Source organism: Empidonax traillii, unplaced genomic scaffold (genome assembly GCF_003031625.1).
Source record: "Empidonax traillii isolate 1590-97213 ecotype Southwest subspecies unplaced genomic scaffold, ASM303162v1 scaffold77:size1270838, whole genome shotgun sequence".
NCBI lineage: Eukaryota > Metazoa > Chordata > Aves > Passeriformes > Tyrannidae > Empidonax > Empidonax traillii.
Genome location: NW_020955270.1, coordinates 31,024 through 319,381, shown reverse-complemented (window position 1 = coordinate 319,381; position 288,358 = coordinate 31,024). Strand labels below are relative to the sequence as shown.

Genomic DNA, 288,358 nt, shown 5'->3' with positions numbered 1-288,358 from the left:
TAGCACTCAGAAAGGATTACAGGATTCCACCAGACTTGAATTTTAAGAACTGACCTGAATTAATGACAATGGCATAAATTTATCATCTTTCAGGATTTAACTGGAAAATAATAGAATGAAATACTTTCTTGTAACTATTCCACAGGATTTCACTTGGTGTTAGGTAGTATCTCTATTATTCCTCTTGGAATTAAAAGTTAAGGATGTGAAGGGTACTCCTCACATCATCAGGTCAAATCCTCTTTCAGAGTTATAATCCAAGAAAAACATTCTAGCTCAGGCATATGTTTCTGGTGTTTGCACTAAGTGGTTCCATTACCCTGATGGTTAAAAAAAACTGTTCTAATTCTCAGGCTAGAAATATTCAGCTCAAGTTTGTAACCATTTGCAATTGTGTCAGTGTTGCCTTTTAACTGTAATATCTTTATCCTCCCCAGCAATAACAGTGCTGATATATTTATAGATGCATCCCTTCTTAGGCTTTCATTTCCTGGTTTCAAAAACTGAAAATCACAGATTGGAGCAGAGAATCTTTTCTAAAATGTAGAATTGTATTACCCCTTAACTGCATCACCTTAGCATTTAACGGTTCCCTTAGTGTCTGTCACCACCTATACCACATTCGCTTACCTCACTCATTAAACATCTGACCTTACCCCATGTTCTTTTGGGAGACTGAGGGATTTGATTTTGTTTCGCATGTGTTCTGCAAGAGCTGTGACCATTGGGCCACTAACACATATTTCGACCTCCTTTTCTCTGTCACTTAGAAACTTCAAGTTACCCAAGTTTTGGGTGTTTTCCCTTTCTTCTCTTTTCTGTTTTCCGTTGTCAGCTGTAAATAAAATATATCCGTGTGATAGATGGGCAATATAAAAAAAGTGAGATGATCTATTTGAGTAAAATTCCCAGGTACACTTCTTGTATTGGAATTTATTGAGTCAGAGAAGCAATTTCTTTCCTATAAAGTTATTGGTCCAAATATAAAGAGTATTTTTTATAGTTTTAAACACTGTGAACCAACTCTCTTTTTTACAAAAATTAGAAGGGTGGATATGCAAGAGAAAGTCAGACTATCACTCATCATAAATTTCACACTATAATATACAATATATGGAAAGGTTGTCTGGAGATGTTAAACAGGGGTTAGAGAAAACTAATGCTGTCTCTACAGCATGAAGGGATGCAACCTTCAAAAGCCATGAAGATGAAGAGAATATCAGCAAAGGACTAAGTTAGATATTTCTTCTTATTGAATATTAATCAATTTATCAACAAGAAAAACTATGAAGAAAGGATTAATTTCTAGGAAAATAGAGCTTGTATTGATACAGAAAGTATAATTCTCATGTTATTTTCTGCCCCTTTTTTTTTCAATGTTGAAAGGCTGTGCACCTTTTCCATTCTGCATAACATTAAAGAAAAAGATACGTATGATCAGAGCAAAGACAGTAGCAAACTTAATGGATGAATACCATCAGTACCATATAATTGAACCTTATGAATACATTTCTAAGTGACTTATCTACTTCTTATTTTTAATATACAATCTATTTCTACTGGTATCAGTAATAGCCTTATGAAGCAGGTTTCACTTTAAATGGTAGCTAAGCTGTGTCAATATTCAGAGATATCTGATGAAGTACCAGAATTAATAGCAAAGGACTAGTTTTTTAAAATGTGGCTTGTAGTTTTTTAAAATTCATTTTGAAGGAGAGTTTTATGCATTTTTTGTGTATTTTTTAACGAAGTTTGGGTTTTCACAATTTTAAAAAGGATTTGATTTGTTTCTGCTAAGCATTGCCAGGTAATTCAAGGACACATGTTAATTAATTTCATTCTATAATGTCTAGTCATGCCTGTTAGCAAGAGAAAAAAGGGTTATAGGTAGTTTTTTGTATGCAAATCCCATGAGTCTTCTAAAATTCATTTGTAAATGAACATTTTTCATTCAGACAAAGTGCTTAAGGTTAAATTAAATAATATCAAGGATAATGGTATCCCTACCTGACAAAGTTGTGCACCCAATTAGAAATATAAATAGACCCAAACAGTGACCTATTGGATCTACTTAAATTTATATAATATTTTTCTACCTGGAGTTTTACTAAGAAACCTTCTTATTCTCCCATAAAAACAGCAATTAAACCTATATGCTGTTTAAAGATACTCATCACTTCTCTGCCTTTGTGTTCGTCTTGCATCTTCTGCACCAGACAAGTTGTGGCATGAACCTTAGTAGAGGTAGGACTAGGATTTTGCCTTTTCTACAAGATACAACAAAACACCACCCAAGCTCATTGTCTTTTACCACAAGCCAGCTTGCTGGTCCCCAAAGCAAGGTGCCAAAAATGAAAATAGGTTTTAGATTTCATAAATAACAGACATCTTTCCCCCACCCAATCATGATTTTACCTTAAATTCATTCCTGTTAGTGAATCACATCTGCTTGTAGGAAGAAAACAGACAGGCTGCTCAACAGCCTACTAATATAAAGCAACAGTGGATTTTAATGGTTCGTCTGATGCACAGAAAATGCAACCAGCTAAAACCACTGGAGTTAGAAGTAATGACTTGCAATTGAGCTTATAAGTTTCATAGCTTCCTTTCTCCACATACTTGATTTAATCTCCACTGATAGCTGATACATACAAATAATAGTTCAGCTGATACTGATTCTTGCCCTACAGTAGTGAAAGCGTAAGGTCTGAACCTAAACCCTTAACTGTTTTGGTTCTTTCCTTGCATTTACATTGTATCACCTCAACTATTACATCACAATGCTTTTCTTTCTGAATGTTAATGTAAACACACCCCTTCTGATCTCAAAATGCATGTTTTAAGACCAAAATTGATATGCAGAATAATAAGTCTTGTACACTGAAAACTTCTGCGTGATGAGCATAGTAGTGGAGCACTAAGGGTGATGGAGGTGAAAAATTTTTTGTGTTTATTATGGCGAGTACATTAGTTGAAAGTGTAATTAATACTGGATTAGTCAGCTCATATTCTACGACCAGTTTTGTGCTGCTTTACATTATGTTATCCATGAAATTTTCATAATTTGGAGTTGTAAGCAGTGTTTCTCTCCACTTCCAAGTTGAGGGCTGGCCCTGAAAAATGTAAATTCATTTAGATGTTAGCAGATGTTTATAATAAATTTCATTTTAATAACATTCTTTCATATTGTCCTAATTTTTCTTAGTACATAATTGTGGTTTCTTTCCAAAACTTCAGTCACAGACTTCACTCTTAAATTTCCCATACGATCAACCTTTTCCGTTCTTATACCCTTTACAAAATATGTACTAGAAGTCCTTGGGAGAAAATACCTAGAAACTAATTTATCAGATGCTTCAGGTGTAAATGGCAACTAATAAATACATTGATAGTTTAAGTAGTAATTTTTTTCAATACCTCTTTTATAAAGGAAGGACATCATTCACTGATCTTCAGTGTATGTCTGGAGAAAAGGACTTTGCAATTCATCACAGATTGCCAAGAACAGAAAGTATATTTCAGACAATAAAGCAGCTGCACCTCTTTCTAAAGAGGAACAGATAAGAAAGGCTCTTCACATAAGTGATTTATAGAGTTTATGTTAGCTAAATGTTCAGGTTTGAGCAAAATTAGTCCTGCATTTTCTTCTGGTTATAATATTTTAATCTGTCTACCATGATTTTTCCGTAAGTGCTCCATATCCTTCTGGTGGATGTTAGCCCATAAAATAAAACTGGTGAAAGGCAGTAAGAAAGACAGTCCCCTGGTCTCCTGCGTCAACAGTGGGAGACTGTGCCTCAGGCTAGCATGCTTTATTTTCTTCCTTAGGAGCATATAGTTCTTAATAGCTAAACCCAAGAAATTTCAGGGAAGATGTGTAGGTCACTAGGAATACAGCCTTACCACACTGAAACTGATAAAGCAGTGATAAACTGTTTTCTAGGTTGTTCACTACTTATTACTAAGTTGTTCCGGGCCAGTTAAAATACGCAGCTTTTGTGTGTGTGTGTGTGTGTGTGTGTGTGTGTTTGTGTGATCATAAACCAAAATATTTCGAATTTGTGGCTCACAGCAATCTAAGTGGGTTGCAACTCAAAGACATTATATTAATATTCTGTGTGCAGCCAACTGAAAAAATGATGCTCTGGAGCCCTTCAGTTCCCATCTAGTCTGAAAATACTACATAAAGGGAAGAAGAAATTAATTCAACTCCAAAGAATCTCTATTTCTACTTTCTATTTCCTGATACTAATATCTATATTTAAAGAAAAGTAAACAACATCCATAGTAAAAGAAGGGGCATGCATACAACAACAAAGGAAATGGAAATTCCTAAAATGTAAAAAAACCTGTCACAAAAATATCTTGCCTCATTATCCATGGACAAATAGCTGTGGACAAATGACAATAGGCTATCATAATTTCATTCCTTCAAAAAAGAAACAGTATTGATCTCTTAGTGAAGAGTTTGTTCGTGACTTATGGATATAGAAAGGAGATTACTATGCCAGTGGCTATGGCAAAAACTACACTACCTAAGACTAACTGTGAGGTTTTCACTTCCTCTGTCTGGGTTCAGGGAGCTGCAGAAGGACCAGTGCTGATCCTAGCAACATCTTTATTAAGTCTGTATTAAATGAGACTAGCATACTTCATGATGTTGGCTTCAAGACAATATTTCTTGATGACATTTTTTTCAGACTTACATGTTTATTTTCCAGTCTATGTATTATTCCTCCCATTGTTGTCAACTTTAATGTTGGGATATTTCCTAATGAAATATTCAGCAAAGAACACTGAATTAAAATATACTGAATGTGTGCATATAAATAATTCTCTTAATAGGAGACATAATACTGGTGTTGCATAATTTATGCATTAATAATGTTAGTGAAAAGATGGGAAAGAGTAAGGGAAAGAGTATTGGAAGATATTCTAACACATATATGTAACTTTTCTTAGCAGACTTAAAAAGAACTGTAGTGACTTTGCGATCACTGTACGCATAAGCTCTTCAGGAACTTTGATCGTGGATTGCTCCACACCAACATAAATATTATTACAGACGTGAACTGTTAGAATGAAGCTCTCTACAAGAAAATTCCAATAAGGATGTGCAAGTTTTTTAGGGATACATATTTTTTTTCATATTTCTCAAATTTCTTGATACTTACTTGCAAGCAGAAAAGGTGGAGTAAGTGTTAATCATCACAGGGGAGTATTGAGCAACTGATCATAAAAAATAAGATGATCTCAGAATAAAATATATATTCTAGTAGCTTTATTCATGTTTTCTTTTTCTAGAACTAAAGAGCAGCTGTTCCAATTAATGTGGGTTTTTTTTTCCTTTTTGTTGCTACAGCTTTTGAATTTTTCTGGAAACATAGAGATAGATATTACATGAACTGCAATCAAGGGCAAAGTTGAATTGAGGTTAGAAAACACTTAAAACAGTTCAGTTTTGTGATTAAAAGGATGGTCATTATGTGACCAGGAACACCATGTATTTCATTGCTACTGAAGGAAACCAATATTGTTATGTACTTTTTATGCACTGTGTCTGACCTTGAATCTGAAAAATGAGATGTCTCTCCTTCCCCATTTTTCAAATGATTAAAAACCAGTCTTCTGTGCCTCCCAGGAAGTCTTCCAAGAGATTAACTTCTAGACTGAAGGAAAAAAAAGTGTAAAGTAAAAAATATGGTCTACTTAAAAAAAAAAAAAGAAAGAAAAAAGAAAGAAAAAAAAAAAGCTACCCCTGTATATAGACAGAAAAAAAGTGACTAGAGTTATAGATTCTGAAGCCAACCATTAGAATCATTAGCCTGATTTTCTGTAAATCACAGGTAAACAACTTTTATTATTTATTATTTATTATTTCTTGAGTGTAAGATTTTTTTTTTAAATTGTCTTTTTTTCACTTGTTGCTTTAATATTTGTTCATTGACTCTCTTAAAATTGTCCTTGTTATTTTATCTTTGGATTTGCTTGAACCAGGTTTAGCTTACCTGAGACCTGCAGTTATGTGAGACTAAAAAAGGTTACTTTGTCCTCCTAAAGGTAATTGTATTTTGTAGTAGAATTTCCAAGGCAGAATTAAAACAATTTTTATTGCTAAGTTTTTCTCCTGAACTATGACAAAACTATAGACTTTGAATCTCTGACAAATTCTGTTAGAAATATTCCACTTCGTCACTTGTTTTTATTAACAATTCCTTTCTAAGGTCTGTAAGTTAACTGTTTTTTTTTCATTAAATGTACAGAATTTTTATTTGTGATTTTATCTTGTCAGATATGTATCTACATCTGCCTTTATTAACCTGATTTTCCATCTCTTTAGAGAATTAGGTGGAGTTTTTTAACAAATATAACAACATTAATCACATTCTTAACCTTAACCTTTAATTATTTATTAGATAAATCCTCTATCAGTTTTTCCGTGTATTTTGTCTATGTGAAATTTCACTTAAGTGGCTCTTGAGATCATTGTATTGCCTCATGTTAAACCAAGCATTTTTTCAATTTTCTGGCACTTCCACTACTAAAAGAAACAAACAAAATAAGGAAAGCAACTCAGCACTGTTCTCAATACTGTTAGAATGGCAAAAATTAAACTATCTGGACCTAGTAATTTTAAAAGCTTATTCCTATCAATGCAATTTAACATGCTCCCTAGTTGCTAAGGGCTGGAAGGTACATCTTCTGGGAACAGCTTAAATTTGATTAGTATTTTTAAGGAAAAGTATCTAGGCTTGTTTATTAATTTTTGAACCACCAAGCACAAATAGTGACTTGACAAATCAATGAAAATCACTTGCAACAAAACTGGAATTGTCTGTTTGTTTAATAGTCTTGGCAATACAGGCAGTATAATCCCAGTTGTTTAGAGCATGAAAAGGTTTGATCTTTGCAAGCTTTCCTGTTAGGATTCTGAAAGCTGCAAGACAGGAGTGGTGACATCTAAAACTTTGTGTACCTGGCTGTTGATTATTCTTGTATTTCTGACTTCATACAGGAACAGATGTTAGTTGACATGTTTTGTTTAATCTTACAGATGTGCTGAAATTGCCTTTGGAGACTTGTGTGAATATGGAGAGACATGTTATTATCAAAAACTGAAGCCGTGTGGAAACAAACAAAGAAGAAATATAGAATCTGGTGCAATATTCTGATCAATCTGGGCTCATCAGTACGAGAGTTTTTGGAATTTTTTTCTGTTGTGCAAAGCCAAGTTCTTACCTCATTTAGGATCTATTTGTTCATATCTGCTAGCCCAAGGAAAAAAATGGTAAAAAATATGTCTATTTTTCAAACACATCTATTGCAATTTCTATACATGCACACTGAAAAAGACAGTAAGTATTCTCCATCTAGAAAAAAATCATTATATCTAGAATGTGAGCTCTTATATGTTTCCCGTAGCCTCCCATCAGCATATAAACTCAAAACCCATATATGTTCAAACAGTATTTGAGGTTTATTAAAAATCATTATTCTAAATAGAGCATGTCTATATGCCACTGATTATACCTAGACTTTTGTAGTTACTGAATGACCCATAGGCTGTTGGAAGAACACACATATGCACGTGTGCACATGCACACAAACATATATCTCTACACCTCTTGCTAAGCAAGGTTGTTGGCATCCTTTAATCAAGAGATTTAAATGCTTTGTGCTAACTTTTGGGTTATACTGATTGTTTAAGGTATAATCAAGGCTTGAGTGAGGTTTTAGATGGGTGCTGTGATCACTCAGTTGCACAACTGGAGTCTATTGCCCTTTGGTGGTTGCCTGCTTGTGTGCATATTAGCTAATCGCAATGTCTAATCATCAAATTGCAGCAGTCTGTGATACTTAAGCTGTGTTTAAAGGAGGAAGAGGCATATATCTTCTGAGACCAGTATATAAAGAGTTAAGTTCTTTTCCTGAAGACCTTCTAAAACAGGGGAGAGTTTAGGCCTCAAACAGTGTCTTGTATTAAGTTTCTGGGTGGTCACTCATGCAAGTTTTGTCATTTAAAGTCTACAGCATCACTAGGCACCCTGGTGCTTCGTAGTCCTCCTTATTTACTACCTGATTGCATAACTTTGGGGCACCATGATCTACATGTCTGCTTGATGCTTGTATTGATTTTTTTGAAAATGCTTTCAATGTTGTACCACAACACAGGTAATAAACTTAGGTTTGTACTGTCAGTATCTTACGTTTCTTGATGTTTGTAGAGCCATTTATTCACACATGATTTGTAGCTGCATGAAGTTGTGGGACACTAAAAAACAAGACTGTGTAGAGAGAGAACAAAATTACAGGAAGCAGCACACACTTCACATATCCCACAATTTACTGATCAAGATTTAGATTCACTGGACTACCTGACAGACAAATTCCATCTTTACAGCAAGAAAATTCCCAGAGATGTCCAGCTAAATAGACATATATGAGAGTTGATGTTGCAAAGCAAATCCAGGGTTTCTGGATTTTTGAAGCAGTTGAGGGAGGAAAATAGTCCATCTTGCTACTTGTACATTTACCTGTGCTTCAGATGACTTCATATGCCTAGCTTTTGTTATCTTTTCAAAAATTTATTTTAAAAATATATTTACATGCTGCTCATAAGGTCTCTCGGCATGAATGTTCAGTCTGCTCTCTCATTTTTGGGACACAACATTGTGTAAACTCACATAAAAGCACTTTCTTCTGTCATGATGATACTGATGCATGTATGTATTACCTGCTAAAAAGTAAAAGCAGAAAAAAAGTATGAATACTGAATATCAGTTGCTAAACTCTTAAAGAGCTTTTGAGTAAAGCAAAAAAGCTGTTTACACCTCAGCATATCTCTGTTTCTTACAAAATAGAACTGATGGACTGAAAGACAATATTTTTGAAAAATTATTCCTCTACTCTGCTTGTAATGCTAAAGATTTCATTATGTATGACTCTGGATTTGGCCAAATCATAGTTGTATGGCTTAAAAGAAATGTACTTTTTCTCATTACATATTGTGAGGTTTATACATTGGTTAAGTTGGAAGGAAAGCTGTTCGAGATAAAACCCGTTTTTATTTGTGCCTTAAAAGAGAAGAGCAGGACATAGTCTCCAATTCTTCTCTATCTGGTTGCCTTACTCTGTTTTTCTTTGGTTAGCTGATGGGAAATTAATTCTCTAAGACCAAATATTTCTTATTAGCCAAACATTTTTTTTTAACAACTCCAAGCAGAAATTTTACTTCAGTATTTAAACTTTCATTAAACCTGACAAGTTTGCAAGATTAAGGCCACCACCAACAAGAGCAGATCTAGTAACAGTTAAAATTATTTATATCCATTATTTTTGAGTGAAAGGCAAACTTTGATTAATATGCAGTAATTAAAAATACAACCAACCTGCTAAGGGCACTTTTTCAGATCTGCTGCAACATAGCAAAAAGTTCTTGTTAATAGGAAAGCAAGATGCAAGAACCCATGTCTGTTTCGACCTGTGGAAGATTTCTAGGGCTCCTTCTTCCTCTGTGTTCTGCAGGAAGATAACTTGTTCATAATAGTAATAATCATTTATTGTGCCAGGTGTAAAGCTCATTTTCACTGCAGAAGTGGAGGTTCTTATGTTAAATACTGCCTATTCCTGGGCAAGGAATCTCAGTAACATAGGCATGCATTCAGCTTTCTGAAAATAATGTTTTGACTCCTGGCACTAGGCTGATGTTAAACTCAGATGGACAGACAGAGCTTCATCTCACCTAATGTCCTTGTCTTAAATATGTCTATGTTATCCAGAGGTTTAAATGATATGCAGTTTGGACTAGGAAAATGTCAACCCCATGTGACTAAACAGAAATGGGTTTATTTGAATTAGAAAAAGAGGAAAAAGAAAAGTGTGGACTAGCTGAGACTTTCACTTTAATTTGATGGAGAAAGCCCACCTGTATTTCAGGAAATACTCATGGACCACCTGAAAGGAGAAAGCAGACTATAAGAATCTTCCTGAAAGCCTGAAACAAAACTTTGAGAAATGTGAGCTAGGTTACAAGAATCATTTGTGAAGTGTGCAGTCTTCATCACTATCTTATGAAAGTATCCCTAGGAATAACAAGACAAATTCAGGTCTTCGTTGTGCTTCATAGAGTTTGATCACCTCCTATTTGAAACAAAGACTGAACTAGAAGAAGTGATGCGTGTGTGTTCCCTCACTGCCCAAAGATAAATATCTGATGTCCTTTGCTCTCAGACTTTATTCTCTCTTACCTGGACTCCTGGCTTTGAAGTGTTCCTTTCAATTCTGCATGATACCTCATATACCACTACAATAGACTGCTATATGTTTTCCCCTCATTTTCATTGCTCATATCGACAATGAAATTAATTTTCATCATTTTGCTGCAAAAAATTAAATTAAATTAAATTAAATTAAAAATTAATACTGATTAAATTAATTTCACTGAAAGTAACAAATACACCTCTCTACCAGTGGTTCCTTCAGTCCTGTGAAAGACAAAACTACTGCAGAAAAGAGTGCTGCCAGTGAAAAGTGGTCTGAGTCAGAGCTGTGCAGTTTTTAAAGGTAAAAAGTTATTGTTGGGCCATTGGAAAACTTGACCTTAAACCCCTATCAGAGTCTAAGGGAGGTGTGTGAGGGAGTGTTTTATATTGCTTTTTTAGTCTTTTTGTTTTGTATTTGTCAAACAACATCATAAATGATTTGGACGCAGGACTGGAAGGGACACTAAGCAAGTTTGCAGATGATACAAAACTGGCAGGAGCTGTTGACTCCCTCAAAGGCAGGGAAGACCTGCAGAGAGACCTTGACAAATTAGAGCAGTGGGCAATTACCAGCTATATGAAGTTTAACAAGGGCAAATGTTGGATTCTGCACCTGGGATGGCGCAAGCCTTGCTGTGTGTATAGACTGGGAATGAGACGATGGAGAGTAGCACTGTGGCAAGGAACCTAGGGATCATGGTTGAATATGAGTCAGCAGTGCCCTGGCAGCCAGGAGGCCCAACTGTGTCTGGGGGGGGCATCAGTCAAAGCATCGCCAGCTGGTTGAGGGAGGAGATTGTCCTGCTCTGCTCTGCACTGGGATGGCCTTCCCTTGAATATTATGTGCAGTTTTGGGCACCACAATATAAGAAAGATATTAAGCTATTTTGTGTCAGGGAGGTCCAGGTTGGGCATTTGGAAAAGTTTCATCCCCCAGAGGGTGACTGAGCACCGGAACATGCGCCCCCAGGAAGTGGTCACAGTACCAAGCCTGACAGAATTTAAGAAATGTTTGGAAAATGTAAGAAACATTTGGACAATACTCTCAGGCACTTGGTGTGGCTCTTGGGAATGGTCCAGTGCAGGGCTGAGAGTTGGACTTGATGGTCTTTGTGAGTGCCTTCCAACTCAGCACATTCTATGATTCTGTTATTCTGTGACTCTGTGACTCTACCACTGTTTCAACCACAGGTATTAGCCCTCACAGCATAACTTCAATATATCAGGATTTAATTTAAATATAAATAGTAAAATGAAAACTAACAATGAGGTGATGAACCAGAGGGATAAAAAAAAAATAATGAGAATCATCATTTTGCTGCTCTGAGAAGAACGATGCACTGACAAATATCAGATACTTAGGAATACGTCTAAGCATTTACATTAATTCTGCCTTAATCACCTGTTTGAATTCAGAGAAACTCAGCTATGAATATGACTTTGGAAATTAAATGCCTGTGCTACCCAACCTGCCATGTTGTATTCCTACAGAAAGTACAGTTATAATCTATATTTCTACCAATGAGCACTGAAAAAATAAGTGCAAGCACAGAACAGAAATGCCCCTAGTCGAAACTCTAAAGCTGGTGTCTTGAACAACTCCTTGGTAGCAGTACAGGTTTTAATTGGTGTGCTTTCCCTCTGTTTCTCTGACCTCTTTTCTGTCTCCGTCTGATGTTTGCATTAGCATTCTTGATGTTATGGCATGAACTGGACTGACAAGATGATACAGATCCAGATCACTTAGCTTGTACATTATTAAATGTTGAACCACACTCAAAATAGTTCTCTCACATAAGCCACAAACTAGGAGAATATCATCAAAACATGTTATGTTATAAATTCCAGCAAGAGACACATGCATATCCCTTGCCTTCCCGAATATCCACCACTTCATCCTGTTGATTGGGCCTGAAAGCCCTATGAAAGTTCACAATGACAAAGCTCATGCACTAAGTGTAGTGTCCTGGCTCAAATAGGTGGATAGTCCCTTTAATTTTCCCTCTGCATTTGATATTTGGTTACTTAAGCTTCTGAATGGATAGGTACTCCCAACGAGCACTTTCCAGGGCCTGGTTCATTTCCAGATGAGCATATTATGTGGGATTTTAATTTAAAGGCTAAGTCTTGGTAACAGCTCAGTGTTAACAGTTTGGATGTCAGTGCCTTAAGGAAAGGATGTGGCTTGAAAAATAGCTCTGGAAACAAGAATATTTTTCCTTCTGAGAATAGCTCACCACATTTACTAGGGCCCAGTGCTTAAATTCTTAAGCATTTGCATCATCTGTTTTTAATCAGCTGGTTGAAGACTTGATCCAAGGACATAAAGACTTGTGGTTCCAGAGACATAATGACTTAAATCCTTATTATGAACAAGACCACAATCTGTCATTCACTAAAGTCTTTGTAATGACGATAGGCAAGTTGGTGGACCTAAGCAGACAGTTTGTTTTTCACAAGTAAGTCTCACAGACTTACTTGTGCTGCCTTTGTTCGTGTTTCATAAATAGTAAAACACAAAAGTGGGTGTCGTCAACCGTCATGCAAACCTTTGTAGCAACAATCAGACACTATCCCATTGTCACAGGAACAACTGCCTTCCTGCAGCATATCTCCTATATCTAAATACGACACCTGGGAAGGTTCTGTCAGTATCATCCCAAGGCAGGGTTTCTTGGGGGTGGAAAACACTCATACTTCATTATACTTGCCTCATGTCATTATTTGGAGTGAAACTATAGACGTAGGAAAAACTACTAAAGATATATTGGGTAAGGTGCTGTACTCTCAGCACACTCATGTTGGTTGGAAGCTGGGAAGAGAAGGCTGCTCCTAGCCACATAAAACATCACCAATTTCTTTTCAGAAAGTTTTATTGGGATTTTTTCTGACATCAATGTCATTAAACCATCAAATATTATCACACATAATTTACAGCAAACCTAGATACTAAGATTACCATTCAGCTTCCTGGAATGCCATAAATTTTATCCAAGAGAATATTACCAACAGAAATGAGACAAAATGGTGAAACTCACCATCAAAAAGGATCACATCTTTTCAGGAAAACTCAGTTACCTTTTAGGATCAGGCTATGATGTATACCTAAAGCCCAAAGAATATTTTTTTCTCTTGAGCATGCATCTCTTCTTTTAATAATCTGCTGCTAGCACCTTACTGTGCATTTTTATTTAATTTATTAACTTATTTTAAATAAATTAATCAGCATAAAAATAATATGATCAAAAAATGGATAATAATAATTACACTTGGGGTTTCCTTGGGATTCATGTGGCTTCTGTATGGCTGAAACATTTACCACTGTGCATTTTCTTAGTTCCCATCCATTGGATGGTTGATTTAAGTGACTGCAGGCAAAAAGCATAGAAATGGATTCTCTCACCAGAGCAGCGCAGTGTGGAGATAAATGCTGAAAGCTTTCCCTTTTCAAGTATTTTTTTTTTAATTGACAATACACTTCTAATAAAGCTAAAAGGGAATCATAATTACTGGGAATACTAATTTGAATTAACTTTAGTTACAAATGAATGGAACAAAGAGTTTTTCTTTCCTTTTTTGTAGGTCATAAAATGAAGGGGAGACTATGGCATTTAAATCAAATTAAAATAGTGGTGCTAATTTTAACCTTGAGAGATGAAATAATGATCCCAGTATAAGAAACATATAGCATATAGGAATGTTTACCCATAGTCCCCAAAAACTGTATCATACTGAAGCCACATCATCTCCGTGCAATAAAGGCTAAATCCACTTCATTCTTGTTGCAACTGTACCTCTATCTTGAAGTGGACATACCCTTAATAAAGTCCAGTCCTCTGTGGGAAGGAGTGGAGAGTTTTGCTGTACTAGTTTCCCCATGGGCCTGGATATTTCCCCAGGCAGTTCAGTGAAAGAGTAACTGGAAGGAGTGTGTGATGTCAGGATCATGGGATTAAGCCCGAGAGCCTGAGCTGCCACCACCTATGGCAAGGCATGAGCTATAAAAGAGTGTAACAGAGCTGAGACCAGGCCATGCCAACAGGGCTACAAGTGAGACCCACACTGAAGGTCTCTTAGGTCACATAATGATGGAGTTGTGCTTGTTTTATTAGCAACTAAGAAAAAAAGTTATTTGTCTGGGTAAACATGTTTGTATAATGACCTATGTAACTTACATTTGCATAGTAAGTGTAAGGTAAGGCAAGGTAAAGTAAGGTAAAGTAAGGTAAGGTAGAAATAACCAAGTATCCTGAAGCTTCCCACAGGGTTTATGGTGTTCCTGTACGCATTAACAGTCATAGGAGGATGAAACAGTAAGCATATCAAGCATTTCAATTAAGATATCCTTGGCCCCGTATGAAAAAAAACATCCAAATTCATCTGGAGACTTCGCCATCTGAAAAAAGTCAGTGGATTGTCACGAGAGCAATGACTCAGATATCTCCCTAATATTGCTAGATGACCTGGCAAGGTTTACTGAAATTCCAATTATAAGAAGTCATTCAAGCACTCTCTAGTAATAATTATATCCTCTGGTACCTAGTAGATGGTACTGAACAGCAGGAAATTGGAGGGAAAATATAAATCTACATTACATTCTAATGACTTAAAATTTGGTAAACAATATAAGGAAAAAAATTAATATTTCCAGATGATTGCTGTTGAACTTCATGAATAAAGATAAATATTAAATACCTTCATTGATGCACAAGAAATGAGAGCACAGCTGAAAACCATTACCTTTTCTATGTCTTAATAGTAGTGAGGGTTCAGATATTTCTTGTTACCATAGTTTAAGAAGGTATGGGATTTTGCTTCCTCCTCAGTCATTATGGCCTCATTCCAACATTTTAATGTTTAAATGAATCTTTATCTTTCTGTCCAAGATATTCAGCTAGTTAATGGTTGAACAAGAATTCTAATAAATGTGTTGAACAAAGATCATCATCATCATCATAATTTAAAATAATTCCATAAATGCTTTATCACCATTGTATAATTCTGTAGCTTTAGAATGTGTTTTGGCAAAGCTTGCACTTCTGATCCATTGTTACCCTGGCCTCAAAACAAGAGGCTCATATTAAGAAAATTGCTTAAATGTGTTATCTGGCAGTTAACATAAGCAATCTGAGAGTGGTCATAATTGACTCATTACAGTAACAAATATGATAGCATAAATATTATCAAACAGTGAGATTTATGGGGTCAATATATGTGGATAAAAGAGCACAGGATCAGTGTAAATTCATTAGTTGCTGGGGGTCTGTGGGAAGAAGGAAGATCCTTGATGGTAAGTGTTGCAAACAGAAGGCAGCTTGCACCAGAACTAAAACAGAAATAGCGAAGTATAGAATTTAAAATTGGGTACCTATTGAAAATTTCTTGAGTACAAGAATTGGGAGTACATAGTAAGTGCCTGTGCTATCCCACAGTGAGGCATTGCAAGGCAGTCAGCACATTAGCACTTGGTCCACCAGCTCTGGCGATGGCATTCCCTGAGGCTCAAATACTTCAAGATGCTGGAGCTGCTTCTGGCTTCAACCTTGGCAGTAAAAACAGACAACTTAGGCCTCTCTCTGTTCTTCTGCTATTATTGCACTGAGCGTAGATGATGTCTTTTTTTCTATTTGTCTTTATATGGAAAGAAAGACTTCTGCTGTCATTATCACCAGAGCCTGTGACGTTCTCACCTATCACAATGTCTTTAGGAAGCTGCTCAGCTTCAGGTAATAAATGAGAAGATTTCTCAGTTTTCTCTTTTATCAACAAGCATTTCTCAGTTTTGTTTTATATCAGCAAGTACTCAGTGGAACTCCTATTAAGTAACAATGGTGCTGGCAAGTTGTCTTATTTTTTGACAGAAGAGAGAAGAAGGGGAAGTTGGGAGACAGGTCACATGCTGGAGCAGTAGCTTATCTTATTCTCGGTATCAGTTTGCGCAAACACAATCAGCTTTCTCCTTAGCACTGGAAAAGCAAGTTTGGAGTTTTTTTTTCTTTTTTAAATTGATTGTGATGCTGTGATGGGACTCGCTCTAGAGTAACTATGTCCTTAAACAGAAAAACAAAACAAAACAAAACAAAACAAAAAACCCACACAAAAACAAACAAACAAAACAGGCTTGAATAAAGGAAAATGGCAGGATTTGTTGCAGAGAACATTCCCCTCCTTCAGAGGAACTGTTAGTTTAGAAAAATCTGTGCAGCTCCCTATGGACCCCTTAAGATCTCTTCTTTCCATCTTGGCTAGCACTTGGAAATGCACCTGCCTTTATGGGAACTCTCCCAGCCTTTGACTGAATGTCTCAGCAGTGGCTCAGGGGATCTTTTGCTCTCTGCCTGCCCTACCTAGCAGCCAGAGAAAACACTGAGAGTAAACATGATCTTTTCCCCACTAAACATGCAATCCTTTGGCTTTGTGGTACTTTGTCTTTGTATCAAATGTATCATCAAATTTAAAATTCTTTTGGTACTCTCTCAATATCAATAGCATATATCTGAAATGTTTGTTTGTTTTTCTCCAAGTAAAAAGGAAAGGCAATACTTGACTCATACAGTTCTGTCAAAGTTCTGTATTCACATAATTGCTCAATGATCTATAAATTATGTCAGTTTATAAGAGGAATTTTAGACTTATGATGGAATCAAAGCTATTAAATTGCTAGACTATAGGAAAATTGGTTCACGAAAATTACGTTTTAACATCTTAGTCTGCTGTTAGGTAACAGCCCCTGTGTTCCCAAAAGATGAATCAAATTACAAAGAACCATTTTTTTTTTTTTTTTTTTTTTTGACAGAAGTTGTGGTCAGTTTTAACTCTCTTAATTTATGAATGCCCCTTGGTTAAAGATTTCTGGCTACAAGGTCCAGAATTCATTACAGAAGTTATAAACGCTGACCTTGATCTACCCTTGCCTCTGGTGGTTCTCATATCTGCCTTCCTTCCCCAGGGGCAAGGATACTAATGTTGAAAATGTATTAAAATATGCTTCCACAAAGATTCTGGCTAATTGGCCAGATTTTTCCAAGATCAATAGCAAGCACACTGGGTTGAACTCTAAGTACTCGACCTCTGAATGATAAAAAAATTCCAGCAACCAAAATTGACAGGTTATTAAGATGTGGTCCCAGGATCCCAAGATATTTTTAGCAATTGCTAATTTTTCCTGCCTAAAACTTGAAACCGTGAGCTTCATGTCTTCCTCTGCATATCCAGTGGCATTATATTATTAGCCATGGGATGTCTTATATTTTGTTCAAAGGTGGTTTTATTTGTTTGTTTGGTTTTTCTGATGTCTGCTTCAATTCATGGAATTGCTTCAATTCGTGAATCAAGGCAAGCGGGAGAGGAAATGCATGAATTTAGAATTTCTGGCTTTGCTTTCTCTCCTTTTGTTTCACACTGGAGACTTTCATACTGTTTTCTTCCTATCTGAAAAAGATGGTTCTGCCAACCAAAAAAAAAAAATAATAATTTTGCTTTATGCTTATTTTTTGCTTTGTGTTTACACTACAAATGTCAGCTCTGCTGTGGTCTTTTGTTCCACCTTTATGTGAAGAATAACAGTTACATTCTACCCATAAAAGTCAAACGTGAAATTGTAACTTTCTTTGGTGGGAACATCAGAATAGGATTGTTCTTAACTAACATAAGATGTTTAAATATGTCTAACTCTATGCAGTTGTTTTAAGCTTCTTCCCTCACTAACAGAGAAAAACACTCAAATCCAAGTAGTGAGTCATCCTCTCTATTTTAGATACCTTAATAAGACTTTGGTGTCTAGATTTTTCTTAGTTAAAAAGATTAATTCCGTTAGATATAAGTGCATCAAGGCCATCAGGAGTTACATTTTTAAGAGGCATGAAGTAGACTACATGAAGTAAGATAAAGTATGAAATTCTGTCAGATTATTAAAGGTATTTCTTTGAGTAATACTGGAATGAATGACTATTCAATCTGGTAAGGATAGGGCACACAAAAGCTTCTAGTGTCAAGATTTTCTTCTTGTTTGTAAATCCATACTTGGTACTTCATATACTCTTTAGTATGGAACCTGTAAAATTTCCTAATCATAATCATGTCATAGGAAAGGATAATTCCTATAACAAACAAAGGAACCTTTAAAAATACTTTGGTAAATTGAATTTATGTTTCTCTTTAAACTAGAAGTGTGTTGAATTGCAAAGCAGGCACTGCAAATGCCTACTGAGTCATCTTTAAGGAGAACCTGGATTGTCCTTTAAGGAGATGCATCTTTCTCATCACCTGTTCTGCAACATGAGAACATATATAAAAATGTAAATTTAAGTGAGAATTTTTGGGGAAAAAAAAAGACAAACCCACAAATCACAACCTAATGCATACACATTGGTTGAATTAAGGAACTACAAGGCTTCCTGTTCAGCTGCTCCCAAGGGCTGCATGCTAGACAGAAGTACAGAAGAGAGAGGGAAATGGTTTGGTGGTGGGAAGAGCTGAGCCCAGATGGAGATGCAGGAGATCATGAACCAGCAAGTTTATAAGAGGAGAAGGAAAAAAAAAAAAACAAAACAACAAAACAACAAAAAAAACCCCCGAAACAAAACCACAAAACAAAACAGAAGCACTCCATATCCCACCTTTCCCTAGTGACCCTGACAGAACTGTGCAGTTTCAGGCAATCAAAGCAGCCGTGGAAAGGCACTGGGCTAATATCAAGGGAAAAGGAACAGAGAGCAGGCAGAGATTTGCATTGAAGCTTTTCTTATAAATCTTCTCAGAAGGAAGACATAGCTTTCTCCATTTAAAAAGGGACATGTTTTTCTAATACAAATACATTAGGAAATTCTGACTTCAAGAGACTGTAAACAATGGCTGGTTTCAAAGTCTTCAGTTAAAGGGAAAATTGTAGTAAAATAAATTAGGAACTCATCAAAAAGAGAAAAACATTCTTTAAAATCCTCAGTATAGTCACATTAACTTATTTGTTTGTAGTAAAAAGATGCCTGGTCCTCATATAAAGAACTGCTTAATAAATTGTAGCTTAGTATATTTTCAAGATATCAGTTGGACTGACCAGAGCCTTTGTGTCTTATCTGGGAAGAAACTCACTGAATGTTCCTGAATATTGTCATGGTATGATTAAAACAAGTGATTGGCTTCTCCTAATTTAAAAGGTCCTTCAAAATATCCCAGTCAAATACTAAATGCACATTTTCCAGTCCCAAAACCCTTACAAAGTTACAGGCTTCCCCCTTGTTCTATGTTATTTTATAAAGACTTAAGTTTGAGGCAAAGACAGTAAAGTCTCCTTAAATTAAAAATTACTCTGATCTCAGATAACCCTAAAGCTGGTGGGCACACAGCAACTCAAGTTTGCATACTTAAAAATGAACTCTCTTTGGTGTATTGAAGGCAGCAGTAATTTTTACTTCAGGTTATTTGCTTTCTGCTTTGGTATTAATCCTGTTCTGAGATAGACTTAAGTTTGTTCTAATTGCTTTTTTTCAACTAATTTTATTTTCATTTTTAATGCAGAAGAGTTCCAGCAGGTTAAGGTAGAAGGAAAAGAAAGGAAATGTCTTCCTTTTTTTTCCAATATTTTGCAAAGAAATATTATACCCACATTATGTGAGCACTGGAAGACACCTCGGAAAAGGTTACCTGTGCCAAAAAAATCCCAGATAAAGTTTTCAGTTGAAAACTGCTGAAAAAATATCCTGACATTCCAAATTATGTATATAGAAAAACAAACAAATGAACAATGGCATTTTAGTTTAATTTAGGAAGAAAAATTCATACTGAAGGATAAAGTCACTGACTTTCCAACTCTATTTTCAGTGGCCAATTATAAAATAAAAGAAAAAATATGAAAAATGTACTAAGAAGGTCACCTATTTTACCTCTAGGTTACATCAGCTATACCTAACCAGTCCTGACAGATGTTTCTCTAACTTGTCCTCAAAATCCTTCAGAAAAGCTACAAGCTCCCAAAGCAGTCTCATACATACCAATTTATTATGATAAAAAACTAAATAGTTTAATCAGAGATTACATTTAATGCTCTAAAGAAAACATATATATAGTTTTGACACTGAGTGGATATTATCCAGGCTGGCTTGAGAGAACCACAAGAAGATGTACAACTGCAGTGCACTCAAGGTCAAGGCCAGGACCTGATGAAGTACATCCATTTGCTTGAAAGGATGATAAATCAATTGCTGGATGCAACTGCAATACAGAATTATAAATTACTGGCAAAGGCACAGCATTAAATCCACACAGCACCTGGTCAGTACACATGCACGTGTAGGCTCATAAAGTACGAGCTACCCTAGTTCTCATCTATTGAGTGGGGGAAGGCAATGCGAAGAGACTGAACGTAGCCCAGCAATGTGGAATTGCTGATTAAAAACTCTCACCACTGCTTACTTAGCAGTAATATTTTCATGCATCTATACATATAGAATAGAGAAGATAGTGCAACATACAGTCTTAATTTTGAGGATAATATAGAAGACCTAGTTTTTTGGTTTTGTTTTTACCTTTTTTTGTTCGAGTTTCCCTGGGGTCAGCTCACTGACAATCACAGGGGAGTCTTACTGATTGAGAGTCAGATGAAAAAAAGCAATGTTGAGCTTTTATAAATTTCAAAAAGCAGACAAAAGATTAGATGTATCCAAATTTCTCTTAATTAGGTCATGGGTTGGCTGTTGTATAATTGGACTGTAAAATCAATACATTATTGATATTTTTCAGTTCCTTCAGTTCTTCCTGTGTGAGAAGAAAACTGTCTAATCTGCACATTGCCTTGCATTGGAGAATAGAAGGTCTTTTGAGTTATATATCATATATTGCTGCATCTGTGTGAATGATATCAAATTCACCACAGATTACACCCTGTGTAAAAAACGTTGGCTAAGGAAAAATGTTGGCTCAAGGACAAACAGAATAGCAATAGTTGGTCCTTCAGATATATTAGGAGTAAATATTGATGTGAACATCAGATATTAACAGAGAATTGATTATTTACACTGACTATACATAACACCAGGGGCCATAATCTTACAAAAGAAAAGTGAAAAATTTTACACTACCTGTAAGACAAGACCTGTAAGACAAGATAGAAGATGCTGGAATAATCTGGGAGGAAAAGAGGTGATTAAACAAGGGCAAAAATGAAACTAAGGGACAGATGGGAATTTCCTGGGAATAGGACAATAAATTACACCAAGGAAGAATTAGGTTGGAAATTACAAAAGAGAAGGGAGATTTAGGTACTATGGTATTGGAAAATGACTTCTTGGCAGACACGGGCTGGGGAAACACTATCTCCAGACTTTTTTTTTAAAACCCTCTAAAAATAAATAAGTAAGGTTAAAATAAACCCCTTACTCCTTGCACTGTAATTGTACATTTTCTGTTTAATCAGAGCTCTTAGGCTTAGAAGACAGGCTGCCCATGTTTGCATAGTCTAGTTTTTGATGTCTGCATATTCATGGTTTCTTCAGTGGCTAGATAGAGGGCAATTTATTTCCTTATTTAGCGTGCACTAACTGTCACATCTTTCAAGAAAGTGTCAAGATTGCTGACCTAACTCATAACAACACTCACTTACACTTGGGGTTACTGCTCCAAAACATGAGATGATGGCAGCAGAGAAGAGAGAAAGGATGCTTAAGACTTATAGAGACTAACAAAAACATATGAGACCATAAATACAAAACCACATGATGGCAGCATTTTGTCCACAGTTTTCTGACTACTACTCACTAAAAAACGTGAGACAATGCTAGAAACTAGACAGGTGTGATATTTTTTTTTGAATTGATCCAATTAAAATGTTTCCCTCAAGTATTTGTCTTCTTGAGCTCCCCTGGAAGGAATTAGCACTTAGTAAAGATCAGAGACCACTTTTGCTCACACAGGTTTTGGAGATGTTAGCAGAAGGGACAATAACATAGTAAATTAATAAATTAATTATTAAGGTGTGGTGTAATAAGCCGCATTAGAATCTCAGCTTCTCAGTTCTGCTCAGAGACATGTTGTGGCTAATTATCTCCAAATGAATAAAATTCAGTCAATGAACTGACAAAACCAATGTTAAACACAGGTCTTGAAGCCCTAGCATTACAAAAACCAGTAGAATTGCTCAAAATAGATTATTTGCTATTCTCTCAAGAATTGAAATCAAAGAGACATTGTCCTACTGTAACTTCTTATGAAGATGTAAAAACACTAGAGTGGAGGTATGAGCAGATCTCTTCAGAAATAGGTAATACCACAACAGTCACGATTGTGAACATCATTATTCAATACACGAATGTTGGCTTGAAGGCTTACCAATTCTAGGGGAAGAAACAAGTTACTTCACATTCTCTTTGGCAACCAGACACCTTATTTGGCCAGTCAGAAAGCCGGAGTGTAGGATTTCTTGGGCTTGCAACTCACTCGCTAAATATAACTTTGAGCAGACTGCAGCATTCGTGCTACACTAAGTAAATCCATGCTCAGGACAAAAAGTATAGATGGCTTGCAAGAATATTTCTGCTTTGAGTATTAAAAATAGAAATGAAAATTTGACTTGGAAAATAATTTAAAGAAACAATTGTGTTCTCATTCAGCATGCACTTTATGATTCTCCTAGACGTATAAAAGCTAGGAGCAATACTGACTGAGTTCCAACTCACCGAAACTCCATTTAGTATACAAAGAACTCAAAAGACTTCCAGAATACATAACATCAATGTTGCAATGACCTCTGCTGAAACAAAATATAATAAACTTGGCCTTTCTGCCTACAAAAAGTACAAATGTATCTGTAAGGATGACAGTAGCAAAACCTTAAAGCAGATATTGCCACACAGAGTAGATTTTTAAAGGTCCAAAACATTTGGTTGCTTTGGTATAATTGACAAAATTTAGGATTTGTCAGTAAAGGCAAATGAAATGTAGGAAGAGAGTTTTTTACTGCTCTGTTACAGATCCATTTATCACTTTATAAATATGCTTGTAGTTTTGCCTCAATGCAGAACCACAGTGAAACTGTACCAATGAAGTCATAGCCAAGCAACAGAAAATTAAGTCAGGAACAAGGCTCTGCAGGCAAGGCAGAGACTTTTGAACAACTGAGAGAGGAACATCTCTGCATGTATCCTATTACAAAGGCTGCATAGTTGTGTAAAAGACTCAATATAAAATCCTTCTGAAAAATGTTATTTTGTGAAATGCAAGAGATAACACAGTCTAACGCATAATCTATTTCCTGGCCTAAACATAAACTGGGATGAGCTGCTATATGTCTTGTGATAGTCCAAGTCAGTGGGACTAACATAGTTCATTCAATTCGAACTGTCCACTTGAGTTCTTGTGCCTCTTCACAAGGACAAGGTATTAGCTGAACTCCACTGCAAGGGATTTCTTGTTTGTTTTTGTAAAATTTCCAGTGGGGAGGTTAACCAAGTGAATATATTAATCCATCTACAGCTCAAATATATTCCATAAACAGGTAGGCTAGTAAGTCTCAGACTAGGTGGAGCAGGCCAGTGTCAAAATACCAACCACACTCTGAATAATCTAAGCACATTGAAACACAACTAACTAATCTTCCATGAGAATTTCCAGAACTGATAATAGACTATGGATAGAGGAATTATTTACTTTTGTAAACCTCATAGTTATACTCTCCCTTATTTTAAACCAGGAATTTTTTATTTATAAAATTCAAGTGCTAGGTGACTTTGCTTATACATGATATGTTTTTAGTAGCTTACTGAAAATATTTCTGGTAATCAGGTGATTATCAGGCATGCAGATTCTCTACTTGGAGGCCAGAATAGTCCCACTGAAGCTACCAGAGAATAAGGGAGGCACAAATGGACAATTATTCTTATAGTCCCCTGAAATGACTGCAGGATCAACAAACTTACTGCTGTTACTGCTGCTACAAAGGCTACATTATGCACTCTCTAAGAAAAAAGGATTGTGCAGCTGGTCATCTCTTGTCTCTGGGTGGGATTTACTTCAAAGCAGAACGCTGAATCCACCAGGGGGCTGATATTCCCTGCATTGCACTGCAGGGAAGTTAAACCACACCCATTCTGCGCCCTGCTTGGTTTGGACAATCACAGAGCAGGAGGGCATGGTGTATCATGACCTTCTAAAATTGAAGGTAATCAGTAATCCGTATGCTTTTCTCAGTCTATGGACATATCTATGTTACCATGTGTTTAAGCAGCATGAATCTTTTCTTACATCTGTGCATTTAATTTCAATTAATTAGAAATAGTGCTAATGCTAGCTGGATTATGCATGGATTAAACACATAGTACAACCTCTAGTAAGAAGGCTGATGTTTTTCAATGCCATGTTTCACCATCTAATAATTGAGCACTCCCTCTGGATTGTGTGTGGGAACAGCACAGAGTCACACTTACAAGGTCAAAGTACACAGTAAGATTTATGAGGAGCGATTTAGTCTCAGATATTGGGGAAAAAAGCCCCACATATATTTTGACTTTTCTCCATTAATAGGAAAAAATATCAGTTCAGAGACAAAAAAACTAAACCATTCCCAGAAATGTTACTGAAAGCTTAATGAATGTACTTGAAAAAGTATAATAAACTAATGAATAAGTGCCCAGTGAGCAAAAAAGTAATGTTTCCCTACCTGTGTATCTATTTTAGGAGAATTTTGCTGTTTAATGATCTTAGCCTATTTCTATTTCTAGTTTTGCAAGTACTGCTTTTTGGGAGTCTCACAGCATTTGATATTTTACACTGGTGTGCACTGTCCCAGATGTGTCATTCTACATGCTAAAATATATTTGCAGTGTTGCAGGTTTTTCTGCTGACTCTTAGTACAACATCAAAGGCAGGTGCATGCAGAAGTCAGTTAAAAAATTATCTACCCTTCAGATTTCTTTAATTTTTTTTTGCTTTTAAAAATACTGACATTTTCAATGCTTCATAGGCTGCAGGGATGAAAAATGCAAAGGTTCAATATTGGAATTGTTTCAGTAAAATTCCAGGGAGTCACTTGTTCAAACACATTTTACTATTTCGTTAATCTTACGGATGAACCAGATGCTCAGGAAAAGACTATTTGGATAGCAGATTTAAAAGTTGGATTGTATTGTGAAAGCTGCCACATGCTCTCTGCAGCTTTTTTACTAATGCCCATCACTTTAGGGATGGAGAGGATACATGACTTGTAAATTCTTGTAGGAAGATAGAAGTAATTACCAAGCCAGACCCAGTCCTCAATACTGTTACTATTTTAGCTCATCTTTCCTGAGCCAGATCATCTGATATGTACAAAAATGTGGGTTTAGCCCGAATCTCTCTAAGCACTCACACTGAAATTGTTCCTGTTTCTGAGCACTTCCTGAATGAGAACATCTAGTTATTAAATTACTACTTTTGTGTTCTACTTTAAGCAGAAAAACCTAATTGTGGCTAAATCAAATGTTATAGGAACATCTTCAGAGAAGATGAAGATCAGCTCAGCAGTTCATGTCTTCACTATAGACAGTTTTCAAGAAAGTTTTAAAAACGTATTAGCAATACCAAACCATAAACAAAAAGAACTGAGTTTTTATATAGGTATTTAGACATATTTTGTTTAAAAACTCCTAGGTCATTAAAAAATATCATCAACATAATAATGAGAACAAATTGAAAAAATCTTTACTGGTTACATCAGCCGCTGTAGTAACTTCCCCTTCTCTCCTCTCCCCCTGACACATGCTTGGCTCGAGTTCATCCTAATTCTCTTATATGATAAATTCCTAAAGCTTCTCGAAGCTGTTGGCAGGGAGACATGTAATGAAAACAACAGAGGGGAGAGGTCATTAGTATTTATAATAATGCTGTCACCAAAAGACTTCCATCCCTGCCGAACAGTTGAAAACACATTCTTGAGGAGGGTTTTGTCAGGCTGCTTACCTATACCCATGGCATGTCTGGAGGTAAAGATTAGCTGCACAATAAGAGAAAAACTGATAGAGCAAACAGGTAGAAACAAACACAAATCTAGTAAACACAGTAGACAAACAAGGAAGAAATCACAATCCCATTAGCTTGCCTCTATGTTGATTTACCTAGCAAGCAAGGTTTGTGTGTGCACATTTGTCACAACTTCATGGAAAATCACTCCCATCCTGATGAGCCCAGCAGCTGCCACGTTCTGTTGAGTTTTCTTTGAGAACTGTGTGTGTCTGGGGACAGCAAGTCCTGGGCAGTAGCGCACAGCACCCACTTTGCAGTGCTGCAGACCCAGTTTCAGGCTGCCTTGCCCAGCACAACAGGGTGTCTGTGCTCTGAAGCAACAGCACGCTAGAAACAACATAAGAAACACAGATTCTACAGCAGTGAGCAGTTTACCCAGTTCTGTGCCATTCAGTGAAGGGACATGTGCAAATTCTAATACTTACCTTGACTGCATAGGTACAGAGGTAAAGAAGAGAAAAGAAGATGCAGCTGGATGAAAGAAAAATAGAAAACATCATGATCAACAGGTGGATCTTTGAAAATAGAGAACTTGGAAAGAATTAAAAATATGGAGACACATATGAAATAAAATAGAAATAAAATACTGTATAATTAAAAATATAAAATTCTATTTTTTTCAATGCTTATAAGTTTTGGAATCTTTTAACTGTATTCAATGCAAGGTAAACAGACATAGATAAAATATTATTTGTATCACTAAAACCATCAAATAATTAAAAACAAGTTATATTTTTAGATTGTACTAGGACAAGAGTTTTTGGTTTATTACATATATTTCTAAACAGGAGTAGACATTTCATTAGGCAAGACATTCCTGCAGAATAAATTCTTTTATTCTGTTGACTGCTTTGTACATGATTGTAATGTATTTTAGTTAACAGACAAGGACTTTGTTCATGAACAAAAGGAAAACTATTTTACACACTGAAGAAAATGTGGTGTCAGAGTGATAAATTGCACTGTCCTATATAAGTTGTATGTAAAAAATACACACACAAAAAAAATTCAGAGCCTGTGAAAGACATAATTCATGTTCAGTAAAGAACACTCCTGAGAAGAAAAACACAATTAATGGCAAAGACTCAAAAAAGCTTGAGTGGAAGCACAACTTCCTTATTTCCTTGTCTTTTCACATTTTTCACATTAGAAGAAGTTAACTATATGCAATACTGCACAATAACTTTACAATAATTCTTCATTAATTCAGGTAAGGAAAGAACTTATATGACCATTTTCAGGCATTTTACTTCTTATGCTACTATGTTTTAACTTCACTCAGACCCTGCTTAAGGTTCAGTTTTATCTTGAACCTCTTGCTGCCTAAGACAGAGGTGCAATTTTTACTCAGATAACATATTCACTTTGGAATTAAAATTCTGGAGAAATATTAGAAATAATATTAGAAATAAAGTTTTAAAAAGTGGTATTTTCTTGACTTGGAAAGTTACTGAAAACTACTAGTCCTTTGGGGTTTTTTAGGACTGTATATGAACCATCACATGTTCAGCAATGGAACTGAAAAGTTAGGTGTTTTACTTTTCATTCTTATTTTTCATTTGACTTTTTTTTTTTTTTTTAAGAGTTTGATCTTATAAACCACTACAAAAATTTACATGTTCACCCTGTTATGGGTGAGCTGTGACCTGGTGTTGTAAATGTAGTTGACGATACTTTTGAGAGTTTGCTGAGAAAATGTATGTGTTCAAAACAATTCCTAAGATGACATATGAGGAAAGGAAATACATAAGTATTTCACTTCTCACAAGATCATTACTTCCTCAGTCAACTTAAAAATGGTGTTAGGACCTACAGTGGTTCTTTTAACTTCATGTGGACTTAGAACAGACACCAACAGTCAGAAAATTAAAGCCTTGCTAGATAGCTTTGAACACATCAGTTTTACAAATAGTAAATCAGTAAACATTCTGGAAAGAGAAACTAGGAAGAATCAAGGAAATTCAAAATTCATCCTCAAAAAAAAAAAGGGGGGGGAAAAGGTTGCTTTGTCAGCTACTTTTGTTTGCTAGTAAATACTTGCCATCTAAATTTGTTACGCTTTTTTTTCCTTCTGATATAATGATGGAAGATTATATAAGTAAGATGAGGAAACAGACATTGCAAGAAAATCTTGCAAAGATTTATACATACACATTAAAAAGAATACATGCCAATTTTTTGTGAGCGTGTAATGAACAGAAATTTCTATAAAACTGAAATTTTTGTAGGATAGATGTTTTCATAAAACATCAAGAAGAACTGGATAAAATGAGTCATAAATACTATCAATAGGAACAGGAATTTTATCCAAATGACTTGTGTATATATATCACAACACACTCTTTCCCTTACTGACCAAATTTCTCTATCAGGATGGTGTAAAAAACCTGAAGAAAAATAGCTTCAGATATGTGAGAGTGGAAAGTTGATATATGTTTATGCAGGAAGGATAAGATAAAAATCAAGGCTGCAGAAAATAGATGGTAATTAGAACATGTTTTTAAGAATCTACACCGTAAAGCATTGTATAAGTGCAAAGATTTCCTCAAAACTTAAAAAACGCTCCTAAAAAGAGAAAGACTTACTGCTCAAACATGTAAGGGAGCAAGAAACTCAGAGCCTGTCAGGTTGCTATTTCATCTTGAATAGAACTTGTCCCTAAAGGAGGGGCTATCTTGTTTCTGACACACCACCCAGGGTTACAGTCCCCAGAAACCCTGGGAAGTGGATCACTGATGACCTGAGCACTGCAAACTCGTGAGATGGCCATACATTCGCTAGTCACACAGTGCAAATGACCACCACTGGCTAACACACGGGGTGTCCAGCCTGAGCCCATGCACATTGTCAGGACGGCTGACATTTGTCCACAGCACTCTGGGTCCCAGCCAGCCTGGGGTGCCAAGGCACTGTGCATGTTGCTGCCTCCGAGTACTGCTATGCCCATGTGAAGGTCATTCCTTCAGAAGTTGTGGGTGCTGAACTGTCTTATGGAGATTGCATTCATGCCCTCCCACCCCCAAAACTGCCTCAAGCAAGCAAGACCCAAGATAATAAGCCCAACTGAACTGTACTTTATGTTCAAACACATTGGCAATGAAGTGCATCTCACTGCTGGGAACTGGTACTTCAGACTGATGATGGCAGTGCACAGCACACTCCTTGAGGCTCACCTGAAGCAAGTCTTCAAATCTGATTCAGTAAGAGGCACTGCCTGCACTTCAGCAAGAAATATTGCTGCATGAAATGTCTCACAGGAAGCACTGTTCTATAGGCATGCTTTATTATAACAAAAACAACATTTCCTACTCTAAATAATCATTTCACCAGGACAGCTTATGACTTTCAGTGGCTTATTATCTGCCAGAAGACTAAAACACATGCTCTGAATAGATTATACTATGGTGAAAAGAAACCACCAAATCAGCCAAAGACAGAAATGAAAGGTATCCTCTTTCTTCTCCCCTGCAGTTTCCCTTATTTTGATGACTAGTTACATCAGGGCAATTAAAAGAAACACTTTCACCTCAGAAAAATAGCAACTAAAGAGAAACAAGATAATTTTTTGTATATGAATTTTAAATATATACATCTTAAAGAAGATGGGTTTTGTAGTTTCAAGGGTCTTAAATGCAAATAATGTGATAAGACACAGTGATCAAAGTTTAACACTGGATATCTCAAGATATTAAAACCTTCTGTGGAAAGTCTGTTCTTGCAGAACACACAAAACATGACCAAAAAAGTGAGATGTTATAAAAATTCAGCAAATCATAAATGATCAGGAAATTATCAAGGACTAGTAGTAAATACTACTAGTAAATAGTAGAAAAAATAAAACAAACAGTGAGGAGATAGCTTATTCATCCCTGAAGTCTTTAAATTCTCCTGAATAAAAAGTTACCAGCAATGGTTGGCTCAGCTATACGATAATAAAATAAAGAGTGCAGGTCTTGATAAAGCATATTACCTTACATAGCCAAGGAAGGTAACATCTTTGAATGCCTAATGAAGTAATAATCTATCATTAATGTGATTAATTGAAGCTCCTGAATCAGAAAAATATGTTTTTTCACAACTGTCATTTTGCATCTATTATTTCCAGCATCATTACACTAAAGTTCATTTTTGCCACAAAAATGGGACATGCAAAATGGAAAACAAAAAAAAAATACACCCAGTACTGAGGAGCTTGACATCCAGTAAGATACTGCAGCACACATAGAAGGCAATGGTTGATCAGAGATCATACCAAAAAAAAAAATACAGGGATAAAATATAATCAACTTGTAATGATTTACGCAGAAGAAAAAGAACGTGTTAAAATGAGCTGTGAGTGAAGAAGATTCAGTTCAGTCCCCCATGGGATTATTGGTGTGCAGGTCCTACGTACAGAATTTGATGATATTCTCAGCAGTCCTGCTATTAAACCCCATCAACTATTAAACAGGTGCCTACTATCTGTAAACTCTTCTCCTTCTGCTATATACTTGTTCCATGAAGGAATGAATTCCTGGTGGTGATAGACCCCATACCTAAGTGTGACCAAACAGCTAGTCTGTGTATCTAATTCACTCTAAAGTCCTGTTAGGTCTGCAATGTGATTGCACACCTGGGATGTGGGAAGGTGCTTGCTTTGTACTGAAATTTTAATCCATGCTATGCTTAATTCCATCTCCTTTGAAAATGTCTAGTCCGGTAGGCTGGAGAAAAAAACACTGGAGCTTTTTGCCTGGAAGCATTAAGAAAAGTCTCCTATGAAATACCCTGGTGACAGAGGAGCTCTGGACATCTCCGTCACATTGCTGACCAGTCAGAGTGGGAATCTGAGCTTCAGTCTTTTAAATCCCAAATGATTATTTATTCATTTATCTGGCAAAAAGACATAGTTCTCAGCCAGAATTGAAGGTTTGGCTTTGTTTATGCAGCAGATTAGGATTCTCAGCCCTGAATCCTGGATGGAGTAAAATGCTTCTCTTTGGCCTAGAAAGGACTATGTGGCTCAGCATCACTTCCTCCAAGGACAGCTTTGCCTCTCCTGTCTCTCTTTTCTCCTTGAAATTTCATTTCTGGGTCAGGCTTTCCCCTGTTTAGTCACAAGCCTTTTTGCTGTCACCTAACTCATCACGTGTTATACCAGGGAGCCTCATCAAGGTTAATACTGTGAAGGACAGCCTGGAAATCCGATAGTCTGCAGTATGCCTAGAGTGCTTGCTTCTTTCTCAGTTAATGAGCAGCATTTTTCAAGAGAGACTGCCAAAATATCTCATTTAAAGTGATTTACATTGCTAATGAAACAAATGCCAATGAATATCACAGTTTCTCAGCCTATGCAAGGCATGGTTTCCAAGTGTATAAAAGGATAACAAATATTTAATAAAAATGTGCATGAAATATTTCTTATTAGAACACAGAGTCTGAATTTGATTGCTTCATCTCCTGTAAACAACCCTGGATTACTTAGACATTTATTTTAGGTTTTAAATTTAAATTGTAGACTTCAGAGGGGAAGGTAATTCCAAACCAACCATAATCTCTTAAGTATGAAACTATTTGGAAATCAGAAAAGGCTACAAAGTTGTAGCTGTGTAAAAAACACGTGATAGAGACAGAACATTTGTGTCAAAACCTGTAATTCTAACTGACATACAGAATGTTAATGGCTGAGTAAGGAAGAAAGGCAGTGGAAGCTTCAATAATTCCTCACGCAAAATTAACAAGCAACTTTGAAGGAACATTTGAAATTAATACAGAAAATTTTTGCTTGTACCTATAGTTTCACATTTGTACATAACAAATCTGTTCAATCTGTCTTCCTTTTTCAAGTAAGTGGAAGTGAAAGGAGCAATCAAAAAGCCTTGATGCTGGGAATCAATTTTTTATTCTCACTCTGACACTCAAAACTTTAAGTGTTATTACTGTCCCAAAAAGAAACTCTGAAAAATAATTTCAGGTTTCTCAAAAGCTGTTTCTTTCCCCACACTCTTCCTTGTCTGGCTGAAACTATATTAGTTTCAATCTCACACAATCTGAATATGTGCCCACATAGAAATGACTATATATTACAACGCATGCACAAAGGCTTCACAATTTATTTACAGTTGGAGCGCACTGAAATTAGATGCCAGTTGCCCAAGCATTCTTGTCATCAGAACGAACAGCTAGAGTAAAGGAATTGCTGGTGCTGTTTAATTGTTTACAAGAGGCATTTAATAAAAAGAAATTAAGTGCCTGTGCTCTTGGCAGTATATAAAGGTATTACAAGATTCTCCGAGATTTACATTTACCAACATTTTGTTAATTGTTGTTCTACTTCTGACTTAGCTTGTTGCGTTTAATTTCACGGTTGAATTCCTCACATAATTTCTGAGCTTTATTAGTTGTGATCTTGTTATTAAGAGACATATGGTGAATTAAAAAACCCAATAGCTTGTTAAAAGGGGACTGGATGCACAGTCTATTGAAGTCAGTGGAAATTTCCTTTTACTATGGACCAAGCCCAAGGGAAGCAGCATTTGAGCCACCAGGATATCTCACTATGTTCCCACTGCCTCCCTCTGGCACTGTCCTGAAAGCAGTTCGCTGTCTGTTGCCCTGCAGTTTTGCAATCTCAGTGTTAAAGAAGGCCATTCTACTCTGTTGGTTTATTTATGATTTCACCAATTTTAAAGCTGCTCTTTTTTTTTTTTTTTTTAACAAAATTCATTAGCAATTAATTTTCACCCAGTAAACTTTTATGGTATCCCACAGGTCTACATACTGCCAATACTTTGAATAATTTCTTGACCTTCAATCAACTTTTCTCCACTAAATCAATACTTATATTTCCTTTCTCATAAAGCACATTGATGTCAAAAACCAGTGATATTAAGCACCTACTGTTACTGCAGTGAAAAATGAACCTCTATTGCAAAGAATAGACATGTGTAATATATTATAAAAATAGTACAGGTCAAAGTCACAGAAGTCTGGCTTAAGATCCCACTGTGGACATACATCCTTTATTGTTCTAACATAAATAGATAAAATCACATAGTAGAATCACTTTTTAAAAAATTTACTTCAGCACCCAAGAAAGACCTTTTTTTTTCCTTTTTTTTTTTTTTTTCTCCTTTTTTGACTACCTTATTTTTTGATAATTTAAAGTTCAACTTACTGAGCTTTTTGGAAAATGCTGCTACGTACACAGCAGGTTTACAGTTCCAATCTACTTATTTGTATGACAGTCGTAAGGAGTGGTTAAATTTGAATTATTATTAATTCCATTATAGCAATACTACATATGCATTTAGATATGAATTACAGAAACAGAGACACTGAAATGCCTGCCCCCCAATTCCTCTTTATATATTTTTCTGGGACTCTCTGAGTTACTGAGGCATGCTGATGGCAAAGACCTGGTTTAATGTAGCAGAGAGTATTTTCATGTGAATCTGTATGTAAATAAAATATTAGAAAGTGCTTCTTTTGTTAAACAAAGGTACAGTTTGCTCACATGAACACAGAGAAATGGACCAGATGATAGAAACAAGCAGGACACTCCAGGCTGTGTGCCTGTGGAGTGCCGGCAGTAAAATGGAAAACAAGCTTATGAATATGTTGTCATGAGTGGACACTAAATGTGAAATGGCACTGCCTCAGTGATGCCTTTTAGCATGCTCCTACTCAATGGTGAGACATAGTCTCCAATTTTTCACAGAGGACTCTCCTCTGACTTCACCAAAGGGTGAGATTAAATTAGCAGAAAGCTGCTGACACTGCAAATTTGGGACCTGACTCCATTGCAGTGACTTGTGGCTGTGGCCATGACTGTGTTGCAGCAGCCCTGCAGCACAGGCTTGCACTGCTGTGTGTATGACAGAGGACAAGTGCAAACTTTGCCCATAAGCAAACTACTTTGCGTTTATGAAGGCAAAACACAGCTTACTGATGCCTTTACTGCACATTTCCATCAGCTGCCCTTCTGGGAAAGGTGTTCTTCTTTTCAAACCTTGTCTCATGGACAGCTTCCACCTGAGAGCTTAATGTTGCTAACAAAATGCAGAGTACGGCATTGCCTAAAGCAAGGTACCAGACTTAACAGAAACAGTCTGGTCTCAAGACAGAGCATTTCCTAAAATGTAGGTATTTCTCAATTTAAAATAATGCATTGATCATTTTTAACCTAAAAATTTCTGTAAATTGATCTTTAATATAATTTGTAAAATTAATGTAAAATATAAACTAATTTTAGAAGCCCTCTGCCAAGCCATAGTCATTCTATGTCTGCAAATGTTAGCCAGGGAAGCATATAATGGCCTTTGAAAGCAACGCTAGTGTAACACCAGGGAGACTGAGAAGGAATTGGAGAGCTGGCTTCAAGTGCACTCTGCAGTGGGCTCACAGTCTACAGCCAAAATGCCCAGAACTCCCTCTCCAGCACACACAAAAGAGAAGGTGAGAGAAAATGTCTGGAGAAAGGAAGACTTTCCTTTCCCATGGCAGGATGGGTGGAACTAGATGATCTTAGGGACATAGAAAAAGCAGAGATGTTTGATGTTTTTCTTTGCCTCTGTCTTTAGCACTGATGATGGGATAAGGGACTCCAAATGCCCTGAGCTTGACAACCATGCCTGTAATGTAATAACTCCCAATCAAACCTGAACTTGTACAGGACCTTCTGCTCCAGCTAGATCCTGATAAATGTGTGGGGACTGAAGGGATTCATCTGGGAATACTCAAAGAGCTGGCTGATGTCATCATAAGGACTTTCAATGATTTTTGAGTGGACTTGGGAATCTGAAGAAGTCCCAGTTGCCTGGAAGCTGGCTACATGGCCTCAGTTTTCAAAAATAGCAAGAAGGATGACCCTGGAAAATACAAGCCTGTCAGTCTCACTTCACTGACTGGTAAAACTATGAATGAAATTACTCTGGGAATTGTTGAAAAACATCTGAAGGATGATGCAGTCATGGGTCACAGCCAGCACGTCTTCATGAGATGAGTGTCCTGCTTATCCAACCTGATTTCCTTTTACAACAAGGTAACCCACCTAGTTGATCAAGGGAAGCCAGCTGATGTAATCTTTTTGATTTCAGTAAAGCTTTCGATATTGTCTCTCCCAGGATCCTTCTGGACAAAATGTCCAGCACACAGCTGGATAAACACATCACGCAGTGGGTGGGCAACTGGCTCATGGATCAAGTACATAGTGAGTAGGGTAACATCAGACTGGTGACCTGTTACTAGAGGGGTTTCACAGGGCCTTAGGCCGTGTGTTCTTCAGCATCTTCATAAATGACTTGGATGCAGGACATGAAGATATATCAAGTAAGTTTGCCAATGATACTAAACTGGGAGGAGCTGTTCACACCCTCGAGGGCAGAGAGGCCCTGCAGAGAGACCTTGACAAATCAGAGAGCTGGGTAATTGCCAACCTTATGATGACTAATAATGATAAGTGCCAGATTCTGTACCTGATTTGGGGCAATCCTGGATGTTCGTACAGACAGGGAATGAGATGCTGGAAAGCAGTGTGGTGGAAAGGAAACTGGGGGTCCTGGCCGATGACAAGTTGAATATGAGTCAGCAGTGCCCTGGCAGCCAGGAGGGCCAACTGTGTCCTGGGGGGCATCAGGCACAGCATCACCAGCTGGTCAAGGGAGGGGATTGTCCTTCTCTGCTCTGCACTGAGGTGGTCTCACCTTGAATATTGTGTGCAGTTTGGGGCACCACATTATAAGAAGGATTTAAAGCTATTAGAGAGAATCCAAAGAAGGGCCATGAAGATGCTGAAGTGCCTAGAGAGAAAGCCATACAAAGAGCAGCTGAGGTCATTTGGCTTGTTCAGTTTCGAGAAAAGGAGACCAAGGGGAGACCTCATCACAGTCTAAAACTTCCTCATGAGGGAATATGAGTGGTAGGCACTAATCTCTGCTTTGTGGTGACCAGTAACAGGACCCAAAAGAATGGTGAAAAGCTGAGTCAGAGAGGATTTAGGTTAGGTACTATGAAAAGGTTCTTCACTCAGAGGGTGGTTGTGCACTACTACGGACTCCCCAGGGAAGAGTCACAGGGTCAAACTTGTCTGAGTTCAAGAAGTCTTTGGACAATACTCTCATGGTGTGATTCTTGGGGCTGTCCTGTGCAGGACTTCGATGATGCTTGTGTGTCCCTTCCAACTCAGCGGTTGAGGGTCCCTTCAAACCCAAACCATTCTATGATTCTGTAATTCTGTGATTTGGGTTTGGTTCCCTGAGGTGCTGGTCTGTCTTTCAAGAAACAGCGGGCATTCTGTAGGCTCTCAGCCTGTCATTATAGTCCTATAACTTATTTACTACATGATGCTTTTAAAATCCATCAAGAAAAATCTCTCACACTTTACAGAAAAGCCTCCTAAGGGTTTGAACACTGCAGCAGCCTGTTCAGCTCCAGTATTAAGGTAGTTATTCACAATGTGCCCAGCTGTTTTTCAAATGGCCACAGCCTACTCGGTCTCTGCAGGAACAGCATCTTTCAGGTCTGCCTCCACCTTGTCATCTGTTGAAATGGAAGGCGACTCTCACAGCACTCCCCTTCAGCTCCTCAGAAATGGATGAGCAGAAAAGCATTTTTAAGTCTCAAGAGATCACAGGCAGAATGTAAACACATAGAGATGTAATCCAGAGGCAAAAAAGGCTTCACAGCTTGTAACTAAAAAGTTATACTCTAAGTTAGAAAGTGGCTGCTACCTGGACATATTGAAATTAGAAGCTGATGAAAAATTTCAATTTATTGTAAGGTATGGGTACAAGTATATTTTCTTCCATGGTTGGCAGAGCAGTATCTGAAAGAAAGAAAGATTTAATATGTCTGCTTATGATGAAGTAGTCATTAACAGCTGCTGCTGAGGCCCAAAACCCAGTCTGCAAAGATTAGAAAGGCAATTGAGCCCTTCTGCAACAAAAAACAAGCTGGGAGACAATCAGGGAAATTGCTTGAAAACCACAACTGCTATGAATCAAAAAAATACTAATGTTGGGACAGCCTAAACCAAAAACAGCAGAGAGAGAATTTGTTGGATCCCCAAGAAGATGCAGTAACAAAATTAGTCTGAAAGACATGGGGGAATGAACCTTTTTGTCTTAACATCTTTACCTCATTTGTCTCTAGGAATAAAGCAGTATTTTCTGCAGGGAACCAGGAGGATAAGAGTCTAGAGAAATAGGTAAGTAATGGCTACATATACATATATATATATATATATGCACACATATGTGTGTATAAGTTCAAATGCATAATTTTGGTCTGTCCCAAAGCTCATAAAATGGAGGTCAAGTAAGTCCTTGTTATTTTCGTATTGTTAAGAAACACATCTCACTTATTTATAATCACTTTAGATTTCTACGAATTAGTGGGGAATTAGCCTTGTCATTCCAGTAAACACTTGATGAGACCTGTATATTTCAACAGAGCACAGCATTTGGAGGCCTAGACTACCTTGCATGAATAACTTAGAACAGAGCTATCAATAAGTACTTATTATTGCCTTGTAAGATATTGATTTTTTCTTTTAAAATTCATGGAAGGAATGTGAAAATAATAAGCAATGGTCTACAAACTTTAATTGTTTCATAATGTGTACAAATGTGTGTACAACTCTGAAAACCAGGTTCTATTAAATCCCCAGTGGTAATAAAGATCAAATTTACCTCATTGAAAAGTAAATATAAAGCAAATTAATGTATTGAGTATCTTTAAAAGCCATTTTTACTTTTCACAACTGTTTCTTCCTTAGATTGTTAAAGTGATTTCATTTTAAATGTGATATTTATATCCTTATCAGGTGCAAATTTGTTACAGTAAGCAATTAAGAACTTTGTATCATCCATCAGTAATGTTCAATTTTCTCTCACTGTAGCAATTCTCATTTAATTAAATTAGTGCAAAAGTAGCAATTTGTTGAATATTGAGGGCAAGACAGTATAAAAATATAATCAACCGTTTGAATCCCATGACCATTGTGTAATGAAACAAATAGTACTGGCACTCTTGAGCACTGCAAAACAGCAAATAATAGTACTGCAAACTAATACTGCAAACGGGCAATAATTCTCAGGATGCACCGTGTTGGGGACAGCTGCTGCCCCCAGTGAAGAAGTCAGGAAGCAAGGTGAAAGAAAAAATGTCGTTTGGCCTTCCACCCAAGTTTGCACGTCTCAGTTCCGCCAGGTAATGAGAGGGTGACAGTGCTAAACTCAGGCTTTTAAAAATCATGCATTAGAACTAACTAATAGTGAAACTCTGCTCTTTTTTTTTTGTTTACCTCACATCCTGATCATATTTTCGGCTTGGCTAGATTTAGTTTTTCTTTTAGTGAAGCTGACATAGGTGCATGTTCATTGTTCTACTTAGGGGGTTGTTATAAAAAGTATGAAACAGCAAAAGAGTCGCAGCAAACTAGTGTGGGCTGGTAACACTGTACCATAGTAAGACAACTATAACAAACACCATGGGGCATTGATGTTTGTATAAAACTTTTATACGAACTTCCATTAACTATGTGATTCACATTCTTTCAGATTGTTTGAATCAAAAAAGGATCCATTTAGATATAAAATCAAGGCATGTTCAGTTGGCACTAATTCTCTTGGAAGATTCAAGATAGGAAAAGGTTCTGACTGAGCATAAAAGTTTGTTGTTTATTGAAGGGGTTTTTTAAGTAATTACTTAACTATTTTCTGACAAATTGCTTACTCTCTTGTGTCGAGCTAACACTTTTTACCTTATTCTTTGCCAAACAGTCTTGCAGAGTGTGACCTAAAATGGGAACTCTAAAACCAAGACCTGGAAGTGAAGCAATATATGCTTGGATGCTGCTGATAGTTTTGACAGTCAGGTTTAACTCTTTGAAGGGTTTGTTTGTCTGCACATAGCCTAACACCATGGCAGAGGCACACAACCAGGAAGTGACACAGTAGAGCACTGGTGTGAAGTGACTCAAGCAGCTGAAAGGTAATGAGACTTTTCCCTATGCTTTGCTCATATGCTTTCCTTTTATCTAGCCAGATCTTAAATATGGTTGATGAATTCTTTAGTTGAAATATAAGGAAATTCTGAAATATAAGGAAACTCTGAAAAGGGATCTTGGTCTTCAAGCAGCCAAGTTAATGTCAAAGAGAAGAAAATACTATCTCTTAGCTCTCCTAAACTCCACATCTTTTGCTTTTTGAGCTGATTTTGACTGGAGTCCAGTATCTAAATTTTGCACGGAACATGTGCCTGAGGAGGTTTGTTTTACTGTTTTAAGCAGGTCCACGTATTCTGGGAAAACATTAAAAGGTAGTCCTTCCACTTAACATTACACCATGAAATACAGCTCATGAGCTGCACCCAGTTAACATCAGGCTCTGAATATTCTAATATAATCTGTCCAGTTACCTGAACCTCAGTTTGACTAGTTATATACAGCCACATCTGTGAAAACAATCCTGTCTGCACTTAAGCAGACATGTAATAGCAGGTACTGGAAATAATTTGCACATGCAGTGAGTTATTCTTCCTTATATTGTGTTATATTGCAGCCTGGAGACTTCAAATTCTAGTGGTTCGCAAAGCCATTACTTAGCTCCTCAAAGGAATTCATTCTTCGTAGAATACTCCAACTTTATTCTTACTTTGCATCTCTGGGGCTTCATACCTCACCACCACAACAGATAGAACAATATTCAGGACCTACATCACTTGAACTTACTGTGTTTTGAAAAACAGCCTGAGTTCAGAGAAGATGTGTGATACGGGTTAGGGAGACTGTCAGTACAAGCTGCATGCACTGTCTGAGGCAGAGTGAACTTGGGATTCTCCTAAAAGCAAAGATGGTTTGACTCCTGACTCTGGCAGGGATTTCTAGTCCTGTTACTCTGTTCTCCATTTGTAAACTGAGGTTAATGAAATTTCCTTGTCTCAAATTATTCTGAGAACTGGTCAGAAATTGTTAATATCTTTGTTATGTCAACTAATCAGGAAAATATTGTTACCTCTAAGACAAAGAGGACATTAGCAAAGTAAAAACTGTATAGAAAGAATGGAGGGATGAATATTGTACAGAGCATTTTTTTTTTAATCGTCAGATCTGTGATGCTGTACAATGTTCTTTCAGTAGGATGAGTTATGGATCAATTTCCCTAAGCAGTAAAGAGATCCAGGAGAAAAATAAATCTGATGGGTAAAAAGATCACTTTCAACTCCTTCTTAGTGTTTAAAAAAAATGCAAGTATCTTAGCAGCACTCTAATTTCTAGAGCTGTGTAATGCATAACCTATACTTTCCCACATTTTAAGAAAACTGTACTTCAAGACAGCTGATTCTATAGCCCTGAATTAATTTTAAGATAATTAACTAATAAAATATTTTCTCAACATAAAGGAATGTTTTACAGAAGTAATAGTGCACAGTGTATGCTTTTAGCACTGTTCTAAACTCCCTAAAGCAGCAGTTACATGGGTTGTGAAAACAGAGTGACTGATATGAATAAAAGAAAATTCATGCCACTTCCTGGAGTTTTCTTGAGTAAGGCAAACTGGAAATTATATCAGAAGATATGTGTTTATTCATACAGAGATCTTAACTTTATTCTTATGTTACTATTTGAAAGAGAAAAAAATTACTAAGAACTGAAAATAAATTTAAGTATCTTGTTTCAGCTCAGGTCTTCCCAGTTTTGGAAACCCCAAAGCTAAATTCTGTCTGTCATATCACTAAAGCCCATGCCCATACTTGCTTCTCCAACAAGACTTCAAGGATGCCACAAAAAACTTTGAAGATATAATCCATTTGTAATTCACAGAGAGGGCAATTAAGAGAAAGGATAGCAATCTTTTCTGAGCTAATCACACCCAACTTCTCAGTTTCCATTGCACTAACAGGTCTTCGCTGACGCTGCCTTTTCGACACTGAACTATTCTGTCACTGATATGAACTGTACCTGATATGTAATTAATTCATGGCTTGACTTCTATTTCACCTAGAATGAACACAGACACTGTCACAACACTGTAAGATGGGTTTATATAATTATTTCCCTTTACAAAGCCGTATAAAACTCTTTAAACAAAGATTTCCAGGCCAGAGAAAAATAAAGCTTGAATCTTTTTTGGAAACAGACTATGCCCAGATTAGCTCAGGAAATATTTTCTGCTGGAAAGTTTGCTCAAATGATTGACTCCGTGAATTCAAGTATAGTCAGTGAAGTTGTCTACAACACTTGTTTCTTGAGCTTGCAGTGTTCTGCTGACACAGCTGCAGCAAAGATACACGGAGTCCCTAAGCTGCAGGATCACTCCTGGACAAAAACATTGATCAGCAATACTCTACTGTAAGCAGAGTTCCTCATTTCACTTATAGCACGAGCATCTTGCAGACTGTATAGATTGAAACTACATCTTTCCCACTTAGAGCACTTATCTGGGAAACCACATTTACATCTAAGTCAATAGTCTCAGTCCCTACATCAGTATATTGCACAGGACTTTCTTTCATCCCATTGCACGTGATAGAAAATAGAGAAGCAAAAGTTGCAAGGCAGCTCTCATATCACAGGAAAAATTGTTTCCTGTACATCATCAATTAATGCAATTGTATTTTCTTCTTGAACTTGAGTATAGACACTGATCATCTGCACATGGGCCAGCAGAGCTGTTAAGATGTCTCTGCCAGAGGACTGATGCTGAAAAAATGTCTTTAAGGCTAAGTAGTATTAGTAAACCTGGTGGCAGTGAACAAAACTGTCATATTGACTTTACACTTTAATTAATTACAAGGGCTTGCAAATTATCTTTACAGATGTAAGGCTAGCCTTAAGTAATCAACATTAACTGTTAAGAAAAGAGAACTTAATAACCAAGACCACAGGTTTGCAAAAAAATAAAGTAATTAAAAGCAATAAAAGAGGACATTATTACAATGGAGACAGAAATGAATGTATAGATGGCAGGCCAGGGAAACATGGAAAAAGAAATCTTAAATAAGAGAGTGGCAGAGGCAGATGAATATGTCAGTATTTTAATTTTCAGACTTAGATTTTTCCTTGCAAAGTACAAAGGAAATGGACTACTGTGTATTCTATAAAATAATGAATTTTTACCTGGCACCACAGAGTGAAACAGAGCACTTTCCAATTTTTTATGTTCTACAATACATACAGATTCCATATAGTCCAACTAATTGGGAAAAAAACATCACTCTTGGAAAAGTAGTTTCACTCCAGAAATAGAGACTTTAAAACTCAGCTGTTTAAGATTCTGCATCTTATGTGTCTCAATGGCTATAAATCACATTTGTTCAAAGCACAAGGGGTTTTTTTCTCTTCCAAAAATATGGCCAGAAGGTTTCCCTTGGAATAAGAATATTCCACTGTGTTCTTTTTGGCTTATGCCTCATCCTCAGAAAGATGATTCACCTGAATCCATATTTCTGAGTATGGTATGGAAGCCAAAAGGAAATTAGAAGTTTCTTGTAGTACTGACTACTGGCAGAAGTCTTCACTTAGAGCATAATGATTCAGAAATGTCTCTGAATAGTAGAGGGCATCTCACCTGGGTACTTAGATTCATGACAAGAAGAGTTAAAACGGTCATATTGTTACCACGGTTATCTGCGCAGCAACTAATTGAGCAAAAAGGCCTGAATTTTTTGCAGCATGTACCTGAAAATTACTAAAACTTTATTTAACAGAGAGATTCTACAACCAAACTTGAGATAAATAATAATAATAATTAACTTGCAGCAGTATGAATTATACCACTGCTTTATGTTAATATTTAAAATCCAAATTAACTAAGATACTATTAAGAGCATTCTGCTACTGCATTGGGCATCAGCTTCTCTCTGGAACTCTTCTTAGCCAGCTCAAATGTTAACTATTATGTGCTTCTGATTGCACAGTTTGAGAACTGGAAGGAAAAATTTCAAAATGACTTGAGCCTGTCTTCTGAAATAATAAAACAATCTCAGTAACTTAAGGTGACTTTGGCTTGTAGAAACCTCTAACTTAAGGTGACTTTGGTTTGTAGAAACCTCACTCAGCCAACAGAGCCAGAGAGGCCTCTCTACTACTCAAATTTCAACTAGAAAGGAGGCTTTTATCCTCAAAAATGAAAAAAGTTTATAACTATTTTTTTGAAGCCTAGTTGAAACCACTTCCTGAATGAAGAGTAATTGCTGTCGCACAGTCCAGGCATGTGTGGAAGAAGCACACAACCAGCTGTCTCTCCTCACATAACAGCATTTACAGGTACTGGTTCTCCTTCCTACTTTCAATGTTTCATTATTATTGGTCCATAAAAGCCATTGCACACACATGAAATCAGTTCAATTTTGTGTATGTGCAATGAACAAAATTGATAACCGAACAAAATACTTTATTCTCTTCAATACAGATCAAACATATAGGACCATGCTCAGCTTGTGTGCAGTGACAGTGCATACAAAACAAATATATCTGGTTTACGTATTACAGATGAGGACGCTGCCCTATAATCCACACATGCATAAGAAAGATGCTTTTATCAGCTTTAATTTTGCCTTTGCACTACTGCCACAAACAAAGACTGAGTTTTGGCTGTATAACTACAAGTTTGCTGACAGTTTTTGTTCTGATTTATAGCAGGAGACAGCAGGGAATGCAGCCCAGCCTGCTGGCACCATAGTGTTAAGTGTGAGAGATAGTAAAGATACTTGTCAGTTGAGTGAACAGAAGAGGCTTGAGTGCATGCAGAAATAACACTGCCTGAGGAAAGAACTGGTAGTTTTACTTAACGATTTTCCAGCAAGGACACTTCTATTACCTGAGACATTTTATTGCCTTTCCCCCCTCTCCTCTGTGTCCTTCCCTTTATCCCTTTCTTTTAACTAGAGAACTGATTTCATGGAACTTCACTTCTCCTAAAGCTCCTTATACAAGGGGTTCTCTACAACTTCCATGACAGAAAAGGTCTCCAGATTAAAAAAAAGCAGCAGTGACTTTAACTTTTGACAAAGACCATTGGATACAAGCTTGTTTAGACAAAGTGATTGGTGCTGGGGAGCAGGAGTGGTAGGCACAGACGGTAACATTGCAATCATAAAATTAAAGAAAAATTTCGGTTGGAAGTGATCTCTGGGGTCTCTCCAGTATAACACCTTGTTCAAAACAGCTCTAATTGGATCAGGTTCCTCAGGGCAGTGTCCAGCTTAGTCTTGAAAATCTACAAGGAAAGAGATGCTGCAGCCTTCACTCAGTTCATGTTGCAGTGTTCATGTGCCCTATTAGTAAAAAAACACTTTTCCTTGATATCTATTTGGAAATTATTATATTCCAACTTATGTTCATCACCTCTCAGCCTATTGTTGTGCATCAACCTATTGCTGTGCACCAGCAAGAAGAGGCTGGCTCCACTCCATCTGTATCCTTGGATCAGGTACTAAGGCCTCCTCAAGACCTCCCACTTCATCTTTAGGCTACACAAGCACAGCTTGTTCAGCCTCTCCTTGTCCATATACCTGGATATCTTGCTTATCCTTTGCTTGTCTTGGTCCAGTTTTACAATGTTTTTTCTACAGTGGGGAGCCCAAAACTGGACACAATATTCCTGATTCAGTCTCACAAGTGCTGCATTGAGGGAAAAGAACACATCTCTCAGCCTGCAGGCTGCTGCCTTGCTAATACAACTCAGAATGCCAAGTGCTCCCTCTGCTGCTAGAGCACAACCTTGGCTCAAGCTCACCTTGTTGTCCACAGGACCCTCATGTCCCAACTTCTTGGGCAAAACTGTCTTCTACACAGCCATCCCTCAGACTGTAATGTTGAATAGAGCTCCATGCCAGTCGCCAAGACTTTGCACAGCTTTTGTTGACCTTCATGCGATCAATATCAGCCCATTTCTTCAGCGTGTTGAGGGCGCATTGCATACCACTGTCTTCCAGCACATTAAACGCTTCCTCACCCTGCCCACCCTCTGTCAATCGGGGGAGTTGGCAAACTTGCTGAAAGTGCACTTTGTCCCACCATCAGTGTTATAAAGACATTAAACCATACTGGCCTGGACAGCGAACCCAGAGGGATGCTGCTAGTTACTAACTGCCAACTGGAGAGTACACCAGTCCCAAAACCCATGCAAATGGTTTTACACATGATATAAACTACCTTAAAACGCAGGTAAGCATTGTAAAAATGGCTTATGTTTGCTCTGAAGAAAAAGAGTGAAAATTCAAGCTGGACTTGGGAAGACTAGATAAAAGGCTAGTGAATGAACTGTTAAATGAATAATTCCATATGCAACAGATGCACCAAAGCTGAAGGGCTGGTACTGCAGTGAAACTCAGGGAACAGAGCTGAAGAATTTTTGTTCATAGTGATTGGTAGAGTGTGAGATTTCTTTACTCCAGCCCTTAAAGAAATCTCTCTGTTCAGTTCTATTGGGTTAGGGTTGCTTTGTTGTACTCCTACACTGTTCTCTAGAGTCAACATGAAATATAAGAAATTATTTTGGAACCAAAACTTATACCTACTGATGGAACTTTAATCTTAGCATATGGTAAAATCTTAATAAATGATCTAAATTAGGGTTCTACTTGCTGAAAAAATCTAAAATAAAATGTCTAAAATATTATATTAATCATTATTTAACTGTTTAAGATTAGGAAATACTTCCAGTCTATAATTTCCCTGCATCTAAAGTTTAAAACCAATAGTTCTGATTTCCAGCATTCTTCTGCTGGCTGAAAAACTGTCCCATCAGTCACTGATGGTATTGCACATACTTAGCAATGGCTGCAGACTACAAATGGCTCTAAACAACTTAATATCCAATGTGTATTCAAGGTATAAAGGGCTGGATTTCACTGCTGTCTGCATAAAAGCCCCTGCACGATATTTAGACTTATGTACATAACAGTTTTGTTGCAACCTTTTTAATTTTATTTATTTATACATTACTGAAAAGCTTTTCACCATTTTGCTGTAAGGGCATTATCGTCAAGGTGCTAGTACCAATGCACAATCAACAAATTTATATGACTGTTTAGATAAGATGCTCCATCACAAAATGCAATTAGCATGATTGTTCTTAGATATTAATAGTTAAATGCATTACATCTCTTTTCCTCCCAAAACTCACTTGTTGTAGGGTAGAAAATGTAGCCACTTATTCTAGACTTACTGTTATTATCTATAATGAAATTGCTTGTCCCTGACCATAATGTTAAAACTTAATGTGTAAATATATATAATTCAATTATGTTCTGGATTTTCTTCTAGTTCAATTTCAGAGTAATGCATGTCTCTCTTTAACCCTAATATTTGCAGGACATACCATGAAGCAACCAAGTAACCTTCCCCGATTATAGTCTCTGGATGCCAAAGACAGATTTATCATAGTTTTGTGGGGTACTGTCATGATTTGTTGACTTTTACCACCACGACAGTGACATTCTGGCTTCACTCCTAGAAGCCAACAAATGACTTACAGGATATGCAAAAAATAAATGGGAGATAAGCCACAGCAAATAAGGAAGATAGGGGGATGTGCAGGATTTAAGTTAGAATAAATCTTTGTTAGAAAGATCAATGGAAATCTTATATGCTGGTTATACTCAGTCCCAGCCTCCACGAAGCCCTGTTCACTAACATTTTCTGTGGTTTCCGTCTAAGTTATTTGGACTGACTCACAGTAAAACTGTTTCAGCCTATTTTGAAGTTTAATTCGCAATGTTGACAAATCTTGTGCACATTTTCCAAGATTTATAAAAGTAATTGTTAGACACAGAGTGCAATGCTATTATAACACGAAAAAATAAATTACTACAGCATTTTTCAATACACAAAAGGGGCTACAAGCATGCATGGGATCAGTGGCATAAAGAATGCCCATAAGTGGCCCAGAATACCCATAAGTTTTGTGATTTTCCTCTTACATCTTCTTCTAAGAGGCCTATCTCTAGCTATCAAAAGGAGTATCTGGTAAAGTGGGTCTATCAACTCTCAGTTCCCAAAATAAACAAAATAAATTCCCTAAAAGAAGGCCTGTATTTGTGACAGAAACAAGAGAGATTGATTTCTCCAGCTCCTCCTGCTTTATCGCTACCCTCATGACAGAGCCTCTTGGCAGCCTTAAATAGAACATGACATGTTGTCATCTTTCCTCCCCTATCCCTTTCATGTCCTTCAGGGAATCTCCACACAAATGCCTTATTTCAAGGAAATAATTTTTTTCTGCCTCTGGCAATTCTCTTTGCCTTTCTTCTACTCATTGTTATTGTCACTTTTGCTCTTTTCACTCTGCTCAAGCAGTAATATCAGTATTTCCCATTCCTACTGAGAAGCTCCTCCAAACACATGAGAAAAAAAAACAAAAACAAAAAAACAAAAAACAAACCAGAGAACAATCATTCCACTTGATGCAATGAATTTTATCACCTATCACAGCTGATGAAAAAAACTGTTCTAGAAGACAGAACAATTTCTGTATGTTCCAGATAGTCGTATCTCTGTCTTGCACAGGAGTATTAGGGAGAGGATAAGAGAGCTAAAAGTGACCCAGAAGAGTGCAGCAATAAACAATACGTGACCTCTTTGACAATCACGGACTTGAGATAGTCAGTGTAACCAGGACAATGACATATGGTGCTCTGTGCTCAGTGCTGTCTGCTGTAATAACACTGCCTACACTATGGAAGTTTACCCCAGATATGTCAGTTTTTGCTAGTTATTAACAATGCAAATTCTTTTTTTCCTAACAAGCTGTAAAATCAACAACAAATGACCAGTTAAAAACATGACTTCACTTTCACAGAACACTTGACTGTCATAGACCTGAGCAAAAAAATAATGGCTATTAAGTATTCATCTTCTCAAACTCCAAATCTGAGAGACGTCATATGTAAAACATTTCCATTCTGATTAACTCAACTCTCATAAAAAACAGAAAGCCAGTTGGAATGCTTATTTATAGAGGATCAAAACCTTAAGGATTTGTAAAGTCCATTTATTTATTTATTTATTTATTTATATTTTTATATTGTTATTCTGGGACATTTAAACATGTGCAAACAAAAAAGAAGATTAAAAGCCCAAAGACGCAGTTTCTCACTTTCTGGCTCAGAGGTTATTTTTGATCTAACCCACAGAGTAGATTATAAAGTATTTAGGGACACATACCGCTTTAAGTCATGCATGCAGTGGTGAACAAATGAATTTTTTCCCATGGTCTAAAAGCTTGTTTTCCGATTTTATGTGCTAGTTGACCTAAGATTAGCATACGTTCTATAAAGAAATTTTACTTCTCTATGTGCATCAGTTCAATCAAGACTTTGACTAGGAGTTCTGATTTGTGTCCACATCTTTTTGTCTTGCAAAACAGACATGAACAGAAGCAAAAGCCTTGAGCTATTCCATCTGTAATCTGATTTGTCTGGTGGATCTGATGAACAACTTCTTGCTACTGGAGGAAAGAAAGGAGATGTCAAAACCATTCTATTACATGAGTCCTTCCTGGAGGTAGGCATTAGCATAATACCAGTTGGTAATATGCACACAGTCCACACTTCCTTTCTCGTTTGCCTGGCTGGGTTTTTTTTTTTAGTATTTCTTAATCTCTTTTGAATATCAGTGTAGGAACCAACAAAACTGAAATACAGCTGAGATATAGCACTGCCTCCAAATACTGGTACACATTTCTGTTGCCAAGATGACAGTACAGGATGAAGACAAATCACAGACAAAATGGTCTTGACTGGCAGATGTTAAAAAAAGCAAAGTTTGCAATTACAATATAGTCTACTTTATCATAAAAGGTTCAGATGTGAATTGATCAGTCTAGGTCATATTTAGGAATATTTCTGGTTCTTTGTAAGAAGACCTCTAATATTGCTCTTAGATTTCCTGCTGCAGTGGACAATGACCTGGCATCAGTTACTCCTCACACTGCCTCTTGGCTGGACTACAGGAACCAATACAATTGGATGTAAATCTCCCAGCACTTAGAAAAAACTAATTGCCATAAAACACTGCAGGCATCTCCTCAAAAATGCAGACTACACCTCTAGTGTAACAAGCACAGCAAACACGGTAATAATGTTGACTTCGCAGAGAAATAAAAAATCCAATTCAAGAAGAACCTGGCCTAGAAGATCTGAGATCTGCAGTTACTGTTCTCTGATACATAGGAACTTTTCTTACTTCAAAACCAGACCTTTTCATTTAAAACCTCTACACTGCAACAGCAAAACTGCATAGACTGCACACATTTTGCTTTCTGAAGGAAAGGTGTGTAAGTAGATTTATAAGTAGTGGCCATATTCAATGTAACCACCCACAGAACATCTCAGATTTTGTGATGTCAAGTGCAATATGGAACCTATAAAAAGTGGAGTAGACATTAAATAGAAGGCAGACAAGATGCTTCGCTAATGCTATAGGAACTATGGCCTGTGTCTATGCAAACTTTTTGGTAACTGTGGTGCCCAGAAGCAGATGACATTGGAGATGCATTTTCAGACTGAACCTCGGATTTGTTGAGACCCATGGTTCAGGATAAGAGTCCCTCCAGTAGCCTGCTGACTTTCCAGACAAATGGTTCAAGTTCCTGCTTCCCTTTAGTGCATAGGCTAGTTTGCACTGATTGAAGATACAGTATTTGACCTCCTCTCTTTTCTGCTGCAGTTCTACTTGATCCAAACTTGACAGTGACCTTTCAGTAAGAACTAACTCAGCACTGCACACTCTCTTCAAAGCAGAGCATAGCGGGAACCATACTCCAAATCTCATGTGTAAAACTGGAGAATGATAAAAATACAGTATCTTTTGCAAGCAGGTGAAATAACATCACACAACAGGAACAGTTTCAAGGATGAGAAGAAATTAAATTCAGTTCAAATATGTGCTTGAGTTCATCAGTCCATCAGGCCAAGGATCACCTGACCTGGAATACATCTTAAACCACCTAACAGTTTAAAAATTTAATTTATCAAATTGACAGAAGTAATTAAAAATGTGTATGGAAGATACACAGGTAGATTTAAAATCAATTTATTTAGTTTGATACTCTGCTTGTCTACTATCGCTGTTTTTCTCTTTCTAATGTTACTTTATTTTGACCTGAAAAATTCAGTGCTACCAAACTCTTGTTAAGATATTGCATGTTAAGGTACTACATGTCTTCACTGAGGTGAGAAAAAGGTAACCACAGACCAGAAATTATACCATCTGCATGCATCCACTGGGCCAGTCAAGGTGGTGATTCGCACTAGCATTCTAGTGCTAAGTATGCAAAGGAGTGCTGGGTACTCATTGTTCCTGAAAAATGTATCAATTCAAGACTCACAGCATGTATTTCTCATAGGACGTGCTCTAGGGCAATATTAATGCTCTTACTCTTCCCTGATTAAAAAGAAAAAGGAAGGAGAAGAAAGGCCAAATCCACTAAACAAATAAATTTGCACAGCCAATTTTTAGAGTGTTCAGATGGTGCTTGTGGCTCAGACCCATGTTTTGTAAACAAACACTTTCTGTTCCTACGTTGTAACAGTTTTTTGGTGTGAGCAGAGGACTTACAAACAGCAGAAATTACTAACATCACTATATTCTCAAAACAGTTGAACTGCAGGCTCATTTAAAAATTTAACATCTTATTTTCAAAATAAAATGTTTTTCTTCACTGGATAGCGTCACTTATAGAGTAGAAAACAATGTAAATGTATAGAAATACTGAAATTGGTTTGAGAACTCATGGATAAATTTTGATAATAGAAATATTAAGCTTAACTCTTAATGACATGGATTAAGACATGAAAGTTTGCTATTTAAAATAAAATTTACTTTGGTTCCAGTCCAAGGTAAGGTAGGAAGTAAGCAGAGGTAGATATAGACACTAGAAATTGAGAGATTTTAAAAACATTTAAATTGGTGTGTAGATACACATCAATACCATATACAGGGACATGAATTATCACTTCAAAACAATCCTTTGTTTTTTTGGTTCTGCATGCAAACATGTATGAAATAATGAGACTGGACCAAAGAGCAAAGCATCTTTTGTGCAGTGGTCAAATGTAGATAGGAGAATCAAACTCTTGCTGCTAAAAAAGTGCAATGCTGGTATTTTTGAAAATCATTTCATTGACTACTACTGGACTGAAGCAATATCTTAGTATTGCAAAGTAAAAGACCCAAACTTAAATACTAGTGAAACGAATTCACAATATATTCTAGAGTGTAAATTAAAAATACAACTACTCATGCTTGCTTAAATCAGTTTATCAGTCTAGGATGCTATTGATCCTGCTGAAGATAATGTAAAACACATAATGGGCTATTGCTTTGAACGCACTATGCTTTTTAATTTACAATGTCCTAAAATATAAATAACGAACATTACTTCCACATCAATGTTCCCCCAAAGTCTGAACTATTATGCACAAGTTCAGAGGTATATCATGTGGGATTGGCACATACAGTAAAACAAAGTGAAAATATGACAGAATACAGTTTCCTTAAGTGATACTAACAGCTATTTGGAATTTTCTACCAGGATATTTCATGTTTTATATAAAAACAAATGTAATTTTCAAATATTTGTATTTAGCAAATATTACAGATAAATATTAATGGCTCTAGTCTGCAGAGGAAATATAGCTTAGGAACTGGTTGAGTAAATAAGGTAGTATCCTTGAATTTTAAGCCCCCTTCTTTCAAGAGTGCACATAATTACTAACGCAGTTTTTTCTCCACCTCCCCATACTTAGTGCATACCATTCTGGGCTCAGAACAAAGAAAAGAGATAAGCAAACAATTCTTCTTTCATAGTAAAGCAAAACTTGCTCAGTTATAAAGATATTGGAACAAAAAATATTCATGGTTTTATTTTTTATATATTTTCTTCAATTTATTAATAATCTTTTATATTTATTTATGGCTTTGAGCAAAGACAAAAGAAAAAATCTAACTCATCCCTGATCATACAGTTATTGTAAGAACCAGATCTATAGTCTTCCCAGCAGCAGTAAGATCCAACCTTTTTTCATTAATACATTTCAACTTGTACAGATGTGAGATTTCATACTTACGGGCTTACTTATGTACAGAGAAAATAGGTCACTTCTGAAACTAGCAATGGACCTTTATATTACAGGAATGTGAGTCATTTGTTTCTTAATCTAAGTATATATACATTCATACATACATATATATATACGTATATAATTTTATACCCTGTACCATTTTTTTTAATTAACATACAAATCCTAGATATTGTCCACTCTATTACAAAGTCATTAAAAATTATTTATGGTTTCACTGAAAGACCATGTGAATTAATATTTCTTCATAGTGCTTAAAATAAAATAAAAATATATATAAAAATATTTTGCTACTAACCCCATTTCTCCTATTAAATGTAAACCTTAAACAGTTTTCAAGATCAGTACATGATCTTAGTTAACTGACAGAATTTGTTAGCATTAAAATAATATAAGGGGTATTGTACTGATAAATAAATGGTCTTGCAGCGTATCCATAATGTTTGAGACACTTTTTAAACAATCATTTCCCCATTTCCACTCCAGGTCACTTAAATTAATGGCAGCAGCATGTTAGTGAGTTAATTACATAGATTTTTACTGGTGAGTGTGAGTCAGCAAAGAAAAAAAAAGGAAGATTTTTTAAAAATTTTATTTGATGTACCACTTTAGTAAAAGGTATAACAGGCAGCATGGGCTCAAGCTCTGTTAGCTTTAGTATATTTACTTGGCTCTCAAGTACATCTGGATTCACTGCATTACGTAGTTTGTGATGTTATTTAATTTTTCCATGCATCGTTAAACTCAGCATTAATGGAAAGAGAACTCTTTGCATTCACTTCCGTAACATGAATCAGCCTGGTTTTAAGGAACAGAATACATGCTTATACCATATCCATAATGCTGATTTTTAATGAGTTAAATTATGACACATTTAGTTTCAATCTCTATTTAACGTGACAAATCAGGCACAAATGATTACGAATTTTTTTTTTTTTTCTGGATAAGATAATGTGAAGGTTTGAGCAACCAAAACAAAATGTTCACAAAACAGTATGCTTTAACCCTGCTTTCTGTCACCATTTCCTTTCTGTTTTGAAGACATAAAAAATAATAAATCTCATACCTATGGGCTATGTTTGACACTACATGCCTTAGGATATACTAACCATTTAATTACAATATACACAGAGCAAATCGTGCATTTCCAGACAGACTTGATGCTATATTATATTTATTTTTGTAAATTAACACCACAGTCAACTACAAAACTACAGTGAAGACACAGAAAGCATCTGAAAGTCTAAATCAAGCTGTGGTTTACAAATAATCCTTTAAATTAAAAACCTCACTTCTAGACTTAAACCAGAGATTCAAAGTCAGCATTATAGGAATTTTAAGGTAGACACAATTAATGAATGGTTATTATTTTCTAAGATACCATAAAGCCTTTTCCTACTGACCAAACCTATTTTTATCGTCTTTTTTTTTTTTTTTTTTTTTTTTTTTTTTTTTTTTTTTTTTTTTTTTTTTTTTTTTTTCCAAAGCATGCATGGAATATTCTCAGATGCTATTGAGGGCAAGAAGAAGAAAAGTGATGGTATTGGTGAAGTACAAGCGGTTTGCAGGATCAAGCGTACAATTTTGCATAAAACATTGCATGTAAAAGTAACACCGTAGGTTTTAAGCCATTGCATTACAATTTAACAGTTGTGTTGCACTTAGCTTTAACAAATTTTAAAACTGTAAATTTTGAAGTGAAAAGCGGAACCTAAATTCCTAAACAAAGACCTTGCAATGGTACACCACACAGCAGCTATTTTTCCTTGGGTCTAAAAAGTTATTTACAATGGCAATATTTAGTCTTTGTAAAAGTCTTTAGCAATGTGAAGATCAAAGTCCACCCAATTTTCTTAAACAACAGAAGGGCTGACATGTCATAAGGTTTCAACCTATCCAGAGGAGTGCTAATGCCACCCTTTAGACTGCAGGTGTTTGCAATATAATGCTTTTCCAATCTAAATCCCAATGGATGGTGCTAACATATGAAATGTAATGCAAAATAACAACTGAATTCTTCACAAGAAATTGACAACGTATATGCAATAAATGAAATAACAAAGGTTTCAGAATATCACTCAGTCAGTGCTATGTGTTACGTGTTAGTTAAATCGATTTTTTTTTTTTTTTAAATACTTGTTTGTTACTGTGTTGACAATTTTCCCGTGAAAATAGCAGATCCCCTAGGTAGAGAACAGCTCTTAGGCTGATTTTAAAGTCAACACATTAAAAATATTACAGCTTAATTTAATCTTCTTTAATGGTTGAGAGGAAGGAAGACATGAATTCAAACAAGTTTTTAAAATTCTTTTAATATATATATGTATACATATATATGTATATACATATACATATATAATTTTTACATTCGTTACATAGGGCAAAGCTGTCTAAAGTATTTTTTTCATAGTAGACTGCTGGGGAACATTAGGAAACAGGCTAAAACAGTTCGGGGGATGGTGCTCTGTTTGTTGCAAGTCTGTTGCTCACAGTCACCAGGGATCATAAGTTTGAGGCGAAACGCGGTTTGTCTCCCTCGGGCTCTGTGCTTAAGACTGTGGAAGAATCCCTTTGCAGGGGAGCAGCGGGCGGCGCGGCCCCCCTGTTCGGAGGGATGGCTCCCGATGACATCTGTCGGAAGAGCGAGACCCGCTGCGGGACGGAGGCGCGGCCGGCCGGGGGCACGCCGGGGCCGGGGGCGGGCTGCGGGAGAGAGGCGAGGGACTCGCCCACGGTGGGGTGAGGCCTGGCGATCAGCGTAGAGATCTCGTGTGGCAGCGAGGGCTGCGAGGCCGAGAGCGGCCGCACCTCCCGCGTCAGGTTGGTGTTGTGGAGGGCCTGGGTGCTCTTGTGCACCTCGTTCTTCTGCGCGGCGCCGGGGGGCTGCTGGGACGCTTGCGGCGCCTGCTGCTGCGGCTGCTGCTGCTGCTGCATCAGGGAGAGCTGCGAGGCGGTGGGCGAGGCGTACTGGAAAGTTCGGCCGGCCAGCGGGCTCTGTACTGGCGGGCTGCAGACGGCTGTGGTGTAGGAGCAGGGCGAGAGGATGACGGCAGCCTGCTGGGGCGTCTGCGTGCTGGGCGAGGGCGAGTGCAGGTTGCCGTGGGAGAGGCTGCTGGTGCTGTACACGGGCGGCGACTGCGTCCGGCCCCGCGACGACGAGGCCGAGGTGCTGGAGTTGAGGGCCGGCATCTGCTGCAGGCTCACCGGGGCGATGGTCTGCACCATCTCCCTGTCGTGCTTCACAATCTGCTTCAGGATCTCGTTCTCCTGGTTGTTGAAAACGCCGGTGTTGAGGTCCTTCTGGAATTTTTGCAGGAGGATGGAGTTCTTCTTCCCTTCACAAAGAGGCAGAAAAGTTAGTGATCCTGAGGCAGAGCCCCACCCTGGCTTTGTGTTTCAGCATCCAGCACTGGGTGCTTTGTATTGTAAAAGCGTCGGCAGGCACCGGATCGCTGAACTAGGGCCCCCGCTCTGCCCCAGGCCAGTGCAGAAGGGGGCTGTGCCACCCACCGCACTGCCACAGTGGCCCACGCTGGTCACAGCTCCCCGTGGCTGCCACCACCCCCTCCCCACACCAGCACAGCGGGCTTTTGTAACACCCCTGCACTCAGATGCAATTTACTGAACAATTGACGGGAAAAGTCACAGTACTCTGCATCTACATCGTCTTTCTCCCTTCATTGCAAAACCAAATTTTCATTGAGCTGTTACATAACCTATAAAGACACCTGCCATCTAGCACATTCCTGGGAAGTAATAACTAGACATTAGTAACCAGTGACCACCAGTTGACAAGAAATCATCCTTTTAAATGTGAACTCACATGAACTTATGGGTAATGTCACAACCTGCTTGCACAATAGACTGCTGTACACTGCGTCTTAATGTCTGCTTGATGGGTTCAAGTGTCTGCAAGATGTAGACGCTATTCTGTCTGAGTCATCAGATGCACAGGAACACAATGGCACTCAATTGCTCCTTTTTTTTTTTTTTTGATAAAACACTTCAGATGGGATTGCTACTCCCAAGAGTGGATTGGACTTTACTGCTAATATTATTCAAGCATATATTACTTAGAGTTGGACTACATTTACAGAGAGTCTTGAGAGACAAATTGTAAGAGTTTAATGCCTGGAGTGCTCACAATCTGCCGAATACTAAAATACCTCTATTAAAATTAGAACCCTGTATACCTGTATTTGAATTCTTTTTGGTATATTAAAGAAAAGATGATTTTTTCCAAATCACATCTTTAGTTTAGAACAGGCAGCACAAGACTTCCTTGCATTTTTTTCTGGTTTAATTTTGAAAAAAACTACAAGCATAACTGTATTGAAAAAGAGTGATGTGGATAAATCCTTCCACTGGAATTTTATTGTGAAGTTGTGAGTTTTTCTCCCAACTGCGTTTTAAAACCAGTGTCAATAATGATAATCAGAGTGCAATTCTCCTGACCATATATTTTGCCTACTCTGTCCTCTTAGATACAGAATCTTGGGATGCACAATGGCAACTTCACATCCCCGGTTTTGATAATCTGCCATACCTTTCTGCCTTTCACTTGGATGTTGTTGGCCTGCTTTTCTGATTGCAAGCATATCTGAGCAATGCCAGTGTGCAGCCATCAAGGCTAGCCGTGCCCATCTTGTGAGGAAAATGAGAGCCCTACTGCAAAGGATTAATTCACTTCAACAAACAAGGGGTTTGTGAGTGCTGAGAGGCTTTAGCTCTTCCCAGCATTACAGATGTCACCTCTAAGCAATTTATTTAGGAAAATGTCATCTGCAGCTCATGAAACAGCATAAATCCTATCAAGTGCTGAAGGCAGCAAAAGAAATCTATGGCACTAATAAATAATACTAATGATAATTAAAGTATGAAAAATAATCCTCAGAGGAGTATGAAAACTTTATGAAAGTTAGTGTTTTTTATTATTTAAAAGTGAGATTGCAAAATTTCATATTGGCACACATGTTATTTATAGATCAACAAAATATTTACTGCAGTAAAACAAAACATGAGAGGGGTTTTCATTTTTAAGAGAGGGATTTTATCATACAACTCAAGAAAATGCAGAATGGTTTTAAGTATTAAGCATGTGGAAAAAATAAATACCTATCCTGTCAAGTCTGTCAATTGCCACTGTTTCGAAGGCCCTTCTCATCATGGGGTACTCTTCCAGGACCTCGTTGAAGTTGTCCACTGAGAGGGAATACAGGCGACAGTATGTGTCTGCTCTTACACTGGCAGTTCGACGGCCTTTGGTCAAAAGGCAAATCTCTGTGGAGAGAAAAATTCAACACACACAGGAAAAAAAGAAGTTAGTGAACCATGTGAAACTCAAAAGCTAGACATTGACTCAGTGCTAACAAGTAATAATTCAGTACTCAGTGGTATTTTTTACTATTGCAGTTTACACAAGCTTGCAGGGGCAATTCTGAAGGTGTTTGATTCGATTTTTGGTATCTGAAAAAATAACTCATGTTAGTTAAGGGACCCACCTGTAGGTTTTCTTGGTCTGAACTCTGATTTTACCAAGCCTTTTTAAAACTGCTTCAAGTTATAAGAAATGATCCATCAGCTGTCAAACACAGCTTTCTGACTTTGATTAACCCAAGTGCTGAATTAACTGAAGAGATTATATTGATTTTCTTTTAAATATACAGCTGCCATAGAGGACCAATGCCTTTAATAATTCACTAGATTTACTAAACTAATGCAATACATGATGTAATGATATTTGAAGAAAAGAGCTGTTACAAGAAAAAGTACTTCAAGCATGAAAATGCCTTCTGCTTCCTTGGGGTTTATGTACTAGGTGTTTTGGGAGAGCAAACTTAGGACTTCAGATTTATTTTCTCATTAGGCTAAAAAATGGAATCCATTTGACTAGTCTAGTATCTTTTCTCTGCAAGTGCCTACAACAGAAATTTGTTATTCTGGAACAGAGGAAACCAAAGCTATATGCAGAGTCCCACGAAACAGCCCCAAACTTGTGATTGCTGATTCTAAAACCCACAGTAACACAGTTACTGCATAAACACCAAAGTCAGTGTCTGAGGCATGTAACAGCAAAGCATGGAGTAGAATATTTATGTATTTAGATTAATTTACATTAAGTACATTTTCAAGCTGGGGAATAAGAATGCACTTAGAAATATCAAGAATTCTTGAGCTCAGGCAGAATGAGAGATAGTTTCCCTAACCACTTCCAGCAGTCAAGAGCTATGAGTTCATACATGTTCATATTTAAATACAGAGTAGGAAATTGTCTTCTTCGTTGCTTTTGTGTCCATTACATGTTCAATCTCAATCAAACTACCTCAAGTGTGGAAACTATTCTCAATTGTGGAATATCAAATGTTCTTCCCTAACAAAAATAGGTAATTCCTCAGACTTCAGTTATATGGAGTGCCAACAAAGTTCTTTTTTGTTGTATATCTTTAAGAAATAAATTCTTTATTAATCTAGAATGTAAAGAACCTTGATTTTTTTTTTTTGTCTCATACTTCTTGAGGAATTTCCACATACTACCTAACCCTGAAGGCTTATGGGATAAAATACTTAAATTGCAGTGGATAAATCAAAGGAAATTAACATGGGACCAGTACTAGCACAGAATGTACTTAAACCCCAACAGCTCTGGGGAGAATATACAGAGACTACTGGGTATTGCAAGAGTTCTTGACCTAAAGTTCCTCACAAAACTGAATGCCCGTGCAATAATGACAACTTACTGTAAAGAGACAGCCAGGTATAACAAGAGGTCAGCCCTTTCCTTTTCTAACTCCTAGTTCATCCTGACCTGTTCTTCTTAGACGGAACCCGTTGCATTTTAGTTACAAGAGTGAGAAGGACATTTTGCCCAAAGGGAGCAGTTAAATGCAGTGAATGCCTGCTCCATTTCCTAAGATATTCTTCAGATCTACAAAGAATAAAGTTTTACAATACATGGTTGAATTTAGAGATAACTATCTGGAAAATCTGTGTGACTAATGATCACCTTTTGATTTTCAGCTTTCCTCAATTAAAATTACTGCAAACTGTACTAGAGACATAAGGAGGTATCTTCTGCTATTCTCAACAAATACAAATACTTAGGTTTAAAAAGCATCAAATGCCCCAACCAAAACAAATGTTGTCTATGGATCCAAATAATTCTGAAGAGCACAGGAAAAAATTCTGAAGAGCCCAGAAAAGTACAGTTTTCATCATTAATAATCTTGAGAACTGTATTTTAGATTATTTAAACAAAAAGGATGGGAAGAAGCCATAATAGACAATGTTAGATTTCATCACAGGACACTGGGGCCATGGAATGAATGAATATTGGTGCAACAAATACCATTGTTTTTTTCCCCTTCTTTCATCTTTTATTATTCTTGTCAAGTAAGGGAAATAGAAAAAGAAGTCAATGAAAACTATGATCTGCAGACTCTGTCAACTCACATCTGTTTGGAAGGCTCTTAATAACCATAATGGAGCCTACTAGATAGACAAGACAATAAAGAATGGGTGAGAAAAGTTATGACAAATGTCCCAAGTGCCTAGAAACTGATCAGTGACTGCTACTGTAGAGCCTGTCTGCTCAGGAAGCTAAGAAAACTCTGTGTTCTCAATCCAGTTGAATGGTGTCATTCAAAAGATGAACTACAGTTCTCACAGAAAAAATACCATGTGATGAATTCCCCTGTACTGCATTTCCAGCAATGTTTCTTGACTGATTAGAGTTGTATTTTAATCACTGATACATTCTCTATATTGCTTTGTAACACGCACCAATAGCATCATTTGTACTGTGACCACAAGACTAATGTGTTTGTTAATTGTATGTGTTCCTCTATTAGTTATTTGTTTGCAACAGATTCTCAAGCCTAATAAGACATAATATATGAAATCTCTTTTACCTGGATCAGAGACAAAGAACACAGAATATTGAAATGTGTTCCCATCAAACACTTGTGTTCATTTAAATAAATCAAACTATTTGTTTTTCATAAAAAGAATAAAGTAATAAAACTATCCATGATATATATAAAATTAAGTCTTAGTAGCATCAAGTGCACGTGGTGCCCTCAACAATTATGCTTTCACTGGCGTTCAGTTGATTTAAATAGACTAGGAAATGATAATGCAAGTGTGTGTAGTGAAATAAAAAGCTCACAGACTATTTTCAAACAGCTTGGACAAACAAGTTTCTCCATTAGAATAAAAATAAATGTCAGTAGCGTATTAATAATATTCCTGTCTGCATTTGGCATGGTGCCTTGCCTTCCTGCTGACACTTTCAGTGTGTCAAATACTTCTATCTTTCCAAACAAAAGAATGTCTTTAATTCCAATTAATAATTATGTATTAGGCTACAATGAACCTGTAATTCAATTCTTAATGCAAGTTTTACTTTAATTATTTAATCTCTTGGACAACTGTTCCCTAGAACATTCTGAAACAAATGTCAATCACTGCCCTAATGAAAAGTGACTATTTGAAAGCACTAAATGATGCTAGAAATATTAATTTGTTCTTACAGTCCATATTTAATACAAATTTAATTATTTCATCTGTGAAAATCATAATTTGTGTTCTGCTAGGGTCAGGTCTTTCCTGAGGAACAGTACAGATCTCAAAAGAATGTGGAAATGGCTCAAATACAATGTACTTTTTTGGTCCCAAGACATTGACTAAAAAGCCCAATGATAAAAGGTTAAAGCTAAGCTTGTTCTCAAGGTTATAATTAAAATAATCTGATCACCAGTATATCAGTTGCACACATACATGGGATGTGGTTTAGAAGTGGAATTGTTAGTGCTTGGGTTAATGGCTGGACTCAGTGACTTTAAATGTTGTTTCAGTCTAGAGTGATTCTACGATTCTATGGCAGTATTTCAGCATCAGGTTGATTTTTTGGAACACCATGAATTGCTGAAGAAGCTTGCCCATATACACATAAAACAGGAAATGCATAGGTTGTATTTTATTATTGCATTAATGTGACAGAACACTCTGGATAGGAAATTCTACTTACCTGAAAGACAGCAGTAAGGAATACTGACTTCAGGAACGTCTAATGAGTTAAGGTGAATGACACAACCCATAGGATGGATTTTAAAGAAATAGGCTTAATAAGGGCCACAGTTTTGGTTCCAACTGAGACCAGGTTCATCATTTTTGTGGACTGTAGGTGATATTTTTTTCCCTCCCCTGTTGCCATGTGATTCCTGAACACTTTTTTCTTCAAGAAAATAACTGCTGCGAATGTGGAAGAGGTTAATCACTAGCACCCTGTATGATGTTGATTTCTTCCTTAGCCTTTACTGATGGGAATATATTGACTGGCCACCCTAGCAATAATTTCCTGTGTCCATTTAACAGTGATGTAGGAAAAATCCTTTTTCACTCTCAGAGGCAGTGCAGTTTATCTGAAAGTGTACTGTTTTCCAGTCACCATCACTTCATTTTACATGTAAATTATACTCCAGATGTAATTGCTCAACTTCATATGCCACATTAAAACTTGACTAAAGATTAAAATCTTCAAAAATTCAAATATCAGTATAAAGTTGCCTTGCAGACAAAATGTGTCCATCAACAGATAAACTAGTTGATAAAGGAAAGAGTGCAGTAGTTAGTTAGCATGCTTATTGAAGGACACCAAACCAGTCCTGTCTCCATGGAACACATTTCTTAGCTTAGGATGGTAAATAGTTAATGAAGAAAATAATTACAATGAATTACTCTATGCATAGCTTTGTCTTGCAAGGACACAAACACCAAAACTGAAGCACAAGTTCACTTTACTAGGTGCAGAAAGAATTTTTTGTAGCAATGAATAAATTAATAGTATTTTAGCTATATAATGCTCTTCCTATTAAAAGCAAGTAAAAATAATTAGCAGTTTCTATGCATTTCTGTCCCCTTCCAAAGCCTTAACAGGTTTCCCATCATCTGTCAGATTTAACATTACAGGATATAATGAGGTGTCCTTCCAGCTGAGGACAGCTGACTGCTGCTTCAGTTCCTCAGCAGGAAACTTGTTTCATCTTGTAGTAGGCATATACGTTGCTTTGCAAACGGGCAAGAAGCTATTCAGACCATCTGGTTACTTTGAGCAGCAGAAGAAAGATGGAAAATTAAAGCAATTCAAAGGTTTGGGTCAGTCAGTCTAGCAGACTTTTGGAAATGTTTTCTGAGAACAGGACAGTGGGTTAGAGTATTTTTTTATTTTATAGAAAGCAACGAGTTACTGAACTATCATAGACAAACCTTAAATCTACAAATGTTCTTTCCATCCACCCATCTTGTAAGTCTTCAGAGTAGGCTTCCCAGAACCACCAGGTTTAGGCTATTCTTATTTTCTAACATAACTTGTCATAACAGCAACTACTTGGCATGTAACAAAGATTAATAGTTCTTTACTTCCTTCAAGCTATTGAAGTTGTCTACTGAGCAAAGATGAGTTAATGGGCACTTTCTCTGTGTGTCAGTCACAGGAAGGGACCATCAGCACAGGACACTGTTCTCTGCTTTACAACACATAATGTGAGTAATGCTTTTGTTTTGTTTAGGAAAGGACTATATAAAATTCAAGCCATTAAAAAAAAAATCAGTAAGCTTCTAGGTACTCCATTCTTTCAGAAACGGAGTGATTTCCCAGTTCTAGATGTTGACTTAAGCATCTCCAATACAGAAAATGGGGAGAAGCTGTTTCAAATGATAACATATTACTTTAACATACACTTCTGCATTTCTGTTTCCTTTTTCTTTATTAAACTCTGGAAAACATTAAATGCATTTGTCTATATTTTTTCCCCACTTTTTAATGCATTCTTTTAATCTTTCAATATATTATTACTAGTACCCAGAATAGTAAACTTGGTTTAGTAAACTTGCTGCTTTTTGTTATAGTTACTAAAACAACTACCACCAAGTCTTATGATTAGTCAGAATGTAGCTTATGCCAACTGAATGAGTTTCAGTAATCTGTGTTCTAAAAACTTCAGTTCTACATTTAAGGAACCCTACAATATACTCCCTGCTCAACAGGAACATTTCTGCAGCAAGGGAGAGATTTTAAGGAGGAAGGAAAATAGACATAATTCCTGCCTTTTACAGCCATATTTGTGATCTGGATTGTCCAAAAGAAAGCTGTGCAAAAATTGCACCTTTTGCCATGTTATTTACACTAAATACGAAACTGAGACAAGACAGTTTGAATTAGGAAATATTGACCTGCATAACCTTTTCACTTAAAAAGTGACAGCAGTAATTGTAAAGTTGCTTTCAGATATCTGGGTTCATCAGTTGGAGAGAATGTTCATATAGAAGGCCGGATACAAGATGGAGTGGTTACTATTTGAAGAGGGACTGAAAATGGCCAATTACAACTAAAACCAACTTCTGTAATATCTCAGTTTCAGTCTCCAGTTATTTTTTGAACTATTTACCTAAGCTTAATTTAAATATATCTATTTGTAATTTTTCATAGCTGTTGCCCTTATTAGTCATCCTATTAAAAAAAAACAAAACAACAAACAAACCAAAAAATCCAACCCCCCCCCCAAACAAACAAAACACCTCATGGTTAGTTGTTGGTAGTAATTTGAAATTTCTGTCTCTGAAGAGCCTGAGACATGAACTCTCAGTGTGTTCGTTGTTTAATTTATCGTATTTTATTCAATTTAATATTGACAAAGGAAATAGCAAAAATTCCCTTGAGGAAAAATAATTCATCTGAAAAGAACTTTCATCGACTCCAAATTTGATAGAATTTATATAGAAGTACTTATTTTAAAAAACACTTCATATTTATTTAGGGTTTGCCAACAAGGCTGAGAGTATGGTTTTTTCTTTGCCTAGCTCCTAGCTTTTATGGCACTTACCTAGGAGAAGCCTGTTTCTTGAAGTAACTCTTGCTTTTAGTCAGTTTGTTTCCTTGAATAAATCTTAATACATTATTTTATAGCAGTTCTGAAAAAAGCAGTGTGATAACTTGCAACTCATGGATGTTTTGAGACACTAGAGCAGGTCCCTTAATATTTTCATGTGAAGTTCATTAAAAAAAATTTGGCAGAGCCCTTAAAGTATTATCTATTGTGATATAAATAAATGCTGATGTGGAAGAAGACATTTTGAGCATATATTACATTTCAAGGCACATTTGGATGCAATAGGTCCTTGACTTTTCAGTAATTTTCTAATGGTTTTTGTATGTTTTGACAAGACATATGTAACTATGTTTTAAATCCTATTTCATGTAAATTTAATGCTGATACACTAATAAACATATTTCAATGTAATATACTTAATATATATTGACAGTATGGTTGAATTCTTTTCAGAATCAAGAAAGGTGGGCAAATATACATGGCCAGAATACAGCTGTCTTTATAAAATGTGGCAAGTTATCTCATGAGAGACATTTTATTTTCCAGTCTGATCTGTCTTTGCTTTTTGATTTGTGAAAGTACTGAAAATAGCTGTGGCCAAGTTTTCAATACTAGAGCAAACAAAACCAGTAACAGAATCACACAATCAATTATGATGGAAAAGACCTCTGGGATCATAGAGTCCAACCTTTGGTTGAACGCCACCGACCATGTCACTAAGTGTCAGGTATAGTCTTATTATCATTTCTTACATCCTTACTGTTTTCTAGTGGTAACTCAAATTCTGCTGCGGAATCTCTGTTTGATAGAACAGAAGCTTAGGATAGTTTTACAAAATAGCAGTGCAAATGCATATTTGAACTTCATTGCTATTGACAACATTGCATCCATATGTCTTTCTTCTACTTTAATGAAGTGTTCTTTCCACCAAGAGAGACTAAGATAGTCTATTTCTGATATTGTAAAATCTTATAATTTGACTAATATTAATTTTATTTTCTTTATAAATATAATAATTAAACATAGACAATGTGCCTATGTACAGATTTACTTTTCATAATGGCTGTGTGTAAGGCCAAAAATGATTTTTTGTAATTCATTTACTCCTAGTTTTGTTCAGATGGATGCTTATTCCCTACCCAAAAAATAGGCACTTAGTTTTTTAATTCTGTATTCTCTTGTCATCTGGAGTTTGGCACACAACAACAGTTACAAATTAAACTATTCAACATTAATTTAATTGGACTATAAAAATACTGCATTTCTTTTTCCTCCCATTAAATTATTTTAAAAAATGATCAGAGACTGTCAGTTCTGAATTAAATATTTAGATTAAATATTTAATCTAAACTCAAATATTTAGTTAAAATTCCACTTTGTGAAATTGAAAGTACTTGCCAAATCCTGTTCTGTTTTGTCCACCTCAGACTTTCAAGCTATACTATGAAGTGCTTTACTTGTGTCTAGTTATTTTATATATAAAGTCTAATCTAAAAATTTATGCTGTTCATGAATTTGCAGAATTAGAATTATAATTTAGTTATGTTTTTTAGATTGCAAGACTTATTACTTTTGTTATTATTTCGAATACTGTTAAATTTATATTTTCATTTGCTAACAAATAAAACTCCTAAACCCAAACCTACTTCTACCTTTTAGCACACCAGAGTAAGTTATTTTCATTCCATCTTATTAAAAAGTCTCTTGGAATTTTAAAAATAATTTTGTGTTTGAATAGCAAGAAGTCCTGCCGACTGAGTAATGTTTTCTGTATAAAACATGATGTCGAAAGAACGACACAATGGAAAACAAGAAATTAGGAAATATCATGAGGAACTGTATCCTCAAAATGGTAGACTAGTCTATGCCAAAAGACATTTAGTTTTTATGCTCTCTTGTAGATAATACTTTTAGAAAACTGTTCTATACTGTTCACCTGAACAGTGTTTTACCAATGAGTTGGTTGGAGATCTGGAGATCCTGCTCCCTTACAGGATTTAATTATGTCATTGCCATTAAGAATACGAATAATTACATCTCAGGGAGACTACTTATAATTAGTTATTTGGATTATAGCATGACTATTGAGAGAATTTATCCACTATTACCTTGAATAAGGAGTAGCCATATGCAGTATTTTTTCAAAATGTAACATTATATATCGAATCATATTATCCATATGTAGAGCACTTCAACAGAATTTTTCCCATTTATAATCAGTATTCTAATGCAAATCTCATAAAGTATTCTATCAAGAGGAAGCACTTAAAGTGTACCAAGAAAAAAATAAGTGGCAAAATATAATCTAAAGTGACTCAACATTTCCCATGGTATTATTTTCCACTGCACTGGTCTAAAATACACTGACAGTTACTGTTCCGAAAGGGGGAAAAGCTCCATAAATAATAGGTAGGTCAAAGAAGTTCTGTCTAATTGGCCTTGTACAAGCTGAAGCAAATGCAAGATACAGTTTATTAGAATTTCAAGTGCAGAAGGGTAAATGTTAAAACTGCATTAAATAATTTAAGCAAAATAAAACATTTAAAATTGAAAATATTCCATGAACTGCATGTTATAAAAAAAAACAAAGCAAAAAATGAAAGATGCTGTAATATGTCTCTGGGACACTGTCTGGGAAGATGGCAATGAGAATCTGGTTTCTATATAAATATGCTAGATGAATAATGACATGAAACACAGTGATATCTGCCTTTGAATAAGTAAAATAAAACATGTATTTGTGTCTTATTACAATGCAAGAGATAGGCCAATACATTTTCATTTTTACACACATTATCTCTCGTATATACATCATAAAAAGAGTTTTTTAAAAAATCATATGCATTTCTTCATGTTCAACAAACTTGGAAGTTGCTAGGAAACAAATGTTTTTAAGGAGTATGAGTTTTAATTAGTCTAAACCCTGATTTATCTACTGACTTCAAGTGGAATAATACCACTGGGATTTTTAATGGGGTAAAAAACAATGGATAGAGGGATCTGCAATGGATACATAACAAATTGGGCAGCATAAATTATTGCACACTTACCTATTGGAATTAGGAAACTCCCTCAACTGCTAGTACAATGAAACCTCCATGGGGACCCCAGACCTAATTAATAAAAATATATCTATACTTCCTACTCACTCAGTTTGGATTTCCCTAGCAATATCAGCATTCCTTGTATCTGTTATAAACAAGGAAAAAGGGTTAAATTTCCTAGAACATATGTCTGGGCTACTGAATGAAGGAAAGCCTATGTAAACACAGGTGTGAAAACAGATGGAGAACAGAAAAGATAGCAAGGAGACAAGTCTTGTGTTGTTGGTGGTTGAGAGAAATTGTGCCAGTGACTACAGCAAGTGCAGGATGAGACCACAGTGAACACTGAGTCCTCTGTCCACCAGCGAGAAAGCAAATGAAGTAACAGCAGAGTCCTGAATGTGTTTCCAGAAACCCTCCTTTGGGTAAGCTGTGCTGAGCCTTACTGGTTGAGTGCCGGATTTATTTCTCTCTTTTTGCCTTTGTAGGCATGTCAGGCCCACTCCATCACACCAGTTCATCATAAAGGCAGCTCAGCTGAATCAGGACTGCATGCCCGTAGTGTTTCCTCTGACTCTGCAGGGCTGGCAGCTGGAGACTTCTTGAAACCATGCCCACTCATCAAAGTACTCTGCATTAGCTTTGGGACAGCTATAACTGTTATGTTTGCAGGGGTAAACAATCTCAGAGGAGTCACCAAGTGGCAAAAGCTGCTTTTCTCCTTTGTTCCCCAAGGAGGAGACTGCCGTCTGTAGCAGAGTACTTGGGAACACCAGCAGACTAGGTCTGGGGTGAGGAGTATGCACAGAAGTGGAGGGTCACAAGGCATTGGGGAGTAAAAAGGAAGAAGAAATTGCAGGGCCTGATCTTACTGAGATAACTGAAGGAGCCCTAAGAGCCACACGCTTAGCCAACTGAGTAAGAGGAAGGAAATTGTTTGAAAGGATTTATTTTATTAAAGCAAACTTCTCTTTATTACACTCCTGCATGTTTGTTGTGATTAACTGAGAGACTTTGAATGGCCAACTTATACAATATTATTATGGATGGAGTCATTTTGAAATAATTTACCACAGCAAAAATCAGAATTGTCTCACATTACTGGTATTACGTAAGTTTCTATCAATATATATTTGTATAAATTATATAAATATATATAATTTTTAGAAATTAGATTAGTATTAGGCTTATTACATACATTAATAATTCTGCTCTGTAAAGTCCCAGTAAATGATGAACTAATCTCTATAAGCAAAAGACTCATATTCTTGTGCTTCATCTTGAAAGACATCAAAATCTTTGCATTTTACGAATTTTATATGCCTAGTGAAGAATTAATACACAATCTGTTCAGTAATTTCTTTTGTCACAAGAAGAGTAATTTTTAATACAATCATCTGGTTCTGAGAGGAGACAGTTCAGTTGGATTGAAACCTAGCAATTCCTCCCTTTCACTTACTACTTGGATTATACTGAGACTGAACTGTCAAGGTATTTAAAAGAAACACAAAATACACACTGAGACAGAGAACAAAAAAGGGGGAAGCTCTCATTATCTATTGTTGTGTACCTAATAAAGACTTTTGCACTTTCAGTATAGTAAACTGTAGATACTCAGGACCATGGACAAGATAACAAAAAAAACTGAACAACTTAGCCATCACAACATCCTCAAAATACATTTGCTTACATTTTTGACCTGCCTCCTGATTCTTATTCTCCATACCAGAAAGGCTGAATTGAAGTGTTGAATTTAAGTGTTCATCTTAAAATTGCAACTCAATTTAGCTGCAAACACATGTGCAGTCAAGTTGTCCTACTTGTTCAAAAGGGATAGGTGTATACAACTTCCCACTCTTTTCCAGCTTGTGAAAGTTGTTCAGACATGTGCTTGCCCCTTGCATTTTCTTCCTTTTTCCATCAATCTCATGCCCATGGTGTTTCCCCCTGCACTGTCAGCTCCTCCATCTCTTATTTCTTTGCACCACTTACAACCTAACTCCTACCCACAGAGTCCTCTCTCTGTTGACATCTATCTGGCTCCTCGCCCTCTTCTCTGTGGTTTTGGCCTATGTGTTAATATAGTCCAGACTATCCTTTCATTCTCTACTGACCTTCTTCATTCATGTTATTGCACATGCCTACAGAGGCAGCTAGAAGGAGAAGGTCATAATTGTCTTGGATAAGGAATTGGTTGGACAGTTGCATCCAGAAGGTAGTGGCCAGTGGCTCAGAGTCCAGATGGACATCAGTGACAAGTGGTGTCCTTCAGGGGTGTGTAGTAGGACTAGTGTTGTTTTGTATCTTCATTAATGACATAGATGAAGGGATCGAGTGTACCCTCCACAAATTTTCAGATGATACAACACTGAGTGGTGTTGTTGACACAACTGAATGACAGGATGCCATCCAGAGGGAGCTGAAATTTCATGAGGTTTAACAAGACCAAGTACAAGGTTCTGCACCTGGGTCATGGCAAACTCTGGTATTAACACAGGCTGCGGGATGAACAGATCAAGAGCAGCCCTGGAGAGAAGAACTTGGGGTTGCTGGTAGATGAGAGGCCAGACATGAACTGGCAATGTGTTCTCACAGCTCAGGAAGCCAATTGTTTATATTCTGGGCTGCATCCAAAGCAGTGTGGCCAGCAAGTCAAGGAGGTGATTCTGCCCCTCTGCTCTGCTCTGGTGATACTCCACCTGGAGCTCTGCATCCAGCTCTGGGGTCTCTGGCACATGAAGGACATTGACCTTTTGCAGCAAGTCTAAAGGAGGCCACCAAGATGATTAGAGGGCTGGAGAACCTCTCCTATGAGGAAAGGCTGAGAGAGTTTGTTCAGACTGGAAAAGGATTATGGGTGATGTAATTGAGGTATTCTAGTACCTGAAGGGAGCCTACAAGAAAGATTGATATGTACTTTTTACAGGAGCATGTAGTGACAGAACAAGGGGGAATGGCTTCAAACTGAAAGATAGTAGGTTTAGATCAGATATTAGGGAGAAATTCTTCACTATGAGAGTGGTGAGGCACTGGAACAGGTTTCCCAGAGAGGTTTTGGAAGTGTTTAAGGTCACGTTGGACAGGGCTCTGAGCAACCTGGTATAGTGAAAGGTGTCCCTGATCATGACAAGAGGAGTGGAACTAAATGATCTTAAAGGTCCCTTTCAACCCAAGCCATTCTCTGATTCTGTCATTCTATGATAATTTCCATTGAGAGTAATCTTGTTTACCTTAATATGAAAACTGTGTCAGTGGAAGAAGTTTCTGTTGTATTTTTAAAGAGAAAAGATGCATCTGTGCTATGCTGAAAGGGGAAGCAATCCCATTCCTAATAATGGGGAACTAGAAATCAGTTTACAAAACAGAGGGAAAAAATGAAGGAAGATATAAAAAAATCCATAGACATTTCCAAAAAATGAGAGATGCCCCAATTAAATATAAATCCAATAAAAGCTATAAAGTATTAAAATCCTGGAATTCTCCAGTGGTAACTGTGGCTTACATAATCTCACTGATGTAGACATGACTATATAACTGTGCAATATAGTGAAAATTAGTTTCATGTATTCTTCCTTATCTAATTCCTGTCCTTTTTATAAAAACTCATTTAAGCATACCATGGACAGGGATTCTAAGGTAAGTCAGTAAAAGTTTGCTGTTTTCTACAGCACAACGGGATTACAGCTGCCGGCCTGGTGAACAAATTCTCACCTGACTGGTATGATGTTGGGATAATGGGGCCAGAAGCCACTTGTTAGAGGGTCATGAAGCACAGCAACTAGGATCCCTCGCTCAGGACCGTGAAATAGAACAAGAAATCGCAAGAGAGACATACAATCTCAGTCTCTGGTTCCGAATCCTCCACGCTGTGAGGGAAAAATATCCATTTAAAGAATACTTAATGAGTTCTCCGAAAAAGTGGACGAGCGCAGAAGAAGGCGTCCAATACTTAAGAGAATTAGCTATGCTGGAACTCATTTACTGCAACTCAGATTACTATGACTGTTTAGAACCCGAGAAGATTTCATGTACAGAGCCAATGTGGAGGCAAGTGATTAGAGGTGCCCCTGCATCATACCTCAACTGCTTAATATCAATATACAACCCAAAAACGGATGAACCGACTGTGGACACCATGTGTTCATGGATACGGACCATAGCAGAAAATTTGGAAAGGTCCTCTGATGCCCGACACCGACCTACCCATCCTAAGGAAACAATGGAGAGGCCCTATGAATATTTCAGATATGAAGACGACTATAGGGATAGAGATGATAGAGTCTACATAGACTGTAGAGACTATAAAGGCAGACCAATAAAGTGGTTTCGACCACGATTTTGACCTCGATCTTGGTCCCGGCCTCGTTCACGGTCTCCTTTCCTAGCACGCAGAAGGAGAGGATACCCCAGACGGAGATCACGCAATCAACTGTGGTCCTATCTGCGTGGTAAGGGAGAAAACATGAAGAAGTGGGATGGTGTACCCACTTCCAAACTTGAGGCCAGAGTACGAGAATTACAACAAAAGGAAAACAACAAAAAAGTTGTCTATGTGGTTGATGCAGATACTCTGCAACCCCTGAAACACAAAAAGGTGGAGGTCCGCTTTGACAATAACAAGAAAGCTTCTAAGAAGGGAAAGTCAAAGTCGGACGATGAATACTCTGATCAAGACCAATAGAGGGGCCCTGCCTTCTGCCAGGAGAAGGATAGGGACCAGGAAGATAATAGGGTTTACTGGGCTGTGTGGGTTCGATGGCCTGGCACATTGGATCCTCAGAGATACCGGGCTTTGGTGGATACTGGTGCCCAGTGTACTTTAATGCCATCGGAGCATAAGAGTGTGGAGGCTGTTTCTATTTCTGGAGTGACCGGAGGGTCTCAAGAATTGTCAGTGGTAGAGGCTGATATGAGCTTGACAGGAGACCAGTGGCAAAAGCATTCCATTGTGACGGGGCCAGAAGCCCCTTGCATTCTTGGTATGGACTACCTAAAAAGAGAATACTTCAAAGACCCAAAGGGGTACCGATGGGCTTTCAGTGTAACCACGGTGACTGAAAAGAAGTCCAAGCAATTGTCTGCCCTATCTGGCCTCTCAGAAGACCCTTCTGTTGTGGGACTACTCCGAGTCAAAGATCAGCAAGTGCCTATAGCCACTGCAACTGTACACAGGCGACAGGACAAACCGAGATGCTGTGATCCCCATTCACAAAATGATCAAGAAGTTAGAAAGCCAAGGGATGGTCAGCAGAACACACTCACCCTTCAACAGCCCTATCTGGCCTGTACGTAAATCTGATGGAGAATGGAGACTGACAGTGGACTATCGTGGCTTGAATGAAGTCACACCACAATTGAGTGCTGCTGTACCAGACATGTTGGAGCTCCAGTACCAGCTGGAGTCCAAGACAGCAAAGTGGTATGCCACTATTGATATTGCTAATGCGTTTTTCTCCATTCCCTTGGCAGCAGAGTGCAGGCCACAGTTTGCTTTCACCTGGGAGCACAAATGTTGATATTTATTGTGTCAGACCTGGGAGCTATACAGATCGGTGGTTATAAGTTGTATCTTCTTCTTAAACAGCACCACAGCCTCAGATTTTTCATGTCTCCATTAGACAGAAAAGGGACTATTGATCTTAGGATTTTAATGCAGGCTTGCTCTTCCACTCTGCAGTGTTTCCTGTGTCTGCTTTGGTCAGGAAACTTTACTCAGATTCTGATACACATTTCAGGGAAAGAGCATGTTCTCCAGAGAGATGAGAATGTTAGAATTATTTTTTATTTTCTGCTTTTCACAATCCAAACCTTTTCAATTCACAGATACCTGATGAGCAGCTTGTGTCCTCTCTTTTCAGCTGTATCCATAGAATTATAGAATCATAGAATGGTTTGTGTTGGAAGTGACCTTAAAGATCCTCTCATTCCAACCCCCTGCCATGGGATGGGATGCTATTCACTAGATCAGATTGCTCAGTACCCAATCCAACCTGGCCTTGAACACTCCCAAAACTCCTCTGAGCCAAACAGGTCTTTTTTCTCCAGAGTCTGAAATACACTTCTGGAAATTAACAGCACTATATGGTGTTTTGTTACAAAAGATCTGAATCACACCACTTTGGATCTTAGGGTACTTCCTTTCTCAGGTCCTCTCTCCCTGTGCACTTGCCCTTTCTTTCCTTTCCTCACCTTGCCTTGCCTCTCCTCACCTCTCAAGGCTACAGCAGCAGCTATTACCTTCCATTTGCACCAGCAGCTTTCAGGCTTTGGATGCATTTGCACCCATTTTTACACCACCTGTCTCATCCCAGCTGCAATTTAGATGAGCAAAAGTGCTTTGGTATGCAGTGTAGTAAGTTCTTGTGGTGTCTGGATATTGCAAGGAGCTTATTTTTTTGCCTGCATTCCTGTTAAGAAGGGTAGTGGATGAACAGGATGAGCTAAATAGTTGTTTGCACTGCAACAACAGGCTGACAGTTATGTAAAATACTTTCATGTGCAATCTCCTCTGATCCTCTCTGGTTCAGAGGAGTATTATGGCCAAATTCAGCACGCAGGCTCTTGCAAACTCATTTTCATAAACTAGGGCACTGCTAAGCATAGAGGAGACCAACACCAAGGTTGCTCTGTTTCTTCATCCTCAGCATTTACCTTCTCTTTCTGCTTAATCGCCTGTCTTCACAATCTACACTTTAATCCTGTGGGATAAGCACAGGACCTCTTTTACAGAAGTGCTTCTACAAATACTGATGTGATACAAATCACCTTGCAGAGGCTACTGCAGAGTGACAAGGTCTGCTGGCCAGATCAGTAGGAGTTGCTTTGGGGTATTATTCTAAAATGGGATTAGTTAAATAACTATATAGCCCAATTCAAACACTGAGCCCAATTCACTTTCCTAAGCTTCCCCCCTCTGTATACCAGCTAAATGGCACTGATTAGGCTTTCAATTGAACATTTTCTGAAAGGGTTACGGCTCATTTCTGGGATGATTCGTGGAATTCAACAGAAAATTGATAAAATGACCAGCTTCATGGACAGCAGTGGTAACACAAATGTTCAATTAGCTTCTGAAAACCAGCCTTGCTGCTGCTTATGGAAGCAGATGCCTATAGTATTGCACAAAGACAATCTGCAGTCATAAGGAACAACTTTTTTTATATCTGTCTATTATTAGGTATAAAAAAAAAATTGCTTTCATCCAAATATAAATATTCAGATTTCTTCATCTAAAAAAAAAAGCTATTTTCATTAGGATTACCAGATTAATTTAATTAGGATTAAAATCCATGCCTTGTTTTTATTAATATACATCTGTTAGAGACCTACCTAGTCAGATGAGTCAAATTTCTTATAATATATACCAGAAGAATAAACGTTGCTGTGTGCTAAAATTCAGTGAAAAAGCACTAATAACAACTTGAAATATTTGTGAATTACAAAATATTCCATGTAAAATTGCTCTTTTATCAATTGACTAATTTTGCAAATGTTAATATGATTTTTACCTTTAAATTTATGATTTAAAAAAAGTTACCCTTTTTCAAAGATTAATCCTGCCAATTTTACCTTTAAAAAGCTATAAAATTACCATGTAAATGATTATATTTTTATTTAAATATTGTCTGTTAAATAACAGTGCTCTTAATTTAAAATAACTTCAAAATTCTGCATCTTTAATACTGTCCTCACAACAGTAAGCAGACTCTAAATGACTTATTCAGAAATATTTTGCATACCTTTTAATGCAGTCTGAATTGTCTAGGCAAGAGACACTTAGTAGACTTATTCTGAAGTCTCTTTTTGTCTGTTTTCTGCACATATTTTGTTCTAGTGCGTTCACTCCAGTGTTATCATTCATTTTTTTCTACTTACCTCCAAAGTAAGAGCCATCTGTCAGCTTCAGCTCCTTGTTGGATTTGGTGATGACACCAGCAACACCATGTTGAATGAAATACATCTTTTTACCCACAGCCCCTTCTCGGATAATATAGTCTCCAGGCTGGAACACCTCAAATCGCAGCTTGCTTAGCATGGCAGTCACAAAATTTGGGTCTGCATTAGCAAAAAGAGGCATTGTAGCAACCAGCTTCCGACAGTTGAAGTTGACAATCTCCTAAATAGGAAGGAAACATCATGATAATAATGGTCAGTAAATATGTAAAATACGATGGGCATTCAAAAAAAGACTTTCTGCTTTCTTCGCAAAGAATGTCTTTAAGCTCATACTGGATATTTCTGTGTCTCTTTCAGTGCCTATTTATAAAATATTTTCCTCTGTTTCTAGTGAAGTGATTAAAACATCAGTGCAGTCTGACTTGTATTTCTGAGGTTAAAGGCTGTCTTCTTCTGGTGAATTTTCACATGTTATTTATTATTCATATTGGAATTAAAGGGGAAAATATGACAGAAAGATAAAAATTAAATAGGTATTACTCTGCCTGACAACAAGATTAGGTGTTGCAATAACTATATTAAGTTATGAAGTTACGTAAGCCCTGTGTTTTCAGATTATACACCAGTAATATCTTTCTGTTCTGAACTTATCCAGTGGCAATATAAATGTGCATCACAGTTAGCTAGTTGAAATCACCAGAAAAATTTCCTTCCCAGTTTTTAATACATTTTATAAACACACAGGCATACATTTCTGTCCTTCAAAGAACTGGTTATATAGTAGACCCCTATGTGCAGAAAGCACTACTCTTTTCCTAAGGCCTTAAGGGTTTCTCCCACCAAGAGCGCTTATATTTACAGGGCCAACTATGAGCACATCTGCATGAAAATATTAGTACCAAAAGGCTATAAGTGTCCTTGCTTTAAAAAAAAAAAAGAAAAACAAAACACACCAAAAACCAAAACCAACAAAAAACCCCCCGCCAAAACCAACCAAAACAACCAACAAACACCCCAAAAACAATTTCTGAAATATTTTCAAGCTCATTCTTGCAAACCTTACATTTTGTTAAGAAATTACATAGTCAGTTGCCATTACAGATTTAACAGTGTATTGAAGAGTTGAGACTAACCGCTATTACACATAGAGAGGGGCTCAGGCAGACAACATCCGTGGAGATAACAAACCCAGCATGACAGGAAGAGCAAGTATAATCATCTGTATATAAATGCACACAAAGCAAATAAAAGAAAAATATAACCAGCAATTGCATAACTGCTTTTTAAAACTAAATATGATTTTATTGTCAGTGGAGTACCCCTAGGATTTCTTACACCAAACCAAGGCTCTGAGACTGATGTAGAGGAGACATCCCACCTACGAGTGCTCTCATTTCCTTGACTGAGACCCATTGCACTTCTGCTGGAAGTGGCTTTTTCAACCTTCAATGCATCTGCTGTCTCATATATCTCATATATCCCATGCAGACAGCTCTCTGAGCATGAAGCTTGGCTGTACTTATCCACAGATCTTCTCACAGCCCAACAATGTAATATCCTGCTTGCAAACATGGTGGAGAAGGTAATTCCACAGCATAAACAACAGAACCATAGTTGGTTCTTAAAATCAGTCCCCTTGCATCTGAGAAAAACTGGGAATCTCCCCTTTGAAGGGAAGCCGTTAGTTAATAAGGCATGAAGAGTGAAGAGAGTGAAGAAACAACCACCTTTCCCTGAGCTATCACATCCTTTACAAATAAATCCAGTGGAACTTCAAAAAATAACCAGGAAAAATGTATCACCAGACACCCCACAAACTAATCTTCCTTGTAAAAACACGTGGTAATTTTAATGCAAGATATTTGCTGTTTGCCTGAATCCAAGAATTACCTCAAGCAACAGCACTGCAAGGTGTGAACTACCAGATAGGTGGCATTCAAATCAGTGAATACTGCTGTGTCATTAAGTCAAGAGGGGTAATCCCAGGCTACCCCTCTAAGTATAAGTATGAGGGAATAAATATCATACTGAGATTCCAACTGGCTGTCTTTTCTAAAGGATGGGGAAAAGATTGTTTTCCTTCTTGTTTAAACACTAAATTTCTTAGTAAAGCTTCAGCCACCACCTCTTCCCCAAAGAAAAGTTATTCTCTTCTCCCATTGCTAGCAGCATGGTGGCATCACAGGAGGAGTCCCAGACTAAATCCTCAGCTCCTATGAGACAGCCTTACTGCAGTCTTGGCTGATGCTGGCAATAACTATTACTTGTCTTGCCTTGCTCAGGGACTTTTCAGCAGGCTTGCTGCTTGTTTTCTGTTTCTGAAAGTGAATAGCTTGTCTTGCATGCCCAGGAGGCAGAGAAAGGAAATTACTAAAGAAAGTAAAAATTGACTGGAAATTATATAGAAGCTGGTGGGGAAGCATGAAAAAAGCTGGGAGAGTAGGAAGTTCAACTCAAGTCAAATTAGAAAGAGAGTAAAATAGACCTAGGTGGAGTAGTACTGAGAAAGAGAGAAAGGGAAGAAAAGAAAAAGAAGGAACACAAAGACCTAGAAAAATTAAAAAATAAAAGAAGGCAGAAAGCTTGACTTTCAAAACAGATTGAGAAATGGAAATTGCTTGAGAAAGTGAGAGCATGGGAGAACAAAACCTGGAAAATAGATGTCTGAAGTGAAAGCTGGGAAGTAGGGCAGATGAAGTAAACGAGAGAAATTGGAAAAAAGAGAAGTTATCAGTAACATATATTTAACAGTACCATAAGACAGAGCGTGATATAGAGAGAGGGGAGAATTCAGATCTGCATGACTCCTCTGTGCAAAGCCAGTCCAGCCCAACCAGAGAGGAATGCATCTCATCTTGGGAATTCCAACAAAACGCATCCTGGAAATAGAATTTTCACTCTTGGAATCTCATGTCCTCTTATGGCTCAATCTTCTGCCCACCTTTCTCTTCATTATGAAATCTATATCTGGATGTGCTCACGTATACACACACATTATCCTGCTCAGCCAGTGTTGCCTAATGAAGGTACAAACATAGCTACAAAACCACCCTGCTGTGGTAATTTCAGCTGTTATATCCTAGTAATGCATTCATTTTGTTGATTAGTTTTCTGTGAAAGTTTGTGCTAAAGTGCAAACCTTCCTTCTTTAAGATGTTAGAAGGTGGAAAATTACTGAGGGAGAAAGAAATGTGTCATTTCTAAGTGCTTTGTTTTTCTTTAAAGTGTTCTTTTATTTAAATATGAGATCATTCAAAGCAACTAAAATACATTTCCCTGAGTCTTAATCACAGGCAGTGCTGCAATTTCAGATTCTTGTGTATTACTTTAAATGCCATCTTGGGAAGAAAGAAACAGTAAAGATTATGAAAGTGTTTTATGTAACTCAGAAAGTACTAGGAGAAAAAGTTTTAAAAGAGAGGTAACAAAAACAAACTGATAAATTAAGAGTTGACACTTTGTGCAGAGAAAAAATTTTCATTCATATATATATTTTTAATTCTTTGGAGCTAGATTGGAATCAGACTATGCTGCCCAATATATCTTAACTGAATTAAATAATAATGATTTTGTCTCACCTCTACTTGACAAAAATACCAAATGAAGCCTGAGGAAAGGATTAGGGAAGAAAATACCAAATGAAGCCCGATGAAAGGACTAAGAGTGCATTATATAGCTGAAGTGGTTAAAGGGCAAAAATGATTCAGACCTACATGGAGCAAGTGTTGAACTAGTCCAAGTATTGGTCTCCATTACACAAGTTGGGGATGCAGTGATCTGCTTTGTATAAGGGATTGGTAAGGTAATTACACTGACACCTGCTCCTTTGTAGTGTATTAGTTTTATTATTCATCTTGATCTTCCTGGAGATTTTTTTAAGCTGGTGTTAAAGCATCAGATATTATCACTTTGTTCAATATTTCTTGATGACTGCTCTGAAGCATCTCAAGATGTTACAGAAGTAGTCACAAGGCTGTCCTAACTGTGATTGGGGTTCTTTGATGGCATCTGTAGATTTTTTTAGGACTTTTTCTCCAGAAGATTTTTAGCTGGAAGTAATACTTTTAGTTAGACTAACTAGAAAATGCCTTTGCTATAAAAAAAGGCAAGAAAGATCTGTATGCCTGAAACATTCTTTACTTTTTCTCAATAATCCAACTGAGCTAGTAAAAGCTACTAACATCTACAAACTATGTCCTTATATGTAGGCCACCAAAGTCCATTTCTGACTATGTAGAAAAAATAACTTAGCTTTGTTAGGTCATTTCTATGTTCTATTGCAAAAATGTAGTGTATAACTGTAACAAGGAACATTTTTTTTCCTGAGTGTTTTTCTTCCTTTACACTGTGCTTTCGAGGGATGAGAAACTAAATCAGTCTCAATTTCCTGATGATTGAAAGGAAGAAATCACTTTACTGAGAAAGCTATTTTTTTCCTGTACGAAATAACTCACAGATAAAAGAAGCATCATTTAGAGAGACCTATAGGAAAAAGCATTACTTTTAGGGATTTGGGGCTGTGTGAACAGGCTAGATATATTTAAACCCAGTTTTGAGGAGTCATATTCTGTATGTGATTATGATTTCCTGTAATTTTTTAACCCATTGGTCAATTATAGTCAAGTTTGGCAGAAAGAAGGCATCTCACTGATACTAAGTTCTCACAGGTTTTATGACAGCAGGCAATCAGGAGGGCTAGGATTAGTACCCCACTGAGGGAATGACTACATCATTATCTAACAACTTGTTAAATGCCAAAAAATCTACATGTGGCAACGGGATGCAATATTCTTCATTTCTGGTGCATGTGAGATTGTTTAAATTGCTTGGACACATTCTGTTTAATCCTCCGTACAGAGTTTATTATTTTAAAATAAATTTTGCTCAGAGGCCTTTCATGTAAGTAATAATGACTATGTACATTTTTTCTCTTTGAGTGGGATTGACATGATTTTCCATTTTTCAATTACAGTGATCAATTTCAATATAGAGATTCTGCTTAAATTTTACTAACAAATATGGTAACTCTTAGACACTATTATTTAGTCCAGAGCTGTATCAGGAAACAGTATTCTTTTTTCTTCATTACTTGGTATTTTGTCATTCTGTTAGTGTTTCTGGATATTTTATGTGTACGTTTTAGCAAACCTCCCTGTTTAGCCCTTTTGGTTATAGATTTTAAAGCCCAAGAATGCTTTGCTCTGAGGTAGCCTACATATTTGACCTACAGACAAAGCACAAAACCTGAAAAAAACTCTGAGGCAAAGACAGTTCATGGGATCTCAATTGCCTTGAAATCCAGTGGTCAACCTGTCTATTTACATTTTCAAGACCCTCCAATACCCAAGACCTCCAGTCTTGGTTATCAAAATGCAGCAAATTTGTCAGCCAGTTGTGAGATAAGGCAGGCAAAATGAAGAATGAATAAATAGGCTTTCCAGCCAAATAACGAATGAGATTCCTTGCTTGGATTCTACCAGCACTGAGTCAAAGAAGGTTTTTTTTTTCCTTCTCTAGCTCAGGTTAAGACAAGTCAACCCTACAGAGAGCATATGGTAGCTAGTATTGTTGTCTCCTAAGAGAAAGCAATCTTTTTAATGCATTTGCAATCAGAAGAGATATAGATTTGAGCAATTATATTTTCTTGATTTTTGATTAAATATTGGCCTTCTGCATACTTTTCTGTCATTCCTTTCTTGATTAGAATTTTCAATTCAAGTCCTTATATGCATTTTTTTATGCTTCAGTATTATTATTGCATGAAATTCAAATGCAGACAGAATAATCCTTTTGAGACAGAATGGTTAAACCAAACCTCCAGTAATGTCAGTCTTATGAATGATATCCGTCTTTTCCCCAGGTTGTTAATAGATTTAATGGAGCTTAAGGAAAAGCAGTTCTATGCATCTCAAGCTTCTCTTTGGATTGTCCATTATATTTAGAAGATTAAAAAAGAGCAAAAGAATGAATAAAGACACTCTCTATGCATCCTTTCATTCACACAACTTTAACTACACAACATCCATTCTTTAACCATTTTAAAAAGGAATTTAGCTTTCATCTTATTCAAAGTTCTGAAATGTTCTATGCTATTTAAGTTTAGTTTCCAGCTGGGAAAAAAGATGAGAGGCTTTAAAATGGGAGCAGCAATGCAGGCCATGTTTCAAAGCAGTTTGTAACAGAGACATAGCTAGTCTAATTTCAAAATGTTGAGAAGTCCTGATAATTCAGATAAATACTTAAAGTTTGGGCCGACTGACCAATCTCTACTTCCTGAAGGTTTTAACTTATGAACTGTTCTGCTGAACAAATTTTGTGAATGCTCTTAGTAAAAAACACCCAAGTTCATTACAGAAGGTGGTATCGAGTTAGTGCTGTATCATAACAACAGTTGCTGTGGAAAATGTTCCCTTTTATTAATTGAATAAAGAAGCTGCAATTTGCAAAAGTATTTAACAATTACTGTTTCAGCTTTCTGCACCTGAGTAACCAAATAACTTCATTCTTATTTGTGTGTGTACACTGGAGTGTTATACTCGCTAATACCGTATAGTATTTAATAAAAAATATCTTGGGCAGGGGCAATTAAAACTGAAACCTTCATTTAGTAGGTATTTTAAATATTGAAGTTGCTCCATTATACCAGTGAGACTACAGATGTAAACATAAGTATTTTCATACTGTGGCAGAAAGTGAATCCTAAGAGACATGAAGTTGAAAAAATTCTATTGGTATCCATATTCTATTGGTATACATATCAGAATTTTTGTCAGTACATGGATAAGTGGAATGAGTTAGACATATTTGCTGTACAATTAACGAAGCACACTTCATGTTTTTCTAAAACAGCAATTAAGAAACAGGAGAAAGTTTTGTTAACAATCACAAAACTTTGTCTAGTCTGCTTGCTCACAGGTTTGTGTCTACTGTAGCAATGCTTTTCCACTGTCTTTCGAAGCTAGAAGTCACCACTTCTAGCTGTTTCTAGAAACCACTTTCATTATTGTGCATTCGTACTGAAACTCAAGTGGTGAAACTTGCCAACACCAATCAATCTGTGTTTGATCTTGTATGTAATCTGTGTAGCAGCTACTAGTTTTAAAATACTATATCCTCCCCCAAAAAAACAGCTCAATTGCTACTTAGAGGTTTGCTGAATGAAGAGTACCTCTTATATTTACCAAAGTGAGTGAGATTTCACCTGATTGCCACCAAAAAAGAGGTTTTTGTCTTATAATAGTGCTGGAAAGAGTGCTGCTGTTCTCAGGACAGTGCTTGATTCACCTGATACCAAGAAAGAGTAATTGTGCATGAGAGTAAGAAAAAGAGGAGGAAAAAGTGCAGTTTCACAAAGGCAGCCCAAGTTACATTTGTGTGAATTATTAGGTAAAATACATTCACTGGCATGCTTTGTTGTGTAAAATTTGTCTGTTAGAATTCAGAACAGCATGAAAAGTCTGAACAGTTTCCCTCGCTGAAGAAAGAGAAAGCCAAGAAGAGAGTAACTTGTGGGTGAAAGCAGGGAGGAAAAAAATCCCTATGTTTGAAACTATCATGGGGCTGACTGGGGCTAAAAAAAAGTACTGAAACAAAAAACTAGTTGGCAGGAAAATATAAATATACCTTGAAAGAAAATAAAAAATATGGCTTGGATCTAAATTTTTGCATTGACTTATTTCTGATTTGCGCTTTTTTGATCAAGATCAGAAGCTGAAGCTGGGAATTCTTCCATGGAGAGTTTATTGTGTGCTCTGCAATAGGCAAGGAATTCCTTCTGCCATTCCATCTCTCCCTCTTTGTCTCCTGCTCTCCTCTTTAGTCCCCTGTGTACTGCAGCCCAAATGGCCAAAATAACTGAGACAGCAAGAAGGAAATTCTCAAGAGAATGCGCTTTATCTACACACAATGTGTAAGGTTTAGCTGACACAATAGCAACAACAACCAGGAAAACAGTCATTGAAAAATTAGTGGTAATGTGTTCACTGACTTATTTTACAGCTCTCGAAGAGCTCTGGATGAGAAATGCTTGTTAATTGCTAGGTTAACACTTACTCTTCTTATTATGAATTAAAAGCCCATTGGTTCAAAGGCTCTCTCTATAAATTTATTAAGTGGCTTAAATTAAATCTTAGTGATTATACTGGATATATCTGGGATTTCCCAGTTGGCTGAGCTTGAAATATCCACATTGAAATTATATTTAGTGTTTTTAAGTGCATTTCAGTTTGCATCTAATTTGATTTATAACTATTCAGTGAAGGCCTACTCTGTGTTATATGGGAGAAACATCAAATTCCTAACTTTACCTAACAAAAAATTTAAAAATCCTTACACTATGTATATGCCACATCTTAAAGTGGTAAAAAAGAGCTTTTGTAAACAATGACATTTATTTAGATTTCTTAGACAAATGTGTGACAGGATCCTAAATGCCTGTGTGTACGTGCTAGAATATTTATAATGCCAGCTATAGATGAACTCATCTATATATAACAGAAGGCTATAAAAAGAAAGATAAGGAGGATGCAGAATCCCTTTCTAATTCTGAATCAGCCTTCATCACTGCTTTGCAATGTTAACTGGGACAAGTTAATTGTATGACCATTTCAATTTGCCTTCTAAAGGAAACTACTGACAAGGGTGCTGGAGCAGAATCAGGTGCAAGGGCTCAGTGATGTTATGTTGTGAGTAACAACTTGCATCACAGGTGTAAGGAGCTCATGACCCACATTCTGGCCGCTGCACCAGAGCCCAAGCACGCAGAAATATAAAAATACTGAAAGTGCTGATTTTAGAGCCCTGTTTTACAGTGAAACATGAGGAAGATGCTCAGTTGCAAGGGTGAGACTTGGAGAGCTAGCTCCAGAAAAGATATCATCAGTTCATAAAAATGGAGATGAAGTTTCTGGGAATAACTTAGCAGAGTGTCAGCCAGACAGCCCTCAAGACAGAATTTGCTTGAGAGTACCACTTTGTCTAATATTGGTAGCTGCAGGGGAAAGAAATGAATAAATCGCAAGAGAGGTTGTAAAGAGTGGAATAAATTCTGAGGAGTGCAAATGATGACAGCAAAAACAGCCTCGGTAGTAGATCATGTGGAGGAAAGAGAAGGCAAACTGGCAGGAGCAGACTAGTCAATGTGAATTAGTAGTAACAGATAGAATAAAAGTAATGCGTCAGACCTTAAAGTATTCAGTAGGCAGACACACTAAATAATGGCATGGTACCAGAGTAACAAAAAAAAGTCACACTACGACTAGAGGCCAAATCATGGTCAAGATTTGACAGATCAAGGATGCACAGGACATTCTCAGCATTTCTACATCCTGAAAAGCTTTGTTCTACAGAGCAGGGAGAGGAAGCAGCTATATAAATAATAAATGAGAAATCAAGGGGGATACCTATAGCCATCTACATTTACAGTTGCTCTGTTTGCTCTCTGAATGCAAACAATGAGGCCTTAAATAGCCGTGCTTATGCTTTCCCTACAGGAATAGACATGCACTAAAAGCAAGGGGGCCTAATGACAGCAGAGCATTCAGGAACTGCCATTAGCATCCATGGATGAGACAGGCAGCCACAGGATGCAGGTGCATTGGAAGTTCCAGATTCTTTACAACACTTAAATAATCTTTTTCATGTCAATTTCAGTTCATCCGCTTGCCCAGAGTTTTAAATTTATTTAACTGTTAATAGTGTTTAAGTATAATTACATTACTCACAGTGACTTAAACATAGGCTGAAGTTTATATCCATAAGAAATACATTCCTATAATTTATTCAGAAAGATTTCCAAATGATTTTAAGACTATGTCTTCATCTCTACCTTTATGAATAAATTTATCTTTTATATCGAATTTATATCATAGGAGAGCGCTTATACCCCTTGTAGCTACAGTTAATTTTAAGATAATATATTATAAATATAGACTGGGTGGCATAGGAAATATGTGTTAAGACATATGGCAACAGTAGCAACAGAAAGACCATAGTGAAGTACCTAATGCAATATATGTACTTACTGTGATGTGAAAATATCAACAAAGTATTATATAATATTCTTCTCAAATACTCATCTTGCACACGTGTTTGTGTGTATGTGCCAGCAAGTCAGGGGGTGTGTGTATGTATACATATGCATATACATATGCATATATATGCTCTCCCACATATGTCTTTATATGTGTACAAATGTACCTATTTGTACATTTAATGAAAAAATTAAAGTTTTACTAATTAATGAGTATTAGAGCTATATTCAAATTAGTTTTAGTTATATATTTAGAGGTTAATATAACTCATGTAAGAGTGTGTGCTTGTATAACTGAGGTTATAATCTATAAGCAAAGAGGTGAGGGGGAAAGAAGATTGTGCTCTGAGTACCAATTATGTTCTTTGGAAATGAAACGTCCTGATGTTCTATATTCTGCAAGGACACATGATCTGAATCTATTTTCAGTGAACATCTTCTCACATGGTGGCCTAAAAATAGGCCAGCCATGAACTTTAAATAATGGCTCAGGAAGGGTATTAACCTCTTTCTCACATTCTAAGTTTGTCGCTTTGCTGTAAGTATCAATATTATGAAGAATGTATCTGGTGTTAGAGAATGACGAAGCAAGCTACATACACCTCCATTTCTGCTTCTTTGCAGATGTCATGGCCTCTTAATTCCCTTCGAGGTCTGTTATATATATATATTAAGCTGTCCACATACAATGCTGACAGCATTTCTTTTCCTCTAAGTAGTGAATCTATCTTCTGCCAGATGTTAAAAAGAAAAAACTATTTAATTTCCAATGAAGCAGGGATGGGAGACTTTCTACTCTTAGTGAAATATAATGATTATGGAAATTTATTTTTCATAAATAAAGAAGTGTTTATACAATGTGTGGCAATGAGTGGTACTAGATTTTTGTTTCAGGGCCTGTGGATGTCTGTACTAGCCACTGTATTTCCCAAATAATTTATTACAACTCTCAGAGCATAATGCATAATTTTCAAGTGTTTCTCAGTAATTCCACTCTTTTCTTACCTTTTTATTAGACACAGATACATACTTGCTTCCTGATTTTCAATTTAGTACAAGCAAAATCCTCACTATGAAATAATTTTTAATACATGTAAGGGACGTTCATGAGATCACAGAAATAATAGTTTTCAGTTGCACAGTTAGCTAATGACTGCCGTATAGGCTAAAATGAAAGCTGTTAATTACAAAGACTGTGGGTTTTCTTTAAAATGATATGTGTACCACACAGGTATTTATTTGATCTAAAAAATATTTTAGTTTTCTAGCAAGGCATCATCCACTGCTTCCAATGTACTATAGTGAGTGCACGAACATGCAATGATCAGCTCACAAAACTTGCAGCTGTTTGTGTTTTAGGGCACCTTATTAGTATCCCTTAATCAACAACGGTTTTTTGCTTTTCACAAATGAGAAAGAAGAAAAATTTATTTATTGAGAAGAAAATTAAACATAATAAAACAAAAAAATAAACATAGACTCCACAGAAGAAGCTGGGGAATTAAAATTCTCTTCAGGGAACTCCTTTGTCAGTCATTGCTCTACTACTACCAAGGATGGCTTATCTTCCAGTGCTACCACTGACCCAGGAATGCGTGAAGGTATCAGGAAAGAGGCAGAGACAATAGATAAAAACATTGCCTTGAACTCAGTCCAGGAGTTACCAGGAAGTCTGTACCTGTAAACACAATGTCAGAATCCACATTTTGCACCAGCTTTTAACTTCACTGATCTCTGAGACTTTCATTAATCACTAAAAATATCAGATGATAAGTTCCTTCAGTGTTGGACATTTATCTTTAAATGCAACAAGTGTAATTCAACACCTTGTGCATCCATATCTCTGCTAAATTTATCTGTCCATTTATAAATAATTTCAAAAATTTTAATTCAATTCCTATTTCCATTTAATCTCTTATGTAAAAATTCTTCATCTCAAGAGATTACACTTACAAAAGATTATTTTGCACCTGTAGAAGAGACTCCTAATTTTTCAGGTACATAAAAAATTCAGTATTTCAACTTTGACTTATCTACAAGACCATTTATGGAGAAAAGATTTTAGGTATTTGCTTATTGCATTTTCTAGATAAGAGAATAGTACAAAACTACAGATTAGAGAGAATTTTGTGCAGTTTTCAAAATAATGTACAATTTTTTTTTTTTTCCAAGTAGCACTAGGATAAAAGAAAAACAATGACCTAGCATTGCCTTGAAGTGCATAATTTAATTTGGATATCTTTCACAGCTTTAACTAGATTTACCTTCTTTAATTATTAGTGTACCAACTGGAATTTAAGTTCTTAAGTGTGTACTCAGAACAGATTTTGTGCTTGGTTGTTTTTTGCATGCTCATGAAAGACAACACCAGATTTATTCATGGTAAGTGCTGTGTACCCTTCTGTACGCTGTTACTACCATATTCATAATGTGCAACTGAGTGTATAAAAATAGGCACATGCATTTGCTTCTGCATCAAACAGTTCATGGCATATTTATCTCCTCTGGCTGGTGGCAAATCACAATCTTTATTTGTGGTGACTTTCATGGACAGTGGCATCGTTGAAGGGTGCCCATTCAACACAGAAACTTTTGTATTACATGGCCCCCATAGCATTTTTACTGGTTCCAAATAAATATGCTTCAAAAGACTTTAGCCTGCTTCTGGATCTAAAATTTAAATTCTACAGTGAAAACTTATGGAAAAGATGTTCACTCTCATTACTTTCAAGGATGAGATTTACAGGAAAGGTATGTGGGCATGTCTACACTTTGCATCTCTGTTTTGTCTGAAGTATGCTTTCTACCAGAGTCAGTGCTGCATCCTGCCCTCTACTTTCCCCATTTTCCTTACCGTGCTTCCCTTGTGCAAGTGCCATGATTTTTTATTGCAGAAACACATGAGGAGAAAAGAGAACCCTGGTAGGTACCAGAGTGCCAAATCCCACATCTCCTAATCTCAAATTAAAGGAGACAATATAATTTCCAGCCCTGTACTAAGAATTTTAATTTACTTGTTTTTCATTTTTCTTCAGTTATTCTCTAATGAGTTCAAAGGAACATGTGTTAACTTCTGCTGTTTTAATGTAATGGATTTATAGTCCCAATTCAGGGCAAAATATCACTCATTTTTAGCGAAATAAATCAAAACTTTCCACATCTGACCATAAAGAACACTTGCCGAGCCAAACCAAGCACAGTAGTAAAAGAAGGTGTTTACATAAGTAGAACTAACTCAGAAGTTATTTGAAGTATAGGTTATTATTATTTTGAACTTCCTAAATGTCAGTAATGCTATCTATAATTGCAGTTGCATATTGAAACCTAATAGAAATGAGCATGCTGTACTCATACACAGTAACCTTTTCTGGCTTCCACCAGAAACCATACAGAGGATAAAAAAAAGTGCTTGCCTCTTTCCATCCACTGCCCTGAGCACTACCTGGGTATCAATTATCTGAACAATTCTTCAGTCCATTAAAAACTGGGATACAAAAGGTGCTTGGAATCTTTATCATTTCTTTATACAAAAGACAACTAGTGCACTAAGGATTTGGGCATTTGATTTGTTTCAGTATATTTGAAGTGCTCATGAAAGAACTGTCATGTCTGAAATATTTATTAAACAATTACAACAAAGGAATCTCGTAGGTGCAGTAACATGTCTGTTCAGAACTACTGAGCAGCACTGGTGTATTATTATCTGTATTATTGGAAGCACTTAGATGTGGGACTTGTCAAAGCATGTATCATCTCAGGATGGATTTGCTAATAAAGCACGTCAAACACAGAGGGGACTGTGATCAAAGTTTCTTGAATATGCACAACAGCAATGAAAGTAGATGACAATTCAACTGCAGCATATACACTGGTGTATGTGCATACATCAAGGAGCAAACACACTCCCCATAGCTCAGGAAATCAAACCACATTGTCTTAGGTCCCTGGGAAACAGGTTTGAGTGTGCACACTGTTTGTTAACACATCACGCCTGCTGGGGAAAATCATTTTAAAACACAATAATCCAATCCAGTGGTGATTGTCTGCCCATTTTCACATTAAAATGGCTTTTTGTTACTATTTTTGGTTTGAAAAAGTTTACTATAGTTCTTTGTAAGAGGTGGTCAGGGTTTTGCCTAAGCTTTGTATACTTGGACTACAGTTAAGGCATAATTCAAACAGATATTTGAAAAATACAGATTTTTTGTCTTAGCATTTGTCAAGTAAATAATGCTGTGGCGTATCAGCATTTATTCTGCAACGCTAACATACTGCATAATTCATTCGTGATTCAGTACTCCAGAGTATGAACAAAAGGTCTATTTTGTGTCTCTCTTAAAAAAAAAAAAACACCAAAAAATTTTAATCGACTGGATAAAGAGGTATTCATGCTCCATGTAGACATATAAGGAGATACTTAAATGAGTTCCAGTGTGAGTGCATCTGTAATTCTGATGCACTTTTCCTACTTTCCCTCTATAAGCTTCATACCAAGGATCACTGCATATTAAATGCAGAAAAGTGGATAGCAATTAAATAATTATCTTTCTGTCTTTTATGAGATAAATTTAGGGACATAAGTTGTTATGGAACCAAAATACTTGGAATCTCCAAATTTTAATATTGCTTCTGATCCTTCATTGTTTTTTAATAAAATAATTAGATTTTCTACCATTATTTTAATGTTTGAAAGCCTGTAGTCCAAAATCATCATGGCTATGCCATTAAATAGGATCAAACATTCCATAGTCTAATCACACCACATTTTGGCCTCATATTATTATTATGGAGGTGCTTCATCTTTTCTGCACAGGATCATAGTATAGTCAAAATGAGAGACTATATTGTTTCATGATCTCTGAAGATAAATACTAAATTAAAAGAATGATATTAAAAAAGGATGTAAATTTTAATGGCGGAAAGGAGGTCTAAACTAGGAAAAAATACTGAGGTTACCAAACTGATAATTTCAAAATTGATTTTGAAAAGACAAAATAATTTCTCTACAAAAATACTTGATTTGTCTACATGTACAAACTGATTTGGTTTGTGTCCCGTTTTCATTTAAATACAATATAAATGATAAATAACGGAAGCTTTCCATTATTTGGTTGAGGGGGTACTTCTCTTACAAGAACTGTCACAAAATGCCACTCCTGATGCAACGCTAGACACTGTGCAAAGTGTTTTTCAGAATCTCACACCTGGCTTGTTAGGCTGTAATAGGTACCACAATGTACCTGTATTCACTATCCCTATGGAAAAAACAAAGGGCAAGAACTTCACACAGTTCTGCTTAGTTCCAGAAACAGCACCACGCAAAAATGAAGAAGCTTGTTGAAAAGAAACTACAAGATGCTTCTTCTGGTCTTGTGTGGAGAAATATTAAGTGGCACATTTAAACACATAAAATAATGTATCCATTACCTCTTAGAGTTAGTTCTTACATTAAAATTAAAAAAAAACCAAACAAAAAACAACTTGATGTCTAGCAGTTATTAAAAAGCAAATTAACATTAGGAATTAGTAGGAAATGAATTATTTGTATTATTACAGCATCAGTATGCTAGACCTGATGCTCTCAGCTTTAAAAGGTTGTAGTGGAGCCAGGAAAAAAAATTGAGACTGGCAAGAAGGATGATCATAAGGGTGAGCTAGCTTCATGCACGAAAGAATTAAATAAAGTATATCTCTTAACCATCAAAAAAGTTTAAGGAAATGATCATGTAAGTTTGTAAGATCATAACTGTCATGCAAATAGTGGGTAGGAATGGACTGTACTATCACTTTTGCTACAAGAATAAATTGCCATCAGAACCATAAAACAGTCAGAGCCATGTTCAATCCCAAAAGAAAGAGGTGGTTTCTCATGCAGTAAGGTACAGGTCTGTGCTCCTTTACAAAAGTTGACATGGCTGCAGAGAATATGTGGATTCAAGAATGCAAATAAGTAACTGGAAGAGATGTGTATTAAGGATTACCCTGTAAACAAATCACATCAGTCTCAGAGTATCCTTTAACCTGAAAATACTGTGAGTCTAGGACAATCATTAATGGATACCCTGTTCTTCTGTGGGCATCCATTTACAGCCACTGCTAGCGAGGCTGGTGGCTTAGACAAATGCCAGAGCTGAGCCACTCTGAAATTTCTTACAAGATGAAACTGGTTATGCATATTATTTAAACTTTTATACTCCAGATGTCCTTTTCCTTTTGGAATATATTTCTCTTATCTATGTGGAGTTTTTGTTGAGTTTGGGTTTTTTTTTTCTTTCCCTGTTTTCAGTACCATCTCCATTTCATGTCATGACAATTACAAAGACCACTTTTAGGTCTAAGGCCTTCTGAGGCCAAATGATGTTCAAGCATGTAGGTGGTAAGAATTCAGAGTTAAAAAATATGAACTTTAGTACCTCTGTCTGCTGAAGAACCCAGAGATGGTATTTATATATGGGAAACATGCTAATTGTTACCAATTTCTAATCACTACATCAAGAAATGAGGGAGAGAGACAGTTAATTGCAAATGCTATAAAGGACAGAATTTATTGTAAATGCTATTAAAGACAATTTATTTCACATGTCAACAATTTATTTCATGATGTTTGAAGATGTAGCCTTTTTTTTCTAAGCTAGTCATCTAGGTTTTCTTTATGGTGATAGCATATGTGTGTGGGTGGTATGTGGAGAGAGATCTTGATGACTATCCTAGACTTGTTGCAGAACTTGCATGGAGCTACAGATAGGTTTGATGAACCCAACCCTGCATGGCCTGGAAGAAGCAATTTAAAATCTTTCATCTCTACCAAAATTGTAACTGCCAGGAGTCTCCTGGTTATTTTAATCTTGAGAAGACCGGACACTTATTTTGATAAGTTTAACTGTGGAAAAGGGGATATGCTTTTCAGTTAGAGTGAAATTTCTGGATTTAATGAAAATAAACCTTTATCCTCTACTTTTGCCAGAGAGCATGTGTCCATATGAGCAGGTAGTAGCATATCAAATTTTGCAGTGCATGGTTAATTCAGTTTGAGTGTGTAGAGCTGAGAATATCCAATTAACTACATTACCAATAGACTAATGTACCCAAATTATGCAATTAACTAAACTGGGGAGAATATAGAATTTTTCAGTCTCATAAATGTCTACCTTAGTTCCCAGTCATTGAACACAATCTGTTTGTTAATACAAGATTATGCTTAAATGATACAGGTCAGCCACTAGTTGCTATACTCAGCTTTGAAGCACTTAGACAGAGTACTGTAAAATGTAAAGATGTTCAGGATTCTTTTTTTCCTTCTTTTAGGAAGACATAGTTAGTTCCCAACAATAAACATGGCTCTGTTTTTATCATCCAACGATGTTAGGCACTCAAACTTTTGCATCAAATATGCATCAAATATTTTCTCAGATTTTCATTATTTTAATCTACTATGAATGTTCCATACAATTATCCATTCTCTTTTACCAAAAAAAGTCTTAACCTCTACTTTCAAAGGAGATGATTGTCCTGCTCTGCTCTGTGCTGGTGCGGCCTCACCTTCAATAATGTGTGCAGTTTGTGGTAGTGCAATATAAGAAAGACATTAAGCTATTAGAGAGTGTCCAGAGGAGGGCAATGAGAGTGGTGAAGGGCCTTGAGGGGAAGACCTATGAGGAGTGGCTGAGGGCACTTGGTGTGTTCAGGCTGGAGGAGACTGAGGGGAGACCTCATTGCAGTCACAACTTCCTCATGAGGGGAAGAGGAGGGGCAGGCACTGATCTCTTCTCTGTGGTGACCAGTGACAGGACCCAAGAGAAATTATGTCACTGGAGGTTTAGGTTGGACATTAGAAAAAGGTTCTTCAACCGGAGTGGCTGGGTGCTAGAACGGGCTCCCCAGGGAAGTGGGCACAACACCAAGCCTGCCAGAGTTCAAGAATCACTTGGACAGTGATCTCAGGCTCTCATGGTGTGTTTCTTGGGGATGGTCCTGTGTAGGGCTAGCAGTTGGACTTGATAATCCTGACGAGTCCCTTCCAACTCAACATCATCTATGATTCTATGATTTAATAAGCATATACAGCTTTATTAGTATATTAGTATTTATCATGTAAGAACTATTTTTACCCCAGATTTTTACTGCTAATTCTATGTACTTCAGCTATTTTTAATGCTTGAATGATCATATTTATATCATGCATAATTACTTTTCTGCTAAATTTTAAAACATGGACCAAAAAAAAAAGGTCATCACTCCTAAAGAGAGCCTAGCTGTGGAAAATGTCAGCCCATACAGTGAATTTGAATGAGTGAGAGCAAAGAGTAGTGAAAACACAGCAATTTTTTTAATAACATTTTGTGATGCTATAATTATACAGCAATTGTATTGTTTCTTTTGTTCTGCTTACTCTAAGTGAGAAAATAATGGTTTTAGATGAATGTCTTTGTCAGAAGATACTTTCATCAAGAAAAGTACGTCCTGTTGAGACTGAATTTTTACCCTATACTAAATTCCAAGCATAATCAAATGTAGGATTAATTACAAACTTAAGAAATGCAGTAAGCATTTATTCTTCAGTGATGCAGCTGGTTATCTGTGCTATCACCTATTATAGCCTTGCGCAGTTGTTGGCATGTAAGATAGTAACTCCCATCCAATATATGAACAACTTTTAAAGGCTCTAATTTATTATCCATTCGTAACATGAAAAAAGCCACTACCTGCACTACTGAACTGCACATGCTGAAGTGGTAGCTAAATTTGAAACTACTAACTAAGCAAACACTCAAGGGGTTTTTTCAGGGCACAGTGAATGAGCTGCCACCAAAATTTGGACAGATTAATTTAGAAACCTGTTCTGGCACTGCCAGTGTCCAGTTCTTCCTTTTCTCTTTCTTTTTTTGACCTTTCTCTGAAACACTACTATGCTGTTATCAGGGTAGTGTGCAACCTGATTGTAGCTGAGTAAAAAATTTTTTATCCTATAACACAGAGAACAAAGAAGACATGCTAAGTACAGCATGACCATAGCAAAATCAGAAGCCACTCCTTCCATGAAATCCGGTTCTTCCTCCATGTTTTTAGGGGCTCATTAATTTTTGAAATTTTCCATGCTTGATCTCTCTCCAGAAGTGGCTTTTGTTTTTTATGGTTGAACCAATTTGCCTTTCTGCTTTTAAGGTATAAGAAAAAAGGGTGGGAAGGTGACAAGGCTAGAGGAGGGAGTGAGGAAGAGAGGAAACAAAGAGGGAGACAGGAAAAGAGGAACACACAGGTAATTAGAGTGCAACAACTGCAAATTGCTGTTAGTAAAATAATATTTTGCAATGGAAGAGTACTAGACTTCACTTATAGAGAAATGCTTTCCTTAAAAGTAGAAACAGATGAAACTGTTTCTGATGTCAGTGACTGATATGTCTGTACATGCGTCTGTTCTCTTAACAAAACACAAGCTCCATACCGACCAAGATTCATGTTTCAACTGTTACTGTAGTCTAGGGATAATTCCCACACTTTTCCTATTTCCTTTCTTTTTTCCCTGTTGATGCTCTCTAGTCTCTCAGTTTTTCACCTTGCTTCTTCTCCTGTTTGTTTTTTTTTCCCCCTCCTTTCAATGGAAGATATCAGCCAACATCCTTGAGGAGATCAGACACGAGCAGCACCCAACAGAAAAGAGTCTGATTTATACTCCCGTGAAACAGCTGCTTCTGCTACAAGATGAACACTGCCTTTGTCCCACATAAGCAACTTGCAAAGAAAATTCCAACTGCTTCCACATCACATCACACCACTTAAGATAGCATAGCATAATCCCCAAAACTAGAATACAGACTACAAGTTTAACAAAAGGTATTTTTTAATGGCCTGTATATCATATTCCAGCTTCATCATCTCAAGTAAAGAATATCTTTACCAAGGAAGCTACTTCACAAAGAAGCTCTCTCTGTGGTGGCTTTCAGCAGTTTTATCTGTACAGATGCAAGTAGGAAAAGCAGAAAAAAGTTTTCACTCAGGACTATTCCAGTCCAGCCCCACTCTGTTTCAAAAAGTGCCAGAAAAACATGAGTTTCTGACAACACTTAAGGATGGGATTTTGCTCTTTGACATCCTTGTGTGGCAGTGACTATGACAGACTGGTTCAGAATAGAGTGTAAATCTGCTTATTTCTTTGTGCCAATCTAATATAAATTTAATTATCCTGGTCATTCATTGACCAGGTCAAATGATTTGAAATGCTACAGAATAGAACCAGAAAGAGCATTTCAACACAGAAATAGCAAAGATATGAAAGTTTTCCATACCATGAAGAGCTACTCCAGTACTTTATTCTTACCTCCCTAAGAGGATCATTGAGCTCATTCAAAATGTTTTCTTCATCAAAGATCTTGCCTTGGTAGCGATGCTCATAGTAATCATGGATCTTCTGGCGCATTTCAGCAGGTAACTTGTGGAATGACATGTACTGTTCCACTTGTTTGTACTGTCAAGATAAAAAAATATGGAAGAATCAGAAAAAAACCCTCCATATATTTTTTACTATCTAAAGGCACCTACAAAATCAAAATTCATTCATGTATCCACTTAAGCTTTACTTATTTTATAAAGATAACATTTTTTCATATGTCAGAGAACCCTTACACAAGTATTAGCTAATTTAATATTAGTCATGTTATAGCACATCTATAAATTATAGAAACTGCCTTTAGTAGCAATGCTAATATCCAGATCAATATGTAGGTGTCAGAAGTCCAACCCTCATACTTCTCATATGTTGCCTAAATTCCCAATTATACAGAAGCTGTGAAAATACACCAACACCATTTTTAGCTCATGCAGTGGACAGGAAAGCTGTACACAGTGTTTCTGTAGTGCTGCATTCAGACAGAGTTTAAGGTATGAAATTTCAGAAACTGGCTATGATGTATTACTATGCAACATATTAATGTTGTGTATGCTTTTAAGGTGACTGAAGAACAAAGATAAAATCTGAAATAGAAAACGTTCCTCAGGAATGACGGAGAGGGGGGAAACTAGAAAAATAGACATGGCATCAGGAAATAGAAACTGGGGGAAGAAAAAGATATCAGGACCCAGGAGACTCAGAGGACTTCATTTTACCTTGTGCATTTGGTTTCTTTGTTTCTACTAATCCTCTGCCCTATCTTCTGTTTTGTTTTGTTGTTTTTTTTCCCTTTTTTAGAAGCCTTTTTGAATAGCACAATTTTGAGACAATAATGTCCTGAATCAACACACTTAAGAGTTGTGTTGTACTAAACTACATGATAATCTGACACCCACAAAATGGAGTAGTTGTCTAAACTGCAAATGGACAAATACTGCCAGAACAAGATTTTTGCCCCTCAGCCCCCCATCCTCGTCTAAAGTTGAAAAGGATAAGACAGAGGAGGATAAACCCCATTCCAGGCTGAAAGGTAAGTTAAATTTGGCAGAAACTTGATTTACTTATGTAAATTTAATTTAATTTTTATTAATTTTTTCATGCTTAATTAGGGAATTTTAACTGTTTTCAATGGAAAAGCCAATGAAGTCCTAATTAGGATTGATATCTCTGTAGAGCAACTGGGCAAATTTAAAATGAACATGCACTCTTTATGAACTGCAGCACATATCTATTAGCTTGTGTAGCTGAAGATGGTTCTGACTTCTGGGATTGAAATTAGCTTTTGTTTTGCAAAGTGACAAAAGATTAGGTGAGGTCATGTGTACAACATGCATTCCAAAAATAAGACGAAAGTAATTTTGCATGGGAGTCTTTAACAATGTATGATGAATATGTAAGTCTGATTTAACCCCTGCCCAGCTATTTTGCACCTCTTAAGTAACAACTCTTCATCCCTATCCTTTAGATGTGTGATTTAAGTTTGCATGCTTGCCATTGTTTTCTGTTCTGATATGGAGAAATTTATCCCTACATTATGGGTTAGAATCAGAGTTCTGAGTAACCAGAACCAGACATGCCTTAGCATAAATGAAGTCCTGCTGTTAAAATTACCCTACTGATCAGGTAAAGCTACTCCAGCCATGGATTTACTTAGAGGGAAAGGTGAGATCACCAAGTGCTCCATCTATCCCACCAAGCTGTTCATAAAGTCCCAGCTGCTGGGCAGTGTTCCAGCTCCAGCAAAGAGGAGAAGATGCTTCACTGCACAACATCCCCTTCCTGTCTATGCCCAGACCTCTGTTGCTGTGGCCCCATGGAATATGTCATGGACAGGGAAAAGTCATCATTATGGTGCCTACCACAGGGGTTGCACCCTCTACATAATCTTATTCACACACAAATGTGCTTAAGTGACAATAAGGATAATCCTTGCTAATAAAAAACATGCATTCACTGAGATGTATACTGCAAGCAAGCTGCAAAGGACTTTTATACCAGAATGACCTTGAAATAGAGAAAATTCATGCTAGAAGAGAATTGCTTTGCCAGCAGTTTAGACTGCTGCCTTTCATTAGGGCTGTTGTTTGAATAGGGGCGTTCTCCCACACAAGCAAGTTCTCTTTTTTTTTACCAAGATTTATGCTTGCACATGAGAATTTTAGGGAAATAGAAAAAATAAAACTGGTTGGAATGTAGTGCTTATCACTGCTGTGTCTCAAAATGTCTGCAAATTACTAACATATAGAATAATAGGGACAGCTGAATATTAGCAATCTTTTCTTTGAAAAATCTACAAAGAACTTCAAGTCTTCCACAAAAGAATATAGGTATTTTTCATTTTTACATAATTATACTGATTTTTGTTCCTGGGGCTTTTTTACTCATCAAAAAACTCACCACCAAATCAAACAAAACAAAAACCACAAATAAACAAAAAAAACCTTACAGAGAACTGAAGTATTTTCTGGAAAATAAAAAAATATGTAGAAAAAGTTAAAAAATTCTCATTAGCATTATGAATCCCTTGAATAAATATAATTCAATAGCTTCTTTATTTTTCTAAGTGTAATTTTATATATGAAGTGAATAAAATGTTCAGCAAAGTTAAATTTTGTCAAAAGTTGTATTTTAATCATATTTAAAAGAGCTGTAACCAATCCTGATCCACCCATCAGATCTGACATTGGAACCTGCATTTTTAAATGTGAGTAAAATAATTTCTCCCTAATTACTCTTCCCATTACACTGTATCCTTTGTCTTTTCCCTTCTAGATTGAAAAGTTTGGCTTGTTTCGGGTTTTGTTTTGGTTTGGGGTGGGTTGTTTAAGTTTTTTTTTCTTGTTTGATTTGGTTTATCCAGAAAATAGATGTCTTAATTTCATGTTCATAAAAGCATCTCTGGTGTTTGTATTACATCTGTGTAAAATAACTTTTAGAGCCACAGCAAGTTCCCTCAAGATTGATTTTAATTTTTTTCTTCTATTTTTGGGGTTTTTTTGTATGTCATATGAGAAGCACCAGACTACATTCAAAAAGACTCTGCTAACCCCCTTTTTTTTTTAATTTCAAATTGCTTTCCATCTTTGCTCCTTCCTGACACCAAGTAGCACTTGATTTTCCAAGAAGGACTATGTAGTAAGGGACTCCATGTGTGTGCATCTAAAAGGTCTGTGAACACTCCAAAGGCAACAGCAAACTAATTCTGATTCCACTATTCTGAGCAGCAAAAGAATAAGCATCCAGAATCTTCAGTAGAGCCTGAGCTCCATGAAGACACATCAAGACAAAGGAAAGCTAAGACAAACTTTTTAAAATGAGAGCATGGTTGTTTTGTCTAATTGTACTAATCCCAAGTATGAGTTTATTTCCATAAAATGCTAAACATGGTCCAGTTAACTTCAGTGTGATTTATGATAATCAAATGCTTTCAGAATGCTTTAAAAAAACTTTTAATGCATAATGACGTAACCATCTGCAATTAAATAAAAGGTTGCCTTCTGATTCTACTTATGCAATTTTAAATTATTTTATTATCCCTACAAATACCTATTTTTGTATTCGTCTGTGCTTTTATACTATCTACACTGTTTTTGGTCGGTATGAAGAACATAGTCTTTTTTCACTTTAATTTTGCACTTAATTTCCCTCAAGTTCATAACATATTGGCTTACATTTCCTAAAAGTAAACAGTATTTTTGAATGCAGATGCTGTTTGTCTTAACTATTAAAAATATGTATCCCTAGACTTTTCAATATCTCACTGAATGAAATAAATAGTGTTGCTGACCACTTAACAAATACCTCTTTTTTAAGATGAATATTGAATTGTTTGTCCTAAAATGAGTGTGTATATTAATTAATGTGCCTTATATATATTGCACTGCCATAATTTCAGTAATTTCTGTTTTATATTCATCACTGAAATGAAAATGCCCATGAATGCTACTAAAATAAGCAAACACAATTGCTGAGATAGTCAAGAGCTAAGTGGATTTCAAAGTTTCAGAGTAGTATTCCACACATTTTAATGCAAAGCATCATCCAGTAATAATTGTATCTTGTTGTTTTAGACATAATCTTATTCATAGGCTCTTTGTCAATAGCAAAATTCTGCTAATGAGTTCCTTCAGCAAAAGGTCACTAGTATGACATCAATTGTATGGAGTCTTTAGTCGAGTTTGTTAGGAAACTACAGTTGTGCTGAAAAAAAAAGGTATGGAAAAAGGCAAAGAAGAGTGATACCTTTTTCATAAATATTTGCAAATAGGGATGGGAAAGTATTTTAAAATTAAGACAGTATCCCAATATAGACAATATCCCAATGAAACCAGTAAAACAGAAATGTGAATGTTAATCTCTCACAAGATATTTTACTACACATGTTGAGCCTACCACGTCCTTTTTTTCATAAGGCATCATAACTATCAAGTTGCCCATTTTAGCTGAAAAAATGGTGAGTCCTAATAATCTTTATAGCTCAACATTCTGTCTTTGATACAATAAATAATATAAACATTTGAAAGACATGAATAGTATCAGTTACAAAACATGAAACTGATTACATTCATGTACTGTACCGGGAACTGGTCCCACCAAAACTCTGGAATACCTTTCAGAAACAAGTGCCAAAGTCAGATTTTTCCAAAATATCAACACTGAACAACTTCCATAACTGGCTAGATTTTCAAAGAACCTAGGTCCCTGTACTATCACTTTAAAGTCCAGCTTGAACAATAGGCCTTTTGCACTTCATTCAATAATTTTGTCCTTGGCAATAGGGCCTCACTTGTGGGAAAGTTTTCCTCCAAAAAATATAAGCATCTGTAGAAGTGTTTATTTTTGAGCTGTCTTTTCTTTTACCACAACTATAAACCTGACTCTTACAGTAAATTAATATTGTAATTGTATTTTTAGCATACTCTATAAGACAATCTAAAATGAATACTTCCAGACAGGCTGGAGAAAAAAAAAAAACCACATCGAAATAGCACTTTTTCAGAGACTATAGCCAGTCAAAGCCATAGCCTTACAAATACAAACTTCAATGAGCTGTGTAAAAAAATATCCTATATAATGATTACAAATATAAAAAGAAAGCAGAGATCACTTTTAAAATCCTTCTGCTGAATCAAGCAATTTCTATCACATAGTTTAGATGCAACAAATTCATCAGTATTCTTAACATGGTTTGAAAATTCTTGCCTCCCATGTATAAAATAAGATTCTAAGCAGCATTATAATATGAAGGAGATTCAACTCGTTGAGAAGGAGTAGAAAGGTAAGAGGAGGCAATTTGATCAAGATGAAGCCTTTCTAAATACAAACATACAGTTCAAGAAGATCTCTGTTTTACAAGTAGTTCTGAACCTTATTTTAAATTTCAGTCTAATTGTATCCAGATGCACTTTAAATCAACTAATGTTAGTACAAAATTATCTAGCAGCTTAAGAGATCCTGTCCCTTGGTATTTCTCTCTGGAGTGTTTATAGATGGAACTGTGTCTCTTCCCAGACTAGTCCAAGAATTCTATTCATCTCCTTGTTCAGAAGACAGCATACTGGCCCTCTTCTCTTTGATGCATTCTAGCTCAAGTTCATTTTTCTCCAACTGCAATTACTAGAACCGTACATAATATTTTAGAGATAGTCTCATCAATTCATAGTTTATATTGATTTCTTTCCCATCTAGTGGAAAACCAAGATGCATTGAAATTGTTGTTTAGAGTCATTTTATGAGCAGCTTCATCTCTCAGATTCCTCATTTTCTCCTTGCCACTTAAAATTGCTGTGCTCTTCATTTCCCAGTTTATAATAGAAGATTGTACTAGTCCTTGAATTTTGGATTTCTGAATTTCATCATATTCTTATTACTTCATCTCTTAAAACTCAGTTCATGCTTTCTATAAAATATCTTGATCTTTGCATAATATTAACATCTGAAGTTTTATACCATCCTAAGCTTTATACCATCAGTTAGCACAAGCCTAATGTCAATATCATGTCATTAGGTATTTTTCTACTACATAATCACAGAATCAATTCAATTGGAAAAGATCTCTGAGGTCATTGAGACCAACCAATGACTGAACTTCACCATTTCAATGAGATCATGGCTCTGAGTGCCAGGTCCAGTCTCTTCTTACACACCTCCAAGATTGTGACTCCACCACCTGCCTGGACAGCCTATGTCAATGTCTAATCACCCTTCCTGTGAAGAATTCCTCCTAATATTCAGCTTAAACCTGGGACAGCTTGAGACTATGTTCTCTCACTCCAGCTTGGTATCTTGAAAACTTACAATGGGCCCACAACCAAACTGAGATGCAGAATGGCAGTAGTACCGGTGATAGCGAAGAAAATTGCTGTCTTTCACCAGCTTTGCTTGTGGGAGGAGAATGAGATCTATATAACCAAAAGCAAATCAGTTTTATGTAGATGATATTTTATGGTCTACATAGGAGGTATCACACAGAAGAGATTCCAGAAACTTCCTGTATATCCTAATACTTAAAACTATTTTAATATTTGTACATTTTCATCAACTACTACTTTCAATAAATCGGAAGGTAGCAAACTTGACTGTCACCAAAACTGGACTTTTAACAGAAACTTTTAGGATTACAAAATTAAGACTGTCTCTCTGCTAAAACAGTCTTGAAAACTGTGAACTGACAAAAAAGATTGAAAAGCTGTTATTGTGATACCTTAGTTCAGATTTCTGTAAGTCAAGTGTCTAATTTAAAGCAGTTATCCTGACTCTGTCTCTCATAAACAAAGAAAGATAACGAGTGGTAATTAACCTTATTCAAGAATTCATGTCTTGCACAGATGGAATATAGTCATCTTTGTCATCTTTAACTCTTTCTCTCCCTTGACCCTAAGGGAGTTCTCAATGACTAGCACTGACCACTTAGATAAACATCAACTGTAACCATGTATTTAAAATAATAACCTATTTAAATTAATCTTTCTACTGCGATATACACAGATTTGGCATCTGATCCAGTAGATCCAATTGAACTTTCAAGTTCCATCATTCACCCTTATAACTGTGCTTCTACAATTTTAGCCTTAAAGGAAGAAAATTAATTTGGTTATCAAAAGAATAAAGTGAAGGTTACAGGGAGGCACTGATGAATCTTTAGTTATCAAATGCCAGATGAAGATTTTTATAGAATCCTAGAATGGTTTGGGTTGGAGAGGAACTTAATGGCCATCTAGTTCCAACCTCCTGAAATGTGTTTCAGATTTGTAATGGAAAAAAAGCAGATGGATGCTCTGCATTGGAAGGTCAATAAATGAAGCTCTTTCTGAATCAAAGTAAGGGAAAGGTAGATAGTAAGCCAGCACATCACTGTGTACCCACTGAACTACAGAATGGTCTGATGTATAAAGGATTGAATTCTAATAAAACAGTGTAATTATAAAATTTCTCCCTGTATAAGCTTTTAGTACTGATTAGACCATGATTCAGGTGGCTGACAGTTATGTGGCAGTCAAAATCCAGTTTATTTCAACAGGTGTTCAAGTAAGATTTTAATAAAAATACACTGCCCAAATAGTATTCAAATAGCTTTTTATTGGTTGGGCATTTCTATAAAGATGGTTTACAACATTGCAAAACAATTTTCCAGTATATTTTAATCCCTGTGAAAGTTCACTGGCTTTAGAGGAATCATTGATGTCAAAATCCTTTTTCTCTGTGCTATTGTGCTGTAAGGCCTTGAAACTAACTCAAGGAACTGAGAAGCTTTGACTTTCCTCTTGTCCTTCACTTTGCTGGGCCCAAGATTTGATTTTCTACCTATAGACTTTTATTTACTTTCCAGTGAAGAAAAAAGAGAAAATCTTCCTAAAGTAGTTCAGGGTGGTTGAGGGGAAGGGCCCAGGGAATTGTTTCAAAGCATATAATCACATAATATTGCCTCAGTTTAACATTAATTTGTGTATTCATGGAGTTTTAAGCCCCCTCACTTCTCTGCAAGAGGTACCAGACAGATGAATTTTGAGAAAAGAGAGGAGGTTCAACAGGGATACTGAGATACAGCACAAAAGGGATTTGAAGCTATCCAAAACAAAATATAAAATCTTATGAGGTAAAACAACAATATGTTGTGGGGTTTTTTTGTGGTTTGGTGGGTTTGTGTTGTTGGGATAGGGGTTTAATGGAGAATAATATTCTTGGAGTGCATGAAAATTAATGGTTTTCGTGAAAAATTCTGCTTTGTGGAAAATGTGCTTGTTATTAAAAATATCTGCCTCCCTCTCAAGCATTGCTAAAACATAGCTCTGGAGATAGCACAAGCTGTATGGACACAGACAGAACCGAACCGTGATCACACAATTGCAAAGAACTGCAGATGGGGAGAGGCTTTGCCATATTAGCTGGATAAATACTTTTACTGCCTCTTTCTCAAAATTATTCAAATGCATAGTGGACTTGGGAAGCAAACAATCAGGGAATTAAACAAACTATTAAATATGCAGGAAACTTCAACTTCTAGTTAAAAACTAAAAATATAAAAATAACATTCTGGTTTACAATTCACAGAAACATTTCTAATGTCTACTGTGCTTACATGTGGTATTCAACTGAATGTTGATTTTTCATTCAAATTACACTGAAGAAGAAATTTTAAAAAAACAAACTGAAGTTTCATCTGACCAAGCAGGCAATTAATTTTTAAGCATCATATCTATATTTCATTTGTTAAAATTTCTTTCTGCACAGAAAGATAACTGCAAGTCTAATGAATGAATAATGAAAAAAAAATATAAAGAAGAATAGTTTTTCTCCATATGAAAAAGGAGTATTATTACTTTGATAAAACAATCCTTCAGCAAAATATAATTTTTAAGACCAAAGGAACAAGATTTGCAAAATTCTGTAAAAAGGTCACATAGTGAAAATAAATAATTTCTGGATACTTTTTTGAATTAAAGTATTATGCATTTTAAAGCAGACACTTTGCTAACACACTTTATAAACTGTTTCAAACAAATTCTAGTCTATGATGTAATGCTTTTAAAATAGTATGTACAAAATAAATTTTTCTCCCCCCAAAAAGAATGTGTAATTTCATATGGCACATAGCCTCCTTTGGATGATGTCTTTCTTTCATATGAAATAATAAATTAATTTGCTTTTTTCACTCAGTCGTTTGAGAAATAAGATAATAGGTTGTTTACAGGCTTTTAAAATTATCTCTTAACCCACTATTCAATAGTGCCACCTCAATAGCTGAGCTACGCAGTTGGATGTCTCAATATCACATGACATTGCTTCTGTTTGCTGAATGAATAATCTAATCTGTATAAGTAAAATAATGTCTGAAAAAATCTCTAAGGCTTGATTTTCCCAGGAAAAATTTGAATAACATGACACAATCATAGACAGCAGGCTACACTTTTTTATCCTTTTGCAAGAACTTCCAATCTAACTTAATAAGTGAATTCTACATTACAATAATAATAATAAGACATTAAGTTACAGATTAATGGGAAGGGAATGAGGATTGTATAGCTTATATTTATTAATGGTTATTTAACGGATTTTCGATTTTTCTTGTCACATTTATTCTGAGAACCTGGCATTTTTCTCTTCTTTAAGTCCTTAACATGTCACCAGCTAGAAGCATTACTCCTATCACACAGTGGTGCAAATGAGAGAAAACCAGTATTTCTGCTCAAAAAATGGCCAAGCAGAGTTTTCTGCCCTGGCATTGTTTGACTAGGGAGCCTGGGCAGGGCATGCAGATACTGCAGAATACTGCTACATGCTTCTTCTCTGTCTCATACTGCAAACAGTGCTATTTAATGAGCCTTCAGCTGGGTGATATGAGGTCTTCAAATTATTAATTGTTCTCTGCAGTCATTTCAGTCACACTATATAAACCAACTGTTAGTGTGCCTCGACTCACACTTAAGAAGCCAAACAATGACATGCTGAGTCTGCTGCTCTCTGTTAGCTGCGATGATGACTCCAGCCTGGAGCTTCAGCTATCGACAGCTAGAAAAGGGTGGATAATGTAATCACTGATCCTCTCTCTTCTACCACAAGGGAATCCTACCTAGCTAACAAGTATTCCTTATTACTGCAAGGACCCCACATTACGTAAACACCTATTGTCCTTGGTTTAGGATCTGAATGTTTCTTACGTTTCTGGGAGACAGAAAGAACTCCTTCCCAAGCTATAAAGAATTCTGGATAAATATTCCCAAAGCATATAAGCTCAATGTTTATTAAGTTTACCCACCATTTAAAAGCACTATCTTCAGTACTTGCAAATATGTATTTCCTATTTGTAATTCTCATTCTGTACCATGTAACAGTTTTGTCACCTGTATAGGAGTGGAGTCATTCATCTATTCTAATATTAAAAATATTCTCTTTAGACTACTGCTTCATACTCACTAGAAGGCTTCATCCACTTGGCCATGCACTTGGCCAAAGACTCTTGTTGTCCACTGGAAATTCAACCAGGAATCAAGTAACTTTGTTGTGCTCCTTGCAAGGTTATTCTAAGTCTGGTGCTTGTATGGTTAATCCTTTTAAAATTCTTTTCATCCTATCTTTGATTGGGTTTATTAGGAAAAGAAAGGAACGCTTGGCATGTTGAAATATGGGGACATGCTTCATATGGGTACAAGGCTCCAATCCCTCTCCCTCTTTTGCATGTGTTCCCTCAACCACATTAGAAAAATGCATTGTTCCCATTTCACAACCACTTCTTGTTTATGTGCAGTCCTCTGGCCTACAATGGCTACTTCATGAGCCAGCTGAACTTTCAACCTGACCACCAAGGCACCAAAGGACAACCTGTAACAGAATATTTGGTCAAACCTAAAGTTAGCACTAACCTTAACTCATAGGATGATTATCTGTGATGACATATATACCATATATACCAAAAATGAGAAATCACAGATGGTTCTTAAATGATCGGAGATCTGATGAGTTCAGAAAAGATACTAAACAGTAAAACTCCCAGTCAACCATTTCATTATCTTATTTCAGTAGTGGCAAAATAAGCTCACCTGTACATCCTACAGTCACTGAACAGCTGAATTTACTAGGGCTCTACAGATATTTCTACAATCTGCTTTCTTTACTGCTAGTTTACTTAACAGGCAGATTTTTTCACATAAAGAAAAAACCAGTTCATAATCAACCACAGATAAAAATAAGATGTAAGTACTCCTGCTGAATGGTATGGCAAGTTCATTTTTATAGTTCTTTATCATGAGATGGAACTGAAGTGATTTGTTTAGCCTAAAAGCTATCATCTGTTTACTATCTATTTTTCACTAATTACCCCCAAAAGAGTACTGTTGCTTGCAAGAATGCTTGAAGCTGTCATTTTACTTACATGCAGCAATTAAACATTTCCTTTGAATTGCCACAAAATACACAATCTCTTATTATTGTTCCTTTCAATTAGTGTAATTGAGAAATTAATTAAGTTGTAGGGAATTTTCTGAATAGGATTTGTTTTCTTAGTCTGTTCTTTCTCTTGCAAAATTTGCTTTTTACTGTTTTAAAAAGGGGAGGGAAGTAGCATGAAAACCAGGCTCCGTTTCTCTTTTCACAGAGGCGATGACAGGACTCTGATTTAATGAAACTGAGCTCCAAGGCATGAAAAGAAAAACATCTCTCCTCCATACAACTATAGATGAAACTGTATCAAGTCTAAGGTAAGATGATTTTCTTTCTTAATGAGAAAGATACTGTAAAAATGACATCTTATTTAAAAATATCAGATATGCTCTAACGGTCTCCTTAGAGTTGCCAGTTTTGATGTGAAATTTAATACCTGTCTTGTCATCTTGTACAATTTTTCTTATCTTTTGAAGAATTTTGACTTTTTCTTTTTTTTTTTTCTTTTTTTTTTTTTTTTTTTTTTTTTTTTTTTTTTTTTTTTTTTTTTTTTTTTTTTTTTTTTTTTTTTTTTTTTTTTTTTCAAATTTTTGTGCCAGTAAAAAAAGAATATACATTAAAACAAGTGCCTAGAGTGGAGGGACAGGAGGTAGAAGGAGTTATTCCCTACTAGCACTCTGGAGGAGTAAAGAGAATCAGCTCGTCTCTGCTTGGTCATTCCTTCAGTTCAGTCCTGCTTGTGCAGCTCCAGAATCCATGATGGGGACATCTGTACTTAGGCACTGAAAGCACACTGCAGGTATCTTTGATCCTGATTCTGAACACAAGGTGAGAACTGTCAACCACCTATTTTCATTTGACTGAAATTTTTCTGGAGGTGTCTATTAAGTCTGCCTTATCAGAAGCATTGTTTTCCTGTGGCATGGGCTTCACCTAAACCCATTGATCCTGTAATATAGAAAGACTGCATAATGCTAAATTCAGCATGTCCTATAAAGGCTTTAGCTGAATGGGCATGCTTAGTTGCAAGCATCTTGCTCACAGAAATGGAGTTATTTCAAGAAGCAATTTGAAGTGGTAATTTAGAAAAGTAATATAGAAAATGTATAATTAGGTAGAGATGTAACTTTGCAGCTATTGTTTAATAGTTACAAGAAAAAGAAGAAAAAGTTTTATTAGTGCTCTAACTGTTACATCTGCTTGGTGTTGTGCCAACAGCTATGCTACAAGCAGAACCAGCACACACAAGACAGAAATACTGGCACAACACAGCTGCTGATCCTGGTAATTCTGTGTCTGATAAAACCTAATTATGGCTTCCAATTCTTTTAATATTAATTAATGGAAAATGCCAATTCATCAAAAAGAACTTGCTTTTCTAATGAATCCATTTTCACATTTTTCACTTCCATGTCAAGATACTTGCATGGACGTAAGTTTATTATGCATGGGAAGGTCTGTCCAAAGCTAAAAGGAGAGACAAAGAGATTCTTCAGCACATACTGATGGTCAGGTTGCTCAGTTATAGAATGCTTTGCTTTTCTTGACCTTTTATCAGATCCCTGAAACTGGCCTTCTCTCATTTCACAGCAGTGTCTTAATGATGAGGAAATGGTTTGTCTAGGCTGAGCATCTCTCAGTGTCTTTTCGGCTTTGTCTACTAAGCATGTATCAAGGTAGGAAAGACAGAAAGTTCTCTTGTTCTTTATAGGGATAGAAATAGCAATGTAGATGATAACATTTCATCTCGCTTTTCCAGCAAAGTGTATCATTTATAAATATATACACAATATAAAGTATAATCACTCACATTAGAATTAAGGTAGTGGGAAACACAAAGATTCATCCCATGCAGATGCTACTTGTGGTAAAGAAGGGCCATTGGCTGCCATTGATCCACCTCCTTGTAGGCATTTCACTTGTAAACACCTGAGTCAATGTCAGACAGCTGCAGTACTAAGATTATTTATAAATCATAGGAGATTTAAGGCCATCAGACAACCTCTGTTCTGAGCAGGTTACCTCATTAATACTATTATTACTTTATGAGCTGTTGCCTAACATATGCAGTGTGAAACCTTCTTGCAATCTGCTGCAAGAGAGGAGGCCCGAAGAGGAGATACAAGGACTGCCTGAAACAATCCCTCAGCCTTGGCCATACTGATCACCACCATTGGTCTACCCTGGCCTCCAATCGGGAGGCCTGGAGACACACCATCTATAACGCTGCTGCTGCTTTTGAGAACACACACACAGGATCACTCTCGAGGAGAAACGACAACGCAGAAAGAATCGCATCTTGTCGATATCACCTGGGGAGTCTTTCTGCTGTACGTTCTGCAACCGGACTTGTCTATCTCGCATTGGCCTTTTTAGCCATCAGCACGCTTGTAGCAAGCGTGGGTAGAGCCCCTCTCAAATCTTCGTTCGCAAAGCCTAGCCATGATGATGATGATGAAACCTTCTTGCATATTTTATTTGACTATACAGCTAGATACTCATGATGCAAAGAGTCCTTTAACTTATAGAGGAGACTTTCAGTATATAATTTATTTTTTTAGTTAATCTAAAACTGTTTGTCAGACTGTTCAGGCTTCCAGCTTTACTTGAGTGTCTGAGGTTAACACACAGTATCACATAATATTCATGTTTCTGAGCTTTTTGCATCAGCAACTGCAACAGTCTGACAAACTGCTCTTCTTAATGTTCCCAGCTGTTGTGTTTCATTCATTCTTCCAAACTATCTGTACTTACTTACCTTCTTTTTCTGCTTACCTTGCCTTTACCTAATCTTGAAGTATACACACTTCAGAGACATCCTTAGAGAAATAAATTTATGGCATGTGAAGGCTTCTCTGATAAACAACAGTCATGGCAGGAATGCGATATATCAAGCAACCTTTTGTACTCCCTAACTATAGACCTGAAGGTTCTAGAGGAATGACTGTGGGCAACAGGATGTACTCTTTTATATTCCAGAATTATGGACCTTATTCACTAAGTATAGAAAAAAATACTTAAGATTAATCACTCAAAGATAATTGTTTAATTGGAATAAAAACGAGAAATAAGAGAGCTACAAGCTCTATCAGGAATGGAAAAGGCAATGGAACATTCTGCAAAAAGCAAGTTTTAAGGCAATTTATAGCTTTCTTCAAAAAAGTAGTCTAACAATCACTGTAATATTTCTGGTTATGAAGAAACAGGCATCAACCATTCAACCATCCAAAAGCATCAAATCTTACATAAAGAGTAAGTCTTATCTTTTATTCTCCAAAAAGACACAAAGAGTTGTTCGTAATCGTGGATTACTTCCCACATCTCTATAGAGATTTAACTCTCAAATAAATGATGATACTGCATTTCTGTGCTGATCATTTCTGCAGAAACACTCAGGGAAAGCGTTTTATTCGGCTGGGTTCATTCAAAAGTAAAGTCACAAAGCTGTAACTGTTAAAGAAAAATAACGGAAATTCTGACAAATAATGCCTTTTTTTTTTTTCCTTCTTCCATAGCAAGAAGGAGAAATAGAGAGACCATTGGAGAAGTATTCCCGGTGGGTAATGCAAAGTATTTGGTTTTGTTTAAAGAATTTTTGGGTTTGGAAGTGGTTTTTTAGCTCTTTGTCCTCCCCACCCTCACATCCCCCCCACTTTTTTAATTTTTTTTTTTTTAAGGTATGTATTAAGCATTAATAAAATATCACCAGGCCCCTTTTCAGTCTTTCAGAAACATTCGATTGAGACCACAAACTTTTGTGTGATGATCATGAAATTGTAAGGAAACCTTCCCAAGAGAATGGCAGTGTACGCCCCATAAAGAAAGCCACAGATGGGCTATGTGCAAAACACAGGTAAAGTGCTGAGGCAAGAAAAGGTATTTTTTACACTTTGTTTCTCAGCTGAACGTGAAAAAGACTTGAAAGAATTCATAAGGTCTTCACAACAAATCAATACATTTTAAAGCTACATAGACAGCGAAATTTTTAGTAGTCATAATCAAATATAGCACATGGGCTCTACAGTGCTAATTCCTGAGAACTACACAGCCAGAATATTGCTTCCACCAGAAGCTCAGTGTTATGTAAGAACCTCGCTATAAATAATAACTACCTGTGGCAACCTAACAATTTTAAGGGCTAAAGCAGCAACCACTTCAAGTATAAGCTGGTATTTGCTTCTGTTTTTCACAACATTTTCTCAAATTGATGGCCAAAACAGAAGCCCTCTGCCACCCAGGGAGAGTATGCTAGAAGTTGCATATAACATAAATTACAAAGGTAAACTTTTATTTGAGCAATTTTATGCATTTAGCCCCAGTGTGTCACAGAAATTCAGACTAACACACTAAGGAATTGTCTTCAGCCGCTCCTGACAGGGACGGCTCATTTTCTCAGCCTGCCTGATTGATCCCCCCTCTTCTCAGATCTGTGCTACAAACTTGAATGTCACATGCAATGCGGCATACACCTAATACTGATGAATATGCCACAGTACAATGCTTTCATTATTCACTTTTTTCTCCTTTTTCCAGCTTTTTGAAAGTGTTCTATGTAGTTACACCATTGCACCCCTCCTCCCCCCTTTTCCCTGGAAGCTCTCACTTTCTTGGTATCAAGTGATACAGAAACATTTAGAAAATTAAAGTGTTCTTTTTCTGCCATGCAAGGCTTAGCTGAGGGTCGTATCTTCTCTAAGTCCCACAAAACAGACTGTTTTTGTGGAGGGTTTTGAGGAATGAGCAGACAGATGTTCTCTGCCAAATGCAGAGACTGCCTTAAAAAGAGACACGGGGGTTGGGGGAAAGACTGGTAGACTGAGAAACTATGAGAGAAAATGAAGTTTAGTTAAAAAAAAAAAAGGAAGAGAGAAGGTTATGTCTGTCCCAAATAATTTCTGGGTTTGGCACTATTTTACAAGGTTATACTGTTCTTTACTATCTTCCACAAATCAGGAACTCTTACAGAGCAAGAGCCTGTTTCTTAAATATTTTGCAAACAGACATCTAAACCACAATCTTTCAGCAATAAAAAAAGTGTCTTTTCATTTACTGAGTTACATATACTAGTGGTTTTATTGTGCCATTGCTTTTCAGTCAGAGTTACTCTCTGATTTTTATAGCTTTGTTTTAAAATCAGTGGACCAATATGGTCTATTGCAGTATTTAATCTATTTTTCCCTTTTTATAGTAGCCCATTTACTTCCCTTTAGATTTTTTTTTTTTTTGTAGAAACACTGCTTGAAGAGTAAGTACTGTTGCATGCCCTGCAGGTGCACCTGATGGAGCAGGGATTATTAGCTGTTATCCTGTCTCTGCCTGTGCAACCCAAAATGAGATGGCTGGCTGACTGGGTGATGTGATATAGCGTCCAGGTAATCATTATCATTGATCATTTTCACTTTGGGTCTCTTCTCTTATTTTATTTCACATATCTGTTCACATATAGAAGCTGCTGATGTTCAAATTGGGGGGATATGCAGGCAGAAATAAAAGGCTCATTTCTATCTCTTTGCTTGAAAATCAGAGGGCATGCCAAATGATTCTCTAATTTCTTCCAAATGCTGTCAGGTAGCCCAATGAGAGGTTCTTCTCAGCCATCAACAAATCCCTCGTTGCAAGCTCTTACATCACAGTCCTTCTGTAAAAGAAGTCATCCTCTTTCCCCCCGATGCAGTCCCAGTTCCTTCCTCTCTTCATCTCTCCCCACCTCCCACTTCACATATCCCTTGACTCCTGCTACTTCCACTACCTCTGTTACACTGCCCAGTCACCTGTGGGGCTCTCTGCCTTGATTTTCCTTTAAATTAGCCTTTTGGGCTGCATCTGGTGTCAGTGGTACTCCTGGCTGAGGTGAGGCCATATCCACCTTCTGATGCCTGATGATGCCCAAACATGGGCTGAAAAACATCTGATGCTGTGCAAGAGTGAGAGAGTAACAATGAGAGCTGGAACTCTTCAGCCAGGTGATCATCCCATTCCTATCACTTATTTACATTCCCTACGAAGTCAGTGAAAACAAAGGCCTGTGCCTAAAAACATGTTGAGAAAGGAAAAAGGACAGGGAGGTATCTTATTGAGGGGAATTAAATTCCATTAAACTTGGTTACCAACTCCTATCACACATCTGATAAGAAGTAACCAAAGACTTCACTTTTCATTTAAAAGATGCTTAGTGTTTTCCTCAAAACTTTATGAAATTACTTTTACATTTACATTAAGTTCTGTGGTGAAGCTCTGCCTGAATATAAGCAGGCATCCAGCATTGCCCATAGTAAAAGGCATATGCTAACAAATATTTTGTCTAGAAGGAGATCATATAGGTGCTTATGTGAAAATGACATTTTCCTACCCACAAACTTTATTTTTTTATTATGCTGTAGCAAGCATGTAGTGTTTAGAAAACTTGTTCTAAGGGGGGTGGGTATTTGTTTGTTTATTTTTTGTTCTTGTTTGGTAGCAGAAAATTGCTGGAAAAGGTAGGTCTGGTGCATTTTATGAAAAGACATGAGGACTAAAACATACTATTTCTACATTCATTACTGAGTCTCTTTTCTAATGAAGGCTTCTTGAATTACTGTTACAATATTTTTTCAAGGTTAGTAACTACTTCCACTAAACTGTTAATTTAGTACACAAAATAATAAAAAGATCTTTTTATAACATTCATTTGCAGAGAGAAGGTTTTGGCCCTCCTGCTATCCTCTGCAGTCCATAGCATTTATAAATATTCCATGTTTTAGTTATATAAATTATAATGTTTTCAAGGTTGTCATGTTTTAATTACTTGAAGAGTAAGAAACACGGTGAGCTTAGGAGAGATTTACTACTTAAATGTCAATATAAAAATAATCAATCCTACTTTCTTCCCTTTTTCCTTAACAAGGTAAAGGAAAAAAGCCCAATCTTCACAGCAAGGATCATTTTCTCACTCCTAATACTGTATTAATAATATTGATTGCTATTTCCTTCTACCCATCAGCAGGACATAAACACAATAATTCTAGTGTAACTGGGATAATTTCTACCTGCTATATCTATCTGGTGTGAATCACAGAGTTTTCTCTTGCTAAAAGGTAATTTCTCCTGTATTTTAACAGAGTCTTTGAAAACCACAAGTTAGTTCCTTGGTACTTGTTTCCCTTTTTTTTTTTTTTTTTTTAATCTATTTAATGTATAAACCTATGGTAATCACTGTGAAAAGAAAGCAAATTGTGTGTAAAATCTGGCTCTGGTATACCTTCATGCTTTCACAACTAATTTTATATAGTCATCATGAACATGGCTGAAATTGTAATGAGCTTGCTCTGCAGTTTCATATGGAAAACTGTTAGAAACCTAATCCATAATGCAAGACAGCAGAATACTTTATAGGTAAATTACCCACAACACAGCAATAAATCAAAGAAAGTCCCATCTGTCATTTTAGAAGCAGTGGGAGTCTATTACAGTTTGGCATAGGTATGATGCAGCCGGGTGGAGAGCACTTGGCTTGCACAGTACCCGCTACTGGGAGGAACCAATCATCTTTTTAGAGATGCAAGGCAAAAATAACCAGCCCTATTACCCCAGCAAGATTGACCGTAATGAGAAGCTGAAACACAATAATGAAGCATCAGGACAAAAGAGGAGAGCAGTCTAGTGAGAATATTCTGACAGATCTATATTCCTGTCCAAAGCCTTCCCCTCAAACAAAACATACTATTCAGTTTCACTTGAAAAGAAACAAACATGTTTATTTAGTTATTGCTGCATCATTAAAGGTAACTTCTGATTTTTGATTAGGAGGGGGGAAGTAATTTTTGTCCTTACTTGTTGCAATACTATCTTTTGTTCTTTCTCATTTCAAAATTTGGGAAGATCAAGGTCAAATTAAATATCACAACCATGAGCAGCAAAAATTCAGGTAATTATTAGAAACAGAAATTGACAACACTGAGAAAGAGACAGCAAGCGATGGCAGCAAAGGCCCTATCCTGACATGACAAATATTTTCATGTTCAGTAAGTCTCTGTGCAGCCCACACTGGCTCTCATGGCTGTGTTTACATATTCATTTATATGTTGGTGGGCTGAGTTCACAATGGTCTTAACTATGCATCAAGTTATTTAGAAGAATGCACATAAATAAAAGAATTAATGTACCTACACATTCTATTATGTGCATGTTCTTTTAAATAACAGTATACATCCTGAGAAATTAGGCATCTCAAAAGTTTTTTCTGAAATGCAGACGTGCTTTTTCCCTTCAAGAGTGTTTTTGTTATTCAGTTATACCAAATATGTTTTAATAGCTTTATTCTAATAAATCTCAGTGTTTTCTACAAGAATAAGACTCACAGAAGTCACCATTTAGCAGCCTGTGACCTGATGGTTGCCAAAACTGCATAAAGTGATTCAGAAATAATCATAAAGTCAAGATTTACAGATGCTTTTCTAACTATAAGGCACCATAGACTTCCAAATAAATGCAAGAACCACCAGAGCTACCAGAAACAATCCACAAATACAGTGTCAGGCAATAACTCTCAGTAGTGCCTAAACATTAAGGGAATAATGAATTTTCTCCTTCCCAATTCTACGAGGACTATATTGTCAGTACTTATACAGTCAGTACTTAGTCCTGTTCTAACACTGTACAAGACTTAACAACACTTGTACTTGATTATTCATAAAATACTTCAAAAATTGTCTATTTAAAAACTGCACTATGGCAAAGCTAAATAGGATATACATCTGTGCAATTTGATGGGAATTTTCTAAAAACATGCAAAAACACAAGGTGATAGTTAGCAAAAAGCTTTTGCTTTATCTTCCTTTCCTTCCCCCTCACCCCCCTCCCCACAAGTAGGCATAACTCCAGGATAAGATAAACCATCCCTCATTTTCCAAAATAAATTATTCCTTTGGGGTGGCAAGTATACTGCAGCACTGCTGTATAGAAAATATAAGATTTATCTTCCAAGTAGCTCACCATCTCCAGCAGTATGAACATACATGTCCTATTGCTAAAATTATGCTTTATAACTGAAAACAGAGTATTCTTAAGTAAAGAGTCAAAGAACATTTTTGTGTTACACTATTGGCAGACTTTCTAAAACCTACTATTCAGCACTAGAAAAGCAAGACTTCCATTTTTAAAAACCATGTGAGAACCACAAAAAGCTACTGAACTTAGAAATCAGTACTTAATGAGAAACTTTGCTGCTCAAATCAGAACAGATCCAGGAATAACATTCTAAAACTCCAGTATTGCAAGTTCAGCTGTGTGTCTAAAATTCAAGTTCTTCAATTTCTATTTTGAACATCTGTCAATTTAAAGGGAAAAAAAAGTGCCAGAAAACTAAATTTTCAGAGAGTTTTATAAATGGTATGTAATATTTAGGGAATGGGAACTCTTCTTTATCTGTTTCAATATATTTCATCTGAATCTGGACTCCAGAAAGGCTCCAGCTGACAAAAAATATTTACATGTATATGAATATTTATACTTAGTTTTATAATATATATACCAAAAGCTGCTACAAGCCTAATTAAATACTAATATGGTCTTGGGGTTGCCCTAGCTCTTCCTTTCCTATGAATTCCCATCATGGCCAGAACTGCCATTTCCTAGACCCCTGTGGAAATCCACAAATCCATGATATTTACAGATGGGATAGTTACACATACCTAAAATTTTCCAGAAACATTTCCTAAGCACCAAGGAAGTACTAATGAACATGCCAAGACATTGGTATCTACCTTGTTCCACCTTCAGTTTAACCAAGTGCTTGAAGCTTAGGAAAACATGGATGTGCTGTCTTCCATTCCTCTCTGAGGAAATGCAGAGGCATCACTGGCTGAATGCCCAGCTGAGGTGCATGTACACCAATGCATGCAGTACGGGTAACAAACAAGAGAAGCTACAAGCCGTCACGCTGCAGGAAAGTTGTGCTGAAGTCGCCATCACAGAAACATCAAGGGATGACTCGCATGACTAGAGTGCTGCCATGGATAGCCATTCATAGCTACAAGCTCTTCAGAAGGGACAGGCAAGGTAGGAGAGGTGGAGGGGTGGCTCTATAGTCACTTTTTTTCTTCTTTTTTTTTTTTCCTTTTTTTTCCTTTTAGCTCGATTGGAAAGGACCTCTGAGGTGATCAAGTCTAACCCTTGACCCACTACCTCTGCAGTTAATAGAGTATGGCACTAAGTGCCACATCCAGTCTCATATTAAAAACCTCCAGGGAAAGTGAATACACCACTTCCCTAGGCAGCCCATTCCAATGCCTGATTACTCTCTCTGTAAAGAATTTCTTCCTAATATTCAACCTGAACCTCCTCTGGCAGAGCTTAAGACTGTGCCCTCTTGTCCTGTTGCTGGTTGCCTGGGAGAAGAGACCAACTCTCACCTGGCTACAACCTCCTCTCAGGGAGTTGGAGAGAGTGATGAGGTCACCCCTGAGCCTTCTGTTCTAAAGGCTAAACAACCCCAGCTCCCTTAGTCTCTCTTCATAGGACTTGTGTTCAAGTCCCTTCACCAGCCTCATTGCTCTTCTCTGGACCTGCTCCAGCACCTCAATATCCTTCCTGAACTGAGGGGCCCAGAGCTGGACACAGCACTCCAGGGGTGGCCTCACCAGTGCTGAGTGCAGGGGAAGAATCACTTCCCTGCTCCTGCTGGCCACACTGTTCCTGATCCAGGCCAGGATGCCATTGGCCTTCTTGGCCACCTGGGCACACTGCTGGCTCATGTTCAGCTTCCTGTCAATCCAAACTCCCAGGTCCCTTTCTGCCTGGTTGCTCTCCAGCCACTCTGTGCCCAGCCTGTAGCGCTGCAGGGGGTTGTTGTGGCCAAAGTGCAGGACCCGCCACTTGGCCTTGTTGAACCTCATCCTGTTGGAATCAGCCCAACTCTCCAGCCTATCCAGGTCCCTCTGCAGAGCCCTCCTATGTTAGAGTCTCTTGATTCTGTAGAACTCGAGGTCAGTAACAATAAAGTTGAGTGCCTGTGGACCAGAATCAGGGGGAAGACCAACAAGGCTGACATCATCATGGGTGTCTGTTACAGACCGCCCTACCAGGATGATGAAGGTGATGAATCATTCTACAAGCAGCTGGTGAATGTCTCAAAATCGCCAGCCCTTGTTCTTGTGGGTGACTTTAACCTGCCAGATGTCTGCTGAGAACTCCACACAGCAGAGAAGTGGCAGTCTAGGAGATTCTTAGAGTGTATAGAGGATATTTTCCTGCTCCAGCTCAAAAATAAGCCTACCGGGATGGGTCACTGCTAGACCTGTTCACAGAGAGGAGCTGGTGAGAGATGTGGTGGTTGGAGGCCGTCCAGGGCACAGTGACCATGAAATAATAGAGTTTTCAATACTCAGGGATGCAAAGAGGGCCATCAATAAAACTTCTACCTGGACTTCCAGAGGACAGATTTTGGCCCACTGTGAAAACTGGTTCAGAGCGTGCCCTGGGAAACAGCCCTTGAAAACAAAGGGCGCCAGGAGGGATGGACATGCTTCAAGGAGGAAGTCTTGAATGCACAGGAGCAGGCTGTCCCAGTGTGCTGAAAGGTGAGCTCGCAGGGAAGATGACTGGTCTGGCTGAACAGGGAGATTTTGAAGGAAATTAGGGGAAAAAAGAGAGCTTACTGATATGGAAAAAAGGGCTGGCTACTCATGAAGAGTTTAGGAATGTAATTAGGTCATGTAGAAAGAAAATTAGAGAGACAAAGGCACAGTTTGAACTCAATCTAGCCACTTCTGTTAGGGATAACAAGAAGTGCTTCTACAAATACATCAATAGCAAAAGGAGGCGTGAGGAAAACCTCCATTCTTTATGGAGACATAGTGGGGGAATATAGCTCCCAAAGATAAGGAAAAGGTTGAGGTATTTAACACCTTTGCCTCAATTTTCAACAGTAAGACAGGTTGTCCTCAGGATAACTGGCCTCTGGAGCTGGAACACAGAGATAAGAAGCTGAATAGACCCCCTGTAATCCAGGAGGGAATGGTTAGTGACCTGTTGGGCCACTTGGATCCTCACAGGTTGATGGGACCAGATTGGATCCACCCAAGGGTGATGAGGGAGCTGGCAGAAGAGCTCACCAAGCCACTCTGCATCATTTACCAACAGTCCTGGCTCACTGGGGAGGTCCCAGATGATTGGAAGTTGGGGAATGTCATGCAGATCCATAAAAAGGGCTGCAAGGAGGACCTGGGAAACTACAGGCCTGTCAGCCTGACCTCAGTGCCTGGCAAGGTTATGGAGCAGATCATCCTGAGTGCAATCACACAGCAGCTACAGGATGGATAAGGGATCAGACCCAGCCAGCACGGGTTTAGGAAGGGCAGGTCCTGTCTGACCAATCTGATCTCCTTTTGTGATCAGGTGACCCACCTGGTGGATGAGGGGAAGGCTGTGGATGTGTCTGTCTGGACTTCAGCAAAGCCTTTGACACCGTCTCCCAGAGAATTCTCCTGGAAAAGCTGGCAGCACACAGCTTGGACTGTGGCACAGAGGGGCACTCTGTGCTGGATTAAGAACTGGCTGGAGGGCCGGGCCCAGAGAGTGCTGGTGAACGGGGCTGCATCCAGTTGGTGGCCGGTCACCAGTGGTGTCCCCCAGGGATCAGTGCTGGGCCCAGTCCTGTTTAACATCTTTATCGATGATTTAGATGAGGGGATTGAGTCCATCATCAGCAAATTTGCAGATGACACCAAGTTGGGAGGGAGTGTCGACCTGCTGGAAGGCAGGAGGGCTCTGCAGGGGGACCTGGATAGACTGGAGAGTTGGGCTGATTCCAACAGGATGAGGTTCAACAAGGCCAAGTGGCGGGTCCTGCACTTTGGCCACAACAACCCCCTGCAGCGCTACAGGCTGGGCACAGAGTGGCTGGAGAGCAGCCAGGCAGAAAGGGACCTGGGAGTTTGGATTGACAGGAGGCTGAACATGAGCCAGCAGTGTGCCCAGGTGGCCAAGAAGGCCAATGGCATCCTGGCCTGTATCAGGAACAGTGTGGCCAGCAGGAGCAGGGAAGTGATTCTTCCCCTGTACTCAGCGCTGGTGAGGCCACCCCTGGAGTGCTGTGTCCAGTTCTGGGCCCCTCAGTTCAGGAAGGATATTGAGGTGCTGGAGCGGGTCCAGAGAAGAGCAATGAGGCTGGTGAAGGGACTTGAACACAAGTCCTATGAAGAGAGACTAAGGGAGCTGGGGTTGTTTAGCCTTTAGAACAGAAGGCTCAGGGGTGACCTCATCACTCTCTCCAACTCCCTGAGAGGAGGTTGTAGCCAGGTGAGAGTTGGTCTCTTCTCCCAGGCAACCAGCAACAGGACAAGAGGGCACAGTCTTAAGCTCTGCCAGAGGAGGTTCAGGTTGAATATTAGGAAGAAATTCTTTACAGAGAGAGTAATCAGGCATTGGAATGGGCTGCCTAGGGAAGTGGTGTATTCACTTTCCCTGGAGGTTTTTAATATGAGACTGGATGTGGCACTTAGTGCCATGGTCCAGTAACCACAATAGTACTGGATCAAGAGTTGGACTTGATGATCTCAGAGGTCTTTTCCAACCTGGCTGATGCTATGATTCTACAAATGAGTGGCTACCTAGTCTTGACTTATTCTATGGCACAGCCCCGCCACCATACCCTAGAATAACTGCTCTGAGAAAGAAGCTTCAAGACGTGGTTCCTCTTCCCAGTTTTTAAAGGGAGGACCTCAGATGTCTCACTGCGCAAAGTGATCAAGTACATACCACAGCCTCCTGGAGGCTGTCCAAAGCACCCCAAGATCTTCCCACATTTTGCCATGTATATCAAGTATGTCTTCATGGGCTGCATGAACAATTAACACTTCCAAACTGGAGCTGTGAGGGACAGATTGGAAAAGGTGGGGCAAGGCCTTGCACTGCAAAATGTGCTCCTGCCTTAACTCTGTTAGTAATTTTTTAAATGTTTCTTCAGATAATTATGAAATGAAAAATGATCAGTCTGAGCTTCAAATCCCAATGTTGTCTATGTAAAAATATACAACACCACACAATTGTGTAGTAGTTGCTTACTACTTACAACTTACTGGTTGCTTTTAAATTAACTTTATATGCAATTAATTGCTTTTTCTCTGTATAAAATATATTTAGGTCCTTTTCTCCTTTTGAACTAGACTTATTTAGCTGAAGGTCTGCTAAAAGATCCTAAATAAAATGGTAAAATAAAAGCAGATTACAGGGTTAGGAGGAGATGTCCTTTGGGATATTGAAAGTTGATCTCTAATCCAGAATTCTTTCACAGATTTAATAATGATTTAACATATCTTCCCATGACTATGATAGCATCCACTATACGGACGAAGAGATACAGAGCCAGCTGTATTTTTTTTTTAACATTTCCTTTCATATGTATATGGTTGAATTAACCATTTGTTATGCCTCTTATATTACTTGCAATTGCTAAAAGTGGTTTGATTCTTTTTTCTGTTTTTGAGACCTTGTCTGGCTGCTCAAGTACTATTAGAGAAAAAACAAAATATACATAATAAAAATGGATCACTAAAATAAATTTAAATAATAAAACACCCCTAGCTATACCTGATAGTTTTTAAAACCAGTTTTAAAATCTCGAGGCTTAGAGACAATTGCTATGCTACCACAAATCTTACCTCTCTTAGATTGTTGTCCCTGGATAATTTATGTCTATAACAGACTAGAACAGAGAAAATATTAACCTGTCTTCAATCATGATAATTCAATGACATTCACATTAGGAGAACATCTTCCTATTAAGAACTGCCAACATCTAAAGGAAGAAATATTTAACTAATGATCTTCACCTCCTTGTCAAGTTACTGTTCATTTTGTCTTGTTTGTTTCACACTAGACTGTTAACAAGTTCTGCATACACATTTCTGGTTCTCTCAAATAAATGTTGCCTTTGCAAAGGCAAATATCTTTGAGATGTGGTAACTCCTTAGACATTAAAAAAATGTCAGAGCTGTAGTTACTTAAAATATTAGTTCTAGTTCTACTGCATTCATCTTTGACCTACAACAAGGACAGGGAGGAGAATGCTAATATGTCGTTGATTTTTTGATTTATTCAATCCTTTCATAAGGTAGAATGGTCTGTCAGACCTTCTCACTGAAGAGAGAATATGGATTGAGTATACCAGGCTTGGACATCTTTCTCCTTTGTCAAGTATTAGGCCTTCACTAAATGATACCAAGATCTGAGGTATGCATTAAATCTAAGAGGTATTTTTTTTTCTGTGAGAACAGTACAGAGTGACCAGAATGTATCAATGCATTCTTTTTTGTACCACTTCAAGGTGTACAATTTTATTGCCCATCTTCTACATTTGATGGCTTGTAATTACTCTTATAAATTATGTCTTAGGCCTATAACAGTAAATATGTGGAACAATATTTGCTTCCTTACCATATTTTTATTTCTCTCTGCATGCAATCCTTGGCACAGGTCAAACTCTTAGATGGTGTTTGACATATTTGTCTTCATGAAAACTCTCTCGTATCTTCCTGTGCTTATTTCTTCCATTTTGAACTATGCCTGTTCTAGTTTTGCACACCCTGAGCTTTGGAAGGATCTGAATGAGGAAGATTTTGGCAAATTTCACTTCTAGCTGCTTTCAGTGTGAGAAGGACCATAATTTTCCTTTTCTTTCAGTTACATTTCACAGACACATTTATGATGTCATTCATTAAATAACAACCTCTTTCTTCACCCCCACTATCATCTATGTTGCCTAGCAATTCATATTAATTACACTGTTTTCTGTAATTCTTATAAGCAAAACAGTGGAGCCAAGAAATATATAACCGAAGGTATATCCAAGTCTAAAAAAAGAAGTTGATGCTAGCACTTAAGCCCAAAAAATCAAAACAAGTCTCACTGTCCTGATTTTTTAATTTCAGATTAAAAAAAAAGCAAATTATTAGGCAAAAATAGAAAATGCATTATATTTAAACTCTGAAATCAGTGGCTGGGGATTTGATTTACCTTTTTCTCAAATCTCAGGTAAGTGAAACACAATCAACTTTTATTTGCCAATATTTTAGAAAATATGCTGACAAAATGGGTAGCACAAACTGGTCTTTGAAATACCCATTTATCTCATTTGCAGAGTAAAGACAAATATAAAACAGTCATTAGCAACATACAGAAATAGCTTCAAAATCTTAGGCCATAATCAAAGATTTATTTCGAAATACGTTTTGACTCTGATAAAAAAATGGTTAAGAATATACAAACAAGACTGCATAGTTGTTGTAGTTGATAATATATATATAATTTCAGGGTCTCAGAAATCAATAGAAAAAAAGTTCTTTAATTAAGACATCCTTTAACTCTAGCCCATAATAACTGCTCTACAAACTGCTTCTAGCAAAGGAGAAATATTTCTCTAAAGTGTAGAAACATTCAATTTCTGGATTATTTCTTACATTTCTGATTGTCAATGCCATACAATTTTTTTGCCTCTGAAGTCAGGAAACAAGTAAGAAGTAAAACCAAAAAGAGGAATAAAAATGTTGAGAATTGCAGGAATTGAAAAATGCCAGATATTTCTATGCAAGTGTTTAATAAAATGTGTGTATAAAATCAGACGAGAAACAAAAGAACATTTTTGTTTGCTATTATGAGAAAATATAAGAAATGCAATACTGCTTGACTGCTACTGGCTTTTAATTTACACCAAACTGCAAATGAAACTGGCTATACTCTGCACAGTGTATAATGTATTGATATATTTACACATGTGCTATATTTCTGATGCTCAAAACATTGGGATACCATGCTGCGGCTAACAAGGCCTGAGGATAACGACTAAGATGAGTTTTTAGGTGGATAGTGACATTTCTTCTATTTCATACATCTGTGTATGGCATGTGTGTATGTTGACCCTAAACTCTAATGAAGCTGCAGTTATACTTCATGTCCCTTGTTATAATGTTTCTGTCCCACAGCTCCTTAGAAATGTCCCGTTTGGGTAAAATTACTTTCCTTTCAATTGGCAGAACAGACTCAACAAACCAGTTAGGTTGCATGGATTGGCCCTTGACATTATATGGAGATGAAATAAGGGGGTTTCACATGGTCACTGACAGCTCAGATTTTTGGAGATTTTAATGTTCACCTATCCTCTCTTTCTAAACCTCTCATTCTCACTTATGTTTCATGATACTACAGTGTGTAAAATTTCTTGCTTGCAAACTTCTCTTTTAAACAGCTGTTTTGTCAGTCACAAGCTAATTTTTCTGGCATTGAATCAGCTAATCCCTTACCTCTTCCTCTCTCTCATATCCTGAGCCTATGGTTGTGTTGCAATTTGAGCTTAACAAAACTGAATGTAAACCCTTTTTTCATCCACAAACTATCATTTCCTTCTTCTTTGCCTCTTTGTAAAGCAAATGCCCCAATCCATCCAACCCAAATATTTTTTTCAGTTTTCTCTCCTTCTTGCGCAGCAAATTCAGGTCATTTCTCTTCATTCTTGGCATGTGCTAGGGTGACCCTCTCCTCTACTCACTATCTGCCAGGTTTCTACCCCAGGTGTGTGTTACATCACAATGTGTTTTCTGCCCAGTTTGCCTTTCTGGACTTTGTTATGGACATATGCCAAATAGTATTGCTCAGGCTATGTTTCTCATTTGCTGATGTGAACTCTGATTTCACTACTTTATTCAGCTGACCTCTTCCCTGGCATGGCCTCTCCAGTTTCCCATTTACTATAATAACAAATTTTGTTATCTTTTAAACACCTCAGTAATTTTGCACATCCTTATTGTCTCTGGCTGAGGTTCATTCTGATCCTTTATTCCTTATGCCATCATTCCTAGCCTTAACTCCTAGTTTCATACCTTCATTCACACTTGTCTCTGCTTTTTATTATACTGACAGTTTTATTTAACTGGCAGTGTTAATTACTACTCATTACAGAAAGTTCCTACCCTGTAACCTGTAACTCTTAAATTCCCATCTTACTTACATGGACTCAAACAACTTTTTTCTTCCCGTTTCATAAAGAACTAGCTTCTACCAATCTCTTTCTACTTTTCTATCTTTTGACCAGTACTTTTTGACCTTGGAGAGGACCTTACATGTCAAGGATTTGCATGTAAACAATACTGTTACAAAGCACACGAAGGCCTCTTCTAAGCACTTCTCTGAGGAAGTCACAAACAAAACTAGTTGATTTGGTCTCACTGTCATTTAAAGGACATCCTTTTGACATGTTCAAGGTGATCCCTGAACTGCACTCCAAAGGAAGGACAGGAAATTGTACAGACTTGCCCATGCTACCAAGCTCAAGGCCTTTGCTCCAAGCTACCTAGATCAAGTAGCTATAGCGTGTAGCATGGGGGTACAAAGCAGTCTGAATGAGGGAAACTGAGTTTTCATGAAACAAAGTTGAATATCAAGAACTGTTTACTCTCTAAGGACAGTGGATTCATGCAGAAATATATTGACCTTATGGAGTCTTCTGAATTCCTTTGGGTTCAATGACATCTGCCACAGGATTCAGACACTACTAGATTATTTCATATAAACTCATACTGCCTTTTCCACAGTTAAAACATCCCATTAACCTGTAAACTTAAGGAGTTATGAGAAAATGGGTTACCTTTTCTTGATATTGTCGTCGTGAGGAATCCAGAGACTGAATGAGGGCAGTGGCATGACCAACAAACATGGCATAACAAGTAGCCCCCACAATCATGCTCAACATGGTTATCCACAGGTCGGACATGCTGACGGGGGCGCGGGCTCCATAACCAATGCAGAGCATATGGCTCATGGCTTTGAAGAGTGCATAGGAATACTGCTTTCCCCAGGAATCATTCTGCAAGAAAAGAGACAGGTGGCTGAGCCTGCAAGCAGCTGAAGGCAGAAATACATTTGTACCTGTATAGTGGGATCATAGATTGCTGGCTCTGAAAAAAGGGCCTGGTGATGTATCCTATATGCTTAAGAAGAGATATTCCTTCTAAATTAATCATTATATAAAGCATCAGGGATTCTGACAGATAGCACACTGAGATGAAATAAAATTGACTATTTTTAATACGTGATTGTATTCTTAAACATGGGTGTTAACCAAATTGCAAGGAGACTAAAGGTCAATTTTATTTTACAGTCCAGAAAAAGCTTAGCATGCAGACTTACCAAGCACAATAAGGCAGTATTTTGAACATATTCCAATGGCCTATGTTATTTCTTTCTTTTCAGAACTCTTAGTTTTAAAATGCAATCACATTCACCTTACTAGCTGTTTCACTTTTCAAGGACAGAAAAAAAACCGTATTATTTGTTGTGATGTCTGCTTATCCTGATTTTTTCTTGTAATATTGTGTTTATACCAGAATAATCTCAATTGAAAAGATATCTGCTTATTCTGCATCATCTGTATTCATAGACACATTCTGTGCAACTCAGTCCCCCCCCAAAAAAGGTGAATACCTAAGCCCTGTATTTCTAATGTGTAGCTACCCCTTTTCATTCTCTCTGTGAGATTAGAAGGAGACGACACTTCACTCACAAGCTTTTAAAACTGCAAAGGTGTTGGCAGAAAGTCAAAGAGGCTGTTCCCAGAGAAAAACAGACACCTTAACACATTCCAAAAAGCCATGGGACTCCTTGTCAGGTTTTTCTATTTTTCTTGCCAAAGGAATGAAAAAGAATAGGGAAACAAACTGTGCTTGCAGGCATGCAGCACACATGAGAAAACACTGAATTTATCACAAAAAGAACTGAGAACAATTTAAAAAATAACAAAGTGAAGAAGAAAGAACTGGGATGACATTTGAAATATTCGATAACTATACAATATAGTGTATAATATAAAAGACCAAAAATAATCCTACTAGCATGAAAGAGTCTCCAAATCACCAGTAACATTTATATATAAAATTTATATATGAAATACCAATATTTATGTCTCTCTTCCACTAATATAAGCTTTACTCAAATGCTTTTATTTCTAAAAGAGCTTCAGGCTTGCCCTCTTACCAAGGTTACTAACTACCTTTGTGCTTTACATTTATTAAAATGCTCTTTCTAGATCCCCAATTAGCCTAAATAACTGGTAACAGAAAATAAGCAGCCACTAGTTGTATTGAGGATGACATAGGAACTATTTATTCACTTAGGCAATAATTTACTAATTATTGGCTCCTCTGTACTTGTTTCACTTAGTAAGTTAAATCTTTTTGGATTTGTGAGCTGTTGCTATCTTCACAAGTCAAAATTTTGTGTCATAAATATATCTAAGGAATAGGTTTTGACCATCTATACTTAAACATTTTTTTAAAAGAAAATTATCTTAGATTGCTGGGAATCAGGTAGGTTTCAGCAAGTAATGAGGAAATAAATTTCCTATTGCTTAAGACCTTTAAAAATACTCAGCAAATGAAAGAGCCACAGAAAATTCCTGCCTTCTGGATCACTGCAGGTATTTTAATGCAAATTCCCCAAGACCTATATCAAATTCTCTAGCAGTTACATCTTTATATAGATTTTATTGGGAAAAACAACAAAATGAGTGTTAGAAGAAATATGTCTAGGTTTTTTAAAGGCTACAAAGTAGCATTATTAAAGTCATACTACTCACAAAGCTGTAAGATTAAACTGTCTCTTCTTGCAGAGCTCTTTACAGTGGATCTTGCTCCTTAACTGTATTTTTTAGCATAACTATTATAAATATTAACAAAAAAAAAAAGCCGATCTTGATCCTCTCTATGAATATTTTCTATCATTCCTTTGGTGTGATAAATCTCAATTATAATACTTCCTATAAAATTATATTTTTACATCAAAGTCTTAGAGTAATTCAAACACTGGTGGATTTTATTTCATGACTGAGGTACTTCCCAAGTCTGTCAATCACAGTTTTGAGTAAAATACCATCATCTCAAGAAAGAATAAGAAAATGGAAATGAAAAAGCAGGAAGAAACAAAATAGAAAGTGTTTCCTCCTAACAGAGTAACAAGACAAGTGGAAAATAAATTAAACACTACTTAAGAAGTAGTACCATGAGGGAATAAATGAGCTGTAATGACAGAAGAAAAAAATTGGAAATGTACAACAAAATAAACAAACGTTAACTACGTAGCTCCCTTTATATGTGTGTATGTATATCTAAGCCAAAGTGTGATTCAGCACCTCAGACAGTCATGACTGAATCTGAATCCAAAGTGGAGGTCAAAGCTATCTCGAATGGCCAGTTTGTTATACAAGCAGCATCAGCTGTTACTGTGTAGTTTGTTAGAGACTTTGTTATAGGCTAGGCACATTTCAGACATTTGTGAACATCCTGAACAGCTAGTTCTCAGATAGGTATAAAGGCTTTAGAAGAAGCAGAAAAAAAGCCTCAAAAACTAATAAAAAAGCATTTGAATTCAACTTTGATTTGTCTGAGGATCTTGATGCTGAAAATACTTGCCCATGCTTTTTTGTTTATTTTCCTTAATAATCGAAGGGTTCTTACACAACCAGTTGCAAACACTGGTCTATTTAGTTTGTAGGGGGATTTTTTTTTTAAATCATATTCAGCAAATACCATTGTGGAGGGTACAAATTTCAGTACAGTTACTTGTGTTGTTCAATGACTTATTCCATATACAAACCACTTAAAAACCCATTGATTCTAATGTCAAATCATCATGTATGTTACAACCAATGCTACTAAATGAAATAATAATTATTTAAATATTTTCCTATTTGTATTGTATAACCTAAGGGTTATACTCTAGAGTAACTCTAATTTTGTTGCATTGTGAGAGGTTGGAATTTTCCACAATCCTGTTCCAATATGCTGCTCTTTACTGTACAAAAGTGAGATGTGGCCATTCCTCTGCTACCAGCCTACAGTGATATTTTATTTTTTTAATAAGAAGCAGTTTTGCAACTGCATCATAAGGAGATTTTTACATAATACATTCACAGATAATATTCCTGAGTTAATAAAAGCCCACTCAATAAAATAAAATATCCTGTGTTTATACAGTCATCTTTTCTTTAATATAACCCTAAATAGTAATATTTATATAAATACACATTAAATGTTTCAGTCACTTTCTGGGTTTAATGTATAGGTTTTGTTTTGTTGTTGTTTGTTTGTTTGTTTTTTAAAGCAACCACAAACTTCTACAAGCTGAAAAAATCAACTACTAATTAATAAAAAAGGGTGTTTAATTTCTTAGTTGACAATGGGTTGATCACTGTTTCCAGATTAGCAGTAATCGGTTTAAAAAGTTTTAAATGTAATGACATTAATTTGAAAAAACTATTAAAGACTGTAATTGTGAGAAATACCAAAGGTATTTATCCAGGGTTTGATTACATAATCTAGCTTGATTACATTAGGAAATCCTCACATTTATGAAAGCAGTGGTCACTGATCATTTTCAGTTAGTTCTGTAAGTATCTATGTATGTCAACTTTGCAGTTATCCTGAAGAATATATTAATTATAAGGCACTTCTGATTCTTAAAAATCTGTTTCTCAGACTTTTCCTTCACCACAGAATGCTATGGTTTGTCCCATAATTTCATACAAGACATACAAATATCTGTTTGTAATATTAGCTTTTCAGATCAAAGGAAATAAATCACAGAAAGATCACATGGCACCTTCTAAGGGACAACAATAAAAGGCAAATTATTTTTCTCAGTGGATTAAGAAAGGGTTTGTATTTTACTGTAGTCAGTGGAGGTTTTCATCAGGAAATTTTTTCCACTCCCATATTATAGTCATTCCCTCAGGCACAGTTTATCTTCGCTCAGCCATATCCTTGCGCTGAGACGTAAATTGATTTAGAAATCTTGTACCAAGGAAACTATTGCAAACAGTAATGGTTTCCTCATTTTTGCTTCAGTTCCTTTTTTCTTTCACATCACAGTCACTGCAGGTGTCACAGAAATGGTCCTGTCAGTTTGCAAGGGCATGCTTTACAATCAGGCAGCAAAGACTGACTTAATAATTACGTGAAATGGTTTCTACAAGGATCTTGAAATCATTCTCACTCTATCTTTCAAAATTGTAGTAGAAATGCGGAAGTGAAGTAGCTTGTCCAAAAGAGCTTGCCTTGTTATCACTCAGACACATTCATTCAATGCCTACCATTGTCCTAGGGTTCTTCTGAAAGTAAGTGATATCTGAAGGAAGGAAGATCTTCATAGGATATAGGTAGTTATGGGCTATTCTAGTAAATTAAAACGTAGCAAAAAGCACTTCCAAGCTCTAGAACTCGTTTCACATGGCTTCGCTGTTAGAAATGCCCCTGGTGTGTGGGATGGTGGCCACATAACATTATCCCAAACAACAGCAGGTCTACTTTAGATCGGATGTAAGGTGAGGAACCATTCCTTGTAGGCAGCTGGCATGAGCTTGTCCTGTGCTGAAACCCAACCAAGATTAATACTATGGACAGAGTAGGTAGCTCCTAAACCACCCTGGTGTCCATCAAAAGTGGATATAATTTATCACTGTGGAGGCAGCTTGACATTCTGTAAGAAAGCCCTCTGGTTTAAGCATTGTCACAGGAAGTTACTGTACAAAATAAATGTAGAATTAGGAGTGGGACTTCAAAAGTTGAAGAAAGCTCAAAGCAGTAATCTAGATATATATTTTGATATAGATTTATAGTTTATATACTTTTCCATCAGTAGGCTGCATAATTTTCTGCCTCTGATATAATACATTACCTTAGAATTACACATTAATTAAAATCTCAGACAGGAAATGGCAGCAAAATTTCATCTCAGCATTTCATCTTTTAAAGAAGTGGTTTGAATTCCACAATGAATAGCCAAGTTGGCCAGTGGGAAAGTTGTGCAATATTTACTGTTTCAAAACTCATACCATGGTGCATTATCCTGTAAAACTTCTACTTCTTATCACAGGTATTCTTACTAAGTTTAACTTGTTTTCTAAAACTAGTAAACAAAGGCAAGGTGGGATCAGACTTGGAAGACTAAAAATTTTGCTGTTCTCAAATTCTTAAGAAGTGTGAGGAAGAAGAGTATATTTTAGGAAGTGTGTAAGTACATATGATTTAAGAAAAAAAAACCCTGAATTGGTAAGCTCAAGCAGATGTCTTCAGAAAATTCTCAACATTTTCTCTCTGCTGATATGTGCACAGATAACAGATGGTGCAAGTGACTCAGCATATAGTTTCAAAAGCAGTACTAGCAGAAAAAAATTAGAAAGTGTTTGGCATTGCATTCCACAGGAAAAGAAGTTTGACTGGAAAAGCAATGACTATTATGTATTTACTCTGTTCAGAGTTATGTGACTTGTCTGTCATTATAGCTTGTTCATTTTTGGTGCTATGACTTTGGTACTAGCCATCAAACAAAAACAATGTAGCATAACAGATCTTTTCTTTTATTTTGATTCTTTTCCTGATGTAAAAAACCCCAGATATGTACCTGCTAATATACTCCCCCATTAAAAGCAAGTAGCCAGAATATCTACTTGTGATCACCTTTTTGAGGTAAGGATAAATCCTATTCATTGCAGAATCAGCGTGACAATTCATAAACAGCAATAGAAGACCAGATATTTGGGTTATGTACACAGCCTGGTCTTTCACATATATTTGAGTTATTATATTTAAACTAATAGGCCCATTGCACTCAAAAGGATGGCTCACATAAGAAGATATGCTCAGAATCTCATAGGGGAGGCTTCTCTGTACACTTTTCAGTACTGTTCATTTTTATCTGTGGCTAGAAATACAATTGTGAGATTCCACAGCTGTATATTTACAAACTTACAAAATAATAATTAAATCTTATGTGAAAAATGCTTTCTCTATTCTTCTGCCTGTGAATCAGCTCACTCTGACTCATCTTTTTACCTGGTCACTGTGCTCCCTTAACTGAACCCAGATGACTGAAAAAAGTTTGTAATGCATGAATCTCAAGTAATATAACAGTCCATTACAAAGGTTTATTTTAATAAGAATTTTTATAGACATTTAAGCTTGCAAAGACATTAGAAAGCTTTAATAAAGTTTAAAGTCAAATATGATGAGTACAAACTTTGTCTGTTTTTCCCATGTGAAAATTTAACAATGCTAGGAAACTTTTGCCTTCAGGGAATTTGATTGCCTATACTCGTAATTTTTCAGAAAATTGTGGGTTTGTCTCAGGCCAATTAATACCTTCCAAAACAGCTCCTGAACCAATCTGAGAGTTAGCACAGGTTTACCTGAGGCCACCTTGCCTTGGTAAATAACTAGTCCAGTTTTATGGAATCAGGTTGTGGGAGCAACGGAATTCCGAAAGAAAAAACTTACCTGGGCATGCTTAATCTATCAGTATCAGTGCATACCCCATGTCAATTAGCCAGTGACAAACTAAGGGATGAATACTGGTTAAAGAATTCTTCTAGATTGTATCTGTTACTTCATCTCTTGCTCATCTTCTGGAAAAGTGAGATTAGAATGTAGGGAAGCAATCAGGCATTTTTAAAGGATTTGTGTTTCAATTCCTTTAAGAACTCTCATAGGATGTGAACTGCTTCTACAAGAGGGATATTAGGGGGCTCTAGGTTTTGGCTATATACATCTTTTTTTAAACTTATTAGGTGGCATCATCTTTAGCAAAAACTACTGCTTCTGTAGAGCATTCCTTTTCACTGCATTTGAAATCAGTGTCATTATTACAAAATATTAAAGAAAAAAGATTCTACAAATGTATTCTTTGAGATCTTTTTATTGAAATTTATGGAGTAATCAAAAAATTTGGTCAAGACACCTTTTGTTTCCCAATCTAATAACACACAAAGTTTGACTGACATTAAAATCATTCTGGTTTTTGACCCTGTAATAAACTTAAGTACCATTGTTTACAAGGAACTGACTGGAACAGATACACATTGTCTGCCAATGGGAAAATATGCTGTAATCACAGTAAGAACTGTGTGGTCACAATAAGTGATCAAAACAAGTACATCTACAGCTTTTTAGTAAACATAATTTCACTGGGCAAACAATGCATCCCGGAAAGAAACACTTTCTTACAAGTAAAGAAAAAACAACAACAGGAAACATTTTCAGTGAGAAACCTTTTTCATGAAATAGCACTGTTCAGGAGAGGTAAAAACTCACTGTGCAATTAAAGACTTCTATTCCTTTCATTTGGTGAAAGGAGCTGGATATGATGTAAAACAGTTTACTAAACAAGACTCAAGCATTGAATCAAACCATTTATGAAATGCTTTTATAATCCAATCACCGAGCAAAGCTTTGAATTTTCAACAGTGGCTATCTGATAGTCAAGAATAGGCAGATGATAATGTTGGCTTAATATAGAGCATTTCTGGGAAACAGCTGAAGGAGTGAAGTGACATAAACCTGACTCGTGACTCCACAGAGTACTGCTTTACTGAAAATTGTTAGGAAGAATCTCCACCACCACAGACAATATTTGCAACCAATTTAGGAAAGGGAACTTGACTGAAGGAACTGCATCTCTCTATTATGTGAACATCAGACTAGATAGCAAACTACGTGAAGCATCCAATATCAAATACAACGACAAATGAAAATTATATGGATTTGGGAGTGGACATTGAGCTTTTTGAATGCTATCACCATTCTCTTTGAATCAAAATGATTTTGAAGCTACATTGAAAAAGGAAGGAAACAACTAACTTCGCAAGTGGCAGAAAAGGCTATCACTAGGAAATGGCTTGGCAAACTTGATACATAACTTGAAAATTACACAGACAGATATGCACAAAATAATGGTAACCCAGTGCTTTCTCACTAAGAACATCTCAAAACATTTGAAGTCTGGTTTTGCAAGAAACACTTCCATCCTTCTTCTATACAGAAGCAAACTCCAGTTAAATAAATTTTCTTTGTAAATATTTGTAAGAACGTGTCCTTAGGGAAAAAAAGACAGAAGTAGTGGATTACAGTAGATTAAAATGGTCTAATATAATCCACTCATAAAGAGTCTGCATATGCTTTAATCTGCTTAAAAATGAATCAAGGTGAACCAATGCTACTTTGACAGAGAGAACCAGCATAAGCACTTGAACTGGGATTCGGGATTTCCTGATTCCAGTGTTTTAAAAAACATGATTTTTTTCCCCGGTAAAGTGATGCTTGGTACCACATAGGCTAATTCAAATATTTTTCTGCTTAGTCTAAGGATATAATTTTTACCATATTTTATTTCTCTTTAAGCAATGTATTTTTTAAGGCTGAGAACCAGTGCTAATGTTAAGCTGCTTTTTTTTCCCAATTAGCCAGTACTTTTCTCATCAGTTTTTCAATACATTTTCTAACCTGATGTCTTTGAGACTTTAGACTGCATCTAGTTAGTTTACAGTTCTTCAGGAAATTACCTTTCTAGATATCTGAACCCTCAAGAGGCGGGTCAGCTTTTTTTTTTGTAAATCACAATCCTTTATTAAATGGATGAAACTATGTCCTACAAAAAGCTGAGCATTATTTTATTAGGCAGTGACAGCAGGAAGCAAAGTAGTTCTGCAGAGAAAATCTATTTTGGCTCTATGAAAAGAACAAACCTCAGTGTCAAAGCAAGTAGGCTGGATCTAGGTCAGAGGCTTTTCTTTTTCTGAGAACTCATCTGAGTTTTACTAATGACCTTTTCTTAAACTCAGATGCCCTAAAGCTGCAGGTGCTTACCAGAGTCTGCAAGATATTCAAAGTAATAACATAATATAGGTAATAAAATTATACAAAGAAAAAATGATTTAGCAGCCTAAATACCACCCACAAAATGATGTCTAGGCATTAAAAAAAAAAAAAAAAAGACAGAGTGAGTCATAAAAAAACATTTCCCTTCTCTAGCAGAGGAAGGTTAGCCTGAATCATAGAAGAATGTCCTGATCTTTGGAGTATGAACTTCATACTCTGAGAGGAAGTAAGGGGAACATGCTCCTCTTTTAACATCCTTGAGGGAGTTAACAGAGCACCATATTGACCCTTTAGTATTCCTCACCTAAGAGGTGAGGAGCACCCAGGTCCCATTTCCAGGTCTTATAGATGGGGACATCCCTGTACAGCCATCAGCCCATGCTCACTCAATCACTCTGGGCTTTCTCAGGTAAAGTCCCTTCAGTGTGGGGTGAACCACCAAGGACAGCCATGCAGGTCAGCTCAAAGCCGTGACAGTATGTCAGAGTCATGATGCGGTGACGCCATGCCCATGCTTCTGGACAAATATGAACACTCTCATGCAGTCAAAAATGATTGGATGGACTAATGGAAGAAACACATAGCGATAGTTGTTAAACATCTGGACACCAGCTCTTTATCCAGAAGTCCCTCAGCTGCAAATGTCTGAAAACTGAAGGAAACGTTACTCTGTGCTTGCTGTGATTTGATCTTCCCTGGACATTTGCTCTTTTCCACTCTTGGAAAGGGGCCAGACTTTACATGGCCACTTTGTCAGTCCCACCTGAACAAACTCGCAACAGTTCAATCATTAACTTGGATGCAGCCACACATTCAGTTTATCTTTAGATTATTTTCCTCTTTTCTCCTTCTATTTTCCTATCTGTTGAAGCAAGCCCAGAGAAGGGTTACAAAGACGACCAAAGGGATGGAGCACCTCCCTTGTGAAGACAGGCTGGGATAGCTGGGATTGTTCAGCTTGGAGAAGCTCTGGGAAGACCTTATAGCAGCCTTCCAATACTTAGAGAGGGCTTATGAAAAAGAGGGAGAGCAACTTTTTAGGAAGGCATGTAGTGATAAGACAAGGGGAAAAGGGTTTAAACTGAGAGTGGATTTAGATTAGATATTATATAATGGCCAGTCTCTTCGCGAACAAAGAACCGGGGAAGGTCTTTCCACCTTCCAGCCTGCGCATTGGATTTTTTAGGTGAGACACAGTGTGCGCGGAACTGAGCCCACCCTTTAATCCTGAGGTTCATCTGCCGGGGCCAAGCACGCTTGGATGGTGGCAGCGAGGTCCTCAGGACGTAGATGGATTGCCTTACAGGGCTAGCGAGCTCCATCTGCTCGGGGAGTGTCCTAACCGGGAATCGAACCCAGATCTCAGCATTGACAACGCTGTGGTTTAGCCACTGCACCACCAGGGACACTCAGATATTAGAGATATAAAGACATTCTGTACTGTGAGGGTGGTGAGGCACTGAAACAGGCTGCGCAGAAAAGTGGTGGATGCCCCACACCTTGAGGTGCTCAAGGCCAGGCTGGACAGGGCCTTAAGAAATCTGTACTAGTGGAAAGTTCCCTGCCTATGGTAGGGGGGTTGGAAGTAGATGATCTTTACAGTTCCTACCAACCCAAACCGATTCTAAGATTCTTCATCCAAAAGTGAGGTGCACTAAAGCCACTGATGTATAATTCTAATTTCAATTTCAGTCTCTAAGACTGCTAAACTGCATTATTTTTACCTGATTAGTGACCATGTGGTATATAACCTCTCTTACTATCACATTTTCAAATGAATGCCTTATTTGTCGCTGATCAGAGAAATAGCAGTTCAAAGATATTCATACTTGTTCTAAACTATCCACCACCACTAAGATTTTTATTATCTAAAGAGAAGGGGAAAAATACTTTGAAGAATCAAATTCAGAAAGCACAATGGCCAAGTCATAAACAGGAACCAGTGTTCCACACCTTTTCTTCACAGATTAGGGAATACAAAAAAGGACAAAGTCATAAATTACTTAGTTTTCATGGGTCTAACTTTTCTTAGCCAACTTTTCTTCTCAAAGTTCCATAGTATGCATTTATGAAACAACTATTTCATCCATGGAGCAATGGTAATCCCGTTTAACTCTAAAGAAATGCTTGGAAAGCAAATGGGATACTTTCATAGCTGCAACATAAAAAGTAAGAAAGTCTCTTGCTGTGATTAAGAGGTAAACTGCATGCTTTGATTACAGGATGATCCACAAAATTATCCTGCAGAGCAATGAAAACATACACCTGGTGAGTAGTTCAAAGGAGTCTAGGTTCCTCAGCCTAGATGCTGAGGATAAAAATGCTCTATCTGAAATGGGTAAGGCTAAGGCAGACAGCCCAGCCTAGAGGACAAACCCTGGGGGGAGGCCAGTCATGGGATATCTAGCAGAGATGTTTGAGGGAGAGAGACACAGTAGGAACTCCACAGCCCTGAGCAACGGAAAATGAACAGGTGCATTGCATTTTTGCATTGTTTACACATGGATATCTGCAATGGCCAGTGGCCCAATTTGTCTTGGTTTTTTTTTGTGAGAACTGGCAATAAGAGAGGAAGGCAACCTAAAACTTCACATCAACTGACTTCAGGTGCTTCACTTTGATGGCTAAGTGAGTTGGCAGTCAGTAAAAATCAGACTCATGCAGATGGTGATTCAGAGTAGAATGTTAATGCAGGTGCTCTTTATCACCTCCAGGGGAGAGTTTCTCTCTCCATAACCTGCCCACGATCTTATTCAGCTAAAGCTGCATCCATTATCTTCCTGAGCTCCCCTACTGAGCATGCCTCTGTTTTATTGGATGCACTTGCCTCCCTGTTTCTTCCTTACTCCAATCCCGTGGAGAAAATAAAATTCTTAAGAACAGTATCTTCTCTCATGTTCTGCTTTGATTTTATGATCCATGGTTTTTCTCTTGCAATTGAACTTTACATTGAGATCAGGACATGAGTTTGCCCTTGCAAGTCTGAGAAAAGTCAGCGGGGCTCTGTCAGAGGTGTTGGAGATTTTACTAGGTGAATTCAGTTCCAGCACACTGGCTTTGATGTAAGCACACCACAGTGAGATGGTATCATAAACCACAGATAGGAGCAGGTGAGAGACAAAAAAAGATACTTAATGAGGACAGAGGAATGCTTAGAATGCAAACATCATAATTATTTACTTATACGGATAAAGTTATCCAGCAGAGAGCACACAGGGAGAGAAGGAGTTCTTTGATTCAGGGCACATATTCATATATCCATTCATTGAAAGCACGGCATTTACTTTGCTTGAAAAAGGTTGAAAAGGATGTTAAACTGGCAACATATTGAAGGACTCAGATTCTAAGGAAATGGCATATATTTACCCCAAAATTGTGTTATCTACCATGCAAATGCATCAAAACAACTTTCATTATTCAAAGCAGCAAAATGCCATGGCTTTTTCTACTATATTTTAAAATAAATTAAGAGTAATTACTGATTAGAAACACCCATTCTGTTGTGTGTGGATGAGGTTTTAATTGATACCATACATATTTAGTTTCTAATTCAGATTTTGTATTCAGTGTCACCACTGTAAGTGAATAATTTAAATGGTATTTTTCTGTCTTTAACATTATTACTCATTAAAAATTTTTAAGAATATTTTCTAGATAGTCTGTGTGCAGATGTCTGTTCGTTATCTATATAAGCCAGCACTTTCTTATACCGTCTGAAAGATTTTAAAAGCAAAAGAATAAAACCAACAAGCTTTGTTAAACCCCAGAAATCCTTCATCTTTTATTTATCTGTACATATGCCAACTTTATGTTTCCTCAAATCATGTGCACTGGCTCATGCCTAAAAAAAAAGCCCACTTCTGGTTCAGATGTTATATTTCTATTGAACTGTCTGATTCCCTCTATCTCCTCCCCGTATCCTCTGTGTGTGTGTGTGGTTTTCCTTCACAATTCAAATAAGATGGCTTGCTTAATATCTTTTATTGATCTACAATACACTTAGGAGCAGTGCACCACTACGACTGAGGGCATGTGACATTCTCCAGATGCACTTCCTGTCAGCATTTACATGTTATTCTTTGCATTAGCAGCTTCTTTGTCAAGATACAGACTGCAAAAACCTAAGGGAACCTCATTCCTGCTTATTCATACAACTCAGAAATTAACTAATTTCTTTAAAAGTTTTATATGCCCAAAAGTGCGTGTAACAACGGGATGGTCTTGATGCAAGAGTAAAGCTAAGACAATCAGTGTTAGACACTAAGAAGGCAAAGGTGTATTTAACTATTCTGTATTACATCTGTGTTTAATATATAGAGATGAAGGTACAGGACTGGCAGCATTTAGGTGAATGGTAAGGGTTATGAGAGCTCACATAGAGATAAATGCATAGGTCAAAAAAATTACAGAGCTAAATCTCTCCTTGTCTGCTGGAAACACAGCATGCCTGCTCATTGCTCTTGAGTGTACCTTTCCAGGGTGAGCTCTTGTATTTTCTTTTCAAACAAATCTGAGTTGTATTTATTTTTCTCCCACCAAAGTTTTTTATCATGTAATAACTTAATTGCTGAACACCAGAAAAACCTATTAAAATAAAGGGGAAACTCCCTCAAATATTTTGTCAACTATTTTAGCAAAATTTAATTGAGTTTAGATTTGCCATTCTAGTTGCACCAAGAGATAAATTTTAAGGTTTTTACTCTTCAAGATAAGCATAGGGATATTACATATTACTGTAAAGAGTGACAAATGAGTGGTGCACTGCCTTTATTCCTGATCAGTACTCAGTTACTCTTTGTAATACTGAACTATCAGTCTGAGTGGACTCCACTTGAAAATATCACTTCTAAGTAGAAAGGTGTTCAAAACCAGTCATGTCAAGTCCCTCCCTATCTATACCAATACAAATAATCCTTTTTTGATTATAATTACTACTGTCAAAATGCTAGGCTACCCTCAAATGCAAGCTAACGTCATCTCCTTCCAAACATACAAAACCAAATATAGTGACTAAAATGGTATGAGATGGACTGGAAAAGGAACATTAGTCATCAGTGAAGAATATGGGTATTATCTTCTTGTCTCATTCAAATGCCAGCTGCTGACTTTCAAAGAGAATGTTTCAAAGCACTTCTCTCATGTTAGCAATACCACAAAATGTATGTAATATTGTATTAACTACACCTTATAGTGCACATTATTCTCTGCTCCAATCCTCTTAAAGGGACATTGTCATGAACCTTTTGTAGTAAACCCCAGCCATTCAAAACAGAGAAAAAAACCCAGTAATTTTTTTTGAAACTTGGGGAAAACTGGTTTATTTTTACAGCTAAATTAAATAGATCAGTACATTATTTATAGCAGGTTATTTTGAATAGATGTTAATAATTTTGTTAATGGTAATATTGTTTATCCTCTCACATGAGGAAAAGTAACCCAACACAAATTATTAAAATTGGTACATGGACCAGAAAAAGTCTCACCACAGGGCTTTGTTCTTTTCCTTATGTTATCAGTAATACCTTCTAAAGAGTAAATGAAACAAACATAAAAATCCAGATAGCAGACAGAAAGCAAAATATATTTAGGGCATTTAATGATTAAAGTTATTGATACAAAAAGTATTCACTGTTTACTCTTACAAGTAATAGGTAAGCATCTGTACACACAATATCTAGAAGTATTCAAAATTTACTCACTAATAGTAACATTTATTAAGATGCTGCTTATTTCAGATAATATAAAAACTGTGGAATAATATTGTATTTCTCCTGTACAAAAATCCTTTCTATAATTTTTATTAAATTACATTTTCTGAAAGTTTTATAACTTTATTTGAATCAGTTCAGGTTGAGTCTGCTTAAATGAGTATATGTGCAGAAAGCAGGAAGAGCAGAAAGTGGATGGATGGTAGCAATCTTAAAGAAAATTATCCTATTTTTTTAAAACAGGGAAATACATGCAGCCTAAATCCCAATGAGTTGTGTACATCTCTGGCTTATAAGTATAAAAAGTATGGGCAAAACCATTTCAGACATGAAGGAAAATCAGTTGGTTAAAAAAAATGAAAGAAAACATTATGCCACGTATTTCCTGCTTTCCTCATGTTTTGGTAACCAGAAGTGGATGCAAGTGGAGACTTCCAGTTTTACAGGGAATTATGCTTGTTTAGTTCTTAGCTTCATTCAAATTCAAATTAAAGTGAAAGGATGAAATATTAAAATTTCCATGGAGGGACTTGTTATGATACCCTCTTTTCTCCTTCTGAGAGTTTGGGAATCCTGTTTACAGACCCTATGGACTACTGATATAGGCCTGGTGGACACAGGACTACATGTCAAGTTTCTGATATATCAAAGTGCCTTTGTACAGAATTATGTGAACCAGAACAAAGTATCTTGCTTTGATTTTTTTCTAATGTGAAATGTAGGCATTCTAAATGTGCAATTTCAGGTGGCCATTTTTTATGTCTAATTTCATCCCAATAGAGACTTCTCTCCAGATGTACTTTAAATATTAGAACAAGTCAGGTGCTGAATATCCATGTGTAGAAAGTTCAAATTTGATATGGAAAACCCCCTCAGTTAAAAGCAGCAAAATCAGGGCTCTTGAGAAAATGTGATTGTGATAATGACCCCTTAGCAAAAATATGCAGTTTGTGGAAAACAAGTTTTTATGCAGTCTTAAAGCATATGGATCAAGAATTAGACTGTACATATTAATATAGGTTAGTAGGGGAAACCAGTAAAATTTGCTGAAGAACAGCTGTATATGAGTGGTATTCATCTGGATACATCTACATCTGGATTTATTCTGGGAAATCTGGCATAAATTTTCCGAGAGTTCAGTTTTTGGATATTCCAATAGCAAGAGCAAAGGCCACCCATGGAGAGCTACTTCACAATAATTGTTTCACACTGATATCCCAGTTCAACCTGGAATACCACTACATGCAGATAAACACTTTTGAAAAGACAGAGCAAAATATACTGATTCAGCTTCCCCAGAACAAAGGGAACACTCTCTTCTACAACAGGGAATCTGCATTTTGCCATGAGGTGCTTATAACTCCTCCTGAATATTCATGGTTGGGCAAATGAGAGATACAAGGTTCTAAAACATGACAGGTACAATTCATGTTTTTACTTCAGTTTACATTTTTTTACTTGAGAAGCGGCTTAAGACATGCTTTATGAAGTCTGTTATTTTTCCCTAGAATTTCTATCAAACATAGCATTACACTTTACCACACAATGTGAAATTTCTTCTATTCTTTCAAGTGTAAATCTCACATAAAATATTTTGCAATTTACAGTTACCAGAAATCCTTTCAGAATATACTGCAGCATAAGCATTTATAAGTTGTGTTGATTCTTGAAGAACAAATATGAAACTAAATTCTGATGAAAAAAAAGCAAGTTGTTCCTAGCATCTGCTCCTTGATGTATTCCTAGAGGAGAATATTCCTAGCTCTTCTAAAAAATTCCTAGCTCTTCCAATAGCAAATTAAAAATATGGAAATAAATTAGTATCTATTAAGTGCATTAATTTGCTTCCTCTAAATAATTGTTTCATTATTCTCATCCCATTTAAGGAAGACCTCCTTTCTATCTGAAAGAAACAGAAGCATGCAAGGCAGTCGACTAATTCATTACAGAAGTCATCCTCTTTAGCACCTATTATCACATCAGTAACACAGTGCTACGATTAATACTTACAAACATGTCCTAATTTAGATCCTTCCTCTGTAGCATTGAGCACCAATACCTACTGAATTATCTATTACCTTCTACCACCATCAGCATTGAATAATTATATCAATACTATAACATTAAGATTTAAGTATTTTGGTAAGAATAAACTAAGGTAGCAGGGCTTATGACTATGGTTAAATTCACAATGCCAAACAGTTTTCAAAGGTGGTGGACTTGTGTGATTACAACTTGGGATACTTTCTTTGAAACACTATTTTCCCTTTTGACTCCATTGTAATCCAAACATTCATGTGTAACATGAATACCTTCTCTAATGTTACACTTTTAGGAACTTTTAAACCTCCCTAAAATTGATTTTCCACCTTTATTTTTCACTTTTTCACTTTTCAAGGTTCCACGTCTCAATTAGCTCATGGTAATAATACAATAAACTAAAAGCAGACATCAGTAGCAGAAATAAATACACAGAAAAAATTGAAATCTTTTCAAAAACTATGAGACACAAGAAATCTAATAACTGATTTTATCTAAGCACATCAGAAATCTACTGTCAAAAGTACACAAAGTACATTAGACATCAAAACATATAAAGAACATTACACCAAAAACAAGGATGTTGGAAGGAAAAGTTATTATTATTTGCTATTCTAGGCTTGCAAAAGCAGATGACCTGCTAACCTGTCAGAGAACAGAAAAAAAAACACAAGCCAAAATCTATGTGGGCTTTCTAACGCCTCAGCAATTGTTGTAAAAATGAGAACTTGATTTGTTTTCCTCTTCATTGATCGTGACACACTGAATTAAATCAACAGTGTCCTCAGATACCCTATTTCTCTAGTCCTTGCTAGCTTGGCATAAACTTTTGGTACTGCAGTTAACACATGTCCTCAGTCTGCATTAAACATACCTTGTCATTTAGCTTTGCACATCTACAAAATTTTCCTCTGCAGTTTCTTATACTGTCAAATCGCACAAACTAATAAATTTTCCTGATCTAATACAGTGCTAGGCCTATCACTTCATGGCAAACCAGTTAAATAGGTCATCACTTCAACATCTTGATGCAGGAGGAAACAGACTGACTTCAGTGACTAGGTCAGGGCTGTGTGGAAGAGGGAGAGCAGTAACTGAATTCTGAATTCTCCATGTACTAGAATGGATATAATTGTTTACTATAGATTTCAAAAATAAGAGTATTTAAGTCCTAAGAATTTTACATGTTGTTGTTATTGGTATTGCAATATTTCCAAATTGTGTTGTAAATAAAGCATCTGACTTGGGCAATTCCGCTAATTTGATCACAGTCCATCTCAGATTGGTAATTTCACTCTTTCATCTGTACCAAGAAGCATTGCTCTGACTGAATATGCATTCATAAATACAAATATATGACTATAAAATATATCAGAGTAGTAGTATACCTTACAAGATCCTTAGTGCCTCTAGTAATCAGATGATTTCCATATGTTCCACACTTTTTAAGCAACCAATTTAAGATTCTTGATTTGATTTACGTAAGTGTTTATTGCTCAGCATTGCAAAAGAAATCAGAAGAATCTAATGCTTTCAATGGGGATCTACAATATTTTGCCATATAATAAAAAGGTACTTTTGGAAGCTCCAAATGATGACTATCCCATAATGATCAAAGGAGGAAAAATCTCATGAGAAAATTAGCTGCCCTGATGGCCAGCTATAGGGAAGAATGTGCTACACCAGTACATTATCAAAAAGGAGAAAACCCAATGCAGAATAACACATCAAATGACTACAATGCATTCCTTGCACTCCATTAAGTGGAGATTTTACTGGAAAAAAAAAAGTGCTTGTGTAATTGAAAATGGTGTCCATTAGTAAGAAATGTTGCAAATTAAAATTCAAGTTTTGGGTGTTTTTACTAAATATCTTTTTTTTGCATATTACATATATATTAGCACAGGTCTTAGAGCATTATAAATCCTCACCATCTCCTGCATTTCTGAGTTTTCCTATCAAATATTCATTTAAGTAATTAATTTTATAATAGAGAGACTTTCAGATCCTACAGCAAAAATTTCCAAATTCTTTTTCTAGCAATGCTGATACCATCAGAGATGAAGATCTGAACTCTAACATTTGATTTCCTTTGCCCCTGAGGAAATTATGTGACACAAATGGGAGTTAATACAATGCAAAATCCCACTTCACCAAATCCAAACCTAAAACACCCTGAGAGGTGCAAACAGTCCAACTGCAAGGACAGAAAGGGAAAGACAAAACAAAAAAACCAGAGTACCTGAAGTGTTCTTGCTGAGCAAACACTGTCTGACTGCCAGGAGAAATGCCACCAAAACAAAGCCTTTCCAAAAGCTTTAAAATCCCTTTTGGCTTTAAAAAAGTCAGCATTCAAGTTAAATTCTATACGTCTTTGCTAGATTTGTATCTTATAAAGGGAGCATTATAAATTAAAAATCTGTAAAGGCCACGAAAATATCTGACTTAAAGGACTATACGTTTTCCTAACCATACAACCAATTATTGAAAATATAGACAGGAAAATACAGGTTGAGAATCTTCAGATACTGTTACTAATGATGTACTGCAAGGGATGCTTTGTTGCAGGCTGTCATGCTTAGATGGCCAGATGGCATCAATGGCAAAAATGTCATCTCTCATTTCTACTTGCCTAGAATCCCTGTCCCACATGAGACATGACTTTAACAATTCATCAGGTGGGACTCATGCACTTTTCTTTCAATTACTGCAGCTGAAAGTGATTGCAAAATGCCGAATCTTGGTTTGCACAGACTGATTATAGGAGAGGATCACTGTTTTGCTTTTCTGATTTTGTGCCTCCATGGTTTCAACAGCAAGTTCTACTCCTAATTTTCTAAGGAACTACTGGCTAAAACTCTGAGGCATGATAAAGATGTTTGGTCTATGAGTCATTATGGAAGTACACTAGTCTAAAGCAATGCAGATCAGAAAGCTGACGATAAATCACAAAAGGAGCAGCAGATAATAGTCTTTCTGAGCCAAGGAAAAACTAGGGAGCATCATTAGGAGACTCTGTGAAACTTCTTCAGAAAAGACCTTCTTTGGAACAAAATCCTAGTGTTAAAAAAGTAGGAGTGGCATCAAAGAGCCATATTCCCCCATAGAAGTAATTAACTGTTATTTTGTCTGTAGTGGATTGGCTCAAACATGGCTTAAAGTGAAGTGCAAAAACAGCTGCTACTTACTTTTACATTATTTTTACAAGTGTTCCTATTTTTGAAGACAAGTGCATTGATATTCTGAAAGAGTACAAGATCCTGCCTGTCCGCAGTACTGAGCACTAATAAAATCAGTGCAATCAAATGGCAGTAAAGATACAAAAGTGAGCAAGTGGGATCACATCAGTTAAAGAAAGATATCAGCTCTGGCAGTCATTTCACAGCAACAGGAAGGCCAATGCTAGGAACTGTCCAAGAAGGTTAAGCTGAGAGTACAGATACAATATGGGCTAATAATTATTATTACTGAATAGAGTATACCAATGGGATCTGAACATTTTTTGTTGAACTGCTTAGGCTGTAAGTTGGTACAGTATTAACCAGTGGTGATCCTATTTCCTTTTACAGACAGAGCTTTCCATTTTATAGTCTCTTTCATGTTGCACTGTGACATTCCTATTATCCTTTCAAAGATAAAAAGCCAATAAATTTGTTTCACTTAAATTGCATTCAGTGGCATTGTTCAGAGAGGAAGTAAGCAAACTGCAGCTTCAGTTCATTTTCCTACACCTTCATGACGTTAAATTTAATTTTTGTTATTTTTTTTACAAGTATTTATAAAGTAAATCCACGAACATACCTGTAGAATTTGAATACTTTCATGTATCAGTTCAAACAGAAGAAACAGCTTCAGGACAAGGCTTTTAGAATTTCTTGCACTCTGCAGCCTGAAGCAATTAATGTGCAAGACAGAAGGGAACTACGGACTGGAAGAGCAGGCTAGGCTATCTCAATTGAGGAAACAGCATGGCATCCTCATGGCATCCTCATTTCCTTTATCATCACATTATCTGCAAATGCTCTGGTTCACAGCTGGCTTATATTTTAGAAAAACTAACTTCTTTTGGCTGAGCACACATTGGCTTGAATAAGTCTTCAAGCCAGCAATCACAGTGAATAAGTTTAAAATTTTGCTTTGAGTCCAAACCCCAGTATCAGGTTCAGTCACTTCATTAATAAAAGTTTTAAAATTCAGACTAGATGAGGTTGTTACATGTTAAAGTATATGAGGGCAATAAGGTACTCCTCTTGCCTGAGCTCTAGCAGTACCAGGAACATGAAGACCTTCCAAACTCTAAAGTTAGCAGTCAGTTAGACTCGGAATACACTAGAAAAGCAGATAAGCATTATCATCATCGTTATCATAGTTCTATTTCCTCTATCATTTTAGAGGGCTGAGATACCATGACTGCTTCTCCATCTGTTTTCAGTGCTAAAGAATTATTCTTCAGAGAAAAATAATTTTTCAGAACTACTGTTCAGAAAGCAACCATGAAATGTTTCATAACCTCATGACATGGTCAGAGGAAGCATCTAGATGTTTTCCTCAAGAGTCGTCTTAAATATGCTCTTGATTCCAGACTGGCAGTCCACAACTCTTTTTCTTGCCAGTGGCCTAAAAGACTGCCTATGCTGTAAACATTACATCCAGATCTCTCCCCTATGTTCATTCAACAGAAAAAATTCAATTTTTAAAAGTGCAACTTTCCGAAAGGATCTTTCCAAGAGTATGTAGCCTGTAAGGAAAGAGTATTGTTTCCATAAAAAAAACCTAATGTGGGTAGGGTGAAAGAAAGGTCTGAGCACATACACAGAGTTTACAGCTCTTTTAAATGAATGTAGCTCTTAAGGAGCAAAGAGAATATAATAGTTCAGTGTTCTCTAAAAGTTAAATACTTCAATTCAGTGTAATCCAAGCCTTCCTTTCACTTGCTAGCATGATTTTCATCCAGATCTTTAAAGAGCTGGTAGAATATCTTCTCTTTGCAAATGTGAATGGAAGACGTTAGAAAGCAGAACCCAGAATACAGCAGAATGGAAAGATGTGCCAGTCAGCATCATGCTGACATACTTTTATTGCAGCAATCTCATTTCTGAAGATATGTTAGAATTTTATTTTTTTTTTTAGAAAAGTGGCACAATGAGGTGTCACCAAAAATGCTGCTTATTAAAAGATGTTGCTTTATGACTGCAAATACTTGTCTGTATGACTGACAATCTTAGTCAAGGAGCTCCCACATTAATGTGCAGCATCACATTCCTAAAGGAACAAATACTGTTATGGTTCTACAATAGAAATACGTTGGATTGAGCAAGATGCCTATCTACACTAAACAAGTAAAAAGTGCTGGTCTATGGATTCTAAGATTGTAAAAACTGGAGAGACCCATGTTTTCAGATGTCCAGTGAGAGAGTTGCTTTGGCTGCATCCTTTTACTATAAGCTCATTTTAACAACTTTTTCAGTGTAGTACCTATAAAAATGTTCTCTATATTGCTGTGTTATCTGACTTGATAAAAACCCATATTTTTCACAACTATTGTCCTTTAAGCATAACATCATTACTTTTTCTTATAAATAACACACAGTTACATTCTGTCCTTGAACATTCTGTTCCCACACAGAACAGTATCATGCAACTAAATCTATTTATCTTACTTTACTTAAAAATATTTCGTGTTGACCTTTAAGTTGGAAACAACGGATCATGAGATGACCCAGACATTATTTACAAAACAAACTGAGGATGACATTAGATAAAGCAAAGATAAATAATATACTTTCAGGAGGATTCTGAAACTACAGACTAAGTTGAATATTTCTTTTGTTGTGTTTTTTTTTAGGGAATGAGGGTTAACAAATTAAAATGACCTTAAAACTGAAAGTATTTTCTGGCTCATTTACTGACAGTGAGTCAATATCATTGTATTGATGATATAGACTGCAAACCAAATTTTAGTTCATTAGCAAGCGAGCAAAAAAAATATGAAAGTAACCTTGAATAAATTGCAGGACAGCACATTACTAAGCATGTATTTTTACACTAAACTGTGAAGCTAACTGTTTAGAATAGTAATGTTTAGAAAGCACAATGAAAAATGAACAATACTTACAACCATACCGTTTAGGGACACCCAGCAATCTGGTGGGAAATCCTGAAGTAATGGTACTAAAAACTGTAGACAACCATCCCAGTGGCACAGCAGGAGCATCATTCCAATGAGATTAAAGATTCTCACCACTGCACTGGCCAGATCATATGTCATGTGGAAAATCTGCAGACAAAAAATGCAGGTGATGTACATGTTGCAAATCAGAAATGAAAATAACTTTATTCTTATCAGGCAGGTTAAAGGAAAAGAAGTATCATTATGAACTTCTAAAAAAACTGAGGTTTCTCAGCAAGGACCATTAATTTGAGCATGGTAATTTCAGCAGAGAACTATGCTGACACACCTGACTCTTGGCTGCAAGCCAGCATTATGTAAGCTGCTGAAAAAGGTAGAAGATGACTTGGACAGAAGTCATCTGGTAAAGTGTTTTCTTAAAGCCTACAGTTCCTTTCAATTGAAGCAAGACTCAACTCACAAATCAAAAAAGCTTGGTAAAGCTAGTGAAGCCATGAACTTGTCTATGAACTTGGCATTTAAATATTCACAAAGTTGTGGGACATTCAATGACCCCTTCAGAAGATTCACTTTTACATTTATTACCTTCTTAGAAGCAAAAAAATCTGAGTGAAGAAACAATATGAGTAGCGTTACATTTTTGGACTTCCATTTCTATACTATTAATCCAATTTGCACATACCAGTTCACCAAGCAAGAATCACAAAAACATAGTTAATTGCTCCTAATCATTAGCTATTTTCCTAAGATAATTTTATGGCTACTACATATGTAGTAGCTAAGTTTATATTGAACTAATACAGTAATTTAGATTTCAATATATTCCTCCGTTCTTATGACAAAAAATATTTCCATGTGAAAAATGCCTTACAGCAAATCACACACATAATTCTCAAAAACAACACAGACATTTTCAATTTTGTCATGGGCAAGTTTGTTGGCCAGAATTTGCATGAACAGCAGCAGTCAGCTGCTAAGTAGTATGAAAAAATACATTTAGCACTTTTCTGCTACATTGGTTTCAATGTAGTTCCAAACTGTAAACACAGACATATTCTTTACTTATCACACAATTCAGATTACTCAGAATAAATATACAATATTTTTATATGCATAATTATCACTATATAGGTGTTACATTTAGAAGATGAAGAATGTCCAGTTGGTATTTCATGGAATTTTAAGTTGAAAATACTATTTAATTGTATGAATAGACATAGAAATCAGAGGCTTTAGGACTTTTTGCAAGAGGTATACAGGCATACTGGCATTTGTCATTTTGTATTTGTAAATAAAAGAATTCACACATGAAAGAGAGAATGTTTGTGTCCTAACTTTTACATACCTAAGCTAAAAGCTGAGATTAAGTAACCACATTGTAAATGAGTGCAAGTACAAATACAGAGAGCAAGAGCACATTGTGGTGTCTTTAATTTTCTGTTAGTGGGATTTGGTCCTTGTTTGAAAATGACAGTGCATGTTTTGAGTCCCAAAATGCAAAACTTGTATATTAGAAATATACCTCAGACACTAACCCTATGGACAAAACCTTTTTTCAGTCTAGGGGACTTTAGGAGAATATATTCCAAATTCCAGTTTGACAATCATTGGAAATAGATGCTTGTAACATAAGCCCTGTCCAAATATCATCTAACTGCTGTCAAAGTTGAGCAGATGACACTGATATTTAGGAGATACTGTAAAAGGAAAGAAACAGAAACTGTCACCATTATACATTTTTCTTATTGTGAAATGTATTTTTCTTACAGTTATTTCAATAGTTTCAGTTTCAGTAGCTGATATGAACCAAAATAGTGGTTGTGTGCACTGAATTTATTTTATTTTAAAGAGCTGGAAAAAATGCCAAGGATTACTACTGCTTTGGAACACCAGCACTCATTCAAGTTGTACTTTTTCTATATGCTTACCATACTACAAGTGCAAAGTGCAGATAATTCCTGATCACATGAAAATTTTCAGAAGTTTTCCCTCAAGCTTCCCATTAGGTTTTACTGTAAGAGACCCAGGGGAAGACCAGGTTTTCAGAACTCTTTGGAAACCAAAAGCCAGCACTCACATATACCCAGGGCTCCTTAATCCTTATCCTGCCTCTGCAACTATGGACTTAGGCACTATGCTGTTGGGTTTGGGCTCTGCAAGGACTATTCTATCATGTCAATGTTTTCTTCAAAGCTTTTTCAGTAGTATTATGGTTCCGCAGAAATGGTCACACAATGCAAGAATGTTGAAAATTTTATGTGAAATCAAATCCATCAAAGGAAATGACTGCAACAGTCTGTGTATAACACAGTAACCTTCCATCATTTCTGAAACTGCTGGCTCCAGAAATAGTTCATGTGGAGCTTAGTGTGCAGTGTTAAAAATGCATGAAAATATCTGGGATATTATCTAGATTGCATAACATAGTGATGTTTTATCAGCTTTTCAAACATACTATACTTTTATCACTACTCTTTTGCTTATATAGTTTAATATTTATGTACTCTATCCTGATACCTGTGATAACTCTGTATTAAAGAAAATAACTTCAAAAGAAAAATCTTAGGCAAACGTTGAAAAACCTTTTAAAAATCTCTGCCTGTTCTCCCACCAGTAAATAATAGTTGTTTTTTTTGTCATGAAAGGAACTTCTTATGGCAATATGTGTTTGGTTTGAAAAAAAATTTAAAGAAAAATCCCCCAAGAATACTTTGTACAATGTAAAGAGTAATATTTGTTCATAGTATTTCATTGACATATTTACATTTGGGGGGGAGGAGTGTTTACATTTGGGCCTGGGAGGAGTGTTTTGTTGTGTTTTTTTTTTTTTTAATATTAATAGCCAAAATGCTCTGTGGATTGAAGTCATATACTGCATGTTTAAAGTTCTCCCATTCAGGAATTGATTGTGATACATCAAAACAAGAATAGTAAGAGAAATCATCTTTTTATAGTATTTTTTTTGTAATCACAAATTACAATTCCCGTATTAATGAGCTAAGCCTCATATTAAAACTCATTAAAACTCCTAGGAGATGTGTGAAGTGCAGTTTGCTAGGAGAGAAACTGGAGGACAGGAAGCCAATGTTATTTGTTTGAGCAAACGGTGGCTTACCCATCAGCTGCTTCTCCAGTGGGACAGGAAGAAATATAAGACCACAAATCAGCTTAACCTGATTTTGTAGTACAGATGTGGTAAAATATCTCTGTTTCAACAGAATTCTTAATAAGATACTATTCATAACAGAAATAACTCAAACACTTGCACGTAACTCAAGCTAGGCCCCTAACCCCTTTACTTATGTAGTTAAATGTAAGTGCCTGGCCATCATTAAACAATTACCATCCAAAAAATGCTATGCAAATAATCAGGAATTACAGTTGTAAACACATTTGAATATTTGGCCATTTTATTTAGATTCCTAGTTTCATACCTAAATATTCAGCTTAAGCAGAAAGAGTTATAAATTTTAGACAACACATTTCCAAAAAATTACTGAAGTGAGATGAGATTACTGCAGCTAAGAAAAAAATAAAATTCTTTTGAGAACTAACTCCTCCCCTACTTTATTTTCACATAATAGGACAGAATTCAAGATATTTCTCCTTTTTTGTTACTACTCAGCTTCCTTTTAATTACACGTGACACTTTTTGTTATTATCATATTTATTTTGGGAGGTTTGGCTATAGTAATGTAATATTTCATAGTTTCCATGTATTTTAAAACCATGAACTTATAGTTTCTTCCTGTATTAATTTTCCAACCTTCTCTCAATAGCCTGGAAACTTTAAATTTTTTTCTGAAGAACTGATAATGCTTCTAATAATGGCTGAAATGAAACCACAGATTTAGTTTCTGATATTCTGGCAAAGTGTTACTCAAAGAGTATAAGAAACAGCTGAAAAAGTCAGAGTTCACATGTTTTATTTCAGCTTTCACTCACACTTATATTAATGACTCCTTTCATTCCCATGTGAGAAGCAAAAAGCAGACTATTCCTTCCTCACATTTATAATGGATCGTATGCCTCAAATCAGCCCTGCTAGATGACTTCTGAGCCTGAGACAGTAAAACTATTCCAGTCTTACCAGCCCATTTGCTGAAAGTATTTGGAGGCTGTCATATTAAATCAACGGTGCTCGTATCATTTAACTAAATGAACACAGGATCTGTTGAACTCCTGTTGTGGAATGCATAGGTTACCTCTTCTGCCTTCTGATAAGTGGCACATAATATTTGTTTAGTTGTGATTTTTAATTCTGTTTTTAATCACACAGTCATACAACTATTAAGGTTTTCAAGTCCAACCTTTGACCAAACACCACCTTGTCAACTAGACTATGGCACTAAAAGTGCCACATCTAGTCATTTCTTGAACACCTTCAGGGATGGTGATTCCACTGTCTTTGATTATTACATTCAGTTTATATAAAAATTGATTTATAAAAATTGTTAGACTTTATTTCTAATAAAATAAAAAAAAACTTACTTCGGACTTCTTGGAAAAATTCATTCAACTCTCACATCACTGAGTTCATGCAGGCACCTCTTTCACCCTCAGAAGTACTAAAGGTGCTCAGTATCACAAAAAGCTATCCTGGGTTTACTCTTCAGATTAAGATTTACATCATGCCTTGGGCAATATGAAATGGCATTGATACTAAGTGAGCTATGTGTGGAGTCTGGAATATTAAATAGCCACAGTGGGGAGACAGGAAGAGCTGCACATCTGCAGCTGTGGAAAGCATGCTGAAAGCTGTACCTAGAGCAGCACTGGAACTTCAAACTAGACAGCAGGGCAGAATAACAGTTATATAAAATAACCAGTTATAAAAAAACCCCAGTTATAAAATAATATATAAATGACAAGGGTTTTTTGGTTCAGTGTCTGGGTCAGACCAAAATTATTAGGTTTATCCCTTACAGCACCCACTAAACAGAGATTATAAACCATAGGATCTGAATTTTCCTGTGGGAGCTGAATGTTTACTTTGAACATAGTGGTTGTAACAAAGCTCATCGGGAAATAAAATAATATAAAAGGGAGAGCACAATGCCTCTTTTTGAGCATCCGTCTCTCAATCTTCTTTAAACAATGAAAGGCAATCATGGCTCTTTTTTTCATTCATTTCATATTCAACTAATAGACTTCAAAAATATTTTCCTAAATATCACTTCAGATACCATAGGTCTGATTCAACTCCTACCAAAGCCTATTTCTTTGAGAGTTGCAGATTATTACACTCTACACTGGAAATACATCTGGCACAAGGAGATGTAAACAAACACACATTGATTGAAATGCCTAGTTATGCCCTCAGGGTAACATTTTACACTCAACTGACTTCTGATATGTGTGCTTAATTTTATTATAAGTACTTCATCATTGATAATTCAGTAGAGGGGAAAGGTATATAGTATTATCTAATCCAATTGTATTTGTGACCTTAAGCTCATGACAAATGCAAAGATCTGCTTCTGATTTGGTTGGCCCTGAAGGGAAAACACCAGTGATTTAATAAACAGAGCAAACTATTTTTAACGAAACATATTTAGAAAAGAGAGCTGAGAATGGCCTATTTTATGCGACCTTTAAAATTTGTTACTTTCTAGGTGGAGTCAATCCAACATCAGATTTCATGATAGAGTTCCCATTTATTCCAATTCAAGGCTGGTACAAATAGAAAATAGCTTCTACATAACAAAAAGAACAGTACAAACAAAATACAAATGTGACAGGTCAAACCTGAAAGCATTAATAAAACTACTTTGCTGAAGAAAGACTTGGGCAAGACTTGAAAAGGTCACATATAACCAGGAAACAAAATTTACTTACTATACATCAATTCAGTGATAATTATTTTCTAAACTAGCCAGTGCCATACTAAATACTACCTCACACAGAGGGCATGACTTCACTGTCAAAATGTGTGATTTCGTTATCCTGTTGTGATAAATGTGTGTAACCTGTCTCGACATCTTAATAGAGAGGAGCATTCACTTTACTTATATGATGAAAAAAGCAAGCAAAGAATGATAAACCTCAGGATCCTGAAACAAATTATACAGTGCTAATATTCACTGTTTTTACAGAGGTGGAGGTCTCATTCGTCACTTACATTGATGACAGAAAGTACCTTATTAGACTAAGCTTTTATCTTAACTGAAACAAAGTAAAAACAAACAAAAAAGAGTTCACAGCTGTCAGAAAGACAAAAACATGCAATACTAACAGCCTGCCTCCACGACAGAATTTAGCTGAAACTCTTCTCCTGAAGTTATAGTAGCAAACTGAGAATGACCATATGGCAAAAAATACTGAAACTGTACATGAACACAGAGACTGATAGCTTTCTCAGCTTGAAGTATAGGTCCATTCCCATTTCCGCATTATTTTGAGCATCAGCATCACCTGAACTTCAGCTCAAGCTTCTTGATGGGCCGAGTATCTCCAGTGATAGCATCACTGGACTCAAGCTGGAGACCTCTGAGTGCAGTGCGGAGCTAGAAGGGACATTATTATCTTTTATAATTATTTATATCTTAAAAAGAAGGCAGATTGAAGATACAGAGAGTCTCTAAATGGCCCAAAATATTATTTATGATTTTTCTTACTAGCTGAGCGAGAGCAACTGTCTCTCACATTAACGCGTGAACAATCTCTGGCAGAAACAAGAGAAGAGAAATTCACCAACATTCATTTGATATTCATCAGAAATTCATCTCCTGACAGAAAGGCCAAGGCAGGGATTCCCACAATGCTGAAAAGGACAGTTGCAGATGCAATATGAGTCCTAACTAAAAATATCAGTGCCTATAACTTTTCAAACATAATGGCATAAAGTCAAGGACCTGACTGCATTTTTAGAAATTAATACCAGATTCTGAAGCCTGCGTTTCCCAGTTGTAACACACCTACACAAGCAGTTTTCATCCTTAATGAATTTGAAATAAACAATAATTGCCAGACATACACTTATAAAGAAATGTACCACAAAATGTGTCAAAAATGCTGTGACAATGCAGGGAGAACCTTAGAAAGTACCAAAGTCATAAAGAGTGCATGTCTGATAAAATTATTCTAGCCCACTTTTGATCATTCAAGTTTTTCAAACTCTGAACCAATTTTTTTCCCTTTTTAAAGCATGACTTTGGAGATGATCACACTTTACCCTCATCACATTAGGTCTTTTCCTCAGAGACAGGTATTTAAAGAGAGGAACAAGGCATTGCTCTGACTGTATCAGCCATCGAAATGAGTGGGACATGATCCGGCCTCCCAGACTCCTGGATCAAACAGTGTAATTCAATCAAACTGAATAAACACAAAGCAGCTACGATGATTTTTATGCATTTACAAATAGATGGAAAGTAATAGCATATCCAACATATATTTACAATCATCATTGTACAAACGGGACACATGTAACCAACTTCTTTCAATCTCAGTATTTTCCTAAACGTCTTTTTTAAAAATTTTTTTAAGGTACTAATCTTTTTTAACTTCCCAACTCTGTGAAAACAAAATGAAATCAGATACGTTCTGATAGTAGGTGAAGTACTAAAGATTGGATATACACAGAAACTTGAAAGCTTTCACATTTCCAAAAATTGTATCTGAAACTTATTGCTGTAAAACTATTTTTTGACTAGATCTGTATGTCATAACAAGCTGCAATTATTTCAAGTTGCTTCTCTTGTCTCAACCAGGACCAGGTTTGGGAAGCAAATGAAAGTGTGTGAAAAAAAGGAAAAGAAACTATTCTCTTACATCATCCTAACTCCCCCAAAAGTATCAGTTTGAGATTTAAGTGGATGGTTCATTAATATCATTAAATCACAGTTCTTTTTACTGATACCTACTCCCAAAGACACATTGCCACATATCTGAGCTTCAAACCAATTGTCCTAATTATAATACAGCAGTGTAATGATCTCATTGAAAACAACAGAAATAATGAAGAACATTTCTGCTGGGGAATTTAAGTTGGTGTCATACTAAAGCTATTCAAGATCTTCCAAACATGGAAATAATGGGCAAGGAATTGAAAATTAAAGTCATTATCTTAAATTTCCTGTGGAATAAAAGTTCTGATGCTTAACTGGTTCCAAACACTTTCTTCTAATAGCATCCCTTACCTTAATTTAAAAAGAAAAAAAAAAAGCTACTTTATGAGGCACAATTATTTTAATGTTTGTAGATTTGAGTTGTTAAGATTAAATATAAGCTATGAATAAGATATGTAAAAAAGTATACTGTATTAGAATCTAAATTTTGCTTTTTATAGTAATCTAATTGAAGAGTTCATAGGCCAATTATATAATACTTCTAAAAAAACCCCAAGCATTATCTGTACAAGCCAAGGGAGTTGATCTGTGTTAAAGTCAGAACTACTCATCACCTGAATGCTCAAAGTCCAAAATGCATAAAATCCTATAAAAATCTTGGTAATAGCAAATATGATTAAGTCACTCATATTTCATAATAACACATTAAAACACATAAACCGCATAAAAATACAAAAATAACATCTAAAAGTATATAAATTTAATAAATTACTCTTCCAGTTATAAATCAATGATTTGAGGTCTAAGTCAATGTATCACAATATTGAATTTTTTTTTTTAATTGTATGGCTAATTGAATGACATTATAGAAAACTTTTACCTGGGAAGTGCAAATGAAGTCTACAGATAAAATCTTACTGCCAGTCAAAATCACATAGAGGATGTCTTTTAGGACTTTAAAAGTTTAATGCTGATGCCTGGGCAGGTACATAGAATAATAATCTCAATAATTTGCCTGAAAAATTGCCAGTAGAAATGAAGAATTCAGTTACCTGATAAAAAGAAACATGTAGTCTAAAAAAATATTACCGTTTAAAAGAAATTACTTGAGAGATTTGCATACAATGGCCTCTCTTCAAAAATGTTATGTTTATTTGGCTTCGTACATGAAACTACCTTGAGAAGAAATTTCAAATGCTGAATTATTCTGGTTTCGAGTGTTCAACATTCGATAAAGATGTAGCTATTATTATTAGAAAAAGTGAGTGTATGCTAGTATACACACAAATATAATTTCTCCTAGTTCTGAATACTCAGAAGTTTTTACAGATCTCTAAGGATAGTCTGTGAGTTTATGAAAAAGTGAGATACTCAGACAAAAAAAAAAAAAAAAAAGAAAGTAATATCAGAAATGAGGAATTATAGTAAGAAGAAATGTGTTGTTTTATGGTTCTATTTGGGTTCTTTGATTTTGGTCTGTTTTCAAAATATTTAAATTAGCACTTGGGTCTTATGACTAAAACTTTTCAGAATTCAAGACCAAATCAACCCAGATTTCATGTTTTCATGCTGTCAGTCATGTCCAGTCATTTTGTCCAGACTGTTTTCCCATTGTTTTTTGAGAAAATGAATTAATATTAACTAATTGATAATATTTTGACATGCAGGCTTTTACTCTGACTCCCATCTACAGACCCAACCTGTTACAAGCATACCAGTAATTAAAGCACCCTCACTGACATCATGGTGGTCAGTGCAGATTGGTGCTTGTGTTACCTCTTCCTTGACATTACAGCCTGAAGTTCAATGCTGTGCCACAATACAGCAACATTGAGCACAGCACAAATATCTCTCATTTCACACTTTCTTATGACCTGACTGCATTCACTTGTTGGCTACTGAGTGGGTTTAGTATGCTACTCTCCCCCCCAGCAGCCTTTATTCAGTGTCCTGTTTCTCCTTTCCTTGCTGACACTGAAGTTGACAGTGCAGTCCAGCTGGAATCAAACCAGCTATTTAGAAACAACATAACTCATATATGACAGTCAAAAGATTGGCAGCCAATGAAGAGGACACGTGGTGAAGCAAAACTTGAGGCTAAGAATTTGAAAGAGACATGAACAGAAGGAAAACTTTGGGACATTTCCTTTGGGATATTTGATTGTTTAATTTGTCATTCCCTTTACATTGCTGGTAAGAGATCTTGTTGTTGTTTGAGTGCATTTCTCTCCAATACAGGCTTCAATCAACTGCTTTCTTTCTCCATCAGTCTGTTTCTGTCTATTCCTTATTTTTTACAGCTCTAACCTTCTGATTTTTCCTTTTCTGGTTTCTACATATTTCTCACATTTAAAAGAAAAGAAAGATTGCTAAAGAAGTATCACATTATTATTTTAAAGAAAATAGTATCCTTTCTCTTTCTCAATTATAAGCAATTCCAAATTAGTATTGCTATTTTGGCTCATTCTGTATTTTTAAAGGCAGACTCTTTTGTTACTAAGCATCTGTAGGAAAAGAATTTACTTTCAGTAAGTAGAGGAGAATTTTTCCCTGGTTTCTGTTCTTTTTCTTACTCTTGTTCCCCAGAGCATCCCTGCAGTACATTTTCAGTTCATCCATTCCACATGTTCTACATTTTTTATACCCTGTCCCTGTGCCATATCCCCTTCCTTTTTAATTTTTTTGTTTTCTTTCATACACTCCAATGGAGAACATTAATATCACATCAAAAAAAATGTCCAGAAAAGGTTCTCCAATTTAGAGCAAGTAATTCTGTCTATCCTTTTATAGAGTGACTGTACCCAATGGCTACAATAAAAAGGCTAGTATTTCAACTACAACATTATAACAATATTGCCAACATCAAGCCATTATAACTGTGATTTCAATAACCCCATAAAACCTGTGATTCATTCAAAAATATGCTTTGCGTTGTTCATATCTGCATGCCTCAAATTTCCCTGGAAGAAAACTGAAGGCTAAAAACAGCTATTAAAAAAAACCCCACCCAAAACCCAGTAATAAGTTTGTGATGTTTTCAATATCACACAACTTGAGGAACTGGAACACAGGAAGAAAAGCATTACTGTAAGGCCTACAATAAAAATTGAAGAGTTTGCAAGTTTTCAATCATATTTCAGTCATCTTACTTTTACCAATGTAATCCTAAATTACAGAAATCCTTTTTTTTGGGAGGCTAAATCCTGGAAACATTTATCCTGTGTACTTCCAGCACTGCACATTACATCTCTCTGACTGTCCTGTGACATAGACTGCGTACCAAGGACAGTATTACGCAATTGCAAAGTGACAGTGGGTGAAGAGGTATTTTTATCGTTGTGTTTGACAGCATCAGCTAAGCACTAGGTGCTTCAAATGTTTCCAAAGGCTTGGTTTGCACACGGTAGAGCTAATAGCCCTGGAAGAGGACACAAAACACAGATGTGGAAAAAGGGAGAAGAACAGTTGTAACCAATACATGCAAAAACCAACTCAGCATGTGTGGAAATGCACTAAGGCTGTGGACAGTTCAGGTAGTTCCTTCAGTAGCACCTCCCACATGGTTGACAGAGACGGAAAAACAAGCAGCACTGAAGCATGTCTCTGAGCCACAAAGCTGGTGAGTGCCATGGGGAGCACTGACCTGCTACCATCGGGGCTACAGGCTGCCTTTATCCCACTCACCTCTTCTGACATTGTCTATATTGTAATAGAGAGAGGACATTTGGGTTTTGTCCTTTTTTTCCAGTTGACTAGGTTTGCCCACTTGTCACGATCAAGCATGTAAGCTGAGCTCTTAATGCAGAGAGTCAGGGTGTCTTGAAGCATTTGCGGGGGGATAGTGGCAGACTCTTATTTATCAGCCCCTCTTATTTCAAATGAGGTGGTGAAAATGAAATATGAGCAGTTTCCAAGCAACCCCATATCACAAGCCAGATAATGTTTTATCTCCAAATACTTTTCCAGCTGCATAACTGTCATGTGCCTGTGCTGTATACATATGTGTAGCATCACTCAAGGAAGTGAAAAGAGCAGGAGAGAAGCATAGAGAAGTCATAGTTTTACAGAGCTGTAAAAACTATTTGTCCATCCAGTTCTTTACCTGTAGAGACACTCCATAAGCAATGAAAACATGCTGCAGGAGGTTTTCTGAAAGACCTCTGAATGTGGAGTTGCACTTACTCAATTCTCTACCAGCCAGTATTCCCTGAAGTACAATTTTGAAATTACTCTGGACAATTTATCACCTGCCCAAATCACCCTGTCATTTGGTTAATCTACCTGCATGGAACTTGCTCTAGTACTCCCAGTCCCACAACTAGCAATAAACAACTGCCATTTTTTTAACTCAACTTGCCAAATACAGGTTTTTTTCCTCTGTCTGGTGCCCAGAAAAAAAAGTGAGAATCACTCCTGGGTCATCCACATGTTTTCTAAACATTAAAATGTCATAATTCTCAGTGTTAAATAGAAAAATAAATAAAAAAATCCCAACCCACAGTCACGATCCTTCCGGGAAATCCTTTGTGGTTTGACTGGCTACCATCTGACTTCTATTTCTGGAATAAACACATTAAAAATAAATAAAGGTTGTCTTACTTTTTTAACATGCCTCATGTTAAACATTCAGACTGTGCTGTGTGCCAGACCTGCACTTATTCTGCTCACTTGTGGTTCTTTCCAATACTACCTTCAGAACAGCTCATTGTTGAGAATGAGAAGACATGGATGCCATGGCTCACCCCTGGCTTTCTACAGACCATATGGACAAAGAGTGACTGCTCAGCAGACAGAGGACTCTTCTGGGGTTGCTACATTCTTTCTTGTGCACCCAGCACAGGAAGTCATATATTTATCACATATAATTTCCAACAAATAGTACTCACTCTATTTACTCCCTTGAGATTATGGAGTGGGAGCAGTCAGTGTCTTTACATGAGGAGAAACAATGATAAATACTATTTAAATTAAAAAAGCCTAAACAATTAATTACAATCTTCTTTTTTTCTCCCCCCCCTTGAACAAAGGAGTTCACTCTGTCATAGTAACAATAAAGTAAATATTATCTCTGAAAGTCAAAGCAAAACAACTAATGAAGTACATCATTATGTACAAAACATGGAAGAGGTTATTATTAAATAACAGTCAGGTCTCTCCAACATATTCCTTTCAAACTTTTTATTTTTTCTTTCAACTGGTCTTCCCTTTCCACTTTAGTGATTATTGATTCTTCCCTTCTGAAAGAGCACAATTCTAAAACAATTACCTGCTCTCTCAGTATTTTACCCTCAGCTACAAGAGGAATGTTATTCCTTTAGTTTACTGGTAAATCTTTTCTCCTCATTGAAGTACAACTGTTGAAATAGGAAAAGAATGTACAGTTTGTTTTCTGTTGATGGATATAATGTACTAACATATATAGGATATCACCTACCTTAGCCACACTCCTCAACAGTGTTTCGCTACCAAATGCACCATTTCTATGTAAATGCAGCACAAACCAATGCCAAATTCAACACACAATTTCCCGCCCCTTTTCTTCTTTGCTTTTAAAAAGATCCTTTCTTAAGACTCTAACAGTGTTATTTTGGGGGTGTATATATACCTCCAGGTATCCTACGGAAATCTTTATTCTCACAAGTCTGTAGGAGTTTGGTATTGTCTTCAGTGGATTCAGCACTTCACTTGATTTTCCCTGTTCTCTTGTGGTTGAATTAAATTAAATGGCAGTTAGTATGTCCCAGCCATATGAGGAGAGGCTTCGGGAGGCATGTATCCAGGAGGGAGAGAAAACTGTTTGGCAAAGATAACCAAAAGAGAAAAGCTGTGGTTCACATGGCTCTTAGTTCATTTCAAATATTACTCCCTATTTTATCACATGTTGCATATTTTGATTTTATGCCTGAAATAGTAAAACGGTTCACTAGCATTTCGTTATATATGTATATGCATGTTCAAAATAAATATACATAAGTTCAAGTTTTATTTGTATGTCTGTACTCCTGGCACTGAGAATAGGCACACCTCTTTGTTATCAAGAAACAGCAACATTATACCAGCCTGTACTAAATGTTCTTGCATTTTTTTTCCATCTCTAGCAGTAAAATTTGCCATGCTGGTGAACATGCTCTTTTCTGAAATGCAAACTAGAGACAAATTTTTAGATTTCACATACTTTGAAGTTTACATAGGACTCACGGAGACTGGCCCTTACCTAACTGCAGAGTGTCATGTAGGCATTTATTACTCTTGTATCTTCCTCTGATGACCTATGAGACTGCTTTATATATGCGATGCCCAGAAAAAGGGGCAGGTGAATAAAACTGCTCAGAGACAGAATTTGAAGTCCATAAGCAGCAAGGTATTTATTGATTATCGACGATGCCAGGGAGATTTACCAGTTCAGGCCCGGTAAAAACTCCAAAGTGATTCAGTAAGAACAGGTAATTTATACAATGCCTTGATCATGATTACAACATAACTTTTACATATTCATATTATTGCATCATTTAATTACAATATTCATAACAGGTGGAGTTAGGGCGGAGATTGAGGCGTGGTCTCTATTTTGAGGAATATTTTAGTGGGAGTTCCTGTTTGCCTTCATCTTGAGGGCTGCTTTTCCAGTCCTCATCCTCACTTCACCTCGGGGACCTTTCGTACTTTCTTTTGTTCTTGTGTTCTGATCGCTCAGCCTTAAAGAAACCCTTGGCTTTAGGCCTACTCTACTCATTCAAATGTCACCTTGGCTCCTCTGGATGAGATTTATGGGCGTTGGGTTCTTTGTCCAGTGTTTGTTGTGGTTCCTTTAAGGTCTGATGCCCTCAGCACAGGACAGAGTCTTCCTGTACAAAATGTAGCTTACAGTTGACGAAATGTAGCTTACGGTACAACTATAAGTGTACAGGGGGGGTAGGGGGGCTCCTGTGGGGCTACAGTAAAAGTGTTTCGATTAACCCCTCCTGCTTCATATGTATTATGGACTTACGTACTATTTAGCAGGAAACTGACAGGCAAGAGACAACACTCTCTGTTAACGTTATATGCATAAATATAAACTCTAGCCCAAGTCACCAAGTGTGGAAAGCCAACATAGAAAACATGCACAACCCATTAAAAAATTTCCTTGCAATTTCTACTATTACTTATTTTACACCATCTTTAAAAAAGGTACAAAAAGTCTCCTGCTAAGCAACATCGCCTAAGCCTCACTAAGTAAGGATTTATTAAAAATACCATTCAGTTTAATGCATACAATGAAAACCCTGAACTTCTGAACATGGTCACTCTCTGCACTACACTAGTGTGGATCTCAAGTACTGTCTGCAATTTTCGGTGCCTCAACAGAAGAAGGACATCAGTTTACAAGAGTATGTTCAGAAGAGAGTGACTAAGATGATGAAAGGTCTCGAGGCCATGACTTGGGAGGAATGCCTGAGGTCACATGGCTTGTTCAGCTCTGAGAAGGCTGAGGGGGGACCTCAGAGCTTCCTCATAGAGTGGGAGGTGCTGATTACCTCTCTCTGATGACCAGCAGCAGGACACAAGGAAGTGGAATAAAGCTGCACAAGGGGGAAGTTCAGACTGGGCATTAGCAAAAGATTCTTCACTGAGAGGATGATTGGTCTCTGGAACAGCCTCCTCACAACATCAAGAAGACATCATCTCATCTAGAAGACACTCTTGATCATGTGGTTTAGTTTCAGGGAGTCATGTAATGCACAGAGTTCTTAGTGGTCCTTACAGGTTCTTTCCAACTTGAGATACTATGATCTCAAGTAACCAGCTTTGGTTACTTTAGTTCTTCCACACCAGATGCTCTTCTACACAGAAACAATTATCCCCAAGCCAATAGGACTGAAGTCATCATCCCCAGTGCTACTTCAGCAATGGCCCAGATGTGACCACAACCACCGATTGCTAAGAAATTCTATCAGACATTCCTCTTTGATATTAGCAGCAGCTCAGCTGTCATGCTTACCTTTTGAAGCCTATTATTACAGTTGATATTGGTGATCACAGTGAAAAGTCTACCCATAAATATACAGATACCTATACCTGTATGTACAATTTACCAGTTGGAGCCCGCCAATAATGATGATTCATATGGAGCATACTTCTGTATAAAAAGCCAAAAGAAAGAACCAGAGAAGATTCCTCTCATACTGCATACACAGACCAACCCCTAAGCCTCCTGCCTTTCTCAATAAACTAGCCAGTTGGGTACTGCCTATGGAAAAACCATCCACTGTTGCTTGAGTAGGAAACCCAGATGACAGAAAATGCCCTCTGGAAGGGCAGTTCCACTCAATTTAAAAAGCACCTGGGAAAACTCCCATTGTAGTCTTAGCACCTAAATATGCTCACAGAGGATTTTCTAGGTTTTTTTACTGCACTGCTGGGATCTATTGCTCTACATACTCCTAAGGGCCAGAGAGTTCTTTGTTCCCCATAGCAAGAAGTTTGAAAGAGGGCTGCCCCAACATGCCAGGCCATTTCTTCCTGATGATGGAAAGGGTAGGAAATAATATGTGTAGCTCCTTTGCTCCCTTGACAGACTCTTCTGACAAGTAAACCCTATGCAATGAAGATGAGATTGATGAGCCAGCCTGGTTACTCATGCAGTCACACCCCAGTGCATATTTGCACCACATGAAAAGCCGCTATAGTCTCATGGGTGATCTATCTTCACATAAACCCATGGGGCAGTCTTGCTAGATTTTGTATTTTAGGACAGCTCCTCACTAAAAGTAGTCAATAGATTTTAAAAAGAAGAACATAATTATTAACATACTGAAACACTTACTGGTCCCCAGAATGGATTAATCCACACAGAATGTGCTAGTTTCCATTAAAACACGGATGTAGACATGGATGCAAAGAAATAAAAAAGGGAACAAAAATATATATGGGATCACTTATTCCAGACTAACAGTTATTGATTTGCCAATTTCCTATTGATTTTAATATGGTAGGACTAGCCTTGTCTTATATAATTCTTCTTACCTACCTTTCAATAGTCTATATGTTTTCAAATCCTGCTGCATGTGTTAACTCATAGTATCTTAACACAAGAGGCTGTCACTTGATGTAGAAAAACCACTATTTCTTTATAACATTTTCAATTCATTGTATCTGAATTTTATTGTGACAGTCTTTATTCTTATGAAACACTTAGACCCAGTCCATTCCTGTTTGTCCATTCTCTCCCTGTTGGCATGGATTTTACCATTAAAACATGCTAAAATCTAAAGAAAAACACAAATATATTGGAGTGAAGTTTATACCTTTTTACAGAAAAATATTTTCCACAAAATCCTAAAAAAAATTTAGTACAACACTACACAATGCTCAGACAATAATAGTTTTATTCCATGAGTTATTGTACTAGTTTTATCTGGGGTAGAATTATTCTTTTTCTTAGTAGCTGGTACAGTGTTGTGGTTTGAATTTAGTATGTGAATAATATTGGTAACACACTGATGTTTTAGTTGTTGCTCAGTAGTGCTCACCCTAAATCAAGGACTTTTCAGTGTCCCATGCTCTACCAGCAAGCGGATGCACAAGAGGCTGGTGGTGGGGGAGGGAAGCATGGCATGTTGTTGTTGTTTTTGTTATCATCATCATCAATCATCATCATCATAATGATTATTATCTTTTACTTTATTTCAGTTATTAAAACGTTCGTTTCTCAACACATGAGCTCTATTTTCTTTTCTTTCCTTTATCCCCTCCTCATCCCACCCATGGGAGAAAGTGGAACAGAAGTGAGGGATTGGCTGTGTGATACTTAGTTGCTGTCTAGTGTTTAACCATACAAAAAATGCATTAGCCACTTTATTGGAGAAAATATGGAATTTATTTATCATGTGTATTAAGCTATTTTGCTTTTATTTATGTATAAAGTATTTGATTATTTTTGAACAAAAAAAGCATGTAGTGCCACCTAGGGACATTCATAAGCCTATGAATTTGAATTTTTGACAGCTCACATATTTTGAATTAGGTTTACTTTTCCTAACTGCATTCCTAGGAATAAGAATATGTAGTAAAGGGGTGTATGAAATTTTGGTTCGGCAGCCTGACAGTAGGGAATGTCCTAATTCCAGAAACATCAGGAAATTTATTTTTTTTCTCTGTTTCAGCTGGTAGCTACAAAGTAAATGACTCTCATAGAAAATGACAAATTAAATAATCCCTATACTAAAACCCATTCTTCGTCTGCCTCAAAACTTCCACCTTACCAAAACAGTGGAAAACTAAAAATCACATTAATTGGCTTTCTCAGACATGTGAAACTCCATTTTCCATGCTTGAGTTCACATCTAATTTCCTCCAGTTCAATAAAAGCTGGGCCAAGTGGGAGGATTCCTCAGCAGTGGCTGAAGGGCAAGTCAGCCACAGTATCTATTTACTCTCCTCAGTTTTTATTTCTTGGGTTTCTTCCATTTTGTGTTCCTCCTTGCCTGATAGTTTGTGTCTGTGAGGGATATATTGGCATTATTTTTGAAAGACTGTTGATAGAAACGTGGATTAATCGATCATTGATTACTTTCTGACACAGTTCATTGATAAAATGTGCACTGGTACCAAAATGCTGATATTTTGAATGTACATTACTGATTACAGATTGCTTAATTTGTCAGGCAGATTCAGTACGGAAATTACTACAGCAAATTTAATATATAGTGCCAGAGCACTAATCCTTCTATTGTTTTTCATACAATTGTTTGACAAACTCAGAATGACCAAACTGTTTATGCTCTTAACATTTTAATCAGGCTGCCTTAGCAATGGAAATGTCTCACCACCACCTGTCAACACAGTATGGACCCACCCCACCCAGCATCTGACCAAGCAAGAACTTCACACATTGATTTGTTCAATAACAAAATATGCATTTTCAGGTGATGCAGCATTAGCATCTCCTGCCTAACCCAGCAATGCACTTAGCCAGTACTTTATTTTAAGAGCATGAGCAAATGCCTTGATCCAGTGGGAAAAAAACCCAACTAACCAAGCAGGGCTCTGTCCTTTATTTCTACTTTGTATATGAAGGTCAATATCATCGCAAAGTGTGCAGTTATTTGTCTCTCCTGACCCTGACTCTGTTGTTGGACATCAAACAGGGTAACAGTGCTCACAATCCAACCTGCCTCTGCCCCTGTGAAATACCCTGATATTGCTTTCACAAATACCACAGCAGCAAAATGCACTGGTTTTATTATTCTGAATTAATTTATGACCAACTTGCAGTCTGATTTTTGAGTCATGTTGGATCATAGTGTCATAGTAATCATTCTATTTTACTGGATATAGCCTAAAAAACCCACATAACTGCAGAAGTGGTAGATCCGATTCAGTGCAAACTACAAGAAAGCCAGACAAGTCATTTCACAAACAATCTCTGTTCCACATAGCAGGTTTTTTTTCACAGCTTCCTCCTCTCTATCAAGCCCACCCACTCATCTCCACACTCAAGTAATTCAAAGATGTTACCAGAATGTCTGTGAGGTTTGAAGAATCTGTGAAATTGTATGGATTATTTATAAAGCACTGTTCAGAAACAGTGTATTATAATGGATTTTTCTGAAGAAGTTGTTCAGCATTTCCCTTAGAACTCTGCAGGAACTAGAAACAGTAACACAAGAGAATGGGTTTAAGTCTTACTTTAAAGCACTAATGTCAATGCAAATGTGGACTGTGGAATCTTCATATTCTATTCTTAGCATTTGGGTGATAGCTGATACAACAACATTAACACACCAAAATTCTATTAATCACAATAGTGCTAAAAAGAGAGAAATGAAAAAATAAAGAATAGTAAACTGACAGTCTCTAGAAATATGGTATTTTTCATAGATTATGCAGAAGATCAATTCTGCAAAATGCCGAGTGGGTTCCATGGTCCCAATACAGGAAAGCACTTATCAAGTACCTTATTTTATGCATATTAGCATTTGCCTTGACTCAATGGGAAAAAAAGCCAAAATCAACTAAACAGGAGTCTGGCCATCATTTTAACTTTGTATAAGTAGGTTGGCATCACTGGAAAGTTTAACCTGTCTAAATGTAGATTCATTCTGGTTTAAAATTATTTTAGTTGAAGAGTCTGCTTTACATCATCTTGCAGAGCAGAGAGATTCCTCAATTACATTATTTCTTTCCTCTGAAGTTAGCACTTATGCATGTAGATCCTGCAAATCCTATTTTATCACTGAATGAGGGTCCTTGCATAAAATTCACCAAACTAAAAGCATTTTATAGTTGCATTTCATTGCAAATTTTATTTGATTTTCTAGTGTGATGCTTTAATGATCTATTTGGAAATAATCCCTCCCTTCTGTGTTCTCTTAGGCTACTCTTCTGCTGCATGGAAAGAGAACAGTTATGGACAATTAAAATTACTCTAAGTGATAAAGGGAAATATGAAATATGAAATTAGGTTCAGTAAGTGAGAGTTTGTTGAGCTGACCTCTCTGAGTTACAGAAAAGCCTAAAAATACAAAAACCCAAGTCACTCTCCTTGATACACTGACTATTGACTTTCTTGTTCTTACATAAAAAAGTGGTTAGAGGTGGTTGGGTTTTTTCCCATATTAATTACTGCCTTTATTTACCCAAAGTGAAATTTCTAGAAGTCAGTGACAATTGAGGCTAGTTTATCTCCACCACATTCCCAACCTGTTATGTTTCTCATTCTTCCCAGAAATTTATACAATGGTCCCAGTTAAATCCCATGTTCTGTGACAGATCTGCTTAATACACTGTCTACCCCTTCTTCTGCTCTGTAAAGGTCCTCTTGTCAAGGAATGGTTTCTAAAGGGGTGCTTTGAGCCACCTCTCCTTCCTCTGTGACAATTATTTGAAACATCTTAGGTATTTATGTGTTTAGTTCTTCATCACTTGTAATCTGAGATCCCATGACACTAATCACAAAAGAAACTCAAACTAGAATTTATCTTTCTGCATAAAAACAGAAAAGACCCACCAAGCCTTTTTATAAGCTTTGTGGGCTCACTTATATATGAACTTTTATCTCTCTCAACAGCATCCACACTCCAACCAAACTGAAAATAAAAGACAGCAATGCAAAAGGGCCTAGTAAAACCAGTGCGGTAGGACAGAATGGGGCAATATATGTGACTCCGTCAAGATAATCCACTCAAATACGATTTTAAAGGACTGGTGATAGTAGGCAAAGGCATTTAGTAATATCAGTATACTTTCTGATTGGTAGAGGGAGTATCAAAGGACAGAAATAAACACAAGGTTTTTTTAATTCTTCCTGCAGAGCACATGAAGAGTTAATGAGCATGTTGTATCTCACCTGAGCACCACCCAACACCCCAGATCTAGACTGCTCTACATTTACATTCCTACAGAGGTACCTAGTAACCTTCTGAGACACAGTGGCAGAGCAAAGAAAGATACTTGATGTTTGATAGGTGGCTAAATGTCTATTTTGCTATTTTGCTGTTTATTTGCTATAACTGATTTAGTATTTTCTGTTCTAAATAACAGCTCTAGGTGTTTCAGCCAAATATTGTTTTTCTACACCTCACATATAGATTCAGGCTGTCCCTGGACAGTCACAACACAGAGTAAGTACCTTGTACACTCTTGGCAATTCACAAGGAGTCCTCTTTTTGCAATCCTAGGCACCAGAAGCCAGTTCCTCTCTTCTGCCACCAGTTGACCCAGTCCCAGATGGAGAGGAAAACACAATTAACACACCAGCACTTCACCTCCATGGGCCTGTGCAGAAGCCCCTGACACATCTGAAATACATGGTGAACTGCAGTTCTCAGTTTCATTTTCATAGCCTGGGCAAATGCTTTGGCATCAATTATACTCAAATTCATACTGCCTGTGTCCAAAAAATTATTCAGAAATCTAATCCATACATTTCTGTCTTGTGCCTCACATGGACAATTGCAATGCTTCCTTAGCAGGTCTACCAGTAAAGCTGATTAGTAGACTCCAAGCAATTCAAAATTCAGCTGCAAGATACATAGCTAAAAAGAAAAGGATATTTCCCAACTGTGACTCCAGCATAAATCTCTGAAGCAGGCTTAGTGTGCACTTGGAAACTTATTGTTTTGCACAGAACACAGTAAAATTCTAAATTACCTAACTAAGTTCTTCATCACGTACTTCATTCTCTCCTTGTTTTCCCTTTGGTAATATGGAAAACAAGATATCAACAGCCTGTTTCACTGAAACAGGATGCTATTATAACCTGAATTATCACAGAACTCTACTGCAATATACTACTCAGAATAAACTCCTGATCCAGAAGGTTTACCCTTTGACAGGACAAATAATATCTTTAGAGCAGAGAACAGAGACAAATATAGAACTTCTCTTATCATGCAAGGCAACAGCAAGAGAATTCCTCAAATGATCCCCATTCAAGTCACGCAAGCAGCAGGGCTGTTCACTGCTCTCTCAAGAGCAAACAAACCAAGAGAGGGAGAGAAGCAGAGGGATTTGGGGAGGCATCACAGAGACCTACATATAGATGTAGGTAACTTGTGCTCCAGCTATAGGGTGTCGCTATACCAACACACTCCCTGAAACACGGCAGAGCCTACAACAGAGGGTACATGTGCGTGCCTGTGTCTTCCCACACAATGTACTACAACTGCGAGACGACAGAAAATGCTTTTCAGGCAGGGACATGCACAGAATTACCTTTGGACCTATTCCTTACCTTTCATAACTGTGATGCTATAAAACAGACTAATGGCTGATGGCTTTTAAACAAATATATAGTCTTTGACAGCAGGGCAAACCAATTTGAGATGAGATTGCAAAAAGACAGTCCTACATATGGTATACTTTTTAGACTCATATTTTCTCCATCTGCAGTTGCAGTTGCAAGGTAAAGTTCATTTCCAAGATAGGAATTCCAATCTACAGAAATTAAGACTGTCAAGAAAATTACCATACTAAACACGCTAAATTTTGCAGTTGCTTATATGGCATTCAAAATTACAAACACCATTACTCTCACTTGAACAATTACTTCCTGATATTTTATGTTCTGCCTTCCTCTAAATCCCCTCCAAAAATTGAAAATAATAATTTTTATGTGTCTCATTATTCTGAACTTACAATCAGTTCATGTTAAGATATCAAAATGGTTATTCTATATCTCTGTAGAAGAGAGATAATTTTCACTAAAAATTTACTGTAACTTATTCATGCTTGACATGAAGGTATTAGCTAATGGAGTCCAATTTCTCAGGAACAACCATATGAATAATATTGCAATCATTCATTTAAATTATTATTTACCAAAATCTAGTTTTGAATATATTTATATTATTATTGAGTATTCCAAGGGTTTTTTTTTCCATGTGGCTATTTGACATTTTTCAGTTCAGTTACACAACCTCCTGCTTCCTCTTTTCAGTTATTAGAGTGGAGGACAAGAAGATTCCTCTTGACACCCCATTCATTACCATCCTTGGTAAGCTGCAGAGGACACCATGACAATGAGGACACATGAAGGCATATTTCATTCGTATTTTTGTATTTGTGGAAAACTTAACTGTAAGGGTAAAGTGAGAAAAAGGAAGCATCGTCCTCACATTTTAGTGATCACCAGGTCAAGTAAACAGGGTAGAGAAATCCTTTTCACTCTTGCAGATTTCCAGTGTTTTATCTTTCTAAGAGGTCAACCAAGAAAGCAGGTAAATACTCTCCCATTACAATAGGGAATTCCATATAATTTTTAGGAAGACAATGGCACTTTCAGTAAAGAATAAATCTTTCGCTACTGCTAACCAGCTACTCATTTCTTTATACTATATGTCTAATTTTTGTAAGTGGCCTCAGAGTCTGCAAGATCTGGTAAGCATAAGAGACTGAGGAGCAGAGAAACAATGAGGCTGCATAAGTCTGGGTTGGGTATTGGAGAGACCAGAGGGTCTGTGAATTGGCTCCTGGAGGTGCCAGGGATCCAAACAAACTACTGGGGAGACTATGAGTCTGGGTTTGGGCTAGTGTTAAAATGAACTACTTGTTGGGAAAGCACATGCCTAGATCTGTGTGTTTGTGCAAGGTAATCAGGACATGGAGATCCAGAGGCAGGTACCAGGCAGACGAATTTCTAAGTCTAGTTCTTTCAGGGAACCATTATGCATGAATGTATGTGTTCGTGCCTCTGTGTGTATGTGTGTATAGGGCTGTGGGCCTCAGGGTTTTTATATCCAACTACCAACAAGTGGGGAGATCAAGGACCCAGGAGCAAATGTTAGGCATACTGAGTGTCTGAGCCCAGCTCCTGGTGGGATCCATGCTGTATTTGTGTACATATATTTATATATGTGTATGTTCTGAAATAGATGGGAATGGACTGCTTGTGTTGGTGTAAACACTATGTCTTCTGCCTGGATTGATCTGTGGGGCTATGTATATTGCATATGTATATATATTGTATGCATGCATGTATAACCTACTGGTGGTACATGTTCAGTCTCACTACTGGCAGAACCTGGGTACATGGAGCTGCCACAGCCTTAACTTTTTTGGGCTATCAGATTTGGCAACTTCTAACATCACTGATATAAATGCAGATTCTCAAAATACTTTTTAGGTACTACTCAAATGGAATTAAAAGAATTTAATATGTCTGTGAGTGCAGCTGTACTACAATATATGATGATACACTAATTACAAGGCTTGAAGAATAACTGAAACAGCTAGAAACCTTTTGGGTTTGTGGTTCTGTTATTACATGTTTTTGTAATTCTTAATAAAACAATGCTATCTCTGCAGAAAACCCGTTTCTTCAGGCAATACATACCATAAACACATAAAGCTGTCAATGTTACACAGAAACTAATTGCATTCAGGGACCAGTATTACTTCTGATGACAACAGCAGCAACAGAGGCGCTTAGGAAGACTAAGCACAGCAAACAGATTTTCTGTGAGAAAACTGAAGGAACCAAGTGTCCGTGTAGCCTGGAAGTGTTTTATGGAATGGCAATAAATCTCCATTAACAATCTCTAAATCTAGAAATGGTTACACATCCTAAGATTAATCAACACTGCCAAGGTCTCTCAACTGTGCAGATACTTCCCTTTCTCTCAATTAACCCCACAAAAAAGTATTTGGGATGCCAATATTTTAACTTGCTTTTATACAACTAACATCCCAAGGTGTATTGCAGCAGATAAGTGAGATTACATGAAAAGTACAAAAGTGCCTATGTCTCTATTTCCATTCCACTTATTGTTATGTCAGTGGATCTCCTCCTGACCTTAGTGAATAAAAGATAATTCTGTACCGATAAGTAAAATGTCCAACTAAAGAATCTTATTATGGAAGCAGATGACAGTTCTTAAGCCAATTGCATTTCTAAGCTCCACCTGGCCTCCCCAAGGGCATTTGCTTCATTTCCCAGGCTGCCCACTGTCACCTTCCCAGAGGCAGCGTCCACCAGAATGCTCCTTCCATACTGGGGCTTAGGCAGCAGCATCCCACCACCTGATGAGATCCGCTTAGGAGGTCTGCCCTGAGATCAGCACCTCTTGTCACAGGCATGACAAGGTCAGTCACTCCTCTGGACAAGGAAAGGTGCATTTGCTCTGAACAAGGTTTGTGAAACAGGAAGGGGAACTGTATCTCAAATCAGAGTTTACACACCTATTCAGTTTATTGGGTAAAACCAATAATTTTCCATGGACAGCCCTCAGGTATTGGGAATATCAGAGTTTTCAGAGATGACAATGTCTTTAAATACAGTCCAGGTAGGTTATGTGAAATTTATCACCTAATTGTTTCATTACTCATAATTTATATTTATTATGCCACTTGGCTTCACTTTCCCCAAAAAGTATTCTGTATCCATTAAAACATCTAACCCATCAAAAACACTTAAAATAGTGCCTGAATACTTCTAGGGCCCAAAGTATATTGAAGTGCAACAAAATATATCTTCACTTCTTCTAAACTCTTCATCATCCAAGAACAAGGCCACAAATCAGCTCAAACTATATTAAATACTAGCAAATCCTCACTCCAGAAGAGGTTCAGAGATTACACCTTATTAAACGTAGGAGGATCCACAATGAACAAAGCCATGGGAAAACAGGTTACAAATACCACCTAATCTACAACCTGAAAAATACAAGTCACTCACTCTCATGATTGCCCTAAAAAGCTCAGAAATTAAGAACCTAGGGGCTCACAAACCTGATAGAGAACCCAAACATTTTCTTTTTGTAATCTTAGGTTCCCAACATAAAAATAACCATTTCTAATGCATCAGCTTGTATTCAGTTTCTTGAATCAGTTATACGAGTTTTCATACAGTTGTGGAACCCAAATAAAATCTGTCTGAAAGCTTTCCTTAGGAAGATGCTAATGGCATGGCTGAAATGAGTTCCTCAGAATGCTGTGAGCTTTGCAAAGCCTCTAACCATATTATCTGGCAGACCTCTTATTTTGGTAACAGATCATAATTCTTTTCTGTTTTGCAGCATATTGAGTGACAAAATGTAAAAGTCCTATATATTCTGTTAAAATTGGTGGAAAATGCAACTATTTTTTAGGGAAAGTTGCTTTCATGATATTGTGGAAAATAGGAGAGTCAGTGAGTGAATATTTGTATACCGCTGCATTTCAGCATGCATTTTTCTGTTGGAAATGAGAAAAAAAAATAAATCTGTACAGAGGGATTGTTTATGATATCATGGGTGGGATTTTCTTTGTGTCTGCATCTTCTATCTGAATTTTATTTTGTTACAAAAGTAATTACCAGACATGATGCACAGGAGTAGCCATTTGCTTTCCTTTATCCTCTCAATACAAAACAGAGGAAATACAGAAGAGAAAATTTTGCTCCAATGGAAACTTGCTTTAAATGATTAAAAAAAAATACATATTTTATAGCTACAGGGTACTAACTACACAGAAATATTCCTGTGTGCTTTAGTAAGTCTTCTTTTCATTACCAATAATTTCTTCATTACCCTTCTTACCCTTTCTTACAGCAGGAACACAGATATGAAAAGGAGAAAGATAGTATATGGTCTTAGAGCCAGGTTTTTCAAAATTGGGTGCCATATTTAGGCACCTATATATAAATGGCCTGGTTTTCAAAAGAACTGAGCACTCATCAGTTCCCATTGATTTCAATAGGACCTAGAATTGATCACACTTCTGCAAATCAGGCCATTTCTATTTAGGCATGGGCATGTGAATATACCAGAACCATTCTGAGATTCTGATTTAAAAGTAATAGCCAAAAGTTCTACCATATAGTTATTAGGTAAAGATTGTAATCTATAAATGAACTCACAGAAGGACAAGAGTTTAAACAGAGGTATCTGAGATGTTACATTTCTTATTGCCCAAATAGAGTTGGTGAGAATTTAGCTGGTGTATAACCTGTCTTCAGAGTTCTCCAAATACAGAACTTTTCTATTTGTAAATAAAGTGGATCTGAATAATCTCATATACTCATTTTCTTTCCTAACTAAAATAACCTAGTTCTCAGTTTCCATTTCACTAGCTGCCTGCTGTGACACTAAAAATTATGTTAGTTATGTAACAACATGCTCTTTGTAGCTGCAGAATAAGAGAATAGTGACAGGGACTGGGACAGCAAAGTCCCCATGATATTTCAGCTTTAGCTGCTTAATGACAGCAGGTTGCAAATGCACTTTGCTGAGCTGGAAGGCATTTTTTCCTTTATTTGACAGAACTAGACAGTTTCAAGGAAAAGGTTATAAATGGCACAAACAATAAGCATGAAATTAATTTTTAAACATCATATTTGTTGGGAATTAAGAGACCACACATAAATAAATTTTATGTGCAATTTCAGAAACACAAAAGTAATAAGAGTAACTATCATTTCACAGAAAATACCAGATTCTCCTTAAAAAACATAAAAAAGACACACAGTGATGCAAACTGCTCTTCTTTAAGTTTCTCTTTCTTTAAAGGTACTCTTTTACAGGCTTCAATAAATGCACAGCGACAAAGATCTCCACAGCAGGATTGATTCAGGCCCATTAATTCACACAACACTGAGCTGTGCTATGCAAATACAGAACCTCACATATGAAAGCAACACATGTTTTTGTGATGCTGCACCCAACTTCATACATCCCAATCAGGTTACATGATAAAAGCAGCACAGCCTCAAAGGAGCACAGAGAGACAAGGGCTGGAGGGGAAGGGGGTTAGAGAGGAGGGGTGGAAAACCCAAATAATCAAAATAATACCAGGCTGCCCTCAGGACTGCCTCAGCAGAGTCTCAGGCCCGATGTCCAGGCATGAGAACCATCAAGCTGAGTCAACACTACCACTAAGGGGGGTGATAACTGAGAAGACATGAATGGGATGCAGAGGAAAAGCCAGCTCAGACACCTCTGTTTCACTGTCCTCAACAAATCTAACCCCAATATGACTCTGTGAGATTTGACAGCCCTGCAATCAGGATAGGTGAGACGGGTATGAAAATATCTTCCAGTGATGAGCTCACAGCAACAACTTTCCTGTGCAAGTTTGTAAATACAAACTCTCTCAGCATAGAAATTACCAGATACTCCCTTTAGCTCCTAAGGGGTCACTCCTAAACTACAGCAACAGAGCATTCTGCGTACAACTTTGCTCTTCAGAGACTTTAATGGGTATCCTTCATCACTCCTCTCTCCACTTCAGAGACATGCTTGCACCAAATATGCTTCTTTCTCCTTGATTCTAAGACATGAATATTGGGGCACATTCTCTTTTTGATAGTTATATATTTATATGTTGAAGTAAGTTTTTTGTAACATGTTTTCCTTATCACAAGCTCACTGAACTTTAATGCCTTTGCAATAAGCACGTCTTGTAAACTGAGAGAAAAGATAGGGTTCAGAAGTGAGGCTGTTTTGTTTCAAGCTGGCAGCTAGCATGGACACTGCTGCTCTTTTATGGGAGTGTTTTGGGAAGCATGTCACTTAGGTGTCAGTGACAGAGAAGCAGCAGCAGGAAAAAGTTTTCTTCTGGCCCTGGAACTTTGATTTGGAAGTTTACATTAAAAATACAGAAAAGTATTATACCTCAAAGGCACATTAAAGGAGTGCCTAAAAGCTGGATGTATCTTCATTGTGAATGAATGGGAGAGAAAAATAGCCATCTGTGATGGTAAATTGATCTCCTCCTGTTCACTGAATTCATGCTGTAATGGGCAGTTCCATAAAGGGTAAGGGAGCTTCTGTAACCTGAGGCCCTACTGCTACTCATAACACTGCATTTCCTTATTCTAAGTTAAAGTGTGCCAGGGATACTTCTCTCTCTGTTATAGGGGAAGACATTTCACTGAGAGGCAGAACATGCTGTACACAAGCACAAAAAGCTGAAGTGTAAAAAATTTAAGCGGCAAGAGTGTTGGGGAAGCTGTAGCCTGGTTCCACTTTGAGGAGAGACTGAAATACAAACTGCTGAGACAGCTCATTGACTTTCACCAGAGCAGAACTAAATGTACATGAACATACAGAAACCTTTCCAGAAGAGTAAAAAACATATATAACCTTGCATTGTACCAGAAAAAAAAGTACATTTCAGTATCTCCAGACAAAACAATGAATCCGTTCAGCTTAACAGCTGTTGGGGGGTAGGGGGAGGTAGGATTTTCATTATTTTTCATGGACAATGTATAGCTCACGTAAATTGCATTCATCACTTCTACCAACTTTTAGTTACAAATATTCCCTTGTAAGACCTAATTGACAGCACTTTCACATACTCCTAGAAAAGAGCTGTGGCATCATGTTTCTATTCTGAGGTTCCCTTGCCCTTTCGACTCGCACAAATTTCTGCCTTTGTGATTGTTCTACTTATAAATAATTTCTGTGTTATTGTCTATATACACAAAAAAACCCCCTCTTGATCACATTATTCTAAACTTCCAAGTCTAAGGAGGTAAAAGATAATAAAACAAGATACTGATCCTGAAGTTCTGAAAGTGGTTCATAAATAATGGGATAAGAAAAATGAGCAACTCCTTACAAATGAGGCTGATACCAAGAAGATACCTATCTATCAAACCCTATTTCTTTAGACCTTTTTAACAGTTCCCAGCTATCTGACATTTTTATTCAATGCCTTCCCCCTTTTTTTTCTATCATGTACATACTTAAATTATTACACATATATCACTGATTTTGTACATTCTTTTGACTTCTAGGTTTTCTCACCAGGGCCAGGAAAAAAAATATGCCAGAAAGAGGTATTATAGATACATTTAACCCTTAACATAATTATTTCTATTTAAGTAAGAACTGGAGGAAAGAAATACATAACTGCAGAGGTAACCTAATAACCAAAGACTTCCCAATAGCCCAAGAAGTCTTCCCTTTCTTTTCTGTCTTGGGCTGTACACTGTAAGTAGAGGGCTTTTTAGAAAAGTTACACATTCCTGCTGGGTTTTTTTTTTTTCAAGACAACTGATAGGTACTGCCATAAAAAATGAAGTGGGGCAATGATTGGGCTATAAAAATAAAGATAAAAAGTCTATTTTGGTTTTGAGCTTAGATCTTCTCCCTGATCTGCTTTAGAGTAAACCTGACAAACACCCACACTGGTGCAACCAAAGGGGTGAACTCAGACAAAAGAGGTCAACACAGGCACTTCAAACCAGCTTTTTTAACAAAGCTATTTTATGAACTGATCTGACAGCTACAGCTTTTGAGAACAAGTCTTTCCAAAATGCAGAGGTATAGCCTGTGCTCTTTGTCTCCAAGCATGTTATATTCTGTACTGCCAGATTAAAATGACTGATCAGTTTTCTGTCACAATCAAGTTTTACAAGTGAAAACTTGAAAGAAATTGAAAATTTTCATTGAAGTTGCTGGTAAATATATGAAAGAGCATTGGATGATGAGCAGTTTCTTCTAATAAGTTGCTAATTTTCTGAGATATATTGGTTTTCTTTTTCTTAATTTTCAGTTTGTACTCAGCATTTTTAGCCCTATTAATCTTAGTCTCTTTAGCCCTTCTCATCAGTTCCTACCTACCTGACTTTTTCATTCAATCCTTCCTTTTTTTTTTTTCCCTTTGTATCCATATGTATTAGAAACAAGTATGTACCACTGATTTCATATCTCCTTTTGACCTGAGTGGTGTCTGACCAATTCAGGTCTGAATGAATATGGATCCATAGATTTCTAGGCAATCAGGTGAATATCCCTGAACAGTTGTTTTTATTTTTTAGGACAATGTAACTTAAATGCATAAGTCCTGCTCAATATAGTTACAGTATTTTGGAAGGCTAGTCTCATACAGGTCTAAATTCTGAACATCTCATTTGCATACAGAAAACATAGCTAAATGATAATCACTGGAATCTGCATAGTGACTGACTAGTTTTCAACTTCCATAATTCACTGCTCAGAACAGCATCCAACACTGGATTTGACCTTTTTTCTCACACAAGACTTTCTGATCTGAAACAGATATTCTGACTTCCGAGAAACTCTGAGAAGATTTTCTTGGGTTTTGTATTAACCAGAGAATTGCTGATGTGGGATGGCACCTCTGGAGATCATCTAGTTCAACCCCTCACTCAAAGCTGGGTCACCTACACAAAGTTGCTCAGGGTTGTTTTTCAGTCAGGTTTTTAGTATCGTCAAGGATCAAAATGCCACTGCTTTTCTGGGAAATATGATCTATTGCTTATAGATTAACATCACTAACTAACTACAGAACTTGGGATTACTAACTGACTGAATTATGAACTCTGCAGCACCCACCACATGGAGCTCTTCATTTTTATTGCTAAAGCTGACAGAGAATTTTTTTTTTCTTGTAGGTTTTAATTTGGTATTTTAATTACAGTAGTATAAAGCAGTTCTTCAGGAAAAAAAATCCAATTAAAATTTTAGTGATTTGGACCCTTCATTCTTTAGGTGTGGAATTTCAGTCCAGCCAACATTAACCTGTGTGAGGTGGATCAGACTAATCCAAGTAAAAACTAGACTGAGAACACAAAGGCAAGGTGCCACTCATCTGAGTTTATAAACTGCCATGTCAACCACTGTTTTGAAAAATAACTGAAAGCTACCTACTCAGTTCAACAGGTCATAATCCTTGGTACATAAAGTAATTGCAACTGATATTGTAAGACTAAAGATCTAGATTTTGGTATAGAACTTGTTTAGTCAGGGTGTTTGAGTGTAGTGCTTTGTACCTTCAATCGCCCATAACAGGTAGTAATGAAATATGTTTTTCCTACAAGGCTTCAAAATTCACTGTTTAATTTCCATTAGAATAAGAACTGAAAACTCCTTCCTTTAAAGTGTAACTGGGCCTTCTAACTCTTCTTTGTTAAAAGAGCACTAATATTTAATTGCACTTGCAAAGTGAGGAAAAATTAAGTCGCATTGCTAAAGGACACTCTTTTTGCTCTGATGGCATAATTCTCTGCCATAATGTACTTCATTGACAATTATTTTTTCTTTTGGTAGCATTCAGTAACTCAAAGATGATTGAGCAAGCCAGCCTATACGGATTTAAGCTGCAACAAAAGTCTCTTCAGGTTTACTCTAAAAAACTTGGTAACAGCCGTTTGTCTTTTAGATTTCGAATGGAAAAGTCAATATTTAATGTGGAGAGTTGCTAATTTGTCTTTTCCCCATACTTTTTCCTAAATCTGATAGTATTCCAGGAACGGTACAAAAAACACTAAAGCAGATGATGTTGCTAGAAAGGAGTCCACAAGGAAAAAAACCGATTACCAAATCAAATAAGAAGACATTCATTATGATTTTAATTCCCCTTTCTTTGACATTTCCTCCTCAATTTAATTAGTCTCTCCTGAGGCTCACAGTCTTAGCGGTCTTCCTATGCAAAAGAAAACTTGCTTGCCAAGGAAAATAAGTCCAAAACTGTCCCAACTCTGCGTCAGTGAGACTGGATTCTATAAATAACCCCTGCAAAATCTGTCATGTTCCCAGCCTGCAAAGTCAAATTATTAAACTTGACATCTCCATTACATCCAGCTGTGGCACAATTCCTCTCTTCCTTCTGAAATCTGCTACATTATCTCGCAGACAACAGAAGCACTGGGGCTGTGTATGGCTAGTGTTTCCCAGGAGAGATTTAAAGGTATGGTTGGTTGATGAGCAGATCAATATGAGCTGGTAATGTGCACTTGCAGCCCAGCAAGCTGACTACATCCTGGGCTGCATCAAAAACAGCATGACCATTAGGTCAAGGGAGGTGATTCTGACCCTCTAATCTCTTTCTATGAGACAGCACCTGGAGCACCGCATCCAGTCCTGAGGACCCCAGAATAGGAAGGACATGGAACTGTTGAAGCAAGTCCAAAGGAGGGCCATGAAGATGACCAGAGAGCTGGAGCTCTGAATGAAGACAGACTGAAGAGAGTAGGGGTGTTCAGCTTGGAGAATAGAAGGCTCCTGTGGCTCCTTACAGGACCTTGCAGTACCTAAACAGGGCCTAAAAGAAAGCTGGAGAGGTCATGCAGTGACAGGGTAAGAAGCAATGGCTTCAAACTGAAAGAGAAGAGATTTAGATTAGATATTATGAAAAAAAGTATTTACTGTGAAGGTAGTGAGGCACTGGAAAAAGCTGCCCAGAGAAATTGCGGATGACCCATCCCTGGATGTGTTCAAGGCCAGGTTGGATGTGGCCTTGAGCAAACTGGTCTAGTGGAAGGTGTTCCTGCCCATGGCAGGGGAATTGGAACTAGATGATCTTTCAAGTTCCTTCCAACCCAAGCCATTCAATGTCTATCCACACTATCAACTTTGTTTTTAGAAGGACATAGATATTTATTTTGTTTAATTCAAAGTTTAAATTTTATTGTATTATTAATGTTAATATGGTACATCAGCAGTTTACTGCTCTTCAGTAGATGGTGAAAAAGAGAAGACTAGTGAAGTTCATCGAGTTTGTTAAGGGCCTGATTCTTCAGACCTTTTCCTGAAGAACCTCTGCATGTCAAGAAGTCACCAAAATCACTGTTAGTCTAATGATTCCTGGTTTTTAAAATCACATATCCTAACAGCATACCCTGGTCATTTTCAGTGTCTCAGTTTCTTTAGAGATTAGGAAAACCTTGAAGAATACTAGTCTCAGATGGTTCAAAATCTAAACATCACTATTTTTTTTTCTCAAGGAAAATACGATGATTTCTGAGGGACATAACTCCTGAATTTTGAACTCCTGTAAATACTTCTGTATGCTGAGCCATGCAGCCTCATTGGTTTGAGATACTTTTAGGGGGTATAGAAAGAGTTATAAACTCAGCCCTTCATTACAGGTTTCTAAGACAGAAAGAGTGAAATATGGATCAGTTATTACTGCCCTGAATGTTCTCAGTAACACTGAAGCAACCAGCTGTAAAATTTTGTTGCTGGTTCTAAAATCAGGATGCTGCTCAGCTCACATGAATGTACCCAGCTGTCCTGTCTGCTTTAGGACCCTTTTATCTGCAATATTTTTTTCAATGCAGTTTTACTTCTACTCTGCAGTTTACAAATATAGCTGTTACCAATCTTTTTGTACTACATTCTTCTGCGACGCACACTTTTGAATAGGTTTCTTTCTTTCTGTTTTCTCTCCATGAAGTATGTATAGCAGAACAGTAAGCAAAAGCAACAATGAACAAATAAGGTCTTTTAAACCAGAATTATATTCTCTTTTTGTGTCAACTTTAGAGGAACAAGAGGAATACTCAATTTTCTATTTCCTGCCTGCAAAAGAACAGATGGTTATATCTGATGGCAAACCAGTAATGAAAGTGTCTGCAGCAGTAATTGATCTTTCCACTTTACTTCTCCATATGGCTATATCCTGAGCATCAGAAAGCTTTCAAGTATTTTGTAACAACCACTCCATTGAACAGTTCGTTAGTTCTGTAAACAGGCAAAAAAATCAGCCAACTCTCTCTTACTCTAGTCTTTTTGAAGTGCACAAAACACTTGCACTTACAGTTACACAGTCTTTTTAACACACTTTTCTTCCGTGGATGCTAAAAGCTGTAGGCTTTACAGCAGTTTACTAAGAAGACAGCCTATCACCTCAGGCACTTCCCTAGAAGTCCATTGTGTCATGACCTAGTTATCTGTTCCTCTTAAACTGTTATCTGCTCTTAAACTGTTCACAGAACTTCTATTTTGCTTGAATCCTCACTCATCAAGCTCATTTGTCTTTCTGCAAGAGAAGTCTACTCGCTCATATAAGAGTAAGGAACCAGGCCTTATGTTTCAAACCAGAGTTTTGCACTTAGCACTCACTCAGAACAGTAGCATAAAGACGGTCTCCCAATGACAAACCCTGCTGGATTATCTGGATTCATGACAAATTTAAAAACAGAGATGCCCAGATCATCCCCCCCTTTCCAGCCACAAGGCAGAAGACGTTCAGTAGTAGGTGAAGAAATCTGTATTCCCATCCAGTACTCTCTCTACCCCACAAGCATGAGGATCATTTAGAAAAAGAAAACAGGTTGTATGTGGCTTTCTCTTTTACTGCTGTTTTTCCATCCAGCCAGAGCCATACGGAGAAGCCATTCATCTTGTTGCCACATGCTTCTGTTAATAACTCTGATGTCCATTCTCTGTATCTCAAGACCAGAATTTCATGCAAACAGCTCTCCATAGCATTGTTCATATTGATTTGCATTTCTACAGTCTACAAATGTTAGCAGAAAGAATAAAACACAGATAGAGAAATCTATCTACTTCCTTGGTATCATCATTAAAATAGCTGAGGTGGTCCTAATTATTTGTAAATAAAAATATGTCTCTTTATGCACACACTATACAGAGCGTATTTAATTTAGCACTTCAGAGTTCTAACTGATTTTGGGAGAAATTTCTTTTCAACAGTATATACTGAAAAATTCCTCCGTATTTCCATATACTGACAAATGCAAGAACTTTGAGAATAAGTTCTGTCAAATCGTTACCAGTGTGTACAGAAATAAAAAAAAAAAAAAAAAGTAGTTTCAAATACATAACCTTGTATTGAAGGAACAATGACTGGCTTTTTAAGCTGACCTTGACTTACTCTCTGCCTTTCTGTGGACAGAGAAGAGAAGATAATTCTGCTGGCACTACACACAAAAAAGTAACTGTCCTGTTCTATAGCATCAAAAAATAAACTTCAGACTTCTTAAGTAGTCAAATCCTCTTGCAGTGAAGAGATGCTTTGGACTGAAATTGAAGTTTAAAACTTTCAACTTCCGTTAATCTTTCATGATTTTATTGTCTGTGGTGCTCACCTTCTTCAGGAGACAGGCTGACCTAGAATCTCAAGCCTAAAAATGTTTTACTATAATGTACAGATCAGCACACAGTTTAGCCAGACATAAACCCACACTTTTGGCCCCTGTGTTAGCAAAACGGTTTGGAGTTTTCTTCCGTTTTTCCAACTGCATCTCTTCTGCTCTTCACTGCTGTACAGACATCAGGTTGAAAAGATAATCTTTGCTTCTTTTTAGCTCTTATCTTCTTTTCTTCTTTGTGCATTATCCCTTCCTACAGAAGTTGGCTACAGTATCTCACATTGGCAGGGAGTAGCATGGTCAGGCCATTTATTTTTTAAGTGAGTTGTCTGAATTTATTACTTTTAGTAGTAGTGGTTTCAGCAATGTTTAAGATCCTGTGGACTTTAATTTTTGCCTCTATCCTCTTTTTCTAATTTTTCATTTGCAGATTGCAAAGTAAGATAGACCTAGAGAGTTTTCCTCACAATTTGTCAACTACTGACATATTTCTTGTCCTAGCATAGCTCAGTGCTATTGCCATGATGACAAAAGTCATCAGCAGTCATACAAAACACGGAAAAATTGTCTTTGACATGCAAGTTCACAATCTCAGAAATGTGAGTTAGAAACCAGACCTTTAAGACAAATCTTCTCTTTCCCTTACTACTCCCTTCTTCTTTTTAACAACCAATCCATATGTTCAGTTTTGGCATAGATTTCTTTCATCCTTTCTTTTCAACTTCTATCAGTGACAGCCACAGTTGGTTAACTTCACTGTCCCATACGAGTACTACGTTTGTTTCAGAGTTAGCCTGTATAACTTGTGGAGTGGTTAAGGAGCCTTTGCATATTTCAAAATTCTTACCACAGTGGCTACACTGACACTCCCTTTTTTTGTTCTTTGACATGAAAATAGTGTGTTTTAGTCTGGAGGACAGAAGTGGTCAGGAAACTCCTGATTTTGAAGTATTTGTATTTGAAAAACCTAAAAAAAAGTTTAGATCCCTGAGAATTTTGTTTGTTTGTGGCAGGATGAAGACAGCATATAAGAAATCACAATTCAGTAGTTGGTAGTCTATACATTAAATAACATGGAGGTCAAAAAATTGAAAACAAACAAAATAAAGCTACAAACAAACAAAAAACCAAACTCTCAGGTAAAAGGTACCTTTCATGATATGTCTACAGCAACTTTCTGCCAAAAGACATCTGTCATGATACCTTACCAGCACTGGTTCAAATATATTCTGGATCTGTAGTGGAATGCATTTCAACAATAATTGAAATTATGTATAATTCTGTAATGAAACCGGTTTTATCACTGAAATATTGAGCAATTTTATTCTTACCAAAATAGTCAAGTAATAAAAACGGGACATTAATAATTCTTGACTCCTACAAATTCTCTTTAAAGTTTATTAATTCCATATCAATTTGGAAATGCTTCTCAGTTAACTTGCTATATATCACCCAACCAGTATCTTACTGCCACATACCTACTTCATTCAGAAAAAAATTCTAGATATGACAATCTTATAGCTTGAGAAATTTGAATGCAAGCTTACAACTTGATTTAAATGTGTTGGCTGAGTCCAAAATAACCCATCATAACTCCCATTGTTTCTTCAAACTTGAAATTTTTAGGCAGTCTAAAATAAAGGTTTGAACTTCAGTGACAGGGATGATTCAATTTTCTTTTTTCAGAGTGTGCACAATTTTCAATTTTTGTCAAATCTTTCTTTTGATAAGCAAGCCATGAAAGAATGATGAGAATAATGAGAAATTCCATTGACTCCTTGCCACTGCTTTCCAGTGCAGGGCAGGAGAAAGTGCTATTTTCACTTTCCCTCTTCTGATACGAATCCCAAAAAGCATCCTTCACTTTTCTATTTCCTAGAGAAGAAACCTAAAAAATATTAAAGATTATTCATTCAGGAATAAAATGGGCAGATATGGGGGGTGGTGATGTTATTTCTCAGAAAATATTTTAGCTACTTCAACATTTTTCGTATGTTGATTTCTTACCTTTGAGCTTCTGAGGAATTCAGGGTATAAACTTTCCTTAATCTTGCTTAAGCAAGTTTTTAATCTGTAAATTTAGTTGTGAAATGTTGCTTGTTTAACTTGCATTTTCAATCATAAATTTTACTCTGACTTTACTTGAAATCATTAGCAAAGTCACTTGCAACATCAGTGAAGCTGTGATTTTATTCTTCATGTTTAGTTGTTAGTGCCAAATTAGTGAACTTGTTTGCATATTAAGCTCCATTAAATCCATTATGAAACAGATTTCATTTGTGGAAGAGTTTAGGACAATTGCACATCTTCAGCACTAAATTGCTGCTCTTATTTCCTCTATCATAAATAAAAAGACTGGATGTAAAAGAAGCCAATTGCATGCTCAAACTGTACAAGTCTCAAAATGACAGGATCAGGGCCTTAAATCCTGGCAATCTTACCTATGTAACATATTATGCTGTAAAAATTTCTTTGTATTAATTAATTTTGATATCACAAAATAAATCAAAAAAATACTTGGCGTTTGAAAGGAGTGTGAATATTATTTTTTGTAAAAACTCACTGATAGAATGACTAGACAATGGAGTTTGACATCAAACTAGCATTTTTTCCAAGCACCAGTAGTTCAAGATGCTTCAGTAAACATTGCTTAAAATGAAAATGGATATATCAACTGAAAAATGTTTTTCAATTAAGGCATAGTTATAAAACTCTTTATACAGTGGTATGTTTTGCAACTGGATTTATGTTAACATTATGTAAATAAGTATAATAAGTAATTAACACTAGGTCATTTTGTAGCTTCATTAGCTTGAGGGGTTCTGAAGAGTGGCCAAGGAGAAAAAAGGTTCCATTGTGACTTATCAGTCAATAGCAGAATACCCACTGACTCTAATAGGACCGTAGGAATACATATCTATTACAATTTCACCAATACATATCTATTACAATTTAACCATATGAATCCGAATTTAAATTTGAAGGGAGAAGTATAACAAGGGCATTCAAGCGGGAGTAAAATGGCAACATTCTTCAGTTTAGACTGTAACTATCTCACTTTAAAAAAAATAAAGAATAAGTCAAGTGATTCACAGTGCTTGATCTTTATGCAGTTAATTGTACTCTGTCAGCAGAGGTTAAGAATGTTCAAGAATTCTTTAACCTTACTATAAATTCTTTACAAAGCAGAGGATTTTAAACAGAATGAGATACAAATAAACAGTTATTACTACAAAATGTGTTTTTTCCTTTATGTGCATGTGTGTGCGTATATCCCTAACTCCAGACAAAAGCAGCCCAAAACTAAAACAATCCATCCAATTTAAACAGACCGATAAATATTTTAATTTAAATGTAGCTATTTCTAATCAAATTATACTGATAAGCTACGTGTCATAAAATGAAGTCTTCAAGACTGACAATCTAAAAAGGAACCAAAATTGTTTGATCTTTTTCAGATCTCATAAAATCTGTCTACGCATGTTATGCTGCAAAAAGTATAAGGAAAAATTAATGCGCATTCCCAAAATCCTGGGAAGTACTAGGTATACAAAAGCCAGCCTGCTTTTAAAATAAGACAGGTGCGACATATTTAATCCGGGCCAAGGAACAGAAGAGCAGAAATAAAAGACAGTCTGGTATTGAATAAACATGGGACAGGTAGCAAGTCCATTTAAAGTTGCTATTAGGCTGTCTTGAAAAATAAAAGACAATGGAGAAAGTAGTATGAATTTGTGTGATATAAAGCACCTTTAAACCTATCTTTATAACTAATTTCAGTTTTTCTCCTATGGAAAATAAACTATTCAACACTTCTACAACATGGCCCTGACTAATGTTTCTGTTAATACGCTTTCTTCTCTGGCCCAGACATTGATCAAGAGCAGTCCAGCTTGTCCCTTAAAGACATTGCTGAAAATACGATAGAAGGAAATAGCATATCAAAAGGTAGCTGAATAGTAGGTAGTGGAGTTCCCAGTGCAAATGGAATGATCGTATGAAGATATAAAGTATAGTATAAAAACTTTCTTTTTAGAGATGATCCTATCAGAAAAGTAGTTTATACAGTATCTAACTGTATGTCCTAGCTGTGCAGTCTCATTTCTCAAACATATTTGAGGGTCAGCCTAAACGCAAGCTGAGGATGTGTTGTATTTTTTTCCATCAGGATTCTCATACAAAGCTAAATTTCATTAAAGCTTAAATCAATTTAATTCCAATTTAGGCTACATTATATTTGCTTTTATCTCACATAATTTTTCTGGACATTATGAAACACTGTCTGCTTCAATACTCCTCATTTCCACTTGCACTCTTGAATGATTTTTGATTTATGCTAGACTGCTTGCTGAAATATCCTCAGTTATGTCTTCCAGATTTGCATTGTTAACCTTGAAAGAGTTTTGATGGAGTCACATGAACCCTTCTCATCATGCTGAATAACTATAGAATTTCTTCAAAGAGCTGAAAGATGCAGGAGGTTTGTATCATTTCACCTGAACTCTTCAAGTTTACTCTTTAGCAGAAGGGAGTGTATAAAAACAAACACATTTCCTTACTGTAACAAGTTTAGGGGAGTTGTGACCTATTGCAATCTTATCTTATTCTACCACATTTAGGTAAGCAGGAAAAGTAAAAAATGTAATATCCTAGAATACTTTCTTCTCATTTTGAAATAGTTTTTCATAAGGAAGGAAGCAGGCTAAAAATTATCCTTGCTTGTTGAGACATTTGTTTCTAAACAAAATACAGGTAATGCTTTCCATTTTAAGCAGCAAGATATAATACATGTAGACAACCTGATAAAAAATGAAACAAAATTCTCAGTGAAGCAAGTAATTAGGTGAAACACTCCAAATATAACCCCTTCTGTGCCAGGCACATGCATATCCATACTTTGTCAAGTTACCTGAGAAGTGACATTATATTAAAAAGAGAGTTCTTTTCTCACCATTGTAATTATGAATATTTGAAAACAAATAATTTTTTCAACACATTAAAATATGGGAACTGATTAAATGTATCAGATCACCTAGTATGTAAAGCTTTCAAAAATCAGCTATTTCCCAGCAGCCTGCAAAGCAACTGGCTCTGTTCAGAGACAGAGAGGCAGTTCAGAAACCTGAAAAGCAGTGAGACATCTATCTTGCAAAAAAATCCCCATAAGAATCATTAATATTAATCAAAAACTAGGATTTTGAACAGATCCTGTGAATATTTGTGTCAAGGAAGCACTAAGGGTGATGAGCAATAGACAAAACCAGGAGATTACAGAGGGCAGTTGGCAAGGATGCAACTAACAAATTAGTTTGCGTTTTATAACAAACAGTGTTTTAAGTCAGCTCTACTTTCACATATTTCAACATCTGTATCGGATCAGAAAGGATCAGCCACTCTTTCAATCCCATCTTATTTATTTATGATGTATTTTCAAAAGAGGATGCTTTTTAAAGCTTTTTATAAGAAGAGCTTAAATTAATACTCTATATCGGAAAGAAGTAAATAATTACCAACAGGCTTGAGGTATTTTGTGGCAATATGGGGACAGAAGCTGGGAAAAGGTATTATCCTGACCAGAGACACCTCTGCTTTACAGAAATTTCATCTTATAATTAGCGCAGACACTAGATTCTGTACAAATAGTATAACAGTGATAAAATGGCCCTTTCACAGTTATTCTACTCTCATTATTTCCTAATAGCTTTGCTTATCCCCAGTTCAGAACCATTTTGCTTACCACTTTTGTCCTTCTTTCAAATAGCCTTCACATGCTGCTTCTAGAGCTTTTTAAGACTCATATATGCTAAATACTTACCTGTTTATACTCCTAACCAAAGAACAGGATGAATTTTGCAGCAACTCTGAGGATTTTAATTGCACAATATATTGCTGTTACACATGGTTGGAAAACAGTGTACAAGCATAAAGAAAATGTGAAAATTTAGTGCTTTGCAATTCTGGATCAGATGCAACTGAAAGAATTATACTCATGAGAGGATGAAGAAGAAATTTCATGCCATTTTGACATATGCTTATTCCTGCCATTAAGCACTCATGAAACACAGACTTAATTAAATTGAATTACCTTCTATTAAAAAAAAAAAAAAGTGACCAAAAGGATTAATTGATAACTTGATTTTAAAAAAAAGAGATTAACCCTAATCAACCCCAACTTTGTATATGAAGACACAGCTCCTAAATACTTTGGTATCAATAATGAGATAAAAATCAGGATGTGGTCTCAGTGAATGTAATAACCTTTTCATAAATAAAACTAACAGTTTTCCTATACTATCTAGCAGAGAGGAAAAGGCACAGAAATTGTGATAGCTATTATTTTCAGATTTGAATTCCCACAGCTAACCACATAAAAAAATTAAATCAAACTGAGCACTAGGTAGAACACACAACTCTCTATACTTCATGTCTGAGTCACTGATAGGCCAGGAGAATATTTTTTGAAAACTGATAGTCAACAACATGACCCTCTTCAGACCTTGAGTAACATCTGCTAAATTCTAGGTGAGATCTCCAACCATTAGGCTATTGGTCAAAACTACTGGCAGCACAGTCACATCTATATTCCCTCAGAATGTTCCAGTCAGTCCTCAACCTGATTCGTGTCCTGTCTCTGCTCTGTAGTTTCAGACAGGGAGGACAGATCATTCCATACCTCAATTATTCTAATTTCCTAAACTTGTTTATTCTATACCTGATCTAGACAGAAAAAAGGAAGTAAATAAAGTAAAAAGGAAGCAATGGGAGTTGTACTGTCAGATTAACCAACAATTTTCTGCTCGTATTAACCTTCTGTCAGCAATACAGTTTCCTTATAGGTCCATTAAAATCAATTGCTCAGCTTTTGTTTTGCAGGTATACATTTATATGTTATTTTACTTGAAATGCAAATTTAGAGGTCATAAGATCATCAGAGAAATAAGGAAAACGTTTGATATTTGTGTACCATATGTGTGCTATTCTGTCTTTGTTGAATAAATTATGTTGGTTATTTCATGTTAAGAATTCAGGTAAAGAACACAGTCTAGTACAGCAGTAAGTCAGAATGCAAACCTTTAAATAATTATATCATAAAAAATTTACTGATACATACCTATTTTCTAATATGAATTTGAGATTTAAATGGTAATTCCTACATCTTATTAGATATATAGGCATTCCTAAGATTCTGAAACTATGCTTTGGCATTTTAATAACAGTATGATAATACAGCCTACTGATTCAGGCTTCAGTTCACACAGAGTAGCCCTCCTTCCCTTAAGCAGTACTATACAGAAGTATTATAATCTGTGACACGTAGAAAAACTGAAAAACAAGTTACAAGAATAAAGAAGTGCCCCTAATTCATTGATTTATCATTCAGGCTGAATAAACAAAAAAAGGAAGAACATATAGATCCGTGTCTGTTCTTCACTGTGTAAGAGCCTGCCTGGGAACATCCCTGAAAATTCAAAGGAACATTTTGATCACATACAAAGACACTTCTAAGTTGCATCCGCTGACTCTTCAGGAATGACGTCCTGTCTCAGATACCCCTAAAATGCAGAGGAAAATAATGAGGAGCAAGGTATTCCAGCTGAGAAATCTCTGAAGCTACTGCTGACCAGTTGCAAGAAAAAGAGTCATGAATTGCCTTGCCACTTCTCTGCTATTTCTTTCCTAAAACAATAGATGAGGGAAGAGGAATTTAATAATTCTCAAAAATCCTGCTAAAGGCAGATATTTCCATTTGCTATTTCATTTGGTGCTAGTCCTCAACCAAACATGCACTTTCTGTACCTAAGAGAGGCTGGGCACCCAATCTATCTCATCCTGATACTCAAAAATGAAGCTCACAGCTTGAAAACAGAAGTATTCTTCTTTCCAGGAGCAAATACAAAATTCTGTTCGCTTTTTTGGATTCAGTTACTTGTAGCACCACCAAAATCAGAGGAAAGCCATAAAATCCTTCCCCAAGGTTAGCTAACATACTTTCTTGCATACTTTCATAGCATTAAAATAGAAAGAATAACTGTTTAATAATTAACCTTTTCCATGAGACCATCATTGTTCTCCATTTCTCAGCACAATTATTCTATATATTTATGTGTTTGTTATAGAATAAATAGAGCTGTTCAGACTCAGAGAAGAAAGTATGGAGCGGATTTTAGTGATCACAGAATAGGCATGTATCTATTACAGGCATGAAAAGATGGTTCTCCCCTTTCAAACCAGTGCTTTGCTGCTTAGGTATTTTCTTCATATGTCAGCTGGAAGGGTTATTGCAGACTTTTAAGTTTATTTGAAATGGTCAAAGTAGTGTCAAGAGGCTTCAAAACCTTTTTGTTACAATAACTGGAAAAAAGGGAATTAATTTTAGAAAAGCATGCAACGTGTAAACTAAAACTGACATGGTGAAATGCAATTAAAATTAAGAAAGAATATAGCTGAATAATAACAGAAAATACAGTAGACATAGCGTCTCTGAAACAGTTAATGCTTAGTTATCTCTACAATATTGTGTGAAGAATGAAAATGAAATAAGACTAAAAAACAATTTAAAAATCACATTATTCATATAAATCAACAATAAAATAATATTATGTTGATTACAGCTAATTTTTCCTTTTTATATTCTCCCATGTACTACATCAGTAATGAGTACCTCATAGCTGCTATCAAAATTAAGCTTAATTTTATCTTGTTTAAAGCAGTTAAAAATGGTCTTGAAAAACAAACACGGTACAAAAATAATAATATAGGTTTAAAAGTTCTGTATTTTGCTATAGAAAACCTAAATTCAGCAGACCTTTTCTTCCCTAAAGCCTCATGTCACCACAGTTAAGAAATGCTGAGCCACAGACTGATCAAATGAGGTACTGATGGAATGAAGGTCCCTTTCTCTATAAAGAGCATCTTGCTACAGAAAGGACATGGAGTGTGTAGGCAGTTTAATGCATTTGGTGAATACGCAGTAATTCTTATTGCTGTGACTGGGTAAGATAGAGAAATACAGGACAGGGAATGAAAGACAAAGGGCAGACAAACTGCCAGTAAGGGTGACAACTGCATATCTATTTGAAAAGCAGAAATGAACGACAAAGTTGAAATATTATTTTAGAAAAGCATTAGTCCAAAATATAACAAATAACCATGAACTAAAGAGCAAAAAAATATACAAAAAGATTGGTTTCCTTTTTCAATGACCAGCCTTTATAATGAACTTGTCCCATTATGTAACAAGATCTGTGGCAGCTGAAATTTGAGTAATATATTGCTCAATGGTGGTAAAATATGAATGGGTAATATAATGCAGTCTAATCAGTTCTGGTTTTAGTCAAAAGCATTGCTGTGGCATCGCCACGGTAACAAAGTCTTACTTGTATAAAAGCTGAGTTCAGGGTAGTACTGACCGTTCTGCATACCAATGCTAAATTGCTCTTGTGGAAATATCTTACAGGTATCACTTTACAATGGTTATCTCTTTGACATAGTTTAAAATGAAACATAACGAAGGCATCCAAACAGTGGAAATGCACAGAAGAACATATCATCTACCATACACTCTTTTATTTGCTGCACATCTGGTCTCAAGTAACTAGTTATTAATAGATGTATATCCTTTATTGCAACATGAATCTGATACAAATAAGTTTTTATCCTAGTCAGGGGAAAAAAAATTCTCCTTAGTGCACACTACAGCTTATTAATAATTTTCATCCAAGCTTCAAGCTTGCTTTCTGTCATGATATTAACACCTTCAAAGAGAAGCCTGAAATCTGGAAAAAATAAAAATGTAGTCAGGTGGTAAAGACCTTTTCTTTGCCTATGGACTTCACGCATATTAAGGAGGCTTTTTCATAGCCTATTGAAATTAGATGAACAATGTCACCACTGTGATCCTCTCAAGGGGCACACCTCTGTAACATTATAGAACTAAACTTAAAAAATTAAACTTTCTAAGCTATTTAGGACTGCCAAGACCAACCTTTCTACAATGTGACAAACATGCAGAGAACATGAAAAAAAAGTTTATCATTTACTAGAAGAGAACTGGTACATGTTCTCAGAACTGGTACAATCCTCTTATAAACAGAAATCTGAGGAAAATGTGTTGAAGTGATTAATTATTAAGTAGGACTATAGGATGGACTAGTAAAGAACTGGTGTGCCTAGAAATTTGATGTAGCCAAAACAATGATGAAGAATATTACATTTAATGAAAAATGCTGAGATCTGAAAAAAAATTTTATATTGCCATTTCTACACAAATATATATTTGTGTAGAAAAAGAAACAAAACCAACGAAATCCTATTACCAGGATTAAAAAAAAAATACAACCAAATAGAGCAGACAAGTCTGGAATATTAAAAGCCCAATATCAGGTTATTCAGTTAGTATATGACAGACTGGTTTTGAGCTGAATTTGCAAACCAAAATAACAGTTTCCCTCATCTTTCCTTTACAGTTTGAATTTAAATATACTTTGGTTTTAATATACTGTTCTTGTATGATGTTTTTGCATATTGAGGACATGTTTAATTATCCTAATGTTATCCTTCTTGCACCTGTGATGACAAAGAAACAATGGACTGATGCATCTCAGGAGTCATGCAGGCTAGTAGCTCAGAATGAATTGGTCATTCTGAGCTGTATCCATTTTCAATGCTGGTTTCAGAAAATTACCAAAATAATTTTTCTCTGAAAGTACAACTAACTGCAACAGATACCAGAAAAAGGTAAGATGGACAGAAAAAATACTTGCTAGTAGCCATTTCTGATCATGAAAATGCTTCTCATAATTTTAAATTAACTCAGGAAGAAGAGGCCAAAATAAAGCTGTACAAGAGGCATTTGAAATACACTGTACTCAGCACAAAAAATGAAATGAGATCAATACACCCCTTTAAAGAGAATGCAAAAGGAATGGGAACATAAAGAACATTATGATTAGTTTAAAGGTGAAGGAGTTCAGCATATTTTTGAAGGACTGGGGGAGAAAAGACTTGTGATATGTGGGCAGTGTTCTGACATAAATAACATTTCAAAGAATCCAAAGGAATAAGAGAGAAAGGACTCTGGAATGTAAAATTGAATTCTATCCAAAACCACACAACTGCCACACAGTTGTGGTGACCAATTCAGAATAAAAAATTATGCTTATCTCACATGAAAAGATGCAAGAAATGGAACATAATATTGCTTTCTTGAGTTTGCAAGCAGGGACAAGAAGTCCAAATTACATCATCTGCCATAATGTCATGTGTTGCATTAGTGAAGATGAATTGCTATTAGTCTGACAGCAAAAAACATTTTTTAATTTCAAATTGGATAAAGATGCATAAGCAAGATTCTTGCCAGGACAAATTTAACTGGATTTTAAGACTCTAAATAGGTGAAATTGTGGGAATATTCTAATAGCTTATACATGAAAAATAAAGTTCATAAAGTCACATCAATTGGAAAATACCTCAAGAGGCTGTCTGGTCTAAATCCTTCCTCAAAGAAAGCTCATCTTCCCTCAGGTTGCTCAGGTTCACATTCAGTGAAGTTAGAACACCTCTAGGGACAGAGATACCCCAAGTTCCTTGGGACCCTGGTCCAGCATTTCACCACTCTCATGGTAAAAAGATATCAAGCATGTCATCTCTGAGAAGTATCTCCATTCTGTCATGGATATTTTTTATATGAATCTCTCTACAGTGTAAGTGTTATTATTTTGTAACCTTTGGATTCAGATACAGGAGATCGAAGCTGTTGGTTTTCCTTTTTTTTTTTTTTTTTTTTTCAGCCTCAGGATATCATGGTTTATGCAAGTATTTGTCCTGTACCTTTGAAAGCAATGTCTTCTCTTTCCCTGAAGGAAACAGTAAGTTTTATTAAATTGGGTTTGCACTTAAAGCAAGATTTATGGTTAACAGATGGACTTGATATTTTCCAGCCTAGAGGATTCTACAATTCTGTGATATGTAGTCCAGGTTTGTTATTGCCACTTGTTTCCAACTGAACCTCCTCTTATTTGGCACACCTAAGAAAGGTCTAGCTCCATCTTCCCAAAGACTGCCAAAAGTTAGGCAGTTGTAGACAGTAATCATGTCCCACAAAGCCTTGAATAATCCATGGTGTCTCATCTGCTTCTTTACAACTACTTCTTTGCATTTTCCCTTAAGCATCTTGATAGCCATCCTCTGCTCTTGCTCTAGTACGTCAATGTCTGTCTGGTACTGTGGAACCCAAAGTTAGACCCAACACCTTAGATCAGTTTCACAGCTTTAAATAGAGGAAAAAGACTACTTCCATCCATCTCGTAGTTGTTCTCTTACCCCTAAGCACCAGATGTTGCTGGTTTTCACTGCTGCCTGCCCTGGGGTGGCTCCTGTGCAGCTCACTGTACCTCAAGGTCACTTCCACAGAGCTGCTGCCCACTCTGGCAATGCGTAGCATGAACTTTTCCTACCAATACCTACAGATTATTGCATTAACCCGTGTCTTCTAAATGGCAAGCTTAAACAGCTGAGCGAGAAGTTTAAGCACATCTTCCAATGCACAAAGACCCCGTCAATAGAGGAGCAACACATTTCAAACTTAACAGATTCAGCAGTTGAAAGATCAGAACTGTATCAACACTGGCAACTAAAAATATTAGAGGTGAAACCATAGCTTATAAACAGACCCAGCTGAAAAGGAAGATATTTTTGCAGAGAAGTGAAGCAAAGATCAGTAAATGTAGAGATTATAATAAATATTTATTCCTATGAGCCAGTGAAACAAGTGTCAAGAGTAAAACAGAGCAAACATTTGTGCGCTAATAACCCCTTTTACAGAGAATACTCTTCTTGAAGCTGTGGCTGCCAACTGAGTTCCTCTGCTTGGGCTAGGAGCAGAACCTGACCAGCAAGAGACTCAGCAGAATGGCTGAGCGTTTATGGTTTTCAGGTTTGTTTGCAGCAATGAACACATTGAGAGAGTGCATCCATTATTCCTGGCATCCTTTACTTTTATATTTGTAAAGCACTTGTGTGTTAACTTTTCAGAATGTACCAGCTGTTATAAGACCCAGCAGGAAAATGACCCTTGGAGCTTGCTGTGTGTCTCCAAGATCATGTTCAGAGGCAAACTGCCAGAGAGAACATTCAGAGAGGAGTAGTTTGCCATACGTTTACAGTGACACCTTGAACTGGACTGGGTAAAAACTGTCTTTATTCTCAGCTTGAATTGGAAGTAGAAAAGCATTCCTCTTGACCATATCTAAGAAAAACCACAGCCATATACCCCCTTTACTGAGATAAAAATTCTGAAAATATTTTTTGAGCAAAGAATGGAAAAATTACTTCCAAATATGCCTGAAGTGATTTTTATTTTTTGCACTTATTTCCTCCAGGTAAGGTTGACAGAGCAGAGTGTACTACATGTTAGGTCAAAAGTCTTAAACATTACTCTGTCAAGTCTGACTCTAATATCAATTTTTTGCCAGAAAGAATCAGCTGCAATTACCATCTCAAATGTGCTTTAAGCCTAACTGTGGTATCCTCAAGATCACTGAGAAACATTATAAACTCATACTTAGGATCTTCCTCATGCTTGTTATTACTGTAACTTATGAAGCTAAAAATGAAATAATTTCAATTGCATTCTTGCAGTCATTTTGCATCTGAAGGTGTCATTCATTTGACAGATTCAGAGCAGGGGTGGTTAAAATTTTTATTCATCAATTCATCAATTCAAGACTATTTGCATATGAAAAATAAAACATGAAAAAAGTCTCTAGCCCTGTGATTTGGGAAGGAAAACTTACCTTTTTTTTTATTCAACTCCTTTTGAGTCTTTATTTTATACTTAAATCTGCGTTAAGACTGTGTTTGTAGATACTCTAGGTAACTTTCAGGTAAATGATGACACATTTTACCAGGTGTTTCCAAGACCAAAAAACTCCAGGACTAGTTGCAGTAATCATTAGCAAAACCTGGAAATTAATATTAATGTGTTTCAAAAAGTGTCTAGCTATCTCGCTGCACTGACAGCCAACAAGAGGTTACTCTGGCTTATCAATAGTCTACAAATTTAAAACATTAGTTTTTATTTTTATTTTGAAAAAAAAAATCATCTCAATCTGTCATATGCTACCTCATGCTGAGTTCTTTTTTCACTTTTCACTGGAGGGCTACTTCCTTCTCAGCTAGTTTACAGGTACAGTTTTAACAGAAGAATGGCACTCACACCCAGACAAGCAGCAGTGTGATCACATTAGCAAGTTTCAAGTTCAGTTTACATCAGAAGTTTATTTTGCTTTGATGGAGATGTACATTAATGAGACACTAAATCTGGAAAATCTCTGCAGCCCCTGAGAAATTTTGTGTGGAACTGGAGAGTGTTCTGAGCGAGAATACTGTAAATTCTGACAGGTACCTGTCCTGAAGCACACTGAGAATATCAGAAGAAAATGCTTTGGTCTAATTACTGAAATACTTGTTACAGTTTCACATTCCAAATAAAACATACTCATACGTAGAGCAATTTTTTTTTTTTTTTAATGAGCATTAAGAACATTACTTTGAATCAATCAGTTTGAGGAAAGTTGGAACAACTATAAAAGCAGCAAGAGAGTTTTAAGTATTTTCAGTCTTAGAAGAAGAGGAAATGAATGAAGGGACAGAATTAAGTGGTAGAGGAAAGCAAGCAATTTTAAATACTTTGCAATCATATGTGAAAATACTAAACCAAGGGTTTCTGCTACTTTGTCGGTATAAAAAAATTGGACCAAGAAGCCCTTTGAAAATGTCAACCACTTCCTGTCAAGGTATTCTTGAATCAGAAATGCTGTAAAGAGCTATATTATTACAGTACAGAAAAAAGCAGAAATTTCCTAAGTGCAATATCACAAATAAAGCAACTGCACAATGTTCTCATGTTCTCCTTTTACTACGGCTGAACTCTGATACTCAGTTGTTCGAAGCTTATTCCTTTGTAATGGAGCTAATAAAAAGTATAGGAGGGAAAAAATGTTCCAGATTCAGCCTTAGTGAAAAAAGACTGGCTCAGCTCCCTTCATTTCATTTGATTTCAATTCACTTGTCTCCAAATGAAATAATTGCAATACTCTTAAAAGAAAATATAGTGAGATCATTAGTCTTTATCCAGCAGATGTTGATAATTCAACTGTAACTATTTTTTAGAATAGTTTAAGTTTCAGAAGCCTCCTCTTTCCAGGAAGGTTAATTACTCTAATGTGTTTATCTAGTTCTCTCACAGTAATACCCCATGTCACATGGCAATATCACTTTAAAAATAGGGCAGATTAAACAAATCCCTTTACTTGTCCTGTAAAAATATTGGTTGTGGTTTAAAATGCACTTTCATAAGTATGCCATTAATGGTTTGTCTTCTAAAATATTAAGGTATATCCAACTACAGTATTATGTTCTTCATAAAGCCTGAGGCTATGTTGAATGAAGATAAACAACAACTTAAGTCTAACAACTATTAGCTAAATCTAAATATGCTCTGAACAGATAAGATCAAAATTAAGCAATACTTAAGTTCTGCTTAGGCAAAGCAATATGCACTTGCTAAATTCTACAGATTATTAGTGTAGTTTTCAAGTTTAATATCTTTAAACAGGAAAAAAAGTGTAGAGGTAAGAAAAAGAAAACAAATTACACCATGTTTAAAGCATTTAGCTACGTCCTGCAAAGTGCTGTATGGTCTTATCTTAACAAAGCACAAGTTTTTGCAGGATCAAGCTCAAACCTAACATTTAAGTTAAGCTTAACATGCATGCACAGTTTTAGCTTCAGTTGCTTTTGAAGCTGAATGGAACTAACTCATGTGTATAATTTTAAGCATAGTCCCTGCGTCAGGAGATGGTTACCCACCATACCAGCACCTTCTTGTGAGAAAAATGCTCAGTTCTGATAGTGGAGAGAGGTCAGCACCTCTGCTGGCACTGTGCTTATCCCCATGCTCATGAACCATCTGGAAAGAGGGGTAAGAATGTTTGCTGATAATAATTAGTTGGGGTAATAAGGACAAGGACCACCTTAGAAGAACTGCAGAAATTCACTATAAAAATATGCAAGAAAATAACAGGATAATTTCTATTTCAGTCTAAAATGGCACACAAAGTTAAAAAAAACTCCTTACCTCCATATCCAAGATGGTGAACACTGAGCTATTATATCAGAGGGAAGATCTTGGGTGAGGTAGTCAAAGAATCACAGAATAATCAAGGTTGGAAAAGAGCTTCAAGATCAGCTAGTCCAACCATCCACCCAGCACCACGACTGTAACCCCTAAACCACCAAACTGCATCACCCAGTGCAAGATCTAGGTATATCTTAAACACCTCCAAGGACTTCATCAACGCCCCGGGCAACCTAACTGATTTTTTTTCTAATATCTAATCTGAACCTCCACTGTCTCATTTTAAGGCCATTTCCTCTTGTCCTCTCATGGAAGGCAAGGCAGAAGAGACCAGCCCTCACCTCAGTACAGTCTCTTTTATTGCAGTTGTAGAGAGCGATGAGGTCTTCCCGAGCCTCCTCTTCTTGAGACTAAACAAACCCAGCTCTCTCAGCCATTCCTCATCAGTCATGTTTTCTAGACTCTTCACCAGTTTTCTTGCCTTTCTCTGGACATTCTCCAGCACCTCAACGTCCTTCTTGTAGTGAGGGGTAAAACAAACAAAGAACTCGAGGTGTGGCCTCACCACAGTGCCCAGTACAGGGGGACAGTCACTGCCCTGGTCCTGCTGGCCACACTACTGCTGATACAGGCCAGGATGCCATTGGACTTCCCGGCCACCTGGGCACACTGCTGGCTCATGTTCAGTCAACGGTCAACCAGCACACCCAAATTCCTTTCTTCCAATGAAACAACAGCCTAATACTCAGCTCAGGTCAAAAATGTATATCGTATGTTTTAATTTATTGAGAAAGAAATAGAGATAAAAATAAAGATTACTGTGCTGTGGTATAACGTGTGTCTGTGTCTTTCTTGCATCTTAAATAAATATTTTTGCTTAAATTGGAGACAGAGTGCTCAGGACATAGAAAGAGCTGTTTTCTAACATCCGTAGTCCACTATTATTCATCATCATGGCTAGGCTTCACGAACGAAGATTTGAGAATCAGAAGAATTAGACTTACTAAACATAATATTGGATTGCTATTAGCAACACAGGAGAAAAAAAGTAAAAATTAAAATCTCAATGAAAAATTGTTTTGAAACAGAGTATCGCTACCTTAAAAACTCAGTGATTACACTATTCACTTTTCATTTTAATTAGCAACACTTCATTAGTTTTCTTTCAGAAATAACTGAACTAAAGTAAGTGTTCTTAAGAAAAGCAGACAGAAGTTACTGTTAAAAAAAAAAAAAAAAAAAAAAAAAAAAAAAAAAAAAAAAAAAAAAAAAAAAAAAAAAAAAAAGAAAAAAAGAAGACCAGCAGATGAACAGTACTGACTTTGACAAAGGGACAAACAGCAGAATCTCAGTCATTTTACTATGATAACTTTATAGGAAGCTGAACATTTCCCAGACATAAACATCTATGTTTCTTCAGATGAATTTCATTGCATGTGTTCAAAGAACTCTGATCTTGTCTTTAGTCCCTAGGCTCTAAGTGGAATAGAAAACTAATAGTAACAACCTTGAAGGTTACAGTGACATCTCAGTAAGTGAGCTATTGGAATGTAAATCAAGTTATTAATAGCAGGTTTTAATTATATTATGATGGTCCCTACAAAATCTAGCTGAACATCAGTACACAGCTGTGCTGGCATTTTACAGACAGATGAAGAAAACAGAAGTCCCTGCTGTAAAAAATTCCAGATCAGAATTTTAGGTATGGCAGAAAAAATGGTCAAAATAGACTTGTTGAATCAAAAGTGAGTCAGAATGATAAGTTAGCAATAAAACATGAGGTTAACAGAGTGAGTGGAAACTTGGGTTTCTACCTGACAAAGAAATTAGAAAGGACAAAAAAAAACTTTCTGGGGAAACTGTCAGGGAATTGGAATCAAAACCAAATAAAAAATGGAAATTATCCTGTTCTGAAAAACCTAGGTGCTCTCTCCAGTAGTGCCAATAGCCTCCAACACACAGATTGCCTCTGTTTTCCCTCAGCTGCCTCATGACATCCTTGCAACAGCCTCCTCTGCACCACAGCCTGCATGCTTTCATAGCACAATGCTGCGGCAAGAGAAGCCTAGACTATGATAGCATTCCCCAAATATCCTCCTCAAAGAGCACGTTGGGAAGGAGGCATCATTGCAGGGATATTTTAATGCAGTTTTTATTTTTTTATTCATGATTTCAAACACTGAAATCATTCTGAAAAGGTTAGTGAAATGACTACATTAAAGGACTTAAAAGACAAGTACAAATGAATGGCTGATGAAGAACATTATGTCTATAAGCAGGTGAATACTGACAAATAATTTCAGGGAATATTAATGTTGCTTTTCTTTCAAATCCATTTCACTTCTATTCACAGCCATCTCTTTGCATTGCAGGAATAATTAGCCAAAACAGGGAATTTTAAATTCATAATAGAGAACACTAGAAAAGAGAATTGTTATTTATAGCTGGGAGTACTTGTACCAGAATTATAACTGATTTTTTTCTGGCCAGGGAACACAAGAGCACGTGACATATTTGTTCAGTAAAAATCAGCTGAAATTTAAAGAACAGCTTCACTTTCTGTTTCAGCACATGAATAATTGCTTTCAGAAATAATCCAGCAAACAGCTTCTACTCAATAAATCTGGAAAAATGCCACATAAATAGTGAACCAAGAAAACTAGTTTTGACTGCTTAATATTAATCTAGAGGAAAAATCGACTAATCTCTGTGTCAGGATCGTTAAGCAAGCAGATGTGCTTACACTGTAACGAGACTGTTCTTCAAATAGCAGCAGGTCCCATTTTGTCTAGTTGTGGATCTCACTAACTCCAAATTTGCACTGTAGTGTAACCAGGCCCAGTCAGGCATTAAGCAAGGAAACTAGCATTTCTGGAATCATTTATAGATGAGGAAATCAACATTTCTAGAATAAGCTACATTTAGCTGAGGAAGCAATAAAAAACCCATGAGTTATTCCATGTGAAGAGAAAGCTTCTAAAAAAATGCATCTCAGATAATAACACTATAACAATACAATGGTAGGGATAAAAACTATGTTATAGTTTTAGAGCTTCAAAGTCAATATTCTTGCTACTAAGACACAGTAAATTCCAGAAATATGGCTTGAAGAATAATTTTGGCTTGTCTCAGACAGAGGATAGCAGAGGGACAGCCCACGAGCTTCGCTCCACATCTTGCACAGTTTTCTTCCATGATATGTACAAGCCTATTCCTCGTCTTTTTAAATTAAAAGTTCAGCGTTGTTTAGAAAATTACCTATGGCTACTTTCGAAAACATAAAAATTTGTTTCCTTTTTTCAGAATAGAACAGTGTACATTTCAGTCATGTATTTGTTGCTCAAGAGGTAAGTGTAAAATTAAAACCCGATACTATATGTTCACACATGATTTGAAACATTTATTACTAAAATCAAACTCAGGCAATTCAGGCATACACTACAAAAATTGAAAGTATTAAGCAAAATTCTGAGACAAAATTTATGTATTTATGCATTCTAAATGGAGTCTATACTAATTGAATAGATACACAAAATAATAGCAGCTCAATTTCATAAATTCTAATGTGCCATAGATTAGATATGTGTTAGACAGGCTAATCTAACAAAACTCTTGCCTACTGAGTGAAACCTACGTTTTCCTTTTACTCTGACTTCTAAGAAAATCAAAAGAGTTCCTGGCTTAAAAATAAGTGAACAGTTGCAGTCATACTCCTTATGTTTCTTTTGCTGTTAGTCAAGAGAAACAGAAGTCTACATTTTTCTGTCTTGCTAGTGTCAGAAATACTGGTGGGAAAAAACAAGTGACATAGTTTAAATTACTGGTGCTACTCCTTCAAAGTTGTTTCCAGAACCTGACCTTGCTTTTCTTATTTCTTATTAAAAATGTGCATACAATTAGTACATACTTTCTCTATTTCCACTGAGAGGCTGTAAACCTTATCAGTGCCATTCCATTGACTCCACAAGTAAAATTATTAGGAAGCATGTATTTCAGCTGTGGGTACACTGGGACATATTTTCTGTTAATTGTTCTGTACTGTTTCATAATTATGCTTGGTTTACTTAGCTTTGCCTGTAATTAGTAATTTTTAATAAGCCTGATAATTCAGTCTAGCTTGTAATACCATATGAAAATAGAAATAAATACGTAAGGGAAAAAGTTTGGATGTACTGAAAAACTCCTTTGCAGTGAACTAAACAGGTGAATAGGGTACCCTCAATTTACTTCTCCAGCAGCTAACAATCCTGGGCAGATTCCTGCTGCATCTGAAACAATGTGACTTCATTGAACCTATCAGTGAAAGATGCCTTTGCCTTAATTAAGGTGCAAGAGAAACCATCTGCTGAAATCAACAATACAGAGTTTATTTAACAATGAATTTGAGGTAGAGAGATATAAAAAAAAAATAGAAAGAAAAGAGAGAAAGAAAGAGCACTTCAACATCAAATAAAATATTTTAGGTATGACTATCAGCCAATTAATGAAGGATGCCATTTGATGCAAGATTTCTTAAGAACTCGCCAATGGATTGCATAAGAAGTGAATGTCTTTGTCCTACTTAGCCAAGACAAGGGCATAGATTGCATTATCTATTACAATACAAAAACTGAAGCAAGTCTTTGTTGCCTGCACTAGCAATTTAAATGTACTGCTAGCGAGATTAGCTTTTTTTCATCTTGTAGTCTTGTGATACTGTGTTCAAATCCATTATTAGACTAGAATATCATTTTTTGGGTCTTAGACTTTGTTTAACTGTTTTAATTAGACAATACTAAACCTATATTTGATTATCTCCAATGTCCCTTAATGAGCTAATGTAACTTTTTTAGTTACTTTATGAAAATACTAATGAGTATGTTCAGTTTATTCATATTGATTTCAGTTGCTACTCCACAAGACCAAAAATGTACATTTTATTCCACTTATTGGAAAACTGATGAATGATGAAGTTCTCAACTCAAGTAATGGATGTGGCAAAATTTCACCTTATAATATTAGGTGTCTAACAAACTGCTTACTGTGGAGAAATCAGGACAATGTATTTTCCCTGAAGTTTTCATGTTGTTATCTTCATGAAGAGCTTCCATGTTATTAATTAGAAAATATCAATCTTTAGTTACCGTGGACTGGGATTAGTTTTGCAGCTTAATAGAGAAGTGAATGGAGCTCAAAGTTAAATGAAGATTGAACTACTAAAAAGAAATCTTGCAACCAGCATATAAGCGGTCCATTTTACAAAAAATTTTCATAGACACAGTCAAAAAGGCCTACTCTCTCTGACCAGCTCTTATCAGTTGTAAGCAAAGGATCATATGCTTCCACCCACAGTCTCATGGCAAAGGTATCTGAAGAATGAACCAACAGTAGCTCCTAACTTCCAGTGCAATGCACATCACAGGCAAAGTGAATCAGGCAGTAGAGAGAACAAAAGAAAATGGGGGGGGATCCAGCATAAAATGCATAAAAACATTAGGAGTCTTATTCTTGCAATAATAATAAAACAAAAAAATCCAAAACAGTAAAAGCATGAAAATTCAAAACCAACCTTGGATTAAAAGCAAAGAGAGATAAAGAGATAAAATGAGATCTCAGGCTGAGGAGACATTTCTCATGATGTCACTGGAAGTACAGACTGGAAGGACTCCAAGAGATCAGACTGTCTGCAGGTAGGATTACCTACACCTAGAGCACTTACCTGATCTGGACAGACCCATGACAGCATCCTGTGGAATACCTGTGGTTATTTATGTACATCTATGAAGCACTATTTATTTCCTAAGGCTTTTTTTTTTTTTCCCCAGACCATTTACTTCCCATACAACCCTACTTCACTGACACAACAGTGTGACTTCCATGAAAATAAAAGATACTCAAACACAATCTAAAGGACAATATAAAATAATACCTAAATGCCAATATATAGTGTCAAGCAGAAGACAAGAAAGTAAAAACTGACTGAATTTAAAGCATGGTGGATTAGTAAATGCATTATTTAACTCTAGCTAAATACTTCATTTAGTTTTCCAAGTTTACATCATTTTCAGTGTTACTTGCCATCAAGTCAAAACTAAAAGGAGTTCAGAGAGCATGCTCCAGCATGCTCCAGAAATATCACACAGTCATGTGGTGGCAGGGATATTGTCACTTCAAATGAAACAAAATTAAGTGTGGTTACGTAAATGTTATAAACCCTAAACTGCTGGACAAATTTAAGATGGATAAAGTCCCACTGAAGCTGCTGCCTATCTCCTTAGATTTTTTGAAGGTGACAATAAAACATCAAGATATGTAAGGTTTTGTGACAGCCCATACGGTTTAATTCTGACTTTCAACTTGAAACAGTTTCAGTATTTTGAAAATAATGGTATCTACTTCTTCTCCTATTTCTCTGAACACCACTCAGGTCTTCTCAAAGCAGCCTAATATAAATCATCGAGAGTCAATGCCTCAAAGATTTAGAATCATAGATCATACAATACAGTGAGTTGAAAGGGATTCACAAGGATCATCGAGTCTAACTCTTGGTTCTGCACAGGACTACTCCAAAAATCACATCACAATTTAAGAAGGGTCCATTAGTAGTACTAGTTTTAACAACCATGTAAGTAGATGTTGTATAACTGTTTAGTAAACTGATTACTTTGTGATAGCAGAGGTGGGCCCCTGTTCCAGACTGGAAGAGCTACATCTTTTCCACAGGAGATGTGCCTGAACCGCCACAGAACAGACCATACTGAACAGCAAAACCCTGCACTACTCTGGCCTCTATGTTTTATATTATTTACCCAAGCACATCTGGCTTAAGGTGAATGTATCCACTTTGGGGCACAGCACTTAGGATGGTTTTGAATCCAGTTTTGAAACAAATTCCCTGGCACAACTGATAGCATAAATATTAGGTATCACAAGTTCCTCTTAAATATAATTTTCATTGTAATTTTTATGCTTTCCATATTATTAACTTTTTACTCTTGAAAAGGCACAGAAGGTATGAAGATCTTAAGAACAGAAAACTATTAAATAATGAATGCTGTAATTGAAAAGTAAAAGCCAGACAGCATCAAGAGTGTTCCAGGCAGTATAACGGCTTTATCTGTTCCTGAAAATGAGTCATTATAATTCAGCAAATGCATGGTCACCAATCTTAGTCTTGCATAAAAATCTGTTATGGTCTTATGTAACTCAGTAGTAGAGCTGATAAAAAATAAAAATATTTCATATTGTAAAGCATATTTCTTTCAAAATGAAAGAACATCACTTCTTCCAACATCTTCTGAAGGAGGAGCAAGGAGGAAGTTAAGGAGTTGACAATGTTGAAATAGCCCATCTCTCAATTAAAAACAAAAATTGTAACAACTGTATATATAGTAATGTAAATGAAAAATAAAGATGACATCAAATGTTTCCATTTTGTCAAGCTAAAATAGCCTAGCTCAATTGAAGAATATTATTCTTGATTCTTCCTGTTTCTGAACTTGACATTATCATATTTTGTGCTTCTTTGAAGCAAAGAAAGATGTCAAAATTACAAAATCCTTCAGGAAACAGAACTGCTGAACAAGAGACTGTCACACAACTGTAGCTACTGCATCTTAAAATCCCACCCTGAACACATAGAATTGTGGTCCTACATACTGAGGTTTCTTTGTCATCATCTTTTAACCAATAAAAAAACCAAACCAAACTAAAAAACTTAATTCAAAGTGCACTGAAATAATAATAGTAATCACAAATCTGCATTGGGAAATAAATCAATATCCAATAAATTCATAAATAAATTGTTCCTATATCCATGTCTTTCCCCATGGCTAGATAGTACTCTAGATGTACAGTAATATACATACACAATGTACATACATGTCTCTTACCTGTGGATACCCAAACTAACAAATTTATCTTTAACCTTACAAATAGGAAAAATGAGCTTTTATCTATAAAAGTAACATTGTCTCCTATAGGGGATGGGGAGTGGGAGGTAATCAAATATTCCATACAACACATACCAAAAATCCTGACCACTTTATAGAATTCACTAATAACTCTATTAGAGAGAAAGAGAATTATTGCAGTGTATTGGCACTGACCCTTTTCTCAGCAATGAGCAGCTGCTCTGTTGCACTGTTAGTACAACCTTATCATGAGCTGCCAGAACTAACTCTTTAAAAACAATTACGTCACCGGTGCTTATAAAAATCTTAAGAGTAATGTGACAACTGTCAAGGTAAGGAAGGCAAATAGAGAAAAGTTAATTTTCAACAGATATAAGAGAACAAAAAAAAAAGTGCAGAAATAGTAATAAACATATTAGCTTCAATTTGGTACTGAAATTTTGGAAAAAAATTAAGACATGTTATCTTAGTATTCCTATCTGTAGGAATGAGCAGGAAGGGTTGTCCTCATCCAAAAAGCCTCTACAGCTTCAAACAAAACACAGACACTTCTGTATGCACTATTAACAAGTGTAACACATTTCTGTTATGTAAAAAAAAAAACAAATACAGAGAAATTTCTCCAGTGCTGCCTGGAGGCCAGACCACTTATCTGAGCTAAGATATAGATGACTTATTTCCTATTAGTTGCCTAGTGAACAAAGTGAAACTGCTTCAATAGATCAAAAAGAGAGTAGATAGACATCTGATAACTGGGACCACTCACTAAGGGGTATAGGAGTGTAGCCAGGCAGGAACTTTATCTGATTCCCCTGTGCTCTAGAAGACATCTCATTTACTGAACATTATTCTTTTCGGCATCTCTCTCTCTCTCTCTCTCTCTCTCTCTCTCTCTCTCTCTCCCCCCCCCCTCTCTCTCTCCCTTTCCTTGTATTTTGATGAAAAATATTCAGATATGAGGTTTGTCCTCACTAAAGAGCTGTCATTGGTAGCATCACTCTTCTTTTTTTTTTTTTTTAATTATTATTATTATTATTGGCAACATGAACTGGCATATGCTGTGAAAGCTCACAATTTGCAGAAAATGCCAGCTCCAATTATCCTAGAGACTTAACTTATCACTGCCAAAATGAAGGCAAGATTGGCATGACTCTTGGGTGTGTTACAACACAAGGTCAGACATTGCTCCCGCTGTTACTGGAATTATCTGTGGTACATAAAAATAGCAGAACAAGAAAAGAAAATCCCTATTAATGTGTAAGGAATATTTATCACCTAACAGTGGAATTTTCCCTTCATTGATTACAGTAATGTCCCTACTTGCTTTCTCCCAAACAAAACAAAAACATGGACACATTAATATCCAAGCCTAGACAATTTAGATATATGGAACATAAAATTCTTAACAGACAAAAAATATTACTAATTTTAAATATGTTTTCCCCAGAAAATTAAGCTGGCTTTATAACTACTCAGAGTTTAATTTTTCATTATTTTTATATCAAGAATGGAATTTAAAAGAAAATTCTGATTATGAAGCATCTGCAAGGAAATCCCAGAGTTCCACTACTCCAGTGGGAGGTTTTACAGCATATAGACCCTCTGGGAGTTTCCCAGTGTCCCCTCCCTACCTATGCACTGATTCATGGGATTCCCTCATAATTTTATCTTGAATATAGAGAATGAATTAATTTAATACCTTATGGAAATTTAATACCTTATGGGAAAAAAAAAACAACTCAGATCCAACAAAACTCTATTTGTTTTTGAAACTCTAAAAATGCTCTTTTTGGGATAATGCATAGCGAGTGACATGTCATTTCAGAAATACAGATTATGAAAAGTACATGAAGCCTATGTTCTGTTTAGTATTCAATAAATTCCAACCTTCAAATTGCGTTCAAAGTATTCTATGTTTCAGCCTGAAACCCAAAAGTCTACAAAATGCTCCAAATGAAGATTGTAGGAAGCAACAAAGCTCCACAGCAGAACTGAATGTTTCACAACATCAATAAAACTTGCATTTCTTTAATAGGTCTTTAATTAATAATAAGAACCTCATCTATGAATAAGACAATTCACGTTACATACTACTTCTGGAAGAAAAAAATTAAATCAAAGAAATCAGTTTTAAGAAGCTTGAGAAACAAGACTTAGGAAACAATATTGAATTGGCCAGCATTAGATAATGCCCACAGAAACATTTAATAATAAGGAATAGATGATCTGTGAGGCATACAACAGCTCCCTACCAGCTGCACGCAAAAGTAACAGAATACAAACCTATTTTCCTAAGAACTGCAGCAGTCTCAAATCCATAGTAGATGTGGGGTACATTTAACACTGGTCTCGATGTGGGCATGAGGGAGTAAGACCAGCAGAGCATCAAAAAGGGTTTGTCTCTAACAGCCTATTCAAGTTCTTAAAAAGCTGCACCCTTGTAGGTACAGAGGTTGCTGTAACCCCATTGATCTTACAGAAATAAACAGGATAAAAGGATAAAGACGTGAATACTGATGGATCAAGGATCTGTGATAGCTAGTCTGCAATACAAAGAGAAAAGAACATTTTAGCAATCCTTTTGGGCGACTGCTGAGTCTCGCAACCCCTTATCAATGGCACATTTAAAAAGGCATAAAACAAAGTGAAGTCGTAACACTTTGTTGAAGAATGGTCTTATAGCATCAGGGAAATCACCGACAACAGTTAAATTTAAGCATTGGTATCTATTAAATATCATTCTGAATTGATGTCAAGTATGTCAAGGTTATAAGCCAATCTATATTACCCTGAGAATGCCAACCTCCAACTGGTTCCCAATTTAAAAAGTGCTGACTGTCTAGGAATTGGTTGAGACAGGGCAATATAACCTTGTACCTTACAATATATTTTTATATGCCAAGGACACCATAGCAAACAAACAACTGTGAAGGAAGAGAAATCTTCAGCTGCCTATTGATTTCAGGAATCTCAGATCTGGAAGTCCACTATAAGTTAACTCATCCTTTACTCCTTCAAGGAATGAAGAAAAGATGTGGCAAATCAAGAACTCTGAATAGATGTCATTCTGGGGGAAAAAATGCCTTAGAATTTGTTGATGGTTCATAGAACAGACAAAAGGACCCCAGGTCACAGGAGAAGGGCATAATCACAATGCTACATTTGAAACTGTATTTCAGTTGACAAAACTATAAGCTGAGAAAGAAACATTCACTTACAACAGATAGAATAGCAGCCTTTACTGATGCCAGTGCACTCAGTATGATGAAAAAAAGCTAGTGCACAATATCTTTACATGCCAGCAAAGACGGTACTATGAATGACAAAGGTGTTACTTATGATAGAAACAGATTTTGAAGACTGACATGAAATAAAAGATATAACATGTCAGGCATTTCTCTGAAGGTATGCAGATTTTTTTACTTTAGTGAGCTGAACTCTTCTCCCCCTACTCAAGAAATCTTTAAAAGAGCATAACAGAGAATACATAACTTTTTTTGTGTACAAGTGCTTGATCTGCTACAGGAAACATTGGAAAGAGGTAGAATCCTACTTAATCATTCTTTTCCTGCTACTTTAGAAATGTTCTGGGAACATCATTTAAAGTAACTGAATGCTAGCTGTATCCCTGCAAATCTCTCGCTCAGTCATGAAACAGACTATGTCAGTTACATGCTGCACATTTAAAATGATCAGCAATTTTAAAATAAGAGTTGAAAAAGGTCATATTAGTTCTTCTATTCCACCTCTAAAAGAGCTTTTCAGCAGAGTTATCTATTTTTCCTCTTGCAAATGAATGAAATGGGTCACAAGGCAAGTCTTCAGGATACTCCAGAGTTTCCACTGGTAACATAGAAAATTCTCAAATTTTCACTGGTACTGCCTCATGGAAATGATCTGAGATAAACTGAGAGAGCAGATCACTGAATTCAAAATATTAAAAGGTAAAACTAAGGGAGCTCTACCTTTTCATTCTCTCCAGGTCATACACTTCATTTCTCCTGCAGACAAGTAAATTCTCAATGCTATCACTGGCCAGGAGCTTGAGAGCAGCTCTAATAGGCAAGCCTAAGAAAGTCCTGATTTTGAAGTGTTTGCTCTCCAGTGATTAATGGGTGTCTGGGCTCCATGCCCAATCTCTGGAGGGAGATGGACACTTCAGATAGCACTGCTAAGAGACATAAAGGGGAATGCAGATCTGCTGACAGCTAGTCGATGGGAAATGTCAGGACTGCCCTTTCCCTGTGTCATGAAACAGTCATTCCACAAACCCCACATACACCCACACTGCCTCTCCATCAGGATGAGTGCTCCCACCATGAGGGCAGAGCCACCCACTCCATTAGGCACTCAGTCTGGCACAAAAAAATCACATCAGGTCAGGTAGGGCAGTGTGCCAGTGCCAATTTTGCCCTATGTCAACCCTGCCTGAAGCCCTTCAGACCAAGGAAGGAAGGGATTATCTTCTTCAAGACATCAGAGGATGACACAGTGGACAACACAGTGGACTTCCTTGGGTCTGCTTCCTTTACTAAAATAAGGCACTGCTATTACAAGGGGAATTGTGTAGCAAGAAATAAACTTGCTGAGTGGAATAACTTCACATCCTGTAGCTTTCATCTGAGATGGCTTGCAAAAATACTTATTTAACTCAGCAAATACGCCAATTTTAGAAAATCAGTTTACTCTCTTTTGTTTCCAACTGTAAGGAAAGAAACTGAAGCGTAAGTCTTCTTGGTATGCTTATTTGTTCTAGACTAAGTAAAAACAGTCACTAAAACCTCTAGTATTTTGCATCTTCAGCTATAGACTTGCGGGACACAGAGCTATTAATCCAGTAGTAGGCTCTGACCCTCCAGAGCCACTGCATGTGAGAGCAGAGCACAGGCCTTATATGTTCCCAAGACACACAACATAAAGGAAGAGGTGTGGGACTGAAATAATATTGGAGGACAAATTTCTTGGAGCATATTTTTCAGAGTGAAAAAACAGCTGGAAGTCCCTCAAGTACCTCTGCAGCTCAATTTAAAAATAAATTACAGCATGATAAACTTTATACATGTAAAACAGCAGGAAAGTGAAAATGCTGAAAAATATTTAACAGATTTGTATCTCTGTATTCCTAAATCAGGTTTGCAAGCATAAATCATTCAGTGAAAAGAACAATGTCAGGGCCCAAAATAGTATCTCCCTACTCTGCTTACCTGCTGGAGTACCACACTAACAAAATGTTAAATATATGTAAAAGGAGAGGGGGAATGGTGCAAATCCTGCACTTGTAACACTTCACTCCCAAATATAGTGATCACAACAGCTTAGTTTAGCTGCTGCCTAATGCTGCCTGACAGGGTCTGAATGTATCTGACCCTACTGAAGTCCCCTGGGTGGCTAGAAACCTGCTTCTACACCTGTCCCAAACTGTTCTAAGCAATCCAGAAAGAAAAGACTAATGAACATTCAAGAATTAGAACAATGCAATTGACCAGGCTTCATGAGCAGCTACAATATTCCTTTGTAACTTATTAATTATTCAATTATTACATGATAATAATATTACTGGAAACATGGAGATGCCTGTCAAAACTGGAGTCCCAAAATATAAGCACAGACTAAAAGATGGTGGCTGTTGAGGGAAACAGAAGGGAAAAAAATCCCCAAACCTATGGCTAATTGAAGGTAACCAGCCCTTGGAAAATATCAAACATTGTTACTTTATTGTCCTAAACAGCCATTGTATCATAAATATTATTTCTGTAAAAATCTGCCATTGTTTCCATAACAAAAAAATAAAAATATAGTCAAACAAAAATAGTTACACATAAATTTAATAAAACACTATTCAGCAGAATAAGTAGAAGTTACATTAAGTATAGTTTTGTTAGAAATTCAGAGAGGCATTTTCTCCTGAGGTGCCACCAGTCTTGTTTCTTTTTCATCACACTGATTCTGCAGAGTATTTGCAATGACAAGAACACAGTCAGAAGAGAAACAAATGAAATTTTCAGCTTCCAGCCAACTGGATGTCAGAGCAGTGAAAGCAATTCGAACAGGTCTGTGATACCACCAGTGATATTCTAATATCACTTGTAGAGTTTTCATATAGCTTAAACTAAAAGGTGGTAGTCACAAAAACTATGGTAGATGAGTTTTTTATACTGGTTTTCTAGACAGCAGCAGCTAACAAAAAAAAGACCAGTTATAAAGAAAAAAGTAATTTCTGGGCATGAGATTGTTTGCCCTCTTTTGCCAGACTTTTGTGTCTGTTTTTTTTTTTCCTGTCATCTCCTTTTCCCTAGGTGTAGCATGCATAATTGTTAATATACTATTACATTTTTTTTAATATATTTAGCACTGGAACATGGAGCTAGAAGTACACTACTGTTCCAAAAAACCTTACTGTTAAAAGAACAAAAAAGGTAAATTAAAGGAAACTCCTCAAAAATGTATAATAATCCTGAAATTCAAGCTTTAAATATCTCAATCTATAGTTCTTTCATGATTCAGCAAAAAGTTAAAGTTTTTTTTAATTGGTGAGGAATTATTTTGCACTACTCAGATGAAAATCCACCACTGGGGTAAATTTTCTAATTCTAAATGAGATGATAACCACTACTGAAGAGCATTATGATATCTGTTCACATCAGAAAACAAACAAACAAACAAAGAAAACAAAACCCCAAACATTTAGAGAAAGTGGAATCATGGCACCACAGTCATGACTCATCTGGAACTATAAAATTCAACACTGTTTAAATGAGGAGTGAAACAAAGTTCTCTACTCAGATAATTCACAAAGAAATAAAAACTTTATATTCTTCCTTTTGCATTTCAGTGCTGAATTCACTATTGAACTGACTATTTTTCTTTCATTGTCCATTCGAAACTATGAGAGAAACTGATTCACTACGTGAGGGTGAGAGTTCAAACAAAAGTCTCTCTAACAAATAATATCCTAATGTACTGCCAAGATTTTCAATACTTATCTCCAATTAGGTTGCTCAACACAGACACGTGTAGTTTTAAAATTACAATGTAGATGAAGAGTTCCTGTCTTCAGCTGTTTTTCAGAACATGTTCACTTTACACAAAGTATCCACAGACACCTAAAAAGGTTTCACAAAGGCAAAATCCAAAATTGTCACAATTCCTTCCTCCTCCTTAGAACAGACAGTACGGGAAATGTATCACAGGAGCTGCATCCAGCATAGCTGCTGTCAAATGCTACCACTTCTAAACACTCTGCTGAGGTTAAGGAAAAAAAAAAAACTATTAAAAAAGTACTTCTACTTTAAATATAAAATTACTTAACTGTTAAACAAAAGTTGATAGGAACTAGTGATTTAATCAATTCTGTTAGCAAATAGAGAAATAGTATCTGTAAAAATCTCGATCAATCTTCTTTTCACTAGCTCCTATGGGAGTAATAATGCAAAGGTAAAATGAAAAGAAAGCAAGCATGTAAAGTTCTATTGGAATTCACTTTTTAATTATTTTTAAAATTAAATATCTCTTCCTGCACTTACTTCAGTGAAAAAGGTTACAGTGTCGATATTACTTCTATTCATACATACCTTTGACATCTCATTTCTAGTGCCTTGCAGTTACTATGCCCAGTAAGAATGCCTCAAAAAACACTGCTTTTTTTTTTTTTTAACTATTTTTAGAAGATCAATAAACATACATACTTGTGATATGCAAACATTAACAGGAACATAAAAAGAAATCCAAGTTGGGCTAAGCTGTGTAGTAAGTTTCCAAAACTGATACACACGAAAATGGAAAAAGAGAAAACCACATTTATAGGTAGAGGTTGGTTTTGCCCTAGGCAAAATAAATAAATGATAGGAAAAAGAATGTTCATATGACTGACACTGAAGGAAAAACTGTGTTTTGCTTAATTCACCGGAAAGTCTCTGCAAGAAAAATGCAAGTTACTTGTCTGGATTCAGTATTTTAAAATCTCTTGATGGTCAAAATAATACAGCAATTCTAGAAGTTACCCCTTCCCTTTGAAACTATATTTCAGTTGCATTTTTTTCCATTTCTTTGTTAAAACATATCTGATATTATATTTCCCCAGCTGGAAAACAATCCTCATGTGGGATGCCCAGCTATTTTTGAGGCAGATGAAGACATAATTCTTGTCTTCGGCTGAGGGAAAAATCGATCATTCTGATGAGAACTACTATATGGTTTTCAATAATGTGCTTTGGAAATCCCACAGAAAGGTACTCTTGAAAAGAGATTCATTTTAAATTATGCACAGCAATATTTGTTCTCCAGGTTCAAGTTTTGGTCATAAATCTTGTATGTCACTATCTTAAGAGTATGAAGAAACATCAACTCAAGAGTGAAATTTACAGTTTTCAGTTGAGATGAAAGATTGTATGTTTATCATGAATCATTGAATACTGCTAGTCATTTTAATTAACCTGGACAGGTAAAAATTGTACATAGGATCATTTTCTTTGGTTTCTATTCAGAGGTGCAGTGAAGGTTAAGAACCTTTACACTTGAAGATGTAGTCACATCAATATGCCTATGCACATTTGTCTGAACCATAATTGTTCTCTCAAATTTTGGGTTTGTGTTGTTGATTTTTATTTTCTTTTTGTTTGTTTTTATGGTTTGGTTGGTTTTTTGCTTGGCGTTCAGGGGTGTTTTTGATAGTGACATCTTTCCTCTCTTCTACAGGCAGTTCGGTTGTACAAGGCCTACGGTTCTGGCAAAGATTATAGCAGTTATATCACAATCAGCCTTCAGGAATTTTCATTTGATTTATAGATGGTTTCTCCCATGCATATATGGGGCTCTACTCACAGATTCTCACATAGGAGCACCCGCTTGGATTCTAAGCAGTATCTCCAATACTGCCTACCCTTGTGTCACACAAACCCAAGACAAAAATGACACCAAATGCGCTACACAGCAGCAGTTTCTGCCAGGTCAATAACAAGTTGTAACATTTACTGGAAAGAAAGGCAGTGCCACTACAAGACACTATACTAAGGTAAGCAGATGTACAGTCAAGCTCATTGCTACCGTTTCTGAAAGCAGAGAGGATGGGTGGGAAAAAAAGAGATGTTTTAAAAAAATAGTAACAAAGAAAATACTATGAGCCTAGACACCGGAAAGGCTAAGAAAAAGCATTGCTTAGGTTAAGAAAGGTGAAAGTGGTGAGAAATAGAGCACGTTCCCAGTGCAGAATCATGAGGAGAGATTAGCAGTACAACCACAGCCTTCACTCTTGCTTGGAAGCAAGGAGCTGTGACAATCTCTGAATTAGGTTATATCCCTGTTCTTTCCAGGTCACAACTATATTTAAATCATACATTACACATGTGGGATAATAATACTGTGATTTGGAATAAACTCCATGAGATTCAGGTTAGAAATAACTCATTAAATATAACTTGCAACTGTTAAAGACATTTTTACACTGCAATCTCAGTTCCTCAGCTCCCTCTAAATAGGTTTATACAGTTGCATCTTACTCCCTAAATGGTTAATTCAGACCATTTTATCCTTATAAAGCAGACCTGTCTTCCTAATTAACTATTAAAACACTACTCCATTGTCCTCAGCGGGAGCCACAAGAGAAACCTACTTAGACAAGCGGTGTCCCAGGTATTTTACTGTATTAGAAGGTTGTCAAATTAGATCAAAATCAGATCCGCAATCTATGGACATGTGGGGAACTCTGTATCATATCAGTCCTGATCTTATCCAATGAAATGCCCAGACGAGCTAAGGCACATGACACACTAGAAAAATAAAGGCAATAGCGCACATATGGTCTACCCAGCACAGCCCAGCATAAGTTCTCCTTTTCTACCTCTGAGATCTTTCTGAGATAACTGAGAAAATGCTCTCCCACAAGATCACACAAAATTTCACAGGCACACTCTTCTCCACATAAGAAAACTGAGAGAAACAGTGGTTTGTGGATTTTTTATTTAAAAAGCTCTGGACTGTAACTGACAATTTTCTCCTCAAATCTAGAACATGGAATTTCATCAACTTGAGATCTAATGAATTATCTTTCCACCATTTAATAAATGATTACTTAATTTAAAAACTGAAATGCCCCTTTTAGACAAATGATAGCAAAACATTAAAATTGTTCATATCCACCTTCTATGTATGCACTTTTCTAATTTATTTTTCCTATATAATTTGTTCCTCAGCTTTCAATTAGAAATGATGCACTGGAAGGATATCCTGTTGCTTTCTTAACAGACATATCAATAAATACTGTATTTATAATTATCACAGTGTATTATAAATCTCCCATTTCAACTGATAACTGGGCATCTTTTGCCAGGTAGACTAACAACTCAGCTTCATATTTGTGTTTTAAGAATTTACTTTTAAAGTAAGTCTTTTTATGACAGCATAAACCAGCCATAACATATCCTTAACCATTTCTGGCCTAGCAGCTATATAAAGAGAATAACAAAACCAATGAGAATCTGTGTGCAAAACTAAAGTGTTTATTCAACTGATTTCTTTACTTGCAAAGATCTGCAGGTATTATGAAAACAAAGAAAGCAAGAATTTTACAAGGCATGAGTGACAAGGTAAGAATATCTTTTAGTTCAATTACTGTTGCTGAGTAATTTAGAAGTTAAACTGTCATTCTATACTGGTCACTATTAATACAAAATGCAAAGATACTTGAATGGATTGTGTTCACCCTAAAAAAAAACAAACGTAAAATTTTCATTCTTGCAAAACTTGTAAAATGTTTAAATTTGTAAAAATACATTGGAAGAGAACTGAAGAAACCCATTCACGTGTTCCCTTTCAGTCTCGTCACTGCAGGAACCAAAGGGGGCTTGCACTACGTGCACTCACTGTGTGAAGGACTCTGCACTATCGCACTGTCCGAATGGTGAACCGTGATGCAGACCCCGGGCTGCCGAAACAGCTCTTTGGCCGTCATCACCTTCTCTGACGGCTCTTCAGCTCCCGGGAGGGAGCAGGACAACGCGGTGAGCAGCCAGAAGCTCTGGTTTGCCAGAGGACTGAACATTCCTGATCTCCCCTTTTGCCTGACAAGGGCTGTGTCCATCAGGCCATTACCACGTGAAAGATAAGTGGGTTTTCTGCTTGTGTTAAAAGCTTAGGATGGAAGAGCAAGGCTTTATTTTGCAAATGTGTAGCCAGGAGTAATGTGTCCAAGCTCTAGCACGTGCAAAACAGAGAGATATTGCCAAAACAGCTCAAAAATAGTGAACAAATTAGACTTTAAAAAAAATTATTCTAAAAAATGTGTTACGATTCAGCATCAAAGACATGTTGATACAGTTCTGATAATTTTCAAAACTGACTGACTGGCATTTTCTAGAAATGTTACTGCACAGATGAACCCACCTTCCTGGATCTAGTGCCAAATTTCCCAGGAACAGGTCCATTACCATAAAAGCCAGGAAAACACTTACGTAAAGATGAAAACATCATCCAGCTTTTGAGTTCAGAGAAACTTGTCTCAGGTTATGTTCTATATTTCCATGGTTTATTTCCCAGGGAAAACACCATCACCACACAATTACTCTTGTGGCATAGGCACATAAGAAAGGCAGCTCAGTTTGCACAGTCTTAAAAAGTGGGTAGAAAGATGAAGCAAGAATCTTTACATTCATAACACTTCCTATTTACTGTCCAGGGGAATGGATTATTCTTTCTTTTAAAGTGATTATGCCTAGACCATAAAGTAGGAAATTAAGAAACAGAATACTCAATGTCTTGCTTGCATTTCAGTAACTGCCTCCTCTACAAATGTGCTGTTCTTTTTCAACAGTTATTATTATTCTATTCTTATTCTAATGTGTACTATATATATAATATAAATATATTATATAATTATAATATAAATAATGTTATATAGTTTTATTATTATTCTATTGTTATTCTAATAAAGCCTTTTAATTGTCTCTATCAGCTATGTGTATTTTCCTACTCTTGTACAGAATTTAAAAGAGTGAAAAATATAAGCTTGAGTTTTTGTCAGTAATGTTTTATGGGTGAAATACTTTTCTCAAAAAAAATTTTCCTTGAAATATATTAAAAAGTACTGCACAACTGAATACAATTTACCCCTCTAATGTTAAAATATGCATTATTTCATATAAACAAAAAGGTTTGCATTAAATAAAATCCATTAAAATTTCCCAGTTGGAACATTATCAATTTTGTAAAGATTGTATTAGGTTCTCTGTTTAGCAAAACACAAACAAAGGACTTTTAAGTTACACGGCAGAGAAGAAAACGGCACTGTGGCTCACATGTCTGTGTGAGACTGGTTTTTACTCTTATGATAATGCTTCTATTCACATGTTCACTTATACTGTGTAACACTTTATTATAGAATTTAGATATCTTACCTTCTTATTTATGTAACTTACCTTCAGTTCTACCCATATGCACAAATTATATTTAACAAACTAGAACTACATTATCAAGACATTATATCAACAGCCTCAACACTCTCGAAGAAACTGCCTTTACATTCTCTAATTTAAGAGGAAAAAGAAAAGGGTAGTAGTTCAGGTTCTGGCTCTGTAGAGTCAAGGGTAAAATACGTCACTGTCATAGAGACAGACTATCCATTAGCCAACATCCCAAGTTAGGGAGGAATACCAGCACTGCAATCTTACCCAGGAACAAAATGACAGCCAGCACAACTCCCAGGCACAAAGGGAACACATTCCCTGTGTGAAACTGGGCTGAGCAGCCTTCTGCTCTCACAAAGTTAGAAGGCTCCTCTACAGCTATGCTGAGCAAGGAGCACTCTTAGATTTTTTAATTCAAACTGCAAGCAAACAGCACAGGGTTTTGTTTTTTACCCTGTAGATTACAAAAGAGGTGGAGCTGGTCAGCACTTTTCAAGCACACATGACCACATCTGGTCAGTATGAAGTCAGGGATGGCTGCAGCGCAGAGAGGAACCCCCAGGCAAAGCCTTCTGGCATCTGAGATATAGCCCAGCAGTAAATGGAAGTCAGCTGTGTAATACATACGCATGCAAGTATATGCACACTAAACAGTGATACAAACAATTCCCCATTGTTTGCATATTTACCTAGTGCTGCTAGGGAACACTTTCTGGAGGGAGGGAAAAAGTGTCAAACAATTTGGCCTTTTGATAATTCTCCTTGATGCACACAATGTGATTCCAACCATAGTGTTTATCTGGGAGGACACAAATTCACTAATTCATACATAAGATGCATTTTTCAAGCATGAGTTTCCAACAGAAATAGGGATTTTCTCCTACTTCCATCTTCTTAATGGTAGGAAGGCAGCAGACATCAGTACAGAGGCTTTGTTGCAGAATTCACAGACTTTGTGCAAGTAAAAAAGGTGGACTTTCCTACATCTTCTTTCCCCTGGAGTTACTTAACAAATATCTTTCCCTAATCCCTTGTGAGACAGACAACTCACATTTGGTTAATGTATCTCTAAAAGGCAATAAAAAAAGTGTCCTACTTTAAGCTAATTTAGTTCAAAATTGCCACTCAACTTGTACTAGTGTGCTTATTTGCAGTACTTGACTAATTGACACAACTTTATAGGGTTTAGAAAATATATTTTAAACTATCCCCTTGGAGGAGGGAAATTAAAATTAAATTAAAGAAAGCAAAAATATTATGTCAACTCCTGTTTCCACAAGACGATTCATTTAAAAAGTTAAACTGTGTAACACCATCATTGTCAAGAAACCCTCATGTCTTATAGACACAGCCCTTTTAAAATAAAATAAAATTAAATTAATAATCCAATCAGTAAAGGTGTTTTTATCCAGCACCATGAAGTACCCATCTAACTCTTCCTACCTCCCTTCCCACACAATTCCCCAGTCAGTAATCAGGAGGAGAAATAAAAGACCTTGAATTCTCAAGGCTGTAAGGGAAAGTTGTTTGGTTTTCTTATAGTGGACAAAAGCCATTTCTATACCTACCACGGAAACAGCAGGCTATTGAAGTAGAAGTTTTCTTCTGTTGTCCGGATAACACAAGTGCCCTTTTACAATAATTTTATTTAGGAAAAAATAATGATTCTATATTATAGAGATAAATAATAGGTGTACTGTTGGCAACAGACAGAACAAGGAGAGGACACCTAGTGGTAGTCTGTGATACTCAGGGTCGGTAGCATGGAAGCAACATATGAAGTTTTTAATGCAGGACCTGATTTGACAAAGCTCTTACACACTTAATTTTTAAGCACTTTAGTAAGACTTAGCACTCCTGCAAGCTTGGGCTTGAGCTTTTAGGAATCAGCATCACTCTATTATCAGAAATAAAACAGCAAAACCAAAATATGATATGTCACTGTGATATGCTCAGAAACGTTTCTTTAAGCACCAGCGCTTTATCAACAGCTAGAATGGATATCGACACTTACGTAGGTTTATGAGTCTCAAAAAGGTTTGGCAAATTGAAAACCAGATTTCAGTACAAGTTAAACCAAATTAAAATATGGGTGGTATTTACAATTTTTGCATATTTTACTATATGATTTTTTGAAAAACAGAACCTTTATTGCCCACCTTGCAATAAGCATTAAATAATTTTTAAAATTGTTTTACTTCTACATAATCAAACATCTGAGAACAAGAAAGACTTAGAGCACATTTTTAGAAAAATCGATTCTATTTATTCACACATTTACTAGGTCTTGTCCTATGATTGGAATATCTGCAAGTAGAACTATTGAAGTCTAAGTTTTAAGCAGCTTTTGGAAAATATTTTAATTTTAAAGAATCAGTAAACTAACAGCATTGACAACTGTAAAAGAAAGTGGCATATCATTTAACACGTATTTGCAATTGTTTATATCTTTTATTTTTAATTGTTCTTTGATCTATGAGCATATTTAGGTAGGAATAAATTACTAATTGCATGTAAACCTATGTAAAACATTCAAGGGTCAGCAGTTTAGTCAGTTTCATAAAACTTAAAGTAAGTAAGAATTAGGTCCTATACCTCCTGTTCAGTATTTTTAGGAATCTAAGCTAAAAAAAAATTCAAAACAACCCCTCTGACACAAATTACTGCAAAAGTACAAATTCTGTAACTATCAATTTAAATATTTTTTTTTCTTGCATGTTATAGCATATAACTTAGCTTAAGTATATCATCTATATGTCAACAACTGAGTCCAAAGGACTGGAATATTAGATACTGTAGCTCAAAAGCAGTTTTAGGAAAGTGCACATTTGCAAACAGTAAATTATTTCCTGTCAAGATAACTCCTGTCCTTTTCTTACAGTTTTGCTTCCAATTTCCACTGAGCCATTAATTTGGATAAGCAATTAGCATTACACTGATATAAATACATCAATCAGATTTCATATATATTGCACCACAGGCTACAGCTGTTCTGTCATAACACTTAATGCACAGAAAGCTTCTGCAATGCATACATTATTTACCTCAGTATTACTCTATGTGGCTATTAGCAGTTTGATCTTGATTTAATTGATTTAAATTATGTGGGAAAAAAATAAAGGAACCACGTTTAACCAGTGTCATATAAAAATCTTTAAATTTTTAACTATTCATCCTAAAATTAAGGATATTGACCTTGAAGCTGAAGTCTTAGTGATAACTAAAAGGAAAAGCTCAAATGAAGTCAACCTCCTTTTTCTCTTTGAGGATGTAGAAACACCTCAAAGGGATAGCTGCCTTATCATACAACTTGATTTGTTCATCAATCAGTTTTCCATGAAGGATCCTCTTGGCATGTTATAAAAAATGAGTTTGCTGACTGTCCTCTCAATATTTTTGACATAATGTTCACTATTCTGGATCCAAATACATATATTTCAGATTTATCTGCACCACAATCAAAACCAGTGTCAGCCCCTAAGCAAAAACTATTAAATCCTTTTAACCACACTCAAACAGGCTCCAGGTCTGTGTCAATAAAAATTAGTTAACAGTTGCTCTTTTTTGTCCATGTCCAGGCACACACATAAGGAGAACATGAACATCAGCAGCAAAGTCTCACTGACTATCCCTATGGGATCATCCAGCCACTATTTCCCAGTTCTGCAAAGGTTACCCTTACCCAGATTGTTTGTTTGTTTGAAAATATTATTATAACACACATTTTCTCCAAAGCCATATATGACAATCAATGACCTCCTTCATTTCTGATCTCTGTAAGATGCTAAACAAAAAGAAAAACAGATAAAAAAAAAGCCCTTTTTTTTGCACAGATTTCATTTATCAGTGCCTGATTCAGACTATGTATTTATATCTGTTCCTGCATGTGAGAATCTTTTGAAAAGCACCCAATAAGCTTCTCGCTGCTCTATTGCAAGTTCAAAAAAAACCCCAACCAAACAAAACAACCTTCCTGAGGACATATTTCACAAATTTTACTAGTGGAATCAAAGGTGAAGTTGCAATCAAGCAGCCATTAGTTAAAGATTCAACAGACCAAATACCAACTATTGCTGGCTTGGACTACATCCACTGGTCACTTCTAGTCCCACTTATTGGTCAATTCAACTATTTTTATTTAGAATACCTGATTTCTCTTTGACAAGAAAGGAGGAAAAAAAGGAATTCATTTCTCTGCTTAGTAGGCATTTATAGTGGCAAGCTCATAATTTGAGCTGCCAGAAAATAATGTCATTGAACGCATTTCAGAAGGTTGTCTCTTTGTAAAGCACAGAGGAGACAAAAGCATAGCTTTATGGTAGAACTGCAAAATATGCTTAATCATTCGCCTTAGTTAAACTGAGCACAAAACTATAGTGCTCTATTTCTGTGCAAAAAAACTATTACACTGCTTTACAGAGAGACAAAGAAGTAGAATTTACAAAACAAAAAATAAAGACCTGTTTCAGGGGCTATTTTGAGGAACAACTATAAATTTATTTATATAGACTTTTGGTACTTAGGATGATCTAGAGCCATGTCCCTTTAAAACAATCTGACTTTATTTGCGAAATGGAGCTGCATTTAGGTGTCTGTTAAGCCAGAAAGTGCATACAATACTGGAAATTAGCAGTAGAAAAAGCACAAGAAATGGTATCAAATCTTCCCTCAATATTGATTTAATTAAATAAATCTTCATCAAATCGATTTATGTAAATCAATTTTAATAGTGCTTCCATGATAATGCTCTGCAAAATAATTCTCACTTTGCTTACTTCAAGAAAGTTTTAGAAAACAGCAGTGTTTTTTCCTATGGTTTTAACACTTCTGTTTAAAACATTATGATATTTAGAATTACAGAAACGAGGACAGGCAAGTAACAAAATGACTGAATCATGGTGGTATGTGCCAAAGCATTAGACACTTCCTAGCCATGAGTATACCAAATTAGGGAGTGCCATAATTTCCTGGAAAATGCAGCATGCCAAATTGGCAGGCAGCATAACATCATGCCTGGAAACAGTGGAGTTGGCAGTTAAGAAGGCAGTGACTCAAAATTTGGACTACCCATTTTTCATAAAGAAGTTCAGTATTTAATATATTCAGACTATATACAGCCTTCAAACAAGGAGAATTCTAGGAAATCTACTCAATAGCATATTATTTAAATTTCTCCTATAAAACAAAACTATGAACATGTATTTTAAATTCTCTTGACTACAAGAGTATTAACTTAGTAAGTTTAAGTGCTAGTCAACAAAATCCAATGCTGATTTAGGTGTTTGTTGAAATTCCTAGTATTCTTACTAGGAGTTCATCCATCCTAATTGTGTTGATGGTCCCAAACATATTTTGGTCTCTGTCATTAGCAGGGAGATGACGGTTAATCTGTGCTGTTTCCACTCACACCTGTTCGTAATTACACCAACTGGTGAGTAAAACCTCTATTACATTCTTGTTCTTGTGTACCTCTTCAGAGAGATCTGACCAGTATTCTGTAGAAATAAGATCTTAGTGAATGATGTTATAACAATATAAATCTTACCTCTTCCCACTGGTGTATGTATCTAATCAGTCTTGAAAGGCGCAATAAACGTAACAGGCTGAGGATTTTTGTAAATCTCACAATACGAAGTGCTCTTGCTGTCTTGTAAACCTCAGAATCCATTCCTTTCTCTACTATGAGAAAGATATAATCCACTGGTATTGATGAGATGAAGTCAACCACAAACCAGCTTTTTAAGTAATTCATCTTGATGATTTTAGGGTCCAGTATGATTTCAGAGCTGTCTTCGTTTACAGTCCCAGTTCTAAAATTCATGATCAAGTCCAATAGAAAAACAGTGTCTGATGCAACATTGAAAATAATCCATGGTGTTGTTGTTTGTTCCGTGAAGAATGTGATTCCAACAGGTATAATGACAAGGTTTCCAACCATCATTATAAGCATGATTAAGTCCCAGTAAAACCTAAAAAAAAAGGAAAAAAAACCAGAATGGTTGATGAAATGTGGTAAAACACACCTATAAAAATGGTCTCTATCATGCCATCAACTTCCCCTCCAGATTTTGTTAATGCTAAGAAAGTTCTCACTGTTTTAAACTGTTCAATATATCAGTAAAGACAGTCAGTAAAGACAAAGTAATACTTTTCATTAGGTGCCTTTCTTTTCAAGAATATGCATCTAAAATAAGATGAGTACTATGGTTTATGATTCCATGGCATATTACCCACTGAAAGGTGTGCATGTGTTACACTCAGCAGACTTATGTATACTCATGTCAAAACCCCTTGTGATGTTATATAGACAAAATTGGTGTCTTCGGCCAATCAGAAGTGCTTTAGCAATGAAACAGTTTTTTTAAGACTTCTGTCCAAATGCAAAGCCAAATATCTAATAGATAATATATTAAATGTTAGTATCTCTTTGCAAATGTACTCATACCATTACAGTGCTGGAATAAAATTACAGGAAGAAAAAAAATAGAAACAGTAATTAGATAACATCAAAACCTTCATCCACTTTTTCAACCTTAACTGAACTTCCATGTATCTCATAGTCTACTTTCTCTCAGAGTTAGCTTAGAAGTTTTAGCAAGAACAATTGCAGTTTGCATAGCATAGAATGGGTACTTCATTTCACTATTTTACTCGAGAAGTGTCTAAACCCTCCCCTTTAACACTGTTAGAATGTTGCTAATCACACTCAATACAGGTAGAGAACCAGACTCATAACTTTAGTATTTATTATAGGAACAGCGAGTAAACCCACCTCTTACACATATATCCTGACAGACGATTTCCAGGGGATGGTAGTATATACTTGATTGTAAGGAAATTATGATAAACCCCATACGTTGAATTGTCAAAAAAAAGTTATTCAACAAAATAACTGAAACTGGACTTGAAAAAGCCTAAACCCAATGCATAAACTCTTGTGCTGCCTGAGAACATGATCTGGTCAACTAAAACTGATCTGAAGAGGTACAGAAACCAATCAATAACAGTTGCCTAAGGACTCTAGAGGAATGGAGGCAGCAATGGCTCCACAACTCTCTCTCTGCTCCATCCCTGCATTGCAACAGCACCTGGGGCAAAGGACATGTAATGGACACACTACCAGCATGTCACTTCAACACTGACTTCCAGACCACTTCCATCATACTAACACCAGCCTCCTTACATGCAACGAGGTTTGTCTTGGTAAAGGTTCATGGCAATCAACAATAATGGTAGTTTAGTTGGCCACCAAACATTTCAGAATCACGAGCTTAGTTTTGGAAAGACTTGCACAGACTATATGGATTACATCAGATTTCAGAGATTGTTTCTTGCATTCACCAAATGATCATAGAACCACAGAATGGTTGGATTGGAAGGGATCTTAAAGATCACCACATTCCTCTCCCCCAGCCATGTACAGGAACACCTTCCACTAGAACAGGTTGCTCAGAGCTCTATCCAGCCTGCCTTGAACACTTCTAGGGATGGGGCAATCATAGCCTCTTTGTTCCAGTGCCTCACCACCCTCACAGCAAAGAACTTCCTCCCAATACCTAATCTAAACCTACTGCCTTCTAGTTTGGTTCCATTCCTCCTCCTCCTATCCCTATTAGCTTGCTTAAAAAGTCTCTCTCAGTCTTTCTTGTATGCTCTATTCAAGTACTGGAAGGCCACGATTAGGTCATGCTGAAGCCTTCCCTTCTCCAGGCCGAGTAATCCCAAAGATCCAGGTTTATAAGTTCCCTTTTTTCCATGTTTGACTGTGCAAATGCTTCTGAGTTTACAAATTGCTGATCTGAGAATATCAATAATTAAATGTAACTGTAAAACACGCTAAAGGAAGAGTAACACAGGATTGAGAACTGCATGAGATTTCCCAGTTTTAGAACTGTTCACTCCACGAGAGACCCAGAGAGATTAGGCTTAATGAGCATTTGATAGAAGAGAGTACTTGGCTACGTACCTCTAACTGGTACTCAGAAACTGCATGAAATAGACTTTAAAAATAATTCCCTGTGTATCACAATGTGATTTGTGTCTTACACATTATCAGCCTTGCAACAAATATGAATACTAAGTGCTAAAAATGTTCAGGTTTATTGAGGCTGTATGTGTTTTTGTTTAGCATATGATAGTATTCACCATATCTGGCAAAAATTTCCAAATTTCTTTTATCCTCTTCTATTTCACGTAATAACCTTCCCGCTGTTCTAGATTCCTTTTCAATAATCTGGAATTACCATACACAAGGAACCACTAAATTCTTATATCACTGCTACTATGATTGACAGGTAGAGTTACCACAAATACTTTTACAATGCTATCAAACAAACTATTTCACAGAAGTATTCTGGGAGCATAAACATATTCAAGGGATCTTGAAAATGGGTGGAAAACAAATAGGAAATAATCACAAGAGGCGTCCTTGTATCTGTGGCTGATTCCTAGGCAAAGAATTGCTAATTTCAGACTGACCTCTACCTTTCATCAGCACTGGAAGCAGTTACACAACAAAGGCCAACCAAAGCCGCACAATCACCAGCCACCCTGCCAACGAAAGAGATAATGCAGAACCAGGTGTTTTTAAACTACAGTAATCCACGATTTAAAGGATCATCTTGTACCGTGATTATGCAAAACACACAGGAGTTCCTGAGGTTGAATGTCAGCAGAAGCGGTAGCATTAGGGCTAAAATAATACTGAATGCTAAGGACTACGAGAATGTATCACTTCCATATTTTGACTTTAGATCACAATATGGTATAAGCTGATTAGTTAGTAGGAAAAATCCATATTATTTTTCATTTAAAAATGTATCAGACATTTTCTTTTAGGAAAATGTTTCCAAATGGCATTATGTTGGCCATGTTCTATTTCTTTTTCAGGTGAGAAAGCCAGATGTAAATCCCTGCATTGCTCTTCTTTGACCTGTGCAGAGAAAGTAATACAATGCGTTCCTTGCCTGTAGTTCAGAACATTCTATTATTCACATAATAGAAAGCAAGCTGTTAAGCTTCCTAAGATGCTACAAGGAGCTGCTACTGAGACACAGAGATAGCCTTTTGTTTCAAACTACTTTTAGCATTTTTTTTTTGCTACTTCCCCCTAAGAAGAAGGGTTATGACTCTACAACTTACAGTCTCAAAGTTCCAGATTTATATAAGGTACTGGAAAATGCTGATGAAGAGCAAGGAAGAGGTAGCTCTTATTACAAAAAAATTTTCAAGGCTGAGGATTAAAAAATGAGACTCTGTGGGTAACAAGATCTTTCAAAGCTCAAAATAAGAAGAAAATACTGACCATGGCTCAGTTGAAGCTACCTCAGTGGATCTACAACTAGATGACATAAACAGAAGGTGCAGAGGTCAGCGTTGCACTCCACTGAACTATTCCTGAAACTTTTTAAATGCTCCAAGATGGCTCAGAGGTATAATACCTCCAGACGAAAAAAAGTGTTCAAGTATTGAAGTATAAAAACCAATTTTAAAGCACACTTTTTCAAATTTTTAGAAAATTATTTTATACAGAAATATTAAAAAAATCACACTAGTTATTACTTTATTATTCTCAAATTACACTATTTGGATTCATAGCCATCTTTCATTGATCTTTTCACTCATAATTTATTTACTATTTTTTTTTTAAATATACAGTAATAACAGTGTTTATTCAGCTCTCGAACACGATGTTGAAGCACTGGTTCTTTATTCACTGACACAGGCTGTCATGGATAGGATGAACAATCTATTCAAAATGAGTGCCTATCCAAGCAACAATAAAGAATTATTTAGTAATAACTAATCACTGTTTGAATTAAGCTTACTAATGTAAGGCACTATGAATTCTAACAGGTATTTTATTTTCCACTTTATATGTTCAACCCAGAGAAAACTGAATCTTAAGAAAGGAAATTTAATCTCAAAGTTAATTCACTGCATAATTTGCCATACAAACAAATTCAGATTTGCTTGCTTCATTATTTCCCATTGCTGCCCACCAACAGCAAAGACTCAATTTCTTTGAATCAGTTTGAGATATGTTGTTTGAGATATGATTACCTTTATAATACACACAGACTGAATCAGCAGAAGTTGTCAGGAGTCTCACAAACTGCACAGCAGCGTGAATGGCAACTCTAAGGCATGGAGTGCCATGACTTGAGGCTACAGGGTAGTCAAGACTTTGCTTTAGTTTAAGGTTTCTGAGTTTCGAGAAAGACTGTAAAAGTCTAATTTTTTAATTAAAATGGACCAAATCATATCACTAAGACTTCATTAAATGCAGTCATAAATACTCAACAGCTACATTGTATACTGGAAAGTCTTTCAAAAAGATATTAATTCAGATTGCTTGTAAAATATCTTTGAAGCCAAGCCTGATGCATCAGAGATTAGGTTGTCTGACCTCACATTCACTCTGCACATTCAGAGAACGAAGAACTGTAAAAACAATTTTACAAGCTTTCCATAGAAAACTTGCTTCCTCTTTAGCTAAATATTTTGATTGACTAGCAGATGCTCAGTGAAACGAGCATTGACTTTTTTTTTGCCTCACCCTCAAACACAGCTTTATTTCTTCTGATTTCATGGATCATTGGTTCACCTAACAGAGAAATCAGTGTCCTATATAGAACAAAATAATCTCAGTAGAAATAATTTTATTTAAAATTTTATTATACTGTGCTGTAACAAACACCAAACTTGGTATTATGATGTCAGAATTTGATTCTCACAGGGCATGCCATCTTTCTCGGGTTGTGCAACTATATTCTTCTTCCAGTAAGAAAAAGGAAAGAGAAACATGTCTGGAAAAATCTGCAACATGCAGATTATTACTAGGATGTGTTGGAAAGATCAGGAAAATAAATAAGGGACTGTTTTTTTCAGATTACACAATTCTTTAAATGATTCCACACATGTCCATGCTTGAAAACATTCTGAAAAATCATCTTTTTTTTTTTTTTTTACAACCCTAAAAATGACGATATCTCCTTCTGACTAGCTATCCATTTTCATTCATAGAATAGAATAGATTCACAGAATCAACTAGGTTGGAAAAGACCTCTGAGAACATCAAGTCCAACCCTTGATTCAACACTGCCGTGGTTACTAGACCATGGCACTAAGTGCCGCATTCAGTCTCATCTTAAAAACCTCTAGGGAAGGTGAACCCACCACTTCCCTGGGCAACTCCCATTCCAGTTGGCCCATTCCAACTCTCTCTGTAAAAAATTTATTCCTAATATCCAACTTAAACCTCCCCTGGCCGAGCTTAAGACCATGCCCTCTTGTCCTACTGCTGATTGTCTGGGAAAAGAGACCAACCTCCACCTGGCTACAATCTCCTCTCAGGGAGTTGGAGAGAGTGATGAGGTCTCCCCTGAGCCTCCTCTTCTCCAGGCTAAACAACCCCACCTCCCTCAGCCTCTCCTCATAGGACTTGTGTTCAAGTCCCTTCACCAGCCTGATTGCTCTTCTCTGGACCCGCTCCAGCACCTCAATGTCCTTCCTGAACTGAGGGGCCCAGAACTGGACACAGCACTCCAGGGGTGGCCTCACCAGCAATAAGTACAGGGGCAGAATCACTGCCCTGCTCCTGCTGGCCACACTGTTCTTGATCCAGCCCAGGATGCCATTGGCCTTCTTGGCCACCTGGGCACACTGCTGGCTCATGTTCAGCCTCCTGTCAATCCAAACTCCCAGGTCCCTTTCTGCCTGGCTGCTCTCCAGCCACTCTGTGCCCAGCCTGTAGCGCTGCAGGGGGTTGTTGTGGCCAAAGTGCAGGACCCGCCACTTGGCCTTGTTGAACCTCATCCTGTTGGAATCAGCCCAACTCTCCAGATTGTCCAGGTCTCTCTGCAGAGCCCTCCTGCCTTCCAGCAGATCAACAGGCTCCCCATTACCTGCAATTTTGCTAGTGGTACATTCGATCCCCTCATCCACATCATCAGTAAAGATATTAAATAGAACTAGGCCAAACACTGATCCCTGGGGGACACCATTAGTGACCATCTGCCAACTGGATGCAGCCCCGTTCACCAGCACTCTCTGGGCCCGGCCGTCCAGCCAGTTCCTAAACCAGCACAGAGTGCCCCTGTCTAAGTCATGCTTTTCCAGGAGAATTCTCTGGGAGATGGTGTCAAAGGCTTTGCTGAAGTCCGGACAGACACATCCACAGCCTTCCCCTCATCCACCAGGTGGGTCATCTGGTCACAAAAGGAGATCAGATTGGTCAGACAGGACCTGCCCTTCCTAAACCCGTGCTGGCTGGGTCTGATCCCTTGTCCATCCGGCAGGTGCTGCATCCGGTAGGTGCAAGGGATTGCACTCAGGATGATCTGCTCCATAACCTTGCCAGGCACTGAGGTCAGGTTGACAGGCCATCTGTTTCTCTTTTATTAATACACACACCTAGAGGAAAACAAGCTTCTTCTGGGAAATGGGCATACAAATTAAATGTTAAATTCATTGTATTTTAGCAAGAACTATGGCATTCAACATCTTCCATGGAGCAAATTGTTTAATTGTTGAAAATCTATTGTGGATTGTTTCAGTGATTTTGGCTCAGCAGCAATTTTTTTATTTTAAAATTTCCAAACTTAAAATTTATTGTACTCTATCTCTGTGGTAGTAATATAAATGCATTTAAATGACTAGTGGAGTGTCACTTTTTCATGTTGGCCTGTTTTGCACTAGTAAACTAAGTTACGTCTGCAGTTGTGTCATCCTTCCGTATGGATCAAATTTTCCTCATCTGAATGTACCACATTTCACAAAGTTTTAAGAAGACAAAACTTTGAGTTTGGTATTTTTTTTTGCTTTTAAAGAGCAAACTCCTCCCCTGAAATTGTTGAGTTATTTGGTTTATGTTCCTCTATTTCCACTCTGACAGCTTTAAACTTATGCTCACAAAACACAAGAAAGGAAACTTTCCAAGGCTGAAACAGTCTCTTTCATGACTCACCTCTTTTGATTGCAAAGCACTCTCTACAGTAGAATTCTGACAGTATATCCTACGTGTTAAGCAGTGAGGCTGAAGAGCAGAAATATTATTAAGCCTGTGACACTTTCTCAGGTGAAAATTTCATCAGTGTTTGGTATTCTTTTTTAATTTAAAACATATCAAGCTTAATGAACACTCATTGACTTAGCTGCGAAACCTGCTGAAGCAGCAGATAGGCTTTCTCTACCTGCCTGAGTCTGGTCAGTCTGAAATGAGGGAGAGGCTGATGTTCTGAAAACTATGTCTCCTTGGTTGAATTAGGAGCCGTGCTGGACCCGGGAATCTTCCAGTTTAATGGTTTCATTCTGATTGAGATTAAAAGTAATTAAAAAAAAATAACCTAATAATAAAGTTCTCAGACCACTCGAAATATTTATTTGACTTCAGAATAATACTGAAATCTGTTACTTCAAGGTTAGCCATATATACTTAATTGATCCAACGTATGTCCCTTGCTATTATTTTAAAAATATTGATGCAATTTCCTACCTTAAAAAGAGGCATTAATAAAATTCAGGAATACTGGGTCATCTTTTTTATTTAGCCATAGAACGTATCTAAAATTACAAACTTGCACAAGTTCAAAAAGACTTAATGAGTTTTTTCTGTGCAGTTATAAACACACTTAGCAGTGGTGATTTGCAATTTGTTGCTCAGTTGTGATTTTATGCAGATGATTAGATAAGGCAGATGATTAGATAAATGCATCTCTCAGGGGACCTGATCAGAACCCAGTGAAGTCAAAGAACAGTAATTTACTACTTTCAAAAGGCTTTGGTTACAAAGTTTGGTTAGGTTTAAAGTTTGAGTGCTTCAAATATTAGAAAAGCACATCACACTACTGTCCATGGAAAGGGACTACAAAACTAACTGATTAACTTACACAAATATATATATATATAGGAGTAAATTCAACTAACATCTAACCAGTTGACACTTCTTTAAAATATATTTGATTCTTTGTATGTATGCAGTAGCTTCCATATCTGAAGTTTTTATAGTATTTTACATGCATTAACAAATTCAGCCTCAGATTTCTGAGCAATAAATGTACAGGAGTAAAAGTGCACTCACTGCATATAAGAGGAAAAGAAGGAGAGGACAAAGCAAAATTTATATATAATAAGGCAATGTTACTTAACAATGAGACTCTTCATTTTTAGCCTATAATCCCCTACCACAACTGCTTGAATACCTCTGATATTTGCAGTTGCTCTTCCTCCAGGGAAACTTATTAAACTACAGTAGAAAGAATTAAAGCCTGACTTCGATTTAACCTTGGGCAAGAACAGTGCACCACTGTCAGTGGAGCTCTGATAATACTTTTGCACTCCCTCATCTTTACATAACTCCTTCTTTCTGAGCAGCCTGATCTAGACAGTGGCATCCCTACCCATGGTAAGGGGTTGGAACTAGATGATCTTTAAGGTCCCTTCCAGCGCAACCCTTTCTATGATTCTGTGATTCTTCAGCCCCATTACTCACTGAAAAAGCAGGATAGTGCCCCAGTCCAGATAGCTACCAGATATGAAAAAATGCTGATGGAGAGTCAGGGTTCACAAATACGTTTTCTCATTGTGTTTATTTTGTCTTTGGTAGTATAGCTTCCTCCACTTTGCGCCCTCATTCAAACCACCACAGAAACCACTGCCTCTCAGAATCAGGCAACATTTTGTGTAGGGACTGTAACTGATTTGTTTCTGTTTCATGTTACCAACCTTTAAATCAGCTACAAAGTGCCACATACCGATTATCTAAGTATCTGCAAATTTCTGTAGTAAATCACTGTAAAATAGGCATTCACATTCTCAAATTAGAAATGACCACTCTAAAGGCACGGAAGAAAAAAGTTTGAAAGAGACAGATCTAAAAATATTTCAGCTGCAAAATAATCTTGGATCTCATGTTGAAACACTTGCATTAATTAAGAATTTTGTAGTGACAGTAATTTTAAGAGTGTCATTTAGAAACATGACATTTAGGATGCCTCCATACTAAAAATTCAGAAGCTTAAATTGGAAGAAGCCTTCTGTAATTCTTCTCAACAGAGAATCTTGTGAAAATGAAAGTAACATCCCATATCCCCTCCCAAAAATTAGAAAGCCAGGCAGTATCACCTAATATTCTCCTTTAATAGATTTTTTTAAACAATTCAGTCTCTCAATTATCAGTATAGTCTTTAAAATTTCTGCTCATGAGAAAAATTCTATTTTACCTACTTTTCAGAGAAGAAGACAATGGGGCAGACATCATTTGTAGCTATTGATAGACCTCAGACACAGGGTTTGGTGAGGAGACTGGCTGTGACCACCAAATGAGGTGGGACAAGTAGTTTTTAGGGGATTATTACCTCTGCCAAAAAAAAAAAAAAAAAAAAAAAAAACCACCAAAAAAACCCAAACCCCAAACAAAATCAAAACAAGGCTAGGACCATCAATTTGGATTGATATACATACTACTACTAACAATTTTATTCTGAAAATCAGAGGTAAAATTGGTTTTGTGTGTGTAACTGTACAAAGATACAGGACATTCAGATAAGCAGCTTCAAACTAGAACTTTGGGTACCATTTCTTGAGAAAAGGCATTGAAGGCAAGAATGGGCACTATGTTTAAACTGAAAAAAAAAATAGTCTTCAAATTCACAAAGGGAAAAATCAGAGATATAAAAAATTGTAAAAATCTATAGATAGATATGAAATAAGTTGATGTATTCCTACATCATAAGTGAAAACAAATATGCATGACTTAATATTTACACTCATCCTAGGTATCTACATGTAGATATAGAAGATTATGACCAAGTAGTAGTATAAATATATCAATATTAGCTATTATTCCCTTATTTATGGCTGACCTTTGTCTACAAAGCCTATGTTTCCTTGAATATAAAAATAAGTACTGAGATTTCAACCCTTTAAAAGCAGTGAAAGTACCTTTTTATTACATTCCATGCATATCACGTTGCAGTAAACAATTTGCTTCAAATGGTAGTAAACCTAATTTATATATTTAAGAAATATATTAATAAGTTGTTGGGAAAATAACATCTGAAACTGACAAATCAGTGTTCACATTAAACCAAGATGATAATTTTATTTATTTGTACTTACATTTGCTTAAAAAGGATTAAAATACATTTCAGACACTTTTTAGAAAAGCAAAGGAAAAAGAAAGACCAAGTTCACAAGAGAGAAACATGGTAAGCAATTAGGGTCATGTCACATGCATTCACTTTTTAGAAAACAGCTTAATATCTAAAGTTCTCCTCAATGCCTATGAACACCCACTGGACTTTTCTCATCTGTTTGTGGGCAGCTGAGCCCAAGATCTCCCACACCTCAGGGAATTCACTATCACCAAGCCATACTGTGCCTCCTGAAGGAGGTATGCTGCTGACATATTCTCTCTCCTAAACAAATATAAGCTACAGTAGGAACTAAAACCTTCTTCCCAAGTAAGGCAATCACTGTACTGGAGAGGTGTTGTCAGTTTTTTGCTCCATCAAAGCAAAACAACTCTGAGAAGTGACATTGCTATTGGAAGTGTCCATACCAGAAGTGCTGTGCAACATGAAAATACAGGTCCAAATCTTCTCTAGTAGAGGACAAAAATTACTGTACACTTTGAATATCCATGGTGAACAGTTTTAATTCCTGAGCAAATGGAGGTAGAAGACATTCAGGTACACACTCAAAGCCACATACTGAATATGGCTTTAGTATGATTATGGATTTTTTATTTTATGAATTTCATTAATTGAATTAATCATATTCATTTATCTAAAATATCAATTAATTTAAAATAAAATGTGCACAATACATAAAAATGAAAGAAGTGATCTTCAACAAGCTTGCTCATATCTTTCCCCATGTGTATTTATTATGAACATCTTTTACAGGGGGATGTACCCCATTTTTCTAATTACTCAGCCTGTATTCATAAATCTCTGATAGCCATTTGCCTTCCACAGTATTTAAATGGATGCAATGTTAATTTTAACATTTCTTTAAAACTTCCCAATTTGCATACTGCACATTCCAGTGTTACCATTCTTTTGACAGCATAGTTCTCTGCCTGCTTTTCCAAAACAAATCAGCTAATTATTCAGCTAGACAGAGCAGGGATCAGATAGACCTAATATTCACTTGTTTAAAACAAAAATGAAAACCCAGAAAAGCAAGCAAAGTAAACAAGAAAGAGCATACATTATGCTCAGAGATGTTCTAGTTGCTGGCCTAGGTAACTGTGATCTTGCTGGTTCTCTCATTGTCTTTTCATGCTGCTTACCCTCTAATGCTCCAGAAAGTTCCATGCAAGCTGGCCTGAGGAAAGCCTCCATTCTGCTGCTATAAGCAGCTCAAAAAAGGTGAAGGTTTGGAACACAACCCAAGTTTCCGGGGATATAAAATCTGTCTCTGACATTTATGAACATTGGTCAGTGTAATGGAATGCAATGGCTGAATGGCCTTTTTTGCCAATATAAGGAAACAAAGAGGGTTTTTTTTTTTAAATTAAATGGCTTCAGTTATCCTTAAAAAAAGCAAACAGAAAAATTCTTATTTCAAAAAAATGGTCTATATGAACTTAATTAATAAATTGTTTCTTGATCCACAAATCAGGAGTTAACCTGCAATATCAAGCACTCCAGGATATTGCCTTTATATGCAATGACACCTTTTCTACTTCCCGTGCACCTTTGCCAGCACTACACCAGGTAATTTCCATTGCTTTGTTGCAATTAAAAAATGAGGGATTATTACATTTTGTCATGCAACAACTAAATAGATGTTCAAAATCCACTTCTAAAACCACTATATATTAAATTTACAAACCATGTGTACAAAGTATTTATTGAATTACAGCAGATTATTTGCTTGAAACACATTTGTTAAATGTTTTAATTTAGTCATATGAAATGGTTATTGAGCCAGTGGAAGATATCTGACATCAAGACTTAGATCAATTTAAAATTCTATTCCATCTTCATGGAGACAGAATCATCTAAAGCTGTTATACAAAATACATATACAAAGATAAAAGTTTTTTCCTCCACAGTGTCTTTATTCATTTTTGTAAGAGAGAAAGTCACTTTAAGCTTCAGAATAACATGTCAGTTTTCAGCCTGAAAAATAAAAGATTGATAAAGATATCAGATTTATTCAAACTTAACCACAGGCTTTGTTATATGCTTCACCTATAAATATTTATCAAAAAAAATATAAAAGGGAATTCTTTAATAATCTTATTCTCCACTTTATATTTTGGTAGAGTGTTTTGTTTTTCACAGATGACTTTGAAGTCTTTTCAGGCAAAAATCCTTTCTCCAGTCTTTGGATGTTCAAACAAAGACATTCCATATTCCTTACCAATGGGCTGGTCTTGACATCAGCTACCTACCACAGGTTAAGGGTTACAGGGGAAAGTGTTTGCATGCAAGTAAAGTTGCCTATAATTGTAGTCACTGATAAGTGGCTCTAAAATAAGCACGCAAAGAAACTCTGGTCAAGGACCCATGACCCGACCTATAAACGACTGCAAAAATATCGAGAAAGCTCTTTACTCCCATACTGATAGATGGCTGCTGTTTTGATACAGCAAAACAAAAAAGAGCTGCACTTTCCATGGTGAATAAAACACCAGATGTCCATCTTTATCTTCCATCCATATTCACTCAAAATGTAGTTGACTAAATATAATAAATAGGTTTCTGGTTTTCAGCAAATGAAAACATTTTACTTTGGAGATCTCATAAGAGGTTTTAGCGACAAGCCAATATTGCTCAGAAAGACAAAATCTAATTTAGCCAAATATTTATGTTTCATTCTTTGGAGGACAGTGAGTTATGAACTAATCAAACGTGTTTAAACTAAAGATGTGCAATAATTAGAACTGCCAAAGAGATGTTAATAATTCATTAGTGGAGAACAGCAAGAAATTGAGGGTGAAAAATTATTAACAGAACTTTTTCTCACAATCTTAGGAAATATATTGATCTCTAAAGTGCAAATCAAAATATATAGTACAACAAAAATGGAAGCTGAGGCATATTTAAATTACTCTGACTAGTTCTGAAAATGCACAGCACCCATGGGTGACATTTTTTAAAAATCTGTTTTACCATTTAGGGCTCCGTATGGCTGGAATTCTGAAAGATATTCAGGCACGGAGTCCAGATGCCTACAAGTATCTAGGTCCTGAAATCCAAAGATAGATGGGCTTCTGACTCCCATCTCAGATCTTCATCTACCATCGTATAGATTTGCGCACTCTGTGCACATCACTGGATAAACCTGAGATTTTCAAAGCCATTCCAGAAATGAAAAAGTTTGTACTGGAAACATGAAACCAAGTTAAATATCATATTCCTTTTGCTCATTTTGCCAGTGGCATAATACCAGTGTGCACATTCAATGTTAAGATGATCTGTTATTCAGCAACACTCCACAGAATTACAAGTCAGTAGCCCCAGCAGGAACATCTGCCACCATTTTATGCAGAGTCGTGGTACTCACACTCCTGGGCTATAAAGCTAGCTCTCCTTCCCTGAAGTAAGTCTGAACTCTGTCATGACGTGAGGAACAAGTGTGGGAGTGGAAGTTCACTGCAGCTCTCCCATCCTTTCCACAGAAAGATAAATTTGGTCTAGCCTGTGGAGAATGTAAAAGTTGGCTGCAGCTTAGAAATGACAGAAACAACCATATTGAGCAATGCTTGTACAGTCCTGCAGAATGAGGAGGGTGGTGGTGGAAATTGCTGAATACCATTGATAGGTTGTATAATTCCGAAGGAGTATTCCTCACACCTGTCTTAATGAGAATCATCTCTTCACAAAAGAAAATTAGCGTGCAAGTGAAAAACAGAGCACAGCACACATGCAGATTTGGAAAAATCTTACTTTAGGAAATTAAAAGAGAGAACAGTGTAAAGTAAAGCAAGGAATTTAAAACTCATGGGTAGTACCTTTAAATAGCAATGTAAAAACAAAGATTTAATTGGATTCAGTCATAATTTGTCAAATGTAGTTCACATTTGGCTAAATAATATGCATACAAAATAATAAAAATATTATATCCTGAATTTAATTATTTTTAACACCAAAACCCTTGAAAGTGTTTTTAGACTACTTCTTCCATTTCAGAGAGATCAGCCATCACAATGAATTCACTACTTCAATAAATAAACAATAAAAACATGTACAAATCCTACTCAAGTTTTCAACACCCAGCAGTGTATCACTGTATTTAATATTCTGTTCCAAATTTCAGAAACACATTTAAGTTAGGAAAAATAAGTATTTCAGATATTTATGGACAGAGTGCATGCAATTAGAAGTCTGTTTTGGTCATGTGGGCACCTCATGGTTAGGTTACTCATCTCTCACTTTTCCCACACAAGTGATATCTACGCTTAATAAGCCATCGGATTTCAGACATTTTCGATTTTGACCCTTTTTAAATGCTGATAGATTGCCTACCATCTGGTAGTGCTTACTCTTGATGTCATACTCTCTTTGCATTACTAAAGTGTGCTTCTTATAATTATATCTTTAATGTGATAGATGTCTGCAACTAGAATTCCCATGCTAGCAATATGCAGGCTGAGGGGACAATTTTGGCAAAGTACCTTGTTACTAGGTGTACAGTATGTTCAATTGCATCACGTTGCAATTCTCAACACAAAGCTGCTAACCTGTCCAAGTCAAAGGAAATAGAAAATAATCATGCAATTTTATTTTTTAATTACTACAAGGCATTTATTTACAAACTCCAAGACACTACCAAGAACACCTAGATTAACTTCTCCTGCTAGTTTGAACAAACAGCTCAGTATCTCCTAGCTAACAGACAGGGCAAGAATGGAAAAGTACATGGCAGAAAAAGAAATTTAAAAAAAAAATTCAATGCATCATTTCCATTTATTTAAAAGAATGCATTATACCTTCAGGAAGAGAGGTAGGAGGACAAAGGAAAAACAGAATGAGGAAAAGGAGAAAATGTTTTCAAAAAAATACTCTCTCAGGGACTACATCCCCATGCTCAAACTAACTTTCAATTGCTCATTGACTATAGCAGAATTCCACTACCTGAAAGTCACACCATAATAAATGCTATAAATAAAAGCTAGAAAAAGAAGGATTCAGTACTTAGGCAGTCACACCGATAACAGTTTCCATGAATGCTGGACACACAGCCCTCAAAACAGCTCCTCAGTGTGCTTGGTAAGCTGAGTACATGTGAAAGGTACCCAACTACCAAAAAAAGCTTGAGGTATATGCTTGATTTATTTTACTACCTGTGTTTTGATTCCAGATTTGTGTCTAACAGACTAATCACTACTTGGAACAGGAAATCTCTGTGTTACTACTGGGCTTGTCTGGCACCAAAGACAAGGTGAACCAGAGTGACAGGCAAGCCTGGCTGTTATCTTCACTGAAAAATCAAGTGCAAACAAGCCCATATGCAGCGATCCCAAGGAACCTGTAGCCCAGGATGTGTGTGGGGAACACAGAAGCTTGCAAGTATCTACTGCCAGGCAGTAAGATGTTGTAGGGGATAGCAGTACTTACTACTTGTGCCATAATAATTTCTCTACCAGACAGAAATAATAAATCCTCCTGGAACAAACAGCTAGACAGAAGTGATTCAAGAGCCTGACCAAAAATCTCTCACTAACTATGTGAAAACTTGATTGCATCCCCATGGGTTTACAGTCATGCTTTTATTCCATCTCCTAGGTAGAGCTGGATAGATCTTACTCTATGTATTTTAAAAAAGCTCTGCATATTTTCCATAACTTTTGCCTAGAAAAAGATGGAATAATCATTTATTATTAGGACATCATGATATATTACCCTAAATTTACTGCAATCCACATATTTGCATAAAGTCATATCATTTCTGAAGCACACAGCCTATTGCTGCAGTCATGTCATAAAGAGAGGTGCTTCTTAGAGGATTTGGTAAATTAATGTAAGATACAACAAAACCAGCTAAGAAAGCAACAATATTTCCACACTGTAGTCTGATATGAGAGGAAAAAAACCTGCAGTCAACCAGAGTAAGATAAGTATAGAATTGGAATAGTTGAAATTGTAAGGGTACATTTTATTTCTGTGGGGCTCTTTATATACTGGAATTTTAGTGCAAGTGTAAGATTTAGTGACTTTCAGACTGAAAATTGTATTAAAAAGAGTGATACCACCTAAAAAAACCTCTCCAGTCACAACAAGTTTTATATATATAGGCTATTTTAAAACACATAATTTAAATATCCAACCAACAACCACCACCAAAAAAAACCCTAGCTTTGACGGTGAGCATAAAGAAACCTTTTTCAATTGAAAACAAAATATTTAATAAGAATTTTAAATATATATGACATTTTTAGAGAAAGAAATTTAATTGTAGCAGCACACTAGATTCCAACTATGTGTCAAATTATTTATTAAATATAATGCCTCATTAGATAATATAGATACATAGACAACAGAGAAGTTAATAAAATAAGATCCAAATCCTATTCTTAGTTATATAATGCAACTTTAGTTGATGGAAGTTCAGTGGCAAAAATAAAAACAGTTTTGAGGTCTTTGTTGTGGGGTTCTGGGGGTTTTTTTAAGTTTACTCCAGACTTATTCCAGCTGCACTGTACTACAAAGCAATAAGATTATTGAAAAATACTATGCAGCTTGCCTGAATCTGACTATCATCAGATTAAAAGATATTAGTAGAGATTTTATAGAAGCTAAATGACAGTGTCCTTGAGGTAGCACTGACATTGACTCCAGCTGATACAGTTTTCGGTCATTAACATACCTTACTATGTGTCTAGAATGAGCTCTCCAATAATTAGAGCTGAATACACTATGACTTTTAAAATTAAATCATGCCTCTGGGAAAGAATCAGGGAATAGACAGCTAAAGGACTTTCAAGCAATTAACGAGAACTGTACTGTCAGGTTAAAAATTAAACATTGCAAAGTAGGTTAAAAGTTTCCTCTCTCAAAAAAAAAATGTATATTGACATAGAAAACAGTTCTCAGGCATACTGTTGAGTGAAAGCAGAGGTGGGAACAGATTACCTCTTATTTACAACCAAACGACGTAAATTTCTCTACAAATTTTCATATTCTATCCTTTTCTCTAAAAATAGTATTTTGCCTTCTTATACCTTCAATCTGAACCTCTCAGAAAAAGATGACAAATTTTAATTAAATATTATAATGTCACTGATCTTAGATAGGTAGGTAGAAATGCAGAGCTAAAGACCCATACATTTTAAGTGACCTCTGAATGTATACATTTCTATTTCTGTTACTCCAGACTGAACAATCAGACACTGAGCCACTCAAACTTTAACCTGACTACATAACAAAACAAAACAAACAAACAAAAAAATCTTAAGGAACCTATCGAACACTATGCATCTTTCATTTATCTGTGTAGTCACCAAACCCCCAAACCAAATCCTAAACACATACCTTTATTTATTCTTTCATGCTTTTACGCATCATTCCAATTCACAGTTCCCTTCATATACCCAAGTCCAAGAAAGTCAAGATGAAGAAAAACTCATTTATAAGAACTGTTTATTTTGATGAGCTAAAAAAGTCCCAGAACACTGTCAAAAATATGTACCTGTGCTAAAATAATCAACTGGAATAAGGGAATCGGTACTTTTTGCCCACAGGCCCAAGCATAATGATGATCTTACAGGAACTATTTTTTTATTTTTATACATATATACATATAGATATATATATATTTCTCACTGCGGACAAGAAAAAAAAATCAGAAAACTGAAGAGGAAGTCTCATGATACTGACCCAGGTTAAAGATGCTAATATAACTACCCCAGAACACCATCTTTTAGATTACCCACAGGAATTCTGTAACATTTTGGATTTATTTTATTTTGTGGTTGCTTTTTAAACATATCTCAAAATCATGATGAACATATTTGCCTTCATTTAGACTGTGAAAAGGTGAACTTTGTAAAATTAGGCATCTTGCAGAAAAAACATGTACTTGTATACTTATTTATAGGGGTTGCCGGTGATCTTCAAAATGCCCCAAGTTAAATTAAAAGTAGCTCAGTGAACTGAGGAATTATCTGAATTACACTCATTCAGCTCTTTCTCTGCTTTAAACATGACCAAAGCGTGAAAGAAGAGGCACTGAATAGACTGATATTCTAGGAGTAGAATCAACATAATGAAAATTGGCAAATGTTTAACACATAAGTGAGCTCAAACTAGGCATTAGTATCCTACATTATCTAGAGACAGAAGGATGTCTTATCAATAAAATTAATCACTTCCCTTGAACAAACAAAGGCGTAATCAGTCCCACATGCCCTAGAGGCAAGTGGCTGCTGCACCAACCTTAGGTGGACTCCACTGGCTTTCTTTAGTGGCTCTTGAAGAAAATTCCAAAGGGGAAAAGAATACATGGCCTTCATGAGTCGAAAAGCACAAAATACATCTCTGCATCCGCATTTTATCTCACACATGCTTACAACTGTTGCAAAAGGAAATGCCAGTGGCTAGTTTTAGTCAACTAGATTCATAACAAATGAATCAGTGATAACCAAAGATATTATTCAATATGAAAAATAATGGAAAGTGGAGATGAAAAACAACCTAATGAATTTCTGGCCTATATTCCATATCAAAGCATTTCCAATAGAATATTCCCTTCCTTGTTTTTGGTCCTGCTTTCTAAATATCTGACTTAGGTGTTTGTTGCTGCAGTTTCCCTCCATTACTTTTATGCAATTTCCTTCCTCTTTATAGCATGCATTTATGCATTTGAGGATCATTAAAGTATTTCTCTTCAGCCTGCCTTTATCGGTGTTGCATTTCACCTGGGTAACTATAATTAAGCTTAATATATAACTTAATGTCTGAAATAATTTTCAGGGATTATAAATGCATTATTTAGATTAATGCCACAATTTCGTCATTTTATGTTTTGGGCATTTATCTATGTAAAGTGCAAAAATTGTTGGAATGCAGCAAATAAAAAGCCTAGCACCATTAATAATCCTTTTAGTACTAAACAGTTCTTCACATGTATCCACATGCAATGAGGGAACATTCAAGTAATAGTAGTTTAAGTGTACAAAGTTTTCTTTACTAGAACTAGAAAATACAGTCACCATAACAGCATTTGAAAATGAGACATGAAAGGGCCCTAGCCAAAACTGTGCTATTTTATAATTGTTTGTGCAAGGAATGTACAGTATACAGTATAATTAAAAATCCATGATTATCAGTTTATTAGCAAATAATTCAAAAATCTCAATACTGCAGTAGAATCTCAGGACAAATCCTGAGTAGTAAGAATTAAATGACTACCTTAGGAATACAAAATTATAGACATTTCATACTCCTACACTACCAGTGACATAATGTATCCATTAAAACTCACACTAATTTGTATCTGATCTATTTAATATAAACTAACATGATTTATATACTTCATTTTGCATGCATATATCTCTATCAATTTGTCTTCATCGCGTACAGTATTACGTTCCAACTCTACTGCTCTATGTAAACCTAAGCATGTAACAGCTCACAAAGAGATAAATCTCATTAGCTTCAAAGGAGACATTAGAGACGTGACAAAAGAAAAGGACAAAGTGCTTACCGTAAGCCTCTTAAAATGCAAACGCTAGGTATAACATGCAGAGTGAAGACTGGGCCTGAAGAAGAGCAGGTATTAAACCAATGCTCAAATTTTAGAAATATGATTGTGAGCTGCACAGTCTACCAAGCTAGGGTGATTACTAGTGGTCAAAGAAAGGTCCAAAAGATAGGTAAAAATTAAAAAGAAAATTGATTCATAAAGCAAATGTAAGTTCAAATGTTTAAAAAACCCCCAAAACTATAACTAAAAAAAAAAAAACCAAACAAACAAATACCAAACAAAACAAAAAAAAAATACCATCATGAGGCACACTAATACATGGTAATTGTGACTTACAATTTGGCATACACTTACTTGAAAATTTAAGCTGCACATGTGCGTGACAACATGGATGGTTTGCATAAAACTGCACAATATAACAGAACGTTTTTTAATAGCAACAGATGCAAAAATAGTCTTTGGTAACTAGCTAGATATACACATGCAAATATATTTGTGTTTTTCACCCTGATTAAAACCCGTCAAAACCTGGCATTAAATTACTCACAAGGTATAACCAACAGAGCTTTCTATGACTTATAAAGATTTATATATTATAAACCTCAAGCATTTACTTCATCCCTCAAATTAGTATACAAAAAGATTTTGAAACTGGAATGGCACACAAGCTAAAAAAAAATCTGGCATACCTTTACTATTCGCTGTGCTCTGAAATTTTCTGTTCAAGTTTTGGAATTAATTTTTTTTTTTTTAATGCTATCATTAAAATAAGCCTTTGAGTTTCTTGGACATATATGAAGTTACCCAGAAATAAAAAGCCGACAGTTTTATCTTAATTGTTGCAAATCAGTTCATACTTTGTATTCATCTATACCTGAAAAAGATCTTTAGCACTGTCTGCACTACTACTGTGACAAATAACACCACAGCACAGTCTTGCTTTACTTCATCTTGAAGCCAACTATAATTTTTGTTCCCAATTCCAGACAAAGGCTGTTATCAAACATCAAGCTGAGTACTGTAACCATCAGAGTGAGAAGGCTACATTTAGGCATACACATATTATTTCCACTCAGTCTGTCTCATACACTGCTATTTCTGGTGAAAAGATGCCACTCCAGTAGTAATTCTGCTTTCTTTATAGATTGCTGTCTACAGATGCTGTCACCGACATGGTAATAAACTCAAGATTTCCATGACAGTGGGAATTTCTCCATGTACACACAGGCTAGACACTATAGGGCTGGACAAACAGCCCAGGCACATGCAAGCAAGCCCTCTGAGCATTAAAGAAACTCCTGACATGCCAAAGGACACTGAGTAATTAATCATTGTCACGTACATGTCCATTAACACCAAAAGCCCATGTTTACCACAACTCTGCTATGAAACAAGTGAAATGTGTGTGGCAGCAGCAGAACCATGTGCAGTTGCTCCCATCTCCTGCTGGCTTTGTGCTACTTTCATCTGGTGCCTACAAGGCCACAGGGCTGGACCAGTGATCCCTCCTGCAGGCTCATTCTTCCACACAGGAGAACAGATGGACGGAGGCACTCATCATCTTACAGAACACACTCAGAACTTCAGTAAACTCTGACTGATAAATTCATTTTTGTGAGTCATGCAATTACACAGAATTGTTGTCCAAGTTCAAAGACACAGCAATCACAGCTGCAAGGAGATAAATGGAGGCCTTGTACTAGTCTTGATGTGCATTAGGTGCTTGGTTTACATAACAGCTTCCAAATTACACATTAACCTCAGAAGCCTAGAAAAAGACAACCAGGAACAAAATGGTCCCCTTGTGGAAAAATTATGTAATACTTATCGAATTTAATACTCCAAGGGTGTATCTGCCTGATGAAGAGACAATTTTTCCCTGAATCATAGACGGGATGGAGAACCATAAAACTAAAGACTAAGTCCTACAAGGATGCAGGTAACCAATTCACAGAGCACTAAATTTAGAGACAGAGCTTCCACACTTTGTTCATACCAAAAAAAGGGAGAGGATAGTACAGGGATGCTGCCCACTCCTCCAAACGTCACAACAAAATACTGCTTGGTGTAGGCAAATATACTATTTTTATAAAAAACACGAGAATGAGGTAAAGAGATATAGCCAAATGCATCCAACTCTCCCAGGAAATGCACACAAGCATCCAGAACCAGGAGGAAAAAATACCCAAAACAAGTCCACAGGAGCCTGTACCACAATTTTCTCACATTTTACATGGTTAACCCAATATTCTCCTAGGTGTGCCTATACTTAAAGTTTCCTGGGATATCTATTCTCATATGTGCCACAAACACCCTAATAATAGCTGCATTTACAAACACACTCTAAGTCTTCTAACTTGGATACCATAAAATATTCAGCTTTTTACCTTTTCCTTGTTATTTTGGTAGAAAATTCAGTTTTTTCCCCTGATGGTATCAACATCGAAACAGTGACACTGGAATACCCCTGTTTCTTTGGATCTTTTAGGGCTAAAACATCTTTGTATGCTTTAAGACATACTAGCATTACATTGTTACAAAGTAACATGCAAAAAAGTAAATGAAGACCACTCCATCATACATACACATTTATTCTGGTACAGAGATGCTGCTAGGAGACAATTACTAGTATTGTTGTAAATCCCAAATAAGAAGGTGAATATACTATATAGTGCAACTCTTCACACATTTCACACTGCCACCCAAAAAGAGTTGTATCATTATACAGTAGCAAGTATTTCAGGAGAAGAAAAACAAAAACATCTCATATTTCTCACCAAGATTGTCCTACTAGATAAAAAATTGAGCAGGCCACACCACACAAACACGAATGAAAGACTATGAATTTTATTTAAAAACCACACAGTTCCATTCTCAAAGAAATAAAAACATCATAAAATCACCAGAAAATGGAATTAATTCAAGACTATTCAGACAACAGGTCTGAAATGGATGCAGTGTTGTTTACTCCTATTGAAAAAATAGGGAAACATATGCTACAATCTCTAAATCTTCCCACTGGAAGAATTAGGACAGAATTAGAAGATATTTCTGTAACAAAACACTTATTTCACACAACAGCTTAAAAAGTTACATGCTGCAAAATATGACGAATTAGTTCCTATTGCACAAAACATTGTTTGGGTATGCAACTCACTCAGAAACAGAGTTTACAACAAAACAAGGGAAATTACTCCCAAGAATGATCTCATTCATTTTAATGGAATCCTCATGTGAATAAAGTTACTCATGTACACACACGGGTAAGTAAGAGGCTATCAGACCCTCCTAATCCCCTGTGCATGCTACCACAGCAGATGTGACCTGCTACATCCCTCTCTGGCTGGTAGAAAGGGAGTGGGTGGGTGGTTGGCTCTCTCCCCCCTTAATGCACCTGCTAGTGTAGCTGAGCTGGCATGAAAAGGGGGAAAAGGTACTTCAGGAAAAGAATGAGTGCAGCTTATTGCCTTCTGGGAACTAGGAAGACAAGCAGGGATCTGAAACATGATTCCAAGTCATAACTGAGTGCTGCCATGCTCCTTCACTCCTGTAGTTGTACTGCTCTCGGGCTCGACTGCAAGGTGCTAGCACGGCTTACTGCGTAACACCTCACTCCAAATAGTCCCAGAGAAACTTGGACTTTGAAAGTATCTCCTTCTGTTTCCACGCTCTATTTAATCCAGTTTTTCTTAGAATATCTGCGTAACTATTGAACATTCTGGATTTTCCTTTATTAAACATGGTCTCCAGTGCAATTCACTTATGGTATAGACGTAGGCTGTTCAATGCAAGCTGTTGATTAAATACGCTTAATGACAACGATAGTTCCTCAGCAAATATCGTAGTGAGTGTTACATTTACAAAGGCATACAGCCAGCTGGCATAAAGAATGCAATTAAACAACCCCACACTTAAAAATGTAATTCTAAAAGGAATATAACTTTTTGGGAATTTATCTGCCCTGTTTTCTGCACAACTATCCCCATCCTGCATCCATGCAGCTTACTATAAAAGCAACGCTAATTTGGCATCACGTTTACCTGCCTCCCTACAAAAACATAGTTTCCCGCACATCACCTGGATGAACTTAATTTACTCAGATTGTTTAACTCTGATCAAGATGCGCTTACCTCACGCAACCCCTGGAACAAGTGTTTACACCTGGTGCTCAGGGAAGGGCAGCCTTGTGCAGACACCTAGGGATTTTATTGATGCTGATGCAGCTATGTAACCCCCCGCGAGCTCTCACCCTCTGGGGCAGAGCCATGCCCGACGGACTGCGGCCCTGCGGGGCGGACAGACCGGGACGGCAGGACGAAGGGCCATAAAGCTCTCCATCCTGCCTCAGCGGCTGCGGGCGGTGGCCCAGAGGGCGCGGGGCCTGCGGGGCAGTCCCGGGTGCAGCACTCTGGAGAGCGCCGGGGTTGGCCGAGACCGCGGCAGTCCCAGCACGGCTCCCATGCCCTGCCCCACCGCCCGCTCAGGCACCCGCCGAAGTTCGCGCCGGCCGAGGTGCGAGGCGGCGGGGCCACCCCGCTCCCTCCCGCCGTGAGCCCCGCGCTCACCTGAAGTCGCTGTAGGGGTGGATGATCCAGAACCCCGCAGTTTTAACCCTTTCCTGCTCCTTCTCGACAGCCTTCTGGCTCCCGAACATGCGGAGGGAGAATTTGTTGACCCCCGGCTGCAGCATGGAGGTGAACTGCCGCTGCATGAAGCCGTACTGCCGCCGGGGTCCCTCGGCATCCTCGAAACCCACCACGGGCTCCTCGCCCCCGCCGCCGTCCACTTTGAAGCACACCGAGTTGCCATGCTCCTTCACGCCGCCGCTGCCGGGGCTGCTCTGGGCTTTCTCCGCCGGAGCCGCCGGCTTGGCTGGGAAGGAGTTAGCGCTGCCATCGTCCCGGCTGCCGGCGGAGGAGCTGCGCTTCCCAGCCTCCATGCTGCGGGGCGAGCGCGCCCCAGCCGCGGGAAAGCGCGAGGAAGCCTCGCCGCCGCCGGTGCCCTTCAGCGGCGCGGCTGGGCTCGGCCGCCCTGGGCTGGGCTGGGGTGGACTGGGCTGGGCTGGGCAGGGCTGGGCTGGGCTGAGGCGGGCTGGGCTGGGCTGGGGCGGGCTGGGCTGGGCTGAGCTCGCACCGCCTGGCAGCAGCAGCGCCGCCGGCCCGAGCCGCGCTCCGCGCAGGGCGGGCACCGCCGCCCCGTGCCCGCCCCCTGCCGGCGGCCGCGCCGCCCGCCCGCCTGACATTGAGAGCCCCCGAGTCCTTGAGGGGCCGCGGCAACCGCGGCTGTGAGGGAGAGAGGGCAGGGGAGGAGCCGGCAGCCTGTACGGAGGGGAGAGGCGGAGGGGGGAATCTCTACTGGCCCTGACTGTGCCTTGCACAGAAAAGCGGGAGCGCGCGTGGGTGGATGTTTCACCTTAGGCGAAGCAAGGGGCGAGGCGTGGGGTGGGAGCCTGCACAGACCCAGCGGGAAACAGCGGCTGGAAGTGATGCGAGGAGGAGGTTCCACGGGCTCTCCTGTCCCTCGGTAAGCCTCTGTTGCTCCTAAGGGAGCAGGCAAACAGGGAGAGGACAAGAGGCAGGGGTCTGCCTGGCCCCTAGGTCGAGTGGTGGCACTGGAGGTCACAGAGGCTTTTTTGTGTTCATCTGCTAACAGTGCTGCGTGTGCCCAACGCAAGGGAGCATCGCTAGAATGTAAGTGAGGAGGGAAGGCCAGATGTTGAGTGGCATTCGTTTTCACAAACAAAACACATTACTCCGGTTAGACACTCCTGCCAAGCGGCTTTTCCTTGTCCCCGAGCCTTAACGCTGACTGAAAACACGGGGCCGAGCGCATGAGCGCAGGGACACGCAACATGTGAGATGCTGCGAGCACGGCGGGAGCATACAGGGATGCAATTCCCACCGGGAGGGCTGTGCTGCCACAGGCACCTGCCTGTCTTCCTGAAAGGCGTGAAATGGCAGCTGTACCCGACTGCTAAGACAATCTTTTCACGTATGCCAAGAGGTGAACTTAATTTGTGTGTCAACAAGAAACTGGAATCCACTCTCAGTTCACCCCATCTGATATTTAAGTACGTAAGTTACAGTTTAGAAGCCTCTAAGAGACAGAGGAAAGCTGTTGGTCAGAAAGGAAACAGGAGGTACTTGTACCTCCCAATACTCTGCATACACTCTAAGGAAATAGAATATGCGTTGTCTTTGGTATCACTGCACATATTGTCCTAACAACTGGGGATTGTATTCGGGGAGTGTGGGGTGAGGTAGGAGCTGAGAGAGCATTTCTGCCAGTGGTAAGCAGCTGTTTACAAACCATACTTTGTCTCTGCTCTGAAAAATGAGAGATGCTGATATTTACCCCTAAATGTGTTCGTTTTTTTGGGTTACATAATGATAGAGAATCAGTATCTTAAGGTGTTATCACAGAAGCTACAGCTTTTGTGTGTACCTGCAAAAGCATAAAGACATATATTAGAGCATATACATGTGGGTCCTGTGCTTTTATTTGAAATATGTTAGACAAACGTTTGTTTTTCACACATTCTCAACACACTTTTCATTTTGCACATTAAAAGTATAATAGGAAAGAATTAGTAAAGTCTCACAAGCTTAACTCTGGTATTTTCAATGGTATTTTTCACTTCATTTTACATACTTTGTCCTTTACACAACAGATGCTTAAACCTAAGAGATAAACAGTGACCACAGTGCAGATCAGGTGTACTGGGGAGCTGTATTTCAAAATGGGATCTGAAGACCTTCCTTCACAATTCTAGCTCTAACAGTGTTTATGCCTAGTGCACTCGAACACACAAGGTTCTGATGATGTCTTTAGAGTGGAAGATGTTAACATCCTATGAGAGTGGAAGAAGATGGCAAGTATAGATGCACCGGCGTGGATTACTGGAGGCTGGGCAGTGACCAGCATAAGAAGGAATACCTCGCAGCGTGATTGGTTGAGGGCTGACATACATAAGCCTTCCCCATCTGGAGTGATAGTTTTCTGTAGGATTTTATCCTAAAACAGTGAAGAGTGTGTGCACAGCTGCTAATGGCTCATGCACAGCTGCTGACAGACAAAAACCTCTTAGTGTTTTATCCCCAGATGATGTCCGCCTCCTTCCCTCATCCAATGTCTGTCACCAAATGATAATTAAAAAGTAAGAAATTATTACTATTTTGCAGCTTTCTGAAAGAATTAACTCACGTGATATTTGACAGAAGCCTGCAAAGGCAAGAGATGAAAAGGCTAATGCACACAGTGCTTTCCCACGTACTTACACAGTTTACCATATCAGCAACAGTGGAACTGACACTTTCCATTTCCACTAAGCATTGCAACCTTAGAATTCTTCCCACCTCTTCACATCTTGTTTCGGAGGACTTTTGCATGCAGTCCTTGACCTGAATGGTCTCTAGGAGAGCAACAACTATTCATGTTCTGGGGGAAAATAAAGCTGTAATGGAGTAAATCAGAACAGCGAAATGGAGACATTTACAGCTGCTGTAAACAGATTCTGATGTACATTTCTTTAACTGGAGGAGTGGTAAAGATTGAATTAATGGTGATGGTCCTTCATTTAGGAATGAAGAAAATTGGACATAGCAAGAACATTTGATTTATTCTTTTATGAAACTTGCTTTCACTTGCATTTAATGTCTCATTTGTCAGAGTTTATCCTGCATGGAATGTAGACCTACCGGAATGACCAACCCTGCCTAGCTTCCTCTGTTTTTTCCTGCTCAGCTGGCAAATGAGCCTACCAGGGGTGGGGCCCTGCTAGACCTGCTGTTCACAGAGAGGGGCTGGTGGGAGATGTGGTGGTCATAGGCTGTCTGGGGCAGAACGACCATGAAATAATAGAGTAGAGTTTGCAATACTCAGGTATGCAAAGAGGGCCATCAACAGAACTACCCTGGACTTCCAGAGGGCAGGTTTTGGCGTAATCAGAAGACTGGTTGAGAGCGTGCCCTGGGAAACAGCCCTTGAAAACAAAGGGCGCCAGGAGGGATGGACATGCTTCAAGGAGGAAGTCTTGAATGCACAGGAGCAGGCTGTCCCAGTGTGCTGAAAGGCTAGCTGGCTGGGAAAACAGCCAGCCTGGCTGAACAGGGAGATTTTGAAGGAAATTAGGGGAAAAAAGAGAGCTTACTGATATGGAAAAAAGGGCTGGCTACTCATGAAGAGTTTAGGAATATAGTTAGGTCATGTAGAAAGAAAATTAGAGAGACAAAGGCACAATTTGAACTCAATCTAGCCACTTCTGTTAGGGATAACAAGAAGTGCTTCTACAAATACATCAATAGCAAAAGGAGGCGTGAGGAAAACCTCCATTCTTTATTGGACATGGGGGGGGAACATAGTCACCAAAGATAAGGAAAAGGCTGAGGTATTTAACACCTTCTTTGCCTCAGTTTTCAACAGTAACTGGCTTCTGGAACTGACAGAAACAGGAAGCCGAATAGCCCCCCTGTGTTCCAGGAGGGAACAGTTAGTGACCTGCTGAGCCACTTGGATCCTCACAGGTTGATGGGACCAGAATGGATCCACGCAAGGGTGATGAGGGAGCTGACGGAAGAGCTCAGCAAGCCACTCTGCATCATTTACCAACAGTCCTGGCTCACTGGGGAGGTCCCAGATGACTGGAAGCTGGCAAATGTCACGCAGATCCATAAAAAGGGCTGCAAGGAGGACCTGGGAAACTACAGGCCTGTCAGCCTGACCTCAGTGCCTGGCAAGGTTATGGAGCAGATCATCCTGAGTGCAATCACACAGCACCTACAGGATGGATAAGGGATCAGACCCAGCCAGCACGGGTTTAGGAAGGGCAGGTCCTGTCTGACCAACCTGATCTCCTTTTGTGATCAGGTGACCCACCTGGTGGATGAGGGGAAGGCTGTGGATGTGTCTGTCTGGACTTCAGCAAAGCCTTTGACACCGTCTCCCACAGCACACTCCTGGAAAAGCTGGCAGCCCATGGCTTGGACAGGGGCACTCTGTGCTGGATTAAGAACTGGCTGGAGGGCCGGGCCCAGAGAGTGCTGGTGAACGGGGCTGCATCCAGTTGGCAGATGGTCACCAGTGGTGTCCCCCAGGGATCAGTGCTGGGCCCAGTTCTATTTAAAATCTTTATTGATGATGTGGATGAGGGGATTGAGTGTACCATTAGCAAATTTGCAGATGACACCAAGTTGGGAGGGAGTGTTGACCTGCTGGAAGGCAGGAGAGCTCTGCAGAGAGACCTGGACAAGCTGGAGAGTTGGGCTGATTCCAATGGGATGAGGTTCAACAAGGCCAAGTGCTGGGTCCTGCACTTTGGCCACAACAACCCCCTGCAGCGCTACAAGCTGGGCACAGGGTGGCTGGAGAGCAGCCAGGCAGAAAGGGACCTGGGAGTTTGGATTGACAGAAGCTGAACATGAGCCAGCAGTGTGCCCAGGTGGCCAAGAAGGCCAATGGCATCCTGGGCTGGATCAGGAACAGTGTGGCCAGCAGGAGCAGGGAAGTGATCCTTCCCCTGTACTTAGTGCTGGTGAGGCCACCCCTGGAGTGCTGTGTCCAGTTCTGGGCCCCTCAGTTCAGGAAGGATATTGAGGTGCTGGAGCGGGTCCAGAGAAGAGCAATCAGGCTGGTGAAGGGACTCGAGCACAAGTCCTATGAGGAGAGGCTGAGGGAGGTGGGGTTGTTTAGCCTGGAGAAGAGGAGGCTCAGGGAAGACCTCATCACTCTCTCCAACTCCCTGAGAGGAGATTGTAGCCGGGTGGGCGTTGGTCTCTTTTCCCAGACAATCAGCAGTAGGACAAGAGGGCATGGTCTTAAGCTCTGCCAGGGGAGGTTTAGGTTGGGTATCAGGAAGAACTTTTTTACTGAGAGAGTAATCAGATGTTGAAATTGGCTGCCCAGGGAAGTGGTGGGTTCACCTTCCCTGGAGGTTTTTAAGATGAGACTGGATGTGGCACTTAGTGCCATGGTCTAGTAATCAGAGTGGGGTTGGATCAAGGGTTGGACTTGATGAACTCAGAGGTCTTTTCCAACTCGGTTGATTCTGTGATTCTGTGATTCTTTCTGCGATAGAAAAATCTGGAAATATTCTATTTCACTGGTGTCATTATATAGATCTGCCATTGGTTTGTTATGTCAAAATGCTGTACAATTTAAGACAAGCTTCATTACATGTAACACATATAATTCTCCCCTTGCTTCTCAAATACAGCATATGTATAAACCACACAGGTACATATTTCTTTGTAAAATGGATATTTTAATTTTTTAATCAAATATTATATTTTTATACTTTTATTTCTATATAGAAGGAAATTGTGCATGTTTGACTGCTATTTATCCTAAGTATTTTTGTGGCCCAAGTGGCCACAAACTCAGCTTCTTAAAATTTTCAGTAGTCATCCTGAGACTGTTAGGATGAAAAAGCATTTTCATAATCTGTAGTCTTTCTGTGGGAAAAAGAATTCTTCTCCAGGTCAGAAAAACTTTTGTTGTTTTCAGCCAGTTGAGGAAATTTCAGGAAATTGAACTCTCCTGAGGCCAAACGTGTTGGTTTAGATGAGAGAATTTTGGTTCACATAAAGAGAAATAATGGAGCGTGATGTGTGTGAATAGTTCTGAAGACTGCACCAGGCCTATAAATGGTTGAAAGGTTAAAAACTCACTGTAGCTGCAGGTATAGCTTGTTTTTTTGGTTAAGTTTTATTTTGGTTTTGTGACTATGTCAGGAGAGAAAAATGAAATTTGTAAAGGAAATTTCCAAGAAAGCAGTGGTAGCAGAAAAAGGGGGATTTTTTTCCCCTTTGCTATGTCCTAGATTAATCAATCACTATTAAAAATTTAGTAGGCTGCTTTATTTGTCAGTATTAAGTTATTTTGTTTACTTACTGGACTTCATCAGAGTACTATGACGTCATTAATTCCAGTACTTTCTAGATGAATCTATAACTGTAATACTAATGTATGCCTCAAAATTAATTTCATTCTCTTCTGCCATAGTAAATTTTTATACCTGTAGTAAATACAGTCCTGCTTCTCTTATTTTCTCATTTTACTATAACCTGAACATACCCACAACAGCTCAACTGTTGAAATGAAAAAAATAATAGCCTATGTATCGAAGCATAGGTATGTGTTCAGTAACGAAACTGAGGCACAGAGAAGTAACAAGACTTCTATGAGAAAACCCCTAAGATGCGCCTTACTGCAGAACAAATGTATTTTCTATCAAGTTAAAGTTTCATGCCCTGTGAAATTTGTTTTAGATTCTTTCCCAAGAAAAGTTCACCATCAAGTCAAATGCTAAAGCAGGGTTAGCAAGGAAGGAAAATAATGGTTTTTATTTATTTATTTATTTATGTGTTTATTTTTTATTTATTAGCATTTATATGACAGTCTCTGCCAGCTTAATTAAGGATTGATCCAGGCTCGTAATATGTGCTCTTCTCTGGTCACTTGAAGCTTGCAATTAAATAATTTTGATTTGATTCTACCCCACTTATGTTACTTTCCATGAATATTCAGTTATACATACTTATTGGGAAGAAATATTTTGCAGTAGATTTTATATTAATATTGGCTAGTGTTTATGAAGCATATTTATGTTATTACTTTATTGGTTTGAAGAACTATGGTTTGACACTACAAAGATGTAGACATTTCTGAATAATTTTGATATATAAAACATGATACCTGTTTAATACAAAGCCTAGTCCTATGAAGACTTCTAAAATTAGTGTACGCTGCTGGGAAAGGTCACATGTTACAATTAAGAGTTCTAAATACTACACCAGGTAGCAGATATATTCAGTATTCTTGCTTTCCTTCTCTGTAATATGAGAAAAATGTACATTTTCTCTAAAAATGTCTGTAGTGTAACTTGACATTAACAATCACTTTTTCCTCCTATTGCACGGTGTACCTATATAACTGCATAATCGATCCACAAAGCCAAGTTCTTGTGACTTAAAAATCTCTTCCTTCTGGAAGTTCCAGAACCAAATAAATAAATGCTTTTTAAAATATGTATATTTCAACAATTTGCAAATACCAGTATAAAACAGAATGACCTTACTGATGCCTTCCAGTACCTGAAGGGAGCCTACATGAAAGATGGAGAGAGACATTTTACAGAGCATATAGTGACAGGACAAGGGGCAATGACTTCAAAGTGAAAGAGAGTAGTTTAAGTTAGATATTAGGAAGAAATTCTTTGCTGTGAGGGTGGTGAGGCACTGAAACAGGTTGCCCAAAGAAGCTGTACATACCTCATCCCTAGGAAGTGTTGAAGGTCAGGCTGGTGGAGCTCTGAGCAACCTGGTCCAGTGGAAGGTACCCCTACCCACAGAAATGGTGGTAGAACTGGATGATCTTTAAGGTCTCATTCAACCCAAAACATGCTATGATTTTATGACATATGCCTTTTAAATTATCATCTTTCCATGGTCCTGATTTTTCAGAACTTAACTATTTTTTTCACCTGTTCATCCTAAATTTGCTCACATTACCAAAATTGTTAGGGTGCTTTTAGAGGTAGCTGGAAAGTGCCATCTTGTTGACTTAATTCATTAGTTAACATTTAGAGTTGTCAGTTTTAATCCTGCAAGCTAAATTGCTTGACTTAGTTTAAGCACTTATGATCCATCACTTTACCATCATATTTTAATGGATATAGGTACTAGTGACAAGCAGTATGCCTAAGTTGTGTCTTCTATTCAGTTCCTTACACAGAGCTTTGTTTTTCAGGACTAGTAACTGTCTTCAGTGTAATATTCTTTAAGTTGAATATACTGCTTGTAAAAAGTTTCTTGGAATCTTTCTTGAAGATATTTAAAATCTTGAAAGCTGAGGGTTTCTACCTGCTTTCAAAAAAAAAAAAAAAAAGAAGGCCTGCTTCAGTTGTTTCTAGGTTGTAGACAGATCCTCAAGTTACTGAAACTCAAGGAACTTTTCAGCTACTAAGCCCGCAATGGGGAAGAAAAACCAACACTGAAGACTTTCAAAAAAATTCTTTAAATCTACTCTGCTTTTACAACTTTCCAGAATGTTTTTTTTAAATTCTAATTGTGAAGAAGTATTTGTAGTCTAATGAGTACTTTGGGAAAAGCAGTGTCAAGGTATAAATCTTTTCAGTGTTGATTTAAATCTTCAGTTTTACTAGCAAATAAAAAGACCAGAGATTGTACCAGCACTACTGTCTTCAAGACACCTATATATGCAGTAATTTCAGGGAGACTTTGTGTTGCTCGTAAGTGGCTGCGCTGGCAGTAGGCAAATTTCAGTTACTGGCATATTCAATGATAAGAATACACAGGACTATTCCCTGTCGATTGTACTGTCTCTGAGATGCAGTCTAAATGACATTGAACACACAACTCCGGAAGGATTGTCCCAGTTTTTGCTGTCAGACTTTCTGTTCCCCAATTCACGTGGGCAGCTTTCTTGCAGCTAAAGGCATCTCTGCTGCATAGGAGGGGACTAAGCTCTCACAGCTGGCAGAAGCAAACATTACGAAATGCACAGCTGAACAAATGTAACATCTTGAATTGCCATAAGTACTTGGAGGCAAGAACTGCTACAGCAGACAAAACACTGGCTGTTTAGGTTTCAAAGCAGGTTCCCATACTCTGACTTCTCCAACTTTGAATGTAGTTGAATTAGTGATTATAAAGAAGTTCCACTCTCTAAGAATTAGATTTTTTTCTCCTTTCAAGTTGTAATATCAATACATGAGGAAATGGTAACTACCATAATGGAGAATGTACCTATTACAGGCCTAGTGTCCTTTTATTAAAGAGAAATAACAAATCATTAGTAACAGCAATGGAAAAAAAAAAGAGGCTTTTCTTTCCCTAGGACACTGCTGGGAGAAAATACATATGACCTCACATACACACCCTAAAACTGGATGATTGGATTGCTGATGGAAAGCAGGACAATGGCAGCTGGTGAGACAGCTGTATGGTGAGTAGACATAGTAGAGGGGAGACAGCCTTTGTGCTGCTCTGTAAATGCACTATCAGAGCTGAGTTCCATGCCTATGGAAGCCTTACACGCAAGATCCCATAGAATTATAAGGGACCTTGTGTGTCTGTAGCAAGTTCATGTCTTCTGAAAAAGTAAGACTGAAGAGAAAACCTAGCCTTTATTAACTGAATTATGTAAGTCACTCAATTCCCAGGACTACTGATGATTTAGATGAGGGAACTGAGTCTACCGTTAGTAAATTTGCAGATGACACCAAGTTGGGGGGGGGCGGGGCGATCAGCTGGAAGGCAGGAGGGCTCTGCAGAGGGACCTGGATAGGCTGGAGAGTTGGGCTGATTCCAACAGGATGAGGTTCAACAAGGCCAAGTGGCAGGTCCTGCACTTTGGCCACAACAACCCCCTGCAGCACTACAGGCTGGGCACAGAGTGGCTGGAGAGCAGCCAGGCAGAAAGGGATCTGGGAGTTTGGATTGACAGGAAGCTGAACATGAGCCAGCAGTGTGCCCAGGTGGCCAAGAAGGCCAATGGCATCCTGGGCTGCATCAGGAACAGTGTGGCCAGCAGGAGCAGGGAAGTGATCCTTCCCCTGTACTTAGGGCTGGTGAGGCCACCCCTGGAGTGCTGTGTCCAGTTCTGGGCCCCTCAGTTCAGGAAGGACATTGAGGTGCTGGAGCGGGTCCAGAGAAGAGCAATCAGGCTGGTAAAGGGACTCGAGCACAAGTTCTATGAGGAGAGGCTGAGGGAGCTGGGGTTGTTTAGCCTGGAGAAGAGGAGGCTCAGAGGAGATGTCATCACTCTCTCGAACTCCCTGAGAGGAGATTGTAGCCGGGTGGGCGTTGGTCTCTTTTCCCAGACAATCAGCAGTAGGACAAGAGGACATGGTCTTAAGCTCTGCCAGGGGGAGTTTAGGTTGGATATTCAGAAGAAATTCGTTACAGAGAGGGTAATCAGGCATTAGAATAGGCTGCCTAGGGAAGTGGTGTGTTCACCTTCCCTGGAGGTTTTTAAGATGAGACTGGTTGGGGCACTGAGTGCCATGGTCTAGTAACCACCGTGATAGTGGGTCAAGGGTTGGACTTGATGATCTTGGAGGTCCTTTCCAACCCAGCAGATTCTATGGTTCTGTGACTGTCACAGTGGAAGCGTTAGGAACATGAAGCATAAGGAGGCCCTTAACCATTAACATCCTAGCCATCTCAGAAGAATTTGAAGTTTAATGCTGGCAGTAGCTACCAATTTTCTTGTAACCAAAGTATTGCTGAACCAGCAATGGCATCTGTAGAAAATTAGGGCGTTGCAAACATTCCCTCTAAGTAAGATCAGAAAAAGATATGAAGACTTTGTTATTTTAAAACAAAAGTAAGTGGGAAAAAAAAAGCATAAAAGTTTTAACTTTTTGGAAAGTATATACATAATAAGTATCCTCAACTGCAAAGTAATGTTACTTAAAGCTTCAGTTATGAAAGGCACTTTAAATATTTATTTCCTATAGCCTTCTTTCATTCATATGTATATACATAAATATATATTTTCTTTTATTTAAAGATTTTTTTTAATGCCTGTATTCTCTTGTGTGACTTTTGGTTCCAATAAAAATTACTGCTAAAGACTACTTTGTATAGAAACTCCTCACTAGACCCTTCACTGACAAGATCCAGCCCTTCAATGTCTTTCTCACAGTGAGGGGCCCAGAACTGGACACAGCACTCGAGATGTGGCCTCACCAGTGCCCAGTACAGGGGGACAGTCACTGCCCTAGGCCCTGCTGGCCACACTAAGATTGATATAGACCAGGATGTCATTGGCCTTCTTGGTCACCTGGGCACACTGCTGGCTCATGTTCAGCTACTGTCAACCAGCACCTGCAGGTCCTTTTCCACTGGGCAACTTTCTAATTACTCTGCCCCAGCCTGTAGAGCTGCCTCAGACTGTGATTCAAAGGCATGACCCAGCACTTGGTCTTGTTGAACCTCATTCCATTGGCCTCAGCCCATCGATCCAGCACGTCCATATCCGTCTGCAGAGCTTCCCTACCCTCCAGCAGATCATCGCTCCCTCCCAGCTTGATGTCATCTGTAGAACTGGTGCTAGACGGAGAGGAGAGACATTTTGCTAATGGATTTAATAAATATTTCCTGGCAACAGGAGAACAGAGGGTTCCATTCCTGATTCTGGACTCTAACTGAAAGAATTTGAATGTGTATTTGGATGAAAGATAAGGGCTCCTTTCCTGCCAAATAACACTTCAGCAAATTTGATTTTTTCCTTAAAATCTTGGTTATTTTGGAAATTAGAAAAAAAATTCACCACAACTGGATACAACAGAAATATACTTTGTTTTGTCTAACTCTTTTGTAAAAAAAAATCTGTGCTGTTTTGTCCATCTGTTAAAATTCAGCCTAAGGCAGATTCTTGGCACAGAAGAAATATAAAATTTAAATCTGTGTATTTGTGAAGCTGGTAAAAATTTCTCCCCTGTTTTTTCACCAATTCAAATGGATTTTACTGTTAGAGATCTTATTAAAAGAAAGAGTTGTTAGTTCCCATTTACAGCATGATGATGATGATGATGATGATGATGATGATGATGATGATGATGATGATGATGTCACTATTGTTGTCTGATAAATGCCAGCAGCATGTTCTGTGGTGAAAGAAAAAGTAAGAAAGAACATGATAACAGTGCTGAGTTGAACCTTCACTTTTGTTTGCTCAGTCACCTGCTGCTTCAGATCTATATAAGGAGTATGCCTGCCCTGCAGCCAACAGATAAGTACAGGATAGTCAAGCTATCCACACAGTTGAGCTTGTTTATGTGAAGCAATCTGGTGGCAGCAGCAGCAGGAAGCCCTACCTGAGTCATGGTATTCAGGTGAGAAATGAGAGTTGATTAGCTTATGCACTAATACTTCTAGATCCATTCCATTGCCTCTGCTCTCTTGTTTAAAGGTGGTTTATTCATTCCTGTCCTGAACTACAAGCATACTTTAAAATGATATGCTATTATACCTGAGAAAAAATTAAATTTACAACTTACTACATTTTCCAGATGTGTTTAGTTAAAATATTTTACATTTCTTGCTTTCTGTATTCAAGTATTCAAAGACTAGAAGCTTTACAGTATTTGCATTTCACATGCCATAAATATCTGAGCTGCTCTAGCAGAAAAGGTAATACTTATTTACAGTGATCATACATTTTTTTTCATGTTTCTCAGTTTCTAAGTCACTGAACAGTTTACCCTTATACCAGTCAACTCTTTCTCTGTAGAGATACTTTTCCATTAACAGAGAGACAGATTGTCTTTTCCTCAGCAGTGCTGCCCACTCCAAGCAGATGACTAAAGAACCATGGATAGCATATGCTCGGCTATGACAGTGAATGCTACACAAGCATTTTTTCTACTGTTGTGAGATGTGGCTGTTAACATCTCTCCATTTTTCTCAGTACACTCAAAGACTTATTCAGTTGCTAATGCTGTTTGAGTCATGGAATATCTTTGCCTACCACATGGAAACAGGAGGAAAAACATGGAACATATGCTTTTATAAGGAGACTATAACAGAATATACAAATAGGAATGGTGGAATTCTAGCAATACCCAGAGGACTGTGGAAAAAAATCTTTCACAGGGCAAAGAGATTCATTATAAATTTTTTCTAACTTTTGAAGTTCAAATCATGAATACGCAGTTTGAATTTTAGTTTAGGGAAACAATCTAACATGTTAGAAATTCTACAGTTAATGACTAAAAGCTTTTACATAATTCTGTCTTTAAAACTGTGGGTCTTTAAAAATGTGGATCCATTCATTTTGCATAGAGACTTGGATACCTGTACTTACAGGGAGCCATGTATATGCTGCTTTTGCTTTGAAATATGATGCTGGTTAGGGATTACATCTATAGAAATTCAGAGTGAACAGCTAGTGTCTCAGAAAACAGTAGATATTCATTATTTAAGTTGTAAATATGGATAAATGGGCAACTGATCATTCTTAAGGATGACTGTTATTAACATAGAAGTCATGCAGGCTAGGCAGTGTAAGCACTGAGTGATGACATTGCACTGTTTTACCTGCAGGATCCAGTGATCACTTCTAACAAGGCAAAGACTGTGGTTAACTGTAAAAATTAGAGCTAATGTCTAAGGAAGGAAGTTAACTTAGCAATATTTTTAATCATCTTTAAGAATTCTGTTATGATTAATTTATTTCTGCTGTTTAAATGAGATCCTACTAGTTTCAGTTCTATAGAATAGATCAGGTCTAAAGCCTACATATGTCTGATAATCTTTCCTAAGCAAATCTGTGTGCTTCTCTGACCCCGAGTGTCCAACAGGACAAAGACATCTGAAGTAAATCACCTTTGTGGGGTGTGATGGGCATCAAGACAACTGTTTGACTGCTGACCTGTTTGGTAGTACTTTTTGTACTGTAAATGTTCTTCAGCTTTTGTCATACGATGCCTTGAACCGTGGTCATTGAGGTAAAAGGTGGGGTTTTTTTGTTGAAACTTTGGAAGAGAATGCAGTCATCCAGGTCATCTCACTTTCAGTCATAAATCAAACAAAGCTTTTTATGATAAAAATAAAAAAAATTCATACTGCTCAAAATTTTTTATCTTGCTTATACAAGATAATCAATTGAAACCTCAAAGGGAGGTCACTGCCTGCGGTCATACTTTTAAAGATATTAAACTGGCATCTAGCAGGAACATGTAACACTGCAGAGCTTGCAGGATTATTTCTGTAACATTTAGAATAAGCAGTAGAGCCCATTTTAACCATGTTATTTTAAAAAAAAGTTTTTACAACCCAATAAATAATTAAAGCCTAACCTATCTGTACTGGTAAGCAGTTTCCTGAAACTTTTAGGTGACTATTACATACTTAATTTTTCCTACCTATTGTAATTTACTCTGTGATTTGGCAAAATGATTTAGCTATGTAGTCTTCTTGATCTCTTAGAGATCATACACAATTGCAAGCTCTGATATACACCTCATTAACTTGGGTAACTGAGATCCAAATATTAATCTTACGGGGTTGCATCCCTCCAGATATATTTTGTGTTTGAGTTAGTCTTCTGAGTACAGATACTATGGCATGGTTTTCCCCACAGAATTAATCTTAGAAAGATGGTATGAAAAGGTTGCAATTTAAGAATTTCTGTTCAACAAAGGGAAGAAGATGAAAACAAAGAATTGTTCAGGAATTCTTTTTCAGTAAATTACAAACATATCAGAATATGATGAAATCTAACTAGATTATTCAGTGCCAGAGGTTTTTTAATTGTTCAGAAGATTTATCTAGTAACTTCTGTTCCCCAAATTCCTTTTTTCTAAAGCCTCAGTGGTACAGTGATGGGCAGAAAAATATTCCATTTTTCATAGAACTACTTCCCAGTACAAAAGAGCTACAGTTTTCTCAGTTTAGTCTGAAAAGTTATTTCTGATCAATATACAATGCTTTGCCTGTTCATCATAGTAAGCCATCTTTGTATATCCAATACCTATTGTATGGACATCTATTCAGTCTTTCATATTCCTCCCAAACTTTCATTCAAAGTGTGCTAAATTGTGGTTCTATATAAATCAAAATTTCAACCACTTTTAAGACCACTAATAGAAATATTTGAAAACAAGGATTGCACATTCCCTTTGCTGACCTGGGTTGCCTATATAGCTTACATATCCTGTCTCATGTAAGCCTATCAAAGGCAGCTAATAATCTGTCAAAGCTGTTGATAGCAATCAATCCAGGAGTTCAGTGCTGAGATTTTAAATTTTCACTTTTCTCAACTAACTTGGCACACCCCACTGGCTGATCTGAATGTTTCATATGATTATGTACTGTAAAATACAATTTTAGGATTATGCTAAATGTATCAACTACAAATCCAGAAGTTTCTCCTTCACTACCTCTAATACTAAACGTGCAATATTTCTTCTTAAATATCAATGTATATTAGAAATTATTGTACTGAAATCAGTGGAATTAATGGTCTCATTAAGTAGCAGTACAAGTAGCAGTACAATCTAATTCTGAGATACATTTTCATTTTTTCTCTGTTTCATGTGTCCAAGAGTTTAAAAAGTAGAGAGTCAAATTCAAGTGGCTAGTAGATTCTGCATAGTAAATTCTATAGATGAACTTTGAGGATGAAAATGTGTGAGCTAGTACTCTTCCTTGCAGTTTTAATTCAATATAGGCAGAATAACATTGCCAAAAATTCTCTAGGGAAATACTGAAATCCTTTTTTACTAAAATTCAGTTTTTACTAATAAGATTAAAAGATTTTTTTCTTTTTTTGTGTTTTACAGGTAATAACTTAAGTGTCAATGGTATTTTTAATTATGGATGATAATAATATATGAATGATTCATTTGCAGTAGCATTAAAAGGTCTTCCTTTTAAGGTTGCCACATAGAATTTTCCTATTACAAAGAAAAAAGACTACAACTTCCACTCACTTGAGTAAAACTATGCCAAAACATGAAGAAATTCCCCTAAAATCTGTCTGCTGTCCTGTCTGTTGGATCTCAAATCGCAACTCAGTGGGTGCCTTGTCCTCACATCAGTGATAGCAGAACATGTATGATTATTATATGAACAGTAAAGGGCTCATGGTAAAGACTTCACAGCCTTATGTATCACAGCTTTTTGTATGTTCCACAGACTTTCTCTTCTTTATAATAAAACTGGATGTAGCTGAGGGCATTGGCTTGAGAATGAACTCTGAAAGGGGCTGACCAGGGCTGTGTAGCTGAGGACTCTCATAGCCTGAATAAATCATTTAGCTTTTCCTGGGCAAAATATTTCCTTGAGGATAAGTGGAAGCTGATGTGCCAGTTGGCATTTAGTTTCTAAAATGAATAAAACGCTGCCTGGTATTCTCTAACATCTTCTAATCTGTTTTATCAATTGCCAGCAAACATTTCAAATTAGTGTATCACATTCTATAGACAGCCAATAGATAAATTCTCTCAAACACAGTGTATTAGGATAAATAATGTAACATATTATTTGAAAAATCAATAGATCAAAATAAGTGGTTTTGGTGTCTCACAGGTCCAAACAAAAAATACACTATAAATCAGGTTAAGCACTAGAATTCTGTGAGAGAAGTCCACCACATAACAGTAATTATTCATTTACTTACTTTGTCCTCCCTTGAAAAAATTTCCTATCTGAAGATAGGATACCAACAAGAAATAATGCTGATTTTTTTTTTCAAAGGCTTTTTGTCATAACCGCTCTCTAAATCTTAACAAATCAAAAAATTCACAGGAAGTGAGTATCAGCACCTTTCTAAAATCTAAGTATTAAAAAAAATGATTTATAGACATAGTATTTGTCAATAATGTGTGCACTTTTCTTATGGCAAGAGGATTTTGAAATTGATTGCATAATTACCAAAAATATTTTTGAAACATAGGAAAATTGCTGTGTCAACTGCATTCCACCAGAAATGACTATCTAGAAGGGGTTGAATTCATCATTACAGATTTTCACCAACAAAAGTAAGACTTACTTTTTCCCAAATTAAATAACCTTTTCCTTTATAATTTCCCTAATTAAGGTTTTGTCCTCAGAGCTACCTCACTGAGGGTGACTCCACCCTGTGATGAGATCTTCAGTGATGATGTGATTTCTGTGAAGATCTTGCACTGTCAATAAAGATTTCTGGATTTCCTAAGTATGAAATTAATTGAGTTGTAAAAATCCACAGGCAAGATAATAATAAAACAGTTGAGGATATGGAGATTAAATTTTAAAAAAAGCTTGAGCTTCCATTCTTTAGCTACTTCAATGGAAAATTAGCCAGGTCTTCTTGGAAGTATAATACTAGAAGGTCAGTGGATGAAATAAGAGCCTAATTCTGTGAATAACAATGGGACATACATATCTTTTTCTCCCTCAGGAATGACAGCTATAATCATAGGCTTCCAGCTTCCTTCTTTCTGGCTTAATAAATCTTAAATTCCTTTTTTTTTTTTTGAAAATAGGAGTTGTTGTCCTACTTTCTGGGAAGGTAGCAGACCTTGTGGGGTTAAACACCTAACCAGACTGAGGAAATAATTTGACTCAGTTCTCATTTTATTATAAAAAGTGGACATCACCACATTTGCTGACCAGTCATGCTCAGAAACAAAATTGGTTGATGAAAACTGTTTACTTTTTGACGATGAATACATTCTGTTGAAGCTCTTGATTTGGGAAGAATTCAAGAGGAACTTTTAAAATCTGTTTGACGTTGATGGATTTTTGAAATCTGGCAGCCATCGGCAGCCAGTCAGGCATGGAGTGCTCATTGCCAGGGGCAGCACAGGGGATTTAAATGGCTCCCGGGAGTGCAGTGAACAGGAAAGGGTGAACAGGACATAGTGCGTCAGAAGGACGTGGCAATTCATACCTACAGGGGGAGCAGGAAGAGCTCAGCCATCCTCCCAGCTACTGACGTGACCTCACTTGTTGAGGAGGTTTTCCCTTTTTTTTTTTACTTGCCCAACTTGACTAGACCCATCAGTGATTTACACATGGTTGAAAACCATTGCTAGCAGGAGTGTGGTGACCCAGACAAAGTTCCCCAAAAAGTATGCAGCTGTTCAAATCTCTAGCTGTAGAGATGGTGTTGGTACTGAACGACAGCAGAAAAGACACCTGCATGCGATGTGATCTGCTCTGTCTGGTGGCAGAGCTTAAAGAGGAGGTGGAGAGGCTGAGGAGCATCAGGGAATGCAAAAGAGAAATAAACTGGTGGAGTTGCAGCCTTCCATCTTAAGAGAAGCTCAGCAGATGGAAGCTCAGGAAGAGTTGGAGGAGCCCCACCCCTCCTGCCATCAGGCAGAAGGAAGAGACGTAAAAGATGGGGAGGAATGAAAAACAGCTCACTGCTCAGGGAGGTAGAAGAATCCCCTACCTTGCCTTCCCAGATACCCTTACAGAACAGGTATGAAGGCCCTGGATCACAATGGTCAGGCAGAAGTGGAGAAGAAGGTCTATCTGGAGGGTCTACCAGATCAACACAGTCAACCAGATGAAACTCAACATCAGGTATTAATTAAAAGGGAAGGATAGTTGTAGCGGGTGACACTTCTGAGGGGAACAAAGGGCCCTGTATGCTGACCAGAACCATCCCACAGGGAAGTCTGCTGCCTCCTTGAAGCCTAGGTAAGGGATATTACCAAGAGACTCCCTGGACTAACTCAGCCCACTGATTACTACCCACTCTTTGCTGTCCAGGTTGGCTGCAACAAGGTTGATAAGAGTAGTACCAGGGTAATCAAAGTGGCCTATAGACTGGTGCCATCGGTGACATTTCGGGGTTTTGTGATCATGGGTCAGTTTATACAGCACCAAGGCTGCTGGATTCACCCTAAATGGGTGAATTCCTAAATTCACCCATTTAGGAAAGGCAAAAAGATTCTAGCCTGTGAGTTAGAGGGGCTGATTGAGAGGTCTTTAAACTAGGTTTGAAGGAGAAATGGATGAGACCAGGCTTGCTAGAGATGAGCATAGAGGTGGCATACCAGAGTCAGGGGCAAAAGCAGGAGCCCAGCTGAAGTGCAGGTACACCAATGCACTCAGTGTGCATAATAAACAAGAGGAGCTGGAAGCCATCGTGCAGCAGGAAAGCTGTGATGTAGTCACCATCACAGAAATATGGTGGGATGACTTACATGACTGCAACGCTGCAGTGGATGGCTCCAAGATCTTCAGAAGGGACGGGCAAGGAAGGAGAGGTGGTGGGATAGCTCTATATGTTAGGGAGCCTTCTGACTGTATAGAGTTTGAGGATAGGGTGATATGGTAGAGTGCCTATGTGTGAGAATCAGGGAGAAGGCTAATAAGGCAGACATGCTGCTGTGAATCTGTTACATCCAATTCAGAAAAGTTCCTTGGAAAGCAGCCTTTAAAAAGAAAGGGGCCAAGAAGCAGGAGCAGGCCATCCCTATTTGCCAAAAAAATGAGCCAGCTAGGAAGAAGACCAGCCTAGCTGCACAGGGAACTTTTGCAGGAACTTAAGGGGAAAAAAGAAAGTATTTCATCTTTGGAAAAAGGGGCAGTCAACTCAGGAAATGTTTAAGGATTTTGTTAGGTCGTGGAGAAATAAAATTAGAGAGGCAGGAGCTCAATTAGAACTTAATCTGGTGGCTTTTGTAAAAGATAATAAAAAGTATTTTTATAAATGCATTAATAACAAAAGGAAGCAGAAGGAAAATCTCAATTCCAGATTGGATGTGGTGGGGAATATTGTCAGCAAAGATGAGGGAAAGACTGAGGAACAGATGACACCAAGGTGGATGAGACTGTTGATGAGACTGCTGGAGGGGAAGAAGACACTGCAGAGGGATTTGATCAGGCTGGATAGATGAGCAAAGATCAATGGCTGGAGGTTCAACAAGGCCAAGTGGCAAGTCCTGCACTTTGGCCGCAATAACCCAAGGCAGTGTTACAGGCTGGGGGAAGAGTAACTGGAAAGTGGCCCAGTGGAAAAGGACCTGGGGGTGCTGGTCAGCAGCAACTGAACATGAGCCAGGAGTGTGTCCAGATGACCAAAAGGCCAACTGCATCCTGGCGTGGATCAGCAATGTTGTGGCCAGCAGGACCAGGGCAGTGACTGTCCTCCTGTACTGGGCACTGGTGATGCTGCACCTCAAGTCCTGTGTCCAATCTGGGCCCCTCAATTTAGGAAGAACGTGAGAAGCTGGAGCATGTTGAGAGAAGACCAGTGAAGCTGGTGAAGGATCTGGAGCACAAGTTCTGTGAGGAGCAGCTGAGAGAGCTGGGGTTGTTTAGTCTGGAGGAGGCTCAAGGTTGACCTCCTGAAAGAAGGTTGTACACAGGTGGAGTTTGGTCTCTTCTCTCAGGCCATTAGAGACAAGACAAGAACACAGTCTTAAGCTGCGCCAGGGAAGGTTTAGGTTGGACACTAGGGAGAATTTCTTCACAGAAATTATTAGATATTGGAATGGACTGCTCAGTGAGGTGGTGGAGTGACCACCCCTGGAGTTGTTTATGAAAAGGATGGACGTGGTGCTTAGTGCCATGGTCTAGTCTACATAGTGGTGCTTGGTGAAAGGTTCAACTCAATGATCTCAAATGTCTTTTCCATCTGAATTGATTCAGTGATTCTGTGATTGTTAAGCATTATTCGTATCAACATTTCTACACTCCTAAATAAATCAAGGAGATATATATAAACATTTTAATTTTTTAATTTGCTTCCCAGATTTGCCTAGAATTAAAAATGGAAATTATGAAATAAATTTATAATCTACTCTGAAACTATGTTGTTTCCTCGTGAACTCAAGAAGCTCTGAAACTATTCATAATTTTATTTCTATCTTATCAACAAAACATTTTAGATATATAAATAAATTCTGCATATGCATCTAACTGAGCAAAGTAATACTGTTCTAAAAATCCTTGTTTATTTTGAACAGTAACTTTTCATCCATTCGAGCAATAATGAAATATGAGATTTTTAAGTAGTAGTCTCTGAAATCAAATTAAACTAGTCTGATTAAAACTGAGAGTAGATTTTGGCTTTTGATGCAGTCTTTATTACTGAACATCAGCATAAACAAGGACAGATTTCAACTCAAAATCATTGTTTTGTTGTTAGTCAAAATTGCATATAATAAAAATACAGTTTCATCATAATGATATTACTAAACTACTGACAGTTTGAGTGGTAGTTCAAGGTGCAATGTGAAGCACACCAGAGCCTTACTAGAATGAAGACAATATAACTTCAAATTTTTTATTTTTTTTTAAGTAAAAGACAATTTAGTTTAAGCTCAATTTGAAATTATTGATTACATATAAAAATTGAGCAGGAAGAAATGTCCTTCCAAAATTTTGCTGTGAACTTTCAATTTACTCCAGTTGTGTTTCATTTAGGAAGCAACATATACTGTAGTCAAGTTAGGGATAGTAATATATACCATTAAATTAACTTTATATAATTAATAGGTTGAGCATGGAAAATAATATCATTTTCTTAGGGAAAATGAGAACTAAAAAGACAGACTATGTTGTTGTTTTGATAAAAATTAGCATGTTGAAGGAGAATTGCACATTTTTGATTGTAACTCCCCCTTACTCCCACATATTAATGTGTAATTCAAATCTTGGGCATTACCAGCTCAGAAAGTAACCCTAAATTACTTTCTGGTTGTAGCTTCTCTTGTTCATCTTGCCACCCTCACTAAACAGAGTAAATCAAATCAGTGGAGCTACTCAGAGGATTTTATTCAAGGGATAATAAAATCCAGCTAGATTTTTAGTGTGAAACATTTTTTCCATTCTTATCCATAATTCATTTGTGCAAGTGGGCTTTTCTACATTTTAATAAACAACATGAAAGAAAGAGTTATTCTCATGACATTTGCAGAACAACAAAGAAGTGTTGAAATGTTTACAGTAGCCCTTTCTTGTGATATGTTTAGGCTGATTTCTCTGGTAAAGGTGATTAGTCACCCAGTAAACACTGATTATTTAATGCTACAGCAGTCTTGATTTTTTTATTCTCTGAAAAAAAAAAAAAAGAAAAATATTTTATCAGGATAGCATTTTAATTGGTGATTATTTTTAATTATTTTGTGCAGTTCAGTAAGTAAAATGGCATGATAAAAAGGCCCAGAAATTCTGTCTCATGAAAAGTGATGTTCAAGCAAAACAAGAGCAAGAAAAGAGAAAAGCTATTGTTGAAATAACACCATGTGGAATCCAAACCATCGAATCATTTTTTAAAAAAAATATTGTAAATAAATGTCAAAAGCAACAGTTCACTAACATTTTTAGTTTAGCTAGTTAGTGTTCAAGGCTTTCCCAGAGGAATGTTGACCACCACATCCAAGATTTTGTATATATATTTGAGAGTCTTTTTTTTAAATTGTGCTGCATCTGATGTACCATTTTCAACAAAACTAAGTAAATCTAAAGGGAACAGAAACATCCTTAAGTGGCAGGGATCAACAGGGATATATTAAGACATTAGGTGATGCGTCAATCACAGTTCTAGAGACCACTAAATAATGAATATGTAGTACATCTGCTACCTCCCAGTGGCTAGGAATGGGAAGTGTTTCACTTATGAGCATTGACATGAAGGTTTACTTCAAAATCAAGGGCTGGCAAATGAGTTAAACTTGATAATATTTATTAAAACTCTATTTTTATATTTACTGTAATAGATTAGTCTTGAGTATGTGGGGTGGGTGTTTTTCTTTGTGCCAAGATAAAGCAGTAAGAATTTAGTATTTCCATCTGTTAAAAAGACCACAAATGCAAAAAACTGAAGGCAATCTCTTTATTGCCACTTGCTTAATGAAAATTGCCTGCAAATTTGTCACTGATATTTTGCGCTCTGGCTCCAGTCCTCACTTGCTCTTCAACCTCTACATAAAACTCATTCATCATCTAAATGAGTCTGGGATCTGTTGAAACCAATGGCTTTTTTAATTGCTGGAAGTTACTCGAACACCACTTCTCATTTGTGTTTCTCATAAATTATTGAGAGGTATTCAGAGTCATGATTCAGATTTTTATCAAGATGGGCTTGCCATTTACACTGTCACATTGGGAACTGAGCATCCAGATGTGGAAGGAAGAAGTTGTAGTGATTTGTAAATAAACAGAAATGTCAAGAAAATTGTGTTCAAGGAAAACTTTTTTTAGATCATAAAGATGGAAAAGTGGCCCTAATATCTTTTCCATTATGGTGTTGAAAACTGTATGTTCAGTAATCTTGCAGTGCAATTGCTAGGTGCTCAAAAAGATTTCCTAGCATCAAGTAAATTCCCAGTGATAACATATAATGTTGCATAAGTCTGTCTCACATAACTGATTATTTTAGCAGAGTAGTAATGCATCAGTTGTTACTGTGGATAAACAAAATTCCACTTTGCTTTTGTTGTCAACTTTATGAATACTAAATATACAGGATTTAGCTTGGTTAAAAGGATTCTTTGAGATCCAGCAATAAATTACCACTGTTGTGCACTACCATGCTTCCTTCTCAATATATCTTGAATTTCAACTTTTGGCATGAGAAAGTCATTGACTGAGAACTTTCGGTATGGCTTTGAGTTAAGTTTTGGGGCTATTAAGCTATGGTTAACGAGATTCTGTTTGGTCCCAACTTGGGTTTATTTTGGTTTTTCCGAGTCAAGAAAATGCTATTAGTGAAATAATGCAGAAAAAGCCAAATTAGCTTATGGAAGAACAAACCAACACACAGACTTTTTTTACTGCATGAGCACAGAATGGCAGTTTCACAGAAATTAATATTTTTTATGGAAAGTGTTAGTGAGACAGTAACATCTCTACTAATTTTTTGCTCTAAATATCCTACTCTGCTAATACAGGCTTCATGCACTTTTCCTATTCTTATCATTTAAGCTTGAGTGCATTCAAGTAATGCATTAAACAAATTGACTGCCATCTCTTATGTGCTTATCCTTCAATTTTTTTCCACTGAGAAGGAAGCACATGCAGTTGGAAAGTGTCTTCTATATTTTTATGTGCTATTGATGTGCACAAATAGAGATATCAGTCTGACTGATCTATATGTCAGTCCATCTGATATGAAGCCAGATTGTGGGAACACATTTTGCAATTGAAACAGGAAATTGTGAGGTTTGTGACAGTCAATAATTCCCATGGTTGTAGTCATGGGCCGGTCTGTGGGAGTACATTATTCTCTGAAAACACAAACAAGCTCTGTCTTTATTTCTAACACTTCATTGTGCTAGCAGAATGAAGTTGTTAAACATGGTCCTTACTAGGATCCAAACATAAGTGTAAATCAGTGAAATACCAAAAAAATTCAAAGTTGCAAATATGACTTAGAGGTCAGTTTCCAAGAGGGGATATTTAATAAAATTCAAGAATTATTTTTCCATTCTGGATTCTGGGAGTTTAATTTCAATGTCTTTATGCTGATTTCTAAATCTGTAGTTCTAAATCAAAGTACAGATGTGTGTGACATTCATTCATTCATTTAAAAATAGGAATAACTAGTTTACTCCTAGTACCATATTTTTTCACTTAATTGGATTGTTAATTATGTGAAATCATTGTAAGGTTTAAGTTTTCATAACTTGTGAAAATAGATAAGATAAAAAAAGATACAATGTGTTTTTATCTTTAGTACCTCCATGACTTTCAAACTATTTCTATTTCCTCAAGTTTCTATTCTGCCTTGAAATATAAGCCTGGAAATTTCCCTCTGGTTTAATTGTCCTAATCATTATTACTTAATGAAACTAGTTAAAATAAGTGAATTTAAAATAAAAATCTTTTCTATCTGACTTCTTTTTTCCTTGAGTGGAGGAAACAGTTGCAAGTGATTGGTTGCTGTCATACTGTTCTTCCACTGTCAGTGATAGAAAAATATTTATTTTATACTTATCATCTCTATTTTAATGTAGCTACAGAGATGACTGTCACAGCAATTTAAATGAACCAGTGTGAAAACACAAGTCCTAAAACTGGCAAAAGCATATAAACTATCTGAAGTAATTTTTAGTATTTAATTTTTAAGTTTTAAATCAATGAATTTCCATCAAATTTGTGATAATATTTTTAAAGAATTGTAACATTTTCATTTGAAACTGGTGTCTATTGAAATTCCAAAAAGTGGAAGTGAATAGTGTCAAATAGCAGGAACTTCTTTAAAAATGCATTAAATCATAGTTGGAGGTAACCTTTTACTGAAATACATCATAACAATAAAGATGAAAGGTGTTAAACCTGATTGGGATTATTTCTTGGTGAGGCAGAAATTGGCAGAAGGTATAAATCAATTATACCATACCTAGAGATTCATCTTACAATGGGATCATGCCCCCAGTAATAACCATATTTGGTATTGCATTATAATTTCTTTTCTGGTGTGTTGGATTTCTAAACTTATGTGACCACTGACCAGGATTCTTTTTGAGACTCTCCAGTCAAGCACTGTGATGGTGGTGGCCAGATGATGTGACTGTCCATGCAGTGCCCTCACTGCGCCAAACTGAATTCACAGAATAACAGAATGGGTCAGGTTGGAAGGAAGATCTGTTCCAACATCCCTGCTGAGGCAGGGTCATTCCAGAGCATATGGCACAGGACTGTGTTTAGATGATGCCTAAATATCTCGAGTGAGGGAAACTCCACGTGCTCTCTGGGCAATCTGTTCAGTATGTGGTCACCTGCACAGTAAAGTGTGTGTCTTTGTCATGTTCAGGTGGAACTTCCTGTGCATCAGTTTTTGCCCATTGCCTCTTGTCACGTTGCTCAGCACCACCAAGCAAAGCCTTGGTCCATCCTCTTGGCACCCCAACTTCAGTTACTCATAGACATTGATGAGATCCCCTCTCCGTTGCCTCTTCTTGGGGCTGAATAGGCCCAGCTCTCTCAGCCTTTCCTTGCAAGACAGAGAGTCCAGGCCCCAAAACATCTTTGTTGCCCTTCTGTTTTACCAGTCATGATTTTATAGACGTCTCATGTCATCTTTCCTCCTTCTTGCCAGTCTAGGCCATGGAGACCTATTTTGTTCTGTCAGTACTTTTATGGAAGTTTTTTTTTTTTGTCTTTGATCATCCTTTTTACCCCTATGTCATATTTTTTCTGTTCTACTGTTATATTCTTGAGACAGAAGATCCAAACCACAGGCACTGTTTGCAGGTGCTATACAGATTTATATCTTCCCATAATGATGTTCTCTGTTCTATTTTCTATTCCTTCATTGATTATTCCTAACATTTTGTTTGCTTTTTCACTCCTGTTTCACATTGAGCTGACATCTTTATGAACATTTTCATAAAGAGACTTTCTTTTGTAAGCCTTTTATTATTCTAAAATTTATTTTCTAAATGGTAGCTGCTATCTCATAAACCTATTACTGTGCCATACCCTAGCTTCCCAATCATTGCTATGGCTCACATTACTTTTTGGAAGCTATGTCTCTGGCAGTGATATACTTATTTACTAGACTGACCATCTAACAATGCAACTAACAGGGAGGCTGTTACAACTCCACCCCTTAAAATAAAGATGGCAAGGAAAATTATAGAATCACTGTAAACTGGATATCAATGGGGCAGTGAAACTCAAGGCCTTGTCGTTAACCAGCGCTGCCCTCTGATGATACCTTAGCAAGTAACTGCTTGTCAGTCATGATTACAAACAAGTGATTTCCTCACACCCCAGCCAAAAGCCCCATGTTGTATTGAAGGCTTGATCTCAGCAATCTACAACTGCAAATTGCGATGGAGAATAGGTCATTCCAATTGTAAACACAAAATACAGTTACTGCAGGAAAGAAACGTACAAGTGAGCCAGAAATAATGAATCCTTCTTTACAGAAAAGAGGGTTCATGAATCCTCTCCTTTTGACCGCTGCATGTTCTATTTTTGAGACCAGACTGTTCCTTGTTTATGATGAAATGAAATCATTTGATAGACAGATGACAGGCATACTGTGTACTAGAAGAGCAGCTGCTTGCAATAACATAAAACATTCTGGCAAAATCAAGGATATTGAAATCAGCTGCTAGACACTTTCCAAAGTAATGCCATTATGTTTCTATACTAATTCTTGAGAGTACAAGTCAATTTCTTAATAGTAAATCTTTGCATTTTATTTCATAGCAGCTGAATTGGGCACTTCTTAAGTGCCTTGTAAGAAAATCTTCATTTTTCTGTGAATTTAGAAACTTATACCAAAAGTTTATTAATGAGTCCATTATAATATCCCAACGGTTAGAAAACTAACCAGTGTGAACTTTTGAGTTAATTTAGTACCTTTTTCTTTTATTTGCTTGTTGCATGTGTTTCTCATTAATGACTAAATGGACCAGATTATTTTAGGTGTAGAATTCTTTGAGATTCTTGTCTGAGTGGTTAAAAAACCACCTTTCCTGCTTTGTTAGAAAAGTAGTTGCATACTCAAGACCTCACTTTGTTAGAAAAGTAATTGCTTACTCAAGACCTCACTTTAAAAGATTTGAAACAAAATTTAATTAACAGAATGTAGACTCCAAAAGGGAAGGTCATTTAAATATTGCATGTGCATGGTAACTATATATCTCTAAAACAACAAATACAAATGGGAAGTATAGTTTGATAGGTCTAGGATTCTCTTTATATCTTTATAGAAAAGTAGAAGCAGATGCTGAAATACTCCTCATCCAGGCCCCACATTCAAGAGGTCTTGAACCAGCCCTTCTACTCTGGAGGTTGGCTGTTTGGTTTTTTTACCATGTCTTTGGTTGAGCTTTCCCCCCCCAGAGTTTCATGCTTTGCTGTACTTGGGATGTAGGTCAGCAAGTCTGTGGTTCAAATGCCCTAATTCAACTTCTACTTGGCTCATTTTACATTTCAGCTTATGCCTTCTGCCAAGTTATTTTCTCTAGCTTGGCATCACATTAACTGCCCTTCCATGATTGGCATGAGGGTGGTTCATTTCAACTTACAACAGGTTGTACAAGAGGGCTATGTCAAAAGGACTGACCTTGAAAAACTGATTCTTTCCATGGATCTCATTGGAAATGATTGTATTCATGATTCTTCATGGCGTTATACTTGCCAGCTGTCTATATAGCTTAAGAAATCAATGTGCCTGTGATATCTCTGCTACAGCTCACTTTCTTAATAGAGCACCTGCAAAGCAGATCTTTAGCATCATGTCAAATCTTCCTCATTTTCACCACTTATCTTTACCCTTGAAGTGGATCTCTGGTTTGCCGAGGCTGTCTTAGTGCTCTGTTATGGTTCACATTCTAAAGTAGGTGGAATTTCTCTCTGGAGGTACCTTTCCCAGTGACTGCAGAGGGGGGTAGTCTAGGTAAGCAGCTTATGCTACATCCCTACTATGTAGACAAAAGGAAGTAGCAGTAAAGTCCCCACTTCAAATACTTTGTTTTGGAACATGGACATAAGCATTCGGAGATAGATGAAACTGGTATGGTTGGAGGGGGAGTTTTTTTTGTTGTTGTTGTTGTTTTTTTTTGTTTGTTTGTTTGTTTGTGAGGGAATGCTTATTTTAAACCTGCAGATCTTTGGTAATGAGGTAAACTGACATTCGTGCAATTTCCCAACATAGTGAGAAAATAAAGTAGAATTTGCATCCCTGCTTGCTCATAATGTTACCTTTCTGGATTTTTATATCAAGTTGGTAATGAGTGGTAGTCTGCTTTACATGATGGTTACTCAGAATGCACATTAAAGCTTCCTTCCAAATCCAGATATTTTTGAAGACTTTTTCAAACAGATTTACAGACCTTGTTGTAATGTGAATAAGATAAGTGACACAGTTGGAAGTACCCCAGTACAGTTTAACAGCTACTTCTCTGCTGTGAAACTGTAATGGTTCATCTCTACTTCAAAGATAAATTATAATGTAAACCTGTGAGCATATGAATAAAAGGCACTTAAGATAAAATTAAGATAACTAGTTATCACATAATTCTATGCTAAATTAATACAATCAACACAATGATCTGTGGTGGAGTCCCATAGCCACTGCAAAACTGGTAGCATAGCCTCTGTTAGTTTTCCTTTTTCCAAATGCTGGAGTGCTTCAAAATTGTATTTATGACTACATTAAGCTTTTGACTACTTTAATGTGCAAACTCTTTCTAAACTTTAAACTCATAAATCCATAAAAAGCAGACTTAAAATTCTTAATAGAGTTGAATGATTGTATCATGTTTTTTTTAATAGAAAATGGTTTTAAAGAGAGGAACAGTAGATAAGGAATAGTAAGTTCTTTAAGTCAGCTGCTATGGAAATACTCTATAAATAAAATCTATCTATTGGATTCCTGTATTGGATAAATTCTAAGCAGCACAAAAAATGTGGGAGAGAATGTTTTATTTATTTGATGTGTGCCACGCTCAGCTTTGAAAACAGTAAGGGGGGGGGGGAAGGTAAAACCTTCCTTTGTTTGCAAAGTGAACATGTGGATGTAGACAATTCTTGCTGTAATGCAGGAGTTTAGAAGCTCCTCAGATTACTTAAATGCCATGGAAAAAAAATCATAAGAAAAATCTCCTTTTCCCTTTTTTAGCATATGAGCTGTGTTTGAAGGATACTCCTGGAGAAGCATCACCAAGGGTGTTACTAGGGGAGCATCAACAACACTACACAGGCAAGAGAAGAAAGTAATGATTGTGCTAAATTTGTTTCTGGATTCAGTGGTTTAAAGTAACTGACTGTTCCATGTCTTCTGGCAAAACACATTTTTGACTGCAAGATCTTTTTGATGCTGTTTTCAAATGAGCAACAGCATCAAACTGAGCACCAAAAATTGGCAGAGCTTTTGCATATCTCTCCCTCTCACACTATGACGAGGCTTTTTAAAATAGTTTCAGGGAAGTCCATTCACATCTTGTGGAATGAAAGAGAAATTATCCTTTTGCTAGTATGCAGATAAATGTTGCTCATGGCCCAGTGTATAGTCAGCAGAGAGACTTCTCCTTTTCCCCAGCTTATCCAGGTAGTGCAACTTCTGTTGACTTGGATTTCAGGAAGAGGAAAAGTCAAAGTCATGCTACGTAACCAAGACAGATTATATCTATGAAAAAACATCCCCCTGTACTTGCCCATAAAACTTAGAACAGGTTGTCTGTCCTCCTGGCTGCAGACCTTATGGCGTACTTCCTACTCTTCACATTTGACTTGCAAATCTTGAATTTTTTTTTTTATTATTATTTTTTTTATTTTTTTTTTTACATTGTAAAAGTAATGGGTAATATATTCTTTGCAGCTTTTTCCATCTTCTAGTTCATGTACTGAGAGGCACTTGCAATTTAAACTAACAAAGATTTGTTTGAAAGGTATTAACCAGACTAGTATGCCTGTTTGACACTTGCTATTGAAAATCCAAGATGAAGCATTTTTTTTTTATATGGGCATTCATAAAATAATATAAAAGTTGGTTTAAAATGGCATGTGGGGATATCGGGCCTTACTTCGCCAAGGAAGACTAGCTTTGAATTTGTATGAGGTTGCTCAAAGCCTTGCCCATAGCAGATTTGAAAACCTTCAAGGGATAGAAATTACAAAAAACTTGAAGTAGACTTTTCTAACTGCTAGGTTACTGTCCTAGTGAAAAATTTGTTTATATGATATCAGGTATTTGTGATACCTCAACCTTCCAAGCAACAGTTTGTATCCATCATCCCATTCTAGCTCATCCGGCATTATCAAGAAAGACATTGCCTCTGACAACCTTGTAAATAGCTTTAAAATAGTTTCAGGGACCTGTATGATTTACAATATTCTAGGCTCCTGAAGAGTTATGTATAATTTTACACATACCCATAGATAATTGTAGAAATTAAAAAGAGAAAGAAAAAGGGGTAAAGGTCCACAATAACTTTTGAAGTGAACTAGTTTGATGAAATTTTTGTTAGAAAGGATATGTTCAGCACCATATAGAGATTCTTTTCTCTCACGGAGTTAAAACTAATGAGAGTTGTATAACTAAAAATAGATAAATGTTATTTCTTAAATTTTGGCTTTTATTACAGATTGATATTGTATTTATTTTATTCATAGCAATCATATTATGTAAGTTAACATATCATAGAATCAACCAGGTTGGAAAAGACCTAAGAGGTCATCAAGTTCAACCCTTGATCCAACACTGCCGTGGTTACTAGACCATGGCACTAAGTGCCACATCCAGTCTCATCTTAAAAACCTCCAGGGAAGGTGAACCCACCACTTCCCTGGGCAACCCATTGCAATGTTCAATTACTCTCTCAGTAAAAAATTTCTTCCTAATATCCAACCTAAACCTCCCCTGGCAAAGCTTAAGACCATGCCCTCTTGTATTATTGCTGGTTGCCTGGGAGAAGAGAGTGACACCCACCTGGCTACAAACTCCTTTCAGGGAGTTATAGAGTAAGAGAAGAGTAGGCACGATAAGAAACATCCTCAGAGTCTACTGTAAGCTTATGGCATGTTCCTGATTAAAGGTGATTTAGGTGTAAAACTGAGGCAAAGTTAAAAGAAAGTGACAGTCCTGAATGCTATTTAAAGGAATTTAGAGAGATGAAGGCAGCTCAACATTTCAGATTGCTGGATGCTGAGGATGTTATTTTGAGTGTGTTCTGGTGAACTGGTGTGAAACTCATGGCAGCTAATACCAGATACTAATAATATAAAGTGGTGTGCAGTACAGCTGTGTATGCAATTCACTGTCTGAATATATGGAAAAGAGTCACCTCAGGGAAAATAGGAAGTAAATGCTGTTCGTGAAGAGTCCTTTAGCTTCTGCAGCTACAATAATGAAAGTAATGATCAACTATGATTACAGCTTCCTTTCATGGCATAGACTTGTCTCAAAAATCAGAACATGAAATCTGTGCATAGCCTTTAAAACTGGGTCTCATAAGATCCAAGAACTCTGTCATTCAGGCAAACAGTGCTTAAACAGGAGAAACTTGAAATGCACCAGTTGCCCAAAGCTTACATTTCCAGATATAAGAAAGCACAGATGAAAATCAAAGCAAAATTGGATGCTGAAAATTTTTATATTTTGCTAATTTTTTGCTGACTGTTTTTCAAGAGCCAAGTGTTTTGAGGAATTAGTGTGGTGTGGGATAAAAAAGTGACCTCAAAGTTATAAATTAGCTGGCTACCCATGAGACCACATCTTTAGGATCTGCCTGAAAAATATGTAATCTACAATAAAGACAACGCTTCTAGCTTGCTGCCTTCTCCCACAGCAAGCATTTAAGTTCAAAATCCTGTCAGCTGCAGACTCACAGAGGACCCTTGTATTGTGCACCAAGAGTAAAGCTTCTGGGAAGAACTGACATTCTTATTGCCTATACACATTGCATAAACACAGATGGAAAAACCCCAAGACAGAAATACACTGGATTATCTTCTGCAGCTGTTTATCCTTGCACTCAGGATGAATAAATGCCTCTGAGAGGATGAATTGTAACTTGGGGCTAGAGAACAGATTTAGGGGAGTGGGACCTGCCTGTGTCCGTCTGAGACAGACATAAAATGGTTTGGTTTTTAAGTAGGTAATGACCTTGTTTGGTTAATTATGAAAAGAATTGTTAAATAGGAGCTTTGGGGTAGGGTAGGGGGAAATCAAATTAGTTCTAACCGGTTCAGGTAATGTAATGAGAACTTTGGTGTCCTCTGTGAGAAAACACTGTTCTTTGTTTTCTGGAACATGTAACCCTGAAAGGTCCTCTAGTCTCATGCCAATAGTAGTATAGGTAGTGATAAAATAAAGCAGAAATACTGCTGCTTTTAACAGCACCGACTGAAGCAATGTCTTGTTCTCTCAGAAAAAGCTGCTGTTTTAATGTATCACCTGCCAGTTTCCAATTACTCTAGCAGCTTTTGTGTGTTAGGAAATCTTACTTTGATGCAGAAAGGTCCAAGAACTTCTAATCATAGGTATTGCTCATGAACAAATTAATTTCTCTAGGTATCAAGTCTGACATAACCCAAATGCTTATATGTTCTTCCATTTTTTTTATTTAGTTTAATAGTTTATTAGTTTAATCTCCTAAATTATCCAAAAGGCAGTTTTCTAATGTAAATCAGTAGTGGTTAGTACCAGATCTGCCACCCAAAATAAAATATATTCTATGGTTGTTAAGGAAGTTGTTTTCCTGGCAAAGCTCGCACTTCATGAATTAGCTGAGAAGAATAAAAGAGGCTTTTCGTCTGCAAACCCCAGGATGGAATGGATGGGGAAACAGTCAAACCTCTTACTCTGTGAGAAAGAACAATGAATTGCAAAAGAGAAATCAAGCTGTAGCAAAAATAAGTTTAGCTTTATATGATAGATCTTGCTTGCAGAGTTATTGTAATTAACAGGAGCAGATTTCATTATAACATTGTTACAGCTTTATTCTGTTCTTTGATTTTTGAGTAGAAGTACTTTAAACAGTTGTAATTTGAGTCCCTAAAGGACTAGGAATTCTGAATCACACTGGGACCCTCTTTGCTTCTACTGCTAACACAGTGAGAGTCCTGTACTGTAAAGATGGTAAAGATGAAGCAGCAATCAACAAGTAGGCCTAAGGAATAGGAAGGTGAGAATGGACAGCCAAGTTGTGCAAGATTATTTTGCAAATTCCCTCTGGATTCTTCCGATTGTCTGCCATAATTGGCTAGGAAAGGGATCTTACATTTGATCACTTTAAAAAGCTAGTGCTCTTCAGTTTCTTTTCAAACATAGCACCAGTATGCCATAGGTATTTCTATGTAATCAATTTGTCTGGCCTTTGAGTCCTCTTCTTCAAAAGCAGTGAATTCCATACTTTTAAAACATTGGTATAGATTATATAGATTAGTAGCTCACTCCATATGGCTTTTACAATGTTGAGAAGCGCTGCTGGAAAATGCAATGCTTCATGATCCATGTTCTGTGTAATAAGATGGGGTTTACTACTTGCCGTGTCAGATACAGAACACAAAGAGGAGGAGAAGAACGAACAGTAAACTCTGTGTTTCCTTCAGCAGCAGTGGCTGCCAGCTATAATTCCTTTTCTAGGAAGTGCTGGGTATCCTCCTATGTCTGTCAACATCTCAAACTTGCTGATAGGTTACAAGCTTTTGACACTTGCTGCCTCTGCAGGCAGCAGGCCCATCTGGGCTGTGACCCTAAAAACATGGTCATAAGGCATGCTGAATGTGATCAGGATGCAAAATGTGACTGAAATGCAAAAGAAGGTTTTGCTAGAGATGATACTGATATTGAAGCCAGCAGTAAGTGTGCTCCAAAAGGTGGCAGTGGCAGATAGAAACAAATACATAAGCTTTGAAGATCCAAGGCACTCTGGTATATTCACTGAAGCTGACAGATGTTACCACATTAAGGTTTTTTTGTTAGTTTTCTCTTAAAATTGGGGGGGGGGGGGAAGAGAGAGAGAAAAAAAAGAATTATCTTAAAAATGCCACACTATTGCAGTCCAGACTGGTGGCTTTAGAGCAAGACCCAAGAATGTATAATCTTTACCCTCTCAAATTTCATTAAAAATTACCAGATTTTTGTTTATTGAGAATTCAGTACATCATGTTTCTGGATGGATATATTCCCAGTTAACTGAGTATGTGCCTCTTGTGGATCTCTGAGATCAACTGTGGACTAGAAACAGTCAGCAGAGTGTAATCTATGTTAATTTCAGGCTGAGAGATTCTCTAAAGGGAATTATATGATGGTTTCCATGGGGCTGTAGTCAAGAAGTTCCCTGATTCTTGCATGTATTTGTTCAGTGAAGTGCAGGCTTTCTGCCATGCCATCTGCAAGGAAGAATGTTGTGAGTTGGGGGAACCTTATTTTTCTGAAAAAGGGAAAGTCCATGTCTGTGTGATAGGATTCTTAGAAGGTAAAGCAGTGCGATCAGCTTTACAGACTCAGTCTGAGTCTTTATGAATACTTGCGTGACAGGACCTATAAGAGCTATGAAATCAATTTAATTTGACAGTTATGAAATTTTGTTCACTGATCATGAACATAATAGTATAAAATAAACCCTCCAAACATGCAGAATTGTGTATAATTTTCATTCTGAGAAGAAATGCTTAAAAAATTTAAAATTATGTCAGTCAGTAATTTATGGGATGAAATCTTACTTTTTTTCTAGTAGCTTGGATTTTTTTTTTGTAATAGATTATTTGATTAGTGTTTGAGATCCTTCTTGTTCTGCATGTTAGAGAGACTTCCTTCATCATGATGTGTAACATTCATGCTCCTGGTTAGACCAAGCTTTCTTCACAAATTTCATTACATATGTGATGTATGAAATGGGAACTTAGATATTAAAGCTACATAAATAAAATTATGTAGCATAAGTAGCATGATTATGAAGATCGCAGAAATATAGTGTTTCAATATTAGCTTATAGCAGTAAAACCAGGTTTTATCCCACAATGTTTTCCTGAGGTAAATTTTATAAATTCTGACTTGTTTACACTATTTGAATACTAATGATTTTTAATGGGTGTTTGTTCCTAGTTTTATAAGTTATACATCATAGCTCTTTAAGCGCAAAATGTCATAAGACACCTGGGGCTTTGGAGTACAATGAATCAAAGCAGGTCTAGAATTAATCAACCTCTCACCATTTGGAGAATCTTGCTTGTGACATAGTCTCTAGTTATTTAGTTCAATACAGTGAAATGATAAAAGTTATATTACAGGAAAAGATTAACATAAAAATAATAGGCTTAGACTCTCCTTAACCTGAAGTTTATATGGAATGGTTGAGTAATCAATAATGTGATTCTCGAGGCAATAACAATACAGTACTCAGACTCTATTCTTGACTAGAAATATTGACCTCTGTTTTCTAGAGTCTTGTTAATCAGAATTCTTGTAACCTAGGTTAGGAGTTTGCATTTTTAAATTCCTCGTCTACGATTTTATGAGGTTTTCCACATTATTTCATCATTGTGACATTTCCTGCTTCATATACCTTCAAAAATGTTACTTAATGTTTCAGTCTAGCAAACTAAAAATCCTGTAGCAGTTGTCAGCGAAATTATTTTAATTCAATACAAGCAACTGCTTTTTTTTTTTTTTTTGCAAGACACCTTCCACAGCTTTTTCCCCACAGCTGTCTGACAAATCTCAATATACATAGACTTTGTGGAAGAATTTAGTCTGTTGAAATTGGTCTCCTTCAATCAATATCATTTGCAACTGGAGGCTGCATTGAAAGTGAGGACTGAGCTTCACACTTGTCAATATAGTAAAATTAACTTATATGTTTTGATATATGTGATATGGGCTTGTAGCACTGTACTTCACTGCACAGTCCATCTAAATAATACTTTAAATTTGGAAAACCCAGATCTAGATGACTAATGGTTTGAAGCTATTTTTTCCACCCAACATGTTTTCCTTGGGTTCACCTTGTTGGTCTTTCTCATTCTTGTATTGATTGCTGTAGTAGCAGAAAGCATTTGTAAAAACAAAAATAGCAGAATTATCTGAATTGAACTTCTCCCTATTTTATACAGTGAAATCAGATGATGTAATGGCTTTTTAAGCTTCCTTCTCAATTGTTTCCCATCACACTTGATTTTGCAGTGGATTCAGAGAAAACCACTGTAGTTTACTGGAGCTGTCCAGCAAAGCTGATTTAAGGCCATATTCAGTCACTTTTCAGAATAAATCTTGGTAATGCTTGCTTTACATTTGAATGTGCTGCATGCTGTGAAATTCCACTGAAGCTTTTTTGCCTTTATGAATAGTTGTTTGCAAATATGATCTTGGATTTAAGATCTCTGAAAGTCAGGTTTTATCTGTTAATTCCCTAAAGAGTGTGTTCAGTCCTTTTTCAGCCTCTGCACTGCAAGAGGTCACAGATAAGAGCTGAGAACAAAACATCTTCGCCTTACACTGCCCCTAGCATTTAATGTTTCTTAGTACCTCCTGCTTCTCATTTCCTTCATATGTAAATAGGATGGGTGGCAGACTTGCAGGCCAGCTGATCAGCTTTGAAGTTCTTGTTTTGAAATGGGAGTTGCTCTATGTGAGTATAGAAGCATTATTCTCACCTTTTAACTCTCTTGAGGAAAAGTGTAGTATTTTTTTGTTCTGAATTCTGGTAACCTAGGCCTGCAGCTTGTTTAAATAATTATTTACTTCTGATACTTGTCGGTGAAAACAATTCATTCACACTACCTCACAGAAAGAGGCTTTATATTGATCTAATGGTCACTTTTCATTTGTCATCTAGGATCAAAACAAATTGTTCCCAGGAGTT

At 36.9% G+C, this 288,358-nt stretch overlaps 1 protein-coding gene across 1 annotated transcript; it reads right to left on the bottom strand.

Annotated features, from left to right (window-relative positions):
- Window positions 1-54,436: 54,436 nt before the first annotated feature.
- HCN1 (hyperpolarization activated cyclic nucleotide gated potassium channel 1) lies at window positions 54,437-251,628 on the bottom strand. The gene is made up of 8 exons (XM_027880861.1): window positions 251,184-251,628; window positions 226,502-226,925; window positions 148,463-148,624; window positions 125,545-125,763; window positions 95,487-95,633; window positions 75,121-75,361; window positions 57,432-57,596; window positions 54,437-55,651 (listed from the first exon to the last, which is right to left on the bottom strand). Exons 1-8 carry the CDS (start codon window positions 251,555-251,557, stop codon window positions 54,819-54,821), a joined length of 2,565 nt encoding a protein of 854 aa, XP_027736662.1. The 5' UTR covers window positions 251,558-251,628; the 3' UTR covers window positions 54,437-54,818.
- Between the last annotated feature and the right edge of the window lie 36,730 nt (window positions 251,629-288,358).

Coding starts and splice junctions, on each gene's coding strand:
- HCN1 (XM_027880861.1), bottom strand. CDS start 251,557: ATGGAGGCTGGGAAGCGCAGCTCCTCCGCCGGCAGCCGGGACGATGGC. Junction 95,634..125,544: donor GACGACAATATCAAGAAAAG/GTAACCCATTTT, acceptor TTATCTTGACAG/TACAAACAAGTGGAACAGTA. Junction 57,597..75,120: donor AGATGGCTCTTACTTTGGAG/GTAAGTAGAAAA, acceptor TTCTCTCCACAG/AGATTTGCCTTTTGACCAAA.